This window comes from Mobula birostris, chromosome X, assembly GCF_030028105.1.
Source record: "Mobula birostris isolate sMobBir1 chromosome X, sMobBir1.hap1, whole genome shotgun sequence".
In the NCBI taxonomy this organism is placed as follows: Eukaryota; Metazoa; Chordata; class Chondrichthyes; order Myliobatiformes; family Myliobatidae; genus Mobula; species Mobula birostris.
Window position 1 is genome coordinate 18,339,392 of NC_092402.1, and position 284,252 is coordinate 18,623,643.

Genomic DNA, 284,252 nt, shown 5'->3' on the forward strand with positions numbered 1-284,252 from the left:
TCAGAAACAACTGGGCTGCCGTACAACCAGAATCACGCGTGACTCATGAGCTATGTTCCCTCTAAGCTGTGTGCACACGTTTTTCAACCAGCGCACCAAGGAAATTAATGTGCGCACAAAAGGTTACCTAAAATAATGTAATTAATAATTATACTTATTGAAAATAATCTTTTAGCTAACTGTTTCTGTTAACTAGTTAGTCTGTTTTTCAAATACCACAATGCATGTCACTAACTTACGTCACCTCACCTTTCCTGTTCCGGTTTGTACAGCTGCATCATGGCGGCAGCCATCTTTGGCAGACAGTGTTCATATCGTAAAGTCTACAAAGATCTGTTTCAAATCCTGTAGATAGCTTACTAAGTTTTTATTGAAAAAGATCAGTCAAATGACCCTGTGGCTAAATACTGTCACAAGAAATTGATAAACATCACATATAAAGTAGCTTTACAGGTTTTGAGTGATGTCTTTCATGAACTGTCTGCACTGTGCAAGGTTCTGCAAAAGAGTGGCCTGACACCGATTGATTCACTTCATTTTGCGCGAGGCAAAATTAACAAGATAAGAAAGCAGTATCTGGGAGACAATGTTTCGTGGAGTGACAAAGTTAAAGTTTTGCTAAGCCAACAACATGAAGAAAACATCACAGTAGATACAAGTTCGCTGTTGACTTTTATAAATAGTCTTTGTGTTCATTTAGAAGAAAGGTTTTCTGAAGATGAGGTACAAGAATGGTCAGCTTTTGATTTCTCCGCAATTGCAGATTATGACTTCACATTTGGCGATGAACAAGTTAATGCCTTATGTCTAAAATATCATGATTTTCTAGCTGAAAATACTGTAATAGTTAGACAGTTTAATGATTTCAAATTTTCCGTGCAAGAAAAAATTAAATCCAAACCGATTTCAAACTTTGCTCAAATGGTGGCATTTGTACTTCAAAATGAACAGTTTTGCGACCAGGCACAGTTGATGGACATTGGGGGAACCTTTCTTGTGTCTACTGCGGACTGTGAGCGAGGTTTTAGCCTAATGAATCAACTTAAAAGCAAGCTGAGAAACCGTTTAGGATCTGGATCTGTTAATGAGAATCAAAAGCTATCAATTGGATGGAAGTTCTATAGAGTTTACAAAGAATGGGTAAATGCCAAAGACAGGAGAGGGAAAAAATAACTGAGTGACTTAAATATGTATGTTATTTTGCTGTTATTCTGTGCAGTTTTATGTCAAATATTTTGTAAACCTACATAAACTGTGCCATGTGTGCATTCAGTGCGCACATACTATTGTCACAGGGAAAAAATTTGCATAACATAAGATTTTTGTGCACACTGACTACTAAAAATTAGAGGGAACATTGGTCATGAGGAGCTGTGCTTTCATCTGGAACTTTGTATAACAAAAGGGCGAATAAGAAAGCATTTGGTACATAGTAATTTGAACCTTGGATCAGATGTGCATTTATACTGTTGCAACTGAATTTAGGTAGTGGTTTTAGTATTCCTTTGATCATCCTTTACAATATTTCGAGCTAGCTACAATGGCACCAGAGTCTCTATTACAACATATACTGTGCAAGAATTGTACATTTCGTTTTCCAGCAACACAGGGTATCAGAAGCTGCATTACTATTAATTTTCCTGTAATTAAAAAACAATATTCAGTGATACAGCACAGAAAAGGTCCTTCTGGCCCAAAGGGTGCACTGCCCAGCAACCCATCTATTTAACGTTAGCCTCATCATGTGACAATTTACAATGACCAATTAACCTACTAACCTGTACGTCTTTGGACTGAGAGAGGAAACCGGAACATCCAGAGGAAACCCATACGGTCATGGGAGAACATACAGACTTCTTACAGAAGGCACTGGAATTGAATACCGGACTCCAACGCCCCGAACTGTAACAGCGTTGCACTAACCGCTACACTACCGTTAATTGTTACACCTCTGACACCCTACGTCCATTGTTCCCAAATATAAAACAGAATCCTTTGTAAAATGGCCACCATCCTTTTAGTAAAGAAAGTTCTGTATTTAAACATCCATATAAAGTAATGAGTTAAGAGATAGTTTAAACATTAAATGGGTGCAAACATTAACATGTAGTTTGGATTTAGACATATACATTTCAATGGTCAATCAGTCGAGATCAAATTCAGAACAAGCACACCTCCTCCGTTAATATCTGTTATGCTGTACATAATTAACAGCACACTAAATTCTGTTAAAGGTTAAAGTGCCAATCAATTCCTTCCATCATTTCTGCAAACTACACAGAAGTGGTTGAAATTTGATGCCCGCTGCCAGCATATTTTATTTGCACACATCCAGCATTTTTTTGTAAATAAAACAGCACAATAATGCTGCAGCTTTTTTTGTAATATTTCTGATTCTTTATGGATTCAATCACCACTCTATTAGGTAGTTTTTTTCTTACAAAATTCTACCAAGCAACATTATCACAGTTAATTTTTTGTAACATCAGATTCAAGAGTGAACTCTATGCTTTGTCAAAAGAACTGAGTTTTTTTTCAAAAAGTTCCTTACAAAGGAGTTAGCTATTTCAAAAAAAATCACCCTTTTACTCATGTCTATTGACCTAGAAGACAGAATGACACATTGTCCACAAAAAATATAGCTTAAAGCACATATTACAGACAGTACTCCCTTGAAAAGCCAAGTAGTCCACATTAAAGTAAACACCAGCCCTCTTGCCAAGTGACAAAAATAAGTAAACGTTTAGAATACATTTGGGATTCTGCAAATCCAATCAACTTACCCGGATCATGTCAGATCTCTGGGGCATTGGCAGGTTCTGTAGTCAGACACGATCAAGGGTAACCAGGATACGCAGCATCATATTGTACAGGTTACACTACTTTTTAGTAAACATTCCCCTTTCTCTTCCGCCCATGCCAACCCTCCCATTCCCAATCAAACAATGTTTTATTTACATATTGATGCGTTGGTTTATTGATAACTGTTATAAAGTCTTATTTTTCTTGCAATTAGACAACATGGCAACTTAAAAATGCTTTGAGAAACAGCATGGCACAAGTTAACAGTGGCAGTACCAGGGACTGGGTAAGTGCACCTATGTAGAGTTACACGCAAGCTATACACCATGTCTCTGTTCTGGCTGGACAACATCAAAACTGTTCTTCAAAAAGAAGTGATTCTTGCCATGGCCAAAGTGCCCCATTGTCTTTCACTGAGCACGAGCACCTGCCTTCAGCTTTTCGAACATGCAGAACATCTCATTGTGTCTTATGGCGTGCCGCCGAAACTAATGCCAGTAAAAACACTAATGCATGACAGGGAAAACTTCTGGAATAATGCAAAATTTGAGGCAAAGCACATTTGCCATTAAGTGTGTAAGTGTTTTGTTTTTGTTGTTTTTCTTCTGTTTCCAAAGGATGCAATTTTGAGATTAGTCTCTGCACGCACCACTAGAGTGTCCCCAACTGTCATTCCCACGTTGCTGCATTTGATACTCCGCAGTAGTCTCTTGTGCGTGTAGCGTGTGCTGCATGGCACTATGTTATGATGTTGGACATAAATTCTAAGAAACGCTTTGAGTATTGTTCGGGGTTAACTGTTGATATCTCAGCACCAGCCTGCAATGCACAAACAACAATGCATTATTTCAATGGAGAACCATCCTCAGAAACCATTAACCCTTCAAGAGTCAACAAGTGCAGACTGTTAAAATGGTTACCTTCCTGTTCAATTAACAATAAGGAATTAATTGTATTGAGCAACACACACAAAGTGTTGAGGAATTCAGGCTTGACGAAGGCTCATAGATGCTACCTGAATTGCTCAGTTCTTCCAGCAATTTTTGTGTGTTGCTCAAGATTTCCAACATCTACAGATCTCTTTTGGTCCATCAAGTCTGCTCCTCCAAGATCTGCCAGAATTGTAGTTGTGCTGCCCCCGTGTCTTCCAAAGAGGTCATGATGGGGAGTTCCCCAGGTTGTTGGGAGATGCATGGCCACAGGACACCACTTGGCTTCAGGGGGCACAAGCTGAGACCCCTTCCATGAACCACCTGACGATGGTCTCCTGACAGCTCCTGCTACCAAAGGCCTTTCCAAATGACCATGATCAGAGACTTCGAAACAGTTTAAAATAATTACATTAAAAACATTTAAAAGTTGACACAAGAGATTCTGGAAATCTTGAGCAACATGTACAAAATGAAATACAATGTTGGAAAGTGTATGGTTATGCACTTTGGCAGAAGAAATAAACAGGCAGACTATTATTTAAATGGAGAGAGAATTCAAAGTTCTGAGATGCAACGGGACTTAGGAGTCCTCGTACAGGATACCCTTAAGGTTAAACTCCAGGTTGAGTCGGTGGTGAAGAAGGGGAATGCAATGTTGCCATTCATCTCTAGAGGAATAGAATATAGATGTGATGTTGAGGCTCTATAAGGCGCTGGTGAGACCTCACTTGGAGTACTGTGGGCAGCTTTGGTCTCCTTATTTAAGAAAGGATGTGCTGACGTTGGAGAGGGTTCAGAGAAGATTCACTAGAATGATTCCGGGAATGAGAGGGTTAACATATGAGGAACATTTGTCCGCTCTTGGACTGTATTCCTTGGAGCTTAGGAGAATGAGGGGGGGCCTCATAGAAACATTTCGAAGTGGCAAGATTGTTTCCCATGGTGGGGGAGTCTAGTACGAGAGGGCATGACTTAAGGATTGAAGGGCGCCCATTCAGAACAGGAATGCGAAGAAATTTTTTTAGCCAGAGAGTGGTGAATCTATGGAATTTGTTGCCACGGGCGGCAGTGGAGGCCAAGTGATTGGGTGTATTTAAGGCAGAGATTGATAGGTATCTGAGTAGCCAGGGCACCAAAGGTTATGGTGAGAAGGCGGGGGAGTGGGACTAAATGGGAGAATGGATCAGCTCATGATAAAATGGCGGAGCAGACTCAATGGGCCAAATGGCCGACTTCTGCTCCTTTGTTTTATGGTCTTATGGTCAAAATGCTAGAGGAAGTCAGCAGGTCAGATCTGTAACATCATCTGTTTATTTTCCTCCATAGATCTATAGAGGGGAATGGACAGATGATTTTTCAGGCCAAGACCCGAAATGTTGACTGTTTATTCCCCTCCACAGATGCTGCCTGACACGCTGAGTTGCTCCTGAATTTTTTGTGTGTTGCTTAAAAGTTGACATTTTAAATAACATTAATAGTTAAATTAACTTAAGTTAAAAATGCACAGACCACTCCAATGTTTAAACGAGGTTGACAAATCACATTGAAGTGAATTGGGCCACACCAGCTATGACTGGTGTAAACCTGAAAGGCTAGCTATGTAATGAGTAAGCAATTCAGTTCAGGCTGTTATGGAATACCCGTGACTCAATGGTGAGTCTGGTGGAAGAGCAAGAGCTCAGACGTTCAAAGAAAAATATTAAATAAGAAATTTGCTGCTGATGTGTTACAAACTCACAACAAAAGAAGTGTTAAAAAGAAGTAACAGCATGGTATTTATTATCATAGACTTTTGGCCACTTGATTAGGTACAGGAGGCCTAACTTCTTTACTCAGGGAGTGGTAGCTGTGTGGAACGAGCTTCCAGCAGAAGTGGTTGAGGCAGGTTCGATGTTGTCGTTTAAAGTTAAATTGGACAGCTATATGGACAGGAAAGGAATGGAGGGTTATGGGCTGAGTGCAGGTCAGTGGGACTAGGTGAGAGTAAGGGTTCAGCACAGACTAGAAGGGCCGAGATGGCCTGTTTCCGTGCTGTAATTGTTATATGGTCTTCTGCTGCTGTAACTTCGAGGTTTGACACGTGCGCTCAGAGATGCTTTCCTGCATGCCACTGTTGTGTGGTTAATAAAAGTGGCCACCAGGTGTAAAAGTGAGCAATGCAAATGGAAGACATTTATTTGCTAACTGCCCATATTTAACACGGAATATTTGGTGCTGAAGGCTTAGTGAGAGATTGGAGTGCATCTAGGTCTGAGGAGAGTGACAGGGTCTTTTGTTTTAATGGTTGATAACTGCACTGGTTAAGATTAAATATAAACATGCAGAAACCCATTAATAGTTTTTATTAATAGCTTTGTTACAATGCAAGGACTATTGCACTGAGGACCTGAATCATTTTTTAAAATATAGAATATATTCAAAACAGATCTGTCAGGACCTGTTGATCCTGGTTGTTTTAAAGGTAGTGAAAACTCCACAATGAACTAAGAACTTCTCCAATAAAGTTCAATCTGCTATGCACCTCCACTATTTTCCAGTTGATTTCAGCTATCTTTTCATTTCAGTTCTGTGCCTGAGGTGCTGCGAAAGTAAGGTTTTCCATTGCACCTGTGTATACAAGAAGTTGTGCATATGACAATGAACTTAACTTTGACTTTGAATTCAACAGGATTCAGAGGACACAGACTCAGAGTACAAGGACTTCCATTTAGAACAGAAATGAGTAGGATTTTTTTTCAGACAGAAGGTGGTGAATCTGTGGAATTTACTGCCATGGACGGATATGGAGGCCAAGTCATTGGGTATGTTCAAATTGGAGGTCGATACACTCTTGATTAATAATGGTGTCAAAGGTTACAGGGAGAAGGCAGGAGAATGGGGTTGAGAGGGATAATAAATCAGCCATAATGGAATGGCGGAGCAAGACTCGATGGGCCGAATGGCCTAATTCTGTTTGTATATCATTTTATGTATTAGATTGAGGCACTGGTCCAACATAATTTAACTCATTTCCCCATTCTCATAGGTCAATGATTTCCCAATGAATGTCTCCAATAAGACCAGAAGATATGAGAATTAGTCCAGTCGGCCTATCAAGTCTACTTCACCATTCTATCATAGTTGATTTATTATCTCCCTCAAGTCCATTCTCCTGCCTTCTCCCTGTAACCTTTGACAGCCTTACTAATCAAGAACCTATCAACCTCAGCTTTACTCAATACTCAATGACTTGGTCTTGCAGTCAACTGTGGCAATGGATTTCACAGATTCACCACCCTCTGGCTAAAAAAACACAATGCTCATCTGTTCTAAATAGATTCTGAGGCTGTGCCATCTGGACCTAGACTCTCTTAGTATAGGAAACATCCTCTCCACATTCACTCTATCTAGGCCTTTCAATATTGGATAGGTTTCAATGAGATCCCTTGCCATTCTTTTAAACTCCAGTGAGTACAGGCCCATAGCTATCAAACACTCCTCATAGGTTAACACATAAAACCATAAGACGTAGGAGTAGAACTAGGCCATTCAGCCCATCAAATCCACTCTGCCATTTGATCATGGCTAATCTATTCCCCTCTCAGCCCCAGTTTCCTACCTTCTCCCCTTAACCCTTCATGCCCTGACTAATCAAGAACCTATCAACCTCTGCTTTAAATATATCCAATGTCTTGGCCTCCACAGCCGCCAATGGCAACGAATTCCACAGATTCATCACCCTTTGGCTATGGAAATTCCTCCTCATCTCCTTCTAAACAGACATACCCCTACTCTGAGGCTGTGCCCTCTGGACCTAGACTTCCTCACTATAGGAAACGTCATCTCCACATCCACTCCATCTGGGCCTTTCAACATTCAATACGTTTCAATGATATCCCCCCCCCCCCCCCCATTTTTCTGAACTCCAGTGAGTAACGCTCCTCATATGGGAACTGTATTTCCCTCAATCCCAGGACTCTGCAGAGAGTGATGCGGACAGCCCAGCACATCTGTAGTTGTGAACTTCCCATGATTCAGGACATGTACAAGGACAGGTGTGAAAATAGTACCTGAAGGATCATTGGCGACCCAAGCTATCCCAGCTGCTACCATCTGGGAAACAGTACTGCAACATAAAAGCCAGGGCCAACAGGCTCCGGGACAGTTTCTTGCACCAGGCCATCAGACTGATGAACTCACGCTGATTTGAGTGTGCTCTATATCACATTGACTGTTCTATTTATTATAAATTATTATAAATTACAATGATTGCACATTTAGATGGAGACCTAACGTAAAGATTTTTACTTCTCATGTAAGTGAAGGATGTAAGTAATAAAGTCAATTCAATTCATTTGTGGAATCATCCTTTGAATCCTCTCCAATGTCAGCACATCCTTACAATTCTCCAAGTGAGGCTTCACCAGTGCCTTATAAAGCCCCAGCATTGTTTTTATATTCTAGTCCTCTTCAAATGAATGTTAATATTACATTTGCCTTCCTCACCACCAACTCAATCTGCAAGTTAACCTTTAGGGAATCCTGTACGAAGACTCCTAAGTCAATTTGCACCTCAGAGTTTTGAATTTTCTCCACACTTAGAAAATAGTCTACACTTTTATTTCTTCTACCAAAGTGCAGGATCATAAACTTCCCGACACTGTATTCCATCTGCCACATCTTTGCCCATTCTCCTAATCTGTCTAAGTCCTTCTGCAACCTCCCTGTTTCCTCAACAATACCTGCCCCTCCACCTATTTTCATATTGTCTGCAAAAAGCCATCAATTCTGTCACCTAAGTCATTGAAAAGGCTCCCTTTATTCTCACTCTTTGCCGCCTGCCAATGAGTCCATCCTCTATCCATGCTAGAATACTGTGGGCTCTTATCTTGTGAAGCAGCCTCATGTGCAGCACCTTGTCAAAGGCCTTCTGAAAATCCAAGTACACAATATCCATCAATTCTTCTTTGTCTACCCTACTTGTTATTTCCTCAAAGAATTCCAACAAATTTCTCTGACAAGATTTTCTCTTAAGGAAACCTTGTTGACTTTGGCCTATTTTATCATGCGTCTTTAAGTACCCTAAGACCAACCACTGAAGTTAGGCTAACTAGTCTGTCTCCTTCCTTTCTTGAAGAGTGATATTTGCAAGTTTTTAGTCCTCTGTAGCCATTGCAGAATCTATTGACTCTTGAAAGATCATTACTAATGCCTCCACAATTTCTTTAGCCACCTCTTTCAGAACTCTGGTGTGGAGTCCATCTGGTCCAGGTGACTTATTTACCTTCAGACCTTTCAGTTTCCCAAGAACCTTCTCCCTAGTAAAGGGAACTGCACTCACCTCTGCCCCCTGACATTCTCGAATTTCTGGCATACTGCGAGTGTTTTCCACAGTGAAGAACACCACAAAATACTTATTCAGTTCATCCACCGTTTCCTTGTCCCCGATTACTACCTCTCCAGTGTAATTTTCCAGCAGTCCAATATCTACTTGTACCTCTCTTTCACTCTTTATATATGTTATGATTGCACTGCTCCTGGGAAACGCTGTCTCATTCTGCCCTGCAGAGCTGATGTATGGTTAGAATGACAATAAAATTTTTTGAATCTTGAATCTTGAATCTGAAAAATACATTTGGTATCCTCTGACATTATTGGCTCGCTTACCTTCATATTTTCCCGGCTTGTAGCTTTTTAGTTGGTTTTTAAAAGCTTGCTAATCCTTTAATTTCCCACTTTTTTGCTCTATTATATGCTCTCACTTTTGCTTTTTTTGTTGGTTTTGACACCCCTTGTCAGCCATGGTTGCGTCATCCAGCCTTTAGAATGTACCTATCCTGCCCCTTCCGAATTTCAGAGCATTGCTGCTGCTCTGCCGTCATCCCTGCCAGTATCTCTCTCCAATCAACTTTGGCCAGCTCCTTTTCTAAGCCTGTGTAATTCCCTTTACACCACTTATATAGAAACATAGAAAACCTACAGCACAATACAGACCCTTTGGCCCACAAAGTTGTGCCGAACATGTCCCTACCTTAGAAATTACTAGGCTTACCCACAGCCCTCTATTTTTTTAAGCTCCATGTATCTATCCAAAAGTCTCTTAGAAGACCCTATCTTATCCGTCTCCACCACCGTCGCCGGCAACCCATTCCACGCACTCACCACTCTCTGCATAAAAAACTTACCCCTGACATCTCCTCTGTACCACCCCCAAGCAACTTAAACCTCTGTCCTCTTGTGGCAGCCATTTCAGCCCCGGGAAAAAGCGTCTGACTATCCACATGATCAATGCCTCTCATCATCTTATATACCCCTATCAGGTCACCTCTCATCCTCCGTCGCTCCAAGGAGAAAAGGCCGAGTTCACTCAACCTGTCTTATATATCTCTATCAGGTCACCTCTCATCCTCCGTCACTCCAGGGAGAAAAGGCCAAGTTCACTCAACCTGTTATCTTCTCCCTCTCAAATTTGCAGGCTGAATTCTATCATATTATGATCACTTTCTTCTAAAGGTTCCTTTACCTGAAGCTCCCTAATCAAATCTGGTTCATTACACATCACACAATCCAGAATGGCTGATTCTTTAGTGGGTTCAACCACAAGCTGCTCTAAAAAGTCATCTCGTAGGCATTCTACAAATTTTCTCTCTTGGGACACAAAATTAGCACCAACTTGATTTTCCCAATCTACCTGCATATTGAAATCCCTCATTATTGTTGTAACATTGCCATTTTGAGATGCATTTTCTATCTCCCGTTGCAATTTGTAGCCCACATCCTGGCTACCATTGAGAGGTCTGCTTGTATATAACTCGCACCAGGGTCTTTTTAATCCTTGCAGTTTCCTTAACTCTACCCACAATGATTCTACATCTTCTGATCTTATGTCACCTCTTTCTAAGGATTTGATTTCATGTTTTACCAACAGAGCCTCCCCAGCCCTTTTGCCTACCTGCCTGTCCTTTCGATGCAATGCCTCTCTTTGAAGCTCCCAACTATGATCTTCTTTCAGCCACGACTCAGTGATGCCAACAATATCATATCTGCCAATCTCTAACTGTGCTACAATATCATTTACCTTATCCATAATACTGTGTGCATTCAAATATAATATCTTCAGTCCTGTATTCATCACCTTTTTTGATTTTGTCCCCCTTACACTTTAACTCATCCCACTGACTGCAATTGTGCCCTATCATCTGCCTGTCCTTCCTCATAGTCTCACTACACACTGCCTCTGCTTGTATAATAACCGCCCCATCCTCAGCCCTATCACTCAGTTTGCCACCCCCCTACCAAATACTTTTAAACCCTCCCCAAGAGTTCTAGCAAACCTGTCCATGAGGGATATTGGTTCCCCTCAGGTTCAAGTGTAACCCATCCCTTTTGTACAGGTTATATCTTCCTCAGAAGAGATCCCAATGATGCAGAAACCTGAAACTCTGCCCTCTGCACCAGTTCCTCAGCCATGCATTCACCTGCCAAATCATCCTGTTCTTACCTTTACAGGCAGCAATCCAGCGATTACTACCCTGGAAATCCTGCGTTTCAGATTTCTACCTAGCTCTCTAAATTCTCTCTTCAGGACCTCCTCTCTTTTCATTCCTATGTCACTGGTGCCAATATATAGCAAAATGTCAGGCTGCTCCCCCTCCTCCTTTAGAATGTCATGGACCCTATCCGAGACGTCCCTGCCCCTGGCACCTGGGAAGCAGCATGCCATCCGGTGCTTCTATCACTTCCACAGAATCTCGTGTCTACTGCTCTGACTATGGAATCCCCTATCACTACTGCAGATCTCTTCTCCCCCCCACTTTCCCTTCTGAGCCACAGTGCCAGAGACACGGTCACTGCTGCTCCCCTTTGGTAGGCACCCCCTCTCAGCAGTATCCAAAGCGGTATACTTATTATTGAGGGGAATGACCACAGTGGTACTCTGTACTGGCTGCCCTTTTCCTTTCCCTCTCCTGACCGTCACCCAGGTACTTGTCTCCTGCAACTAAGGGGTGACTACCTCCCTGTGGCTCCTATCTATCACCTCTCAGTTTTCCATATGAGCCAAAAGTCATTGAGCTGCAGCTCCAGTTCTCTGAGGAGAACCCTTTTCATTCATAGGATCATTCTTGTGAACCTTCTCTGGACCCTCTCCAATGCCAACACATCCTTTCTTAGATAAGGGTCCCAAATCTGCTCACAATATTCCAAGTGTAGTCTGACCAATGCCTTATAAAGCCTCAGCATTATATTCTTGCTTTTATAGAAACACAGAAAACCTACAGCACAATACAGACTCTTCGGCCCACAAAGCTGTGCCAAACATGTCCTTACCTTAGAAATTACCTAGGGTTACCCATAGCCCTCTATTTTTCTAAGCTCCATGTACCTATCCAGGAGTCTCTTAAAAGGACCCTATCGTATCTGCCTCCACCACAATTGCTAGTAGCCCATTCCACGCACTCACTACTCTCTGCGTAAAAAACTTACCCCTGACATCTCCTCTGTACCTACTCCCAAGCCCTAGGAAAAAGCCTCTGACTATCCACATGATCAATGCCTCTCATCATCTTGTACACCTCTATCAGATCACCTCTCATCCTCCGTCGCTCCAAGGAGAAAAGGCCGAGTTCACTCAACCTATTCTCATAAGGCATGCTCCCCAATCCAGGCAACATCCTTGTAAATCTCTTCTGCGCCCTTTCTATGGTTTCCACATCCTTCCTGTAGTGAGGCAACCAGAACTGAGCACAGTACTCCAAGTGAGGTCTGACCAGGATCCTATTTTGTTGCAACATTACCTTTCGGCTCCTAAACTCAATCCCACGATTGATGAAGGTCAATACACCGTATGTTTTCTTAACCATAGAGCCATCCTGCGCAGCAGCCATGAGTGTCCTATGGACTCGAACCCCAAGATCCCTCTGATCCTCCACACTGCCAAGAGTCTTACCATTAATACTATATTGACAGCCATCATACCTGACCTACCAAAATGAACCACCTCACACTTATCTGGGTTGAACTCCATCTGCCACTTCTCAGCACAGTTTTGCATCCTGTCAAAGTCACGCTGTAACCTCTGACAGCCCTCCACACTATCCACAATAGCCCCCAACCTTGTATCATCAGCAAATTTACTAACCCAACCCTCCACTTCCTCATCCAGGTCATTTATAAAAATCACGAAGAGAAGGAGTCCCAGAACAGATCCCTGAGGCACACCACTGGTCACTGACCTCCATGCAGAATATGACCCATCCATAACCACTCTTTGCCTTCTGTGGGCAAGACAGTTCTGGATCCACAAAGCAATGTCCCCTTAGATCCCATGCCTCCTTACTTTCTCAATAAGTCTTGCATGGGGTACTTTATCAAATGCCTTGCTGAAATCCATATACACTACATCTACGGCTCTACCTTCATCAATGTGTTTAGTCGCATCCTCAAAAAATTCAATCAGGTTTGTAAGGCATGACCTGCCTTTGACAAAGCCATGCTGACTATTCCTTATCATATTATGCCTCTCCAAAATGTTCATAAATCCTGCCTCTCAGGATCTTTTTGATCAACTTACAAACCTCTGAAGTAAGACTCACTGGTCTATAATTTCCTGGGCTATCTCTACTCCCTTTCTTGAATAAAGGAACAACATCCGCAACCCTCCAATCCTCCGGAGCCGCTCCCATCCCCATTGATGATTCAAAGATCATCGCCAGAGGCTCAGCAATCTCCTCCCTCGTCTCCCACAGTAGCCTGGGGTACATCTCGTCCAGTCCTGGTGTTCCATCTACCACTTCTTTGCCCATTCTCTCCCCCATCTGTCCAAGTCTTTTTGCAGACTCCCTACTTCCTTGACACTACCTGCCTCTCCACCTATCTTTGTATTCATTGTCCAGATCATTGACATTTAAAGTGGAAAGAATCGGCCCCAACACTGACCACTGTGGAACACCACTAATTACCGGCAGCCAACCTTTGTGCCACTCTTTGCCTCCTGCCAATCAGCTAATGCTCTATCCATGCTGGTATCTTTCCTGTAATACCATGGGCTCTTATCTTGTTAAGCAGCCTCATGTGCGGCATCTTGTCAAAGGCCTTCTGAAAATCCAAGCAAATAACATCCTTTGTCTATACTGTCTGATATTTCCTCAAAGAATTCCAACAGATTTGTCAGGCAGGATTTCCCCTTTGGAAACCAAGCTGACATTGGCCTTGACTAGGTTGCAACTGGTCTTGTTGAGTCAGAATCCACTGGGAATTCAAGTCAAAATGGCCAAGCTCACTAGTTCTATAAATTAGAGGGTAGGAAGGAGTAAAAGAGACACAAGAGATTCTCTAAGTGCTGGTAATCATTATGAAGGCACACAAAACGTTGGAGGAATTCAGCAGGCCAGGCAGCATCTATGAAGCAGTCGGTATTTCAGGCCAAATCTCTTGATCAGGATACTGCCTAACCTGCTGAGTTCCTCCAGTACTTTTGTGTGTTACTCAGGAGTAAAAGAGAGCTGGATTAGTGCCACGTAATAATTAGAGAAATTCATTGAAGACAACACCGATCATCATTCCAATCATCAACTCCGAGGATGTCACATTCTGCCAGCGACCCCGAGTTTCCACTGGGTGCTCTGGTTTCCTCCCACCACCCAACAGTACTGACTGAGATACATTTTGAGGAGATACCATGACTGAGATAGGGAGAAGATGTGGGAAAAAGCAACAAAGACAATGAACAGAACAAAATATCTGACAATACCTCAGTAATGTGCAAAAATTGGATCTGAATTCAGGCTCTATTGGGACAACTGCTTGTCTGTTAATAGGATTAACACCTTATCCTTGCAGCATACAAGTAATCATTTACAGGCTCATCAACATCTCCACCCACTAACCCACCCCTTCACAGCCTCAACCACCACTACTTTACCAAAGAAAGGGGCTTCCCTTCCTCCACCATCAATGCTGCCCTAACCCGCATCTCTTCCATTTCACACACATTTGACCTCAACCCATCCACCCAGCACCCCACCAGGGATGGGGTTCCTCTTGTCCTCTACCACCCCACCAGCCTCTACATCTAGTAAGTAATTCGCCGTAACTTCTGCCATCTCCAACGGGATCCCACCACGAAGCATATCTTTCCCCACTTTCTGCTCTCCACAGGGATCACTTGCTACATGACTCTCTTGTCCATTCATCCCTCCCCACTGATCTCCCTCCTGGTACTTATCCTTGCAAACCGAACAAGTGCCATACCTGCCACTATCCCTCACTACCATTCAGGGCCCCAGTCCTTTCAGGTGATGCAACACTTTCCTTGTGGCTCTGTTGGGGTCATCTACTGAATCTGGTGCTCCCAGTGTGGGGTATATTGGTGAGACCTGATGTAGATTGGGACTCTGTTTCACCGAGCACCTACAGGTCTGGCAGAAAAAGCGGGATCTGGCAGAAAAAGCAGGCTCTCCCAGTGGCTACTAATTTTAATTCCACTTTCCATTCCCATTCCGACATGTCAGTCCATGGCCGCCTCTACTGCCGCAATGATCCCATTGGAGGAACAACACCTTATACTCCGTCTGGGGAGCCTCCGACCTGATGGCATGAACATTGACTTCTTGAACTTCTGGCACTGCCCTCCCACCCCTTCCTCATTCCCATTTCCCTCTCTCTCCTTATCTCCTTTTACCTGCCCATCATCTCCCTCTGGTGCTCCTCTCACTTCTCTTTCTTCCATGGCGTTTTGTCCTCTCCCTTCAGGTTCTCCCTTCTTCAGCCCTTTATCATTTTTCACCAATCAACTTCCAGCTCTTTACTTCACCCCTCCCCCACTCCCAGTTTCACCTATCACCTACTACCTTGTATTTCTTCCTCCCCTCCCCCACCTTCTTATGCTGACCTCATCTTTTTACTCCAGTCCTGATTAAGCGTCTTGGCCCAAAACGTCAACTGTACTCTTTTCCATCGACACTGCCTGGCCTGCTGAGTTCCCCCAGCATTTAGTGTGTGCTGCTTTATCATTCTCTGTCTATCACCCATGTACACACACTCCTGTGCCTAGTGTTATTTTTGTTAACATACAATCAATGAATACAAGCTATCTTATGTATTTTTATTTATTGTGCTTTTACAAAATTATTATTGTTCTTTATCTTATTGTGCTTCATTGGAGCTGGAGTAACAATTATTTCATTCTCCTTTACACTTGAGTACTGGAAATTTAAACAATCTTAAATCTTGAGGATATGTGCAAGTTGCTTCTGGATAAAGCGCAGGGGCACAGAAACTGGTATTATTAATCATTCTCAAATTCTCCATATCTCCAAATGTGCCCAGAGTTTGAATTTAATTGTCACAGGTGATCTACTTACCCCGTGTTTCACTGTTTTGGCAGCATGAGCAGCTTTCTTCTTTGCATCATAATGAGTTAAAATGTCAATTATTGCCATAAAGAAAACTTCTTTCCTTGGGGCATCTGGAAAATTAGCCAGTATGACTGACATTAGAGAACAAGACTATTACAACTTAGTTATGATGTAAGCACTAGAGAACACATTTTTTTTGAAATGTGCAGCTGTGACCACAATAACTTTACAAACTCACATTTGCATACTTTCTGCACATATAACAATTCACCCAAGACCCCGGTGAGACAGAGTGGGAGATGGAACAGAACATCGCTTTTCACACACACCATCTAATTAGCTAATCACAATTTCCGTGACAACGGTCAATCACAACAGTGTTCCTGGTCATCACCATGGCAATAGTGACCACCTAATTAGTAACTTCATTGGTAAGGCATGAAATTGATGGAAATGCAAAGTCCAAGTCTACAAGCTCCAGGCTTGTTAGATTTAATGTTTAAAAAGAAACATTGCTGATACTGTTCTCCATTTTAATAACAACCATATATTACAATGCCATCCTTACTATATTAAATAAACTGCAGGCAGTCTACCCACTGATTATTGAAATATAAAGACAGTAAATTTCCCAGATGCTGCTGTCTGGAAAAACTATTTATTCGACTAAAACCAAGAAACAGAGAGTGCAGTGGGATGTAGGCTGTGTTTGGAGCAACTAAAACACTTGATTGTAATTTAGTTGCTGATATAAAACTTCCAAATCAGAATCAGATTTATTACCACTGATATTGGTTGTAAAATTTGTTGTTTTATGGCAGCAGTACAGCACGATACATATACTATACACACACACACACACACACACACACAGACACACATACACACACACACAGTGGATCCTAGTTAATTGGGCATTTGGGCAGCTGCTTATTTGGGACAACTCTAAAGAAAAAAAGCTAATCGAGAAAATAGTCAGAATTCTCTTCGTTTATTTGGGACACTATACTGCTTAATTGAGGCAGGAGACTGTGAACAGTTTTCTAACTGGTGTCAGTCGTGCGTAATTGCACTACACTGCAGTTTTTAGATAGTGCCAGTTGTGTGTGTTTGTGTTCAAAAACAGCGACTTTTTGTCACTGATTGTTGAAGAGAAATAAGCAGTAAGACAATTCAGAACTGTTTTGCTCACTGTGGTTTCAAGCATTCAGGCTTCGAGATGCCACAAATGGCCAGGAGTGAAATGAAACATCTACTTCAACAAGTTAGGACCTACAAAGAATTTGAAGAAATCAACAATCATCTGAAATGTTACAATGCTGTTGATGATACAATGTATTTAATTTAAATACGTGTGTGTGTGTGTGTGTGTGTGTGTATTTACATTAAAAAATTACTGACCATAAGACATAGGAACAGAATTAGGTCATCTGGCCCATTGAGTCTGCTCTGCCATTCCATCATGGCTGATTTTTTTTTATCCTTCCCAACCCCCTTCTCCTGCCTTCTCCCCATATCGTTTGATGTCCTTACTAATCAAGAACCTATCAAGCTCTACTTTAAAGTAGTACTCATGAGCTGTTCAGAAATCGTAGTGGGCGGAAATTAAATATTTTGTGGATAATTGGGCATGGTATGTGTCAGGTGAACTGGTATTGGGTTCCAGTGAACTAGAGTGAAAGCCATTATAGTCTCTCCCTGTATTATGAACACCTGACTTATGGATGCACAATTGGGAGAATGAGCCATAACAACTGGGGGCTGGGTGGAGCCGAGTAGAGCTGGGAGCACTGAGCTAGGAAGAGAGGCCGCCAGCCACATTTCCCACACCTGCTCACTCTCCCAACTCTACTGTTCCTCTGATCCTCTCCCATGCACTGTTGCTGATCTCCCAATTATGGAAAATTCATGTTATAAATGGTTTGCAAGAATGGAACCCTTTTGTAAACTGCAGACTGCCTGTACTCACTCAATTTTTGCGTTGGATTTACCATCTTTGCAAAATCATGGTCCTGTACAACCTTAAACAATCTGCAAGGTTGAAGGGGTTTGGATTAGAAATGAGAAATGTTTCAATCTATGTAACACCTTAGGTCACATTGTTGAAATGTCTCCCAGAATTTCACATACACTGAATTGTTGTCATACAGTTAAATAAGGTCACCATTGTGCACTTGAAATGTTCCATCAACAGGAAATAAGCATTGAAAAACAAAACAAATATAGAAAATCCCAAATCAAAGAAGGAAAGTTGACCAGTGTAAACTCCTCCTTCAAAAAGTAGATTCCCATCAGGGAAGAGGGTATGCAGCATTCATGCCAGGACCTCCAGACACAAAAACAGTTACTTCCCCTAAGCCATCAGGCTGATCAACACCTCCACCCATTAACCCACCTCACCACCCCCCCACCACCACCACTACATCCACATCAGCAACTCCTCTCCACAGGCCTTCAGCACCTTCACCCCCTCCCCATGAACTTTATGCTTACGCTCCACATCTCAGACCTACACTGACACAGTCACTCCCCTACTGTGCTTTCATATGGCCTGCTGCTACCAAGAAGAGTTTGTCTTATCAAAAGTCACTTTGTCACTTCATGATTTCCCAGTAGTCACTTTATGCTCAGATACTTTATATACACACAATCTATATATTGAAGTTTGGAAAATATTTTTCACTGTTTTTTATTTAAATATACAAAATGGTAACAAGCCTAATCAGCCTGTGCCACCAAATTTCACCCATATGACCATCTGTAAACACAAGAGCTTTTGCAGATGCTGGAAATCCAGAGCCACACAAACAAAATGTTAGAGGAACTCAGCAGGTCAGGCTACATCTATGGAAATGAATAAATAGTCAATGTTTTGGGCAGAGACCCTTCATCAGGATGAGAAAGGAAAGGGGAGATGCCAGGATAAAAAGGTGCGGGAGGAAAGGATTACATTTTAAAAGGTGATAGGTGGAAAAGGCAAAGGCTGAGAGAGGAGGGTGGACCAAGGGAGAAAGGGAAGGAGGAGGGTCACCAGAGGAGATGATGAGCAGGTGAAGAGGTAAGAGGCCAGAGCAAAGAATAAAAGAAGAGGGAAGAGGGAGGGGAAAAAATTCACCAGAAGAAATCGATGTTCATGCCATCAAGTTGGAGGCCACCTAGATAGAAAAAGAGGTGTTGCTCCTCCACCACCTGAGAGTAGTCTCATTGTGGCAAAAGACATGTAATTGAGTTTTGACCAGCAACCAATCCGGACATCAGAAGTTTGAGAAGGAGGGATTTCACTCAGGTCCACAGCCCAAGTAGGAAAAGGCAGCAGCGGACCACAGCAGCGTAATTCAGCTTTCACCAGTGACCAGTCAGCATTTGGAATTGATTAGTAAGAGCAAATTAAAGGAAGGCAGAGGCAAGCACAGTGGACAGAGTCAGACTGGCGATCAGGCATTAGCTCTTCTAGGCTTCAGTCAGACAAAGCAAAGAAAAGAAAAGCTCCAGGTAAAGTTTTTTTTTCTCCTTCCCTTCTTTATATCTGCTCAGTTCAGACAGAAGAGATGCCGGGCAGGATAGTGGAATGTTCCTCTTGCAGGATGTGGGAAGACAGGGAGACCTCCAATGTCCCTGATAACTACAATTGTGTGAAATGCATCTAGCTGCAGCTTCTAACAATTCACATTAAGGAGTTGGAGCTGGAACTGGATGAACTCTGGATCATTCAGGAGGCTGAAGGGGTGATAAATAGGACATACAGAGAGGTAGTTACACCAAGGTGCAGGACACAGGAAACTGGGTAACAGTCAGAAAAGGGATAGGAATTAAACAGCCAGTGCAGAGTACCCCTATAGCCATCCACCTCAACAACAGGTATATCACTTTGGATACTGTTGGAGTGGGTGGGGGGGAGCATGACCTGGCAGAGGAAAGTCACAGTGGTTGAGTCTCTAGTGCTAAGTCTGCCTCTGTGACTCAAAAGGGAAGGGGCGGAGAAAAGGAACGCTGTGGTGATAGGGGATTTGTTAGTTATAGGGGAACGGACAGGAGGTTCTGTGGATGAGAACACGATTCCTGGATGGTATGTTGCCTCCCGAGTGCCAAGGTTTGGGACATCTCAGACTGAGTCCTCAGCATTCTAGAGTGGGTGGGTGAACAGCCAGAGGTCATGGTCCATGTAGGTACCAATGACATGGGTAGGACGAGTGATGAGGTTAAAGGGCAGCACCTACAGGGTTGTGATCTCAGGATTGCTACCCGGGCCACATGCTACTGAGGCCAGAGCTAGGAAAATTATTCAGTTTAATATGTGGCTAAGCAGTTGGTGTAGGAGGGAGGGCATTAGACTTTTGGATCATTTCGCTCTCTTCTAGGGAAGGAGGGATCTGTACAGAAGGGACGGTTTGCACCTGAACTGCAGGAGGACTAATATCCTTGCGGGAAGGCTTGTTAATGCTGCTTGGGGAGGCGGGAGTTTAAACTAGAGTTGCAGGGGGAAGGGAACCAGAGTGCCAGAACAGTTGGTGGACAGGTTGTGGTTCAGAAAGTCTGGAATCAAAAAGGCTGAGCATGGTGCGACTGATATCCTGAGCTGCATATATTTCAATGGAAGAAGTATCGTAGGAAAGGCGGATGAGCTCAGGGTCTGGATCAACACCTGGAATTATGACATTGTACCCATTAGTGAGGTTTGGTTGCAGGAAGGGCAGGACAAAGTATTCTGGGGTTCTGCTGTTTTAGATGTGACAGAGCAGGAGGGATTAAAGGTGGTGTTATTTAGTCAGGGAAAATATCATGGCAGTGCTCCTTCAGGACAGACTGGAGAACACGACTACCGAGGCATTATGGTTGAAACTGAGAAATAAGAAAGGTATGACTATGTTACTGAGGCTAGAGTACAGACCGACTAACAGTCCTAGGAGTTGAGAGGAACAAATTTGTTAAGATATCGCAAATTGCTGCAAAAACCATAACGATGTTACAGTGAGGAATTTTAACTTTTCACATATTGACTGGGAATCCCATACTGTCAAACGACTAGATAGGATAGAGCTTGTCAAATGTGTTCAGGAACATTTCCTTCATCAGTATGTAGACGTCCCTTTGAGAGATTGTGTGATACTGGATCTGCTATTAGGGAATGAGACAGGGCAGGTGACAGAAGTTTGTGTATGGAAACACTTTGCATCCAGTGGCCACAATGCCATTAGTTTCAAAGTGAATACGCAAAAAGATAGGCCTGCTCCGTGGGTTGAGGTTTAAATTGGAGAAAGGACAATATCAATGGTATCAGAAATGATCTGGCAAGTGTGGATTGGGGCAAGCTGTCTTCTGGCAAAGGAGTACTTGAAAAGTGGGATGTCTTCAAAAATGAAATTCAGAGAATACAAAGCTTGTACATACCCATCAGCATAAAAGGTAAAGATAGCAAGTGTAGGGTCCTTGGTCTTCAAGAGATATTGAAGCCCCAATTAAGACAGAAAACAAGGTACATAGCAGGTATAGACAGGTAGGAACAAATGAGGTGCTTATGGAGTACAATAAATGCAACAGAAATTTCTTCCCTCTCATTCAGGCTTAAGACTCTCCACACTAGAAAAAAGACCTTATATAACCATATAACTATCTGTGCTCTGTTTTTTTAAAGCAATGACGTACACTCAGTGGCCACTTTACTGGGCACCTCCTGTATCTAGTTCATGATCTTCTGCTGCTGGACCCATCCACTTCAAGGTTCAACGTGTTGTGCATTTAGAGATGTTCTTCCGCACACCACTTGGTAACATGTGATTATTTGAGTTACTGTCACCTTCCTGTCAGCGATAAGCAGCCTGGCCATTCTCCTCTGACCTCTCTCATTAACAAAGCATTTTTGCCCACAGAACTGCCATTCACTGGGCATTTTTTTTTGTATCTCACACCATTCTCTGTAAACTCTAGAGAATGTTGTGCGTGAAAATCCCAGGAGATCAGCAGTTTCTGAGATGCTCAAACCACCCTGTCTGGCACCAACAATCATTCCACGGTTAAAGTAACTTAGATCACATTTAGGGATAGATAATTTATTGATCCCAAAGGAAATTATAGTGTCATAGTAGCATTACAAGTGCACAGATATAAATATTTCTTCCCCATGGTGACATTTCTGAACAACAACTAAACCCCTTGACCATGTCTGCATGCTTTAATACACTGAGTTGCTGTCACCTGATTGGCTGATTCGATATTTGCATTAATGATCAGGTATATAGGTGTACCTAATAAAGTGGACACTGTGTGTAGCTCCTTCATAGTTATTAGCATAGATGCTAGCTTTTAATTCCAGATTTACCAGCCTGATAATTTATACATAGAGAAATGTATCTCGTTTCCAATAAAAATCCAGGCCAGGTTAGCTCTCCCTCAACATCGCACTGTGACTGCATTCAGCAGGAATTTTTCAATTTCATCTAGTCTGCAGATAGAATGAACAAAATAAGATGCAAAATGAAAAAAAAGATGCATGGTTAAAACAAACTTTTAAAAAGTTAAAGCTGAAGTTGTAATAAAAGGTCCTAACATGGCCTGCTGAGTTCAAAATAAATTGATTATCAAAGTATGTATCTGTCGCCATATACTAGCCTGAGATTAATTTTCTTGCAGGCATTTACAGGAAAACAAAGAAACACAGCAGACTCAATGAAAATTTATACACAAAGGCTGACAAACAACCAATGTGCAAAAGAAAGCAAACTCTGTAAATACAAAACAGATACATAATACCGAGAACTTGAAAATGAATCTATAGGTTGTGGAGTTAGTTCAGCATTGTGGTGAGTGATGTTATCCAAGCTGGTTCAGGAGCCTGACAGTTGAAGGGTAGTAACTGTTCCTGAATGCGGGGGTGTGGGACCTAAAGCTCCTGTACCTCCTTCCCAAAGGCAGCAGCGAGAGCATGACCTGGATGATGGGGGTCCCTGATGATAGATGCTGCTTTCATGTGGAGCACTCCTTGTAGATGTGCTCAATAGTTGGGAGGACTTTACCTGTGATGGACTACTCTGTATTCATTGCTGTTTGTACGATTTTCTGTACAAGGGCATTGGGATTTCCATACCAGGCCATGATGCAACCAGTCAATATACTCTCCACCACACATCTACATAAGCTTTAGATAACATGCTCAATCTTTACAAACCTCTAAGAGACTAGAGGCGTTGCTGTGCTTTCTTCATTATGGCACTTACATGCTGGACCCAAGAGGGATCTTCTGAAATGATAACATCAAGGAATTTTAAGTTGGTGACCCTCTCCACCTCTGATCCCCCAGTGAGGACTGGCTCATGGATCTCCGATTTCCTCCTCCTGAAGTCAATAATCAGCTTCTTGGTCTTACTGACATTGAGTAAGAGGTTGTTGTTCTGTCACCACTCAGCCAGATTTTCAATCTCCCTCCTATGTGCTGATTTGACACCACTTTTGATTTATCACACAAGTCCAACAGGTGGTTGAGAAAAATGGTACATTGGCCTTTATTGCAAAGATATTAAGAGTATAAGAATAGTAAGATTTTATTACAATTCGAAGTTCAAAGTATATGTCACTATATACTACCACAAGATTCATTTTCTTGCGGGCATTTACAGTAGAACAGAGAAATACAATAGAAACAATGAAAAACGACATACAAAGAGTGACCAATGTGCAATGTGCAAAAAACAAAGTGTGAATAGAACAATAAATAAGTAAATAAATAATACTTAGAACATGAGTTATAGAATCCGTGGAAGTTGGTCCATAGGTTGTGGAATCAGTTCAGTATAGTGGTGAGTGGAGTTATCCACTCTGGTTCAGGGGTAAAAGTTTGGGCACCCCAGTCAAAATTTCTGTTAGTGTGAATAGCTAAGCGAGTAAAAGATGAACTGATTTCCAAAAGGCATAAAGTTAAAGATGACACATTTCTTTAATATTTTGAACAAGAAAAACTTTTTCATTTCCATCTTTTACACTTTCAAAATAACAAAAAAGGAAAAGGGCCTGAAGCAAAAATTTGGGCACCCTGCATGGCAGTACTTCGTAACACCCCCTTTGGCAAGTATCACAGCTTGTAAATGCTTCTTGTAGCCAGCTAAGAGTCTTTCAATTCTTGTCTGGCGGATTTCTGCTCATTCTTCCTTGCAAAAGGCTTCTAGTTCTGTGAGATTCTTGGGCTGTCTTGTACGCACTGCTCTTTTGAGGTCTATCCACAGATTCTCGATGATGTTTAGGTTGGGGGACTGTGAAGACCATGGCAAAACCTTCAGCTTGCACCTCTTGAAGTAGTTCATTGTGGATTTTGAGGTGTGTTTAGGATCATTATCCTGTTGTAGAAGCCATTCTCTTTTCATCTTTGGTTTTTTTACAGATGGTGTGATGTTTGCTTCCAGAATTTGCTGGTATTTAATTGAATTCATTCTTCTCTCTACCAGTGAAATGTTCCCCGTGCCACCGGCTGCAACACAAGCCCAAAGCATGATTGATCCACCCCGGTGCTTAACAGTTGGAGAGGGGTTCTCTTCATGAAATTCTGCACCCTTTTTTCTCCAAACATACCTTTGCTCACTGCGGCCAAAAAGTTCTATTTTAACTTTATCTGTCCATGGGACTTGTTTCCAAAATGCATCAGGCTTGTTTAGATGTTCCTTTGAACCTTTTGAATAGAACTTCTTGGCCGCAAGAAGAAAGCATGGCCTGGATGGTGAGGGTGTTTGATAATGGATGCTGCTTTCTCGTGGCAGTGCGCCTTGTATATGTGCTCAGTGTTTGGGAAACTTTTCCTGTGATGGACTGGGTGTATCAAAAGTTCAATAATTTCAGCTGGAAACCTTATTGTGAGCCAATTTAGCAAGCAGTCTTTAACAACATCTGGAACCTACACCTCATACAGTTTGGTTTCTTATGTGCTGGTTAATCTGTTGTACCTTTGTACTCTGACAATCACATTAATTAGGATTAGGTATATTTTAAGAATTTGGCAATAATAGCAGTGAAAATTGTTGAAACCTGTTGGTCATGAATCTCCGAAATGTCACTTCCTTGCTGCCCCTTTGGTGCCCCATCAAAGACCGAGTTAGATTCTGAAGCCAGTGACATTTTAGAAACCATTCAAAAGGCTCCAATACTGAACATCAAACAGACATCTCTGACCAATACCTCCTACTTGACATCCCACAGTGACTCCTGATGTTACAAGGGGAAAAAGACGAAGATGAGCAACAATTTCCATTAGATCTATCCATGCACTTTACTTGCCCAGTGTAATATCGATGCACAAGTCAATAAAAACAATGTGCAGCTGGAAGCAATAATCTTCATTTAGCACTTTTACCACATGATGATAAACTGTGGCAGCTCAAAAGTGCAAAATTCTGGATGATCAGAACTAGAACAAGGGGCTCCCTTTCTCAGATGCCCACTCAGAATCAGATCCCATATGTATTAAATTAGCACCCTGCTCATGGAATCACAATCAAATAATATTTAGGAACAAGTCACAAAGGGAAATATTAGATTAGGCACAAGTCATAAACATAAGATTGCAAAGATGCTGGAAATCCAGAGTAACACACACAAAATGCTGCCTGACCTGCTGAGTTCCTCAGCATTTTGTGTGTGATATTAGATTAAGTGATCTTTTTCAAACTGGAAGTTGGGGCAGGGGGTAAGAAATCAATAGATATGGATATTCAAAATTTAAAAAGAAATTGCTTTAAGTACTCAGGTCAGGCAGCATCCATCAGGAGAGAAACAGTCAAGGACCCTCTACCAGAACTGGAAAAGCAAAAAAATATCAACTATCTTTTAAGTTGCAGAGATAGAGAGAGTGGAAAGAACAAAGGGAATGCCTGTAATAGGAAGCAAACCAAATCTGTCAAAGTAACTTAATTCAGAAAAAATAAATAAACTGAAATCACAATGTACAGATACATAGATTGAGGATAGGTTGCGTGAGCTAGGGCTTTTTTCTTTGGAGTGAAGGAGGGTAAGAGGCAACTTGACGGAGGTATACAAGGCGATAAGAGGCATAGATAGAGTGGACAGCCAGAGCCTTTTTCCCAAGACAAAAATGGCTAATATTAGGCGGCATAATTTTAAGGTGATTATTGAAAGTGCAGGGGGGAGATGTCGGAATTTTTTTTACATGGAGTGGTGGGTCTGTGGTATGCTCTGCCAGCAGTGGCAGTGTAGAGGCGGGAACATTTAAGAAACTCTTATATAAGCACATGGATGACAGGAAAACGGAGGGCTATGTGGAAGGGAAGGGTTAGATCAATCTTAGAACACGATAAGAAGTTAGCATGACATTGTGGGCCAAAGGGCCTGTAATGTGATGTAATGTTCTATGTTCTATCTGTGGAGAAAAAGTTATCCAGAACTGCTTAATTTATTATGGACCCCTCAAAGCAGTAACATGTCCTGATGGACGATGAGGAGCTGTTTGTAAAATGTACTTAGGGGATCATTGAAGCACTGGGGGAGGTCAAATTCAGAGATGTCATAGTGGGATAGAATTAAACATGACAGGAGACTGTGAGTTCAGGATCTCCCTTAGTGGACAGGACAGAGGTGTTCAGCTATGCATTTCTCCAATTGGTTTGATCACATCAAAAGGAAATTGTTTGAGGTACTCAGCAAGGCAGGTAGCACCCTTGGGGAGGGAAACAGTCAATGTTTCAGGTCAAGGACCCTCTGCCAAAACTGAAGAAGTGTGAAAACAACTATTTTTTAAGTTACAGAGGTAAGGAGAAAAGAACAAAGAGAATGTCTGTGACAGGACCCAAATCAGATCTGTCAAAGTAACTATTAATTTAGAAATTGGAGAGAAAAAAGAAACAAACTGAAATCAAAATATGTAGATACACTTGTGGGGGGTGGAAGAGAGGGAGAGAGGGGGGAGAGAGGAGGGGGAGGGGGGAGGGGGGAGAGAGGGGGAGAGAGAGGGGGAGAGAGAGGGGGGAGAGGTGGGGAGAGGAGGGAGAGGGGGTGGGGGGTGAGGAGAGGGGGGAGGGGGGGGAGAGGGGTGGGGAAAGGGGGGAGAGAGGGGAGAAAAAAAAGTACTTGTGCAAAACTGTTTAATTCATTATGGACCCCTCAGCCAAAAACATGCCCTGGCGGAAGATGACCTGTGGAAGATAAATCCTATCTCACTATTTTTGTCTTCTTTTCTTGCACTACTTATTTTTATATATATATATATATATATATATATATATATATATATATATATACACACACACACACATATATATAATTATTTATATATATATATATAGTTTTTATTGTAATTTATAGTATATTTTATGTATTGTAATGTACTGCTGCCATGGAACGCAAATTTTACAATGATAGTAAACTTGATACTGATTTCTGGGTTTTCTGAACCACTGCCTCCCTCTCGTGATGATACCCCTAACAATAATCTTAAATAGGAACAGATGGAAATACCTTACAACAAAATACTTAAAAATCAAAATATCTTTCAAAGAGGCAACTTGTATGCTTACTGTCATGGCTCTTTATAGCATACACGTCCACGGTTGGGTCAAACTCCCCTGGTCCAAAGATTCGTGGGAAGCTCAACATATTTCCAGGGCTATCCGGCGGAGTTCCATATGAACCAACAGGATGGCTCATTCCATCGTTTTCACAATCTTCCTCCTCGCCTTTCTCCTCCACTTCGACCTCTTCTTGCTCGGCACGATCTACGTCATGGATACCAACTAACAGGCTGTAATCCATGATCTTCAACTGTGCTAAAAACTGTTTAAAAATAAATTTTGTAAAGTGAAGCTGTTTAAATAAAAATACGTCCCGATGAGGGGTCTCAGCCTGAAATGTTGACTGTTTACTTTCCTCCAGCATTTTGTTTGTGTTGATCTGCTGAACTACAGTTGTGGTTGTGACTGAGAAAAGTATGTAGTTTAGATAGCCACATAACCAAAATATCCCGAATGTCTACATTTAAACTTTGTCACTTCAAACCAGTTCATTGATTATAAGTGCATTTGGGACAACCAAGAGGATTTTTTAAACTAAATTAATTGTATTCACCTTCCCCCTTACATGGTCTCACCTGCCAGCTTAACTGCATTCACCTTTCCCTCTCCCCACCTTCTTACTCTGGCTCCTGCTTCCTTCCTTTCCAGTCCTCATGAAGGGTCTCGGCCTGAAACGTCAACTATTTATTCCCCACCATAATTGCTGGCTGACTTCCTGAGCTCCTCCAGCAGTTTGAGTGTGTTGCTCAGTATGTCCCAGGTGGAGTGTTTCAGTCATTCCTGGGAGTGTATCTTCTGAAAGGCTCCCAATATCTATACCATATAGGTTCCACACGGTAGGCTTATTCAGAAAGTTAGAAGGCATGGGATCCAGGGAAGTTTGGCCAGGTGGATTCAGAACTGGCTTGCCTGCAGAAGGCAGAGGGTGGTGGTGGAGGGAGTACATTCAGATTGGAGGATTGTGACTAGTGGTGTCCCACAAGGATCTGTTCTGGGACCTCTACTTTTCGTGATTTTTATTAACGACCTGGATGTGGGGGTAGAAGGGTGGGTTGGCAAGTTTGCAGACGACACAAAGGTTGGTGTGTTGTAGATAGTGTAGATAGATGATTGTCAAAGATTGCAGAGAGACATCGATAGGATGCAGAAGTGGGCTGAGAGGTGGCAGATGGAGTTCAACCCGGAGAAGTGTGAGGTGGTACACTTTGGAAGGACAAACTCCAAGGCAGAGTACAAAGTAAATGGCAGGATACTTGGTAGTGTGGAGGAGCAGAGGGATCTCGGGGTACATGTCCACAGATCCCTGAAAGTTGCCTCACAGGTGGATAGGGTAGTTAAGAAAGCTTATGGAATGTTAGCTTTCATAAGTCGAGGGATAGAGTTTAAGAGTCACGATGTAATGATGCAGCTCTATAAAACTCTGGTTAGGCCACACGTGGAGTACTGTGTCCAGTTCTGGTCACCTCACTATAGGAAGGATGTGGAAGCATTGGAAAGGGTACAGAGGAGATTTACCAGGATGCTACCTGGGTTAGAAAGTATGCATTATGATCGGAGATCAAGGGAGCTAGGGCTTTACTCTTTGGAGAGAAGGAGGATGAGAAGAGACATGATAGAGGTGTACAAGATAGTAAGAGGAATAGATAGAGTGGATAACCAGCGCCTCTTCCCCAGGGCACCACTGCTCAATACAAGAGGACATGGCTTTAAGGTAAGGGGTAGGAAGTTCAAGGGGGATATTAGAGGAAGGTTCTTTACTCAGAGAGTGGTTGGTGCGTGGAATACACTGCCTGAGTCAGTGGTGGAGGCAGATACACTAGTGAAGTTTAAGAGACTACTAGACAGGTATATGGAGGAATCTAAGGTGGGGGCTTAGATGGGAGGCAGGGTTTGAGGGTCGGCACAACATTGTGGGCCGAATGGCTTGTACTGTGCTGTACTATTCTATTACCTCTATTATATTCTGTCTACGTTAAACACACAGTAAATTTAGTGCTCCAAACACCTCACTAACACACATCGGCTGTCTTTACGTAAATGTTGTGTGTAAAACTGATTCCACACACTTGGCTACATCTGGGGATCAAACTACTTTGGTGTTCGTCCCAATGAAAGGTCTTAGCCCGAATGTCAACTATTTATTCCTTTCCAAAGATGCTGCCTGACCTACTGAATTCCTCCAACATCTTGTGTGTTACTCTGGATTTCTAGTATCTGTAGAATTACTTGTGATTATGGGTGTTCAAGGGGTTTGTGTTTGGAACGTCTAAAATATTGCTGATGAACTGTGGCAAATCTTCCGATCACACCACTGCCCCAATGTTCCCTCTAATTTTCAGTGGTCAGTGTGCGCAAAAATCTTATGTTGTGCAAATTTTTCCCTGTGACAATAGTATGTGCGCACTGAATGCACACATGGCACAGTTTATGTAGGTTTACAAAATATTTGACATAAAACTGCACAGAATAACAACAAAATAACATACATATTTAAGTCATTCAGTTATTTTTCCCTCTCCTGTCTTTGGCATTTACCCATTCTTTGTAAACTCTATAGAACTTCCATCCAATTGATAGCTTTTGATTCTCATTAACAGATCCAGATCCTAAACGGTTTCTCAGCTTGCTTTTAAGTTGATTCATTAGGCTAAAACCTCGCTCACAGTCCGCAGTAGACACAAGAAAGGTTCCCCCAATGTCCATCAACTGTGCAAGGTCGCAAAACTGTTCATTTTGAAGTACAAATGCCACCATTTGAGCAAAGTTTGAAATCGGTTTGGATTTAATTTTTTCTTGCACGGAAAATTTGAAATCATTAAACTGTCTAACTATTACAGTATCTTCAGCTAGAAAATCATGATATTTTAGACATAAGGCATTAACTTGTTCATCGCCAAATGTGAAGTCATAATCTGCAATTGCAGAGAAATCAAAAGCTGACCATTCTTGTATCTCAGCTTCAGAAAACCTTTCTTCTAAATGAACACAAAGACTATTTATAAAAGTCAACAGCAAACTTGTATCTACTGTGATGTTTTCTTCATGTTGTTGGCTTAGCAAAACTTTAACTTTGTCACTCCACGAAACATTGCCTCCCAGATACTGCTTTCTTATCTTGTTAATTTTGCCTCGCGCAAAATGAAGTGAATCAATCGGTGTCAGGCTACTCTTTTGCAGAACCTTGCACAGTGCAGACAGTTCATGAAAGACATCACTCAAAACCTGTAAAGCTACTTTATATGTGATGTTTATCAATTTCTTGTGACAGTATTTAGCCACAGGGTCATTTGACTGATCTTTTTCAATAAAAACTTAGTAAGCTATCTACAGGATTTGAAACAGATCTTTGTAAACTTTACGATATGAACACTGTCCGCCAAAGATGGCTGCCGCCATGATGCAGCTGTACAAACCGGAACAGGAAAGGTGAGGTGACATAAATTAGTGACATGCATTGTGGTATTTGAAAAACCGACTAACTAGTTAACAGAAACAGTTAGCTAAAAGATTATTTTCAATAAGTATAATTATTAATTACATTATTTTAGATAACTAACCTTTTGAGCGCACATGTGCACAGCTTAAGGCTGATTTATACTTCTGCGTCAACTCAACACCGTAACCTACGCAAGTGGCCTACGCGCATTGTGAGCATTTATACTTGTGCATTGGTGTGTTTGCGTCGCTCTGCAACTTGCGCACGTCACGCATGCGCACACACCTGCCCGTGCAAGGCCTCATGGTCATGGTAGTCTTTCTCGGGGCAAACTAGAAGCGAGCGTCTTTTTTCATAAAAGCGAAATGTGTCCTCCATAATTTTGGAGGTCTGTAAAGCTTTATGGAAAGCATTGCAGCCAGAGTTCCTTCCCTGCCCTTCAGTCGCCCAATGCAGCGTAGGAGGAAATGCGATGCTACCAAGCGGACCAATCACAGTTGTTGCGGTCTGCGTCGCCGTGATGCGTAGTTACATTTTGGGAGAGAAGCTCGTCAGGCTACGGCGTAGGGATCTGCGTAGGCACTGCATAGGGTTCGCGGCTATGCCGTACCTACGGCGTCAACTTGACGCAGAAGTATAAATCAGCCTTTAGAGGGAACATAGCGCTGCACCCTTCTGTCAGTAGACACCATTAATAAAATGAAATAGAAAAACTACTGGTTCACCAGAGTAACACACACAAAATACTGAAGGAACTCAGCAGGTCAGGCAGCATCTATGAAGAGGAATAAACAGTCAATGTTTCAGGCCAAGACTCTTCATGAGGACTCATAATTATACTATGAGTTATTAGTTTTACCCTCAAAATAAACTCAGATCAGTGGCATTTTATATTCTAATGAATAGTTATCCAGCGTCCCTTGGAACCACGTGTTGTGTCTGAGTTTAATTCATTCTTTAAATAAGACCACCTGGATGATATGTTAAAGGAAATAGAACTGAAATCCACATCTTACAGTACATATGTACAACCAATTGTAAATGTGAATTTGATATATTATTTATTCTTCACTGAAAACAGTACAATGATTCAAATCCAGCATTTTCCAGGATAAACTTAAAAGTGCTGTCTGAAAAAAAAGCAAAACACTTTATGCTCCATCTGGATTCATTAAGTGCGAGATTAATTCAAGCGTTGATTAGACCACGGTTTAAGCTTTAACATAAGAGATTCTGTGGATGCTGGAAATCAGAGGAAGACACACAAAATGTTAGAGGAACTCAGCAAGTCAGGCAGCATCTATGGAGAGGATATTTTGGACTAAGACCCTTCATGAGGACTAGGAAGGGAAGAAGCCAGAATTGTATTAGTTCACAAGCAGTCCCAAATCCAAGATCCATTCAATTGAACTGCAAAGCTGAGCATCACTGCAATGAACTTCAACCATATCATTTTATTTAGAGATCTGGGCCATGAGCCCATACTGCCCAATTACACCTATGTGATCAATGCACCAACTAACCTGTGCATCCTAGGAATATGGGAGGAAACCCATGTGGTCACGGAGAGAACGTACAAACTCCTTACAGACAGTGGCAGGATTTGAACCCAGGTTGCTGACACTATAATGGTGGTATGCTAACTGCTATGATACTGTGCTGTCGCAAAGATAAGGATTAGTTTTATTTGCTACGTGTACATTGAAACACACAGTGAAATGTGTTGTTTTGCATCAACAACCAACACATTGTGACAATGTGCTGGGGACAGACTGCAAGTGTCGCCACACTTTGGGCGCCAGCATAGCATAACCACAACTCATTAACCCGAATGTGGGAAGAAATATGAGCATCTTGAGGAATATCATGTGGTTCCCAGGGAGAACATACAAACTCCTAACAGACAGTGACGGGAGTCAAACCTCATTTTGTGTTCACTGGCATTGTAAAGCAATTGCACTAACCACTCTGCCACCATGCTGCCCAAAAGTTATAAATCAAAGTGCCATTATTTTCTCAGTGAGGATGATTCTTCCCAAAATACGCGATCAGACCACACTTGGAGTATTGTGAGCAGTTTTGGACCCTTTATTGAAGGATGTGCTGAAATTGGAGAGGGTCCAATGGCGGTTCACAAGAATGGTCCCAGGAATGTAAGGGTTAATGTATGAAGAGCTCTGGGTCTGTACTCACTGGAGTTTAGAAGAACGGGAGGCTGTTGAATATTGAAAGGCCTTCATAGACTGGACGTGAAGAGAATGTTTCCAATAGTGGAAGAATTTAGGACCAGAGGGCACAGCCTTAGAATAGAGGGATAGAAACACAGAAAACCTACAGCACAATACAGGCCCTTTCGCCCACAATGCTGTGCTGAACATGTACTTATTTTAGAAATTACCTAGGATTACCTATAGCCCTCCATTTTTCTAAGCTCCATGTACCTATCCAGGAGTCTCTTAAAAGACCCTATTGTATCCGCCTCCACCACCGTCGCCGGCAGCCCATTCCACGCACTCACCACTCTCTGCATAAAAAACTTACCCTGACATCTCCTCTGTACCTACTTCCAAGCATCTTAAAACTGTGTCCTCTTGTGTTAGCCATTTCAGCCCTGGGAAAAAAACCTCTGACTATCCACATGATCAATGCCTCTCATCATCAAGGATTTCCCTTTAGAACAGTAATGAGGAGGAATTTCTTAGCCAGAGGGTGGTGAATCTGTGGAACTCATTGCTACGGGTGGCTGTGGAGGCCAAGTCATTGGAGGAGGTTGATAGGTTCTTGTTATTAAGGATGTCAAAGGTCACAGGAGAATGGGATTGAGAGAGAACATAAATCAGAGATGACTGAATGGCAGAGCAGATTTGATGGGCCAATTTGTCTAATTGTGCTCCTCTGTATGTCTCATAATTTAACATGAGCCAATATGACTGTCTCAGTCAGAGCTTCTAGTCAGTAATGTGGTTACAGGAGAGTGTCAGTTTCTCAAGTCCATTCTCATACTCAAGCAGATCACAGCTTTTCAATAAAAAACACATATTCTCCTTTTGCTCCACGTCACATCATAAAAAAGAACAGCTGCTAGAGTAACACATTCTATCAGGTGGGATCTGAGGAGGCAAAGGGATAAGCAAAGCTTTGAGTGTCCCATTCAGAAATATCCCAGCATTAATGACTTCTTAATCGTGGGGTACATGGAGAGACCAGACTATTCTGCCTGCAAGCTCAGCTTTAAAACATTGTGATTAATTCATTCTGCTGCTCTATGGGCTGGCAGAAGATGTTAGGCACAGGTTACCGTTTAAAGAATGTAAGAGGCATAGGTGAATAGGAGGAGCTGCAAAATCATTGAAAGGAACAAGGAGTAAATTCTTGAGATCCAAACACAAAGGCATCAAGCAGGAGTCAAGTATTCCACATGGAACACTGACAGGAGAGAAGCACCATCCAGCTTCAGGTCCCATCTGACCAAGCATAATTCCGACTCAGAGATCTTTCTCATGCAGCATAATTCAGCAGTTTCCACTCTGCAACTGTCATCATCATTACTCACCTCAACATCACGCTTAAGTTTGTCCAGAAACATCTTTTTATTTTCATCCCCTATTTGAATTCTTTGCCCTTCATTTAGAAAGTCATTGTCTTTTAGCGTTGGCAGCTCTTTGGCCTGAAACAAAAGATATCAAACACACTTACACATAATGCAAGTTACATGATGGTTTGATCCAAATATGTAATTTATTAAAAATAACTATATTAAAATAAAATTTGCTTGCAACATATGGGAAATAAGGCAGAGATACCTTTATTCCCAAATATATAAACGTATTCCATGATCAACTTAACCCTTCCCACCTACATAACCCATAATCCTCCATTTTTCTTTCATCCACATGCTTACCTATGAGTCTCTTAAATGTCCCTAATGTATCTGCCTTACCACCACCCCTGACAGTGTGTTCCATACACTTAAAACACTCTGTGTGGAAAATCCTACCCTTGACATCCCCTCTATAGGTCCTCCGCTCACCTTAAAAGGATGCTTGAAGGGCCTGTTTTGGTACTGTAGTGCTCTATGACTCTGAGACAAAAGATATTTTCTGTACTAATAACTTTCCTTCCTATGGGTTCCTTATATATACCCTACAGATATAGCATCAAGAGTCAACCACCACCCAAGGTCAGACAGACTCCAATGCAACAGGTGCAGGTTTGTCTGCATGATTAAAGGTATTGGTTTCAGCAAAGTACCATTTTACACAGAGAGTGGTGGGTCCACGGAATACACTGCCAGGGGGTGGCAGAGACAGATATACTCGGGGCATTTAAGCAACTCTTAGATAGGAAAATGGATGAAAGAAAATGGAAGGAAGGGATAGATTGATTTAAGGTCTGGGTTAAAAGGTCGGAATGACATCGAGGGCTGAAGGGTCTGCATTGTGCTGCAGTGTTCTATGCTCTATATTCTATCATAAGACTATTATTTCAAATTTATAGTTGAATAAATAGCGATCAACAGAAAACCGCAACCTCTTCACAATCTTGCAAAGATGCCATTCAAATGTCTGAATACAGAATCTCCCTGAGCTTAGAAGAGTTTTGTAATTATAAATGGAAACTTAAATTACATACACTTATTCCACTTTTTCACAAATCTAACTATTTGGAAAGCCAAGCACAAGATGCATCATAATACTTCTGGCATATTTAGTTCTGGATTCTGACAGCCTTGACTATTGTTAGCTTGATTCAACTGAACCATCACTGTGCCATGATCCTTTGCATTTTTTTAAAAGACGTTCTTAAAATAAAAGCTCTATACTACATCATTCCCACCCCTTCCCCATCAGGAAGATTATTCAACCATTTACAACTGAGATATTGTCTGCACTTAGAGCAGAGGGAACAATGTTTCATTGACTGTATACTCGTCTATCAGCTCAAACCTGCTGACTTATAATTGCCTATTGCATCAGGGGAACTGACAGCCCTGTACTACCCTGGTTAAATGATGACTTTGTATCTGTAACCCTTTATGGCAAGGTGTTGATACTGTTGTACTACACTGTTTAATTGTCATTATCTTTGCAGTTTAACAATTTAAGCCTGCTAGTATTTTATATGTACATCTTCCAGTCAAGATGGTGCCTGCCTACAACGCTCCTTCAGTCAACATCTTATGGATAGATCATGAAACCATATATTTCATTTCTTTTATGTCTTTAACATTTGTTTTTCATCTTAAATATGATTCTGGAACTGTTGGAGCCCAGGATTTGCAGTTTGGAGATCATTTGGGTGTTTCAGTACAGTACAGTCTCCGAGAGGATTCTGGGAGATAAAGGTAGCGTGCACAAACCTCGTGGTGAAAAGACTGCGGAACGGTTGTGGGGCGTGAGCCTGTGTTCAACTCCATTTTGCCAATTAAAGCTTCCATTGTTCGGCCATTAAAGCAACAAGCGAGATTGAAACATGGAGGCCAATGTGGAAGGTGATCACTAGCTGCCTGCCTTTTGATCGCTGGGGAGATCACTTTGCCGCTGGACAGCGGAGACTGCCTTTTGATCACTGGAGGGATCACTCTGCTGCTGGAGAGGGGAGACTGTCTTTTGATCATTGGTGGGATCGCTCTGCTGCCGCAGAGGGAAAAGCCTGCCATAGTGCCTGGAGAACGTTACTCAGGTTTTCTACATTTTGGATATGAACTTGGACTATAGACTATTTTTCAGTCCTATAGTTTTTTATATTCTGCTTTTTTCGCCTGATCTTTCTCATTTTTTTGGGTGAGGAGGATTTGGGGGTTGATGTGCCCGTTCTGTTTTTGTTTGTTTTTTGTGCGGAGAGGAGGGATTTGGGGGTTGATGTTTGTGCTGCCTTTCTTTCCTTTCTTGGTTTCGAGGCTATCTGGAGAAGAAGAATTTCAGAGTTATATACTTTGATAATAAATGAACCTTTGTGTGTATGTATGTATTATGTAACTGTTTAGTATGTTTCCTAATGGCCACAGTTTGTCTATGCAATTGTTCAATGTGTCCCCTAGTGACGACGTTTGTATGATTCTGTATGCTTCTTTGGTGTTGTATTATTTGAATAGGAGCTATATGATTGGTTAACTCTTATCTACGACTTGAATGAAATATTTCTTATTTATGGGTATAAACAGAGCTGACCACAAGATGCTGCCAGCTTTTGCTTCTTCTTTCCCTTCTGCTGCTAGCATTTGCTCCCATTACTGTCCACACTTAATTTTTTCCGTTTTATTAACACTTAATAAAATGATTGTGAAACAAGTCTTGTGCCTCTTTCCTGAGTTCCAAAAGAACCTTGGATTAAAAACATTAGAATCCAACAGTATGATATGTATCCATTATGGTAGTTGTCTACTAAATTGCTCCTAGCCAGTGGTGCATGTGAATGGTGTTTTCAGAGTATACAGTTAAAATAGCTACACAATAGCAAATCTTAACTAAGCATCTATCACCAACATTCACAATGATCAAAGACTCGTACATTTTGTTTTACCTCTAGCGTGGCACTATTACAATGTCAGCTGTAAGATCTGCGTTCAATTCCTGTCACTGTCTGTAAGGAGCTTGTACATTCTCTGTGACTGTGTGGGTTTACTCCAAGAGCTCTGGTTTCCTCCCACTTTCCGAAGATGTATGGTTAGAGTTAGTGAGATATAAGCGTGCTATGCTGGCACCAGAAGCCCCCAGCACAATCCTCGCTGATTTGATTTGACACAAACAATGCATTTCACTGTATGTTTCGATGTTCATGTGACTAAAAGCATATCTTTACTGATCAAGGCACACAAACACGAAACTTCATGTGTGGATCATGCACGTCAGGAATGACATCACAGTGACAACAGGCATGTTTCATTAATTGTTTACTAATCAGAAATGTAACTTGTAACATTTGATCATGAGCCCACGGAGCATTTGCCATTTGAATTTGAAACTCTGAGATTTAATTCAGTCATGGCACCAGGTTGGGGGTGGGGGGAGGTGAATTTAAAGACCATAAGACATAGGAGCAGAATTAGGCCATTCAGCCCATCAAGTCTCATCCACATTCCATTACGGCTGATTGATTAACCCCATTCTCCTGCCGTCTTTCCGTAAAACTTTGACGCCTTGACTAATCAAGAACCTATCAACACTCAGATACACTCAGTGACTTGGCCTCCACAGCTGCTATCCGTGGCAATGAATTCCACAGTCACTACATTCTGTCTAAAGAAATTCCTCCTCGTCTTTGTTCTAAAGGAACATCCTTGCATTCTGAGCCTGTGCCCTTTGGTCCTAGACTCTCCCACTATTGGAAATATTCTCTCCACATCCACTCTGTCTAGCCCTTTCAAAATTCAAGAGGTTTCAGTAAGATACCCCTTCATTCTTCTAAACTCCAGCAAGTACAGGTGCAGAGCCATCAAACACTCCTCATATATTGACCTTTTCCTTCCCGGGATCATTCTTGTGAACCTCCTATGGACCATCTCCAATGCTCCAATACAAATCTCCAAACCTTTCCTTAGGTAAGGGGCTCAAAACTGCTCATTAAAACTCAGCCGTTTCCTTACTTTGATTTACATTTAGTTGTCATATAATAAGATTCAAAACCTGAGGGAAGTCATAGCCGTAACAATTCTGATCTGAAGAAAAGTCAGGGAATATCCACAGTAGTCTCACCATCAATTCTTAGTGTCACAACTGGAGTATTAGTTCATTATCACACTACTGCTTGTGGAAGCTTGCTCTGTGCAAACTGTGCTATCATGGATTTTATGAAACAGCAAGGATTACACTGCAAAATCATTTTATTGCAAAGTGCTTTGGAATCCCCTACAATGACATAAAAGTCATTTACAAATGCAAATAGTTTGTTTTCTTATATTAATTATATTGAATTTATTGTATGATTGTATTGATATTCATCTTAATCAATCAAACACATTAAAATGCTGAGATGATCACCAGTGATTTCCTCTTCCCTATTCGTAACATACTGGAAGTGTTGCAAATGAAGGGCTTAAAGCATTGTTGAGGATCCCAAACATCTATCCAACATTCTCTCTGACCCACTACCATCAGGAAGGAGGTACAGAAGCATCAGGACTAGAACTGCCAGACTGGGTAACAACTTTTTCCCTCAGGCCTTAAGACTAATGAATACCTTACCATCACTGAAGTCAGGTCACCAGGAGGGTGAGCTGTTTACTGTTTACCTGTGCTGTGCACGTCACATGCATAATGAATTATATTAACTTATTTGTGGTAATTTCTTTCAATGTGCTGTGTGTGATATATATTTTGTGGGTGCACCGTGGTCAGCAGGAACATTGCTTCGTTTGGTTGTATAAATGTACAGTCAGGTGATAATAATCTTGAACTTGTATACTGATGTTTAAGCTTAATTCTGGTATCTTCTAACCTTTCCTTCATCTCAACATCATGTCCTCCTGTTCCTTGCTGCTTAGATAACTTACATACTCATGTAATACAGTTACATTATTTTCTTTAAATTTTTTATAGGCATCCTTTAGTCTCATGAGACCATGGATTTGTGCCTTGGAAAGTTTCCAGGGCGCAGGCCTTGGCAAGGTTGTATGGAAGACCAGTAGTTGCCCATGCTGCAAGTCTCCCCTCTCCACGACACCAATGTTGTCCAAGGGAAGGGCATTAGGACCCATACAGCTTGGCACCGGTGTCATCGCAGAGCAATGTGTGGTTAACTGCCTTGCTCAAGGACACACACGCTGCTTAAGCCAAGGCTCGAACTAGCGACCTTCAAATCACTAGATGAACACCTTAACCACTTGGCCACGCGCCAACAGGGATATTCTTTAAATATCCCTGTGCAAATTGACTCAACAAATTTCAGGACATACGTCAGTGATAATACACTGTCCATGAGTTTAGGAGGTTGGAGGGAAGAAAGGGGGTTGGGTTTGTTATTGTTGTTTTGTAGCGTATTGTATTCTGTTGAGCATCATGGGTATGCTATGTCGCCTCTGGAATGTGTGGTGACATTTGCAGGTTGCCCTTAGCACATCCTTGGCTGTGTTGGTTGGTAATACAAACAATACTCATGTGATAAATCTCAATCACTCTTTCAGTTCAAAGCCAAGAAAAAAAAGTTCAGGAAGTTTCAATTGCCTGTTAATGTGTTCTAAACCATCAAGCAACTCTGTTGCCAATGCTTAACTACACTGCATAACACATGCTGTATATTACTCAATTACCATTAGGGTGTTTATTTAATTTATGTACTGGGGCCACGCTGTATTGAGATTACAATGTGGAAGTGATGATTGATGTAGCGAGCAGGTACAACCAATACCAGCTGAAATCAAACCGACAGCCCATTCATCTCATGGTTATTTGAGAGATGGACCTGCTATAAAACAATGATCAATGCACTTCAAATAAAAAAGCCATTCATTGTGCAAGATGCAACGATGTAAAAAAATGACAAATTATCAGGATACAAAGAGCAAAGATAAACGTCCATTACAAAGTCTACCACCTGTAGAGTTCCAACAAAACCTATTTACACCAGCACCTTTGAACCAAGCCAAAATGTCTTAGAGCACAAATTACTTGATCACATGAAAGGGTTAACATATGACGAGCTCTGGGCCTATACTCACTGGGAGTAGGGGGGGTTGGGTGTTTTACTGAAACCTATGGAATACTGAAAGGCTCGAAAAGAGTGGATCAGAAGAGGATATATCCAATATTGGGAGAATCTAGGATCAGAGGGTACAGCCTCAGAATAGAAAGGCGTCCCTTTAGAGCAGAGATGAGGAGGAATTTCTTTAGCCAGAGGGTGGTGAATCTGTGGAATTCATTGTCACAGATGGCTGTGGATGCTAAGTCATTGTATGTACTTAAATTGGATGTTAATAGTTTCATGATTAGTATGGGCATCAAAGGTTATGAGAAGGCAGAAGAATGGAGTTGAGAGGGATAATAAATCAGCCATGATAGAATGGCAGAGCAGACTCGATAGGCCAAATGGCTGAATACTGTTCCTATGTCTCAAACAAGCAAAAATCTGTGGATGCTGGAAATCCAAGCAACACACACAAAATGCTGAAGGAACTCAGCAGGCCAGGCAGCATCTCTGGAAAGAAATACAGTCGACGTTTCAGGCCGAGACCCTTCAGCAGGACTGAAGCAAAAAAGATGAGGAGTAGATTTAAAAGGTGGGGGAGGGGAGAGAGAAATGCAAGTTGATTATGATTATGAGAACACGCAGTCCCCTTTTATTGTCATTTAGTAATGCATGCATTAAGAAATGATAAAATGTTTTTCCAGAATGATATCACGAAAACACATGACAAACTTACTTAAAAACTAACAAAAACCACATAATTATAACATATAGTTACAACAGTGCAAAGCAATACCGTAATTTGATAAGAACAGACCATGGCACAGTAAAAGTCTCAGAGTCTCTCGGAAGTCCCATCATCTCACTCAGACGGTAAACCTCCAGTGCCAATTTGCCGATGCAGCATCCTGGAAGCATCCGACCACAATCCGACTCCGAGTCCGTCCAAACAACTCCAAGCCTCCGACCACCTCTTCGACACCAAGTACCGAGCACCATCTCTGCCGAGCGTTTCGACCCCGGCCCTGGCAACAGGCGATACGCAAAGCCGAGGATTTGGGGCCTTCGTCTCCGGAGATTCTTGATCGCACAGTAACAGCGGCAGCGAAGCAGGCATTTCAGAAGTTACTCCGGATGTTCCTCTGTGCTTTCACGGCTGTCCCCATCAAATCCGGATTGATGCACGGCACCCCTAGTTACACATATTGATATTCATTTGGAACGGCCACGCGCGTTGCGTTAAACTGGTGATAGGTGAAACCGGGAGGGGGAGGGATGAAGTAAAGAGCTGGGAAGTTGATTGGTGAGAGAGATACAGGGCTGGAGAAGGGAGAATCTGATAGGAGAGGACAGAAGGCCATGGAAGAAAGGGAAGGGGGAGGAGCACCAGAGGGAGGCGATGGGCAGGCAAGGAAATAAGGTGAGAGAGGGAAAAGGGGATGGGGAATTGTGAAGGGGGGGGCATTACCAGAAATTAAAGAAATCGATGTTCGTGCCATCGGTTGGAACCTACCCAGGCGGAATACAAGGTGTCGTTCCTTCAATGTAAGTGTGGCCTCATCACGATAGTAGAGGCAGCTGTGGATGGACATACCGGAGTGGAAATGGGAAGTGGAATTAAAATGGGGAGGCTACTGGAAGATTCCGCTTTTTCTGGCGGACGAAACGGTCTCCCAATCTATGCCAGGTCTCAGCAATACACAGGAGGCCCCATGGGGACCACTGGATACTGTAGATGACCCCAAAAGACTCACAGGTGAATTGTTGCCTCACCTGAAAGGACTGTTTGGGGTCCTGAATGGTAGTGAAGAAGGAGGCGCAGGGTCAAGTGCTTTCTGCAGAGATCACTCCCTATGCTTGTCCATTTGTCCCTCTCCACTGATCTCCCTCCTGGTACTTATCCTTGCAAACAGAACATTCCCCCTGTACTTTCCAACAATCACCTTAAAGTTATAGGGCTTTTCTCTTTGCATGAAGTAGGACCTGAGGTGACTTGACAGAGATGTATAAAATGATAAAAGACATAAATTGAGTGGACAGCCAGCAACATCTTCTCAGGGTGAGAAGAGATAATTTCAGGATGATTAGGGGCAAGTATGGGGGAGTGGTGTCAGAGGTAGTTTTTTTCATTTTAAACTCTTTTTTATTAATTATTATTGAAGATCAATAAAAAACATTAAAGTAATCAAGTCATGTCAATATGTACAATGAGAAATTAAATTATCAAATAACTGATTAACAAAGCTAAACAATATATCAATAATAAGAAAACAAAAAGTTAAAACTATTTTTTTGAAAAAAAGAAAGAAGGAAAAAAGAACCCCTACTAACTAAAACAAAAAAACCCTACTAACAAAAAAAAACCATTGGGAACACAACCCTGGAGCTATACGCCATACAAGCTTCCATAGAAGAAAAACATCAATTCATCAACTCAAATCCATTTAAACAAAAATCAGAAGGGAACCATCTTAATTAACTCAAATAGTAGCGGGCAAAAGAACCCCACCCTTTTTCAAAGTCAAATCGAGGATCAAAAGTTCAACTTCTGATTTTCTCCCAACTAAGACATAACATCACCTGAGAGAACCATTGTATCAAAGTGGGAGCAGGGGCATCCTTCCATTTCAATAAAATAGTCCTTCTGGCCAATAATGTAACAAATGCAATAATCTGTTGGTCTGATATAGAAATACCATGAATATATTGAGGGATTATATCGAACAAAACCATCAATTTATTAGGTTGTCAATTAATTTTAAAGCTTTAGAAATTGTAGAGAAAATAGATTTCTAAAACTGTTTCAATACAGAACACGGCCAAAACATGTGTGTCAATGTAGCTGTCTCAGTTTTACATCTATCACACTGACTATCAACATTAGGAAACATTTTAGACAGTCTCTCCTTTGTCAGATAGTAACGATGTACAATTTTAAATTGAATTAAAGTGTGACTGGCACAAATTGAAGAAGAGTTAACCAACTTCAGAATTCACAACCAATCCTCTGTTATCAAGGTCACGTTAAACTCTCTTTCCCAATCTTGCTTAATCTCAAGTAAAGGATAATTGTACTGTTGTAATAGTAAATTATAAATTTTCCCAATAAAACCTTTCACTAAAGGATTCATTTTTAAAATAATGTCTAACAGGTCAGCATCTTGTATATATGGGGCAGTTTTTTTCCCCCCACACAGAGAGTGCTGGGTGCATGGAACACGTTGCCAGGGATGCCAGGCAGAAACATTAGGGACATTTAGGAAACTCTTAGATAGGCACATGGATTATAGAAAAATCGAGGGCAATGAAGGAGGGAAGAGTTAAGGCTGATTTACACTTGTGTGTCAAATGTACGCCATAGGTACGGCGTAGCAGCATACCCTACACTGTACTCTATGCCGAACCCTACGCCGTAGCCTAACGCGCACCTCTCCCAAAACGTAACTACGTGTTATGGCGTCGCAGACCACAACAACTGTGATTGGTCCACTCGGGAGCATCACATTTCCTCCTACGCTGCAATAGTTTCCCGTTGGGCGACTGAAGGGCAGGGAAGGAACTCTGGCTGCAATGCTTTCCCATAAAGCTTTACAGACCTCTGAAATTATGGAAGACCCTGTGCTTGACGCCTGTTTGCAGCTAGTTGCTACAGCCCGTTGACTTCCACCTGAAGCTAAAACTCGAATGGTGATTGCCAGTCTCTGAGTATACTGTGCCTACACTGATGCGAAATAAATGTGTTGGAGACGATGAACCAAATCATCAAATCTACCTGCCGACATCTGAAAACATTTGAAATGTATTTCTTCGTCCATGTCTCTCAGTGGCTGGACAAGCACAGAAAATTCATCCTCCTTCAGTTTCAGTCGCCATTGTTTGAAGTTTGAGTCTCTTCGTGTTGAGTTTTGCTAACTAGCATTTTGGCGGTGAATTGCAGAGCGACGCAGACACACCAACACACAAGTATAAATGCTCACAATGGCGTAGCCCACTTGCGTACGTTATGGCGTAAGCTAGTATGTACAAGTATAAATCAGCCTTTAGATTGATCTCCGTTGAAGGGCTTTCACTGCGTTGTACTGTTGTATATTCTATGTTTAGATGTGTTAACTCTGATGTTCTGACCTCTCATCCACAACTTTTAATCACATTATTTCCTGTGGGAGCTTGATGTGTACAAAATATTTGCAGATCTACGCACATTACAAAAGTGGCTACAGTTCAAAAGTACTTCACTGCTAAGCATTCTGAAAGGGACTATTGCACATCATGGCTAGTATAACGCTCTATATGCCAGCAACTGGCATTCAGCTCCCGACACTCTCTGTAAGGAGTTTGTATGTTCTCCCCGTGACCGTGTGGGTTTCCTCCAAGAGCTCTGGTTTCCTCCCACATTTCAAAGACATAAGGTTTAGTGTAAGTAAACTGTGGGCACGCTATGTTGCTACTGGAAGTATGGCAACACTTGTGGGCTGCTCCCCAGCACATACCCAGACAGTGTTGGCCATTGACGCAAATGACGCATTTTGCTGTATATGTGACAGATAATGCTAATCTAATCTAACCTTTAACTGTTCAGTGTGAAGAAAACAAGAGCTTTCTCAGCCTCCTATCATGAGATTAACGAGGCATGTTGTCCTGCCAGAGGAGTTTGTAGTTACTCAGTAAAAGAGGAACGTAATAGAATTAGCTTTTAATTACTATATTCTTTCTGGTAATATCGATCAATAGCATTCAGTTTAAAATAACATGCATTCTAATGTAATGATGTTTTTGAAGAAACAGCACAGACAAATTCCATAATTACATCCATAGCTATGAAATTCACTTGAGGTTAAATGTTCTGAAAACTTATGCACACATCTCTAGATATATTGTCACAGCCACTCTAGGGATAGGGATTAAGGTGGGTTTATTATGAATACGTTTAAAATTGGCTTTATGAGGTCCTGTTAAATCTTGTTCTTGCATCAATTGTCTCAGGAGGTGTTATTCTGTACCTACAGCCATCTACTAATGTAGATGAATATTACTTTCCTCAATGCCTGGTTTCCCTAGTTTATCATAGCCAAGTTCTACTGGCACCAGAGATAGCTCCTCTGGGCTTCTTTCTCTAATCTCAAGAAGGTGCTTAGAAGCAGCGAAAGTATTTGTTCTTCCCTGTGGGCATCTTCCCAAGACAGCAAAGATAACACATCAGAGAGCCAACATGTTGTAATATGATGGCTTTGAATCTCAATATTTTAAAGTTGTTGCACTACAAGATTAACATTCAATTCACCAGGAGTTTAACCAGGATGCTGTCTGCAGTAAGGCATACAATGTTTTCTAAACAGGGAGCAAAGCAACTTGGCCGTCCCTAAGGGCTAACTTGCAGGTTGAGTCTGTGGTGAGGGAGGCAAATGCAATGCTACCATTCATTTCAAGAGGACTAGAATATCAAAGCAAGAATGCAAAGCCGAGGCTCTATAAGACATTGGTCAGACTACATTTGCAGTATTGTGAGCAGTTTTGGGACTGTGCTGGAATTAGAGAAGGTTCGGACGAGGTTCATGAGAATGATCCCAGGAATGAAAGGGCTGACGTATGAGGAATGTTTGAAGCCTGCACTCTCCAGAGTTTAGAAGAATGAGGGAGGATCTCATTGAAATTAAACCTATTGAATATTGAAAGGCCTAGATAGAGTGGATGAGAAGAGGACGTTTCCAATAATGGGAGAGTCCACGACCAGATGACACAGTTTCAGAATACAAGGACGTCCCTTTAGAACAGAGATAAGGAGGAATTTCTTTAGCCAGAGTGTGGTGAATCTGTGTAATTCATTGCCAGAGTCGGCTGTGGAGGCCAAGTCCTTGGGTATATTTAAAACGGAGGTTGATAGGTTCTTGAATAGTCAGGGCGTCAAAGGTTATGGGGAGAAGGCAGGAGAATGGGGTTGAGAGGGATAGTAAATTGAATTGATTTGACTTTATTTCTTACATCTTTCACATACGTGAGGAGGAAAAATCTTTACGTTACATCTCCGTCTGAATGTGCAATATGCAATTTATAGCAATTTGTAATAAATGGTATGTACAACAGGACAGTCAATATAGTATAGAAATACAATTGTGTCAGTGTGAATTAATCAGTCTGATGGCCTGGTGGAAGAAGCTGTCCCGGAGCCTGTTGGTCCTGGCTTTTATGCTGCGGTACCCTTTCCTGGATGGTAACAGCTGGGGTGACTCGGGTCCCCAATACATCCTTCTGGCCCTTTTTACGCACCTGTCTCTGTAAATGTCTTAAATAGTAGGAAGTTCACATCCACAGATGTGCTGGGCTGTCCGTACCACTCTTTGCAGAGTCCTGTGACTGAGGGAATTACAGTTCCCATTCCAGGCAGTGATGCAGCCAGTCAGGATGCTCTCATTTGTGCCCCTGTAGAAAGTTCTGAGGATTTCGGGACTCACACCAAACTTCCTCAACCGTCTGAGGTGAAAGAGGCGCTAACAACAGGAATTCTGCATTTTGGATCTCCCCCTCCCCCTCCAACTTTCAAATCCCTTACTCACTCTTCCTTCAGTTATTCCTGACGAAGGGACTCGGCCTGAAACGTCGACTGTACCTCTTCCTAGAGATGCTGCCTGGCCTGCTGCGTTCACCAGCAACTTTTATGTGTGTTGCTTGAAAGAGGCGCTGTTATGCCTTTTTCACCACACAGCCGGTATGTACAGACCACATGAGATCCTCAGTGATGTGTATGCCAAGGAACTTAAAGCTGTTTACCCTCTTAACCCCAGATTATTTGGGATAAGGCCAATGAATGTAGTAATGTCAGCAAATTTAATTAGCAGATTGAAGCTGTGGGTGGTCACACAGTCACTGGTATACAGAGAGAGAATAAAGGAGGAGACCTCACATACACGAGGAGTAAAAATCTTTATGTTACGTCTCCGTCTGAATGTCCAATGTGCAATTTATAGTAATTTATAATAAATAGTATGTACAACAGAACAGTCAATATAGCATAGAAATATGATTGTATCAGTGTGAATTAATCAGTCTGATGGCCTGGTGGAAGAAGCTGTCCCGGAGCCTGTTGGTCCTGGCTTTTATGCTGCGGTACCGTTTCCTGGATGGTAGCAGCTGGAACAGTAATGGCAGAGCGCAGACAATGTGTTGAATAGCCTAATTCTGCACCTGTGTCTTATGGTCTTGTGGACTTATGCCAATAGTTTGAGTGGGCTAGGGCTTTTAACTTTGGAGAAGAGGAGGCTGAAGGTGACTTGATAGAGGTGTACAAGATGATAAGAAGCATAAATGTACTGCTCTATGTTCTATTGTACTAATTTTGTTGTTTTTTTTTCAACTATCCTATTGTCATAAAACTAAATACTACACAGGGATTGAAGTAATCCACTCTTCCACCAGTGGCTATACCTCAAAGTGAGGGCTGCCCAAGTAGTTCCCCAGACTACTGAGTTCCCTGCCACCACACAGGTCTTATCACTTATGAAGCATCAGTAGCGTTATACTGTTTACTTTTTAACTTTGTCATAAATGCACCTCATGCTAAGTGTCAATCTTTTGGAATATACACATTGTATTATTTGTTAATCTTATTTGCGGTAATATGACTTTATCATAAGCGTGTGAGTTATATGTACTGTGTTCTGCACCTTGGTCTAGAGGAATGATTTGGTGGTATACATGTATGTGGTTGAATGACAATAAGCTTGAGCTTAAACTGCTGGCTTTCATCTTCACCTCAGGTGCTATTTGTGTGGAATTCACATATTCTCTCCATAACTGTGGAAGTTTCTTCTGACTGCTCTGGTTCCTTCACTTATACTAAAGATGTTTGCGTTGGCAGCTTTATTGGTTACTTGTGGTAAATTGGTTTATTGCTGTCATATGTACTGAGATACAGTGGAAAAACTCTTATTTCATGCCATCCATACAGTTCATTTCATTACATGGTGCATTGAGGTAGTACAATAGAATATCAATAACAGAATGGTCTGCTTTTGACTACGTCAGTTTTCTTTCTCAAGTAAACACAAAGCTGTTACAGCTTATTAGGTACACCTGCCCATCAATGCAAATATCTAATCAGAGAATCAGGTGGCAGTAACCCAATGCATAAAAGCACGAAGACATGGTCAAGAGGTTCAGTTGTTGTTCAAACCAAACATCAGAATGGGGAAGAAATATGTTCCAAGTGACTTTGACCATGGAATGATTATTGGTGCCAGATAAGGTGGTTTGAGTATCTCAGAAACCGCTTATCTCCTGGGATTTTCCACGTACAACATTCTCTGGAGTTTACAGAGAATGGTGCAAAAAACAAACAAAAAAAACCTCTAGTGAGTGGCAGTTCTGTGGGCAAAATCACCTTGTTAATGAGAGAAGTCAGAGGAGAATGGCCAGAAGGTGACAGTAACTCAAATAACCACACATTACAACAGTGCATAGTCTATAGAAGCAGAAGACCATACTGGGTTCTACTCCTGTACCAAATAAAGTGACCACTGAGTGTATGTTACATATTAGGCAAAGGTACTGTTGTGTTACATCAAGGAGCTGAAGGGACAATTATGCAGTTAATAAATGTTGATCACCATACCTTTTCTTTTCCACTAGCTTCCCTCGATACTGTTGAACCCTATGGAAATAAATAACAATAAGTTATTGCCATTGTCTTTTTAAAAGGAAATTGAAATTATTCACTCCTGGGACTCCATCTATCATAACCAAACTAAAGAGGAGAGAGATAAGATCTATTTAGCTGGTATTTAAGCATCCAAATTTCTCACGCAACTGGGAATATATTACGCAATTTCATAAAATAGTAAATCAAAAATTTGAATGTGTTCCAATGCAACTTTGTTCACATACTGTCTCCCTCTCAGTTTACAGCACAGATTCAGCTACGTGTAACACAGCAGGTTACATAGCATCTATGCATGCCGATGAAGGTTCTCGGCCTGGAATGTCAACTATTTATTCCTCTCAGTAGTTGCTGCCTAACCTGCTGAGTTGCTCCAGCATTTTGTATGTGTTACTCTGGATTTCCAGCAACTCCAGAATCCCTTGTGATTAGGCTACATGTAACTGCCCATGCACAGCCTGCATAAGATCGTAAATAAGCTCAAATAATGAATTTTATTGCAAAGTAAGTGTGAAAAGACATTTTTAGTTTTTTATGTTTATACATATTGTCACAGCATTGTAGGCATTAACATCTGCTCTGAAGATGTGGCACTTCACATAATAATGAATGCAATCATTTATTTTTCCTCTATTTCACTAATATTATAAGATGGATGGCATCCGTTAGGCTCGCGAGACCATGGATCTGCGCCTGGAAAGAGTGGCTTCAGTCTCTCCAGGGTGCAGGCCTGGGCAAGGTTGTATGGAAGACCGGCAGTTGCCCAAGCAGCAAGTCTCCTCTCTCCACGCCACCGATGTTGTCCAAGGGAAGGGCAAGGGCCGATACAGCTTGGCACCAGTGTCATCACAGGAGTTGCCAGAACGAGGTTGAAAGCAACGTCGGACTGCCTTAGGGACTCCAGCTCCGGATTTGTCCTCAGGGTTTACTCCCAAAGCCTTTCCCATGAGTGGGTAGGGCCGCAAGGCAGCGGAGGTTTGAAATCTCTTAGACGGACTGCCTTCCCAGGCTGATGAACTCCATCTATCCGAAGCACTGGTTTTAATACTATAAAGCTAATGTAAAATACAGCATAAACCATTGCTATTTAAAAGGAGATGCCATAAGGCTTAGCAATTTGTTCAAAGGTTTATGCATTATCTGTGATGTACAGTAATGCTTTTTTTTTGAACAATTAGAACAAAGTGCTGGAACAAGCCCTTTGGTGCACAATGCCTGTGCTTTGCACCATTTATTGTTTGTTATTCATAGTACAGTAATATTATGTCTTTGCATTGTACTGCTGCTGCAAAACAACAAACTTCATGTCATGTTTTTGATAATGAATCTGCTTCTGATACTCCACCCTTGGAAGCCTGTTCCAGACACCCAACACTGTGTGTAAAGAAAACCCTTTCCCACCCCACCTTAAATATATATCCTTAGTATCTGACATTGCATTCTTGGAGTGGGGAGTTCATTTTCTGACATTCCTTTCTTCAATGTACTGACATATTCTACACATCTACTTTCTGGTTCTTCCTGAGAATGCACAGATCCAAACTAGCCTGCAAAGACAATTAGTGGCAGAACCCTGCAGTACAGAGCCAAACTAATTTTTTATTGGACAAGGCAGGATATACAGAATTCGAGTGTGGACAGTAGCACTGTAGATCATAGCCACAAGCATATTAATCAAATCCCTAAAAAACCGAATTCAATGGTCACACTGAAATACAGGAATCATAAGAATGAGAGGGTCCATCACCACTGGCTGAACAATGCCAGACTAGGCACCAGTCTCAAAACATCGGGCAGCTATTTAGGTTTGATATAAGGAGAAATTTCTTCTAATGAAAGGACTTGGATCAAAATGTCAACTGTTTATTCCTCTCCATTGATGCTGCTGACCTGCTGAGTTCCTCTAGCATTTTGTGTGTTTTACTCTGGATTTCTAACATTTGTAGAATGCTGCGAAAACAATGGAGCTAGCTGAGGAAGTTTGGTATGGGCCCCCAAGTAGAAACATAGAAAACCTACAGCACAACACAGGCCCTTCGGCCCACAAAGCTGTGCCAAACATGTCCTTACCTTAGAAATTACCTAGGGTTACCCATAACCCTCTATTTTTCTAAGCTCCATGTACCTATCCTAAGAACTTTCTACAGGGGCACAATTGAAAGCATCTTGATTAGCTGCATCACTGCCTCGTATGGGAACTGTATCTCCCTTAATCACAGGACTCTGCAGAGAATGGTGCGGACAGCCCAGCGCATCTGTAGATGTGAATTTCCCATGATTCAGGAATTTACAAGGACAGATGTGTAAAAAGGGTCCGTAGGATCATTGGGGACCTGAGCCATCCCAACCACAATCTATTCCTTTTGATACCATCTGGGAAGCGGTACCGCAGCACAAGAGCCAGGACCAACAGGCTCCGGGACAGCTTCTTCCACCAGGCCATCAGACTGATGAACTCACACTGATTTGACTGTTCTATTTCTTATAAATTATTATAAATTACTATGATTGCACATTTAGATGGAGACGTAACATAAAGATTTTTACTCATGTATGTGGAGGATGCAAAAATAAAGTCAGTTCAATTCAAGTTTCAAACTTTTGTAATTCTTTTCTCCAAAAACAGCACCGTTTTAACTGTTGAGGTTACACAACCCATAAAGGTTGATAGATTTTTGGACTTCAAAGGTTTCAAAGGTACATTTAATGTCAGAGGAATGTATACAATATACATCCTGAAATTCTTTTTCTTTGCAACCATCCATGAAAACAGAGAAGTGCCCCAAAGAATGAACAACAGTTAAAGGTTAGAACCCCAAAGTCCTCCCCACGCCCCTCCAGCACAAGAGGTCATTCATTGGTGGCACAGCACTGCGTTTAAAAATAGATTGGGTGCTTCTGGCATTTTGTCCCCCTTGGTGGGCAACAAAAAGCACTGGGTCAATAAAAAGAAAGGGATTGTAAGTGAAGTGACCATTGTTGTAGTGGGCCATTGTCAGAGTGGTCTGGCTTTGGCTCAACAGGCGTGGGCAAGCACATGCAGAGGTTCTAAGTAAGGAAGTTTCTATTTCCTGTTAGCACATAGCTTGTGCACTGAGAAGGGATCTGGAGGTATTGGTATGTTCCTTGTGTAAGATGCAGGAAAATTGGGAGACCTCCACTCTCCTTGTTGGCTACATCTGCACAAAGTGCATCGAGCTAGAGTTCCATAGAGACCGTGTTAAGGAACTGGAGTTGCAGCTGGACGGACTCTAACAATGGCTCAATCCAACAATGGTTACTCATACAGGAGCATGAGGGGGTGATAGATGGGAGCTACAGAGAGGTAGTCACCCCTAAGTTGCAGAAGGCAGGTCCCTGGGTGACTGTCAGGAGAGGAGAGGGAAGGGAATAGGCAGCCAGTGCAGAGTACTTCTGTGGCCATTCACCTCAATAATAAGTATACCACTTTGGATATGGTTGCGGGGTATGAACTAACAGGGGGAAGCTATAGTGACCAAGTCTCTGGCACTGAGCTTGGCTCTGTAGCTCAGAAAAGAAGCGGGGGGGGGATTCCATAATTAGAGGAGCAGAAAGCAGATTCTGTTAACGTGAGAGACACCTGGATGGTATGTTTCCTTCCAGGTGCCAGGGTCAGGGTTAGGGACGTCTCTGACTGGGTCCACAGCATTCTAAAGGGGGAGGCTGAACAGCCAGAAGCTAGTAATCTCTGGATTGTTGCCTCTGCCACATGCCAGTGAGGTTAAGAATAGGACGATTTGGCAGATAAATGCATGGCTGAAGAATTGCTACAGGGAAAAAACAGGGTTTCAGATTTATGGATCATTGGGATCTCTTCTGGGGAAGGTATGACCAGTACAAAAAGGATGGATTACACCTGAACCCGAGGGGGACCAATATTCTTGTGAGTAAGTTTGCAAGATCTGTTGGGGAGGGTTCAAACTAACTTGGCAGGGGGATGGGACCTAAGAATGGGGTAATTGGTATACAAGTAGATGCAGTGTGTAGTGAGACTGTGAGGAAGGACAGGCAGTTGTTAGGGCAAAACTGCAGTCAGTGGGATTGGGATGAGCTAAAGTGTCCAAAATTAAAATGGGTGATGAATACAAGACTGAAGATGTTACATTTGAATGCACGCACATTGAAAAGGTCAGGGTGTCAGGTCCAGAGGAGAGGGACGGGTGGGTGATCAGTTCACTGGTCTGTGAGGTTTGCTCATCTCTGCGCTGAACTGAGGGTGTGGCCTGCAACTAAAGGGCTCCTGGATTCACTTGTGACTGGCTTTATGGCTGTGGACTCATTTTTGTAAACTTCAGTTCTGAATGCTACTTGCTTACTTTTATTGTTTGCACAATTTTTCTCTTCTGCACATTGGGTGTTTGATGGTCTTTTTTTTAATAGGTTCTATTGGGTTTATTTGTTTTGTGGCTGCCTATAAGGAGATGAGTATCAAGGTTGTATACAGTATACGTGCCTTGATAATAAATGTACTTGAACTTTGAATCATGCAGGCCATTCCCAAGGATGGAGAGGCGCAGCTCTTGGTATCTTCTTGACACATTGGTATCTTCTGGACATGTTGGCATCTGGAACAGTGCATGACAAGCTGCTTGATCTGCTGTTCTACCTCGGGCTACCAGACAAAGCTTCTAGCCAATGTCTTCATTTTGACCATACATGGATGTCTGGCATGTCGCTCCTCCAACACTTTAACTCTGAGCTTGGATGGTACACCCTATCCTCGTTATATGCGCCTTCAGACTATGCGGATTCACAGTTATGCGAGGAACCTATTTCTACCAATGTTGCGTTATATGCGTCCAAAATTCACAGTTATGCGAGGAGCACTGCCGTCCCGCCAATACAAGTCACGTGTGCACACCTCACAGTCTCACTGTTGGGACGAGAAGCACTGCTTTCCCGCCAATACAAGTCAGGTGCGCGCGGCTCACAACCTCTCTCCCGCCACTCTCACATTGGTTTTGGCAAGGTGTGGATGTGCGATCTTAAACTTTTGTTGGTTTTACCTACGGTGCAGTGATTTTGCGCTTGAAATATTTAACTATGCCTCCTAAGCGTCTGGTGTCATGTCCTGGGCTGTCAGCCGAGCGGCAGAGAACCACTTTAACACTTGAAAAAAAGTTGGAAATTATAAACAGCTTGGCATCAGCTGAAGGTAACACAGCTGTGGGACGCTACTGCCGGGAACAGAGTCTTGCCTTTAAAGTTCTTTTGTTGCTTGACAATGCGCCAGCCCATCTTAAGCATTTGGACAGCATTTATCCTAACATAACAGTGCATTTCCTGCCGCTTAACACAACATCGCTGATTCAATCACTCGACCAAGGTGTAATCCACATTCAAGGTGTATGTATTTTTTACGGCAAACTATCTCTCAGATGTTGCAAGCAACAGACAATTTTGAAAACCCCGGGAGTTTATCAAAGGTGAGGGAATGGTAGAAGTCGGAACACTCAGCACAAATGGCGAAGGACATGGACCCAAGTTTAGAACGGAGTCAGCATTTCAGTCGTTCCCTGCCGTCAACCCTTCTTCCCTACAAACAAATTTATGCTGAAAAACAAAATGCTGCCAAGCAAACAACTTTCACCACTTTACGCAAATCGCTGTAATCTTCTGCTGCCGGCAGTTCTAAGAGTTCTGTGAGTCTTCTTTCACCCCTTGCTGTGCTTGATATTATCCTGACGACCACAACCATCCACCTTATCCATGTAAAGCTGCCCAACACCACCACAACAACCACTCATCTCCCGGAGCGAACACACCTACCTGCCACTGTTGGTGAGTACTGTACACCAAAGGATGTTAACTTTCTATGATTTATTACATTGAATATTACCTTAAATTGAATAAATATAATACAAATGTTGTCTTGTAGTACTGCTTTTGTGTCATATTGGTATAAAAATGTGAATAAATTACAGATAAAATACATTTAGGAAACCCTCTGGAACACATCCCTATTTTCTCTATTTAAATAATTATTCACATTATGCGTCAACTTCGAGGAACATATCCCTCGCATATAACGAGGATAGGGTGTACAACACCTCTCAATCCCCACATAAGGCAACCCATGACAAGGGCAAGTTCATCCCAGCACTGGTAAAAATGGGGGAACTGGAATTTCTGCTTCACAATCCAGCCATTTTGGGTGGCCATGTAGACTGGTTTTCGTTTGGATCATCTCTGCCACAATAGGGAAACTTTTTACTTTCATTAGGGATAATATGTCAAGAGGAGTATCCTACTTTGTAAAGGTTTCAGGTATTCCCTTTTCTGAGGGTAAATGGGACAATCCATCAGCATTTCCATGATTAGTCATACTCTTGAATTCGATCTTGCAATTGTGTCCTCCAAGAAACAAAGCCCACTGCATTCCTGCTGCTGCTACTAGTGGAACACCCTTCTGTGGATCAAAAATGGAAACTAGTGGTTGATAATCAGTAATTAATAACTTTGAACTTTGAGAGTAAACTCTCTCCCATACAAGTACTGGTTGAAACATTTTACATCCCAAACCAAACTCGAGGCCTCTGTCAATCTGTGTGTAATTTTTCTCTGCAGCGGTAAGGGAATGTGATGCAAAGGCAATGGGATGTTCACTTCCATCACTCATAATATGTGATATGACTCCTCCTACACCATAAGGAGAGTCACCACAGATCCCGATAGACCGATCCTTTTTTGTTACTGGGATCACAGGCTCTACACAACCTAGGAGAGAATTCCTTCAGCTTCCACGTGATCTAGTTCACTGGCTTTATCACGGATGGTATATAAGGAATAAGACAGGCTTTGTAAGATTTGGGTGTGATATTTTCATTTAACACTATTTTACTGGTGATATGTTTGAGTTTTCCAATGCCAGCCTTGAACACTGCTGTGGCATCATCCAATACCTTTCTTAATTCACTTTCAGTTGACTCTTTTGCAGGGGATGTGGTATTCAAATGGTGGACGAACTTCCAATCAAGTTGTCGTTGTCACAGCCCCACAGTGTTGACCATCCTGTTTTACCCCACATAAGCCCAAAGTGGCTTGTTGGTTGCTGCATTTCACTGTTACAAATGTCATTCCCACAGGAGTTACCTTTTCTCCAGTACCAGTTCTTTGTTGGATATCTGCAGGCCTCAGTTTAGTATCTTTGAGATGTCCTTCGAACTCATTTTGTGGAATGACTGAAACAGCTAAATCAGTGCCTAATTCCATCTCCATTAATTTGCTGTTCACTTCTGGTGTAAGCCATATTGCTTGTCTATTATTAATTTTCACACTGTAAATCTCAAGGTTACCTAGTCCAGTGATACTCTCATCATTATCAGATTTTTAATCAACAACATGCAGACTAGTGCATTTTGAAACTGCAACCTGACTTTTTATCTTTTTCTCTTCCCCGTGCAGTTGTCTCTGCCTGACATGCTACTTTGTTGTATTTTCCTCAAGTTTTGTCTTTCAACCTGCAATTGTCCGGTGTGTGAGAGCAATTTCCTAGGCATCATTAAGCCCATCACTGAACTGAAAGTGCTCGGACAATCTCTACTATTCAGCCATGTAAGCTGAAATGGACTCACCTTCCTTCAGCCAGAGGGTGGTGAATCTGTGGAATTCTTTGCCACAGATGGCTGCGTAGGCCAAGTCATCGGGTAGATTTAGGATGGAGGCTGATAGGTTCCTGATTAATCAAAGCTTACAAGGAGAAAGCAGAGGGCATGGGGTTGAGAGGGATAATAAATCAGCCATGATGGAACAGCAGAGAAGACTTGATGGGCCAAATGACCTAATTCTGCTCCTAGGTCTTATGGTCTAAGAGATTTATTGAGTGGGCAACAAAAATAGTAAGAAAAAGACTGAGATTCAATTGCAAATTTACTGATTCGAGGGTCCTTTTCCTGTTCCTGCTCCTTATATTTGCAAATACCTGCTGAAAATGTCAATGACATTAAATTAAGAAGGCACTTAGCTAGAAACTGCTCCTCACACAGATTTTAATTGTTTCCCAGAGATCTGAAAGTTCTGCAATGCAATGTCTGATGATTTTTATTTCACATTATATCTGAAAAAGGGAGACGTCCAATACCAAAAGTACACAAAATCTGGTGAAATCCAACAATCTACTGAAACAATGAACAACATGGGTGTAAAAGTAAACTTTACATCACAGAACAACAGTAGGTCTTTTATCCCCTTCAGCCTGTCATGTCATTCAGGGCTGATCTGAGCCTCAACTTCGTTTCCTTTTTTGTTGCACCATTTATCTTTATAATTTATTGCAACTTTTTATTTTTACACTGTACTGTGGCTGCAAAGCAAGTAAATTCACGTAACATGTTGGTGGAAATAAATTTGATTCCGATTCACCATTTCAATAGCCTTAGTATCCTTAACAAAATCTTAACAAGTACATACAGGCACATAGAAACATTAGGAAGTTACCAGGCCCCTCATGCTTGCTTCACCATTCAATGATCTTTGATTTCATTGCTAAACCCACATCCCTCAACTTCCTTACAAATTATCTACTGCTCTGTCTTGATTAAGGGCACAGTTTTAAGGTACTTGGAAGTAGGTACAAAGGAGATGTTAGGGTTAAGGTTTTTTACGCAGTGATTGGTGATTGCGTGGAATGAGCTGCCGGCGATGGTGGTGGAGGCGGATACAATAGGGTCTTTTAAGAGACTCCTGGATAGGTACATGGAACTTAGAAAAATAGAGGACTATAGGTAACCCTAGGTAATTTCTAAAGTAAGTATATGTTCGGCACAGCATTGTGGGCTGAAGGGCCTGTATTGTGCTGTAGGTTTTCTATGTTTCTATTAAGGAACTGAGTCTCTACGGCCTTCATGGCCAGAGCATTCCAAAGCTTCACTCTGGGTTCCTTATCTAAGAAAGAATGTGCTGGCATTGGAGACGGTTCAGTGGAGGTTCACGACAATGATCCCAGGAATGAACAAGTTAATGCACGAAGAGCATTTGACGGTTCTGGGTCCGTACTTGTTGGAGTTTAGAAGGTTGGGGTGGGGAGGGGGATCTCACTGAAACCTATTGAATATTGATAGGCCTAGATAGAGTAGATGTGAAGAGGATGTTTCCAATGGTAGAACAGTCTAGGACCAAAGGTCTTAGAATAGAAGGATGTCCATTTAGAACAGAGATGAGGAAGAGCTTCTCTAGCCAGAGGGTGGTGAATCTGTGGAATTCATTACCACAGATGGCTGTGGAGGCCAAGTTATTAGGTACAGTATATTTAAAGCGGAGGTTGATAGGTTCTTGATTAGTAAGGACATCAAAGGTTACGGGGAGAAGGCAGGAGAACGGAATTGAAGGGAAAAATAAATCAGTAATGAAGGAATGGTGGAAAAGACTTGATATGGCCTCATTCTGCTCTTATGTCTATGGTCTTACGGATTAAGGAATTTCTACCTTTTGCTGCCCTGACAGTCAGTCAGTGGGTGCTGTCCCAAATCTGGGGTTGGTGGCTATGCACCTCCATCTCCTTTGATCTTGCGACAGCACCAAGTACAGCCTCTCCTCCAGTTTGTTCTCGCTGGCTGCCTTGGCACCGTCGGCCGCTACCCCCGCTGAACTTGAGCCCAAGGCCGTGTCAGCCTCCAGCCACGGCAGCTTCTTTGAGCTTGGCCCTTCCTTAGGTGGAGGCCTTGGGCAGGTCCAGGCACACGGTGCAGCGCCTAAGTTCATCATGTCTCTTCTAACTAAGTGCATAGCATATGATTCGTAGATACGTGGTGAGGCTTTAATCTCTTCCACAGAAGATGGCCGTTGGCTCACAAGGAGCTCATCCGCCCTTTGTCAGGTCTTGTTTTTGTTTAGTCCTGCTGGGTGTCCTCACACCCTCCTCACCAGACTAAGTCCGATGGGGGAGTCGGCCCAAGTCGCTGACCACTTGACCATGGCCCCCCGTCGAGCGCTGGGTGCCCGCCCACCACATCTCACCCAGTGCCCGGCGCCCGACCGAGAAACCATGGCCGAGTGGCCGGCAACCAAACCTTTTGCTGTCCTGACAGCCAATTACTTATTTTGGGATCATACCTCCTGGTTCTGAATACCATAGTCAGCAAAATATCTCAGCATTTACCTGCCAAGCTCCATAAAGAAGCATGTATGTTCCACTGAGTTAACCTTTCATTCTCTGAACTCAGGTGTGTGATAGGTTGGGGCGGCATGGTAGTGTAGCAGTGTAATGCTATTACAGCGCCAGTGACATAGGCTCAATTCTACCACTGTCTGTATGGAGTTTAGATGTTATCCCCACGACTGTGAGGGTCACATGGATGTAATAGGACAGCGAGGTCTGGTTAAGCTGGAAGGGCCTGTTACCATGCGGTGTATCTAAATAAAAAGAGTCTGCTTAAATTCTCCTCATACAATAAACCAGGAACAAATCTGGTGAACCGTCACTATACTCCCTTCTTTGCAAGTGTAGCCTTCCTTAGATGAGGAGCGCAGAATAAGACAGATCACTACTGCTCCATTGAATTGGGAAAGATATCAACACACTTTTACTCAAATCCTCTTGTAATAAAGTAAAACATAGCAAATGCCTTCTGAATTGCTTGATAAATATGCATGCTAATGATATCATGTTTCTCTGAACACAAATATTTTTCAATCTCCCACCATTTAGAAATCTCTTTATTTTTTCTACCAAAGGGGAGGGCTTCACTTTATGCTTTATTTACTATATCCTTTCCTGTTGACTCACTTTGTCTTTAATCCCCTGAAGCCCCTCTGTGTCCTCTTCATTATCCTGACTGCTGCCTGACTTTGTATCATCAATAAACTCTGAAACATGAACTTCATTCATCTGAATCACGGAAACAGTCTGCGAATAGATGTGTTCCAGCATTGATTCCTGTCACTCCCAAAACAGTCAGACCCCAACCTGAAAATGAGCTGTTTATTTCTTCTGAGTCTCGATGAAAGGTGTTGAGCTGAAGCTTCAACTGTTCATTTCCCTCTGTAGATGCTGCATGACCTGCTAAGTTCCTTCAGCACCCTTTTGTGTTGCTGATTATTTCTGCACTATTTTCTGCATGCTAATCAATTCAATCCTCATTCTACCCCAGTTTATTTTAAAAACACCCTGTGCTCTAATCTGGATTAACATGTAGCACATCAAAAACTGTCCGAATATCTAAATACCCACATCAAATGGGTTAACCTTTATTTGTTCTGTGAGTTACAACTTCAAAAAAATTCCACTAGTTCCCTTTTATAAACACACGCTGCCTCTGTACAATCCCATCATTATTTTCCAGATGCCTTAATACCACTTCTTATTCACTTAAGCCCATCACCCCTACTGGGATATAGGCGGCCAACAGCAGTTCATCAGAGTCCTTGGTCCTGGGCCAGTCTTTCACGTTATCTCCAGGAATAACTCATCTTCTTGGTGTATCCTTCCTTTCCCAGGAATGAGGCCTTGGAGCTTCTGTTGGTGTTTCTGTAGCTCTAGGATTTTACAGGATGGGGGTGCTAGCCCTGTACCCAACCCTCCTCCTTTCAGAGCCTAGCTTGGGATTGTCCATGACAGAGTTTTACTACTACTTCCTTAATAACATTTTCTCCAACTGGTGTCTGATAACTGGCCTGTCATTCTCTGTTTTCACTCTCTCCTTTCCTAAATAGAGGGATACATTTGCTATTTTCCAACACATGAAAACTGTTCTAGAAATTTGCAAAATGTTAATGACAACTGATGCATCCACTGTCTTCATAGTCCTTGAAATCTCCTTGAAACCTGTGGATGGAGTTCATTACATTTTAAGGACTTTTTAGTGTTCAGTCCCATTAATTTCACCAGTACTTTTTAAAAATACTAACTTCTAAAAATAAGTCAAAAATTTCTAATAAAGCAGTGGATATTCCCAGCCGTCACGGGCAAAGTCCTCCCCACCACTGAGTGTATATACACAAAGCAATGTAACAGGAAAACAGTATCCATCATCAGGGACCCTCACCACCCAGAACATGCTCTCTTCTCACTGCTGTCATCAGGAGGAATGTACAGGATTCTCAGAGCCCACACCACCAGGTCCAGGAACAGTTATTACCCCTCAACCATCAGGCTCTTGAAGCAGACAGGATAACTTCACTCAACTTCAATCAGCCATCACTGAACTATGGACACATTTTCAAGGACTCTTAATCTCACGGACAGGATACCTGGTCAAGTACTGAAGACCTAGGCTGATCAACTGGTTAGAGCGTTCACTGAGATCTTCTGCCTCTTGCTTCAGCAGTCTGAGGTTCCTACCTACTTCAAGCAGGTTTCAATTATACCAATACCTGCTATCGTCCAGAGGCATTTACATCCACAATGATGACGTGCTTTGAGAGGATGGTGATGAAACATATCAACTGCTGCCTGAGAAGCGACTTGGATCCACCACAATTTGCCTACCGGAGGAACAGGTCCACAGCAGGTGACACCTCATTGGCTGTTCACTCAATACTCAAACATCTGGACAGTAAAGATGCATACCTTTATCAACTACAGCTTGGCACTTAATACTATCTTCCCCTCAAAACTAATCAATAAGCTTCAAGACCTTGACCTCAATGCATCCTTGTGCAATTGGATCCTTGATTTCCACACTTGCAGACCCTCCACAATCTCCATCAGCACAGGTGCCCCACAAGGCTGTGTGCTTAGCCCCCTGCTCTACTGGCTTTACACTTATGACTGTGTGGCTAAGCACAGCTCCAATGCCATACTTAAGTTTGCTGACGACACCACTGTCGCTGGCCGAATCAAAGGTATGACGAATCAGCACATAGGAGTGGGACTGAAAATCTGGCTGAGTGGTGCCACAGCATCAACCTCTCTCTCAATGCCAGCAAGACCAAGGAGCTGATTATTGACTTCAGGAGGAAATCGGAGGTCCATGAGCAGGATTCTCACAACCCACTCACTCATCAGGGGAATCATACGGGGAGAGGGTCAGCTATTTTAAATTCATCGGTGTTATAGTTCAGAAGACCTGTCCTGGGCCCAGCACATAAGTGCAATTACAAAGAAAGCACAGAAGTGCCTCTACTTCCTTAGGAGTTTGCAACAATTCAGCATGACATCTAAAACTTTGACAATGTGCAGTGGAGAGTATATTGATTGGCTGGATTACAGCCTGGTTATGGAAACATCAATGCCCTTAAATAGGAAATCCTACAAAAAGTAGTAGATACAGCCCAGTCCATCACCAGTAAGGCCCTCCCCACCATTGAGTGCTTCTAGATGATGTGCTGTCGCAAGTAAGCAGCATCCATCATTAGTTACCCCCACCACTAAGGCCATGTTCTCTTCTCGCTGCTGCCATCAAGACGAAGATACAAGAGCCACAGGACTCTCACTAGCAGGTTCAAGAACAGTTACTACCTCTCAACCATCAGGCTCTTGAACCAAAGGAATAACTTCACTTGCCCATTATTGAAGTGGTCCCAAAACCTACTCTTTCACTTTCAAGGACTCTTCAACTCATGTTCTCAATATTTATTGCTTATTTTATTTATTATTATTTCTTTCTTTTTGTATTTGCACAGTTTGTTGTCTTTTGTACACTGGTTGAATGCCCAAGTTGGTGCAGTCTTTCATTGATTATATTATGGTTATTATTTTATTATAGATTTATTGAGTATGCCCGCAAGAAAATTAATCTCAGTGTTGTACATGGTGACATATATGTACTTTGATAATAAATTTACTTTGAACTATAAGCTTAAAGACTTGAAATTTCCAACTGGTCTCAGCATGATTTTCTTAATGCTGCTCATCTGATATGATATGCCTGTGTTGCTGTACCTCACCACTTCACTGCACCTGCACAAACGTGTACTTGTACGTATGACAATAAAGTTGATTTTGACAGAAAATATGAATAATAAAACTGTCCTTTGAAATTATTTTCCAATTTCCTCTCCATGTTTTAAATGGAAACTCCTCTGCTGCCTCAAATCTGACCTCTTGAGCACTTTTAATCATTCATGGACAAAATATTCAAGATTTAATATGTCTGGGCTCTAAACTTTGGAATTCCTCACCAAACTGCTCCACTTCTCACTCTGCCTTTAAGACTTTCATTAAAAACTGCCTACTTGGTCTGATCCAATGTCTTATAAGTTCCTATGAAGTGCCTTGGGACATTTTCCTACACAATGCGGCTGTAAGGGGGAAAAAAACAACTCGGAGTCTTAGTTGTGCTCTACAGGGGTCTGTTTTGGGACCACTTCTTTTTATGTAGTATGTCAACGATTTGGATGATAGAATTGATGGGTTTGTGATGGTAGGTGGCGGGACAGGTAGTGTTGAGGAAGCAGAGGCTGCAGAAGGACTTAGACAGATCAAGAGAAATGGCAAAGAGATGGCAAATGGAATACAGCGTCGGGAAGTGTAAAATCATGCACTTTGATAGAAGGAATAAATGCGCAGACTATTTTCTAAACGGGGAGAAAATTCAAAAATCCGAGGTGCAAAGGAATTGGGAGTCCTTATGTAGGATTTCCTAAAGGTTAATATGCAGGTTGAATCGCTGGTGAGGAAGGTAAATGACCACAAGACATGGGAGCAGAATTAGGCCATTCAGCCCATTGAGTCTGCTCTGCCAATTCATCATAGCTGATCTTAACCCCATTCCCCTGTCTTCTCTCCATGATCTTTCACACCCTGACTAACCAAGAACCTATCAACCTCTGCCTTAACACATCCAATAATGTGGCCTCCACAGCCACCTGTGGCAACAAATTCCACAGATTCATCACCCTCTGGCTAAAGAATTATTTTTCATCTCTGTTCTAAATGGATGTACCACCATTTTGAGGCTGTGCCCTCTGGTGCTCGACTCCCCCACCAAAGGAAACATCCTCTTCAAATCCACTCTATCTAGGGCTTTCAACATTTGATAGGTTTCAATGAGCCCCCCCCCCCAATTCTTATAAATTCTAGCAAGTATAGGCCCAAAGCCATCAATCGCTTTCATTCCTGGAACAATAACCCTTTCATTCCTGGAATCATTTTCGTGAACCTCCTCTGAACCTTCTCCAGTTTCAGCACATCATTTCTTAAATAAGGGGCCCAAAAGTAGTCATAGTCATACTTTATTGATCCCGGGGGAAATTGGTTTTCGTTACAGTTGCACCATAAATAATAAATAGTAATAGAACCATAAATAGTTAAATAGTAATATGTAAATTATGCCAGAAAATTATGAAATAAGTCCAGGACCAGCCTATTGGCCCAGGGTGTCTGACCCTCCAAGGGAGGAGTTGTAAAGTTTGATGGCCACAGGCAGGAATGACTTCCTATGATGCTCTGTGTTGCATCTCGGTGGAATGAGTCTCTGGCTGAATGTACTCCTGTGCCCACCCAGTACATTATGTAGTGGATGGGAGACATTGTCCAAGATGGCATGCAACTTGGACAGCATCCTCTTTTCAGACACCACCGTGAGAGAGTCCAGTTCCATCCCCACAACATCACTGGCCTTACGAATGAGTTTGTTGATTCTGTTGGTGTCTGCTACCCTCAGCCTGCTGCCCCAGCACACAACAGTAAACATGGTAGCACTGGCCACCACAGACTCGTAGAACATCCTCAGCATCATCCGGCAGATGTTAAAGGACCTCAGTCTCCTCAGGAAATAGAGACGGCTCTGACCCTTCTTGTAGACAGCCTCAGTGTTCTTTGACCAGTCCACTGCTCACAATACTCCAAGTGAGGCCTCACCAGTGCCTCATACAGCCTCACCATTGCATCCTTGCTTTTATACTCTCATCCTCTTGAAATGAATGTTAACATTACATTTCCCTTGCTTACCACCGATTCAACCTGTAAGTTAACCTTTAGGGAATCCTGCACAAGGACTCCTAAATCCCTTGGAGGCTCAGATTTTTGGATTTTCTCTCTGTTTAAAAAATAGACTATGTGTTTATTCCTTCTACCAAAGTGCATGACCATACACTTCCTGACACTGTATTTCATCTGTCACTACTTTGTCCATTTTCCTAATTTGTTTAAGTCCTTCTGCAGCCTCTCTGCTTCCTCAACACTACCTGTCCCTCCGCCTATCTTAGTATTGTCTGCAAACTTGGCCTTAAAGCCATCAATTTCATTACCCGAATCATTGACATACAACCTAAAAAGAAGTGGTCCCAACACGGACCCTGTGGAACACCACTATTCACTGGCAGCCAATCCGTAAAGGGTCACTTTATTCCCACTCTTTGTCCCCTGCCAATCAACCAGCGCTCTATCCATGCTAGTATTTTTCCTGTAATACCCTTGGCTCTTACCTTGGTCAGCAGCTTTGTGTGTGGCACCTTGTCCAAGGACACAACATCCTTCTTGACTTTGTCTCCCCATTACACTGCAGCCTATCCCACTGGCTGCAATTCTGCCCTATCATCTGCCTGTCCTTCCTAACAGTCTCACTATACACTTCCTCTGCTTGTAAACCAACATCCCTATCCTCAGCCTTACCATTCTGGTTCCCATGCACCTACCAAATTAGCTTAAACCCTCCCCAACAGCTCTAGTAGACCTGCCTGCAAATATATTGGTCCTCCTTGGGTTCAGAGAAAGCCCATCTCTTCTTCACAGGTCATACTTTCTCCAGAAGAGATCCCACTGATCCATAAATCTGAAACCCTGCTCCCTGCACTAGTTCCTCAGCCACACATTTCTCTGCCAAATCATCCTATTTTTGCCCTCACTGGCACATGGCACAGGCAGCAATCCAGCGATTACTACCCTGGAGGTCCTGCTTTTCAGCTTTCTACCTAGCTCTCCAAATTCTCTCTTCAGGACCTCCTCTCTTTTCCTTCCCATGTCATTGATACCAATGTGTATCAAGACATTTGGCTGCTCACCCTCCCCCTTTAGAATATTATGGACATGATTTGAGATGCCTCCCTTGGACCTGGGAGGCAACATACCATCTAGGTGTCTCTACCGCATCCACAGAATCTCCCATCTACTTCTCCAACTATGGAATCTCCTATCATCACTGCATTTCTCCTCTGCCCCCTTTCCTTCTGAGCCACAGCGCCAGAGCTCCAGTCACTGTGGTGCCCTCCTGGTGCAGATATGGTTATCCAGGAGGCTGGAGATCTCCCAGAATTCCCACATCTCACACAAAGAACAAAACACTGCCTCAGAGCCATTCTAACTGACCTAACTATACACTTAAAGATGAAGAATGAGCAAGAAAAAACCTACCAGATATTTATGTTACCCATGCCTGTTATCGCCCAAACCTGTTGAGTCAAAATTAAAAGTCTCCCCACTCTAACTCTGGCCCACTCCAACAATGGCTGCTCTGCTTGGCACTGCCTTATAGATAGATAGATAGATATACTTTATTGATCCAGAGGGAAATTGGGTTTTGTTACAGCCGCACCAACCAAGAATAGAGCATAAATATAGCAATACAAAAACCACAAACAATCAAACAACAATATGCAAACTATGCCAGGTTATATATTATTTTTGGCCTTGCTAATGAATTCCAAACTCTGACTGGCCCCTGTTTAAGCTCTGAGAAAATGAATGTTAGCATTAATTTTCAGAGGACGAGAATATAACACCAAGGATTTAATGTTGAGGCTTTATAAAGCACTGGTGAGGCCTCACTTGGAGTATTGTGAGCAGTTTTGGGCCCCTTATTTAAGAAAGGATGTGCTAACGTTGGAGACAGTTCAGATAAGGTTCACAAGAATGATTCTGGGAATGAAAGAGTTATCATATGAGCAGTGATTGAAGTCTCTGGGCCTCTACTCACTGGAATTCAGAAGAAAGATGGGGATCTCATTGAAACCCGTCAAATATTGAAAGGCCTAGATAGAGTGGATGTGAAGGGGATGTTTCCTTTGGTGGGGGAGTCTAGCACCAGAGGGCACAGCCTCAAAACAGACAGATGTCCATTTACAACAGAGATAAGGAGGAATTTCTTTAGTCAGAAGGTGGTGAATCTGTGGAATTCATTGCCAAAGGCAGCTGTGGAGGCCAGGTCATTGGGTGCATTTAAGTTGGAGGTTGATAGGTACCTTATCAGTCAGGGCCTGAAAGGATATGGTGAGAAGGCAGGAGAATGGGGTTGAAACGGAAATGGGTCAGCCATGATGAAATGGCGAAGCAGACTTGATGGGCCAGTGGCCTAATTCTGCTCCTATGTCTTAATGTCTTAGGGGTATGCGGTAAAAGAGAAGCAGTCAGCTGAATTGCTCTCCAACAGACACACAAGAGATTCTGCAGATGCTGGAAATCCAAAGCAATGTTTTCTAACTTCCACTAATTTCTCTCCCTTCCCACTTCTTTTTTTGTAAATTCTCTATTCTGCCTCCCCTCTTACCTCTTCTCTTGTCCTTATGGCATGGCACCTCCCTCTGGTGACTTTCTTCCTTCCTTTTTTCCCATGGTTCACTCTCCTCTCCTATCAGATTCCTTCTTCTTCAGTCCTTTGCCTCTTCCACCTATCACCTCCCAGCTTCTCACTTCATGCCCCCCTCTCCCACCCATCTATCTTCTCTCTCACCTATCAGCCGCCAGTTTATACTCCTCCTCCTTGCCCACCTTCTTGCTCTGGCTTCTTCCTATCTTCCTTTCCATAAGATCATAAGACATCAGAGCAGAATTAGGCCATTTGAGCTTGCTCTGCCATTCCACATGGCTGATTTATTATTCCTCTCGACCCCATTATCCTGCTTTCTCTCCATAACCTTTGACACCCTTCTTGATCAACAACCTATCAACCACCACTGTAAAAAAAATCCAATGACTTGGCCTCCAAAGCCATCTGTGGCAATGAATTTCACGGATCCACTGCCATCTCACGAGAGAAATTCCTCTCTGTTCCAAAGAGACATTCTATTCTGATGCTGAGCCCTCAGGTCCTAGACTCCCCTACTAATAGAAACATCCTCTCCATGTCCACTCTATCTAGGCCTTTCAATTTTCAATGGGTTTCAATGAGATACCACTCATTCATCTAATTATTATCATTTATCATTAATCATTCATGCTGTAATTGTTATATGGTTGCCGTAATTGTTATATGGTTATATAGGTCAGTGGGACTAGGTGAGAGTAAAAGTTCAGCACGGACTAGAAGGGCCGAGATGGCCTGTTTCCGTGCTGTAATTGTTATATGGTTATATGTTTAAATTCCAGGTGAGTACAGGCCCAGAGCCATTCAGTCCTGATGAAGGGTCTCATCCCGAATTGCCGACTCTTTATTCCTCTCCATAAATGCTGCCTGACCTGCAGAGTTCCTCCAGCATTTTATGTGCATTGCTCTCTAACAGAAGTGGTGTACGCAATTTTGAAATTGCACAAATCAGTGGTCTTGGATTCAACTTTAGTCTGATTCCCATGACCCTGTATATGTGCTGCGTGTTCACTCAGTGACCTTAGAGCAGTCAATAAGTTTTCAATTCTTATTTATACAACAGATTCCTTCACTTTCTATGGAATATACTTTTTACTAAATTAAATTAAGCTCTGCATTTCATAATTATTCATTTGAATCAATAATTAAATTACTCACCCGCTCCATAATTAGTTGACTTACTGGCAGTAATTAATGGGTCTAGGAACGGGACTTTAAAACAGTCTGTGTTGAACAGGTTATAATTCAGCAATTAGTTGGTAATTACATTTTCATTAAAATTAGGAGCCAATAAATCTATGGATTAGAAAGCATTTTCTCTGTGGCCATTGCAATATTCAAGCATATTCCAACCAATATTCATAACATGGTTAAAATGCCACAATTCTTGCTCTAATTGACAAGGGCAAAATCAGAGGAAGGTCCTTATTCTTAGACCAATAATGCGTCCTAATCTCAACCTTTAAAAACATTTCTGTGGGATTTCTGACTGGTATTTATTCAGCAACCAACATAAATTCAGAAGATTACCATATTTAAAAAAAAATATACACACACACACACACACACACACACACAGTACTTAAATGTGAGAGTCAGGCCAAAGGGCTTGTTTCTGTGCTGTTCTGTTCTGTGACTAGAGGTGTGCCGCAGGGATCGGTGCTGGGTCCATTGTTGTTTGTCATTCTAAATCAATGATCTGAATGATAATGTGGTAAACTGAATCAGCACATTTGTGGATGACACCAAGATTGGGGGTGTAGTGGACAGTGAGGAAGGCTATCAAAGTTTGCAGCGGGATCTGGACCACCTGGAAAAGTGGGCTGAAAAATGGCAGAAGGAATTTAATGCAGACAAGTGCAAGGTGTCGCACTTTGGTAGGACCAACCAGGTAGGTCTTACACAATAAATGGTAGGGCATTGAGGAGGGTGGTAGAAAAAAGGGATCTGGGAATACAGGTCAATAATTTATTGAAAGTGGGGTCACAGTTAGAGAGGTTTGTAAAGAAAGATTTTGGCACATTGTCCTTCATAAATCAATGTACTGAGTACAGGAGTTGGGATGTTATATTGAAATTATATAAGACTAGACAACCGGGTGACCCATTGGGGCACCCTTTGAGAGAAGGGTAATGCAGTCTGATGTGACCAGAATGAACATTAAATTTTCCTGAATGCTATTGGTATCGCTTTGCTTTGGAAACTGAAGTAGAAATCCTCAGTTTGTTAAAGAAGAACGACGCGTAGCAAAGCAAATATTGCTGCTCCTCGCTTAATGAAGGACACTTTTAATGGCATCATTTCTGGTTTATCTGCCAGCCTTGTGCCTCTCATTGTCATTCTGGAGACGTGCAGTCCTTTCATCCCCCGTCTCTTCATCTCTTCTGCTGTTTGTTGTTTGTCTCTGATCCTGGAGACGTGCATGCCTCTCCTCCTCTGTCTCTTCTTCTCTCATCTTTTTTTGTCCTGACTCTTTGATCCTGGAGTCGCGCGGCCCCGGCCTCATCTGATTCTTGTTCTCTCCCTCTCCTTGCTGCTTCCCAACAATGTTTAGTGTCATCTCTTGACCATAATGTCCCCCTTCCCTTTCCATGCGGCATAATTAGCCTGACCATTTTTTTACTCTAATGCTGGATAGAAGATACGAAGCAGTAACACCAAAGGATGCTGATTATTCTTGATGATGTGGTTGGCGCTCTCCTAAATGGATGTGATATAGTCACCGCTGTCCTTTGACTGCAGCAAAGTGGGTGTCTCGAAGTACATCATTACAATAAGATTTAATTATCTCTTATTGATGGGTGGCAGTTAGATCTGTCCCAATCCTGCACATACTGATAGTGGGGATTAGCAGAATGTGGTCCCTCGAAATAGAGCTGCCCTGCCCTTTTGCTCCGATAGGTGTCGCTGCTGAGGCTGGCTGTGCGCATGCGTCGGGCTGTTGCGTCCTGATTTCCATGATGGCGGATTGGCTCTCGGGTGAGAGAGAGCCTGTTGATTTTGGCGAATGAGCAATTGTATATGAATATATAACCCTGAACTTTGCCTGCATTCTGTAAGTTAGCGCATTTTAATTCGACTTAGCCAAAAAAAAGTGCCACTGTAATGCACTGCTTGCGCTAACTGGGGGTCACAAACAGACAGACAGACAGAGCTTGAGAGTTTTAGTAGTACATAGATGTTGATGAGGCCAAATTTGGAGAATTGTGTGCAGTTCTGGTCACCTACCTACAGGAAAGATGTAAACAAAGTTGGAAGAGTACACAGAAAATTTAGAAGGATGTTGCCGGGTCTGGAGGACCAGGAGTTATAAGGAAAGATTGAATAAGTTAGAACTTTATTTTTCTAGAATGTAGAATATTCCATAGAAACCATAGAAACATTACAGCACAGAAACAGGCCATTTGGTCCTTTTTGGCTGTGCCAAACCATTTCTCTGCCTATTCCCACTGACCTGCACCTGGACCATATCTCTCCATACACCTCTCATCCATGCATCTGTCCAAGTTTTCCTTAAATGTTAAAAGTGAGCCCGCATTTACCACTTTATCTGGCAGCTCATTCCATACTCCCACCACTCTCTGTGTGAAGAAGCCCCCCGCCAATGTTCCCTTTAAACTTTTCCCCCTTCACCCTTAACTCATGTCCTCTGTTTTTTTCTCCCCCTTAGCCTCAGTGGAAAAAGCCTGCTTGCATTCACTCTATCTATACCCATTATAATTTTATATACCTCTATCAAATCTCCCCTCATTCTCCTGCACTGCAGGGAATAAAGTCCTAACCTATTCAACCTTTCTCTGTAACTCAGTTTCTCAAGTCCCAGCAACATCCTTGTAAACCTTCTCTGCAAGCTTTCAACCTTATTAATATCCTTCCTGTAATCAGGTGACCAAAACTGCACACAATACCCCAGATGCGGCCTCACCAATGTCTTATACAATCTCACCATAACATTCTAACCCCTATACTCAATACTTTGATTTGTAAAAGGCCAATGTACCAAAAGCTCTCCTTATGACCCTTTCTACCTGTGACACCATTTTTAGGGAACTTTGTATCTGTATTCCTAGATCCCTCTGTTCTACTGCACTCCTCAGTGCCCTACCATTTACCTTGTACGTTCTACCTTGGTTTGTCCTTCCAAAGTGCAATACCTCACACTTCACACAGCACCTGGCCGCGTGGTGTGCCGACAACAACCTGGCCCTTAACACCCAGAAGACCAAGGAGATCATTGTGGACTTCAGGCATGCCAGGAGTCACACTCACGTCCCCATCTACATCAACGGAACTGTAGTGGAGCATGTATCAAGCTTTAAATTCTTTGGTGTCCACATTTCTGAGGATCTCACCTGGTCCCTGAACTCCTTCATCCTGGTCAAAAAGGTGCAACAGCGCCTTTATTTCCTGCGGAGCATCAAGAAAGCTCACCTCTGTCCCAGGATACTGACGGACTTTTACTGCTGTACCCTTGCGAGCATACTCACCAACTGCATTTCAGTGTGAAACAAGGGGACAACATTCGTCTCCCTCCAATCCTCCGGTACCATTCCCGTGGACAACGAGGACATAAAGATCCTAGCCAGAGACTCAGCAATCTCTTTCCTCGCCTCGTGGAGCAGCCTGGGGAATATTCCATCAGGCCCCGGAGACTTATCTGTCCTAATGTATTTTAACAACTCCAACACCTCCTCTCCCTTCATATCAACATGCTCCAGAACATCTACCTCACTCATATTGTCCTCACCATCATCAAGTTCCCTCTCATTGGTGAATACCGAAGAGAAGTATTCATTGAGGTCCTCGCTCACTTCCACAGCCTCCAGGCACATCTTCCCACATTTATCTCTAATTGGTCCTACCTTCACTCCTGTCATCCTTTTGTTCTTCACATAATTGAAGAATGCCTTGGGGTTTTCCTTTACCCTACTCGCCAAGGCCTTCTCATGCCCCCTTCTTGCTCTTCTCAGCCCCTTCTTAAGCTCCTTTCTTGCTTCCCTATATTCCTCAATAGACCCATCTGATCCTCGCTTCCTAAACCTCATGTATGCTGCCTTCTTCCACCTGACTAGATTTTCCACCTCACTTGTCACCCATGGTTCCTTCACCCTACCATTCTTTATCTTCCTCACTGGGACAAATTTATCCCTAACATCCTGCAAGAGATCCCTAAACATCAACCACATGTCCATAGTACATTTCCCTGCAAAAATATCATCCCAATTCACACCCGCAAGTTCTAGCCTTATAGCCTCATAATTTGCCCTTCCCCAATTAAAAATTTTCCTGTCCTCTGATCCTACCCTTTTCTATGATAATGCTAAAGGCCAGGGAGCGGTGGTCACTGTCCCCCAGATGCTCACCCACTGAGAGATCTGTGACCTGACCCGGTTCATTACCTAGTACTAGATCTAGTATGGTATTTCCCCTGGTCGGCCTGTCCACATACTGTGACAGGAATCCGTCCTGGACACACTTAACAAACTCTGTCCCATCTAAACCCTTGGAACTAGTCAGGTGCCAGTCAATATTAGGGAAGTTAAAGTCACCCATGATAACAACCCTGTTATCTTTGCACCTTTCCAAAATCTGCCTCCCAATCTGCTCCTCTGTATCTCTGCTGCTACCAGGGGGCCTACAGAATACCCCTAATAGAGTAACTGCTCCCTTCCTGTTCCTGACTTCCACCCATATTGACTCAAAAGAGGATCCTGCTACATTACCCACCCTTTCTGTAGCTGTAATAGTATCCCTGACCAGTAATGCCACCCCTCCTCCCCTTTCCCCCCTTCTCTATCCCTTTTAAAGCACTGAAATCCAGGAATATTGAGATACCCCCTCATTCTCCTACACTCTAGCAAGTACAGGCCCAGCAACATCAAACACTGATGGGATCTGAGGGGGAACTCACCAAGAGTGTGAAGAGTATCTGAAATGCATTGCCTGAGAGAATGGTATCACTGGCAGCTTTTAAGAAGTGTCTAGATGAGCACTTGAACCACATAGGCATTAATGTCCACATGCCCACTAGTTAGGGCCCAGTAGGCATAATGGCCTGTTTCCATAATGTATGACATAATGACTCCATGGCATCTGAAATTACAAGGCCCATACATACAGTGGCCACTTCATCAGGTACAAATGTACACATGCTCACAAACGCAAACATCTTATCAGCCAATCATATGGAAACAACTCAATGTACAAAACCATGCAGACATGGTCAAGTTGCTGTTCAGACCAAACATCAGCAAAGGGCAAAAATGTGATATGTTACTTTGACCATGGAATGATTGTTGATGCCAGACAGGGTGGTTTGAGTATCTCATAAACTGCTGAACTCCTGGGATTTTCACTCACAACACTCTCTGGAGCAGCCTTTCTCAACCTTTTGCTCTGGAGGAACCCTTAAGATGTTTTTCAGGTCTCAGGGAGCCCCTGTGTATAAAATTATTGCATCTACAGCTCATGGTAAATTAGCATGATCAATAAGTTGCAGATATAACAATTCAAAAATAATTGTTAATGCTCTTATGAGTACCGAATATATTTTTTAGCCAACCTTACTTGAAATTAATCTTTCTTTCTCTTTCATAAATTTAAAAAACCCGTAACACAAACATAATAAATTTCTGTTATAGAACTGGCTTAAGCCAAAATGGGATTTAATCTTTATAAAGGTAAGCTTGGTAAATTTAATTTAAATAAAGGTTGTAAATAAATTTTAATTAATGCTATTTACAACATGAAAATTTATTGACAATGTTGAATAGTAAGGTTACTAAAAACCATCAGCCAAAGCAATGGGAATAAAAATATAGCTGAAGACACAATTTTATAAAATATAAAAAAGAATAGCATAATAAATAACTAAACTAGAACTCTGCAAAAAAAAAAACCATAAACTTCACAATACAATTCACTTCTAACCGACAAAGTCCACCTTTTGCAACGTTTACAACAGCAAAATGGCAGGCCAGCAGCTGAGTTGCGGCGTGTAAAATGAAAACCTCCCCCCAATTCTCTACACCACCAGTAGAGTTTGTTTGCTTCCATAAGTCAGTCGGCAGTGCATAAAGGAAGTTGGGGGAGGTAATTCAGGAGGGAGAGGCTGATATCACAGCCCAAGTTGGGCGAGTCCATTCAATGCTCAGAAAGTGCACTTCCTGTTTCTCACCAGCCTACTATCCTCCCCTCTGTTCAATACGGCACTAACCAATTATCATTCTACCGCCCTCCCCTCCACACAATACAGTACTCACCACATATCAATGGTCTCCCCTATCTCGCGTCAAAAACAGAGAATGGACTTAACTAAATAAACACGGTCCTACTGTGTACTGCTGTACAGGGCTGAGACCTCTAATTAGATTGCTAATGGGTCTGCTCGGTCACTGCCCACCACCATGAGCACTAGCATCGCGTGTCAGGTAAAGTTCAAAAAGTGATGTTTATTTTTTAAATCACGACCTCTCGCGGAACCCCAGTTAAGAAACCCTGCTCTAGAGTTTACAGAGAATGGTATGGTAAACAAAAAGCCATCCAGTGAGTGGCAGTTCTATGGGAGAATGGCCCGACTGGTTCAAGCTGACAGGAAGGAGACAGTAACTCAAATAACTACAATTTACAACAGCGGTGTGCAGAAGAGCTTCTTTGAATGCAAAACATGCTGAACCTTGAAGTAGACCTAATAAAGTGGCAACTGAGTGTATTTTTTTCACAGTGCTCCAGGCTGGATTTCAAATCACAAGATCGACCAACATTCAATTGCATCACCTATAGCTGTGAGAAGTTTTGTTCTGGGTTGTAGGGCTGAGGGGGCTGTCTGGCAGAGACTGAAAATAAAGTAGAACCTCTTATCTCTTGGAGTTATTGATGAAATGGTTGCTCCCCTATTATCACGCACAAAATGCTGGAGAAACTCAGCAAGTCAGGCAACATTTATGGAAAGGAATAAAAAGTCGATGTTTCGGCCAAGATCCTTCTTCACGACCAAAGTGATTGTCAAAACGTTGACTCTTTATTCCTTTGCATAGAGGATGTCTGACTATTGAGTTTCTCCAGCATTTTGTGCATGTTACTCTGGATTTCCAGCATCTGCAAAAGTTCTTGTATTTTTGTCCCTATTATCATTGCCACTTTGGAGGGGATCTGGCGTATGTAAGAAGACTGCATGTCATCAGTGTTGGACTGTGTGATCTGTATCTCCCACTCCATTCCTTTCCCAGAGACACTGCAATGATTTGAAAAATACTGTGGTTGACAGTGGACTGAACTAAACATTTAGCATTCGTTAATCAGTGCACAGTGGAAAGACCACAATGGCCTTGCATAACTTACAGAAATATATTCACAGCTTTTCCCTATTTTTGTTACATGGCATTAAGTCTTTGGGACAGAGTTCACTGGTACTTGATTTACTTTAGCGCAGACTTCAGGATTAGCTAGCTATTCATCATAACCAAGGCTGATCTCCTGACACTGCAACATCCAAAAATATACACACAACTCACAACCTGCTCATGTGCATGGACCAACTTTTCATTGAACAGCTCTAGTTCTGTCAACCACCACCCCTAATATCCAAATTAATCATGAAAATACAATCTGGATCTTGGTTGTTTGAGGAACTGTACCCAGAAAGTTCTGTTAAGGTGCAATGACAAAGATTAGAAATCGGATGTCAAATACTAGAGCACATGCATCTGACACCTCTAGGTTCATTTTTACCCTATAATCAGCAGGCTCCAGATCCACTGCATTAAGGTGAGAGGGAAAATGTTTAGAGGAGATATATGAGGTAAATACTGTTTTTGCTAGAGAGTACTGGTTGCCAGGAATAAGCTGCCAAGGGTAACAGTGGAAGCAGATACAAGAGTAATTTTTAAGAAGCTTCTATATAGATACATGAATATGCGGGGAATGAAAGGATATGTATCATACACTCAACAGGCCGATAACATCTATGGAGAGGAATAAGCAGTTGATATTTCAGGCTAAGACCCTTCATCAGAGTCTATGACTCCACGTCGACTGTTTATTGCCCTCCATAGATGTGTCCTGACCTGCTCAGTTCCTCCAACATTTTGCATATGTGTTGCTCTGGACTTCCAGCATCTGCAGAATCTCTTACAAATAGGGATCATTTTAAGGCAAAAGAGATTTAGCTTAATTTTACATCATGCTTGGCACAGGGCAGACCAGGTCTGCTCCTGTTCTGTACTGTTCTATGTCAAGAATAAGAAGGAGTTTTCAGCGAGTGAGAGTAAACACTTAAATAATTGCTTTACTCTGCAAGAGTGTACAAGCGGAACCTGTCTAACTCACAGCTGGAATTTTTAAATCAGATGGAATTCTGAACATTTCCTGTTATCAAACTGACCCATGAACCAACTCCATGTTTTCAGTTTAAACCTTCAGAAGTTAATCATTTAGTGCTCTTTCATTTGTAGTTTAAAAAATAATTATTCTGTCTTCAATTTAAGTGTTCAACGTTAAAGGAAATGTGTATGAGATTAGTGATCATGTAAGTGTTACAGAGCTAAAAGTCCAGATAAATTTATTATCAAACTACATATGTATACCTTGAGATTTATTTTCTTGCACACATTTACAGAAAAATAAAGAAATACAATAGAATTGGTGAAAAACCATAAAGACTGACAAAAAAATGCAAAAGAAAGCTAACTATGTAAATAATATATATACCTGATGGTGTGGGACTTGAGGCTCCTGTACCTCTTCCCAATGGTAGTAGCAAGAGTGTGAACAGTGAACTACTCCTCTTTCTATTACTTATGTACTTCTTATTCCCAGTGTCTGTCCAATACTTACCTCCCAATCAATATCACCATAGGTTATCTGGTGACTCTCATGCTTCTGGTTTGGTTGTTCGATGCAAATTGAGTGCCGCTGTCCTACATGATAAAAGTCACTATACATCAGAGATATTTGTCGATGAAGATCTACAGGATGTGAAGGCCATAAACAGCATTTTATAAAGTCAAAAATCTCTTTAATGTTCACATTTCTCATGTGAGCATTACTTTTGAGCCAACCTGTCTAATTAATATCACAAGGTTGTTCTGTCACAGTGACCACCACTGTGTTGGATTAGGGATTAGGGTGTAGAACTGTTACTTTTTTTTTGTAGTTTAACTTCCCTATGCTTGCTTGTATTTTTATATAATCACCTATATATGTGTAATTGTTCAGTGAATTTACCGGTAATTGTGGTACAGCTGCTCCTGTGTTTTTCTAGAAGCTTCTTTGTTTTTTTTTTTGAACGCAAACAACAGGAATTCTGCAGATGCTGGAAATTCAAGCAACACACATCAAAGTTGCTGGTGAACACAGCAGGCCAGGCAGAATCTCTAGGAAGAGGTGCAGTCGATGTTTCAGGCCGAGACCCTTCGTCAGGACTAACTGAAGGAAGAGTTAGTAAGAGATTTGAAAGTGGGAGGGGGAGGGGGAGATCCAAAATCGGGATCCAACCATTAAGCACATCTTTCCCTCCCCCACCCCCTCTGCTTTCTGCAGGGATCGTTCCCTACACGACTCCCTTGTCCATTCATCCCCCCCATCCCTCCCCACTGATCTCCCCCCGGCACTTATCCTTGTAAGCGGAACAAGTGCTACACATGCCCTTACACCTCCTCCCTTACCACCATTCAGGGCCCCAGACAGTCCTTCCAGGTGAGGTGACACTTCACCTGTGAGTCGGCTGGGGTGATATACTGCGTCTGGTGCTCCTGATGTGGCCTTCTATATATTGGCAAGACCCGACGCAGACTGGGAGACTGCTTTGTTGAACACCTACACTCTGTCCGCCAGAGAAAGCAGGATCTCCCAGTGGCCACACATTTTAATTCCACATCTCATTCCCATTCTGACATGTCTATCCACGGCCTCCTCTACTGTAAAGATGAAGCCACACTCAGGTTGGAGGAACAACACCTTATATTCCGTCTGGGTAGCCTCCAACCTGATGGCATGAATATTGACTTCTCTAACTTCCGCTAATGCCCCACCTCCCTCTCGTACCCCATCCGTTATTTATTTTTATACACACATTCTTTCTCTCACTCTCCTTTTTCTCCCTCTGTCCCTCTGACTATACCCCTTGCCCATCCTCTGGGTCCCCCCCCACCTTGTCTTTCTCCCCAGGCCTCCTGTCCCATGATCCTCACATATCCCCTTTGCCAACCACCTGTCCAGCTCTTGGCTCCATCCCTCCCCCTCCTGTCTTCTCCTATCATTTTGGATCTCCCCCTCCCACTCCCACTTTCAAATCTCTTACTAACTCTTCCTTCAGTTAGTCCTGATGAAGGGTCTCAGCCAGAAACTTCGACTGTACCTCTTCCTAGAGATGCTGCCTGGCCTGCTGCGTTCACCAGCAACTTTGATGTGTGTTGCTTGTTTTTTTTTGAAACAGGTGTCACACCACTTGAAACTGGCTATTTTATTGGCCAATTCTTATCACTGGAACATTGTGACCTTTTAGTTGGAGCTAGTTTTTGTAGCCCCAGCCGAGGGAGCGTGTTGTGTCCTTGAGCAAAGCACTTAACCACAGATTACTCCAGTCCACCCAGTTGAAAATGGGTACCGACAAAATTGCTGGGGGTTAACCTTGCGATAGACTGGCGTCCTATCGGGAAGGGGGGGGGTGGAGTCTCGTACTCTCAGTCGCTTCACGCCATGGAAACTGACATCAGCACCGGCCTGATGAGCCTATAAGGCTCAGGACAGACTTTAACTTAGTTTTTGTAGAGGAAGGCCAGGACTTCTTTGATCTCTTGTATTTTTTTCTTTGTTTTAGGAACATTTAATAAAATGGCTGTGAACAACAAGTTTCACACCTTATTCTTGACCTCTAGATCACAAAAGCACCAGGAATCAACATTAGATAGAGACACAGGGAATGAGGATACTGGAAGCTGGAGCAATAAACAATCTTTGGAGGAACTCAGCAAGTCGAACAGCGTTTGTGAAGGAAAGGAGAATTGTCGCTGTTATGGGCTGAAACCCTGCAGGATTGCTTTCCTCCAAAAGATACTGCTCTACCTGCTGAGTTCATCCAACAAATTGTTTGATGCTTAATTATGGAACAAGCTGCTAGAGAAGACGGTGGAAGCAGGTACGATTACAAATTTTGAAAAAGCATTTGAACAGGTACACAAATAAAAACTGTTTAGAGAGAAAAGGGACAAACTACAGGCAAATGGAAACAGTGTAGATTGGCATCTTGGTCATGTTGTGTCAAGATGCCTGCTTCCATGTTGTACAACTTCATGTATATGAGCTTCAAGACCTTTGTCAATGGAAAGAAATCAAGAGCAGGATCTCTCATTCCCTCAAAAGTATATTAGCATAAAACCAAAGACTTTTTAAAAATAATTTCACCTGGAGTCAACCAGTTCAACACGACAGCAGTAAATCAAACCCAGATCTTCCCTGTACTTGCATCTCGTGCCCTGCTAAGTGGCTGCTGAACTGAACTTAATCTATATCACATAGTTAAATAACTACAAGAAATTTAGTAAGAGTTACTTGCCAACACAGTGGTATACCATTCATCATCTACTCTATAAAAAGGATGTATTGACAAGCAGACAGCTAAGACTTGGGAGCTGCTTAAAACTTACAGCATTTGCTACTGAAAATGCAAGAGAGCTTTCATTAGACACAACAAAAAGAACAAGTACATTTCCTCAGTCCTTACCAAAGTTCTAAGCTGTTACCCCTTCTCTTCTTGTCATCTGCCCATCACCTCCTTCCCTTTCTCCCATGGTCCACTCACCTCCCTTGTCAGATTCCTTCCTTTTCAACCCTTTACCTCTTTTAACCTCTTCCACCTCTTACCTCCCAGTTTCTCACTTCATCCCCTCTCCCCCACCCACCTTCTCACTCACTCGGTTTCACCTATCACCTGCCAGCTTGTACTTCTTCCCTTCCCCTCACATTCTTCTTGTCTTCTTCCTCTTTCCTTTCCAGTCTTCATGAAGGGTCTCGGCCCAAACCATTGACAGTTTATTCTGCTCCATAGCTGCTGCCTGACCTACTGAGTTCCTCCAGCATTTTGTGTGGATTTCCAGCACCTGCAGTATCTCTTGTGTATAAGTTTTTCCAATGTCCCAATAAACTGACCAATTTGTTCTAGATTTTAAAGATCTTTGCAACCTTACAATGGTGACTTTTTGCAGCTATATGCCTTTGTATTTACCTCTTTTACACTGGGTGAGTTTATTTGTGGTGTACTGGTTAGCGCGATGCTATTACAGTTCAGAGTTCAATTCTCTGAACTGTATTCTCTTTGCACCGCCTCCATGTGAATGCATGGGTTTCTTCCAGATGCTCCTGTTTCCTCCCATAGTCCAAAGATATACAGGTTAGTCAGTTAATTGGTCACTGTAAATTGTCCTGTGAGAGGCTAGGGTTAAATAGATGGGTTGCTGGCCAGTGCAGCTCATTGGGTTGAAGGGCATGTTCCACGCTGTATTTCTAAATAAATATTTCCCATCAATGCAGCCTGTTGCTCTATCAGGTCCCTTCCCTCTTGAACAGTCTCAGTGAATCACTGCATGGTGTTTACTCTCTTCCTTCACAACTTCCCAAAAGATAAAGCATATTTCAGTCTACCCACAGAATCTTATCCTGCTTTTCTTCCCTGCAATTCAGATTCAAACAGCTTTATATATGAAATTACACGGATCAATTATTTTGCAGTGTACAGTCCCTTTGTTGACAGTGAAATCATTATGCTTCATTGATCCAACTTGTGTCTTATATGGTTTTGAAAGAGACATACACAAGAAAATTCCAGTGAAGGTGACATGTTGTGTCTGAGCAGTACCTTCAGGTCATATTTCCTGTGGACGGTAAGTCTGTGACTAAATACATTTCTTGTTACGGTCATGTACGTCTCCACTCCATCCACTGTTAACCGGTACATGCCCAGGAACTGGGGAAGAAGTGTATTACCATGGCATTCCACAATATACTGCAAAGGAAAAGCAAAAGATAGTTAAGAACAGAGTTCAGTTAGATAAAAAGCAACTTGACTCCATAAGACCTTAAGATATAGGAGCAGAATTTGGCCATTCAGCCCATCGAATTTGCTCCACCATTGCATCATGGCTGATTCATTATCCCTCTCAACCAAATTCTCCTGCCTTCTCCCTGTAACCTTTGTCTCCCTTGCTAATTGAAAACCTATCAACCTTCACTTTAAATATACCTAATGAATTGGCCTCCACTTGCTGGCATTTTCTCTGCTTCTTTTCCAAAAGCAACTCTTGTTGGGTATTGACCACAAAATTTCATGAAGAAAAATAAACTTCAACAGGTTCTTCCTCATAACGGACTTAGCCAGTTTTCACTTGGACCTCCATTCTTGGTCATATCAAATTTGGGTACCTTGCTGCAGAGTGATTAAAGAATCTTGGTCAACTTTATCCCCTCCTTAATCTTGGAGCATGAAATCCACTTGCCAGCAACACCCCCACCCTACTGCAGCACAGACAAGGAAATGAACCTTGGACCTGGTCTCTATAGAACACAGCAGCATCAAGCGGTACTTTTATCCATTAAACATTGGTAGAGCTGTTAACTTTAAATACTGTTAACTTTTTTTAATTAAAAGAAGGCTAGCATGAGAAAAAAAGGATTGTACTTCTTAAGGCTTATTAAATCCTTAATATGGTGATAAGTGTCATTCTGGGATATTAGCTTCAGGTCATATTTCCTGTCAATAGCTGTGTGTGAATGTGAGTGAGTGAGTGAGTGTGTGTGTGCGCGCATGTACACACATGAATGCCTATTAGTATGCATGCATGTATGTGCATGTGAATGCGAGAGTGTGTGTGTGAGTGAGAGAGAGAGATTGATTAAACGTGTGTGTGAATGTTCAAAGTAAATTTTATTATCACCTCATACAACCCTGAGATTTATTTTCCTGCAGACAAACGGAAAGCGGCCAGTGCGTGAGCGGGCCAGTGAAGGAGTAGAGCTTTGAGGCTTTGACTCGAGAGATTCTGGCAGTTTTGGCAGTTGGTCTGTGCAATCAAGTCAATCAAGATTTGAGTAGATCAGCAGAAAGCCGTTGATTAGACTATCAAAGTTTGAATAGCTCAGACTCAGCAGAAAGCAGCTGATTGGGCAGTCGAGGCCAGATGACCAAGCATTTTGAAAAGCTCAAACAGATAAATAGAGGGATAGCTTAAGCAAAGCGGTCTGTGGAAAATGGCCAGTCAGTCAGTAGAGCTTTGAGGCTTTGACTCGAGAGGCTTCAACGAGAAGAGGCAGAGGACAAGCTTGCTCACAGTTAGTTTTTACAATGTCTCCTGAGACAGTGATGTGCCTCTCATGTGAGATGTAGCAGTCTTGGGGGAACTCCCCTCTCCTGCAGAGTCACATCTGCCAGAAGTGCATACGGCTGGGCGATCTGGAAGACCGTGTAAGGAATCTAGAGCAGCAGCTGGATGACCTTCGACTCATAAGGGAGAATGAGGCAGTCATAGATGAGAGCTACAGGGAGGTAGTCACATCTAGGCTGTTGGAAGCAGGTCGTTGGGTGACAGTCAGAGGGGGGAAAGCGAAGGTGAGCAGACAGGTAGTGCAGAGCACCTCTGTAGCCATTCCCCTGAATAATAAGTTTACCGTCCTGGATACTGTTGGCGAGGATGACCAACCAGGTGTGAGCCACAGTGACAGGGTCTCCGGCACTGAGTCTGACCCTGTTGTGCAGAAGGGTGGGACGGAGAAGAGGAGAGCTGTTGTCATTGGAGACTCTATAGCCAGGGGAGCAGACAGAAGATCTTGTGGACGTGAGAAGGACACCCACATGGTTTGTTGCCTCCTGGGTGCCAGGGTCCGGGATGTCTCTGACCGGGTGCACGACATCCTGGTACGAGAGGGAAAGCAACCAGAAGTCATGATACATGTTGGTAACAACGACATAGGCAGGAAGAAAGATAAGGTCCTGAAGTGTGAGTTTCAGGAATTAGGCAGAAGGCTGAAGAACAGGACCTCAAGGGTGACGTTCTCAGGTTTGCTGCCAGTGCTACGTGACAGTGATGGTAAGAATTGGAGGAGATGGCAGTTGAATGCGTGGCTGAGGAGTTGATGCACGGAGCAGGGTTTCAGATTTTTAGATCATTGGGATCTCTTCTGGGGAAGGTGGGACCTGTACAGATTAGATGGGTTGCACCTGAACGCGAGGGGGAGCAATATCCTTGCAGGTAGGTTTGCTAGCATGGTTCGGGAGGGTTTAAACTAATTTGCGAGGGGGTTGGGACCCAGAGCGATAGAGCAGTGAAAGAAGTGCATGGAGTAAAGCCAGATTTAACATAGAGGCTTTGAGGAAAGAAAAGCAGAATAAACGGTGTAAAGACAGTAAGGTAGAAGGGCTGAAATGTGTGTACCTCAACGCAAGAAGCATCAGGAACAAAGGTGCTGAACTGAGAGCTTGGATACATACATGGAATTATGATGTAGTGGCCATTAGAGAGACTAGGCTGGCACCAGGGCAGGAATGGATTCTCAATATTCCTGGATTTCAGTGCTTTAAAAGGGATAGAGAGGGCAGATAAAGGGGAGGAGGGGTGGTATTACTGCTCAGGGATACTATTACAGCTACAGAAAGGGTGGGTAATGTAGCAGGATCCTCTTTTGAGTCAATATGGGTGGAAGTCAGGAACAGGAAGGGAGCAGTTACTCTACTGGGGGTATTCTATAGGCCCCCTGGTAGCAGCAGAGATACAGAGGAGCAGATTGGGAGGCAGATTTTGGAAAGGTGCAAAAATAACTGGGTTGTTATCATGGGTGACTTTAACTTCCCTAATATTGGTTGGCACCTGATTAGTTCCAAGGGTTTAGATGGGGCAGAATATGTTAAGTGTGTCCAGGATGGATTCCTGTCACAGTATGTGGACAGGCCGACCAGGGGGAATGCCATACTAGATCTAGTACTAGGTAATGAACCGGGTCAGGTCACAGATCTCTCAGTGGGTGAGAATCTGGGGGACAGTGACCACCGCTCCCTGGCCTTTATAATTATCATGGAAAAGGATAGAATCAAAGAGGACAGGAAAATTTTTAATTGGGGAAAGGCAAATTATGAGACTTTCAGGCTAGAACTTGCGGGTGTGAATTGGGATGATGTTTTTGCAGGGAGATGCACTATGGACATGTGGTTGATGTTTAGAGATCTCTTGCGGGATGTAAGGGATAAATTTGTCCCGGTGAGGAAGATAAAGAATGGTAGGGTGAAGGAACCATGGGTGACAAGTGAGGTGGAAAATCTAGTCAGGTGGAAGAAGGCAGCATACATGAGGTTTAGGAAGCAAAGATCAGATGGGTCTATTGAGGAATAGAGGGAAGCAAGAAAGGAGCTTAAGAAGGGGCTGAGAAGAGCAAGAAGGGGGCATGAGAAGGCCTTGGCGAGTAGGGTAAAGGAAAACCCCAAGGCATTCTTCAATTATGTGAAGAGAAAAAGGATGACAGGAATGAAGGTAGGACCGATTAGAGATAAAGGTGGGAAGATGTGCCTGGAGGCTGTGGAAGTGAGCGAGGTCCTTAATGAATACTTCTCTTCGGTATTCACCAATGAGAGGGAACTTGATGATGGTGAGGACAATATGAGTGAGGTTGATGTTCTGGAGCATGTTGATATTAAGGGAGAGGAGGTGTTGGAGTTGTTAAAATACATTAGGACGGATAAGTCCCCGGGACCTGACGGAATATTCCCCAGGCTGCTCCACGAGGCGAGAGAAGAGATTGCTGAGCCTCTGGCTAGGATCTTTATGTCCTCGTTGTCTACGGGAATGGTACCTGAGAATTGGAGGGAGGCGAATGTTGTTCCCTTGTTCAAAAAAGGTAGTAGGGATAGTCCGGGTAATTATAGACCAGTGAGCCTTACGTCTGTGGTGGGAAAGCTGTTGGAAAAGATTCTTAGAGATAGGATCTATAGGCATTTAGAGAATCATGGTCTGATCAGGGACAGTCAGCATGGCTTTGTGAAGGGCAGATCGTGTCTAACAAGCCTGATAGAGTTCTTTGAGGAGGTGACCAGGCATATAGATGAGGGTAGTGCAGTGGATGTGATCTATATGGATTTTAGTAAGGCATTTGACAAGGTTCCACACGGTAGGCTTATTCAGAAAGTTATAAGGCATGGGATCCAGGGAAGTTTGGCCAGGTGGATTCAGAATTGGCTTGCCTGCAGAAGGCAGAGGGTGGTGGTGGAGGGAGTACATTCAGATTGGAGGATTGTGAATAGTGGTGTCCCACAAGGATCTGTTCTGGGACCTCTACTTTTCGTGATTTTTATTAACGACCTGGATGTTGGGGTAGAAGGGTGGGTTGGCAAGTTTGCAGACGACACAAAGGTTGGTGGTGTTGTAGATAGTGTAGAGGATTGTCAAAGATTGCAGAGAGACATTGATAGGATGCAGAAGTGGGCTGAGAAGTGGCAGATGGAGTTCAACCCGGAGAAGTGTGAGGTGGTACACTTTGGAAGGACAAACTCCAAGGCAGAGTACAAAGTAAATGGCAGAATACTTGGTAGTGTGGAGGACAAGAGGGATCTCGGAGTACATGTCCACAGATCCCTGAAAGTTACCTCACAGGTAGGTAGGGTAGTTAAGAAAGCTTATGGAGTGTTAGCTTTCTAAGTCGAGGGATAGAGTTTAAGAGTCGCGATGTAATGATGCAGCTCTATAAAACTCTGGTTAGGCCACACTTGGAGTACTGCGTCCAGTTCTGGTCACCTCACTATAGGAAGGATGTGGAAGCATTGGAAAGGGTACAGAGGAGATTTACCAGGATGCTGCCTGGTTTAGAAAGTATGCATTATGATCAGCGATTAAGGGAGCTAGGGCTTTACTCTTTGGAGAGAAGGAGGATGAGAGGAGACATGATAGAGGTGTACAAGATAATAAGAGGAATAGATAGAGTGGATAGCCAGCGCCTCTTCCCCAGGGCACCACTGCTCAATACAAGAGGACATGGCTTTAAGGTAAGGGGTGGGAAGTTCAAGGGGGATATTAGAGGAAGGCGGGGGCTTATATGGGAGGCAGGGTTTGAGGATTGGCACAACATTGTGGGCCGAAGGGCCTGTACTGTGCTGTACTATTCTATGTTCTATACTCCGTAAATCTATGGAATAGTAACAATGACAGGATCAATGAAAGATCAACCAAAGAGCAGAAGACAACAGACTATGCAAATACAAATATAAATAAATAGCAATAAATAACGAGAGCCTGAAGAAACGGGATCTCCCAATGGCCACCCATTTTGAATTCCACTTCCCGTTCCCATTCTGACATGGCAGTCTATAGCCTCCTCTACTGTCGCGATGAGGCCGCACTCAGGTTGGAGAAGAAACATCTTGTATTCTATCTGGGTAACCTACAACCTGATGACATGAACATCGATTTCTCAAACTTCCAGTAATGCTTCCCCCCTCACCTTCACCATTCCCCATTCCTGTTTCCCTCGCTGACCTATCTCCTTGCCTGCCCATCGCCTCCCACTGGTGTACCTCCTCCATTTTCTTTCTTCTATGGCCTTCTGTCCTCTGCTATCAGATGCCCCCTTCTCCAGCCCTGTATCTCTTTCACCAATCAACTTCCCAGCTTGTTATTTCCTCTCTCCCCCTTCAGGTTTCACCTATCACCTTGTGTTTCTCTCTCCCTTCACCCCTCACCCCACCTTTTAAATCTACTCATCTTTTTTTTCCAGTCATGCTGAAGGATCTCGGCCTGAAACATCAACTGTACTCATTTCCATAGATGCTGCCTGGCCCACTGAGAAAAGAGCATAGCCTAGATGGTGGGAATCTCTGACGATGGATTCTACGGCAGCATTTCACATAGATGTATATGTGTGTGAGAATAGGTGAGAGCTTGTGGGAGTGCTTGGAGAGTGCGAGAGTGTGCGTGTGGGTGGATGTGTTTGAGAGTGGGTGTGAGAGTAAGTGCGAGAGTGTGGTGTGTGTGTGAGCGACAGTGTGTATACGTGAGTACATATGCACACGCGTCTATGTGAGTATTAGGGACAAATGCAAATAGGAAAAGTGTAGATTGCCATGTTGATCGAGTTGTGTCAAAGGACCTGTTTCCATGTTGTATAACTTTATGAGCTTGTTATGTTCCTGTGAGTATGTGGGAGCAAAGAACTTCCAAGACCTTTTTCGAAGGAAAGAGATCGGGAGCAGGATCACTGATTCCCTTCAGAGTGTATCAAAGCCAAAGACTTTTATTTATATTTTTAAACAATTTATATAGTATTATATAATATTTTAAATAGCGTCAGTTGCATACTTGTGTTCAAAAAGCGTTATTTTTGTCATTGATCTTATGGTCACTGGTCAAGATGGCGCCTGCATACAATGCTCTTTTGGTCGACATCTTCTGGATAGATCATGAAACCGTGTATTTCACTTCTTTTATGTCTTTTGCATTTGTTTTTCACCTTGGATGTGATTCAGGAACCGTTGGCATCTGTGATTTTCTGTTTGGGTGTTCCAGCACTCTATAGTCTCTGAGAGCAGTCTGGGAGACAGAGGCAACTTGCGTGAACCTCAAGGCGGGCAGGTTGTGGGGCCCGAGCCGATAGTCCACTCTATTTACCAACTGTATGTAACACGCTGTAGGGTTTCACTGCTGTGTAACATGCTGTAAGGTTTCACTGATAAGGTAATGGTTTCTTTGTAGCAGCAATGTTTGGATAATGACTAGAGCTAACAGGGTTTGGAATGCTGTTGTTCCTTCTTGTGAGCTGGAAGAGAGATTTTCGCAGTCTTTTGCTGGGGAGACATGGGGGGAGATGAGGAGAGAAGACGCGAATGGAGAGAGTTGGTAGACCGCCGGACGGGGTGGACGTGGAGCGTGGGTCCGAAGGGCAGTGACGATCGGAGGAGGTCGATTGACTTATCAGTAAGCTCCAACATTGCGCAACAGACTGTTTAATGAGATTGGGCCCTTTTTTTTTCTTTTTTTCATTTCTTTACTAACCATATAGTCAAAGTAAGAATTATAAAGCTTAATCATTTAATCGCATATTGTGTACGTTTATTATTTCGGGGGACTGATTTGTAACAGGGGACACATCGCGTAGCAACAACCCGAACGAGATTTCTTAAGTTTGGCCAGGCCGGGGTCTATCACCCCCTATATTAAGCCGCAAGCCGAAGCGGGAGTTACATGTAAAACTTCCATCGTTCGCCGATTAAAGTGACGAGGGAGATTGAAGCATTGAGGTGACTGTGGAGGGTGAGTGCCAGCTGCCTGTCTTTTCATTGCTGAGGATCGTTCTGCTATGCTACCATAGAGGAGACAGCCTGTCCCTGTGCCTGAAGAGTATTGCCCAGGTTTTCTGTGTTTTGGATCTGGACGTGGACTACAGACTTTTCTCGGTTTTACAGTTTTTTTTGTATTCTTTGTTTTTCACTCCATCTTTCTCATTTTTGGGTGTGGGTGAGGGGTGGGGTGGGAATGTGACTGTTCCATTTTGTTCTTTTTTTGCGGGAGGAGGGTTTTGGGGGTTGATGTGGCTATTCCGTTTTTGTTTTTTTGCGGGGGGGGGAATTTGAGGATTGATTATTGTGCTTTCTTTCTTTGTTTCATGGCTACCCAGAGAAGAAAAATTTCAGAGTTGTATACCTAATAATAACTAAACCTTTGAAACTTTGATAGTTGGTGAGAAATAAATAGTAAGACATCTCCGAACCATTTGCTCATTGTGGTTTCAAACATTCAGGCTTGGAGATGCCAGAAACGGCTACGAGAAAATGAAATGATTTCACTATTCAACAAGTTAAGATCTGCGAAGAATTTGAAGGTATCGATAAATCATTTTGAATGTTGCAATGAAAATGGAGATTTCAAGATGTAATTGTATAAAGGCAGTCCGTGATCTGCACGAGGCATCTGCGCTGAGTTTGTTCATTGTGTACATTGGATGAATTTGTCCATTGTTGACCATTAGGAACTACAGTTTTATTGTACTGCAGTACTATTGTTAGTGTTCAAAATTGTTCTGTATTTCATTTAAATACATAATTTGCTACTCAATTTGTCTTAATACCTTAACTATTTCCATGAAACTTCGGCTAATTGAGACAGCCACTTAATTGGGCCAAACTCTACTGATCGCAATGTGTCCCAGCTTACCAGAATCCACTGTATACATGTGTACAAATAATTTTTTTCCCTATTAATCACTTGCTTGACAACTCTCTATTCTGGTCACTTCTATGTCCATTGCCAGTGCGAGCACTGCAATTAATCATTCAGACAGCCAATATTACAAGTTTTAGCTGAAGGTTACTCCTCTTCCTGTTTCAGACCCATTTAAGCAGTGGACTAAATGTATAAAAGTCAGAAATAAATCTCTTCCTCCCTCCTCAACATACTGCAGCATTTGAAGATGGAAAAGGTTTAATTTATTTTTATTGGCAAACATGTTTCGAAGCCGCAAGCAATAAAGTATTTCTGTCTTCTGCTTCACTGAAAACCTGAACAGCTCCAACACGCAGCCCACTTGGTTCTATCAGATATACACGATCACAGCCCTTAAGGAAATCAATCTTTGCTTGCATACCTGATGATACTTTTTTAAAATATTATGCATCTCTGCTACATCTTCGCTAGTTATGGTTTTAATGACGAATCTCTTGTCATATGTAGTTAAGAATCGAGCACCCATCCGATTCTGTGTGTCACTGTTTATGGGGGCACTCCGTGTTACTGAGTTCTGAAAGAAAGAAACAAGTTTTGATTAGACATTGTAGGAATACCATCTCAATCAGTGATTTATGTTCCCTTTTGTAACTTCTCATCTCAGAGTTCAGGAACTTGTTGCCACAGGGAGTGGTTGTGACAGATAACAGAAATATATTTAAGGGAAACCTAAACAAGCCTGGGGTGGGGGGGGGGGGGAAGAGAGGAGGAAAGGGAAGAAACCAAAGGGAAGGGGGAAGGGAAATTTATGCTAATAGGATTACACTATGTATGGTGGGGAGAAGGCTATATAAGATGTTAAACTAGCCATTGGGTAGTTTTTTTTCTGTTCTGTATATTTTATGCATGTTTTAAATGTGTTTGTCAGTCCCATTTAGTTACAAACCCTTAAAAATCATGAAAAAGTATAGCAAACAATTGAGAAAGAATCAGAATGAAATCAGGTTTATTATCATTGATATACTTTGTCATGAAATTTGTTGTTTTGCAGTAGTAGTACAGTGTAATATAAAATATAAGTTACAATAAGAATATAAAAAAATAAATTGTACACAATAATGTTTATGATAGTGAGATTAACAGATCTTGCCATTTTCCATAAAATCATCGAGGCAATCCCAACAAATTTTCTGTCACTATCCTGAAGACATTAGCTCTGATAACTTATGGAGTCATGAGCAGTACAGCACAGAAACCGCGCCCCCCCACCACCACCACCCTTGGCACTCTGGTCCCTCTAGTCCATGCTGAACTATTACTCTGCACTTGGACCACAACACTTCATACACCTCCCATCCATGTCCCTATCCAAAATTGTCTTAAATGTTGAAAATATTAAATTAGATTTATTCGTCACATGTAGACATATTTCACAGTACAGTGAAATACATTGTTTGCATTAACAACCAACATAGACATGCTGGGGAAGCCCGTAAAAGTGTTGCCACGCTTCTGGTGCCAACACAGCAGGCCCACAATGTTCAGCAGACAACACACAGCCGACATACAAGACAGACACAACAGAAAAACAAACCCCTTCCTATCCCCCCACCCTTGGGCCCGCCGACTACGGTCCTTGACCTTTGTGATTGCAGGTCTTCAACCTCAGCCTCTGCCAACCCAACATCTGTAATTCGGGGATCAGTAGAGTCCGACATCCGGATCTGGCATTCTTTGTAATTGTTAACTAATTAAACTATCGTCATTCATTGGCACCTCTCAATATTTGGTTTTTGGACCTAGTAAGAATCAAATGCTCCATCCCACATTCACTGTCTGCTCCCAACAGCACCTCATGTTCCAGTGAAGATACGTGACTACAGGTGCTGTCAATAGAGATGATGGGTGTGAAAGATCAGACACGGAACTGTGAGAACATTGCCACTCAATCTTTCAAGATTAAGGTGTGTGCAGAAACATTTCAAGCTATGTAATAATATAAAAACTGGGTAATAAATATTAAGCAAAATCACAATGTATTGAGACAATTTGCAATTTCCTCAAAACCTGCATTTAGTGCATTGGCAATAATAATCATGCTCCTATCCACAAACATAACAGATTCTGCAGATGCTGCAAATACAAAGCAATACACACAAAATGCTGAGGGAACTATGGAGGGAATAACCAGTTGGTCGTTTCAGGCTGAGACCCTTCATCAGTCCTGGACAGTTATTACTCTTCAACTATCAGGGTCCTGAACCAGTGTTGATAATTCCAATCACCTTGTCGCTGAACTGGTTCCACAACCTACACACTCACTTTCAAGGACTCTACAACTTATGTTTTCAGTGTTATGTATTACTGTTTATACCTTTCCATAGATGCTGCCTGACCTGCTGAGTTAATTTTATGTGTTGCTCTAGACTTCCAGCATCTGCAGAATCGCTTGTGTTCATAATATAATCAGTAAGATCACAACGGATCATGAAATTTGTCCACTTTCCCAGCCAATCCCCAATCCCTTTCACATCCAACTATCTATCTCAGGCTTGAATATACTCAAAATCAGAGCACCTGCACACGTTTGAGGGGGAGAACTCAAAGACACACAACCCACTAAACTGAGAAGTTTCTCTCTGTAAACTGTAAACATACTCCCCCTTTCAAGGTAATCACCCAAAGAACATAAGTTTCATTTGTTACAGGTACATTGAAACATACAAAAAAAGGCATTGTTTGTGTCAAATTAAATCAGCGAATGTTGCTATGCACCCAACACGAACACAGCATGCCCACAACTCACTAACCCTAACTGTATGTCTATGCAGTGTGGGAGCACCCGGAGGAAACCCACGCAGTCACAAGGAGAACATGGAAACTCCTTACAGATTACAGTGGGAATCAAACCCTGATCAATGTTAGCATTATGCTAACCACTACACTAATTTAGTAGAGACACAAGAGACCGTAGATGCTGGAACCTGGAGTGTCAAACAAACTACTGGAGGAACTCAGAAGATCAGGCAGCATCTGTGGAGGATTGTTTTTTTTTCTCCATTTTGATCCAAGCACAATCTGTGGAGGGAAATGGACAGTCGACGTTTCAGATTGGGACCCTCATCCGGACTACTCCTGATTCTAGCACATACAATCTCACGTCTCCATCTTAATACTCCACTCCACTGTGAAGAAGTTCTCTTCCCCTCTTTGATGGAAGTTCTGCAAGACCCTCTTTCATTCTCTTCAATCCAAGTTCAGTACCCTGTTTCTTCCTCCTCCCTCTGTTCCATGATGCCTCTATCTGACTTCTTTTTGAAGATATTTAATGACCTGGTCTCAATTACCTTGTGTGGGTGAAGAAATTTCTCATCTCAGTCCTAAATGTTCAAGCCTGCGTCTTCAGGCCATGAATGTAGTGCTTAGCGTAACATTTTACAACCCCAGTGATTGTCATCAGGATTTAATTCTCGCCGCTATGAGCAAGGAGTTTATATGTTCTCCTCGTGACCATGTGAGTTTCCTCCTAGTGCTCTGGTTTCCTCCCACTTCCAAACAGGCACATGGGTTTGGGTTACTAAGTTATGGGTATGTTATCTTGGCACTGGAACAAGAGATTCTGCAGATGCTGGAAATTCAGAGTAACAAACACAAAATGCTGGAGGAACTCAGCAGCTCAGGCAGCATCTACAGAGGAATAAACAATCAATGTTTTGGAGAAAGACCTTTCACTGGGACTGGAAGGAAAGGGAAGAAGCCAGAATAAGAAGGTGTGGGGATGTGAGGGGAAGAAGAACAAGCAATGCTGAAGCCAGGTGAGGGAGAAGTTAGGTGGGTGGGGGAGGGGGTTATTAAGTGAGAAACTGGGAGGTAATAGGTGGAAAAGGTAAAGAGCTGAAGGAAGGAATCTGGTAGAACAGAGCAGATCATGGGAGAAAGGGAAGGAGGGGCACCAGAGGGATATGATAGAGCCAGAATAGGGGATGGAAAAAGAGAGGAGGAGGAGGAGGAGGAGGAGGAGGAGGGAGAAGTTACTGGAAGTTAGAGAAATCAATGTTCATGCTGGAGACTACCCAGACGGAATACGAGATGTCGTTCCTCCAGCCTAAGAGTGACCCCATTATGACAGTAGAGGAGGCCATAGTCCAGATGTCAGAATGGGAAAGGGCAGTGAAATTAAAATGGTCGGCCACCAGGAAATCTTGCCTGTTGCAGACAGAGCGAAGGTGCTCATTAAAGCAGTCTCCTAATCTAAGTCGGACCTAACCACTGTAGGGGAGGTCGCACCGGGAGCACCAGATATGGTAAATGAGGCTAATAGACTCATAGGTGAAGTGCTGCCTCACCCGGAAGGACTGTTTTGGGCCTGGATACTGATAAGGGAGGTGGTGAATGGACAGATGTAGCACTTGTCCCACCTACAGGGAAAAGTAAAAGGAGGGAGATCAGTGGGGAGGGATGAATGGACAATGGAATCACGGAAAGAGCAATCCTTGCGGAAAGTGGAGAGTGGTGGTGGGGGATGTTTAGTGGTAGGATCCCGTTGATGTGTCCCTGATTTCCCATCATTGTTGTGTCTCTGGTTTAAACTTAGGGCCTAATTCTAATTATCTAAGTCACTCTTCATCGTAATGAAAAATAATATCACAATGTAGTTGCTGCCTCAGACTTTAAACAACTGGCCATTTTTCCTTAAAGCTACCCCAGCTCCATCGCCCACTTTCTCTAATAACAAGTAGCCTCTCACAATTCAACTCATCTAACCACTTGCAAAGATGAGCAAAAGACCCCTCCCATTCTCCCTACAATCTCTCTGACCTTCTGCCATCAGGAGGCAGAAGGTCCCACAGCATAAGAACCAGAGCTTCTTCCCTCAGAGTGTGAGACTTCTTAACATCCTGTTGCCACCCAGCATACATGTACAAACGTTGTACACCCTGTCTGAATGCCCTGCTGCACACCCCCCCCCCACCTACATTCCCCCAACTCACGGACACACTCTCATCCTGCACTGGTCTCTTTTCATCTTTTATTGCTGCTGTTTCATATATTTATACGACTGCTTGTTTTGTTATAATAGTGGCAGTAACATTATACTGTCGTACATAAACATGCATCTCACATTTGTCTAATTCCATTCTGCAGTACAGTGGCTACGATGCATACTTCTAAGTTCCAGTGTGGTACCGTGCAACAGTAGACAGTAAAGAACGAAACAAAATGCGGCCAAAATACATATATTTTCCCCTCCATTTTGTGCAGGCAAACAATGGCCTGCTTATTCCATCTACAGATCTGACAACATGCGTAACATGTCCAATTATCAAGTTTTATAGTACACCAGCACCGACCAGTGATTAAACAGCAGAACTTTCAGAAAAGCTGCTCACAAAAACAGCAGTTTTGCCCAAGGCTTTTTAGCATTGATCCTCACAGAAACTAAATTAAGTTACTCAGCATTTGAGAGAAGCGTGGTTATCACATTTGCTGAGATTTGAATATAGGTAAAGCCAGCTTTGTAATTATTTATATATCTTGCCTTGTCTTCCAGCGATGCCCTAAAGTGATTCATAATCAAGGAATTCATTTAAGATTCAGTGATTATACTTATTAACTCTGCTATGGATGGTCCCAAGCCCGGTTGCGAAAGGAGGAGGGTTAGGCAAGGGGCTAACAACCACATCCCATAAAAAGCTAGTGCTACACAAGCACCAACAGAAGCTCAAAGACCTCTTCCCTGGAAGAGAAAGCATCTTTGAAGATGGGCCACACCTGGATACAACTTGAAAGACTGGTCCACAACCGAGGACTCTCACAAGCTGCTGTAGTTGGCCTATGCCCCACGAGGGGTGACGGTACGAAGTAAGTAATATTATACTTATTGAGTAAACCTGACAGCCAAGTTTCATGCAGCAAAATCACACAAACAACAATTTGTAGTTCTAATAATTGTGTGACCCTTCCACTGACCTTCTGCTTCTTCACAAACCCCTCCCCCACCTAGTGTTCACTGTCAATACTATGCAAAACTGACAGCAACCTCTGCTGACCCACAGGTACAAGAAGAGAAACTCAGAAGCTGTAGTGGTGTACCTTTGCTGTCTTTATACGGCAGATGGTTTGGCACAGAATTAGTGATTTGACATGAACTTCAATTTATACAGATTATTCCTACTACAAAAATATAATCAACTTCTCATGCTGTTCCATGTGAACCAGAATCAAACAATAGAAAGAACAGCAAAACAAATAATGCAAGAGGATATCAGCAGATTTTAACAGAGAGCATGAAGGAATAGGAAAAACATGAGGGGGGGTGGCTAGAGAGAAGCAGAGCTGAGGGTGAGAATGACAGTAGAAATTTTAAATATGAAGAAGTTTCAATAAATTCAATGGAAGAGGGTAGAGAATTTTATTGTGAAGTAAAAGCAATCTGATCACAGTGAAAAAGATTTTTACATTTTCATGTAAGACATCCCTGATAGAAAGACCAAAGCGTTATAAACAGACAAGTTTTAAGTTTGGTTAAAGCTGTGGCTTGTAATAAACTAAATTAATTGTGAAGGAGAGTTATTAAATGTTACTCTCAACAGAAGATTATTATCTTCTGCAATTCTACATCTTGGAAATCTCACATTGGAAACTATTTTTGGCATTGAGGTGAAAGCCAGCCACCCTCTCCCCTCCCAAGTCCTAAGTTCCTTCAGGGAGAGTAAGAACAGAGATGCTGAGCAAAATAATCTACAGCACGTGGGAAAGATGAAGAAAAGGTCACTGTTTCCTCATTAGCTGTCCTGTGTCAACTACCATATATCAGAACCTTTTTTTTAAAAAAGGACATAAAATTACTAGGTTTTTTAGTTGAAAAGATAACAGGACTGTAAAAATGATGCTGTCTGGGCACTGTACTCACAGCAAAACAAAGGATAGAGGTACACACGAGGAAATCTGCAGATGCTGGAATTTCAAGCAACACACACAAAAATTGCAAGTGAACGCAGCAGGCCAGCAGCATCTCTAGGAAGAGGTACAGTCGACGTTTCAGGCCGAGACCCTTCGTCAGGACAAACTGAAAGAAGAGCTAGTAAGAGATTTGAAAGTGGGAGGGGGAGAGGAAGATCCGAAATGATAGGAGAAGACAGGACGGGGAGGGATGGAGCCAAGAGCTGGACAGGTGATTGGCAAAAGGGATATGAGAGGATCATGGGACAGGAGGTCCAGGGAGAAAGAAAAGGGGAAGGGGGGAGGGGCGATGGGCAAGGCATACAGTGAGAGGGACAGAGGGAGAAAAAGGAGAGAGAGAGAAAATATATAATAAATAAATGAATGACGAATGGGGTATGAAGGGGAGGTGGGGCATTAACGGAAGTTAGATAAGTCAATGTTCATGCCATCAGGTTGGAGGCTACCCAGATGGAATACAAGGTGTTGTTCCTCCAACCTGAGTGTGGCTTCATCTTGACAATAGAGGAGGCCGTGGATACACATATCAGAATGGGAATGGGACGTGGAATTAAAATGTGTGGCCACTGGGAGATCCTGCTTTCTCTGGCGAACAGAGCGTAGGTGTTCAGCAAAGCGGTCTCCCAGTCTGCGTCGGGTCTCGCCAATATATAGAAGGCCACATCAGGAGCACCGGACGCAGTATATCACTCCAGTCGACTCACAGGTGAAGTATCGCCTCACCTGGAAGGACTGTTTGGGGCCCTGAATGGTGGTGAGGGAGGAAGTGTAAGGGCATGTGTAGCACTTGTTCCGCTTACAAGGAGATGTCCTCCTTTTTTAAAGAAAGGGGCTTCCCTTCCTCCACCATCAACTCTGCTCTCAAACGCATCTCTCCCATTTCTCGCAGATCAGCTCTCACCCCATCCTCCCACCACCACACCAGAAATAGGGTTCCCCTTGTCCTCACCACCACCCCACTAGCCTCCGGGTCCAACATATAATTCTCCGTAACTTCTGCCACCTCCAACGGGATCCCACCCCTAAGCACATCTTTCCCTCCACCCCCCCCCCGCTTTCCGCAGGGATTGCTCCCTACGCGACTCCCTTGTCCATTCGTCCCCCCCAATCCCTCCTTACCGATCTCCCTCCCAGCACTTATCCTTGTAAGCAGAACAAGTGCGACACATGCCCTTACACTTCCTCCCTTACCACAATTCAGGGCCCCGGACAGTCCTTCCAGGCGAGGCGACACTTCACCTGTCAGTCAACTGGGGTGATGTACTGTGTCCGGTGCTCCAGATGTGGCCTTCTATATATTGGCGAAACCTGACGCAGGCTGGGAGACTGTTTCGCTGAACACCTACGCTCTGTCCACCAGAGAAAGCAGGATCTCCCAGTGGCCACACATTTTAATTCCAAGTCCTATTCCCATTCTGATATGTTTTTCCACGGCCTCCTCTACTGTTAAGATGAAGCCACACTCAGGTTGGAGGAACAACACCTTATATATTCCATCTGGGTAGCCTCCAAACTGATGGCATGAATACTGACCTCTCTAACTTCCGTTAATGCCCCACCTCCCCTTCGTACCCCATCGGTCATTTATTACGTATTTTCTCTCTCTCCTTTTTCCTCCCTCTGTCCCTCTCACTATACTCCTTGCCCATCGCTCCTCCCCCTCCCCTTGTCTTTCTCCCTGGGCCTCCTGTCCCATGATCCTCTCATACCCCTTTTGCCAATCACCTGTCCAGCTCTTGGCTCCATCCCTCCCCCTCCTGTCTTCTCCTATCAGTCTGGATCTCCCCCTCCCCCTCTCACTTTCAAATCTCTTACTAGCTCTTCTTTCAGTTAGTCCTGACGAAGGGTCTCGGTCCGAAACCTCCTCTGTACCGCTTCCTAGAGATGCTGCCTGGCCTGCTGCGTTCACCAGCAATTTTTGTGAAAGGATAGAGGTATCTTGGTTTGTAGTATGGAAAGTACAGTAAGTACATGCTTTCTTCTCATTGTTACCATGGGGAAGGAGGTACAGTAGCCTTGGGTCCCACACCACCAGGTTCAGGAACAGCTATTACTCTACGCTCCTGAAATAGTGTGGTTAACTTCATTCATCTAACACTAAACTGATTCCACAACCTATGGACTCACTTTTCAAGAACTCCACAATTCATGTTCTCACTACTATTTATTTATTATTATTATTTGATTTAAAAAAAATATTTACAGTTTTATTTTGCACATTGCTTGTCAGTCTTTGTTAGTCTATAGGAAATGAAGGCGATGTTAAAAAGCTCACACTCAAACAAAATCCAGTAAGAAATACTTATAAACCACAATTCCAGGAAAAGGTCATCTCTACACAAATGTGGCTGACGCTTACTAAGCCACTACCCTCCCCCACCTGGGACAGTCTGGCCATCTTTCATTGTTTCTGCTTCCCAAGTATAGCCCAGTCATTAAATGTGTGAAACCCACAATGAAGACTATTAAGATCTGGCTGGAGGGGGCTGACTCTGCTCTTCAGCACCAATTCCAGCGCACAGACTCTCATGTTTGCTGCCCATGCCACCACAGACTCTCAGATTAACATTGATTTATACACCAACTCTGTCCTTGAGCACATCAACAGGTGTGTCAATAGAGTGACAGCACAAAAACAATAAAAGTTTTCCCCAATCAGAAACCATGGATGAACAGAGAAGTTCACCTCCTGCTCAAAGCCAGAGATTCAGCCTTCAGGTCTGGAGACCGGGAAGCTTACAGCTCAGCTAGGGCCAACCTGAGGAGGGGAATCTCTCAGGCTAAACACATATACAAACAGAGAATCGAGGAGCATTTCAACTCCTTGGACCCCCGGAGCATGTGGCATGGCATACAGGTCATTACAGACTTCAAACCATCTAGTACTGTGGCCCCTTCCAGCTCTGCTTCCCTCCCTGATGAGCTCAATTACTTCTACGCTCGCTTTGACCGAGAGAACAAGGAGGTCACCCTCAAAGCGGATTTCCCACCTGGTGAACTGCCTCTCTCACTTTCCACCTCCGATGTTTACGCCACCCTGAGCAGGGTGAATGTATGGAAGGCAGCTGATCTGGATGGAATACCTGGCCGTGTGCTCAGGGTCTGAGCAGTGCAGTTGGCCAGGGTCTTCACGGACATTTTTAATCTGTCCCTGGCCCAGGCAGCTGTCCCCACAAGCTTTAAGATCGCCATCATCGTGCCAGTGCCGAAGCATTCCACTGCCACGGGCCTGAATGACTTCCACCCAGTTGCACTCACCCCCATCATTGCAAAATGCTTTGACAGACTGGTTCTATCACATCTGAAATCCTGTCTGCCCACTACCCTGGACCCCCATCAATTTGCCTATCGCACCAACAGGTCAACAGAGGATGCCACCTCCACGGCACTTCACTCTGCCCTGACCCACCTGGACAGCACCAACTCTTATGTCAGAATGCTGTTCATTGACTTTAGTCCGGCATTCAATACTGTGATCCCTTCCAAGCTGATCGCCAAACTTCACCAGCTTGGTATCAGCTCATCCCTCTGCAATTGGACCTTGGATTTTCTGACTAACAGACCCTAACCAGTTAAGTTAGACAACCTCTCCTCCTCCACTCTCAACCTGAACACTGGCGTGCCTCAAGGTTGTGTGCTGAGCCCTCTTCTGTACTCCTTTTCACCTATGACTGCGTTCCTGTACATGGTTCTAACTCCATAATCAAGTTCACAGACGACACCACGGTGGTTGGCCTGATCAGAGGGGATGACGAGATGGCCTACAGAAACAAGGTCCAACACCTGGCCACGTGGTGTGCCGACAACAACCTGGCCCTTAACACCCAGAAGACCAAGGAGATCATTGTGGACTTCAGGCATGCTAGGAACCACACTCACGTCCCCAGCTATGTCAACGGAGCTGTAGTGGAGCGTGTATCAAGCCTCAAATTCCTTGGTGTCCACATTTCTGAGGATCTCACCTGGTCCCTGAACTCCTCCATCCTGATCAAAAAGGCACAACAGAGCCTTTATTTCCTGCGGAGCATCAAGAAAGCTCACCTCTGTCCCAGGATACTGACGGACTTTTACCGCTGTACCATTGAGAGCATACTCACCAACTGTATCTCAGTGTGGTATGGCAATCGTCCTGTATCGGACTGCAAAGCACTCCAGCGTGTGGTGAAAACTGCCCAGCGGATTATCGGCACCCAATTGCCCACCTTTGAGAACATCTACCATAAACGCTGCCTGGGCAGGGTGAAAAGCATTATCAAGGATGCATCTCACCCTAACCATGGACTTTTTTACTCTCCTCCTATCTGGTAGGCGCTACAGGAGCCTCCGCTCCCGCACCAGCAGGTACAGGAAGAGCTTCTTTCCTGAGGCTGTGGCCCTGCTGAACCTCACATCATAGCGCTATGCAGTATTGCACCCATATTGTACTGTCTCAGTACTTTTATATTTGTGTGCTGTAGCACTTTTTTAATTCACAGTTATTTTGTAAATAACACTATTCTTTGCATTTCTGGTCAGATGCTAACTGCATTTCATTGGCTTTGTACCTGTACTCGGCATAATGACAATAAAGTTGAATCTAATGTAATCTAATCAAACAGACATTGAGGCTTTGCAAGAAGCATTTGCAAGAGGCATCAGAGAGGGTCAAGAGGAGGTTTACAAGAATAGTCCCAGGAATGAAAGGGTTAATTTGTGAGGAGTGTTTGATGGCTCTGGTCCTATACTTGCTCAAGTTTAGAAGAATGGTGGCGGGGGGTATTGGTGGGATCTCAGTGAATCCTGCAGAATATTGAAAAGCTGAGAGTGGACGTGGAGAGGATGTTTCCCATCGTGGGGGAGAGGGTACAGCTTCAGAATAGGAGACATTCCTTTACAACAGAGATGAGGAGGAATTTCTTTAGCTAGAGGTCGGTGAATCTGTGGAATTCATTGCCACATATGGCTGTGAAAGCCAAGTCAGCGGGTATATTTCAAACAGAGCTTGATAAGCTCTTGATTAATAAGGGCATCTAAGGTTATATGGAGAAGGAAAGAGAATGGGGTTGAGGGGGATAATAAATCATCAATGATAGAATAGCAGAACACTCGGTATGTCAAATGGCCTTATTCTGCTCCTTTGACTTGTATTAAGACCATAAGATAATCACTGGCTCTGGAGATACTAGACTTTGCCCAGAGGGTGAATCAGGCATGGGGCAATTGTACTGGGAGAAGCAAAAATGCTTGCTGATATGTTGCACTGACTCAATGCTATTGACTTACTGAAGATTCAAGATTACCATCTGCTCTTTTCCCATGGCCCATTTAAAAAAAACATTAAGTGTTTATGCAGAGTTCTGATGAAGGGTCTTGACCTGAAATGTCGACTGTTTAATTTCTTGCTGAGCTCCCTCAGCATTTTGTGTGTTGCTCAAGATTTCCAGAATCTGCAGAATCTCTTGTGTTTAAATGTTTATGCAATTTTCATTGAGCTTTCTTCCACGATTTTATCAATTTCCAGATCATGTTTCTTCTTGTCATATTTACAAGAGATTCTGCAGATGCTGGTAATTCAGAGCAACACGCACAAAATGCTGGAGGAACTCAGCAGGTCAGGAAGCATCTATGCAGAGGAATATTCATTTGGCAATTGAATTGAATTGAATTGACTTTATTTCTTACAACCTTCACAAACATGAAGAGTAAAAATCTTTACGTTACATCTCTGTCTAAATGTGCAATCATAGTAATAATAACTTATAATAAATAAAACAGTCAATGTAACATAGAATACACTCAAATCAGCATGATGGCCTGGTGGAAGAAACTACAGATCCCATACCAGGCAGTGATGCAGCCAGTCAGGATGCTCTAAATTGTGCTCCTGTAAAAAAGTTCTTAGGACTTGGGGGCTCACACCAAACTTCCTCAACCATCTGAGGTGAAAGGGGTGCTGTTGTGCCTTTTTCACCACACAGCTGGTGTGTACAGACAATGTGAGATCCTTGGTGATATGAATGCTGAGGAACTTAAAGCTGTTTACCCTCTCAACTCCAGATCCATTGAGGACAACAGGGGTTAGCCCATCTCCATTCCTCCTGTAATCCACAATCAGCTCCTTTGTTTTTGCGACATTGAGGGAGAGGTTGTTTTCCTGACACCACCGTGTCAGAGAGATGACTTCTTCCCTGTAGGCCACCTCGTTATTGTTTGAGATTAGGTCAATCAATGTAGTGTCATCAGCAAATTTAATTCGCAGATTAGAGCTGTGGGTGGCGACACAGTCATGGGTATACAGGGAGTAAAGGAGGAGACTTAGTACACAGCCCTGAGGGGCTCCTGTATTGAGATTTAGAGGGATGGAGGTGAGGGAGCCCACTCTTACAACCTGCCAGCGATCTGACAGCAGGTCCAGGATCCAGCTGCACAAGGCAGGGTCACGGCATAGGTCTCTGAGCCTCCTGTCGAGCCCGGATGGAATTATGGTGTTGAATGCTGAACTGTAGTCCAAGAACAGCATTCTCAACAAACATCCTTCTTCTCCAGATGTGTAAGGTCAATATGTAGAGCAGTGGTTATTGCGTCGTCTGTCGATCGGTTGTGTCGGCTTAAACAGGTAAGTGTAATGCCCTGGTTCATACTTTTACTGTTATGCTGTATGTATTTCATTTAGGCAGTTCTGTAAGAGCAGTCTGTTCTGTTTTCATGCTTGTTTCGGTTACTGTTGAAGATAAGAGATGAGGAAAAATGTGTGCCATCCATTTAGGATGGTCGGATTAAGGGGAGGCTTCTCTGGTGAGGGACACTAAGGTTGGACTTGGGGCTTTTGTTGGAGAGGAGATGAAGTGAGAAGATGCTGGGGAGAACCAGTCGCAACATACGATCCGGTGGGAGACCCGTTTGTTCGAGATGGTTTGCAAGTGACGTTCGGAAGGTGGTGTGTGCTTTCACATTGACTGAGGGTCAGTGTGTGAGTGACAGAGAAGTTCAAGATGAGCTCCAACTTGTGTACATTTAACTGTTTAATTAGAATGGGCCCTTTTCTTTTTGTTATTCTTTACTAACCCTTTGGTTAAGATTCATAAATATAATTCCTTTAATTGTATGCAGTGTGCTGTCTGTTATTTCATGGCATTAATTTGTAACAGGGTAGCGAATTACACAGCATCCACACAAACCGGGGTTTGGGGTGGGATTGAGTACACCTCAATCTCATGAGTTTGGCAGGGCTGGAGCTAGTCTTCCTTAGACTTATGCAGCCAAAGAAACCAGGGTGTTTCATAAGCTTCAATGATCACTCTTTCACTATCTCAATCAAGACCCTCCGCGATCTTGAACATCTCAGTTCAATTCCCTGCTTTCAGCTTACCATTATCAGCATTTTCAGTCTTTCCATGTAACTGAATCTTGGTGCCATTTTAGGACATACAGTCAAAGAGTCAAATAGCACGGATACAGGCCCTTTGGCCCAATCCTGTCCATGCCAACTAAATAGTCTATCTAAGCTGGCCCATTTGGCCCATACCCCTCTAAACTCTTCCTATCTGTCTATTAAACATTGTAATTGTAAATAGTTAACAATCCTCCAGATTGAAAGCAAATTGGCCCAAAATGGAACAATACTCTAGTTGAGGCTTATCGAAGTGTTTTATAAAAGTTCAAAGTAAATAAACTGCACAAATGCAAATAAATCGATAAATACTGAGAACATAAGTTGTAGAGTGAGTCCATACTTTATGCTCAGAGCTGAGGTTAGTGACATTCTTCATGCTGGTCCAGCAGCCTGATGGCCAAGAGGTAATAACTGTTTCTGAACCTGGTGGTGTGGGACCTAAGGCTCCTATACCTCCTACCTGTGGCAACAGTAAGAAGACAGCATGGTCTGGTTGGTGGGTGTCCTTAATGATGGACGCTACTTTCTTATGATAGCACTCTTTGCAGATGTGCTCAATGGTGTGGAGGGCATTTCCAGGGATGGACTGGGCTGTATCCACCACTTTTTGTTCTGTTCTTGGACACTAGTGTTTCCATACTAAGCCATGATGCAACCAGTCAGGATACTCTCCACTCTGCACCTATAGAAGTTTGTCAAATTTTCAGATGAATCTGTACAAACTTCTGACAAAGCAGAGGTGCTGCCATGCTTATTTAGCTTAATCCTTCTTTCATGTCCTTTATTATTCAAAAGCTACAGATTCAAAAGCTTTTGCAAACATCTTCAAAGATGGTACATAGGAGGATGAGGGCAACCTTAAAGAAGTGTTTAAAATTATGTGAAGCATACATAAGGAAGATGGTAACAGTCTTTCCTTTAGGGCAGCAGAGTCTAAAACTAGAGGGCATAGGTTCAAGGTGTGAAGTGTAAGATTTATAAAAGTAGTAGTTTATAAGAGACCTGAGGGGCAACTTTTTCATGCAGAGGGTGGTGAGAATGTGGAATCAGCTAGCAAAGGATGTGGTTGAGGCATTCAATACAGTATCATTTATTTATTGTTTATTTAGAGATACAGCACGGTAACAGATCCTTCCAGCCCAATGAACCCATGCTGCCCAATTACACCGATAAAAGACCATAAGAATACCATAAGTATCAGAATTAGGCCATTTGGCCCATCGAGTCTGCGTCGCCATTTCATCATGGCTGATCCATTTTCCCTCAGCTCCAATCTCCTGCCTCCCCCCATATCCTTTCATGCCCTAATGAAGAACCTATCAATTTCTGCCTTAAGTATACCCAATGACTTGACCTCCACAGCTGTCTATGGCAACAAATTCCACAGATTCACTCACTCTCTGGCTAAAGAAATTCCTTCTCATCTCCATTCTAAAAGGATTCCCCTCTATTCCGAGGCTGTGTCTTCTGATTTTAAAATCTCCCACAGTAGAAAACATCCCCTCCACATCCATTCTATCAAGGCCTTTCGTCATTCGATTGGTTTCAATGAGGTCACCCCTCATTCTTCTGAATTCCAGTGAGTAGAGCTAAGAGACATAAAATGCTTCCTATATGACAAGTCTGGAATCATTTTCGTGAGCCTCCTCTGAACTCACTCCAATGTCAGTATATTCTTTCTTAGATAAGGGGCCCCACACTGCTCACAGTACTCCAAGTGAGGCCTCACCAGTGTTTTATAAAGCCTCAACATTACATCCTTGTTTTTCTATTCTAGTCCTCACCCCAGACTCAACCTGCAAATTAACCTTTAGGGAAATCCCGCACAAAGACTCCAAGGTCCCTTTGCACTTCAGATTTTTGAATTTGTTCGCCATTTAGAAACTAGCCTACAGTTTTATTTCTTCTACCAAAGTGCATGGATGTACACTTCCTGACATTGTATTCCATCAGCTACTTCTTTGCCCATTCTCCTAATTGTCTGTCCTTCTGTAGCCTCCCTACTTCCTCAAACTACCTGCCCCTACACCTATCTTCGTATCATCCAGAAACCTGGCCACAAAACCATCAATTCTGTCATCCAAATCATTGCCATGTAACATAAAAAGGGTCCCAGCCCAGGCCCTTGTGGAACTCTAGTCACTGGCAGCCAACCAGAAAAAGCTCCCTTTAGTCCAACTCTTTGCCTCCTGCCAATCAGCCAATGCTCTATCTGTGCTAGTATTTTTCCTGTAATACCATGGGCTCTTAATTTGTTAAGCAGCCTCACATGTGGCCCCTTGTCAAAGGCCTTCTGAAAATCCAAGTGCACAACATCAATCAATTCTCCTTTGTCTATCCTGCTTGTTATTTCTTCGAAGAATTCCAACAGATTTGTCAGGCAAGATTTTCCTGAAAGGAAACCATGCTGACTTCGGCCTATTTTATCATATGCCAAGTACCTCAAAACCACATCCCTAACAATCAACTCCAACATCTTCGCAACCACTGTCGGTCTAACTGGCCTATAATTTCCTTTCTTCTGCCTCTCGCCGTTTTTGAGGAGTGAAGTGACATTTGCAATTCTCCATTCCTCCAGAACCTTGCCAGAATCAATTGATTCTTCAAAGATCATTACCAATACCACCACAATCTCATCAGCCACCGCATTCAGAACCCCGGTATACTACTTGGGGTGTATACCATTTGGTCCAGGTGACCTATCTACCTTCAAGCTTTTCAGTTTCCCAAGAAACTTTTCCCTAGTAATGGCAACTTCACACACTTCTGCCCCCTGACACTCTCAAACTTCTGGCATACGGCTCGTGTCTTCCACAGCGAAGACTGATGCAAAATACTTATTCAGTTCGTCCACCATTTCCTCGTCCCTCATTACTACCTCTCCAGCATCATTTTCCAGTGGTCTGATATCTACTCTCACCTCTCTTTTACTCTGTATATGTCTGAAGAAACTTTTGGTATCTTCTTTAATATAATTGGCTAGCTTACTTTCGTATTCCACCTTTTCCTCCTGTTGGTTTTTAAAAGCTTCCCGACCTTCTAAGTTCCCACTACTTTTTGCTCTATTATATGCCCTCTCTTTTGGCTTTTGTGTTGGCTTTGACTTGCTTTGTTAGCCACAGTTGTGTCATCTTTCCTTTAGAATACTTCTTCCTCTTTAAAATGGATTTATCCTGTCCCTTCTGAATTGCTTCCAGGAATTCCAGTCATTGCTGCTACATTGTCATCCCTGCCAGTGTCCTTTTCCAATCAATTTTGGCCAATTCCTCTCTCATGCTACTGTAGCTCCCTTTACTCTACTGTACTACTGATACATCTGACTTTAGCTTCTCCTTCTCAAATTGCAGGGTGAATTCTATCATATTATGATCACTGGCCCTTAAGGGTTCCTTTACGTTAACCTCTCTAATCAATTCCGGTTCATTGCACAACACTCAATCCAGAATAGCTGATCCCCTAGTGGGCTCAACCACGAGTTGCTCTAAAATGCCATCTCATAGGCAATCTAGAAATTACCCCTCTTGGGATCCAGCACCAACTTGACCTTCCCTTCCAATTCTATGTCATCTCTTCTAATGATTTGATTTAATTTTTTTTTTACCAACAGAGCTACGACATCCCCTCTGCCTATCTGCCTCTCCTTTTGATACAATCTGTATCCTTGGATGTAAATTTCTCAGCTATAATCTTCATTTAGCCACGATTCAGTGACGCGCATAATGTCATAAATGCCCATCTACCTTATTCTGTATACCATATGCATTCAAATATAACACCTTTTCGACTTTGTTCGCATTTTACAGTGCAACTCATCCTGTTGACTCTAATTTTGCCCTATCATCAATCTCTCCTTGCTAGGAGTCACAGTGCACAGATCTGCTTGTAAACCAACATCCCTATTCTCAGTACTATCACTCCGGTTCCTACCCTACCCCCCCAACCCTCTGCTAAATTAGTTTGAACCCTCCTGAACAGCTCTAGCAAACCTGCCTGTAAGGATATTCATCTCCTTCAGGTTCAGGTGTAACCCATCCCTTTTGTACAGGTCGTACCTTCCCCAAAAGAAGCAGGTAGGAACCTCCAACTGCAGCAGATTGAAGATATTTTGAACATTTCTATCAGTTGATTGGCACAGGTTTTCAGCGCCCTACCAGGTACACCATCTGTAAGAGAGTTCACCCTCTTGAAAGATGTTCTGATATCAGCCTCCAAAACAGAGATCACAAGATCACCAGATGCTGCAGGGATTCACACAGGTGTAGAGTTATTCTCCATTTCAAAGCATGCATAAAAGGCGTTGATTTCATGTGAAAGTAAAGATCACAGCCAGTCATGATGTTAGGTTTTACTTTATAGGAAGTAATGGCCTGCAAACCCTCCCATAGTTGATGTGTATCCAATTCCATCTTGAATCTCAATTGGAATTGTCTTTTTTTTGCTTTTAAAATAGCCTTCATACCTGGACTTGTATAGTTCTGGATCACCAGTCTTGAATGCCACAGATCTCACCCTCAGCAGAATATGAATCTCCTGGTTCATCCATGGCTTTTGATTTAGGTATGCTCGGTCTGTTCTTGAAGACACACACTCATTCACACAGGTTTTGATGAAGTTGGTGATAACTGTGGCATATTCATTCAGACATGAAGATAAATCTCTAAATGCTTTCCAGTCCACTGACTCAAAGCAGTCCTGTAAGTGCTCCTCCACCTCCCTTGACCATGCATTCTTGGTCCTTGTATGCTGGTAGTAGTAGTACAGTCAGGTGATCGGACCTTCCAAAGTGTGGTCATGAGATAGCACAGTAAGTATTCTAAATGGTGGTATAACAGTGGTCAACTGAGTTGGCTCCTCTGGTTCCACAAGTGATATATTGATGGTAGTTGTTTAGACATTTCTTCAGCCTGGCCTGCTTGAAATCTCCTAAGTGCTAAGGAAGGCTGCTCCAGGTATGCTGTTTAGTGCCTGCTTATAAGAGTGCTCAGCTCCACCAGTACCTGCCTGATGTTAGCCTGAGGTGGAATGTACATCGCTACCGGGATAATAGCAGGAAACTCCCTTGGCTGGAGGAAGGTACCTGTGCGTGACCAGTCTCTCCCTCTCGCTCGATGCTGCCAGAGTCTTGGGCCTTGGGCAAGAATTAATCCATGTGGTTTGTGGATTGGACTCTGTAGTCCATGTTATGATATGTTTCTGGTTATTTCTTTTTATTTTAAATTGCTATTTTGTGTGATTTTGCTTGGGATGCATTGGCTCTACAGCCTGTAATCAACAAATGGCACATTGCTAAAATTAACTGAACATTCCTTGATGGTTTTAAAAGACTTTGCAGTTTGATGGCTTATATTGTGTTTTTCGCTCTTTTTGCCATTTGCGTGATTTGGTCTTTTTTTTTAGTGTTGAGTGCTTGATGTTTTCTTTAAACAGGTTCCATGGTGTTTCTTTGTTTCGTGGCTGCCTATGAGAAGGTGAATCTCAGGGATGTATACTACATACATCTACATCCTTTGATAATAAATGTACTTTGAACTCCGAAATGGGTGACATTTGACCATAGATGTTCCAGGTTGGGTGAGCAAGACTGCGACAGAACCTGTGCACCCTGATGAGTTAATCATAAAGCATACTTTACCTCTTCTGCCTTTAAATGACTAAGCTGTCCTGTCTTTGTGGAGAAAGGTGAAGTGTCTGAAATTGCAGGTGCGAGCCATGCCTTCATAAAGCAAAGTTCACAGCAGTCCCTGATGTCCCTTTCATAAAGCAATCTTGCTCTGAGGTCTCCAATTTTATTTTCCAGAGGGCATACATTTGCCAGCAGGATAGCTGGGAGTGGGAGTCTAAGGCCTTTGCATTTCATTCGTACCTGTAGACCAGTGTTCTGTCCCCATTGTTTTCTTAAAGAAGAACTGCACGTGACCAGAATCTGCCATCCAAGGTTCATTGATTTTAAGTATCTATAGATTTTTTGATCGTCATTAAACAATGCTAGTTACTGAAATACCTATGGCTGTGACTGTGGATTTCAGCTGTAATAATCCTAAACAGGAATATTTGATTATTCCATTTGGAGCTAAATGCAAAGAGTCGCCACTTATCCTGATGAAGGGTCTTGGCCTGAAACATCCATAGATGCTGCCTGGCCTACTGAGTTCCTCCAGTATTTTATGAGTGTTAATCCCAATTTTCTGTGTTCAGCCTATATCCACCAAACCCCAACTCTCCTTGCATCTTAAGGGCAGCACAGTAGCGTAGCAGTTAGTGCAATGTTATTAGAGCACCAGCCACTCAAGTTCAATTCCACTGCTATCAGTAAGGAGTTTGTACATTTTCCAAGTGACCACGTGGATTTCCTCCATGTGCTCTAGTTTCCTCCCAAGTTGCAAAGACGAACAGATTAGTAGGTTAAATGGTCACGTGGGTGTAAATGGGCAGCACAGGCTCATTGGCTTAGAAAGGTCTGTTAGCATGCTTTATCTTTAAACAAATAAACTGAATGCTGCTAATGAATGCCTCATCCACACCTTCTGCCAGCTGATTCTATTTACTTAGCACCCTCTACACGGAAAAAGTCAGGTCCCTTATAAATCTTTTCCATCTCACCCTGAACCTATGAACCCTAGTTCTGGACTCCCCTACCATAAAGACTGCTATCATCTCTTTTTTCTATGCCTCTTGTAATACTAAACACTTCTATAATATTGCCCTCATTCTCCTATGACCCAAGGAATAAAGATCTAGCCTGGCAAGCCTCTCCCTATAACTCAAGCCTTCTAAACCTGGCAACATCATGTCCATTGGCTTTGATTGTGTTTATAGCTTTGCATGCACAGAAACACAGCTGCAAATACTTTATCCCTCCAGAGTTTTAAAATGAAACTCTCGTGAAAAGTTAGCTAAAACACAAATAGTGCCATCTTTTTTTTTAGGATAGAGGGCATGAAAGAGAATGAACAATAAACGTTAAGCATCAAAGCTAAAACCTTATGCCAATAAAACGGTGCTTCAAAAATCTATCTTGATGGTTATTATTGGGTCAATTTAAAGATGAATATGAGCTTAAATGGATTAAAGTCAGTCGAGTTGAAATACTTTCAAATACAACAGCAACCACAACTTCTCTGAGTTATGGTGTTATAGCAAAAGATGAACATCAGGGAAACCGTTCTGCAGCTGGGAGATCAAAGCAATGTTTAGGCACATCTGTTCGGAAGACAGAATCAAAAACTACAATGAAACAGACTTTATTTTAAACATACTGAATTCTGTCTGCAGCTGACCATTTTGCTGAAACTTGTTGGAAAAGGAAGTAAAACAAAGGCACGAACAACCTGTACTGCTGATAACATTGTTAACAAAACTGGAATGTCTGCACTTCATATTCCATGTGCCTGCCCACCTTTTGTGTTCCCGCTCCTGGAGATGTTTTGCAACTTGGTGCTTGAAATGGACACCACAATAGCATAATGGTTAGCACAACGCTTTATAGTACAGGCGACACAGGTTCAATTCCTGCCACTGTTTGTAAAGAGTTTGCACGTTCTCCCCATGACTGAATGGGTTTCCTCTGGCTGCTCCGGTTTCCTCACACAATCCAAAGACATACCAGTTGGTAGGTTTATTGGTCACTGTAAATTGTCCCGTGATTAGGTTCGGATTAAATCTTGGGGTTGCTGGGTGACGAGGCTTGAGGGATCAGAGGGGCCTATTCTGCACTGTATCTCCATTAAGAAATAAATGAACAACATCACACCAGGTCCAGTGCTCTGGTTTGCTCCCACATTTCAAAGATGTACAGGCTAGGGTCAGTAAATTGAAGGCATGCTATGTAGGTACTGGAAGAATGGCAATGCTTGCGGGCTGCCCCCAACACTTTCTCAGACTGTGTTGGTTGTTGACGCAAATGATGTATTTCACTGTATGTTTTGATGTACTTGTGACAAATACAGCTAATCTTAACATAGGATATTGGGGCATCTGTGCCCCAATTCAACTAATTTATCAGTATTATTATTGTTAAGATCTGAAATCAAACAATCCAGTCAAGAAATCTGACACTAAACAGAATTTTAAACTAATTTGGCAGGGGGATGGGAACCAGAGTGATAAGGCAGTTGGTATATAAGTAGATGCAGTGTGTAGTGAGACTGTCAGGAAGGGCATGCAGATGACAGGGCAAAATTACAGTGAGTGGGATGAGTTAAAGTGTAACAGCATGCCAAAAATCAAAAAAGGACAATGAATACAGGACCGAAGGTGTTATATTTGAATGCACACAGTGTATGGAATAAGGTAAATGATCTTGTAGCCCAGTTAGAGATTGGCAGATATGACGTTGTGGGCATCCTCCAGTCGTCGCTGAAAGAAGATCATCGTTGGGAGTTTAATATCCAAGGAGAATGATTGTATTGAAAGGACAGGAAGGTAGGCAGAGGGGGTGTGGTGTCTCTATTGGTAAAAAAAAAATGAAATTCAATCCTCAGAACATAAGAAAAAGGAACAGGAGTAGGCTATCTGGCCCGACGAGCCTGCTCCACCATTCAATAAGATGATGGCTGATCTGGCCATGGACTTATCTCCACCTACCTGCCTTTACCCCATAACCTTTAACTTCCCTACCATGCAAAAATCTCATCTCCGTCCTAAATCTATTCCCCCAAATCTTGAGGCTATGTCCCCTAGTTCTAGTCTCACCTACCAGTGGAAACAACTTTCCAGCCTCTACCTTAGAGACATATAAAATTATGAAAGAGGTAGATAAGATCTCCACAGAAAGATCTTAGAAAGAGGTGGCATAGATTGGAAGATGTAGAATCCTTAAGGTAGAGTTAAGAAACTGCAAGGGTAAAAAGACCCTGATGGGAGTTACATACAGTACAGTGGCCAGGATGTGGGCTAAAATTACAAATTACAACAGGAGATACAAACGGAATGTAAAAAGGGCAATGTTGCAATAATCATGGGGAATTTCAACATGCAGGCAAATTGGGAAAATCTGGTTGGTGCTGGATCAAGGGAGAGAATTTGTAGAATGCCTATGAGATGGCAGGTTTTAGAACAGGTTGTGTTTAAGCCCACTGGGTGAAAGGCAATTCTGGATTGGCTGTAGTGTAATGAACCAGATTTGATTAGGAAGCTTAAGGTAAAGGATCCCTTAGGAGGCAGTGATCATCTAACTCACCCTGCAGTTTGAGAAGGAGTAACTAAAATCAATGAGTCAGTATTACAGGAATTATGGGCATGAGAGAGAGCTGGGCAAAGTTGATTAGAAGGGGACACTAGCAGGGATTTCGACAGAACAGCAATAACTGGTGTTTATGGGGGAAATTCGGAAGGCTCAGGAAAGATATGTATATCCCAAAGATAAAGTAGTATTCTAAAGAAAGGATGAGGCAACTGTGGCTGACAAGGGAAGTTGTTAGTTTTTTAAAGCTTCTTTGACTTCCCTTGAGAGCATAAAAGCAAAAGAGAGGGTAACACAGACAAAAAGCTGGAGGAACTCAGCAGATCAGACAGCACCTATACAAAAGAGTCAATGTTTTGGGCTGAGATTCTTCCTCATATAATATAGCAAAAACTAGCAGGAAGGTAGAGAATTCGGAAGCTTTTAAAAGCCAACAGAAGGGAACTAAAATGCTATAAAGAGAGGAAAAATGAAATATGAAAAAAAGCTAGATAATAGCTTTGAAGGACAAACCAAGGTAGAACATACAAGGTAAATGGAAGGACAAGGTAGAACGTACAAGGTAAATGGTAGGGCACTGAGGAGTGCAGTGGAACAGAGGGATCTAGGAATACAGATACAAAGTTCCCTAAAAATGGTGTCACAGGTAGAAAGGGTCATAAGGAGAGCTTTTGGTACATTGGCCTTTTACAAATCAAAGTATTGAGTATAGGGGTTAGAATGTTATGGTGAGATTGTATAAGACATTGGTGAGGCCGCATCTGGGGTATTGTGTGCAGTTTTGGTCACCTGATTACAGGAAGGATATTAATAAGGTTGAAAGCTTGCAGAGAAGGTTTACAAGGATGTTGCTGGGACTTGAGAAACTGAGTTACAGAGAAAGGTTGAATAGGTTAGGACTTTATTCCCTTCAGCGTAGAAGAATGAGGGGAGATTTGATCGAGGTATATAAAATTATGATGGGTATAGATAGAGTGAATGCAAGCAGGCTTTTTCCACTGAGGCTGAGGGAGAAAAAAACCAGAGGACATGGGTTAAGGGTGAAGAGGGAAAAGTTTAAAGAGAACATTAGGGGGGGGCTTCTTCACACAGAGAGTGGTGGGAGTGTGGAGTGAGCTGCCAGATGAACTGGTAATGCAGGCTCACTTTTAACATTTAAGAAAAACTTGGACAGGTACATGGATGGGAGGTGTATGGAGGGATATGGTTCAGGTGCAGGTCAGTGGGACTAGGCAGAAAAATGGTTCGGCACAGCCAAGAAGGGCCAAAAGGCCTGTTTCTGTGCTATAAGGTTCTATGGTTCTAATAAAATGAAAGAGGATACAAATGATTTTTTTCAAATTTATAAGGAGTAAAAGAGAGACGAGAGTGGATATCGGACCAGTGGAGAGATAGTAATGGGAGAGAAAGAAATTGTGGAGGAATTTAATAAGTATTGTGTGTCAGTCTTCACTGAGGGAGACCCGAGCAGAAAGTCAGAAATGCAAGAGTATCAGGAAGCAGAAGTGAGTGTTGTTCCTATTACTATGGAAAAGATGCTTGGGAAGCTGAAAAATCTGAAGGTAGATAAATCACATGGACCAGATCACATCTTAGGGTTCTAAAAGAGGTAGCTGAAGAGATTGTGGAGGCATTAGTAATGGTCTTTTAGGAATCACGAGAGTCTAGAGTGGTTCTTGAGGACTGGAAATTGCAAATGTCACTCCATTCTTTAAGAAGGGAGAGAGACAGAAGAAAGGAAATTATAGGTCAGTTTGTCTGGCCAGTGGCTGGGAAGATGTTGGAGTTCATTATTAAGGAAGAGATTTCGGGTTACTTGGAGACACATGATAAAGTCAGCCGCAGTCAGCATGGATTTCTAAAGGGAAAATCTTGCCTGACAAATCTGTTGGAATTCTTTAAGGAAATATCAAGCAGGATAGGCAAAGGAGAGCCAGTGGATTTTGTTTATTTGGATTTTCAGAAGGCCTTTGACAATGTGTCGTACACAAGGCTACTTAACATAATACGAGTCCATGGTATTTCGGGAAGGGTATTAGAATGGATAGAAGATTAGCTGACTGGCAGGAGACAAACAGTGGGAGCAAAGGGGCTTTTCCTGGTTGGCTGTCGGTGACAAGCTGTGTGTCACAAGGGTCAGTGTTGGGACTGATCCTTTTCACATAACATGTCAATGATTTGGATGAAGCAATTGATGGCTTGTGGCCAAGTTTACAGACGATATGAAGATGGGCAGAAGGGCAGGTAGTGTTGAGGCAGCAGGGTGTTTACAGAAGGACTTAGACAGATTGGGAGAATGGGCAAAGAAGTGGCCTATGGCAAATAATGTAGGAAGTGTATGGTCACCCACTTTGGCAGAAGGAATAAAGGTGTGGACTATTTTGTAAATGGGGAGAAAATTCAATAATCAGAGATGCAAAGGGACTTGGGACACCTTGTGTGGGATTCCCCAAAGGTTAATTTGTAGGTTGAGTTGGTGGTAAGGAAGGCAAATGCCATGTTAACATTCATTTTGAGAAGACTAGAATATAAAAACAAGGAGGTAATGATGAGGCATTATCTAAGAAAGAATATGCTCTCACTGGAGAGTTCAGAGGAGGCTCATGCGAATGATTCCAGGCATGGAAGGGTTAACATATGGGGAGTATTTGATGGTTCTGGGCCTGTACTCATTGTAGCTTAGAAGAATGAGGGGAATCTCATTGAAACCTATCGAACTCAGGGAAAAGTACGGAAGAAATGTGGCAAATATTCAGGGGATATTTGTGTGGAGTTCTGGATAGGTACATTCCAATGAGACAAGGGAGTTATGGTAGGGTACAGGAACTGTGGTGTACAAAGGCTGTAACAAATCTAGTCAAGAAGAAAAGAAAAGCTTACAAAAGGTTCAGAGAGCTAGTTAATGTTAGAGATCTAGAAGAGTATAAGGCTAATAAGAAGGAGCTTAAGAAGGAAATTAGGAGAGCCAGAAGGAGCCATGAGAAGGCCTTGGCGGGCAAGATTAAGGAAAACCCCAAGGCACTCTACAAGTATGTGAAGAGCAAGAGGATAAGACGTGAAAGAATAGGACCTATCAAGTGTGACAGTGGGAAAGTGTGTTTGGAATCGGAGGAAATAGTAGAGGTACTTAATGAATACTTTACTTCAGTATTCACTATGGAAAAGGATCCTGGTGATTGTAGTGATGACTTTCAGCAGACTGAAAAGCTTGAGCATGTAGATATTAAGAAAAGAGAATGTGCTGGAGTTTTTGGAAAGCACCAAGTTGGATAAGTTGCCAGGACTGGATGAAATGTGCCCCAGGCTACTGTGGGAGGGGAGGGAAGAGATTGCTGAGCCTTTGGCAATGATCTTTGCATCATCAATGTGGACAGGAGAGGTTCCAGAGGATTGGAGGGTTGCGAATGTTGTTCCTTTATTCAAAAAAGGGAGTAGGGATAGCCCAGGAAATTACAGACCAGCGAGTCTTACCTCAGTGGTTCGTAAGTTGATGGAGAAGATCCTGAGAGGCAGGATTTATGAACATTTAGAGAGGTATAATATAATTAGGAGTAGTCAGCATGGCTTTGCCAAGGGCAGATCGTGCCTTACGAGCCTGATTGAATTTTTTGGGTATGTGACTAAACACATTGATGAAGGAAGAGCAGTAGTTGTAGTGTACACCCTATCCTCGTTACATGCGTCTTCAGACTATGCGGATTCACAGTTATGCGAGGAACCTATTTCTACCAACGTCTCATTATATGCGTCCAAAATTCAGTTATGCGAGGAGCACTGCCGTCCTGCCAATACAAGTCACGTGCGCACACCTCACAGTCTCACTGTTGGGACGAGAAGCACTGCTTTCCCGCCAATACAAGTCAGGTGCGTGCGCCACACAATCGCTCTCCCGCCACTCTCACATTGGTTTTGGCAAGGTGTGGATGCACGATCTTAAACTTTTGTTGGTTTTACCTACGGTGCAGTGATTTTGCGCTTGAAATATTTAACTATGCCTCCTAAGCGTCTGGTGTCATGTCCTGGGCTGTCAGCCGAGCGGCAGAGAACTGCTTTAACACTTGAAAAAAAGTTGGAAATTATAAACAGCACGGCATCAGCTGAAGGTAACACAGCTCTGGGACGCTACTGCCAGGAACAGAATCTTGCCTTTAAAGTTCTTTTGTTACTTGACAATGCGCCAGCCCATCCTAAACATTTGGACAGCATTCATCCTAACATAACAGTGCATTTCCTGCCACCTAACACAACATTGCTGATTCAACCACTCGACCAAGGTGTAATACACATTCAAGGCATGCGTTTTTTTTACGGCGAACTATCTCTCAGGTGCTGTAAGCAACAGACGATTTTGAAAATCCTGGGAGTTTACCAACGTTGAGGGAATGATGGAAGTCGGAACACTTGGCACAAATGGCGATGGACATGGACCAAGTTTAGAATGGAGTCAGCATTTCAGTCGTACCCTGCCGTCAACTCTTCTTCCTGACAAGCAAATTTAAAACAAAATGCTGCCAAGCAAACAACTTTCACCATTTTATGCAAATCGCTGTAATCTTCTGCTGCCTGCAGTTCTAAGAGTTCTGTGAGTCTTCTTTCACCCCTTGTTGTGCTTGATATTATCCTGACGACCACAACCATCCTCCTTATCCATGTAAAGCTGCCCAACACCATAACAACCACTCATCTCCCAGAGCGAACACACCTGCCACTGTTGGTGAGTACTGTACACCAGAGGATGTTAACTTTTTATGATTTATTACATTGAATATTACCTTAAATTGATTAAATATAATATAAATGTTGTCTTGTAGTACTGCTTTTGTGTCATATTGGTATAAAAATCTGAATAAATTACAGATGAAACATATCTAGGAAGCCCTCTGGAACGCATCCCTATTTTCTCCATTTAAATAATTATTCATATTATGCATCAACTTCGAGGAACATATCCCTCGCATATAACGAGGATAGGGTGTATATGGATTTCAGCAAGGCATTTGATAAGGTACCCCATGAAAGGCTTATTGAGAAAGTAAGAAGGCATGGGATCCAAGGGGCCATTGCTTTGTGGATCCAGAACTGGCTTGCCCACAGAAGGAAAAGAGTGGTTGTAGACGGGTCATATTCTGCATGGAGGTCGGTGACCAGTGGTGTGCTTCAGGGATCTCTTCTGGGACCCTTACTCTTCGTGATTTTTATAAATGACCTGGATGAGGAAGTGGAGGGATGGGTTGGTAAGTTTGCTGATGACACAAAGATTGGAGGTGTTGTGGATAGTGTGGAGAATCAGAGGGATCTTGGGGTCCGAGTCCATAGGACGGTCAAAACAGCTGCACAGGTTGACTCTGTGGTTAAGAAGGCGTACGGTGTATTGGCCTTTATCAATTGTGGAATTGAATTTAGGAGCCGAGAGGTAATATGGCAGCTATATAGGGCTCTGGTCAGACCCCACTTGGAATACTGTGCTCAGTTCTGGTCGCCTCACTACAGGAAGGATGTGGAAGCCATAGAAAGGGTGCACGGGAGATTTACAAGGATGTTGCCTTATGAAAACAGGTTGAGTGAACTCGGCCTTTTCTTATTGGAGTGATGGAGGATGAGAGGTGACCTGATAGAGGTGTATAAGATGGTGAGAGGCACTGATCGGGTGGATAGTCAGAGGCATTTTCCCAGGGCTGAAATGGTTGCCACAAGAGGACACAGGTTTAAGGTGCTGGGGAGTAGGTACAGAGGAGATGTCAGGGGTAAGTTTTTTATTCACAGAGTGGTGAGTGCGTGGAATGGGCTGCCGGCAACGGTGGTGGAGGCAGGTATGATAGGGTCTTTTAAGAGACATTTAGATAAGTACATGGAGGTTAGCCTAGTAATTTCTAAGGTAGGGACATATTCAGCACAACTTTGTGGGCCGAAGGGCCTGTATTGTGCTGTAGGTTTTCTATGTTTCTATGAATATTGATTTTACCAAAATGTATCATGCACCACAAGGGAAAAAAAAACCTTAGATCATGTCTACACAAATGCGGCTGACGCTTACAAAGCCACTACCCTCCCCCACCTGGGACAGTCTGACCATCTTTCATTGTTTCTGCTTCCCAAGTATAGCCCAGTCATTAAATGTGTGAAACCCACAATGAAGACTATTAAGATCTGGCTGGAGGGGGCTGACTCTGCTCTTCAGCACCAATTCCAGCGCACAGACTGGAGCGTGTTTGCTGCCCATGCCACCACAGACTCTCAGATTAACATTGATTTATACACCAACTCTGTCCTTGAGCACATCAACAGGTGTGTCAATAGAGTGACAGCACAAAAACAATAAAAGTTTTCCCCAATCAGAAACCATGGATGAACAGAGAAGTTCACCTCCTGCTCAAAGCCAGAGATTCAGCCTTCAGGTCTGGAGACCGGGAAGCTTACAGCTCAGCCAGGGCCAACCTGAGGAGGGGAATCTCTCAGGCTAAACACATATACAAACAGAGAATCGAGGAGCATTTCAACTCCTTGGACCCCCGGAGCACGTGGCATGGCATACAGGTCATTACAGACTTCAAACCATCTAGTACTGTGGCCCCTTCCAGCTCTGCTTCCCTCCCTGATGAGCTCAATTACTTCTACGCTCGCTTTGACCGAGAGAACAAGGAGGTCACCCTCAAAGCGGATTTCCCACCTGGTGAACTGCCTCTCTCACTTTCCACCTCCGATGTTTACGCAACCCTGAGCAGGGTGAATGTATGGAAGGCAGCTGATCTGGATGGAATACCTGGCCGTGTGCTCAGGGTCTGAGCAGTGCAGTTGGCCAGGGTCTTCACGGACATTTTTAATCTGTCCCTGGCCCAGGCAGCTGTCCCCACAAGCTTTAAGATCGCCACCATCGCGCCAGTGCCGAAGCATTCCACTGCCATGGGCCTGAATGACTTCCACCCAGTTGCACTCACCCCCATCATTGCAAAATGCTTTGACAGACTGGTTCTATCACATCTGAAATCCTGTCTGCCCACTACCCTGGACCCCCATCAATTTGCCTATCGCACCAACAGGTCAACAGAGGATGCCATCTCCACGGCACTTCACTCTGCCCTGACCCACCTGGACAGCACCAACTCTTATGTCAGAATGCTGTTCATTGACTTTAGTCCGGCATTCAATACTGTGATCCCTTCCAAGCTGATCGCCAAACTTCACCAGCTTGGTATCAGCTCATCCCTCTGCAATTGGACCTTGGATTTTCTGACTAACAGACCCTAACCAGTTAAGTTAGACAACCTCTCCTCCTCCACTCTCACCCTGAACACTGGCGTGCCTCAAGGCAGTGTGCTGAGCCCTCTTCTGTACTCCTTTTCACCTATGACTGCGTTCCTGTACGTGGTTCTAACTCCATGACCAAGTTCGCAGACGACACCACGGTGGTTGGCCTGATCAGAGGGGATGACAAGACAGCCTACAGGGATGAGGTCCAGTACCTGGCCACGTAGTGTGTCAATAACAACCTGGCCCTTAACACCCAGAAGACCGAGGAGATCACTGTGGACTTCAGGCATGCTAGGAGCCACACTCACGTCCCCATCTACATCAACGGAGCTGTAGTGGAGCGTGTATCATGCTTCAAATTCCTTGGTGTCCACATTTCCGAGGATCTCACCTGGTCCCTGAACTCCTCCATCCTGAACAAAAAGGCTCAACAGAGCCTTTATTTCCTGTGGAGCATCAAGAAAGCTCACCTCTGTCTCAGGATACTGACAGACTTTTACCGCTGTACCATTGAGAGCATACTCACCAACTGCATCTCAGTGTGGTATGACAATTGTCCCATATCGGACCACAAAGCACTCCAGCGTGTGGTGAAAATTGTCCAGCGGATTATCGGCACCCAATTGCCCACCATTGAGAACATCTACTATAAACGCTGCCTGGGCAGGGCGAAAAGCATTATCAAGGATGCATCTCACCCTAACCTTGGAATTTTTACTCTCCTCCCATCCGGTAGGCACTACAGGAGCCTCCGCTCCCGCACCACAGGCACAGGAAGAGCTTGTTCCCTGAGGCTGTCACCCTGCTGAACCTCACATCATAGCACTAAGCAGTATTGCACCCATATTGTATTGTCTCAGTCCTTTTATATTTGTGTGCTGTAGCACTTACTTTCTATTTGCAGTTATTTTGTAAATAACGCTATTCTTTGCATTTTTGGTTAGATGCTAACTGCATTTCATTGACTTCGTACCTTTACTCTGCACAATGACAATAAAGTTGAATCTAATCTAATCTAATCTACTGAAAGGTCTAGATAGATTGGATGTGGAGAGAATGTTTCCTATAGTGAGAGAGTCTAGGACCAGAGGGCATAGTCTCAGAACTGGGGAACGTCCATTTTGAACAGAGATGAGGAAAATTTCTTCAGTCAGAGGGTGGTGAATCTATGGAATTCTTTGCTATAGATGGCTGTGCAGACAAATCATTGAGTATATTTAATGTGAAGATTGACAGGTTCTTGATAATTCTGGGCCTCAAAGGTTATGGGGAGAAGGCAGGAGAATGGGGTTGAGAGGGATAATAAGTCAGCCACTATGGAATGGCGGATCACTTGATGAGCTGAATGGCATAATTCTGCTCTTGGGTTTATTGGTCTTATGGAAATTAAATATCATCTGCACATTATGAATTCCACCATGGATAGTCCCAAGCCTGGCTGCGAAAGGAGGAGGATTGGGCATGGAGCTTGCATTCCTATTCTGTAAAATCTCACTGATACAGAAACATCAACAGATGTTCTAAATACCTCATTGATGGAAGAGAATGGATCTTTGAATATGGGCCACACCCGGAGACAACTTGAAAGACTAGCTAAGGACAGAGGACTCTGGCAATCTGCTGTTGGCAACCTATGACCCAGCAAAGGTGATATACTTTAATTAAGTGCTCATTATGGCAAAGGCTCCTGAACTATGGTAAGCATAACCATGTGGGGAGTCCATAACATTGCCAGGTATTACATGAGATAGTTTAATCATTATAGTCAAATGCAATAAAATGTGGCTAATACAAAAGGGTATAATTGGAGGCAAGTATAGGGGGATATCAGAGCTAAGTTCTTTACACAAAGGTTGGTGGCTATGTGGTATGCCTGATGGTGGTAGAGGCATGTGCATTTAAGAAACTCTTAGATATGCACATGGATGAAAGAAAAATGGAGGGAAGAGTTAAATTGATCTTTGAATAAGTCAAAAGGGTGACATAATATAATGGGCTAAAGAGCCTGCTCTATGCTGTCACGTTGTACATTCTAAGCATGACTCCACTGCAGAGAGTAAATGCTAAATTCTCACAATCTGCATGCTTAATTCATTTCTAAGAAGGACATTGGAAAGCCCAGAATAAACTAGCCACATTTTATTCACGTGGCAGTTTGAAACAGTGATATAAATCAAGCAGCATTTTCCTTTATCTGCTTAAAGGTAGACAAATTGCAAGGCTTACTGGATCATTCAATAGGCTGGTTCAGCTCAACAATAACCAAAGAAAACCTGTCAACAATTTAACTTCAATTTGCCTACAGAAAATGCTAATTAACATTAAAAGCACAATGGTTTATTTGATTGGACAGCAATATTAATATATTTTCTGGGGCTTCACGGTGGTTCACTAATCCCTTTTGGAAATAAAATTGTGAAACAAGTTAATTGTGAAATTAATAACTGGTGTCATTCTGAAAACCGTTTCTTCTTACCAGTGCCCTTGTGTGTAGACAGCAGGTGTCTGATTATGAAGGAGGGGAGCAGGTGGGTGGCAGGGAGGCAGTACATAAAGCATGTCAGCGGCTTCCTTTAAACCAGAAAAGTCAGCCATTGAAAAGATGAAACAATAAAGTCTTATCAAGGGTGACAAGTGGAAAGAACTGAGGCACTTAAGCTAATTAGTTAACAAAAATATTATGAAATGCATCCTGAAAGAAGGTGTGTGGATGGCTGGTAAACTTCGATGTAGACAATAAGGGGAATTTTGACACTCCTGTCTGTATTTTGGTAGGGTATGGACTATGTGAATTGGTAAGACCTCCAGTTCAAACTACAATCTAGACATTTAATCTATTCAAAAATGTTCACCTTCCATAAACCCCAAATGCTCCATCTTTGCTGCCCTTTTCCTTTACCACCTCATGTTCTCCTACTCTCACACCTCATTGTCTCACCACAGTCCATCATCCCCAAACATCCAGCTCCTTGCGCAAGTCTCCAGACCTCAGAAATGTAGCCTCACTCTCTCAAACTCTCACCGGCTTAAGGCTGATTTATACTGTGCATCAAATTGATGGCGTAGGTACGGCGTAACCGCGAACCCTACACAGTGCCTACGTGGATCCGTAAGCCGTAGCCTGACGCGCATCTCTCCTAAAATGTAACTACGCATCGCAGCAACGCAGACCACAAGAACTGCAATTGGTCCGCTTGGTAGCATCGCATTTCCTCCTACGCTGCAATAGCTTCCCATTGGGCAACTGAAGGGCAGGGAAGGAACTCTGGCTGCAAAGCTTTCCATAAAGCTTTACAGACCTCCGAAATTATGGAGGACACATTTCGCTTTTATGAGAAAAGACGCTAGCTTTAAACTTGCTTACCCCAAGAAAGACTACCATGACCATGAAGCCTTGCACCAGCAGGTGTGTGCGCACGCGGGAAGTGCGAATGCATGACGTGCACATGCGTGTACGTGCCCGAATTGCAGAGCGACGCAGACACACCAACGCACAAGTATAAATGCTCACAACAGTGTAGCCCACTTGCATAGGCTACGGCGCAAGCTAGTACACGCAAGTATAAATCAGCCTTTAGCTTGAGCACAAGACCGTTGCCTTATTATCCCAGTCGTTGTCAGCCTGCTGGGCTGGGATCAATAATCACAGAAAAAGAAATCACTGGTATATTGAACAGTAGAGCACAGCACAAGCCGTTCAGCTCACGTTGCTGCAACAACATTTCAACTTACTCCAAGATCAATCTAACTCTTCCCTCACATGTAGCCCTTCATTTTTCTTTCATTCATGTGACTAATGTATCTACCTCTACCACCATCCCTAACAGCACATTCTATGTACCTACCACCCCCTGCATAAGAAACATCTGACATACCCCCTATACTTTACTCCAATAACTTTAAAATGATGCCCCCTCATATTAGCTATTTGTACTTTGGGGAAAAAAGTCTGTAGCTATGCACTTGATCTACAGTGCCTTGAAAAAGTATTCAGCCCCCACAACTATTTTCACAATTTACTGTTCCATTTTCTAAACTTAAAATGTGTTGATGTAGGATTTTTTGAGCTAATCTATGAAACATTGGGCATCATGTCAAATCAAAAGAAAAATTGCAAAACCTGTCAACAATTGACTAAAATTTAAAAACAAAAATTGTGAGGCTGAAAAAGTATTCATCTCCTCTGTAATTACTATACTAACTTTTCTCAGGGGCAATACTGTATATTACCTTACCAACTCACCCAATTTGTTGATGCAGAAAATTGGAGGATCATCTGTTTTCAATGAATTCATAAGAATAAATACCCCCCTCTCTCTGTAAGATCCAACAGATTTTCAAAAGACCAAACAAAAATGAAGACAAAAGAGCATTCATGACAAGTCAAGGAAATGATAATAGAGAAGCACAATTCTGGGGAACGGTACATTCCACCTCAAAAGGTGCTGAAAATACTTTGAAACTCAGTGCAGTCCATTGTGAAAAGGTGGAAAAATATGAAACCAGAGCCACACTGCTTAGATCAAGCCACACCTCTAAACTTAGTTACTGGAGAAGAATGGCACTTGTAAGAGAGACTACTGTGATGTCATCAGCCTGCCTGAGTGAGCTGCAGAAGTCAGTGGCTGCAACTAGAGATGAAGTTCATGGTTCCACAATCTCCAAGTCTTGCACAAAAATGTATTTATGGAAAAGTGGTAAAGCAGCAGCCCTGGCTAAACAAAAAGAATATCCTTGCCTGTAATGACTTTGCAAAGTGTCACTTAGAAGATACTGTAAAGAAGTGGAAGGAGATCTTGTGGTTGGATGAGACTAAAATTGAACTTTTTGGCCTCAACATTGAGCTGTGCATGTAGCGTAAATCTAATACTGTGCATCAACCAGGTAACACCATTCTTATAGTAGAGTATGGTGGAGCTAGCATCATACTATGGGATGCTTTTCAGCAGCAGCGACTGGAAATCTGGCCAGGATTGATGGGAAGATGAATGCTGATAAATACAGTGAGATCCTGAATAAAAACCTGCTGGCCTCCACCAGAAAGCTTAAACTGGGAAGGAAGTTTGTCTTTCAGCAGGACAAAACCCAAAGCACACTGTCAGAGCAACCATTGAGTGGCTTCAAATGAAGAAAATTGATGCCCTTGAGTGGCTCAGTCAGAGTTCTGACCAACATCTCTGGCAAGTCTTCAAAACTGCTGTCCACTGCTGCTCCCCAAGTAACCTGGCATAGCTTGAGGAATTTTGCAAGGAGGAATGGGTAAATCTTGCTCCATCATGTTGTGCAAAGCTAATAGAAACTTATCCAAAAAGATAATAGCTGTACGAGGTGGTTCAACTAAGTACTGAGCAAAGGGAAATGAATACTTTTGAACTGCTGACATTTCAGCTTTTGAATCTTTAGCTTTTCATGCTTTAAAATTCCCCTGATTTTGGGGCTCCACTGTGAAAAAGGAGCATGTGATTCACAAATACAAATTCTCAATTAAATTGATCAAAATCCCTGGTTGTTACACTCATTTATGTGAACAAAGTGCTGGAGGCTGAATACCTTTACAAGATATTGTATGCTTCTTATAAATGTACACTTTTATCAAGTCACCTCTCATCCCCCTTTTCTCCAAAGAGAAAAGCCCTATAGCTCACTCAACCTTTTCTTATAAGACACGATCTCTAATCCAGTAAGCATCCTGGCAAACCTCCTCTGGACCCTCTCCAAAACTTTCACACTCTTTCTTGTAATAAGAAGATCAGAATTGAATACAAAATCCCAAGTGTGGTCTAACCAGCGTGTTATAGAGCTGCATCATTAGCTCACAGCTCTTGAACTCAATTCCCTGACTAATGAAGGCCAACAATGAGTGTAACAACCAGGGATTTTGATCAATTTAATTGAGAATTTGTAAGAATTGCTAAGAAATCTGCCGTAAACCCTATATTCTGCTGTATCAGAGATACAATGCAGATTTTTAAGAATTAACAGAGCTTTTACTCACTTAGCTCAGATGACTGAGATGTGTAACTAAGGTGGATTTGGAAAAAACATTTCCTATGGTGGAAAAACCCATATTAAAGAAGCAAAATCCTAAAATTTAGTCTAAATTTCAATACAAATTAAAGGCTGGCGATGGTTAGAGTACATCTGAAGCTCCCACAACAGAGAGACTAGTCTTATAGTCAATTTAAACCAAGATCAATGAATTTTAACGTTTCCATTATTTTGAATTTTCATTTCAAACCTACAGCATCTGCAGTATTTTAGATAGATACCAGTAAAGAGGAACTTCAAAGAACGTGGAGTGAACTTAATTGACTCAGAGGCTGGAATCGATTGTCATTTGAAGTACTGGCAGAAGTATAGGGACTGAATTTCATAATTCTGTCCCATTCCTACTCTTTGGGAATATAGGAAAGGGGAAGGGGGTTTAGAGTGAAGAAAAGCAGGAGAGCAAAGAAACAACATGATGAACATTCCTCCCACATTCCAAAGTCACATTCCTAACCCTCACAAGGGTTAGTGAGTTATGGGCATATTACAGTGGTACCAGAAACGTGGCAACACCTGTGGACTGCCCAGCACAATCCTCATTGATTTGATTTGAACCAAATGAGGCATTTTACTGTATGTTTTGATGTACAAACCCCATTTCCAGAAAAGTTGGGATATTTTCCAAAATGCAATAAAAACAAAAATCTGTGATATGTTAATTCACATGAATCTTTATTTAACTGACAAAAGTACAAAGAAAAGATTTTCAATAGTTTTACTGACCAACTTAATTGTATTTTGTAAGCATATACAAATTTGGATTTTGATGGCTGAAACACACTCAACAAAAGTTGGGACAGAGGCATGTTTACCATTGTGTTACATCACCTTTCTTTTAATAATACTTTTTAATCGTTTTGGAACTGAGGATACTAATTGTAGTAGATTTGCAATTGGAAATTCTTGTCCATTCTTGCTTGATATAAGACTTCAGCTGCTCAACAGTCCGTGGTCTCCGCTGTCTGATTCTCCTCTTCATAATGCACCATACATTTTCAATAGGAGATAGATCTGGACTGGCAGCAGGCCAGTCAAGCACACGCACTCTGTGTCTACAAAGCCACGCTGTTGTAGCCTGTGCAGAATGTGGTCTGGCATCGTCCTGCTGAAATAAGCATGGACGTCCTGGGAAGAGACGTCGCCTTGATGGCAACATATGTCTCTCTAAAATCCTAATATACGCCTCAGAGTCAATGGTACCTTCACGTACATGCAACTCACCCATGCCGTGGGCACTGATGCACCCCCGTACCATCACGGATGCTGGCTTTTGCACCTTTCGCTGATAACAATCTGGATGGTCGTTTTCATCTTTGGCATAGAGAACTCAGTGCCCGTTTTTTCTGAAAACTAGCTGAAATGTGGACTCACCTGACCACGGCACACGGTTCCACAGTCTTTCAGTCCATCTGAGATGAGCTCGGGTCCACAGAACTCGCCGGCGTTTCTGCATAGAGTTGGTGTATGGCTTCCTCCTTGCGTAATACAGTTTCAAGTTGCATTTCTGGATGCAGAGACAGACTGTGTTGAGTGACAATGGTTTTCCGAAGTATTCCCGAGCCCAGGTGGCTATAATTGTCACAGTAGCATGATGGTTTCTTAGGCAGTGCCACCTGAGGGCTCGAAGATCACGCGCAATCAACAGTAGTTTCCGACCTTGCCCTTTACGCACTGAGATGTCTCTGAATTCTCTGAATCTTTTCACAATATTATGTACTGTAGATGTTGAAAGACCTAAAATCTCTGCAATCTTGCGTTGAGAAATGTTCCTTCTGATCTGACTAACAACTCTCTCACGAATTTTGGCACAAAGGGGTGAGCCACGACCCATCCTTGCTTGCAAAGACTGAGCCTTTGATGGACGCTACTTTTATACCCAGTCATGATACCTCACCTGCTACCAATTAGCCTGCTTAATGTGGAGTCTTCCAAACCAGTGTTACTTGAATATTCTGTGCACTTTTCAATCTGATTTTAACTCTGTCCCAACTTTTGTTGAGTGTGTTGCAGCCATCAAATTCTAAATTTGTGTATATTTACAAAATACAATTAAGTTGGTCAGTAAAACTATTGAAAATCTTTTCTTTGTACTTCTGTCAGTTAAATAAAGGTTCACGTGAATTAACATATCACAGATTTTTGTTCTTATTGCATTTTGGAAAATATCACAACTTTTCTGGAAATGGGGTTTATATATATGACAAGTAAAGCTAATATTTGATTTTTTAAAAATTTCATTTACATGGTTCAGTATCAATTTATTTTATTATGATCATCCTTTAAAAGGATATTTCCATACATTATGCATGGAGCATGAAATGAGCTATGCTAAGATGGGAATCAGATTTAAGATATCCTAACTCAAAAAAAACAAAGCTTCAGTGAGGTGGGAGTGTTAACTAGATGGAACAAGTCCCAAACACGAGGGATTCTGCAGATTCTGGAAATCCAAAGTAACACACACAAAATGTTGGAGGAGCTCAACAAGTCAAGCAGCATCTATGGAAATGATGTTTCAGGCCAAGACCCTTCCTTTATCAGGACTGGAAAGGAAGGGGGAAAATGCTAGAATAAAAGGTGGGTGGAGGGGAATGAGTACAAGCCAGAAGATGATAGGTGAATCCAGATGGGAGGGGGAAGGGAGATAAAGCAAGAAGATGGGAGGTAATAGGTAGAAAAGGCTGGAAGAGGAGGAATCTGACAGAAGAGCAGAGGCACCAGGAGGAGGTGATTGGAAGTTGAAGAGAAGAATTAAGAGGCCAGGATGGGGAAATGAAGAAGAGAGAAGGGGAAAAATTATAAGTTGAGAAATCGATGTTCATACTATCAGGTTGGAGGCTACCACATGAGGGGGAAGATATGTGGGAGATGGAGGGTGATGTAAGAAGCTGGGAGGCGATAGCCGGAGAAGATAAAGGGCTGAAGAAGGAGGAAACTGAAAGGAGAGGAGAGGGGACCATGGGAGAAAGAGAAGGATAATACAGTTTTTTAAAAAAATGATGATTGTAGGAAAGTATAGAGGGAATGTCAGAGATAAATTTTTCTTACACTGAGAACGGTAGGTGCTTAGAAACTGCTCGGGGTGGCGGTAGTAGAGGCAAATACATTAGGGAAACTTAAGAGACTCTCAGATAGGCATATCTAAGAAAGAAAAATGGAGGGTTATGAGGGAGGGAAGCATCATATTGATCTTAGAGCCATTAAAAGGTCATCATGGCCAAACGGCTCATACTGCGCTGTGCTGTTGTATATTCTATGCTCTAAGTACAGGTCAGAAAAGTTCTAAGATTCTATCTTTTACATAATTGCAGGAAGGTTTTCTAGTGTGTACCACACTAGTAAGAGCTTAACATGAATACTGTGAATGGTTCCCGTCACATTAACATAAAGATACGATAATGCTTAAGTAGCTGCGGGGATGATTTATTATAATTATGTCAAGTCATGAAGTTTGTGGCTGTTACGAAAAATTGGGTCCACCGGGGTTATTTACCTTGGAACCAAGGAGATTGACAGGAAACAACTGAGGTCTATTATAAAAGGCTTAAGTGATGCAAATAGGATAGACAGATTTCTTTAGCAAAGGAGATTTACAGGTAACCAGCAGAGGGGGAAAATGATGAAAATCTTTCTGCCCAGGGACCGGAACTCCCAAATTTAAAGGAAAATGTCTACATTCCTAACCAAGGAACATGAGAACATTTGCACTGCAGTCTTGGTCAAATATGGATTTACCTACAGGATGCGAGTGTTTCCAGTCAAAACAGCAGTTATTGCTCTTGAACTGAACTAATTCACAGCAAAGTAAAGGCACTTTGCTGTGGGTGCAGATTCACAACAGTCCTCATTTCCCACACCCTTACTGTGGTAAAGATGTAGGAACCAAGAAACTGGAGATTCCTTCATGGAATGTGTTCAGAAGGACAATCAATAGCAACTGTGTAGAATTTCACACTGTCAAGAGCTGGAAATGTGGGCTTTTATTTTTAGATGAGCTTTGGAAGGGTTGGGGGGGGGTGGTTTCTACTGATATTCACTCCCTTAAAAAGACCAAGACATTTCTCAGTGTAGTTAAATATACCTGAATATGCAGTTGAAGAGGTATGACCTGCAGGATTAAAGACCCAGTGCAAGTTGTACAGTGGGGCTTTTCTTTTGACTGGCATGGAACATGTTGGGCTAGATGGCCTCTCATGTTATAAATTTTCTATGACCCCATGTACAACAACACAAAATTGGTCATCTCCATCAGAATCTATAAGAACATAAGTTGCAGGGAAATATCGCGCAAATTCACTGGACGGAGGTCCTAAGGTTTTGAATTAAGAATCGTAGCCAGAACACTATAGACCACTTCCACGTTCAGGTCTAAATGTTTTGATTCCTGATTGAATTGAGTGCTTGAGTGAATAACAGACAAATATTTCATTTTCCAGCATTGCTCGCCTATACAAGCACAAGTTGAACCCAGTACAGACCCCCCAAGTTACAATGTCGCATTCGTAACTCGAAGAATATCAGCACGTATTCCACTGTTTTTCTATCACATTAACATTCAATGGAAATTGGTGACAATCCACAGATATGACCACTTGACACGATTGTAATCACATGCATATACGTTTGTATTTTAGTGCATGCCTTACACATTAAAAAATCACTTTCATTCTCCCAAATGCATTGAAACAAACTTCACATGCAGATTCCATGCAACTGGGTGCTGAGATCACATGCTTGAAGATAGTGTAATAAGTTGTATTCTCTTTATGAATGAGGAATGCAATTAGTCGCATCTGGATTTCCAATTAGCAACAACTAGCTCATTTGCATGTTACTGGGCAAATCGTTTAATATGGAAGATTTGCAAAGAAATCAATCATTATTGAAGGTTCTGTCCTTGCAACATGTTAATAGCAGACCTCACATTACCTACAGGAGTGTGTGCAATGCAGCAGACAGGATATTGTGGTAAAACTCAGATGCAAGTTGCCATTTTGTAACTGACCTGGCGGACTAAACCCATGTTCACTGTTATTTTTTCGAGCTCCTGTGTTGGAAGCTTTGACAAAGACCGCTATAAACAACAAGAATTAAAACATCAATTGCTATCATTAAGGTATCTGCTTGCGAGGCAATGAAAACACATTAGAAAAGGAATCAAAACCAGATTATGATAAATTTGATCAAACAAAGTGACACTCCTTTAAACAGTTATTACTTTTCAAGCTCCTGAACCAGTGTGGATAACTTCACTCAGCTCATTTCTGAACTGTTTCCACAATTTATGGACTCACTTTCAAAGACCCTACAACTCATATTCTCAGTATTATTTATTTACTTTTTACTTGCAGTTGTCTTCTTTTGCATACTGGATGTTTGTCAGTCTTTGTATGTAGTTTTTTCATTGATTCTATTGTACTTCTTTTGGTTTACTGTGAACACCTGAACAGCTGCCAGAAAATTAATCTTAGGGTTGAATATGGTGACATACAGTGCCGATAAAAAGTATTAACACCACCCCCCCTGTAAGTTTTCATGTTTTATTGTTTTACAACATTTCAGTCAATTTAATTTGGCTTTTTTTTGACACTGAGCAACAGAAAAAGACTCATGTCAAAGTGAAAACAGATCTCTACAAAGTGATCTAAATTAATTACAGATATAAAACACAAAATAATTGATTGCATAATTGCTCACCCCCTTCAAGTCAGTATTTAGTAGATACACCTCTGGCAGCAATTACAGCCTTGAGTCTGTGTGGATAGGTTTCTCTCAGCTTTGCATACCTGCACACCGCAATTTTTCCCCACTCTTCTTTACAAAACTGCTCAAGCTCTATCGGATTGCATGTCCTTTTCAAGTCCAGCCACAAATTCTCAATTGGATTGAGGTCTGGATTCTGACTTGGTCACTCCAGGCCAGATCAGTTTTCACCTTGATACAAAAGTGTCTTTTCCTGTTGATCGGTGTCAAAAAAAGCCACATTAAATCCACTGATTCAATGTTGTAAAACAATAAAACATGAAAACTTGGAGGGAGGGGGAGAGAAGAATACTTTTTATAGGCACTGTATATGTTTTTTAGTAATAAATTTACTTTGATTGATTGATTCAATGTCTATACCACAAATATCAGAATCTGAATAATGTTTAATATTACTGGCATATGTTGTGAAATATGTTGTTTTGGCATAGTACATTGCAATACATAATAAAAAACCATAAATTACAGTAAGAAATACAAACGTTTGTATTAAATTAAATATGTAGTGCAAAATGAGAGCAAAAAAAAGAAAAAAACAGTGAGGTGATGTTCATGTGTTCATTGTCCATTCAGAAATTTGATGGCGGAGGGGAAGAAGCTGTTCCTGAAACATTGAGTACATATCTTTAGGCTCTTGTGCCCCCTCTCTGATGGTGGCAATCAGAAGATGGTGGCAATCAGAAGATGGCATGTCCTGGGTGATGGGGGTCCTCAATGATGGATGCCACTTTTTGAGGCATTGCCGTTTGAAGATATCCTCCATGCTCGGGAGATTAGTGCCCATGATGGAGCTGGCAGAGTTTGTAACTTCTTGAAGCTTTTTTCGATCCTGTACAGTAGCCCCTCCGTACAAGGTGGTGATGCAAGCAGGTAGAATGTCCTTTATGGTATCCTGTGTTATGTCTACTCTAATCGCCCTTCAGAGTTGGTAACTAACACTACTTTCAGATGCCACGGACAGTATTGCCCTAAACCTTATCTAAACCAGACAGTACATATGAATCTGGTTGAATTTTTAACATTACATCATTGACTGCAAAGAGTCTTTGGAGCTTTCAGGGTCAACAAAGGCTTCCACATAAATACAAACCTTTCCTTTTGAGTACAAAATGCTGCAAAGACCTTCAAAACAGTAAATGATGATCAAGCTGTTCCTAACTTTGTTACTCACAGTACAAACCACAAAATGCTTTCCATACTTCAGTATTTAGAACATTAACACAGAAGAAATGGCAGCTGGTGCTGTAAAGCAATACACTGACCACTATACTATCACACTGCAATGAATGGCTTGCTCCCCTCCCTACTTCTTGTGGTTCTTAAAAAGTAGAAACCCATTTAGGCCAGCTTAATTCATTAGATTGCAATAACCCAAATGTTCTTCAATTCTGCAACCATCTCAAAGGGTTCTAGAGTCTTTGAATCAAAGGCACAGTAGTGTGGTTCCAGTGATCCAGGTGCTGTCCGTGCAGAGTTTGTATCTGTGACTGAGCGTTTTTCCACGCTACTCTATGTGTGAATTGGGAGGTTAATTAGTCTGTGCAAAATCTCCTCCTGTGTGTGGTAAGTGGTAGAATCTGGGAGTAGAATAGGTTACAGGGAAATTTAGTGGGGGCTCTGTGAAACTGAAATAAACTGTCTTGAGGGAAAGCAGAAAGTCTACTTTCCACAGTCCTGATGAAGGGTCTCGACCCGAAACATCAACACTTTATTGCTCTCCATAGATGCTGCCTGACCTGCTGAGCTCCTCCAGCATTTTGTGTGTGTTCAACTGGATTTCCAGTATCTGCAGAATCTCACGTTTAAGTCGATTTTCTACGTTCTAATCTCACTTCTCAAAAACCTCCATGATCCAGCTGTAGGTTGATGAGACTAGAGGGTAAAATAGTTCAGTGTAAACTAGATGGGCCAAAGAACCATTTTCTGTGCTGTAGTACTTTATGACCGTGAACAAGAAACTCCCAAACCAAAGACCTAAATGTACCCAGTGCAAGCTTGAGCCTGTGTCCATGTTTAGTTTAATTTGAAACAGTATAACATCTCAAATTCAGGTAGATAAACCTCCTTCAGAATCAGGTTTATTATCAGTGATATACACTCAGTGGCCCCTTTATTAGGTACAGCAGTGGAACCCAATGTGGTCTTCTGCTGCTGTAGCCCATCCACTTCAAGGTTTGACTTATTGTGTAGTTAGAGATGCTCTTCTGCACACCACTGTTGTAACACGTGGCTATTTGAGTTACTGTCACCTTGATCCATTCTGACCATTCTGGCCATTCTCCTCTGACTACTCTCATTAACAAGGTGTTTTTGCCCACAGAACTGCAGCTCCTGGATGTTTTTTTTTTATTTTTCGCACCATTCTCTGTAAACTCTAGAGACTGTGGTTCATGATAATCCCAGGAGATTAGCAGCTTCTGAGATATTCAAACCACCCCACCTGGCACCAACATCAATCCACAGTCAAAGTCACGTAGATCACATTTATTCCTCATTCTGATGTTTGATCTGAACAACAGACCTCTTGACCATGTCTGCATATTTTTATACATTGAGTTGCTGTCACATGATTGGCTGATTAGATATTTGCATTAACAACAGGTGTATAGGTGTACCTAATGAAGAGGCCACTGAGTAGATTTCTACTTCCATCACTGATGACAGTATGCATGTGACAGAGGTGACTGCCAGAGCACTGGACAAACGGCTCATAGATTTCAATTTAACACACACCAGAGCAGATGAGAAATTTGAATTAAGCAGAAGAATTAAGTAAATCTGGAAGTAAATGCTAATTAGCATGACAAATAAACTAAAGTGTTATGGATTGTTCTGGAGTTATGACATTATGGATAGCATAATTATGGATTAACTAAAAATGAGAATCAGTCTTCAGGAAATAAAACCTATACACAATTTATCTTCCAGCTAATACTACATGGGACATTCTGATTCTGTCCCATTGAAACTACATAGGGGAAGACAATAGATGAATTTTCCTGCTGTTAATACACATTGCCACTTAATGCCCAGCTCAGGACAGATCTGTTTTGTTACATAAAATGTTGAAGGAACATAGCAAGTCGGGCAGCATCTATGGAGAGGAATAAATGGTTGATGTTTCGGGCCAAGACCCTTCATCAGAGTCTCGTAGAATAAATTACGGAATATTTATTTCTCTCCATAGATGCTGTCTGGCTTGCTTTCTTCCAGCATTTTGTGTGTGTTCTCTGAATTTCCAGCAGCTGCAGAACCTCTTGGATTTAAGGCCTTCCAATTTTCCTTCTTTGAAAACCTCACCTTGCTGGAGACTCTGGCGTCCATGACCGAAAAGAAAGTCTGTTGTCTCACTGAATCTAACCTGACACCTAATAACCTAATAAGTACAATTGTAAAGCATCACTGGTTCAGCTGCTGAGAGCCAATACAGAATATTTATTTCATATAAATGCTGGCTGCATTTTGCAAAATGCAGAGATATCTAGTGGTGTAACGTTGTACTGCATGCACTGTTTCAAGCAAGGCAATTAAGTCTACACTTCAATCAAAATTGAGATAAAACCAGAACAGGTTAGAGAAATACATGGAGAGAAAAACAGAGTATCGGATTATAGGAAATATTTAATGTTTCTAGCATTTACTCTTTTAACTCATTTAGAAAAACTAACTATCGCAGGACTGCATTTGACAGAATGTGCATATTGCTTCCAAATAGCAATTCACTACATTAATCTCTCTAATTTGCACACATTTTATTCATGTTTAAAGGTTCGGGTGGCGAGAACTAGAGGTCATGAATTAAGGTGAAAGGTGAAATGCTTAAGAGGATCATGAGGAAAAACTTCTTCATTCAGAGTGTGGTGAGAGGATGGAATGAGCTGTCACTGCAAGTGGTGGATAAAGGATCAATTTCAAGAGAAATTTGGATAATACATAGACAGGAGGGGTATAGAGTGCTATGGTCCAGGTGCAGGTCAATGGGATGAGGCATATTAATAGTTCAGCATGAACTAGATGGGCTAAAGGCCCTGTTTCTGTGCTGTAGTATCTTATGACTCTAAATGTCCACATTCTTTAACCAAGAACTTGAGAAAACTTGTACTGCAGTCTTGGTCAATTTTTAGATTTAACTGCAGGATGCAAGTTTTGCCAGTCAAAACAGCAGTTATTGCTCTTGAACTGAATTAATTCAGAAGGTACTTGAAAGTAAAGGCACTTTGCTGTGGGTGCAGATTCACAACAGCCCTCATTTCACACACTCTCACTGTGGTGGCAAAGATGTAGAAACAAAGGAATTGACTGTTCCTTCTCAGAATGTGTTCGGAAGGACAATAGAAACTGTGTGGAATTTCACACAGTCAAAAGCTGGAAATGTGGATTTTTAATTTGTTCAAATGGGCTTGCAAGAGGCAGTGGGATGGGTTCTCTACTAATATTCATGACACACCAACTGGATTACACTATGAACATGAAATAAATAAATTCTGCGTCATAAGCAGAAGTGGGAAGTCTACTTTCCACATGCTAATCCCACTTCTCATGAATTTTTATGGTCCAGATGAAGGTCGATGTGATAGGCAAAATAATAGTCTGGTATGGACTAGATAGGTTGAAGGGTTCTCTACCAATATTTAATTACTCAACAAATATCTAAAAGCAGAGGTGCTGGAAATAGAACATACAGCACAGAGCAGGCCCTTTGGCCCACGATATTGTGCTGACCTCCAAGATCAAATTAATCCTTCCTTCCCACATACACCTCCATCTTTTGTACATCCAAGCTCAAATATAAAAAGAACACGCTGGTGATACATAATACATCAAAGAGTGTCTGTGGAGCGAGAAATCAGATTAGTATTTTAGGCCACTCCATTAATCTGAAATGTTATCTGTTTCTTTCTCCACAGATGTTGGCAGCCCTGTGTCTTCATTCCCTGACATTTTCTGTTTTTATTTAAGCAAAGGAGAACAGCCAGTCATTAATGTCATTTATGGGATATGGCAATACTCACTGGCTGCCAGATTTGATATGTTACAACAGTGAATACATTCCAAACACACCTCACCAACTTCAAAAATTCTCCTTTTGAACTTCTTAAAGTGACAGAACCAGTGTACTTTGAGAAAGGCACAATTAATGTTGTCCTGGTTAGACCACACTTTCAGAATATTGTTTCAGTTCTAGTCACTTCATTATAGAAAGGATGTGGAAGTTTTAGACAGTGTAGAGGAGATTTACCAGGATGCTGCCTGGATTAGAGTGCATGTCTTATGAGGATAGGTTGAGCGATCTAGGGCTTTTTTCTTTAAAGCAAAGAAGGATGAGAGGTGACTTGATAGAGATGTACAAGATGCTAAGAGGCAGAGATAGAGAGGATAGCAGGAGAAACTTTTCCCAGTGCAGAAATGACTAATACGGGGAGGGGGGACATAATTTTTATGTGATTGAAGGAAAGTATAGGGGGGATGTCAGAGGTAAGATCTTTACACAGAGAGTGGTGGGTGCATAGAACAACCTACAAGAGGTGCTGGTAGAGACAGATAGAGATGCACATGGTTTATAGAAAAACGGATGATTATATAGGAGGAAAGGCTTAGATTAATTTTACAGTAGGTTAAAAGGTCAGCACAACATTGTGAGTCAAAGGGCCCGTTCTGTGCTGTATATGTGATGTCAAGTATAGCATTTCAACATAGCAAAATATTCTATCTAAACTGTTTACCTGTGCTTACAAAGCAGCAAATCTGGAAATACTGATGCAGAGAACACACAGATTTAATGGTCAGAGATATGTTTTAGTGAAGCAGACTTGTATCTAGATAGACAAAATACAAACAAAGCAAGTGGGCTTCCAAATGTCAATAACATTGATACAACACCATACTGGCTAAGCACTTAAACAAACAAGAGAAGTTGCATCTCCACCCTTGTGCAAACACAGATTCCAATTTGGGAGAACTGCTAATCACAAGGTTCATCAAACAATTATCTTAAAAGAGCTAGACTATTACATGCTGCAATTCAGGATCTCATAAGCAACCCAATCACAACTGGCATATGAAGCTATTCTTTTATTCATTCATGGGATACAGGCATTACTCTGCAATTATTTGCCATCCTTGATGATCCTTAAACGATTTGCCTATGTCATTTCGGTGGGCAGTTTGGTGTTGTTTCTAGGCCAGGTCGAGTAAGAGTGACAGATTTCAAAAACTGGAAAAGCACTTGAGGAAAAATAATTTACGGAGTTATGGAGGAAAGGACTGGCTGGCATGCATCTGATGGGGCAAATGGCCTCCATTGTGGAGCAATTATTTCTTTCTAATTTACCCCTTAACTGAAGTGATTCCACTTTCAAGGACTCTACAACTCGTGTTTATTATTTATTCATTATTATTATTTTATTTTTTTCCCTTTTTTCTATTAGCACAATTTGTTGTCTTTTGTACACTGAGAGAATGTATGAACTCTTTACAACTTATGCTCAGCATTTTTTAAAATTTTATTTTTATTTGGATAAGGTAATCGCAAGTATTATACAGACTTTTTTTTACATGCACAACCTTTTCCATTTTTTATATATGTATAGATCTATAATTATTTATACATTCACAAGTACACATTGAGATGATATAAAAAATAATTAAGCACTTAAATAGATAATTATGTGCAGTTGTAATTCCACTCTATTAGACTAAGTAATGATAATTGTTGTTTAAAAAATAGTATTAATAGTGGATTAATAATAATTTCCATATATCTCTTCTGGACCGTTTCCTTCTGGTCCAAAATGTTGTATGTGAACCTATGTAACTACCATTGTAGGTATTTATATCCTAACTTGTTCATGTTTGCTCCTACCCCCAAACATAATTATCCAATCCCTATGTATTTATTTACATCATTTTATCATTGTTTTTCCTTTCCCAAATCTTTTCCTTTACTTGTGTTAATTCCCTGTTTTCCAAAAAAAAGAACAGCAAACATTCGAGCCAAGGGTGCTTATGTTAACACTATTACTATGTTGCTGAGACAAACAGTATAAATCATTAGGAGAGTCATCTAAAGTCTGCTCACTTTGGGGTTATGAATTCAATCCATTTATTACAAATTTGATATAATTTTTCTTTTTGAATTCTCAGAGAGTAAGTCATCTTTCCATTTTAAATATTTCCAGAATAATTTCATGCCAATCTTTTAATGTGGGTGATGCTGGATTTAGCCACTTTCTGGTGATTGATTTCTTACTTGCCGCTAAAAGGGCCTGCAGCAGCTTTACATCTTTCTTCTGTTCCAAAAACAATACATGCCCCAAAAAGAGAGTCTCAAAGTTCAGAGGTATCTGGTTCTTAATTACCTTAACTAATGTTCTGTAAATACCTTTCCAATATAAACTTAATTTAGGGCAATCCCAAAAAAATATGGAAATGATTTGCCTCCGTGGAGCCACACCTTCTTCAACACATCACGTTTGTGTCTTTATATTTTTCCTGCGATGGGGTCTTAAAGTATCTTATAATATTTTTCCAACAATGTTCTCTCCAAGTCAAAGAGTTAAGGCTGATTTATAGTTCTGCGTCAACTCGACGCCGTAACCCACGCAAGTGGCCTACACGCATTGTGAGCATTTATACTTGTGCGTTGGTGTGTCTGCATCGCTCTGCAATTTGCGCACGTCACGCATGCGCACTCACCTGCCCGTGCAAGACTTCATGGTCATGCAAACACGAGGAAATCTGCAGATGCTGGAATTTTAAGCAACACACATAGAAGTTGCTGGTGAACGCAGCAGGCCAGGCAGCATCTCTAGGAAGAGGTACAGTCAACGTTTCGGGCCGAGACCCTTCATCAGGAATAACTGAAGGAAGAGCTAGTAAGAGATTTGAAAGTGGGAGGGGGAGGGGGAGATCCAAAATGATAGGAGAAGACAGGAGGGGGAGGGATGGAGCCAAGAGCTGGACAGGTGATTGGCAAAGGGGATATGAGAGGATCATGGGACAGGAGGCCCAGGGAGAAAGAAAAGGGGGAGGGGGGAAAGCCCAGACGATGGGTAAGGGGTATAGTCAGAGGGACAGAGGGAGAAAAAGGAGAGAGTGAGAGAAAGAAAGAATGTGTGTATATAAATAAATAACTGATGGGGTACGAGGGTGAGGTGGGGCATTAGCGGAAGTTTGAGAAGTCAATGTTCATGCCAACAGGTTGGAGGCTACCCAGACGGAATATAAGATGTTGTTCCTCCAACCTGAGTGTGGCTTCATCTTGATAGTAGAGGAGCCCGTGGATAGACATTATCAGAATAGGAAGGGGACGTGGAATTAAAATGTGTAGCCACTGGGAGATCCTGCTTTTTCTGGCGGACAGAGCACAGGTGTTCAGCAAAACGATCTCCTAGTCTGCGTCGGGTCTCGCCAATATATAGAAGGCCACATCGGGAGCACCGGACGCAGTATATCACCCCAGCTGACTCACAGGTGAAGTGTCGCCTCAGCTGGAAGGACTGTCTGGGGCCCTGAATGGTGGTAAGGGAGGAAGTGTAAGGGCATGTGTAGCACTTGTTCTGCTTACAAGGATAGTGCCGGGAGGGAGATTGGTGGGGAGGGATGGGGTGGACGAATGGACAAGGGAGTTGCGTAGGGAGCGACCCCTGCAGAAAGCTGAGAGAGTGCGGGAGGGAACGATGTGCTTAGTGGTGGGATCCCGTTGGAGGTGACGCAAGTTTCGAAGAATTATATGTTGGACCCGGAGGCTGGTGGGGTGGTAGGTGAGGACAAGGGGAACCCTATTCCAAGTGGGGTGGTGGGAGGATGGAGTGAGAGCAGATGTGCATGAAATGAGGGAGATGCGTTTGAGAGCAGAGTTGATGGTGGAGGAAGGGAAGCCCCTTTCTTTAAAAAAGGAGGACATCTCCCTCGTCCTGGAATGAAAAGCCTCATCCTGAGAGCAGATGCAGCGGAGACGGAGGAATTGTGAGAAGGGGATGGTATTTTTGCAAGAGACAGGGTGAGAAGAGGAATAGTCCAGGTAGCTGTGAGAGTCCGTAGGCTTATAGTAGACATCGGTAGATAAGCTGCCTCCAGAGATAGAGACAGAAAGATCTAGAAAGGGAAGGGAGTTGTCAGAAATGGAACAGCTAAACTTGAGAGCAGGGTAAAAGTTGGAGGCAAAGTTAATGAAGTCAACGAGCTCAGCATGCGTGCAGGAAGCAGCGCCAATGCAGTCGTCGATGTAGCGAAGGAAAAGTGGGGGACAGATACCAAAATAGGTTTGGAACATAGATTGTTCCACAAAGCCAACAAAAAGGCAGGCATAGCTGGGACCCATACGGGTGCCCATAGCTACACCTTTAGTTTGGAGGAAGTGGGAGGAGCCAAAGGAGAAATTATTAAGAGTAAGGACTAATTCCGCTGGACAGAGCAGAGGGGTGGTAGAGGGGAACTGATTAGGTCTGGAATCCAAAAAGAAGCGGAGAGCTTTGAGACCTTCCTGGTGGGGGGGTGGAAGTACATAGGGACTGGAGATCCATGGTGAAAATAAAGCGGTGGGGGCCAGGGAACTTAAAATCATCGAAAAGTTTAAGAGCGTGAGAAGTGTCATGAACATAGGTAGGAAGGGATTGAACATGGGGGGGGGGGGGATAAAACCGTGTCGAGGTATGCAGAAGTGAGTTCGGTGGGGCAGGAGCAAGCTGAGACAATGGGTCTACCTGGACAGGCAGGTTTGTGGATCTTGGGTAGGAGGTAGAAACCGGAAGTGCAGGGTGTGGGAACTATAAGGTTGGTAGCAGTGGATGAGAGATCCCGAGCGGATAAAGTCGGTGATGGTGCGGGAGACAATGGCCTGGTGCTCCTTAGTGGGGTCATGATCGAGGGGTAAGTAAGAGGAGGGGCGAGTTGTCGCTGTGCCTCAGCAAGGTAGAGGTCAGTGCACCAGACTTCATGGTCATGGTAGTCCTTCTCGGGGTAAACAAGAAGCGAGCATCTTTTTTCGTAAAAGCGAAATGTGTCCTCCATAATTTCGGAGGTCTGTAAGGCTTTATGGAAAGCATTGTAGCCAGAGTTCCTTCCCTGCCCTTCAGTCGCCCAATGGGAAGCTATTGCAGCGTAGGAGGAAATGCGTTGCTACCCAGCGGACCAATCACAGTTCTTACGGTCTGCGCTGCTGCGACGCGCAGTTACATTTTGGGAGAGATGCGCGTCGCAGCAACGCAGGCTCTCGCGTAGGGATATGCGTCGGCTTTGCGGCGATGCAGTACGTACGGCGTCGCGTTGACGCAGAAGTATAAATCAGGCTTTAGTCAAAGACCACTGAAAGCTGCATAATTTCCCCCAAGCGTCCTCTAAAAGTACCAACCCCGCTTCTTTCTCCCATTTCTCTTTAATATACATAAAAGTTGCTGGTGAACGCAGCAGGCCAGGCAGCATCTCTAGGAAGAGGTACAGTCGACGTTTCGGGCCGAGACCCTTCGTCAGGACTAACTGAAAGAAGAGCTAGTAAGAGTTTTGAAAGTGGGAGGGGGAGGAGGAGCTCTTATCATTCCGGATCTCCCCCTCCCCCTCTCAAACCTCGACTGTACCTCTTCCTAGAGATGCTGCCTGGCCTGCTGCGTTCACCAGCAACTTTTATGTGTTGCTTGAAATTCCAGCATCTGCAGATTTCCTCGTGTTTGCGTCTCTTTAATATACAATGTGTTTTTATTTTTAGCATGAAAGCGGGCATTATATAATCGAGAAATTGATTTACTTGGTATTGAACTGTAAGCTGAATTCAGAATCTTGAAAAATTCTAATTCTACTGTTGGTAAGTCTGTATCATCTACAATTCTGGTTAACATAGTGTCGTACTTGAAGGTACCTAAAAAAGTCATTGTGTTCTAGGCCATGTTTGTCCTGCGGATTGAAAACTTTGTAATACTTTTTTATGTGTGAATGAAAGGTAGGTTGTAAGACTTTTCTTTATCCATAGATCAAATCTTTTATCTCCACTGCTGGGAAAGAATTCGGTATCATATGCACACAATCTGAAAAGTTTCAACATGTTATTGATTCCACATGAATTAACCACCTTCTGCCATACTTTTAATGTGAGATTTATCCAGCTGTTTTTAATCTTTTCCAATTGGGCCATCAAACCTTTGTCAGCTATTGAGGCCTGTAGAGGAAAACTGTCAACCAATCCAAATTCTATTTCCTTCCATCTAGCCTTATATTCCCTATTACACCAATATAACAGAGGGGTTATCTGTGCAGCATAAAAATAATTTCTCAAACAAAGAAGTACCATACCTCCTCCTTCCTTCCTTAACTGTAAGGTGTTAAATCGGATTCTAGGTTTCTTTCCTTGCCAGATAAAGCAGGAAATCCATTTGTCCCATTCCCTGAATTGATTATTGTCAACATCCACAGGTAAAGTCCGGAAAAGATAAAGTAACTGAGGGAGAATATTCATTTTTATGGTATTTATCCTTGAATTTAAACTTAAAAAGGGAATAAGATTCCATCTATGTATATCTGCTTTTATCTCTGAAATTAATGGCCCATAATTTACCTGTGACAACGTTGAAAGATCTTTTGGTAGGGTTATTCCTAAATATTTTAATGATTCAGCTTCCCACTTAAGATTATATGTATCCTGCAGTTTTTTGGATGTTGCATAATTTCAGGACATAACCTACGTTTTCTTTACATTAATTTTATAACCTGATATTTTCCTGAACTCACCCAACAGTGCAAACAATCCCATAAATGATTTTTCTGGTTCGCTCTGATAGACTAAACGTCATCTGCAAATAACGCCACTTTCTGTTCAATCCCTGCCACCTTGATACCTTTTACAATTTCACTCTGTCTTATTAGTTGAGCGAGAAGTTCAATGTATAGTGCAAAAAGGTGAGGAGAAATTGGGCATCCCTGTCTAGTTCCTCTCTCTAAAATAAAGGAGTCAGAAAGGTCCCCATTTATCTTAATACAAGCTGTAGGGCTGTTATATAAAGCCTGGATTACTTTAATAAACTTTTCTTTAAAGCTGAATCTTCCTAACACTCTGTATAGGAATACCCAACTAACTGAATCAAAAGCTTTCTCAGCGTCTAATCCCACTACCATTGTCTCTGTCCCGTTCTTAGCAACCTGTTCTAGTATGTGTAAAGTTCTCCTTATGTTGTCCTGAGTTTGTCTTTGTTGGATAAATCCAGTCTGGACTAAGTGGATGAGGCCAGGTAGAAGCTTTTCCAGTCTGCGCGCTAATATAGATGTAAATAATTTGTAATCCAAATTAAGAACACTGACTGGCCAGTAACTACCACATTCTAGTTTATCTTTACCCTCTTTAGGAATAACTGAAATAATTGCTTCTCTTCAGGAAGGTGGAATTTCTCCTCTCTGCAAGATCCAATTAAAGGTGTTAAGTAGTAATGGGACTAACTGTAACTTCAGTGATTTGTACCACTCTGAGGTAAACCCATCAGAGAGCCTGGAGACTTTCCAGCCTTTAATCTAGAGATAACCGTGTTCAGTTCTTTGGCAGTTACTGGTTCTAATAGGCATTCATTTTGTAAATCTGTGAGTTTGGGTAGATCTAAAGAATTCAGGAAAATGCCTATATAGGGCTCATTGGAAGCCCAGGGTTGCGAGTACAACTCTCGATAATATGTTTCAAAACTCTCTTCAGTTTTCCCTATTGTACTCTCCACAAACTTTGTTTTTGGATTCTTTATATTGTCTGGTTGCTGTTTACGTAACTTATATGCTAATAATCTAGCTGATTTACCTCCTACTTCATAATTCTTTTGTCTCAGGTAAAGAAAATTTCTTTGAGTTTCCAATGCATAAATATCATCAATTTCACTTTGCAATTTCTTAATTTCCTGTTTTAAATTAGAATTAATTTTGTTGCTATCTACAACTTGAAGTTGTTTTAATTTTCCTTGAAGGTCTGCTAATTTTTGTGCATTGATTTTTTCATGTGAGTGGTAATGGAAATAATTTTTCCTCTCACTACAGCTTTCAATGTATCCCATAAAATCACTGGTGATGTTTCTCCCGTGTCATTAAGGTCTAGATATTCTTTGATTTCTCCCCTTAATCTCTCCATTACTTTTGGGTTATTGAGTATATGTGAGTTTAGCTGCCATAGTGTTTTCCTCATTTTCCTTTCCAGGATTAGAGACATAGAGACTGGGCTATGATCTGACAGATCAATTGTTGCAATATTACAGTTTTTTATCCTGAGTCTATCCATGTTAAATATAAAAAAATCTTTCCTTGAATAAACTGAATGAAGGAAAAAGTAATGTGTATAGTCTTTACTAGTGGGGTGTAATTCCCTCCACACATCTATAATTCCCAACTCCTCCATCAATGAATTCACTTTCCTAGTCAGAGGTTTATTCTGAGTAACTATTCTTGAAGAATCTAATGCAGGGTTTAACCTAATATTAAAATCCCCTCCACAGATTACTACCCCTTGAGAACTGACCATTAGGTCAAAAATGTGTCTACAGAATGACCATTCACAACCTGGTGGAGCATAAACATTCAACAATAGAATGGAAAGTATTCTTAGAGATAGTATATATAACTATCTGGATAGACAGGGTCTGATTAAGAACAGTCAACATGGATTTGTGCGTGGAAGGTCATGTTTGACAAATCTTATTGAATTTTTTGAAGAGGTTACTAGGAAAGTTGACGAGGGTAAAGCGATGGATGTTGTCTATGGACTTCAGTAAGGACTTTGACAAGGTTCCACACGGAAGATTAGTTAGGAAGGTTCAATCGTTGGGTATTAATATTGAAGTAGTAAAATGGATTCAGCAGTGGCTAGATGGGAGACGCCAGAGAGTAGTGGTGGATAACTGTTGGAGGCCGGTGACTAGTGGTGTGCCTCAGGGATCTGTACTGGGTCCAGTATTGTTTGTCATCATATACATTAATGATCTGGATGATGGAGTGGTAAATTGGATTAGTAAGTATGCAGATGATACTAAGATAGGTGGCGTTGTGGAAATGAAGTAGGTTTTCAAAGCTTGCAGAGAGACTTAGGCCAGTTGGAAGAGTGGGCCGAAAGATGGCAGATGGAGTTTAATGCTGATAAATGTGAGGTGCTACATTTTGGTAGGACTAATCACAATAGGACATACATGGTAAATGGTAGGGCATTGAAGAATGTAGTAGAACAGAGGGATCTAGGAATAATGGTGCATAGTTCCCTGAAGGTGGAATCTCATGTGGATAGGGTGGTGAAGAAAGCTTTTGGTATGCTGGTCTTTATAAATCAGAACATTGAGTACAGGAATTGGGATGTTATGTTAAAATTGTACAAGGCATTGGTAAGGCCAAATTTGGAGTATTGTGTACGGTTCTGGTCACCGAATTATAGGCAAGATGTCAACAAAATAGAGAGAGTACAGAGAAGATTTACTGGAATGTTACCTGGGTTTCAGCACCTAAGTTACAGAGAAAGGTTGAACAAGTTGGGTCTTTATTCTTTGGAACGTAGAAGGTTGAGTGGGGACTTGATAGAGGTGTTTAAAATTATGAGGGGGGTAGATAGAGTTGACATGGATAGGCTTTTTCCATTGAGAGTGGGGGAGATTCAAACAAGAGGACATGAGTTGAGAGTTAGGGGGCAAAAGTTTAGGGGTAACATGAGGGGGAACTTCTTTACTCAGAGAGTGGTAGCTGTGTGGAACGAGCTTCCAGCAGAAGTGGTTGAGGCAGGTTTGATGTTGTCGTTTAAAGTGAAATTGGATAGATTTATGGACAGGAAAGGAATGGAAGGTTGTGGGCTGAGTGCAGGTCAGCGGGACTAGGTGAGAGTAAGCGCTCGGCACAGACTAGAAGGGCCGAGATGGCCTGTTTCCGTGCTGTAATTGTTATATGGTTATAACAATGTTATTTCAGTACCTTCAATTTTCACAAATTGTCCATCCTTTAGTCTCTGAAATATGTTCATAATTAAAAGCACTTGATATTAAAGTAGCTACCCCTCTTTTGTAGCTCAGTTTATATGATGAATAAAATACATGCTTAAAGCCCATTCTTTTTAATTTTGCATGTTCAGATTGGCTCATGTGTATTTCATGAAGGAAACCTATTTGTGCCCTCTCTTTTTTCAATTTAGACATAATCTTATTTCTCTTAATTTGGATTCAAAACCCCATTAGCATTATAGGAAATTATTTTTACCAGTTCAATTTGCATTTTTCTCTAATAGAAGAAAACACTCTCCTTTTCTAAACAAACAGTAAGCAATCCCTTCTCAACAGTAAACCAAAACATAAAACCAAACCCTAGGCATTTTTGAACATAGAACATTTGAAATTTTTCCCCAACTTCCAACAGTGAGGCCTGAGCACCGACCCGCCTCAGTTCATCGGGATAACCTCTATCTTCACCCTGTGTTAGAGGGCCCTCCACAATGTGAACAGTCAGAGAATTCTCTCCTTTTCATGTCTCGACCACATTGCTATCATTTAAGTTATTCCGTCTAATTTATTTCCAGTTACCAGCTTTCATTTTACCTTTAAATCCAACTTACTCTTTTCAGTCATTTCTCTTAATTAATCTGTACTCTTTGTACATTCGCGTCTGAATATTTGCAGCTTTTCCTTGTAGTTTGACACTCTGGTTCACGTGGAGCATCCTTGCCACACTGGCTGCCATGACTTCTGCCGAATCCTCTCCAGTAGCGACTCCGGTTGGGTGATAACTTTAATAGGTAGTCCCCGGTCCGCCAGGTCCAATGTTGCCTCCTCCACCGTAGTGTAAGTTTTTGCCCCTTCGTCGTAAAAGACTCTCAGCCGAGCTGGATACAGGGTCTGGAATTTGATGTTGTTTTCCTTCAGGACTCTCCGTGTTTCCGTATATTCCTTCCATCTGGCAAGAATCCCCGGTGCGTAGTCGTGGTCTAAACTGATTTTACAGTTGTTCCACATGAAACCTTTCTCTTGCCATGCCCGTTTAAGCACCTCTTCCTTCGTTCTGTAACTGAGAAATCTGACCAGAATCGATCTGGGCTGGGCGCCTGCCGGAGGCTGTGGTACCAACGTGTGGTGAGCCCTTTCTATCTGCAGGTCTTTTACATCCGGTATATCAAGGTTCTCTCTAAGCAGCTTCTCCACGAAGGGAATCATCAACCCGGGTTTACCTTCAGTTCCTTCGGGAACTCCGTAAATCCTCACATTTTCCCTTCTTGAGCAGCCTTCTTGGTCTATTAGCTTCCACTGGAGCTGCTCTTGTAGCTTTAACATCTCTGCTATCACTTCCTCTGCGTTTTGTAGCCTCTCCTCAGTCCCTACAATCCTCGCTTCGGCTTCATCTAACCTCAAATTAGTTTTTACTATTTCTCCTTTAATATCTTCCAGCTGTTTGTTATCTTGTCAGAACTCATGAACCTCTTTGAGAATCAAAGTCAGATTCACCGATTCCTCCTCAGTACCTCGGTCCTGGCTTGCCGTGGGGGAGCTAGGCCCGTCGCCTTGCTGCGTCTCTTTATGTTTATCAGCCTTCGGAGCGGACTTTTTAATCTTGTTCTTAGACATCATCCTTGCCCCTTTTATTGATACAATTATACAATACTAAATATTTGTCTAACTTTGACTTTGGGGCAGTTTACCTTCTTTTTTGTTGAGAGACCTTCCCCTACGCCGCCATTCCCTTGATCCTCTCAGCATTTTTTTTATTTGCACATTGTCTTCTTTTGCACAATGGTTGTTGGCCTGTTTTTGTTTTATGTAGTTTTTCTTAAATTTTTGCTGTGTTTCTTTATTTTCCTGTAAATGCCTGCAAGAAAGTGAATCCCAGCGTAACATGACTACAGTGCCAGTGATTCTGGTTCAATTCCTGCTGGTCTTTGACACTGAGCCTGCCTGTAAAGAGTTTATACATTCTCTCCATGACCGTGGTGCACTCCGGTTTCATTTCATATCCCAAAGACAGGAGGGTTACTACATTAATTGGTCACACAGTTGCAACTGTGTAGCAAGGGCTCATTGGGCTGAAAGGGTCTGTTACCATGCCACATACCACAGCTCTAAATAAATATATAGTGACATCTATGTGCTTAGTTAATAAATTTAACTTGACATTAAATTTAGGGGAAAAATTTTGAATTCCAGTATGGAAAAATGGTTGCTGCTGTGCAGGTAGCAACAGCTGCAGCCTCAGAGTCAGGTTTAATATCACTAGCATATGTTGTGAAATATGTTGTTTTGTGGAATACAGAATAATGAAAAACAGAATCCAGAATCAGAAGAATAGGGGGTTCTTCACTAAACTGAAATTAATAGATTACAAAGGAGCTGGCTGTGGATTACAGGAGGAATGGAGATGGGCTAACGCCTATTGACATCAATCGATCTGGGGTTGAGAGAGTAAACAGCTTTAAGTTCCTCGGCATCCACATCACCGAGGACCTCACGTGGTATGTACACAACAACACCTCTTTCACCTCAGATGGTTGAGGAAGTTTCGTATGGGCCCCCAAATTGTAAGAACTTTCTACAGGGGCACAATTGAGAGCATCTTGACTGGCTGAATCACTGCCTGGTATGGGAACTGTATCTCCCTTAATCGCAGGACTCTGCAGAGAGTGGGGCAGACAGCCCAGCACATCTGTAGTTATGAACTTCCCATGATTCAGGACATGTACAAGGACAGGTGTGTAAAAAGGGCCCGTAGGATCATTGAGGAACTGAGTCACCCCAACTACAATCTATTCCAGCTGCTACCATCTGGGAAGCGGTACCGCAGCATAAAAGCCAGGACCAACAGGCTTCGGGACAGCTTCTTGCACCAGGCCATCAGACTGATTAACTCATGCTGATTTAAGTGTACTCTATATTTCATTGACTGTTCCATTTATTACAAATTACTATGATTGCACATTGCACATTTAGACAGATGTAATGTAAAGATTTTTACTCATGTATGTGAAGGATGTAAGAAATAAAGTCATTCAATTCAGTTCAAATTTCCGAGCAGCTGTGATGACTAGACAGGCCTCTGGAGGACAGAGTCTCAATACACTGGAGCCAGTAAGTGCAGCAATGCCCTGGATGCTGACTCTTCCTGTATCTAAATAGGGTATCTGTCTGAAGATGTAAGAGTGATTGAGAACTATTGTGGGAGAGGAATACTGAACACTGAACCAACATAGTACTGCCAAGGCAAACTAATTTTGTTGTGAAACTCTTTGTTTTGAGTAGAAAGGAGCTCAAGCCAACTAAAGAATGTGACCAGCACCGTGCTTGGACACTGCAGCTGTTTGTTTGGACTCACACCAGTACCAGGACCTGAACTTGGAAACAAGACTGGTCAACAATGGCTGTGTTCTGCTAGTCAGCTGTTTCAGTGTTTGTAACAGCCTTTCGCAGCATTTGTTCAATGAACACCTAACCTGGTGCCAAGAGTCAGGGCCAAAAAAAAATCAAAATCCCTTCTGCCTAAATGGCACCTGACTCACCTTTCATTACACCCTCCCCCCACCGCCAATGGATGTATGCGTGTACTCACAATGTTTAACGCTGTGATACAGATCTCCTGGATATACTTATGGTCACTTATTTCAGTGACTACTATTCATATCTGTAACTGTAAATTCATGGTGTCTTTTGCGATTTTATTTACAGGATATGATTTGTTCAATCCTAACTGACCTCAAAAGAAGGTGCAGGTAGTGAGCTGAATTCTTAAACAGCTGCAATCCTTCTTGAAGGTACTCCCACTGTATTGAAGGGAAGACTTCCTGGAGTTAGACCCCTGGCCAAAAACTAACAACAAAATATTACCAAGTCAATGTGGTGAATGACTCGGAGGGGATCCTGCAGGTGGTGCTCCCATGCATCTGCTGCACTCCTCCTTGTCATTCTCAGAGGCAGAATTCACAAGTTTGGGAGGTACTGTCAGATTAACCCAGGCAAGTGACTCCAATGCATCTGTAGACTAGACACAATGAAGCCAGGGCATACTTGTGGCAGGAAGAAATCAGTGTCCTGGGAGATGGGTAGCGATGAACATAACACTGTTACCATGCTAGCTATCGGGTTCAATACCGTAAGGAGTTTGTATATTCTCCCCATGATCACTTGGGTTGCCTCCAGGTGCTGTAGTTCCCTCCCACATTCCAAGGACATGCAGGTTAAGGGCATGCTATTTTGGCGCTGGAAGTATGGGGCAACCAGTGGGTTGCCCCCAGTACATATTCCAACTTTGTTGGATATTGACACAAATGAAGTACAGTATTTCACTGTATGTTTCAATGTACACATGATAAATTGAGCTAATCTTTAAATGGGCTGCTTTGTCTTATTTGATGTTGAGTTTTGCTGTACTGATCCAGGCAACTGGACAGTATTTCACTAGCGAATGCATGCCTTGTAGGAGCTGGAAAGGATCTGTGGTGTCGGGAGGTGAGGTAGGATATCCAGCTTCTCACCTACCCCAGTTTTTATGGAGAGTTTTGGTCTTCCCCATAAATTGAAACTTTTTTTTTCTACATTTACCTTTCTACATCTTTCCTTGACCAGGATTGAAAATAAAAGATACACAACCATTAGTCATCGTGAAACTATCAGATTATTGCTGAAACTCTAGGTTGACTCGAGCCTTTTAGGGAAGACGCTGTCTGTAAGGAGTTCATACATTCTCCCCGAAACCATGTGGGCTTCTTCTAGGTGCTCTGGTTTTTCTTCCACAATCCAAAACAGTATGGGTTAGGGATTAGTGAGCTGTCGGCATGCTATATTGGCACTGGAAGCCTGGCAGCACTGACAGGCTGCCCACAGCACATTCTCAGACTGTGTTGGTTGTTGACGCAAATTAAGCATTTCATTGTTTCGATGTACATGTGACAAACAAAACTAATTTTTATCTTTAAAATGTGCCATCTCACATGGACTGTCCTACACTGATGTGATCAACTCCTTATCCTCTGAAGTCACTACCCCAATTACTACAAAGAATAAAATTACCACTGCAGCAGTTCCAATTAAGTGTCCCAGCTCTCCAAACTAGGCGTACTCTGCCTTTCAGGCAATTGAGTTATGTCAAGCACATTCAGCTTTTATTTTAATGCACAGTTTCACTTCTGTATTAGGTCACTTGCTGTGCAGCCAGGATGGAGTAAGTATAAAAGCAGTAGGCCAGAGCTTTGTTAAGAGCGAAAGAAGTTTCTATCCAAAGCATCCTGTTGTTTCCCCAGCAGACACATTGCTCTTTCACTATACTGCCCTCGCTGAAGTGTTGTAATATTAACTGGACAGTCAGCCAAACTCGGTTCAAAAATAATATGAAAGTCAGGGTATAGCTTCCTAGTTCCTTATTCAATATGTCACCCCACTGAGTCTGCAATAAAACTAAGGAGCTAGGAGGCTAATCCTGACTCTCATGTCATTTTTGAATGGAGTTTGGCTGACTGTCTAGTTGATGTTCCAACACCTCAGTGAGAGCAATACAGGAGCAAGCAATGCATTCCACACTTAACAATGTTACCTACAACCAAACTAAAAGGGGTAATTGTTCAATGCACTGGGTTTTCTCAATCCATTGCCTTTTCAACTTAATGGTGCCATTCTTATTTATTTATACTGTTTGACATATGTATACCACTGCTTGTTTTATTATAATAGTGTCAGTAACATTATACTGTCTTACATAAACATGCACCTCACACTTTACAAGTGCCTTGTAAAGGTATTCAGCCCCCAACCATTTGTTCACATAAATGAGTATTACAACCAGGGATTTTGATCAATTTAACTGCTAAGTTTTATTTGTGAATCACATGCTCCTATTTTCATGGTAGAGCCCAAAAACAGGGGAAATTGTGAAGCATGAGAAACTAAAAATTCAAAAACTGAAATATCAGCAGTCAAAAGAATCCATCCCTCTTTGCTCAATACTTAGTTGAACCACCTCACAGCCAGTAGTCTTTTTGGATAAGTCTCTATTAGCTTTGCACAACGTGATGGAGCAAGATTTACCCATTCCTCCTTGCAAAATTACTTAAGCCATGCCAAGTTAGTTGGGGAGCGGCAATGGACAGCGATCTTGAAGTCTTGCCAGAGGCAAGACTTTGACTAAGCCATTCAAGGACATCAATTTTCTTCATATGAAGCCACTCCATGGTTGCTCTGGCAATGTGATGTGGGTCATTGGCCTGCTGAAAGACTAATTTCCTTCCCAGTTTACACTTTCTGGCACAGGCTAGCAGGTTTTTATCCAGGCTCTCTCTGCATTTAGCAGCATTCATCTTCCTATCAATCCTGCTACTGAAAAGCATCCCCATAGCATGATACCTTACATACAGTAGGGGTGGTGCTACCTGGCTGATGCGCAGTATTAGATTTACGCCACATGTACTGCTTAGAGTTGAGGCCAAAAAGTTCCACTTTAGTCTCATCCGACCACAAGACCTTCTTTCACATCTTTACAGTATCTTCTAAGTGACACTTTGCAAAGTCTTTACGGGCAAGGATATGTTTTATTTTTTAGCCAGGCCTTCTTCTTTGCCATTTTTATATGAATATCCTTTTTGTGCAAGGCCTTACAGACTGTGGAGTCATGAACGTTGTCTCCAGTTGCAGCCATTAACTTCTGTAGCTCACTCAGAGTGACTGTAGGTGTCACAGTCGCCTCTCTTACAAGTGCTATTCTTCTCCAGTGACTAAGTTCAGAGGAGCAGCCTGACCTAGACATTGTAGCCATGGTTTCATACTTTTTCCACGATGGACTGCACTGAGCTCTGAGGTATGTTCAATGCCTTTGAGATGGTCTTGCACTCTTCCCCAGATCTGTGCTTCTTTATTATCATTTCCCTGACTTGTCTTGAATGCTTGTTTATGTCCATTTTGACTTGGTCTGTTGAAAATCTACCATTAAGGTCTGTTGGACCTTAAGTTCATCATCATAATACATATTACCAATCACATTTCCAGCAAGATGGAGTCAACAAAATTATTCTGATTTTGAACCTATGAACAATGAAGGAAAGGCATGGGGGTTGTGCTCTGTCATTGAAAAACACAAGTGATTCTACAGATAGGGAATTTATTCAGGTGATCCTCCAGTTTTCTACATCAACAAATTGGGTAAGTTGGTAAGTATTACACCTGATAAAGGTTAGCATAATAATTACAAAAGGGGATGAATATTTTTTCAGCCTCACAATTTTGGTTTGTAATTTTTCATATATTGTTGACAGGTTTTGCAATTTTTCTTTTGATTTAACATGAAGCACATTTTGTACGTTAGCTCAAAAATCCTATTTCAATATATTTTAAATTTAGAATGAGACAGTAAAATGTGAAAATAATTGTTGGGGACTGAGTACTTTTTCAAGGCACTTAATGTCAACTTATCCGTCTTCAGGCCATGCTACTCAGGGACTTGTGCTAATACTATTTGGTGACTGTATATGCTGGATCGTAACTATATGTGTTGCATGTGACTGTATGTACTGTGTTTTGCACCTTGGCTGTTTCACTGTATACATATCTATGGTTGAATGTATTTAAACTTTAACTTCCACTATGAAAGCACCAGCTGCAGAGCACAAACACAAGTTTCTGGAGGAACTCAGCAAGTCAGGCAACATCTATGGAGGGATAAACAGCTGACATTTCAGGCCATGACCCATAAAACTAAAAAACATAGGAACAGAATTAGGCCATTCGGTCTATCAAGTCAGCCCCACTGCGGCTGATTTACCTTCCATCTCAACACCATTCCCTTGCCATCTCCCTGTAACTTTTAACACCCTTGCTGATCAAGGACCTATCAACATCTATTTTAACTACCTCCATGGCCATCTGTGGCAAAGATTCCACAGATTCACCACCTTCTGGCTAAGGGACATCCTGCCAGTCTGAGGCTGTGCCCTCTGATCCTAGACTCTCCCACTATGGGAAACATTCTCTGCACGTCCACTCTACCTAGGCCTTCCAATATTCAGTAGATTACCATGAGATCCCTTCATTCTTCCAAACTGCAGTGAGAACAGGCCCAGAGCCATCAAACATTCCTCATATTAACCCTTACATTCCCTGGAACATTCCTATGAAGGGTCTCAACCAGAGATGTTAACTGTTTAATCCTTTTCATAGGTGCAGCCTGACCTACTGAGTTCATACAGCATTTTGTGTGTGTTGCTCAAGATTTCTAGCATCTGCAGAATCACGTGTGTTTTTCAATGATAGAGCACAACCCCCATACCATTCCTACATTGTTCATAGGTTCAAAATCAGAATAATTTTGTTGACTCTATCCTGCTGGAAATGTGATTGATAATATGTATAATGATGATCTTCAATTAATTTAATTAATTTATTAATAATTGATATTTATAATGATTATAATAATTAATATGTATAACAGTGATCTGCAATTAATCCTACCGTCAGGCAGAAGGTACAGAATGAGGGCTGTTAGTGGGGGGGGGGGTAACAGCTTCTTCCCTCAGGCTGTGAGATTTCTGAACACCCTGCTACCATCTAGTACACATTATTTATGGCAATGTCAGTAGCATTACATTGTTGTATATTTAACTATATGTCATATATTTATGTCAACTTGCACATCTACAGAATTTTAAAAAAATTATCTGTTAATATTATTTTATGTGTTGTGTGTGATATATGTACTGTGCTTTAAAGCTTCATTCTAGAAGAAGGTTGCTTCATTTATTCATGTGTACGGTTGAATGATAATAAACTTCAAACTGAATTTGAACTTGTAACACCAAATCACCATGACATTAGAAAGATTCGGTGCTGTTTGCAATGCACTGCCAAGTAGGGTAATGAAATTAGATTCAAAATGAATTCAATAGGGAACTAAATTAATATATGAAAGCAAAAACATATGAAGAGAAAGAATGGAATTGTCCACGTTGCCTTTTGAAGGAGTTGACTCAGGCCTGATGTGCTGATTCCTTTAATGTTCACTAATTCTATTCTTTGCTGTGGCAATGTTGAACAGTGCAGGTAACATTATTAGTCACAGCCTTTAGTAATGGTCAAGCCCTCTGCTGCTGCCACTATTTCCACATTTGCTTCTTTGAAGGTACAACTCACACTAGTGAGTGAACCCACAGTACTAGTTACAGCTGTTGCTTGAGCCCAGCCACATCAGATCAACCTTACTCTGGTTCCAGCAGGTGGAGTCTCTGGGCACTCCTGGCTGACTTGCACCTGCAGCCAAGATCAGCAACAGACAGATGGCTGACGCATGGGTATCCTCCTTGGTCTACAAGTCTCAGTTTTGTACATTTAACTTAAGTGATATAGATTTTTGGATACCAAGGAGATTGAAGATGGTTGAGGCAGAAATCCTACTGTACAACAGAGAAGGATCAAAGACCTGTGCCTTTTTCATCTCCTATTACTGATGTGATTAAGGTTTCCAGTGCACATAATCTATTCCATTCAATAATCTAATAACTCTATATAAAATCTGTGTGGAACAAATCAACCCTAGAATCACCACAGTATGGAAACAGGCCATCCAGTCCATAATATCCATGCCAACCATCAGTAGCCTTCTACACCATCTTGGCTGCCGCTGTCTGTAAGGAGTTTACACATTCTCCTCCTGACTGCATGTGTTTCCTCTAGGAACTCCAGTTTCCGTCTGCATTCCAAAGATGTACCTATTAGTAAGGGCAAGTGAATTGTGAACAGGTTACATTAGCGCAGGAAGCATGGCGACACTTCTAAGCTACCTCCAACACATCCTCTGACTGTGTTGGTCATTGAAGCAAACGATGCCTTTTACTGCATGTTTCAATGTACAAACGTTTGTACATGTGACACATAAAGCTAATGTTTATCATTTCCGGTAAGATGGCAATACCTTTGATCACAGCAGCTTCTACGGGGTCAACCAAAGGTGTTATTGTCTTTTAAAAATTATTATTTTTTTTAAACAATCACAAGACCCTGCTGGACATTTTAAGAACTTAAAAGTAGCGCAGGTCTACCCCAGCAGCGAGTAGCTCGTTAGCAGAGAAATTGAAGGAGCTGGATAGTGCAGATTGTGCCTCTCTGACATAGGGCAGCAGCTATGTGCAAAGGCAGTGTGCAGTTTAACAGCGAGTCATCGTCTTAGTCACTTTTCTTGTGATCGCAAGACCAGAAGTGGTGTGGTGCGGTGTCCAAGCTGGAGATGGTGCTGCTCCCCAGTGTTGGCTTGGCAGAAGACAAACTGTATTGTGGTCAACTGCAGATTTCTGCAACATTCATGGACTCAGGGTCTTGTACTATATATATTTTGTGTGTGGCTGTATTTTATTGCTATCTTATGTATGCTAGATGTATATAGATAGATGTACCTTGTGCTGTGTGTGACAGTTGGTACTGTGTTTTGCACCTGGAGTAACACCGTTTTATTTAGCTGTATTCATGGATATTCATGTAACAAAGACAGGTGTGTAAAAAGGGTCCGAAGGATCATTGGGGACCCGGGTCACCCCAACCACAAATTGTTCTAGCTGCTACCATCCAGGAAACGGAAGCGCAGCATAAAAGCCAGGACCAACAGGCTCCAGGACAGCTTCTTCCACCGGGCCTTCAGACTGATTAATTCACACTGATACAACTGTATTTCTATATTATATTGACTATCCTGTTGTACATAATATTTACCATAAATTATTATAAATTGCACATTTAGATGGTGACATAACGTAAAGATTTTTACTCCTCATGTATATGAAGGATGTAAATAATAAGGTCAATTCAATTAAATGGTTGAAATTAAACTTGAACCATTCATCTATTCATTCAGGTTAGAGGCAATTTAAATTGGCCAATTAACTTGCCAACCCCCATGTAACTGAGATAGAACATAAAACATCACAACACAGTACAGGCCCTTTGGCCCACAATGCTGTGCCGAATATTTAACCTACTCTAAGGTCAATCTAACCCTTTCTTCCTACATAAGCCTTCCAGTTTTCTATCATACATGTGTCTATCTAAGACCACTCTGTGTAAAAAAAACAAATTACCTTTAACATCCCCCCATACTTTCCTCCAATAACCTTAAAATAATACCCTTTTTTAGCCATTTCCACCTTGGGAGAAAGTTTCTAACCATCCACTCAATCTATGCCTATTATCTTGTACATCTCTATCAAGTCACCTCTCATCCTCCTTTGCTTCAAAGAGAAAGCACGAGCTTGCTCAACCCATCCTCACAAGACATGCTCTCTAATCCAGAAAGCACCCTGGGTATATTTCAAGCGGAGGTTGATAGGTTCTTGAGTAGTCAGGGCATAAAAGGTTACAGGGGAGTAGTCAGGAGAATGGGGTTGAAAGGGAAAATAAATCAGGCATGATGGAATGGCGTAACAGACGCAAATGGCCAAATAGGCTAATTCTGTTCCTATGTCTTATGAGGATAGGTTGAGCCCATCTTATCAATGATGTGGGAGGAAAGCCACATGATCACAAAGGGTATGCGTAGAGCACCGAGGGTTGATTGAACCCAGGTTGTTGAAGCTGTGAGGGAGCAGATCTGGTGGTTGCACTACTGTGTCACTCAGTCAATCATGTTTCAATCAATTCAACAGGAGTAAGGGGAACTACAACAAGTTCCCTCATATTTTAGCATCCTCCTAATGAGTAATGTGGTTGCTAGCTTTACTAACATTACAAACTGCTGCTTCCCCTTTGTTATTGCAACTTTTCTTCTGGAGAAGGAAGACTGTTGGTTGGAAACAGAACTAGCTGGCCACGGTCCAACAAAAACACAAGTTCTGAGCTGTATACTTGAAACTTCTTTTTAAATTTAGAGATACAGAATGGTAACAGACCCTTCCGTTCCAACAAACCCGATTACACTCATGTGACCAATTAAACTACAAACTACGATGTCTTTGGACTGTGGGAGGAAACAGGAGCACCCAGAGGAAACCCACACAGTCACGGGGAGAACATACAAACTCCTTACAGACAGTGGCAGGTTTGAACCTGGTTCAATTACACAATAGTGTTACTTGAACTGCCACGCGACTATGCAGACCACATATTTTATATTATTACATAGCCCATGAGACATAGGAGTAGATTTAGGCTACTCAGCCCATCAAATCTATTCCTTCATTCAATCATGGCTGATTTTTTCAACCCCACTGCCCCACCTTCTCTCAGTAACCCATCATCCCCTTACCAATGAAGAACCCATCACCTCTGCCTTAACAAGCGAAGTACTGATGTCAAAGCAATAAGTAGTGAGAGAAAACTGACCATATATATTTAAGTACAGATACGGAAGAAATAAGAGTAGGTCACATGCATTTTCAACCTGCTCTGCAATTCAAAAGGATCATAATGAAGGGTCTTGGCCCAAAACATCGACTCTTTATTCTTCTTAATAGATGCTGCCTGACTTGCTCTGTTCATGTAACACACAGAAAATGTTCCAGCATTTTCTGTGTGTTACTCTGGATTTCCAGCACCTACAGAATCTCATGTTTGTGACATATCTGATATTTAGGCTCAGCTCTACTTACCTGCTATTGCATGTAAACTCTCAATTCTTCTGCAAACCAAAATCTACCTCGGCTTTGGGTACTAACAATGAATCAGCTTCCAGAGCTCTCAGTGTTAGAAAATTCCAAATATACATAAATATCAAAATTCTTACAGATTATCAAGGAGAGCTAACGTTTTGCTGGCTGAGGTGTAAAAGTTTGTTAGATTTTTGGACAAGGGAATCAAGGGAAACGGAATTCGTGCAGAAAATTTGCACTGAGGTTAAAAAGTCAGCTATGACCTTACTGATCAGCAGAGGAGGTGCAAGGTGTCAAATGGGAATGAGAATCGGGTTTATTATCACTGACATATGCCGTGAAATTTGTTGTTTTTTGGCAGCATTACAGTACGATGCATATAAAAAATACTGCAAATTGCAATAGAAAATATAAATAGAAAAAATAAACAAACAAGTAGGGCAAAGAGAGAGCAAAAATAGTCAGACATAGGGAAGAAGCTGTTCCTAAAATGTGAAGTGTACGCCTTCAGGCTCGTGTACCTACTCTTTGATGACAGTAATGAGAAGAAAGCATGTTCTGGGCTGGTCTTGTTTGAATTCCTTATGGTCTTGTATTATCTGAGATAAGTCGTCCAACCTGATCTCAATCCAAAATGGGTAAACATTTATCCAAGACTATGCCTTTAATTCCAGATTTCCCCAGAGAGGGAAACGTCTACACAGCATCTATCCCATCAAGTCTCGTAGGATCTTGTATGTTTCATAAGGTCTATCAAAACAGCAGAACATTTATATTTTGGCCCCAGTATTAAAATAGCTTAGTGTACAAAATGAAGTGAGTCCCAGCATACCATGTAGCCCACTCCAAACCAATTCACCAAAAAAAGCCCTGATGGTAATTAGTTTACAGAAGTAGGTCACTTTCAGTCTTCACTTAACAAATTTCAGTTCCTGAACAAACCCTAAAATCTAATTGCAAAATTAATAGGAATTCAAGAAATCATGTACTCTTACTACTGAAAGAAACCAACCTGGTAATCCTGATCATCGATGCAAAATCTCTCTCGCAGATTCCGAAAAACCATCGGGCAATACTCCTTAAATTTGAAACGACTTGGGAGATTCTCCCTATAAAAAAACATAATCAATAGTTTCCTCAAACTGGGGTTGTTAAACCACCTTTTGATAAAACACCAAGTGCCTATGAATGACTGAGAGCTAATGTGCCTGATATATCGCTTCCACAAGGTATCATTCAGTCTTGAACAAAGCAACAAATTGCAGACTTAATTAAATTTAATTCTATTGCTCTACCTCCCAAATTCTAACTCGCAGCTAGAACTCAAGAAAAATAAAAGTGAGAGGACATAACAAAAGGAATTTGAATTTCCGAGCACATACTTTTTCCTCTTCAAAACTGCATCCTACCCTTTCAACAAGGAGGGTTGTCTGGATCTCAAGCACATCTTAACCCAATTCCAAGATCTCCTTCAATTCACAAATACCTGCTTATGAAGTTTGCCAAGCAGTCACCCAGACAGAGAACTAATAGAATTAATTAGAATTTGAAATACCGAAACAGGGTGTTTCGTCTCTATTCAATGCCAGTACTTAGGCTCCACGCTAATGTCCTTCTCCCATTCTTAGTACACCCTTCTGTTCCTTTCTCTTTAGCTTCCTGTCAAATTGTCTCATCTCAGGTTCAACCATTCCGTAGCGAGTGCCATATTCTAAACACTCGATGGTTTAAAAAGATTTTCTTTTGTTCTTAATATTGATGATTGTCTCAATATACTTACGCCTATTTACTTTGTTCGTCACAGAACTGAGAAGATCGTCCCTAAACCTATCCTATCAAACCCTTTCATAATTTTATAGTAAGGAAGTCTAGGTCTTCATCAAATAAAACTCAATTCTAGATTATCTGTTTAGCAATCCAACAGTCAACGATTTGACTGCCTACTACACATTCCCTCCCTGTCCTTTTCCAAACTATCTGATTCTCTTGTTGCATTCTGCCCCACTGTCCTGCCATCGTGTCATTCTTTATTCAAAGGAAACCAGGGAATGAGTTATTCAGAGCACCTCAGTCATTTTCTTGTAGTCCTTGGTTTGGATATCAAAAGACCAAGTTTAGTTTGCCAATTTGTTCTATGTCTTCTCAAGTGTTTTGCCCCTATCCTCTATTAACGCCCCCCCACCACATAGTCCCTGTTCCTTGCCCTGGAAATACAATAAAGGATTGGGTACACAGGGATAATGCATGCCTGAATCTGATGATACCTCTTAAGGGCATTAAAAAAAACTTAAACAATACAAACTGCTGGATTGGACTGTGTAATTGTCATTTTTTCTTGCAATTTAACTTTCTTATGCTTGTTTGTATCTTTATATAATTGCCTGTAAACATGTAATTGCTTAGTGTGCTCTGTAGTGGTTGCAGATTGCAGTTGTGGGTTTCACTTTACTTGAAAAACGGCTATCTGATTGGTCAACTGTTATCTATAGAAATTCAATGGAATCAGCAAACTGATAAAGAGGACCAAACCACATCCATCTGTGTCTTCTTTCTCTCTCTTCCCCCACCCCCTACTTCACCTTTCTACCTTCAACTACTTTGTTTTTATAACACTTAATAAACGATCGTAAGCAATAACTTTTATGCCTCACTTTTGACTTCCGAAGAACCTCGGATCAAAAACATCATAATCCAACAAAATAAAATCCAAATGCCACAGATAGTGCTAAAAATACTCTTGTTTTTCAGTTAATTTGATATGTTAGAAAAACCTTGAGTTCTGAAGATCTTTCTGTGCTTTAAAGTTCAAAGAAAATATTCTGGATATACTTTATAAATGAAAGTTCAATACAACAGGTTCAAATCTTTAAACTCGAGGATATCTCCCTTTTTCATCTGTGCAATAAAACTATGAAAATCATTGTCACCTACTTGTTAAAAAGGTGATTGTCCACTTTTATCTTGCTGAATGCTTTGAAGTCATCTGGCATCAACATAACAGGAATCTGAACATGGCTTAGTTCATTAATCTGAAAAGGAAACAGTAAATACTGTAAATTCACTTTTATGGCAGTTCACATTAGTTCCACTCTTTAAAAATAAGTAACATGGCTTGCGTGGTAGGGTGGTGGTATTTGAAAGAAGAATGGAGATTATAGACACAAAGCAAAGTAAGTAAGGTAGGTGAAAATACAACTCAAACGCAAGTGTTATTTCAGTAGCATTGCATAATATTAATCAGTCCAAATAATTTATGGAACCAACGTCCAAAATACTTCTCAGTCGAGCACCTTTTGCCTCTCTTGTGTGGACATGAAAATTATGCATCATCACAAATTATAGAAGTTCCAAACATGACAAAATCTGTAGATGCTGGAAATTCAAGCAACACACACAAAAAATGCAGGTGAACGCAGCAGGCCAGGCAGCATCTATAGAAAGAGGTACAGTCGACGTTTTGGGCCGAGACCCTTTATAAGGACTAACTGAAAGAAGAGGTGGTAAGAGATTTAAAAGTGGGAGATCCGAAATGATAGAAGACGGGAGGGGGAGGGATGGAGCTAAGAGCTGGAAAGTTGATTGGCAAATGTGATACAAGGCTGGAGAAGGGAGAGGATGATGGGATGGGAGGCCTAGGGAGAAAGAAAGGGGGAGGGGAGCCCAGAGGATGGGCAAGGAGTTGTAGTGAGAGGGACAGAGGGAGACAGAGAAAGAGAGAAAAAGAGGGGGAAAATAAATAAATAAATAAATAAATAAATAAGGGATGGGGTACGAAGGGAATGTGGGGTATTAACAGAAGTAACAGAAGTTACAGAAGTCAATGTTCATGCTATCAGGTTGGAGGCTACCCAGATGGAATATAAGGTGTTGTTCCTTCAACCTGAGTGTGGCTTCATCTTTACAGTAGAGGAGGCCGTGGATAGACATATCAGAATGGGAATGGGACTTGGTGGATAGACATAGCAGAATGTCTATCCGTCTCCGCCGCATCTGCTCTCAGGATGAGGTTTTTCATTCCAGGACAAAGATGATGTCTTCCTTTTTTAAGGAAAGGGGCTTCCCTTCCTCCACCATCAATTCTGCTCTCAAACGCATCTCTCCCATTTCACGCACATCTGCTCTCACCCCATCCTCCCACCACCCCACTAGGCATAGGGTTCCCTTTGTCCTCACCTACCACCCCACCAGCCTCCAGGTCCAACATATAATTCTCCGTAACTTCCGCCACCTCCAACGGGATCCCACCACGAAGCACATCTTTCCCTTCTCCCCCCTCTGCTTTCCACAGGGATCGCTCCCTACACGACTCCCTTGTCCATTGCCCTCCCCCTCTTTCTGCTTTCCACAGTGATTGCTCCCTACGCGACTCCCTTGTCCGTTCGTCCCCCCCAATCCCTTCCCACCGATCTCCCTCCCGGCACTTATCCTTGTAAGTGGAACAAGTGCTACACATGCCCTTACACTTCCTCCCTTACCACCATTCAGGGCCCCAAACAGTCCTTCCAGGTGAGGCAACACTTCACCTGTGAGTCGACTGGGGTGATATACTGCATCCGGTGCTCCCGATGAGGCCTTCTATATATTGGCAAAACCTGACGCAGGCTGGAAGACCATTTCGCTGAATCCCCACGCTCTGTCTGCCAGAGAAAGCAGGATCTCCCAGTGGCCACACATTTTAATTCCACGTCCCATTCCTATTCTGACATGTCTATCCATGGCCTCCTCTACTGTCAAGACGAAGCCACACTCAGGTTGGAGGAACAACACCTTATATTCCGTCTGGGTAACCTCCAACCTGGTGGCATGAACATTGACTTCTGTAACTTCTGTTAATGCCCCACCTTCCCCTTGTACCCCATCCCTTATTTATTTATTATTGTTATTATTATTTTTTCCCTTTTATTTTCCTCTCTTTTTTTCTCCCTCTGTCCCTCTCACTATAACTCCTTGCCCATCCTCTGAGCTCCCCTCCCCCTTTCTTTCTCCCCAGGCCTCCCGTCCCATGATCCTCTCCCTTCTCCAGCCGTGTATCACTTTTGCCAATCAACTTTCCAGCACTTGGCTTCATCCCTCCCCATCCTGTCTTCTCCTATCAATTCGGATCTCCCCTTCCCCCTCTCAAATCTCTTACTATCTCTTCTTTCAGTTAGTCCTGACGAAGGGTCTCTGCCTGAAACATCGACTGTACCTCTTCCTATAGATGCTGCCTGGCCCGCTGTGTTCACCAGCACTTTTTGTGTGTGTTAAAGAAGTTCCAAGCTCATAAAAACAAGTTTGTCACATGTACATCAAAACATACAGTGAAGTGTGTTGTTTGCATCAACAACCAACACAGCCTGAGGATAAGTCAGGGGAGAGACCGCAAGTGTCGCAATGCTTCCAGCACTAATATAGCATGCCTAATTCACTGCAATGCAAGACAAAGAGGCTAGAGTAGGTCTTACTTGTATCTACACTGCCAATCAATAATATCATGGTTGATGTTTTATCATAGTTCCACATTCCTGAATTAACCAAGTGTCCATCTGAGCCCTCATGACCCACCAAGGTTGAGAATTCTGAAATTCAAAGTCACCATCCTCTGAGTAAGTAGAGTGTGAGATGCCTTAACGACTATCGTCCAGTAGCACTTACATCTATGGTGATGAAATGCTTTCAGACGTTGGTCATGGCGAGAATAAACTCCTGCCTCAGCAAGAACCTGGACCCACTGCAAAGGATCAAAAGAAGCTGCAGAAAATTGTAAAATTAGTCAGCTCCATCTTGGGTACTAGCCTCCATAGTTCCCAAGACATTTTCAAGGAGCAGTGCCTCAGAAAGGCAGTGTCCATTATTAAGGACCCCCATCACCAAGGGCATACCTTTTTCTCATTGCTACCATCAGGAAGGAGGCACACACTCAGTGATTCAGGAACAGCTTCCACCCTCTGCCATCTAATTTCTAAATGGACATTGAACCCATGAACACTACCTCACCTTTTTTGTTATTATTTCCGGTTTTGTATTATTTTTAATTTAACTATTTAATATACATAACTTAGTGTATTCATTTATTTTTTCTATATTTATCATATACTGCTGCCACTAAGTTAACAAATTTCACGACATATGCCGGTGATACTAAACCAGTTTCTGATTCTGAATAAAACGTTAATCCCACTTTTGCCATGAATGGCTATCTCCTTCCACTTAGTGGCCACTTTACCTTCTATACCCAATAAAGTGGCCATTGAATGTATGTTGGCGATCTTCTGCTGTTGTAGCCAACAAGTTCAAGGTTCGACATGTTGTACGTTCAGAGATGCACTTCTGAACACCACTGTTGTAACATGGGATTATCTGAGTTATTGTCACCTTCTTGTCAGCTTGAACCAGTCTTGCCATTCTCCCCTGACGTCTCTCATTTAAAAGGCATTTTCATCCATGGAACTGTCACTCACTAGATTATTTTTTTGCTTTTTGCACTATTCTCTGTAAACTCTAGAGATTTATGTGTGAAAATTCCAGGAGATCAGCAGTTTCTGAGATACACAAACCACCCTGTCCTGCACCAATGATCATTCCACAGTCAAAGTCAGATAGATCACTTTTCTTCCGCATTCTGATTTTGGTCTGGACAACTGAACCTCTTGACCATGTGTGCATACTTTATACATTGAGTTGCTGCCACATGACTGGCTGATTAGATACAGTATTTGCATTAACGAGCAGGTGTACCTAATAAAGAGTCCACCTAGCTGGGGGGACAGATCATTCTTATCAAGGCTACAAGAATTTTGTATTAATCAATGACATTCGCTCTCATTCTTCTGAATCTTAATCTCTCTTCATATGACATCCTTCGCCCCTGAAATCTGGTATGAACACTCTTCCTGTGCATAATGTTCCAAATGTGGTCTCACGAGAGCACCATATAGTAAAAATCCTTTCTCTTGTATCTAAATTTTTAAAAAAAGATTAGCTTTACTTGTCACATGTACATTAAAACATGCAGTGATATGCATCATTTGTGTCAAATTATATCAGTGCAGATTGTGCTAGGCAGCTTGTAAGTGTCGCCACACTTCTAGCTGCAGAATAGCAAACCACAACTCACTAACCCTAACATACTTGGAATGTGGGAGGAAACCGGAGCGCACAAGGGAACTGGGGCAACCAGAGGAAATCCACGGAATCACAGGAAAAACATACAAACACCGCTCAGGCAGCAGCAAAAATTGAACCCAAATCGGTGTGGTAATTGCGTTATACAAGCCACTAACTCTACCGTGTCACCACTTAGCTAATTCAACAAAAACATAGATAATCAGATCCTGGCCTCTTCTCCCTTTCCTAGCTATTCCCAACAGTCCTTTTATTCCTTTTTTGTTCAAAAATCCTTTACCCTTGATTCCTACTTGTTAACTTCAGAATACAGCTACAACAAAATTACGACAGTGGGAGAGACAAGGAGACTGGGGGTCTTCACAAGGAAGGATCACTACAGACTGCTATCTTGCAACCTATATAGTAGAGAATAAAAGTTCACCGTGTACAGCGTGTATGCATTACTTGCATTGGACAGCAAATTGACAATTGGAGCCAGCTCTGTCCCTACAGTAACTACTTTGGCTACATCCATTAAATGTACCTTTGGGATTGATCCTTCCTCAAAACGTAGGACATGGTGATGAACGGTTTCGGTCCAAAACTTCAACTGTTTATTCACCTCCATAGATGCCTCCCGACCTGCTCCTGCTCCTCCAGCATTTTGTGTGTTGGACACAAGCTAAAGTTTCTTCATACCATTTGGGGGAAGGTAAGTTTAGTTAAACTGTTACTGAATTTAGTTTTCTTTTTCCCAAAAATACTAGTAATCATTAATGGATATGATGAATCCCAATGAGTTCAGTAAAATGTGCCAGGCTCACTCAGGTTACCCTGGATTGCACACCCACAGCAACCCAACTCTTAACAGCCCTTCACAAGAAGCTTGTTGAGCTGTCAACTGTATCAAAACCAAGTGTAATGTAGTGTAGAAACTACAGCCTGGCTACCTGACCACAGTACAATAGGATCTGACTGTATCTGCTGGTTAAGAGTTTGATCAGGTGTATGAACTGATAAAACATTGGAGTCTGGTTGGTCATGCCATATTGGTCCAGCTTTGTACTTTACACAGGTCAAGATGACTGTCTGGTTTGATGCAGCATCCTCTCTCAATATACAAAAATTACAGCGAACTGTCAGGACAGCAGAATTGCTGCAGAAAGGAGCAGGCAGGAAAGATCACTGTGGACACTAACCATCCAGAAAACTGCCTTTTCCAAAAGCTCCCTTTTGGAAAGCACGATACGGCTATTAAAACAAAAATTTAATGCCACTTTAAAAATTTCTTCCCTAGGCAGTTAATCTGATCAGCCATTCTCGTTAGCCCCCACGCCCCTCTATCTATGACCCCCATCACTGCACTGAAAACACTTTAAACCACTTTTTATGATGCTGCTTACATTGTAAATACATGCTAGTATTTATGCATTTATGTACATTTATTCCGTATCTATACTTCTAACTTTATTTTTATATAATTCCTTACTCTGGATAATCGCTGAATTTATTTTTTGTTGCACGTCTCGTCCTGACCAACACACCACATAATACCTAATACCTGTAAATGTATTTGGTGAGTAAAGTTGATCCCTGATGATTTGCTAAGTGCTAGCCCACATCCTGTTTTCTGATCAATGGCAATACACTGTTTGCCAACACCTGGCATGTCAGGTCAGATCAGATTAAATATAGAAAAAATGACTAGTCCTCAAGCTAGTTATGTGTGAATGGGCCAGGTCAGGGATTAATTTTTACATCTGAGCCACACTCAGCAGCAATTTAGTTGACAGCTCATCAATACACCTTCAAAGGCAATCCGGTTTAACAAATCCAGACATCCCACCTCTCCCGGAAGTTCCGGGAGTCTCCCGCATATTAATAGTGGCTCGCAAATTATATACAATATCACGGAAATCAATTTTTTTGAGAGCGAGCGAGAGAAAAGCAAGAGAGAGCGCAAGAGCGACCACGAGAGAGCATGCGCACAAGAGAGAGCGAGAGAGAAGGCAAGCGAGCACGCGAGCGAGAACGAAAGCAAGCAAGAGAGGGAGAGAGAGAGCGGGCAAGAGAGAAAGCGAGAGCGCTTGAGAGCACGTGAGCGACGAGAGAGAGAGTGAGCGCGCGCGCGAGCGAGAGCGCACCATTGCAGTGTTCCAAAAAATATATAAAAGGTACGTCACCCCAGACTACACTAAAGTGTACCCCTGCCTAATAGGGGTCAAAAATAATGACAGTGTTGCTCACTGTACTGTTTGCAACAGTGACTTTTCTATTGCCCATGGTGGGTTAAGACTGTAAAAGACATGTTGAGGTGAGTTTAACAGGTGTCATTCATTCATTAGCATAGCGAACGTTATTTAAACTAACTGGCCAGCTGCTAAGGAGCTACTCTATTGCAGACATCCCACCTCTCCCGGAAGTCTCCCGCAAATTGATGGTGCTACCTCCCTGAAATGAGTTTTTGCAGGGTGGGATGTCTGCAAATCTCACGTCTCACAACCAATCTCCCAGATGTAATAGTGGCCTGAGGACCTAGGGTAACGGAGGAACTGAAGGAGATTCACATTAGGCAGAAAATGGTGTTGGATAAACTGATGGGACTGAAGGCTGATAAATCCCCAGGGCCTGATGGTCTGCACCCCAGGGTACTTAAGGAGGTGGCTCTAGAAATCGTGGACACATTGGTAATTATTTTCCAATGTTCTATAGATTCCGGATCAGTTCCTGAGGACTGGAGGGTAGCTAATGTTATCCCACTTTTTAAGAAGAGGGAGATAGAAAACAGGGAATTATAGACCAGCCAGGAGGAGTTCCGCAGATGCCGGAAATTCAAGCAACACACTTCAAAGTTGCTGGTGAACGCAGCAGGCCAGGCAGCATCTCTAGGAAGAGTCCTGACGAAGGGTCTCGGCCTGAAACGTCAACCGTACCTCTTCCTAGAGATGCTGCCTGGCCTGCTGAATTATAGACCAGTTAGCCTGACATCAGTGGTGGGGAAAATGCTGAAGTCAATTATAAAGGATGAAATAGCGGCACATTTGGATAGCAGTAACAGGATTGGTCTGAGTCAGCATGGATTTACAAAGGGGAAATCATGCTTGACTAATCTTCTGGAATTTTTTGAGGATGTAACTATGAAAATGGACAAGGGAGAGCCAGTGGATGTAGTGTACCTGGACTTTCAGAAAGCCTTTGATAAGGTCCCACATAGGAGATTAGTGGGCAAAATTAGAGCACATGGTATTGGGGGTAGGGTACTGACATGGATAGAAAATTGGTTAGCAGACAGGAAACGAAGAGTAGGGATTAACGGGTCCCTTTCAGAATGGCAGGCGGTGACTAGTGGGGTACCGGAAGGCTCGGTGCTGGGACCGCAGCTATTTACAATATATATTAATGATTTAGATGAAGGGATTAAAAGTAACATTAGCAAATTTGCAGATGACACAAAGCTGGGTGGCAGTGTGAAATGTGCGGAGGATGTTGAGGTAATGCAGGATGATTTGGACAGGCTGGGTGAGTGGACGGATGCATGGCAGATGCAGTTTAATGCGGATAAATGTGAGGTTATCCACTTTGGTGGCAAGAACAGGAAGGCAGATTACTACTTGAATGGTGTCAAGTTAGGAAAAGGGGAAGTTCAATGAGATCTTGGTGTCCTTGTTCATCAGTCACTGAAAGTAAGCATGCAGGTACAGCAGGCAGTGAAGAAAGCTAATGGCCTTCATAACAAGGGGATTTGAGTATAGGAGCAAAGAGGTCCTTCTGCAGTTGTACAGGGCCCTGGTGAGACCACACCTGGAGTATTGTGTACAGTTTTGGTCTCCAAATTTGAGGAAGGACATTCTTGCTATTGAGGGAGTGCAGCGTAGGTTCACGAGGTTAATTCCTGGGATGGTGGGACTGTCATATGTTGAAAGATTGGAGCGACTGGGATTGTATACACTGGAATTTAGAAGGATAAGAGGGGATCTGATTAAAACATATAAGATTATTAAGGGATTGGACACGCTAGAGGCAGGAAACATGTTCCCGATGTTGGGGGGAGTCCAGAACCAGAGGCCACAATTTGAGAATAATGGGTAGGCCATTTTGAACGGAGTTGAGGAAAAACCTTTTCATCCAGAGAGTTGTGGATCTGTGGAATGTTCTGCCTCAGAAGGCAGTGGGGCCAATTCTCTGGATGCTTTCAAGAAAGAGTTAGATAGAGCTCTTAAAGATAGCGAAGTCAAGGGATATGGGGAGAAGGCAGGAATGGGGTACTGATTGTGGATGATCAGCCATGATCACAGTAAATGGCGGTGCTGGCTCGAAGGGCTGAATGGCCTACTCCTGCACCTATTGTCTATCCCATGAATAAGCTGACATTGAAAGAAGTTCAGTGGGAGGGAGAAGTGGAGGGAGAAAGAAAATAAAAGTCACAGCCAAATAGATTTTAAGACCAGAAGACATAGGAGCAGAATTAGGCCATTCAGCCCATTACATATACTCCTTCACAGCTGATTTTTTATCCCTCTCAACCCCATTCTCTTTCTTTCTCCTCATAAACATTGACGATATTCAATATGTTTCAATGAGATCCCCCCTCTTTCTTCTAAATTTGAGCGAGTACAGGTACAGAGCAATCAAACTCTCCTCATATGCTAACCTTTTTCATACCCAGGATCATTCTCGTGATCTCCTCTGGACCCTCTCCAGTGTCTTTCTTAGATAAGGGGCTGAAAACTGCTCACAATACTCCAAGTGTGGTCTGACCAATGCCTTATAAAGCCTCAGCGTTATATCCTTGCTTTTATATTCTAGTCCTCTTTCCCTTCTAGCTTTCCCTTTGTATCAGAAACTGCTCTCACCTTAAAATTGGGTTTGTTCAGGGTAAAAACTATATAGTTTCTTTCTCTGCAGAAACAAGAGACTAAAAAATATTACCACATTCATGTTAAGATATTGGGAGTGAAAGCACTATATAAGCAGCTCAAATTTGCTAGATATATACAGAAGTCTAATTCTGCAAACACTGGCATAGGCAGGAATTTGGATAACAATTAACAATTTAAAATACTAGAAAAAAATAGAGTAAGGATTACTCAAAGAACACCAAGTGTCAAAGTGTCATTGTAATTTCCCACCGCTCCTGGACGATTAAGAGCTCTCCCTTGCAGCCTCTGTCAGAGGGAAAGGTTACCAAGTGGGTGAAGAAAAGATTCAAGGATGCTCTCAAAGCCTCCTTATCAATAACAATAAAGAACTCTCAGAGCTATTCAGCTCAGTGATTCTGTGCCGGCTCTGTGCAAGAGCAATGTAGCAGATCCCTTTTACCATTCCCATCATAAACATTTTTATCAAATCAGCTAATTCAACCTCAGTCATCAAGTTAAAGCCATTCAAATCTCAACAGTTCTTTTCCTCATCTATTCCTTCAATCTCCTCACTTACCAATACAATTGTTAACCTGAGTCAGCAGAGAAACTTCTTAAAAGGCTAGTATCCAACTTATTATGAAAGCTGCTGGTAATTATTTCATTGACAAAATCCGCTAGCACAAATACTAGCAAATCTCAAGCCACACAGTGCTATACTGTACAAAGCAGAATCAGGATCAGGTTTAATATCACCAGCATATGCTGTGATACTTGCTGTCTCTGCAGCAGCAGTAACACAAAAATAGAAATAAAAGTAGTGTTCATGGGTTCAGTGTCCACTTAGAAATCAGAAGGCAGAGGGGAAGAAGCTGTTATTGAATTGTTGAGTGTGTGCCTTCAGGCTTCTGTATCTCCTTCTTGATTGATAGCAATGAGAACAAGGCACAGCCTGGGTGATAGAGGTCCTTAATGATGGATGCTGCCTTTTTGAGGTATCAGCCCTTGAAGATATCCTGGACACTATGGAGGCTTGTGCCCATAATGGAGCTGATTAAGTTTAGAACTCTCTGCAGCTTATTTTGATCCTGTGCAGTAGTCCCCCCGACCAATACCAGATGGTGTCAGAATGCTTTCCACAGTACATCTGTAGAAATTTGCAAGTGTATTTGGTGACATACTCCTAATGAAATATAGCTGCTGTCATGCCTTCTTTGTTACTGCATCGATATGTTGGGTCCAGGATAGATCCTCAGAGATATTGACACCCAGGAACTTAAAACTGCTCACTCTCTCCACTTCTGATCCCTCTATGAGGATTGGTGCGTGTTCCCTCCTCTTACCCTTTCTGAACTCCACAATCAGTTCTTTGGTCTTACTGACTGACATCTGAGCAGTCTGTGGAAAACAATAATAACCAGTATAAGACATACCCTCTTCATTACCCCCATCTGAGAGGAAGTACAGGAGCCTGAAGACCCACATTTAATAACTTAGGTGCAGCTTCCTCACCTCTGTCTTAAACTAATGAACAGTCTTGTTATTCCTTTTTTTTTGCACTATTAATGTTGTAATTTATAGATTTTTATGTCTTTACACTGCCACAAACAAATTTCAAATCATATGTCAGTATTAATAAACCTGTTTCTTATTCTAAAAGCATTTACAGAAACAGTTTTTATAATTACTATACAGCATATACAACAGTTTATAGGGGACAACTATGATATGGGACAGTATGGGATTATATGCGACAAACCTAAATATTTTAATCGTTTACTATCAATTAGATCTTATCATCTCTGGTAGATTAATATAAAGTTGACACAGGTAGCTTTGCATTCCTAAAGTAAAGATATGTCACATTTTCTTATGATACAAAACAACATTTTTTTTTTACAAAAATGTGTGCCCCTAGCCACTTCATTGGTACCTAATCAGACCGTGTGGGTTTCCTCCGGATGTTCCAGTATCCTCAAAACATTCCAAAAGCATACAATTATGGTTAGTAAGTTGTGGGCATGTTCTGTTGGCACCAGAAACAAGGCACACCCAAGCACATCCTCAGACTGTGTTGGTCATTGACACAAATGACACGTTTCATTGGAGGTTTTGATGTATATGTGACAAACAGAGCTAATCTTATAATAATTTATTCACCAGTTATTGTTTTTAATTGCAGTTTTTTTTTATAATTTATAGTAATTCCGTGACTTTGCACTGCACTGCAAAACAACAATTTTCACATCATGTGATAACAGATCTGATTCACTGGCTACATATCAAAAAAAAAACAAAAATTGCACTTTGGATAGAATTTGGTGACATATGCACACTGGAAATATTGATTCAAAGCACAAAAACCAGTGTATTTGTCAACTTCAGATTAGCAAATAGAAAACAAACCCAAATCCCCTTTTCAGCGCTATTCGACACTCTTGCAGTACATTTCGGGCAGACAGCAAGCGATGCATCACTGTACACAAGTGAAGTGGATGCACTGACGTATTATGCATCACGAGCAGAATTTAACCCTCTCCCTGGTCAGCACAATAGTTTTTACTAAGGTCAACTGTTGGCAGTGCAGCCATTTTCCTTTTTTTGACTTGAGATATTTCATGCCTGAAACTCCTAGATACAGAAGGACATTCTGCGGGAGCAAACAGCTTGTGGTGAGGACAGCTCAGAGCACTGGGGAATAGAACTGACAGTAAACCAACCTCCAAACAGTTTTAAAATGGGAGGTAGTAGTACCTTTCCCTCTTGTTTGTTTCAGCATGTGCCTGGAGCCAAAGCCACAACCTCTAAATTTAGAGAAAGAGCAAATTTGATGGCAATACACACAAAATGCTGGAGAAACTCAGCAGGTCAGGCAGCATCTATGGAAATGAATAAACAATCAATGTTTCGGGCTGAGACTCTTCTTCAGGAATATAATAATGGTAATATTAGTTATCACAATTATGGTATAATATATAGTGACAATTACAGGATAACTCTCACAATCTTTTAACAGCTTTCAACAAATCAGATCATGACACCGTTTGAAAGCATTTTTTAAAAGAAAACTTAACAGGCACGTCTTCACATGCATGAATTTAAGACAAATATCACACATCTTTCCTGAACCGGAGGGGCATTAACATCCTATCGGGAAGTTTTGTTAATACTGCATGGTGGGGTTTAAACTAGAGTTGCAGTGTGATGGGAGCTAGAGTGCCAGAACAGTTAGCGTGGGGTTTGTGGAGTCAGATGTTCGTAAGATCTCAGACAAGGTTAGGAATCAAAAGGTTGAGCATGGTGCGACTCGTGTCCTGAGCCGTGAAAATTTTTATACAAGTAGTATCGTAGGAAAGGCAGACAACAGTGCTAAAGATGAGGTAGCTGGTTTACAGAGGCAACGTGCAGTGAGGAGCAAAATTGCAGTCAACAGGACGACTTGCAACATAAAAGGCAGACAAAATCGAAAAGGGTGAATGCAGGATAAAGGATGTTGTATTTGAATGCGTGCAGTATATGGAATAAGGTAGATGAACTTGCAGCACAGTTGCAGATTGGTGGGTATGACGTTGTAGGCATCACTGAATCATGGCTGAAAGATTATAGCTGGGAGCTTAATGTCCAAAGATACATTTGTATCAAAAGAACAGGCAGGAAGGTAGAGGAGGTGGCATGGCTCTGTTAGTAAAAAATGAAATTAAATTAGAAAGAGGTAACATAGGTTCAGAAGGTATTGAATCATTGTGGATAGAGCTACGGAACTGCATGGGTAAAAAAGACCCCAAGTTGTATACAGATCCCAGCCCCCCCCCCACAAATAGTAGTAAGGATGTGTCTACCAATTGCAATGGGAGATAGAAAATGTATGCCAAAAGAGTAATGTTAAAATAGTCATAAGGGACTTCAATATGCAGGCAGATTGGGAAAATCAGGTTGGTGCTGGATTCCAGGAGGGGGAATTTCCAAAGTGCCTACAAGATGGCTTAATACAGCAGCTCATGGTTGATCCCACAAAGGGATCCGCTATTCTGGATTGGGTGTTGTGCAATGAATCAGAATTGATTAGAGAACTTAAGGTAAACAAAAAATTTCAGGGGCAAGTGATAATAATATGATCAAATTCACCCTGAAATTTGAGAAGGAGAAGCTAAGGTCAGATGTATCAGTATTGCAGTGCAGTAAAGGGGATTACAGAGGCATGAGAGAGGAGTTGGCCAGAATTAATTGGAAAAGAACACTGACAAGCATGATGGCAGAGCAGCGATGGTTGGAATTTCCGGAAACAATTCAGAAGGCACAGGATATACACATCCCAAAGAGGAAGTAGAAACGTGAAGGAACGATGACACAAATGTGGTTAACACCAGTTAAAACCAACAAGAGAGCATATAATAGAGCAAAAATTAGTGGGAAATTAGAGATTAGGAAGCTCTTAAAAAACATCAGAAGGCAACTAAATAAAGTCATTAAGATAAATATGGAATATGAAAGTAAGCAGACCAATAATATTAAAAAGAGGATACCAAACAGCATATTAAAGAGTGAAAGAGAGGCGAGAGTAGACATGAAACCACTGAAAAAAAATTGCTGGAGAGGTAGTAATGGGGGAAACAACAAAATGGCAGACGAACGGAATAAGTATTTTGCGTCAGTCATCACCATGGAAGACGCTAGCTGTAAGCTGGAAGTTCCGTGTCAGGGGTCATGAAGTGTGTGAAGTAACGATAACTAGAGAGAAGATTCTCAAGAAACTGAAAGGTCTGAGAACAGATAAGTTACCTGGACCAGATGAACTACACCCTAGGGTTCTGAAAGAGGTAGCTGAAGAGATTGTGTAGGAATTGGTAATGATCCTTCAAGGACCAATAGATTCTGGAATGGTTCCGGAAGACTAGAAAATTGCAACTGTTACTCTACTCTTCAAGAAGGGAAAGAGGCAGAAGAAAGGAAACTACAGGTCAGTTAGTCTGACCTCAGTGGTTGGGAAGGTGTTGGAATCGATTATTAAGGATGGGGGCTCAGGGTACTTGGAGGCACATGGTCAAATAGGTTGTAGTCAGCATGGTTTCCTCAAGGGAAAATCTTGTCTGACAAATCTGTTGGAATTATTTGAAGAAATAACAAGCAGGAGAGTCAAAGGAGAATCAGTTGATGTTGTGTACTTGGATTTTCAGAAGGCATTTGATAAGGTGCTTCACCAGCTCTGATACCATGGTATTTACAGGAAAAATTCTAGCTTGGATAAAGCAGTGGCTGACTGGCAGGAGGCAAAGAGTGAGAATAAAGGGAGCCTTGTGCAGGATTCCCTAAAAGTTAATTTGCAGAATGAGTAAGGCAAATGCAATGTAGCATTCATTTCAATAGGACTAGAATATAAAAGCAAGGATGTAATGCTGAGACTTTATAAAGAACTGGTGAGGCCTCACATGGAGAACTGTGAACAGTTTTGGGCCCTTCATCTTAGAAAGGATATGCTGAAACTGGAGAGGGTTCAAAGGAGGTTCACTAAAATTATTCCAGAATTGAATGGCTTGTCATATGAAGAGCGCATGATGGTTCTAGGCCTGTACTCACTAGAATTCAGAAGAATGAGGGGTGACCTTATTGAAGCCTATCGACTGGTAAAAGCCCTTGAAACAGTGGATGTGGAGAGTACGTTTCCTATGGTGGGAGAGTCTAAGACCAGAGGACACAGCCTTGGAATAGAGGGGTGTCCTTTTGGAATGGAGATGAGGAGAAATTTCTTTAGCCAGAGAACAGTGAATCTGTGGAATTCTTTGCCAAAGGTGGTTGTGGAGGCCAAGACTTTAAGTATATTTAAGGCAGAGGTTGATAGATTCTTGATTGGTCAGGCTATGAAGGGATACAGGAGAAAGCAGGAGATTGGGGCTGAGTGGAAAATTGGATCAGAAATGGTGGATTGGACTCAATGGACCAAATGGCCGAATTCTGCTCCTGTATCTTTTGGTCTATCACCTTCCTGATCAAATGCCTCTGCCTTAAATACCTTTGAGCACTGTGAATTCACTGCCCTTTGAGGATGAGAGTTCCAACATCTCAGGATGCTTTCAAGGACTGGGGTTCTGAATATGCATCTCAATTTGGACTTCTTTGAGAAGATTACAAGTAGGATAAATAAAGGGGATGCAGTGCATCTTGTATGTTTGGACTTTGTAGGAAAATGCATGGTCATGGAATGTAAGAAAATGCATGGTCATGCACTTTGGTTATAGAAATAAATGTGCAGACTATTTTCTATAGAGGGGAGAAAATCCAAAAATCTGAGATGCAAAGAGACTTGTGCAGACATCCTAAAGGTTAACTTCTCGATAGTCAGTGCTGAGGAAGGCAAATGCAGTGTTAGCGTTCATTTCAAGAGGTCTAGAATACAATTACAAACAAGAGAAAATCTGCAGATGCTGGAAGTCCAAGCAACACATACAAAATGCTGGAGGAACTCAACAGGCCGGGCAGCATCTATGGAAAAGAGTACAGTCAATGTTTCAGGCCAAGACCGTTTGACAAGTCAGTCCATTATTAAAGACCTCCAGCAGTCAGGGCATACCGTTTTCTCACTGTTACCGCCATCTGATTCCTAAATGGACTTTGAACCCTTGGACACTACCTTACTTTTTTAATATACAGTATTTCTGTTTTTGCACATTTTTAAAATAATCTATTCAATATATGTAATTGGTTTACTTGTATTTATTATGTTTTATTTTATTTATTATTACTATTTTTTTCTCTTTCTCTGCTAGATTATGTATTGCATTGAACTGCTGCTGCCAAGTTAACAAATTTCACGTCACATGCCGGTGATGATAAACCTGATTCTGAACTTTGAAAGCCTCGTAATTCTTTGAGAGATAAAAACAAATACTGTCATCTCTGATTTAAATGGCCATCACTGTACTTTTAGCCACTGAACCCTGATTTAGATTCACCCACTAAGGAAACATCCTCTTCAAATCTAACTCAGCAAACACTCAGGATCTTATATGTTTAAATTGCTTCTCACACTTTCTAAACTCCAACAGAAACAAGCCTAATCCACCCAATTTCTCCTCTTAAGACTGTCCATTCCAGCTGTTACTCTGGTAACACACAAAAAATGCTGGAGGAACTCAGTAAGGTCAGGCAACATCTATGGAAAGGAACAGTCCACATTTCAGGGTGAGACCCTTCATCAATTCCTTCAGCATTTTGTGTGTGTTACTCTGGATTTCCAGTATCTGAAGAATCTAAAAACAAGAGATTCTGCAGATGCTGAAAATCCAGAGTAATATATAGATAACGCTGAAGGAACTCAGCAGATCAAGCAGCATCTATGGCGGGGAATAAACAATTGATGATTCAAGCCTGCTGAGTTCCTCCAGCATTTTGTGTGTGTTACTCTAATATAAATTATATATATATTCCTTTCTTCATGCACAGGATTCTGGATACGGCACACCCATATGCCACATCCAGAAGGCTATGTCTAGTCTTGCAAGTTCCATTTATTCCAAGAGAGCATTGTGCAAAAGGGACACAATGAATTGGTCCCAGAATAAACACTGGGTTTCCAGCTCTCTACCTGTTCAGACATTCCCCCCACATGTCCAGAGTTGACTGCCTACCAGCTGAATAATTGTAATTTCACCTTCAGAACAAATGAGTCAGAATTTAACTTCTACCATAACAACTACAAAATACTGACAGCTATAAAGAAACCTGGGTGAAGGTGTAAGACCCAAAATGTTGTACAATACCACCATTAAAAACAATAAGAGATAAATCACATGGAAGTGATTAGATAACAGGAAAAGGTCTGGAAAAACCCAGGGGTCTCTGGATCCAACTGAGGGAGAGATGCATAACATATATGATTGTATACTAAAGGACCCACAAACCAAAATCTTAACATCTTAACTACCACGCTGCATTGATAAATGGAAAAAAGCATGGGACTGTTCGAACAAAATATAACTATTCAGAGGAAAAGCAAAGGAATTAAGGGCATGAGAGCTGTTCAGCCCATCTTAGATATTCTACACAACCTCCCTTACCTTCCAAATGCAATACAAGCAGCCTAAGAAATTCTTAGAATTCTCGACCACAGATGGTTATAGATATTGATTCACTGAGTCAAGACCAAAACTGAGAGACTTTCATACACTGTGAAAATCAAGGAACAAAGGTATGAATAGCAGAAACAAGAGAAAATCTGCAGATGCTGGAAATCTGAGCAAGACACACAAAATGCTGGAAGAACTCAGCAGACCAGACAGCATCTATGGAAAAAAAGTACAGTTGACGTTTCAGGTATCAATAGATTAGAGGCATAGGGTCTCATCATGTTATTGAAACAAAAAGTACTGGTTACAGCCCAGCCCATCACAGGAAAAGCTCTCTCCATCGTTGAGCGCTGTCAAGGAGTGCTGCAAGGGTTGCTGTCACAAGAAAGCAGCATCCATCATCAAGGACCTCCATCATCCAAGTTACGCACTCATCTCGCTGCTGCCATCAGGAAGGAGCCTTAGTTCCCACACCACCAGGTTCAGGAACAGTTATTACCCTTCAACCACTAGGCTCCTGAACCTGCATGGATAACTTCACGCACCTCAATACTGAACAGATTCCATAACCTGTAGACTCACTTTCAATAGCTCAACAAATCATGTTCTTGAAATTATTTATTATTTCATTTGCAGCATGTCTTCTTTTGCATATTGGTTATTTGTCAGTCTTTATTTATGTGTAGCTTCTCATAAATAATTTTCTTTACTTTCCAGTAAATGCCTACAAAAAATGAATCTCGAGGTAGTATAGGTAACATACAGTATATGTACTTTGCAAATAAAATTATTTTGTCTTGTCTTGACTTTGACTGAATGGCATGCTAGAGAGCTGTATGAACAATTCCTGCTATTATTTCTGGCAGGCATCTTAATTTTGCCTGTTTATCTATCTGAAAGTCTGAACTTGATATGTATAAATCTTTACGTGTGGAATAAGTTGTTCATCTCTTTGAACCCATGGTATCACACACAAAATGCTGAAGGAATTTAATAGGTCAGGCAGCATTTATGGTAAGGAATAATGAGTTGATGTTTTGGGCCGAGACCATTCATCAGAACCAAAAGCAGGAAATTAGTCCCTGAATACGAGGAATTCTGCAGATGCTGGAAATTCAAGCAACACACATCAAAGTTGCTGGTGAACGCAGCAGGCCAGGCAGCATCTCTAGGAAGAGGTACAGTCGACGTTTCAGGCCAAGACCCTTCGTCAGGACTAACTGAAGGAAGAGCTAGTAAGAGATTTGAAGTGGGAGGGGGAGGGGGAGATCCAAAATGATAGGAGAAGACAGGAGGGGGAGGGATGGAGCCAAGAGCTGGACAGGTGATTGGCAAAAGGATATGAGAGGATCATGGGACAGGAGGCCCAGGGAGAAAGAAAAGGGGAAGGAGGGGAAAAAATCCAGAGGATGGGCAAGGGGTATAGTCAGAGGGACAGAGGGAGAAAAGGGGGGGAGAGAGAGAGAGAAAGAATGTGTGTATATAAATAATGGATGGGGTACGAGGGGGAGGTGGGGCATTATCGGAAGTTTGAGAAGTCAATGTTCAGCCATCAGGTTGGAGGCTACCCAGACGGAATATAAGGTGTTGGTCCTCCAACCTGAGTGTGGCTTCATCTTGACAGTAGAGGAGGCCGTGGATAGACATATCAGAATGGGAATGGGATGTGGAATTAAAATGTGTGGCCACTGGGAGATCCTGCTTTAATTAAAATTAGTCCCTGATATGTGAAAAGGGATTCCAAATTTCATGGAATGGAGCTTAGAAAAATAGAGGGCTATGGGTAAGCCTAGGTAGTTCTAGAGTAAAGACATGTTCGGCACAGCTTTGTGGACCGAAGGGCCTGTATTGTGCTGTAGGTTTTCTATGTTTCTATTCCAATATGTTGATACTCCAATTTATAACGGACTTCTTCTTGGATTGCCACCATCACAGGTAGCTCTCCGTAACTCTACCCTAATAAGTTTAACCCTTTAAATCCTGTTATTCTTCTGGTGAATCGATCCAATACAATTACAATACAATTAGCCTGAAGCTAGGTGCTCACAGGAGTCAAGATCTGCCCAAGTCTCTGTACAAATGAAAGAGCACTTCTCATTTCTGAATTCCATCCCCCTCAAGTCAAAGGCCAACAGTTCATTAGTTGCCTTTTTCATTAACTTTGAACCTAAACAGAATCAGTTTTGTCCATTGACCTGAGCTGTCCAAATGTCTTTGTAATCAGTGGGAAACCCACTGAATGTTGAAAGGACTAGATTGGGTGGATGTGGAGAGGATGTTTCCTATGGTGGGGGTATCCAGAACTAGAGGGCACAGCCTCAAAATTGAGGGGCGACCTTTTGGAGCAGAGATAAGGAGAAATTCTTCCAGCCAGAGACTTGTGAATCTATAGAATGCTCTGCCACAGACTACGGTGGAGGCCAAGTCTGTGGGTATACTTAAGGCGGAAGTTGATAGTTTCCCGCTCAGTCTGGACATCACAGGATTGAATTGAATTGAATTGACTTTATTTCTTACATCCTTCACATACATGAGTAAAAAATCTTTACTTTACGTCTCCATCTAAGTCTAAATGTGTAATTTATAATACAGAGAACAGTCAATGTAACATACAAATACACTCAAGTCAGCGTGAGTTAATCAGTCTGATGGCCTGGTGGAAGAAACTGTCCCGGAGCCTGTTGGTCCTGGCTTTTAAGCTGTGGTACCGTTTCCCAGATGGTAGCAGCTGGAATAGATTGTGATTGGGATGTCTCAGGTCCCCAATGATCCTTCAGGCCCTTTTTACACACCCGTCTTTGTAAATGTCCTGAATCATGGGAAGTTCAGAACTACAGGTGCGCTCGGCTGTCCGCACCACACTCTGCAGAATCCTGCGATTAAGGGAGGTACAGTTCCCATATCAGGCAGTGATGCAGCCAGTCAGGATGCTCTCATTTGTGCCCCTGTAGAAAGTTCTTAGGATTTGGGGGCCCATACCAAACTTCCTCAACCGTCTGAGGTGAAAGAGGTGCTGTTGTGCCTTTTTCACCACACAGCCAGTATGTACAGACCATGTGAGGTCCTTGGTGATATGAATGCTGAGGAACTTAAAGCTGCTTACCCTCTCAACTCCAGATCCATTGAGGACAATAGGGGTTAGCCCATCTCCATTCCTCCTGTAATCCACAATCAGCTCTTTTGTTTTTGCGACATTGAGGGAGAGGTTGTTTTCCTGACACCACCGTGTCAGAGAGATAACTTCTTCCCTGTAGGCCACCTCGTTATTGTTTGAGATTAGGCCAATCAATGTAATGTCGTCGGCAAATTTAATTAGCAGATTAGAGCTGTAGGTGGCGACACAGTCATAGGTATATAGGGAATAAAGGAGGGGACTTAGTACACAGCCCTGAGGGGCTCCTGTGTTGAGAGTCAGATGGGTAGAGGTGAGGGAGCCCACTCTTACCACCTGCTGATGATCTAATAGCACGTCCAGGATCCAGCTGCACAAGGCAGGGTCACGGCATAGGTCTCTGAGTTTCCTGTCGAGCCTGGATGGAATTATGGTTTTGAATGCTAAACTGTAGTCCAAGAACACGAGGGGAGATTTGATAGAGGTATATAAAATTATGATGGGTATTGATAGAGTGAATGCAAGCGGGCTTTTTCCACTAGGCAAGGGGAGAAAGAAACCAGAGGACATGGGTTAAGGGTGAGGGGGGGAAAGTTTAAAGGGAACATTAGGGGGGGGCTTCTTCACACAGAGAGTGGTGGGAGTATGGAATGAGCTGCCAGACGAGGTGGTAAATGCGGGTTCTTTTTCAACATTTAAGAATAAATTGGATAGATACATGGATGGGAGGTGTATGGAGGGATCCGGTCCGTGTGCAGGTCAGTGGGATTAGGCAGAAAATGGTTCGGCACAGCTAAGAAGGACCAAAAGGCCTGTTTCTGTGCTGTAGTTTTTCTATGGTTTCTAACAGCACTCACACATAAGCATCCTTCTTCTCCAGATGCGCAAGGACAGTATGTAGAGCAGTGGCTAGTGCAACGTCTGTCAATCTGTTGTGTCGGTAGGTAAGAAGGCAGGTATACGGGGTTGAGGGGGATCTGGGATCAGCACTGATGAAATGGTGGAGCAGACTCAATGGGCTGAATGGCTTAATTCTGCTCCTATATCCTATGGTCTAAACTCTAGTGGAGGCCTGCAGTGGGCCTAACATGCAAATCAGTTATAGGGGTAAAAGACGAATTGATCCATCTAGTAGATAGTTCCCTCTAAAGTTTTCCCTCAGGATAGCTGGCACTTGATTCAATATTTTTTTGTAGAGGGAAGTATGGAGTCGGGGGGGGCGGGGTTATATCAGAATTTTTTCTTTTTTTTAAAAAAACAGAGAGTGGCAGGTGTGTGGCACTGCCAGGGGAGGTGGTTGGGTACATTAGGAACATTTAAGAGGCTCTTAGATAGGCAAGTAAATGAAAGAATGAACAGCTCTGTGGAAAGGAAATGTTAGATTGATCTTAGAGTATGTTAAAAGTTTGGCACAACACCACTGACCAAAGGCCTGTATGTGGTGTACTGTTCAATGCTCTATGGTAGGGTCATAAAAAAGCTTTTCGCACATTGGCCTTTATAAATCAAAGTATTGAGCACAGGAGATGGAATGTTATGTCGAAGTTGTATAAGACATTGGTGAGGCCCAATGTGGAGTATTGTGTGTAGTTTTGCTCACCTACCTACAGGAAAGATGTACTTATTGTAAATAAGGTTGAAAGAGTACAGAAAAAAATTAAAAGGATGTTGCTGGGTCTGGAGGACCTGAGCTATATAGAAGCATTGAATTGCTTAGGACTTTATTCTTTAGAATGTAGAAGATTGACAGGAGGTTTGATAGAGGTATACAAAATTATGAGGACTATAGATAGGGTCAATGCAAGCAAGTCTTTTTCCACTGAGGTTGGGAGGGACAACAAGGTCATGGGTTAAGGGTGAAAGATGAGAAATTTAAAGGGAACACGAGGAGATACTTCTTCCTTTAGAGGGTTGCGAGAGCATGGAATGAGCTGCCAGCGCAATTTGTATATGCAAGCTCAATTTCAATGCTAAAAAGAAATGTAGATAGGTACATGGATGGAAGAGGATGGAAGGCTATGGTCCCAGTGCAAGGTCGATGGGAGTAGGCAGTTTACATGGCTCAGCACAGGCTGGATGGACCAAAGGGCCTGTTTCTGTGCTGTACTTTTCTATGACCCTACTGAGGTACAGTGAAAGCAATTCCATAGCGAGCTACACTGAACATACCATACATAAGTACAGCAAGTCAGTTAAAATAAAGCAATGAAGGATATAGGGCAGCAACTACAGGCAGACAAATAAAGTGCTGCGTTAGACTGGGAGATCAGGAATTCATCAATCAGTGGCATTCAGAAATATTTAAACCCCTTATAGACTTCAACACAGTCACCAAAGTTGGAAGCAGCCCTTGAAAAGGCTTTCCAGGCAAATTTGGGAACAGTTACCTTCGTCAACCGTATTCGTAGACTCAGGCATGCTTCACACTTCCTGCAGCCAGATTAAGGTGAGCAGTGACTGGCAGTCAGCCTGTGCCAGTAAAATCCAGGTAGACACCATTGGCAGGAACAAGCAGTTTCTGATCATTTATCATCTTGTTATTTGTTCCCTTAACATTTTCAGAAAGTCCAATTTCCTTCCCTTCATTTATTTTTGGCATCCCTTACACAAGTTATATATTTTTTCCCCTCACCAGAAAGGTGTTTGCCTTTCATTCCATTACCTCGCCCGGCTGTCACACTATACACCTGATGGTACTTGGCATCTTATTTGCTCCATAAAGTTTGCACTTAGTTGCCTCATTTTGTAGAGCCCTGGTTCCTGCAGTCTTTCCTCACAACTCAGTGTTCTGATGTCACCCTCCTTCTTATTGCAACACAGGACAAGGAAGCTCACTTATACAACCGCTTAATAACTTTCATCCTGTGCTCCACTGATTTGGGGACACTGTTCAGAGTTCTATCTGCATGGCTGCTTGCAGGCAATATGCACTGAATACCATATTACGTTAAATAAAACACATTGCTAACCTTAGTGCCAGTCAATCAATGAAATATAACATACTTAAAGTGAAATATAATCTTAACTTTATGCTGCAAAAATCTAAACAGACAACGTGCTTTTCTAAATTTCAATAAGGCAATCATAATTTTGGAACAGACTATCCAAATAAATATGTAAATCTAAATTAATTCTCCGAATTAAGAAGCAAATGGATATAGTAGGGAATGGATTGTGTTAAATGGGATTTGTATTAATGGGGTTCTCTATGATCTGCATGAACAATACAGGCTAAAAGGTCTGTTCTTCTGCAACATCATTATGTAGTTTGATTCAACAGATTGGAACACCTTTGCAATATTTTTTTTTAAAAAAACATCAAATTGGATGTACCCCATTCTACTGTAGGAGGCGAGGGAGGAGATTGCTGAGCCTCTGGCAATGATCTTTGCATCATCAATGGGAATGAGAGGGGTTCTGGAGGATTTGACTGTTGCAGATGTTGTTCATTATTCAAGAAAGGGAGTCGAGATAGCCCAGGAAATTATAGACCAGTGAGTCTTACTTCGGTGGTTGGTAAGTTGGTGGAGAAGATCCTGAGAGGCAGGATTTATGAACATTTGGAGAGGTATAATATGATTAGGAATAGTCAGCATGGCTTTGTCAAAGGCAGGTCGTACCTTACGAGCCTGATTGAATTTTTTTAGGATGTGACTAAACACATTGATGAAAGTAGAGCAGTAGATGTAGTGTATATGGATTTCAGCAAGGCAATTGATAAGGTACCCCATGCAAGGTTTATTGAGAAAGTAAGGAGGCATGGGAACCAAGGGGACATTGCTTTGTGGATCCAGAACTGGCTTGCCCACAGAAGGCAAAGAGTGGTTGTAGATGGGTCATATTCTGTATGGAGGTCGGTGACCAGTGGTGTGCCTCCGGGATCTGTTCTGGGACCCTTACTCTTCATGATTTTTATAAATGACCTGGATGAGGAAGTGGAAGGATGGATGGGTTAGTAAATTTGCTGACAACACAAAGGTTGGGAGTGTTGTGGATAGTGTGGAGGGCTATCAGAGATTACAGCGGGACTTTGACAGGATGCAAAACCGGGCTGAGAAGTGGCAGATGGAGTTCAACCCAGATAAGTGTGAGGTGGTTCATTTTGGTAGGTCAAATATGATGGCAGAATATAGTATTACAGGTGTCCCCCGCTTTTCGCACGTTCGCTTTATGAAACCTCACTGTTATGACAGACCTACATTATTTCCCTGTTTTCGCTAACAGAAGGTGTTTTCACTGTGACGAAAAAGAGGCAGCTCGTGAGAAAAAGCAGCACATGCCCCGAGCAGCCGCCCCCCCCCCCCCCCCCCCCCCCAGATTCGGAACGGCATTCTAGCCGGCATTGCTTAAACACGTGCCTGTGAGCATCTGTTTGCAAGATGAGATCTAAGGTATCAGAAAAGCCTAAAAGAGCTCGTAAGGGTTAATTAAGCGTTTCAATCGTGGTGAATGAAGTAAGGACAAAGTGAGTTTGGCTTGTGGAAGTTGACGAAGATGATGTTGAAGAGGTTTTGGCATCCCATAACCAAGAACTGATAGATGAAGAGCTGATGCAATTGGAAGAGGAAAGGATAACAATCGAAACCGAATGCAGTAGCAAACGGACCAAAAGTGAAATCGTCCAGGAACTGAACGTGAAGCAACTGCGGGAGATTTTCGCTGCAATTATTGCAGAAAAGTACGACTTTAATTTCGAAAGGGTACGTAGGTTTAGGGGATATTTGCAAGATGGCTTGAGTGCTTACAAAGAACTGTATGATAGAAAAATGCGCAAGGCTAGCAGTAAAGCATACTGTCGTTTTTCAGGCCTTCCACATCAGCCACAGCAGACGATGAACCTCGACCTTCGACATCGAGGCAGGCAGACATAGAAGAAGATGACCTGCCTGCCCTGATGGAAACAGACGATGATGAGATGACACCCCAGTGTCCCACCACCCCCAACCCCGGGGCTGCAACCGATACCGATTTGCGGAGAATGTAGCGGTAGCCAGGATTGCTGATTGCGTCGCCTCTGATCTGGGCCGACATTTACGTGCCAGGCTCACCTAATTAATTAGCTTGTTTATTTCGGCTTTTTTCTTAAAGATGTGCTGGGGGCGTCCCAGCCACCGCTGTACCGCTGCATGTTTCGCGGATCGGTATCATTCAGCGGCCTGGAGGGTGGAGACCACTGCACCACCCCAAACTCCGCTCACAAATTTTTCCCATATAAATAAATGGTAATTGCTTCTTCACTTTACGACATTCTGGCTTACGAACCGTTTCATAGGAACGCTCTACCTTCGGATGGCGGGGGAAAACCTGTAACAGTAAGACTCTTGGCAGCATGGAGGATCAGAGGGAACTTGGGGTCCAAGTCCATAGGACACTCAAAGCTGCTGCGCAGGTTGACTCTGTGGTTAAGCAAACATTGGTCTTCATGAACCGTGGGATTGAGTTTAAGAGCCGAGGGGTAATGTTACAGCTATATAGGACCCTGGTCAGACCCCACTTGGAGTACTGGGCTCAATTCTGGTCACCTCACTACAGGAAGGATGTGGAAACTATAGAAAGGGTGCAGAGGAGATTTACAAGGATGTTCCCTGGATTGGGGAGCATGCCTTATGAGAATAGGTTGAGTGAACTCGGCCTTTTTTCCTTGGTGTGATGGAGGATGATAGAGGAGTGTAAGATGATGAGAGACATTGATCGTGTGGATAGTCAGAGACCTTTTCCCTGGGCTGAAATGGCTAACACGAGAGGGCACAGTTTTAAGGTGCTTGGAAGTAGGTACAGAGGGATGTCAGGGGTAAATTTTTTTTTTTTTTTTAAAAAACGCAGAGTGGTGAGTGCCTGGAATGGGCTGCCAGCAACAGTGGTGGAGGCGGATACGATAGGGTCTTTTAAGAGACTCTTGGATAGGTACATGGAGCTTAGAAAAATAGGGCTATGGATAACCCTAGGTAATTTCTAAAGTAAGTACATGTTCGGCACAGCATTGTGGGCCGAAGGGCCTGTATCGTGTTGTAGGTTTTCTATGTTTTTCCTGTTTTGAGAAGATAATTTGCTAATGTGTGAACAGAAGCTAAACAGTTTCATAAACCTAATCCTTAACAAAAGACCACACATAAAAGGCACCACACTGGCATTGCAGTTAGCGCAACACTATCACAGCTCGGGGCATTCCAGAGTTTGGAGTTCAATTCCGGCACCATTCTGTAAGGAGTCTCTGTACGTCCTCCCTATGGAATGCAAGGTTTTCTCCTGGTCCTCTGGTTTGGACTCATTATTTGGACAGTCTAGCTTTTGTGAACTTCAATTCTGAATGTTAATTGCTTACTTATCGTGTTCGGACAACTCGATTTTTCTTCTGCACATTGAGTGCTTGATGCCCTTTTTTTTTAAAAATGGGTTCAATTGGGTTTCTTTGTTTTATGGCTGCCTGTAAGAGGACAAATCTCACAGTTGTATACAGTATACAAAACATTAATAAATGTACTTAATAAATAAACTTTCCTCCCACAGTTCAAAGACGTACTGGTAGGATTGGTCATTGTAAATTGTCCCATGATTAGGTTAGGGTTATTCGAGGTTATGGGGTTGCTAGGGCAGTGTGGCTCAAAGGGTCAGAAGGGCCTACTCCCCACTGTATCATTAAATAAAATAAAGAAATAATTCCACAGATAAGATGGCAGTAGATTTTAATTGCAAAAACACACTAAAGGTTCTCCAACATTTTGTATACACAAGAGATTCTGCAGATGATGAAAATTCAGAGTAACACATACAGAATACATCAGATCAAGCAGCATCTATGGAAAGGAATAAAAAGTTGATGTTTCAGACAGAGGCCCTTCATCAGGACAATGGAAAGGACTATTCCTTTCCATAGATGTTGTCTGACCTCAAGTTTCTCCTGCATTTTGTGTGTTACTCCAACATTTTTTTTGTAAACTTCTATAGATGTGTGATGGAAAAATGTGCTGACTGACTGCATTATGGCCTGATATCGGAAAACCAATACCTCTGAACAGAACATCCTGCAAAAGGTGGTGGATTTGGCCCAGTACATTACGGGTAAAAACCCTCCCAACCATTGAAAAAAAATCTACATGAAACATTGCCGTAAAAAACAGCATACATTATCAAAGCTCCTCATCACCCAGGCCATGCTCTTTTCTCGCTGCTGCCATCAGGTAGAAGGTACAGGTGCCTCCGGACTTACATCATGAACAGTTACTACACCTCAACCGTCAGGCTCTTGAACAAAAGGGGATAACTACACACTTAAGGACTCTCGTTATTTATTGCTATTATCCGCATTTGCAGTTTGTTCACAGTTCCTGCTGTTTATAGTTTACAGATCCAGTTTACAGTTACTGTTCTATAGATTTGCTAAGTATGCCCATAGAAAAAGAATCTCAGGGTTATATGTGGTGACATGTTACTACTCCGATAATTTTTTACTTTGAACTTTATTTAGAGACACAGCATGGTAACAGGCCCTTACAGCCCAATGAGCTTGTGCCTCCAAATTACATCCAGTGGCCAATTAACCTGCTGGCCCGCAAGTCATTGGGATGTGGGAGGAAACTGGAGCACCTGGAGGAAACCCATGTGGTCACAGGGAGAAGATACAAACTCCTTACAGAAAGCAGCAAGAATTTTGTACTCCGTCTTGTGGGTCACTGACAAGCAGAAGACAGATGTTTCCCTGCAGCAAGAAAACTGGAGGAAGGAGAGTCAGATATGAACAAAGGTGAATATAAAAAACACCCACTTGCTATTTTAAGAATGACTTCCCTTCCGCTATCAGATATCTGAATGGACGATGAATCCACCCATGAACACTACCTGACTATATTTGCTCTCTTTCTGCACTATTTATTTAATTCTTTAATATATATTTCTTATAGTATATTTTACATATTGCACTGAACTGCTGCAGCAAAACAACAAATTTCACGACAGTGATATTAAACCCGATTCTGTTTCTGACAGAAAAGTCCATCTTTGAAATCATTTGGACATTTATTCTGAGATTTCACTGGACTCAATACCCACAAACTAAGAAAGAGACTCCTTGCTGGGAATTGTATATCCGTAGATAAAGGAAGATGATATCAGGTCTAATAATGCTTGCTACTGCTCACCATGATTCCAATAATATATGTTTGTAGAACAACTTTTACAAGGACACCATGAAGGATTCAGTAAATAAAGTCTCCATTTCAGTTTCAAGAAACTAAATAACTAATTTGCATTCAACAAACAGCAATAATCAGACGCAAACACGAGGAAATCTGCAGATGCTGGAATAGGTTGGAGGAACAACATCTTATATTCCGTCTGGGTAGCCGCCAACCTGATGGCATGAACATTGACTTCTGAAACTTCCGCTAATGCCCCACCTCTCCCTCATACCCCATCCGTTATATATTTATTTATATACACACATTCTTTTTTTCCTCTCTCTCCTTTTTCTCCCCTGTCCCTCTCACTACACCCCTTGCCCATCCTCTGGGCATCCCCCCTTCCCCTTTTCTTTCTCCCTAGGCCTCCTGTCCTATGATCCTCTCATATTCCTTTTGCCAATCACCTGTCCAGCTCTTGGCTCCATCCCTCCCCCTCCTGTCTTCTCCTATCATTTCGGATCTCCCCCTCCCCCTCACACTTTCAAATCTCTTACTAGCTCTTCTTTCAGTTAGTCCTGACGCAGGGTCTCGGCCCAAAACATTGACTGTACCTCTTCCTAGAGATGCTGCCTGGCCTGCTGCATTCACCAGCAACTTTTATGTGTGTTGCCAGTAATCAGACATTCTGTTTCTGTGAAATTGGATAATAAATAAATATTGACCAGGGCCAAGTGGAGAATTCCGTGCTCTTTTAAATAGGGTCATTGGATCCTTTATATCCTTCTAAGAGGGATGGTGAGTTAACATCTTTAAACTGCTTGCAAAGAAAGAAAAAAGAATAAAGATTAGTTTCATTTGTCATCTGTACATTGAAACATACAGTAAAATGTGTCATTTGTGCCAACGACCAACACAGTTAAAGGTGTGCTGGGGACAGCCCGCAAGTGTCACCATGCTTCTGGAACAAACAGAACATGCCTACAAATGACCATCCTTAACATGCACATCTTTGTAATAGAATCATAGAAAACCACAGCAAAGAAACAGGCCCTTTGACCCATCTAGTCCATGCTGAACCATTTAAACTGCCTAGTCCCACTGACCTGCACCCAGATCATAGCCCTCTATACCCCTTCCATCCATGTACCCATCTAAAATTCTCAAATGTTGAAATTGAAATCACACCCACCACTTGCGCTGACAACTCATTCCACAGAGTGAAGAAGTTTCCCCTCGTGCTCCCCTTAAACACTCCACCTTTAAGCCATGACCTCTAGTTGTAGCCTCACCAAACCTCAGTGGAAAAGCCTCCTTGCCTTTGCCCTTTCTATACCCCTCATAACTTTGTATACCTCTATCAAATAATCCTTCTATCTTCTCGGGAATAAAGATATAACCTGTTCAATCTTTCTTTACAACTCAGGTCCTCCAGTCCTAGCAACATCCTTGTGAATTTTACCTGTACTCTTTCAAACTTATTTATGTTTTTCCTGTAGGTAGGTGACCAAAACTGCACACAATACTCCAAATTAAGCCCCACCAATGTCTTGTACAACTTCAACATAACATCCTATCTCCTGTACTCAATACTTTCATTAAGGCCAATGTGCCAAAAGCTTTCTTTACGACCCTATCTACCTGTTACGCCACTTTCAATGAATTCCCAGATCCTTTTGTGCTGCTGTGCTCCTCAGTGCCCTATTGTTCACTGTGTAAGACCAACCATGGTTGGCTCTCCCAAAGTGCTTCACCTCACCTTGTCTTCATTAAATTCCATCTACTTATCAGACCACTTTTCCAGCTGGTCCACATCCCACTGCAGATCTTCCTTGCTGTCCACTACACCCCCAATCTAGGTGTCATCCGCAAATTTGCTGATGCAGTCGACCACATTGTCATCTATATCAACGATCTGGGTGATAAACAACAATGGACCCAGCACTGATCCCTGCAGTACTACACTAGTCACTGGCCTCCAGTCGGACAGGCAACCATCTACTACCATTCTCTGGCTTCTCCTACAAAGCCAACATCTAATCCAGTTTACTACCTCATCCTGAATGCCAAGTGACTGAACCTTCTTCATCAACCTCCCATGCTGGACCTTTTCAAATGCCTTGTTGAAGTCCATGTAGGCAACATTTACTGCCTTGCCTTCATCACCTTTCCTGGTAATTTCCTTGAAAAACTCAATAAGATTGGTTGGACACGACCTACTGTGCATAAAGCCATGCTGACTATCCCTAATGAGTCCGTGTCCATCCAAATACTCAGATATCCAGTCCCTGATGTCAGGCTCATCGACCTATAATTTCCTGGTTTATTCTTAAAGCCTTTCTAAAACTGCGGAACAACATTAGCTATCCTATAATCCTCCGAGACCTCATCATCACTACGGATGATTTAAATATCTTTGCTAGGGCCCCTGCATTTTCTACACTTGCCTCCCACAAGGTTCAAGGGAACACCTTGTCAGGCCCTGGGGATTTGTCCACCCCGATTTGCCTGAAGATAACAAATACCTTCTCCTCTGTAATCTGTATAGAGTCCCTGACTTCACTGTTGTTTTGTCTCACTTCTATAGACTCTATGTTCATCTCCTGAGTAAATATAGATGCAAAAAACATCATCCCTTCTCTTTTGGCTCCACACATGGATTCCTATTCTGATATTCTACAGGCCCAATTTTGTCCCTTCCAATCCTTCTGCTTCTCAACACATCTCTAGAAGCCCTCAGGTTTCTCCTTCACCTTGTCTGCTTGAGCAACCTCAAACCTTCTTTTAGCCCTCCTGATTTCTTAAAGTGCTCCCGTGCATTTCTTACACTCAAGTACCTCAATTGTTCCTACCTACTATACATCTCCTTTTTCTCTTAACCAGAGCCTCAATATGTCTCAAAAACGAATGTGTCCTAAACCTGTTATCCTTGCCTTTTATTCTGACAAGCACATACAATCTTTGTACTCTGAAATTTTCTCTTTTGAAGGACTCCCACTTACCAAGTACACCTTTGCCAGAAAATAGCCTGTCTCAATCCACATTTGCCAGGTCCTTTGTGATACTATCAAAATTGGTGTTTCTTCAATTTAGAATCTCAACCCGAGGACCAGACCTATCCTTCTCCATATTTATTGTAAAACTAATGGCACTATGATGACTAAATGCAAAGTGTTTCCCTACACAAACTTCTGTCACCGACCCTGTCTCATTCCCTAATAGCAGATCAAGTATCACTCACTGTCTAATTGGGACATCTATGCACTGATTAAGGAAACTTTCCTGAACATATTTGACAAACTTTATTCCATCTCATCCTTTTACAGTATGGGAGTCCCAATCAATATGTGGAAAGTTAAAATTACCTACTGTCACAACCTTATGGCTCTTACAAATGTATTCCTCTGAATCCCACAAACTGTTGATGGTCAATAATATAATCCCATTAATGTAGTCAAACCTTTCTTATTCCTCAGTTCCACCCATAAAACCTCACTAGATAAGTTTTCCAGTCTGTCTTGACTGAGCACCGCCGTGACATTTTCCCTGACTAGTACTGCCACACCTTCCCCTTTAATCCCTCCTACTATGTCACATCTAAAACAGCAGAACTTTGGAATACTGAGTGGCCAGTCCTAGCCCTCCCACAACCAAGTCTCACTAATGGCTACAATATCATAATTCCATGCGCGAATCCATGCCCTGAGCTTACCTGCCTTTCTACAACACTTCTTCCCATTGGAATACATGAAACTCAGAACATTAATTCCACCATGTTCAACCTTTTGATTCCTGATTTTGTCAGAGTTCTTAACAATGTCTGTCTCCACAACCACTCTACTATCTGTTCTGTTCTCAGCCCCCTGCAACTCCCCCAAGCAGTATCAGCAAACCTTCCTGCTAAGATATTTTCCCTATTCCCCTTTCAGTTTGGGTGCAAACTGTCTCTTCCATATAGGTCCCACCTTCCCTGGTGGTGAGCCCAATGATCCAAAAGTCTTCTGCCTTTCCTCCTACACCAATTCCTCAGCCACATATTAAACTGCACAGCTTCCTATTTCTGGCTTCACGTACATGGCACAGTCAGAAATCCTGGAGGACCTGTCCTTTAACTTTGCATCAAACACCTCATCCCTCTTCTTACCAGTAGTTGCAAGAAAAAAATTTTGTGAACCTTTTGCAATGATCTAGTTTTCTGCATTAATAATTAATCAGAACACATTTTTGAGTTAAGTCAATACTGAGTACACCATTTAAACAACCACAGTCCAAGCTGCAAAGTAGTCTGTGAACCTCTGGGGTAATGCCTTCTACAAAAGCCATTTGGAGTCAGGTGTTCCAATTAATGAAATAAGATTGGATGTGTGGGTTGTAGAGGACACACAAAAGTCAAGTTACTGACAGACACTGCTCTTCTCAAGAAAGATCTGTATATGTGCATCATGCCTCAATCAAAACAGCTTTCAGAGGAACTTAGAAGAATTATCGAGATGCATGAAGCTATAAAAGGCTACTAAAGCATTTCTAAAGACCTGAGTATTTATCAGTCCACAATAAAGAATTTGACTACAAATGGAGGCAATTCAGTATTTTAGAACATTAGAAAGATTTTGACAAGAACAGGCCATTCAGCCCAACAAAGCTTGCCAAATTCCTATTCACATATTCACATGTGGTCACCCTTCTTATGCACTGGGACAACATTAGCCCATTTCCAGTCCTTCGGGATTTCCCCAGTCTTCAATGACTTTTGAAAAATACATGTTAGGGGTTTGTATATATAATCACAGACCTCTTTAAGTACCCTTGATACATGTTGTCTGGATATGTGTTGAAATAACTATCAAGTTTAAATTTGAAAGTCTCTAAGGTACTACTCTCAACTACACTAGGTAGTTTGTTCCATGTGTCCACAACTCACTATGTAAAGAAATGCTTTGTAATGTTAGTCTGAAATCCCCCTTTAACCAGTTTCCATCTATGGCTCTGTGTCCTCGTTGATGGATTAATTTTGAAGTAGCAGCTGGCATCCACTTTAGTTATACCTTTAATGATTTTGAACACTTCTATCATGTCTCCTCTCATTCTACATCTACTTAGGCTAAAAAGATTTAATTCTTTCAATCTTTCTTCATAGCTCATAACCTGCTGACCTGGAATGAGTCTAGTCAACCTTCTCTGGACTCTCTCCAGAGCCTTCACATCCCTCACAAAACATGGAGACTAAAACTGAACACAATATTCAAGATGTGGCCTCACATGCGCATTTATACAGTTTAAGGAGAACTTCTCTAGACTTGAACTCCACTGAGCGCATTATATAGCCCAACATTCTATTAGTCTTCCTAGCATTGTCTAGCTTCTGAGCATTGTCTAGATGTTGACAGTGACAAGTCTACCAGGACACCCAAATCCCCCTCATACAGTGCACTTTCTAACTCAAGAACCCGCCACCCAATGTATATTTATATCTAAAATTTCTACTTCCTATATGTAATATTTTACATTTGCTTACATTAAATTTCATCTGCCATTTACCTACCCACATCTGGATTTTGTTTCAATCTAACCATATTGATTTTACTGCCTGTCCCCCTAATTTTGTGTCATTAGCATACTTTAATAGTTATATGCTTATCTAAATCATTAATGTTAATTAAAAACAGCAGCAGCCCCGAAACTGATCCCTACAGAACCCCACTTTTAATATCTTCTCACCATAACTCGTTGTTTTCCGTTCTTAAGCCAATTCTACACCCATTCACACTCTTTAGCCTGAATCCCTACCTTCTATAATTTGATTATTAACCTCTAGTTGGTTACTTCATCAAAAGCCTTCTAAAAGTCCAATAAATGATATCAACCACTCTATTGTTATGATAAATTTTAGTTGCCTCTTCATAGAACTCCAGAATATTAGTAAAATATGATTCCCTCTTTCTGAATCTATGCTGGCTTTCTGCTAACATGCCTGTTCTCATCAGCTGTTTTTCCATCTCATTCTTTATTTCCATTACCTTGCCTGTGATACATGTTAAGCTCACTGGTCTATAGTTACCAGGGTCATTGTGGTCACCCTTCTTATATACTGGGACAATGTTAGCCCATTTCCAGTCTTTAAGGATTTCCCCAGTCTTCAATGACTTTAAAAAAAAATAATACATGTTAGGGGTTTGTATATATAATCACAGATCGCTTAATGTACCCTTGATATATGTTGTCTGGCCTTGGAGATTTATAACCTTTCAGCTGAAGCAGGACCTCACTTTCCAAGACCTCTAAGTCACTTAAAACCTTATTTATCTCTACACTTATTAGTGTGTTGCCAACATTTTCGCAGGTGAATACTTTAGGAAAATATGAGTTCAGAGTATCTGCAATGTCCTCTGCATAATTTAACTCCCCACTATTATTCCTAAAACACTTAACTTCCCCCTGGACTTTTATTTTACTGAAGTATTGAAAAAATCTCTTAGGGTCAATCTTAGCAATATCAGCAATATCCTTCTCAACTTGCTTTTTGGCAATTCTAATTGCCCTCTTGACTATAGCTCTCATATTTTCAAATGTCCTACAGTTAACATCATGACAATTTTTTCTGTATTCTTTATATTCTTTTCTTCAATAATGTTTAATGTATACCTTTATTCATGTAGTTGATTTATCATTTTTATTGCTTCTCCTGATATGAGCATATCCTGCACTGTGTGTATTACCCCTTTAAATTGACCTCATTGTTCCTCAACTGACATGATGTCAAGCAGTTCCTTCCAGTTTACCTTCTGAAGTGTTTGCCACATCTGCACAAGTTTTGCCTTTCTCAAATTCAATTTAATGGCTTTGGTTTTTACTGATATACTCTCTCAAAAAATCTTTGAGACTAACAATATATGATCCTGAAGACTCAACAGCTCCCAAACTCAAAATTCTATCAGAATATCAAATCTAGACAAGCCTCCCCTCTTGTTGGTGTATTAACATACTGGATCAGAAAACAATCTTTCAATAACTCAATGAATTCACTTTCCTGTAATCCATTAGTCACTGGGTTCTCCCACTCAATATTTAGGAAATCAAAGTCACCCATAACCATAACATCACCCTTAGAACTTGCTTTTTAATGTTCTGATAAAGTTGTTTGTTAAAATCAATATCAGCTTTAGGGGGTCTATTACATTCGCCCAGTTATTCCTTTATCCTTATAGTTTTCTATTCTCACCCAGATATCTTCACTAAGTCTCAATTCATCTCCTATCATCAGCAACCTCATGTTTAAAGTTCTCTCTTATGTATATGGCTACTCCTCCACCTTTACAATCTTGCCTATCTTTCCTAAGTATATCCTTTAATACGATATTCATCATCATCCTTTGAGGTCAGTCAGGTTTCGGTTATTGCTATTATATCATACTTATACACACTTGCATAAAATTCCAGCTCATTTATTTTATTCTCAATATTTCTTGCATTTATACAGACCATCCTTAGTCTATTACTGATGTTTTTTTTTAAATCCTATTCTGACCGACTTTTAAGCTTCAAAAAAAAAAAAAAAAAAAATTATTTATATATACAGTGGCATGCAAAAGTTTGGGCACTCTTGGTCAAAATTTCTGTTACTGTGAATAGCTAAGTAAAAGATAAACTGATTTCCAAAAGGCATAAAATTAAAGATGACACATTTCTTTAATATTTTAAGCAAGAAAACTTTTTCATTTCCATCTTTTACACTTTCAAAATAACAAAAAAGGAAAAGGGCCCGAAGCAAAAGTTTGGGCACCCTGCATGGTCAGTACTTAGTAACACCCCCTTTGGCAAGTATCACAGCTTGTAAACGCTTTTTGTAGCCAGCTAAGAGTCTTTCAATTCTTGTTCTGCCCATTCTTCCTTGCAAAAGGCTTCTAGTTCTGTGAGTTTCTTGGGCTGTCTTGCATGCACTGCTCTTCTGAGGTCTATCCACAGATTCTCGATGATGTTTAGGTCAGGGGACTGAGGACCATGGCAAAACCTTCAGCTTGCACCTCTTGAGGTAATCCATTGTGGATTTTGAGGTGTTTAGGTTCATTATACTGTTGTAGAAGCCATCCTCTTTTCATCTTCAGCCTGCTTTTTTTTAAAAAAAAAAATAGATGCTGTGATGTTTGCTTCCAGAATTTGCTGGTATTTAATCGAATTCATCCTTCCCTCTACCAGTGAAATGTTCCCTGTGCCATTGGCTGCAACACAAGCCCAAAGCATGATCGATCCACCCCCATGCTTAACAGTTGGAGAGGGGTTCTTTTCATGAAATTCTGAACTTTTTTTTCCTCCAAACATACCTTTGCTTATTGCGGCCAAAAAGTTCTATTTTAACTTCATCAGTCCACAGGACTTGTTTCCAAAATGCACCAGGCTTATGTAGGTGTTCCTTTGAACCTTTTGAATAGAACTTTTTGGCTGCAATGAGCAAAGGTATGTTTGGAGAAAAAAGGGTGCAGAATTTCATGAAAAGAACACCTCTCCAACTGTTAAGCACCGGGGTGGATCAATCATGCTTTGGGCTTGTGTTGCAGCCGGTGGCACAGGGAACATTTCACTGGTGGATGGAAGAATGAATTCAATTAAATACCAGCAAATTCTGGAAGCAAACATCACACCGTCTGTAAAAAAGCCAAAGATGAAAAGAGGATGGCTTCTACAACAGGATAATGAACCTAAACACACCAGAGAATCCACAATGGACTACCTCAAGAGGCGCAAGCTGAAGGTTTTGCCATGGCCCTCACAGTCCACTGACTGAAACATCATCGAACATCTGTGGATAGACCTCCAAAGAGCAGTGCATGCAAGACGGCTCAAGAATCTCACAGAACTAGAAGCCTTTTGCAAGGAAGAATGGGCAAAAATCCCTCAAGAATTGAAAGACTCTTAGCTGGCTACAAAAAGCACTTAAATGCTGTGATACTTGCCAAAGGAGGTGTTACTAAGTACTGCCATGCAGGGTGCCCAAACTTTTGCTTCGGGCCCTTTTCCATTTTTGTTATTTTGAAACTGTTAAAGATGGAAATAAAAAAGTTTTCTTGCTTAAAATATTAAAGAAATGTGTCATATATATATTTTTTTTCCCTCTGTTATTCCCCACTAAGAATAAGAACAAGAATGGTGCTCATGGAAGGACACCTCGGAGGAAACCACTGCTCTTCAAAATGATGCAACAAGACAATGATCCGAAACACAAGAGTAAACCAACAACAGAATGGTTTAAAGAGAAGAAAATTCGTGTTTTGAAATAGTCAAGTCAAAGTCCTGACTTTAACCCAATAGAGACACTGCGGCGTAACCTGAAGAGGGCTATTCATGCAAGGCATCCCAGAAATATTGATGAACTGAAACAGCTTTATATGGAGGAATGGTCTAAAATTCCTCCTTGCTGTTGTGCAAGTCTGATCAGCAGGTAAAGGAGTAGTTTGGTGGAGGTTATTACTGCTAAAAGAGTTATTAAGTACAAGGGTTCACAGACTTTTTCCAGCCTGGACTGTGAACGATTAAACAATGTGTTCAATGAAGACTTGAAAAGTACAATTGTTTGTGTCTTATTAGTTTAGGCAGATTGTGTTTGTCTATTGTTGTGATTTGAATGAAGATCAGACCACATTTTATGAGTAATTAATGTAGAAAACTAGGTAACTGCAAAGGGTTCACAAACTTTTTCTTGCAACTATATGTACTTCGTATCTATATGGACCACAGCTCCGGCTGCTCACCCTCCCACTTAAGGATGCTGAGAACTCAATCCAAGATGTCCTGGACCCTGGCACCAGTGAGGCAACATACCTTCCAGAAATCTCATTCCCATCCACAGAACAGTAATGTGGGAGGAAAACTGAGCACCTGGAGGAAACCCATGTGGTCACAAGGAGAATGCAAACTCCTTACAGACAGCGAAGGGAACTGAACTCTTAATCACTAGCACTGTAAAGCATTGCGCTAACTGTTACACTACCATGCTGCCACAAGCATCAGGATGTGCTGCATGTCACAGAACAGAAGGCAAGACAAAACTTGAATTTGTATTCCATTCCACTGCTTCAAGTTAAAACATCTCAAGGCCTTCAGACCCAAATAATTTTGCAGTGTTACAGCAATTACTTTAATAGCAATACAAACCAATAATTGGAAACAAGGGTAACTCAGATGAAAAACACAGAGATTCTGCAGATGCTGGATATCTGGAGAAACAAAATACTGGAGGAACTTGGCAGGCCAGGTGGCATCTATGGAGGTTAGTGAACAGTCCACATTTCAGCTGAGACCCTTCATCAGGACCTGCATCATCTCAACTGAGATGATAATCTGTTTAGGATAGTTGACAAACCTTCAAGAGATTTGTGACATCCACTTCAACATTCCTGATATCTCAGTTTCAAATCTTATCCAAATGATCCAGAGAGTAAAGATACAAAATCTGCACAGGTCAGGTTAACGGTTCTGTAGGCCAACTTTCTTCACGATAGGGTTGTTAGACAAGGATTGAAAAAAAACACCATGAGGTTTAATTTTCTCAAACAAAAGAACAAACTGCCAGAAAACACAAACACGAGGAAATCTGCAGATGCTGGAAATTCAAGCAACACACACAAAATGCTGGTGAACGCAGCAGGCCAGGCAGCCTTTATAGGAAGAGGTACAGTCGACGTTTTGGGCCAAGAAACTGCCAGAAGAATTCAGTGGGTCAGGAAGCACCTATAAACAGTGAACATTCTGGGTCAAGACCCTTTATCTGGAATGGAAGATTAGGAGGAGGGAGATAGCCAGTACAAAGAGGCGAGGGGAAGGGGTGGGGCAGGCGATTAGTGGGTTCAGGCGAGACAGTTGATAGGAAGATGTCGGAGGGAAGAGTGGAAATAGCAAAAGATGCTGGAAGGTGATAGGTGGGGACAATAAAAAGTTGCAGATGATGGAAAGAAGGTGAAGCTTGGAATTAAGTGAAGGAAGTGGGCAGAAAGATGGTAACAGTAGAGGAAAGGGACCCAGTGGGAGGAGTATGTGGATAATGGACAGCCGGAGATGGCAGCAAACAAAACTGGGTAGATCAGGACGAGAGGGAGAAAAGGGATAGTGGGTGAGCAAGAGCAGGACTAAAATGTGGAATAATCTTCATTCACAAGTTTGTAAATCTTTAGAATTTTCTGCTACAGACAGCTATCTATATTCTTAGTCACAGCATACAGTTAAGAATAAAGCTGATAAGTTTGTTTGAACAGTCAGAAATTCAGGAATAGAGTGACAAAGTGGAGGGTGATTAGCATTAGCTGAACAGCACAACAATCAAAAATTTACACAGCTTGGTTCTGCAGTTTTATGAGTTTTCTAAGTTAGTGAAGCACCATAGCATAGCCATTAGCACATTGCTCTACAGCATCAGCCAGGAATCAGGTTCAATTCCCACTGCTGTCTGTAAGGAGTTTGTACATTCTCCCCAGGAATGCGCGGGTTTCCTCTGGGTGTTCCTGCTACACTCCAAAGATGTACAGTTTGGATTATCAGTTGAGGGCATGATATTTTGGCACCGTAAGCATGATAACACTTGCAGGCTGCGCTATATAATTCTGGCTGATTTGATTTGATGCAAATGTTTGTTTCAATGTACATGTGACACATTTTTTAAAAAGTGAATCCAAACTAATCTATCTAGTTTCAGCTGACCTGCAGCTGAATACAGTGATGGTCAAAGACTTTCAAATACTACACTGATTGTTATAAGTTACATTAAGGTTTACTGGACAATGAGAGGATGCAGCTGAAGTCTTTACCTTGATGGTACTACAGTCATAGCTGGTTACATCACACATGAACAAGAATAGTAACCAGGGTGAAGCAACAGAAAAAGGCAGGGGAACTTTTAACCAAGAAGCATCCTACGCTGATTCTAATGAAAAGGGCATATTTTGGAGGGGGTATTAAAGGAAAGGAAATTAGGCTGGAAGTGGAAAAAATACATATTGGTTAGAAGTGAGAAATGGGTATGAGAAAACAGGAATCAATTACATGAAATGCTGGACATACAAGAAAGTGAAATAGGAAACTTGAAAAGGAGTCCTGTGAACTGCTGAGTATTTAGCTCAGAAGCATGATTCATTTGCACCATTTGTGCTGATGCTACACTATTTTAGTCCTGCACATGGTTTAGTAAAGTCACTTTTTGGTCCCTTTCCAATCCTTGCAACATAATCAAAGAATTAATTCTCCCTCTCGTGCTTTGAAAACTGATGGCGGCGTGCTTGGTCACAGAGCCTCATGTAAATGTGTGTCTTCAACATTTTTCTTGCGATCAGAAGACATTGGTAATACACAATACTACAAGTCCGGTTCATTAGTGAGACCGATGATGGGGGAGCTACATGGCCGCGCTTATTGTGTGGAACTGGCCCTCGTGCCATGGCGTCTTCTGTTACAGTCACCCAGGGAAGGAAACACCAGAGATGGTGTGGGAGAGAACAGAGGAGTGACTGGTGCAGTAGAATCTGTGCTGCATTGTGGGCTGGCCAGCTCTCCTATCAGCGCTGCTCTCCAATGTTCATGATCTGGATTGCCTTCATGTGCGGCTGACCCAGCGTGAGATGATGAACTGCTGCATGCTTGTTCTTGCAGAAACATGGCTCTAGGACAACATTCCATGCACAATTAATCTTCAGGCCATGCGACTCAGGGACTTGTGCTAATATTATTTTGTGACTGTATGTGCTATCATAACCGTGTTATGTTGTGTATAAATGTACACTGTATTTTGCACCTTGGCCCCAGAGAAACAATGTTTCGCTTAGCTGTATATATTTGTATAGTTGAATGAGAATTGAACTTGAACTTGAACTTGAAAATACAGCAGGATCCCAGTGGTTTTTGGTGCAGAGCTGACTTTGGTCTTTTGCTTAGCATTGCTGTAAAGCAAAAGGCAAGCAATGAAATTAGTCTAGTTGGTCTGCATCACACTATGTAACTGACAGCCAACATGGAACAGAGGTCAGTTTGAATGTATTCTACAAATTGCTCGGATGGACTTACCTCAGCTGGGGGAGGAATCTAATCCTGAAGACAGTGGACTTAGGCTTACCTACTCCATTGTCTTTATCCACAGCAAAACCATGTTTACACCAGGAATCAAAAATCAAAATGGCTGTTTTGTGCAGTGTTTTCATTTTCTCCCCCAACTGTCCTGTTGCATTTCCAATTCCCAGTGCATTGTGAGAGGGGGCCCTTGGTCTTGGCGTATTCACTACCGGGGTCATGGCTCTCAGCCTACTCACTGACGGGGTTCCCCAGATCCTCACAGCTGAGGTCCCGATCCAGCCTATTCACAACTAGCAGATGCTCAGCTCCCTGCTCACCTGCAGCTGGGGGAAAAATAGAACATAAAAGGCACAGTACAGGCTCCTTGGCCCTCGATGTTTTGCCAACCTTTTAATCTACTCCAAGACTGAACTAACCCTTCCTTCCTCATAATCCTCCATTTTTTTCTTTCATTCATATGCCCATCAGTCTCTTAAATGTCCTAATATATCTGACTCTACCACTACCACTGGTGGAGTGTTCCACGCACCCACAACTCTGCATAAAAAACTTACCTTGGACATTCCCTCTATACTATCCTCCTTAAAATTACGTCCTTTCATATTATCTATTGTCATTCTATCAATGTCTATTATCATCTTAAATACCTCTAGCAAGTCATGGGGTGCGGGGGGGGGGAGAGGGGGGACAATCCAAGAGAATCTCACTCTCTGGCAAGAGGACATACCTCTTCAACACATAACAATAAACGATTAACACACATCAAAGTTGCTGGTGAATGCAGCAGGCCAGGCAGCATCTCTAGGAAGAGGTGCAGTCGACGTTTCAGGTCGAGACCCTTCGTCAGGACTAACTGAAGGAAGAATTAGTAAGAGATTTGAAAGTGTGAGGGGGAGGGGGAGATCCAAAATGATAGGAGAAGACAGGAGGGGGAGGGATGGAGCCAAGAGCTGGACAGGTGATTGGCAAAGGGGATATGAGAGGATCATGGGACAGGAGGTCCGGGAAGAAAGACAGGTGGGGGGGGGGGGGGACCCAGAGGATGGGCAAGGGGTATATTCAGAGGGACAGAGGGAGAAAAAGGAGAGTGAGAGAAAGAATGTGTGTATAAAAATAAGTAACAGATGGGGTATGAGGGGGAGGTGGGGCATTAGCGGAAGTTAGAGAAGTTGATGTTCATGCCATCAGGTTGAAGGCTACCCAGACGGAATATAAGGTGTTGTTCCTCCAACCTGAGTGTGGCTTCATCTTTACAGTAGAGGAGGCCGTGGATAGACATGTCAGAATGGGAATGGGATGTGGAATTAAAATGTGTGGCCACTGGGAGATCCTGCTTTCTCTGGCGGACAGAGCGTAGGTGTTCAGCAAAGCAGTCTCCCAGTCTGCGTCGGGTCTTGCCAATATATAAAAGGCCACATCGGGAGCACCGGACGCAGTGTATCACCCCAGCCGACTCACAGGTGAAGTGTTGCCTCACCTGGAAGGACTGTTTGGGGCCCTGAATGGTGGTAAGGGAGGAAGTGTAAGGGCACGTGTAGCACTTTTTCCGCTTACACGGATAAGTGCCAGGAGGGAGATCAGTGGGGACGGATGGGGGGGACGAATGGACAAGGGCGTCGCGTAGGGAGCCATCCCTGCGGAATGCGGGGGGGGGGGGGGGGGGAGGGGAAGATGTGCTTAGTGGTGGGATCCCGTTGGAGGTGGCGGAAGTTACGGAGAATAATATGTTGGACCCGGAGGCTGGTGGGGTGGTAGGTGAGGACCAGGGGAACCCTATTCCTAGTGGGGTGGCGGGAGGATGGAGTGAGAGCAGATGTACGTGAAATGGGGGAGATGCGTTTAAGAGCAAAGTTGATAGTGGAGGAAGGGAAGCCCCTTTCTTTAAAAAAAGACATCTCCCTCATCCTAGAATGAAAAGCCTCATCCTGAGAGCAGATGCGGCGGAGACGGAGGAATTGCGAGAAGGGAATGGCGTTTTTGCAAGAGACAGGGTGAGAAGAGGAATAGTCCAGATAGCTGTGAGAGTCAGTAGGCTTATAGTAGACATCAATGGATAAGCTGTCTCCAGAGACAGAAAGATCTAGAAAGGGGAGGGAGGTGTTGGAAATGGACCAGGTAAATTTGAGGGCGGGGTGAAAGTTGGAGGCAAAGTTAATAAAGTCAACGAGCTCAGCATGCATGCAGGAAGCAGCGCCAATGCAGTCGTCGATGTAGCAAAGGAAAAGTGAGGGACAGATACCAGAATAGGCACGGAACATAGATTGTTCCACAAAGCCAACAAAAAGGCAGGCATAGCTAGGACCCATACGGGTGCCCATAGCTACACCTTTAGTTTGGAGGAAGTGTAAGGAGCCAAAGGAGAAATTACTAAGAGTAAGGACTAACACCGCTAGACGGAACAGAGTGGTGGTAGAGGGGAACTGATTAGGTCTGGAATCCAAAAAGAAGTGTAGAGCTTTGAGACCTTCCTGATGGGGGATGGAAGTATATAAGGACTGGACATCCATGGTGAAAATGAAGCGGAGGGGGCCAGGGAACTTAAAATCATCGAAATGTTTAAGAGCGTGAGAAGTGTCACGAACATAGTTAGGAAGGGATTGAACAAGGGGGGATAAAACCGTGTCGCGGTATGCAGAAACGAGTTCGGTGGGGCAGGAGCAAGCTGAGACAATAGGTTGGCCAGGACAGGCAGGTTTGTGGATCTTGGGTAGGAGGTAGAAACGGGAAGTGCGAGGTGTGGGAACTATAAGGTTGGTAGCAGTTGTTGGGAGGTCCCCTGAGCGGATAAGGTCGGTGATGGTATGGGAGACAATGGCCTGGTGCTCCTTAGTGAGGTCACGATCGAGGGATAAATAAGAGGAGGTATCCGCGAGTTGTCGCTGTGCCTCGGCAAGGTAGAGGTCAGTACGCCAGACTACAACAGCACCCCCCTTATCGGCGGGTTTAATAATAAGGTTAGGATTAGTGCGGAGGGAGTAGAGAGCAGAGCGTTCTGAAGGAGTGAGGTTGGAATGGGGACAAGGTGCGGTGAAGTCGAGACGGTTGATGTCCCGTCGGCAGTTAGCGATAAAGAGATCCAGAGCAGGCAGAAGACCAGAGCGGGGTGTCCATGAAGAAGAGGAGGGTTGAAGACGGGAGGAGGGGTCATCGGTGGGGGTGGAAGAGTCCTTGCCGAAGAAGTAGGCTCGGAGATGGAGAAAGAAGAGTTCCGCATCATGGCGAATGCGGAACTCGCTGAGGTGTGGGCGAAGGGGGACAAAGGTGAGGCCCTTACTGAGGACAGAGCACTCTGCCTCCGACAGTTGAAGGTCGGATGGGATGGTAAAGACCCGGCACGGATGAGAGCTGGGATCAGAGGGGGGAGGGAGGAGGCTGGGGGTGTCAATGGAGAGGGGAGGGTTGGGGTGAGAGGAAGATGGAGCCTCTGAGGGCCCAGGAGCTGACGATGGGATCTGAAGGAGACGGGATTGCAGAGTATTGGTGGGGGAAGGGGAGACGGGAGTCACAACAGCAGCACATAAAGACCCGGCCTGGAGTTCAAGGCTGGAGTCGCAGTTGGTGGTTGCACAATCATTTTGAATGTCTCCATAGTCGTTGCTGGAGTCTGGGTTTTGAATATGCCCTGAGGTGTTGGAGCCGGCAAGATCAATGGCAGGAGCCGCAATCTGAAGTTCATGCCTGCTAGCGTTGGGGCCGGCAGGCTCTGGAGTCCGTAGATGTAGGATCTTGCGATCTTTGCCTAACATGACAAAGTCAAAAAAACGGCGATTGCAGGCGTGAATCCGACGGAGGATGAAATAACGGGTAGGACCATTACAGACGGCGAAGAAAGTGTCCCGAAGGTGTGGAAGGGTCTGGGATAGGGACACCAAGTACCTCCTCATGGCGGAGAGAGTCGCCTTTAGAGCTTGACGGGAGAAGCGGCGAGAGGCACAGTCAATAAAATGTGAGTACCCGGGATCCTCAGAAGGTCCAAATTGAGAGGCTCGGAAACGAATCCTGAAGCCAACTGGAGTAAGTTGACGACGGAGGCACGTTCCAAGAAAGGATATATGGCTGTGATAGCGAGTCTGAGTCAAAGTGTGGTCGAAAAGTTGAAGAGCTGAAGAAATTACAGATGGGGAGCAGTGAGAGATGGTATCACTGAACTCCCATCGAAGAGAGGATCTAAACTTCTTTGGTGTAAGCATCACCGGAAGAGGCTTCGTAGTAGTGAATTTAAAAACGCAAACAACAGGAATTCTGCAGATGCTGGAAATTCAAGCAACACACATCAAAGTTGCTGGTGAACGCAGCAGGCCAGGCAGCATCTGTAGGAAGAGGTACAGTCAACGTTTCAGGCTGAGACCCTTCGTCAGGACTAACTGAAGGAAGAGTTAGTAAGAGATTTGAAAGTGGGAGGGGGAGGGGGAGATCGGAAATGATAGGAGAAGACAGGAGGGGGAGGGATGGAGCCAAGAGCTGGACAGGTGATAGGCAAAGGGGATACGAGAGGATCATGGGACAGGAGGTCCGGGAAGAAAGACAAGGGGGGGGGGGACTCAGAGGATGGGCAAGGGGTATATTCAGAGGGACAGAGGGAGAAAAAGGAGAGTGAGAGAAAGAATGTGTGTATAAAAATAAGTAACAGATGGGGTACGAGGGGGAGGTGGGGCATTAGCTGAAGTTAGAGAAGTCGATGTTCATGCCATCAGGTTGGAGGCTACCCAGACGGAATATAAGGTGTTGTTCCTCCAACCTGAGTGTGGCTTCATCTTTACAGTAGAGGAGGCAGTGGATAGACATATCAGAATGGGAATGGGATGTGGAATTAAAATGTGTGGCCACTGGGAGATCCTGCTTTCTCTGGCGGACAGAGCGTAGGTGTTCAGCAAAGCGGTCTCCCAGTCTGCGTCGGATCTCGCCAATATATAGAAGGCTGCATCAGGAGCACCGGACGCAGTACATCACCCCAGCCGACTCACAGGTGAAGTGTTGCCTCACCTGGAAGGACTGTTTGGGGCCCTGAATGGTGGTAAGGGAGAAAGTGTAAGGGCATGTGTTTGCGTTTTTAAATAAACAATTAACAACAGTTTTAATTGCTATAATCAGCTATTATCTTTAACATTTTGAATATGGTCAGGTAAATTTACAGAATTATACATTTACGATGGTAGCTCATCCCAACTAGCAGAGCCCCTATTGTTACAGCAAAGGATAGCTCCATGCATATACAACTAACTAGATGGTTAAGTGACAAAACAGATCTGTCCAGACCTGTGCATTTATGGCAGGGATACACCTTTCACAGTGTGCTAATAACAAGAGGTTCCTCAAGGTTGTCATAGCCAGGGGTGTGGGGATAAGCTTCCCCCACCTAATAATCTATTAAATGATCCCAATAGTGTGCATCTCAAATAGCCGCTGACAACCAAGTCCAGCTCCCGGCCTTCACGTGTGGCTTAGCTACTGAGCCTGGCAGAGCGGTTTCTACTGACAGGAAAAGGGGCAAAGGCGGCTTACTGGTGCCTTAAAACCTGTCAATTCTGGCAAGTAGAGCTCGTCAGCTATGGTTGGAGGCACATCTAAGAGAAGGAAAATTCTGATCTAGAATCTCCGTTGCCTTGTGGCTATACTCACTCATAGGGAAAGGCTTCAGGAGTAAACTCCAAGGGAAAAATCTGGAGCTGGAGTCCTCAAGCCAGTCCTACATGGAGTTCAACTATGACTGGCAACTCGTGCAACAGCACTGGTGCCAAACTGTATTGGTCTCCGCCATTTCTTTGTATTAATCAGCTATGTGAGAAGGGAAAGCTGTTGCATGAGCTCCATCTTGTATTGCCCTGGCTTGCATATTGACTTCGCTAAACAGCTAGGACGCAACATCCATGGTTGACCCCGACCAAAAGAGGGCATACATAACAGCAGGCACATTCACTTATTGCCGTGGACTCCCAAGATCCCCCTGTTCCTCCACACTGCTAAGAATCCTGCCATTACCATTGTTCTCTGCCTTCAAGTTCGACCTTCACACTTCTCCAAATTGAACTCCATCTGCCATTTCTCAGCCCAGCTCTAGATCCTTTAAATATCCCTTTGTAACCTACAACACCACCAGCTTTTGTGTCATCTGCCAACTTACTAACCCACACTTCCTCTTGCGTCATCTAAGCCATTAATAAAAATAACAAAGGGCAGGGCAGATCAGTGCAGACCAAAAGGTCTTTTCCCGTGCTATTTGATTCTATGAGTTCCAAACTGACCTGCCCCCTCAATGTGAAGAGAATTTCAGTTTGCAGATGCCCATCAGATTTCAAAGAGGAGCTCAGAATCTATTAAGTGTCTGAGGCCACACTTAGGTTAGACATAAATAACAGTGGTATGTTGTGAAATAGTTTCACTCGGTATAAAAACACATAGATATAGCAGTCAGGGTCAGACTTAAGTGATCCAGAGTGATGTAATAATGCCTTCTGTGTGAAAAGAAGTCAACTTTCCTTCTTTGAACATAGAACACTACTGACCTTTTAACCTATTCCATGATCAATCTAACCCTTCCCTCCTACACAGGCTTCCATTTTTCTATCATCTATGTGCCTAGCTAAGAGGTCCCTAACAAATCTGCCTCTATCACCACCCCTGTAATGGCATTCCACACACCAACCACTCCGTGTAAAAAAAACCTTACCTCTGACATCCGCCCTCCCAAGCACTTTCCTCCACACCTTAAAATTATGCCCCTTCATATTAGCCATTTCCGCCCTGGGAAAGTGTCTCTGGCTCTCCACTCAATCTATGCCTCTTATCATCTTGTACCAAATCACTTCTCATGCTCCTTCACTCCAAAGAAAAAAAGCCCTAACTCACTCAACCTATCCTAAGACATGCTTTCTAATCCTGGCAGCATCCTGGTAATCTCTTCAGCGCCCTCTCTAAAACTTCCACATCCTTCCTATAATGAGGCAACCAGAAAATATTGCATTTCTGCCAATCTCCCTCCAAGCACGATTTTAGGGAAAATTAAAAAGTATCATGAACAAAGCCGATGAGCTTAGAGCATGGATCAGTACTTGGAGCTATGATGTTGTGGCTGTTACAGAGACTTGGATGGCTCAGGGGCAGGAATGGTTACTTCAAGTGCCAGGCTTTAGATGTTTCTGAAAGGACAGGGAGGGAGGCGAAAGAGGTGGGGGTGTGGCACTGTTGATCAGAGATAGTGTCACGGCTGCAGAAAGGGAGGAAGTTATGGAAGGATTGTCTACAGAGTCTCTGTGGGTGGAAGTTAGAAACAGGAAGGGGTCAATAACTCTATTGGGTGTTTTTTATAGACCACCTAATAGTAACAGAGACATTGAGGAGCAGATAGGGAGACAGATTCTGGAAAGGTGTAATAATAACAGGGTTGTTGTGGTGGGAGATTTTAATTTCCCAAATATTGATTGGCACCTCCCTAGAGCAAGGGGTTTAGATGGGGTGGAATTTGTTAAGTGTGTTCAGGAAGGTTTCCTGACACAATATGTGGATAAGCTTACAAGAGGAGAGGCTGTACTTGATCTGGTATTGGGAAATGAACCTGGTCAGGTGTCAGGCCTCTCAGTGGGAGAGCATTTTGGAGATAGTGATCACAATTCTATCTCCTTTACCACAGCGTTGGAGAGGGATAGGAGCAGACAAATTAGGAAAGCATTTAATTAGAGTAAGGGAAAATATGAAGTGATCAGGCAGGAACTTGGGATGCATAAATTGGGAACAGATGTTCTCAGGGAAATGTATGGCAGAAATGTGGCAAATGTTCAGGAGATATTCGCGTGACTTTCTGCATAGGTACGCTCCAATGAGACAGGGAAAGGATGGTAGGGTACAGGAACCATGGTGTGCAAAGGCTATTGAAAATCTAGTCAAGAAAAAAAGAAAAGCTCACGAAAGGTTCAAAAAAAAAACAACAACTAGGTAATGATAGAGATCTAGAAGATTATAAGGCTAGCAGGAAAGAGCTTAAGAATGAAATTAGGAGAGCTAGAAGGGGCCATAAGGCGGCCTTGGCGAGCACGATTAAGGAAAACCCCAAGGCATTCTACAAGTATGTGAAGAGCAAAAGGATAAGACTTAGAGAGAATAGGATCTATCAAGTGTGACAGTGGAAAAGTGTGTATGGAACTGGAGGAGATGGCAGAGATACTTAATGAATACTTTGCTTCAGTATTCACTACGGAAAAAGATCTTAGCGACTGTAGGGATGACTTACAGCAGATTGAAAAGCTTGAGTATATAGACATTAAGAAAGAGGATGTGCTGGAGTTTTTGGTTAAGCATCAATTTGGATAAGTCTCTGGGACCAGACTAGATGTACTCCAGGCTACTTAAAAGCCTGATTGAATTTTTTGAGGATGTGACTAAACACATTGATGAAGGTAGAGCAGTAGATGTAGTGTATATGGATTTCAGCAAAGCATTTGATAAGGTACCCCATGCAAGGCTTATTGAGCAAGTAAGGAGTAATGGGATCCAAGGGGACATTGCTTTGTGAATCTAAAATTGGCTTGCCCACAGAAGGCAAAGAATGGTTGTAGACGGGTTATATTCTGCATGGAGGTCGGTGACCAGTGGTGTGCCTCAGGGATCTGTTCTGGGACCCCCTTCTCTTCATGATTTTTAAAAATGACTTGGATGAGGAAGTGGCGGGATGGATGGGTTAGTAAATTTGCTGATGACACAAAGGTTGGGGGTGTTGTGGATAGTATGGAGGGCTGTCAGAGGTTACAGCGGGACATTGATAGTCAGAGGCTTTTTCCCAGGGCTGAAATGGCTAACACAAGGCACAGTTTTAAGGTACTTGGAAGTAGATACAAAGGAGATGTCAGGGGTATGTTGTTGTTGTGGGTGTGTGTGTGTGTGTGTGTGTGTGTGTGTGTGTGTGTGTGTGTGTGTGTGTGTGTTTTATAAAAATAAACGCAGAGAGTGGTGAGTGCATGGAATGGGCTGCCAGCAACAGTGAAAGCAGATACAATAGGGTCTTTTAAGAGTCTCCTGGATAGATACATGGAGCTTAGAAAAACAGAAGGCTATGGGTAACCTGAGGTAATTTCTAAAGTCAGTACATGTTCGGCCCAGCATTGTGGGTCGAAGGGCCTGTATTGTGCTGTAGGTTTTCTACGTTTTCGATGTTTCTATGTGAAAGTCAGTATAAAAGCTTCGCATAGAGTGAGCTTACAAGGCAGCATTGTTTACTTATTACACATCTTAGGAAGGTATGGCAATTGCTAGAATGGACGAATACAAATATCTCTGAAGTTAGAGGAGACTGCATTGTGTTGGAATGTTATTAGCAATACATTAAACTGTACAGGTCATTGTTAAGTGTGTATCAGGAAGCACAAACAAATTGGAGAGCCAGCTTTAATGATCCATCTTGATCCAACTCAGTCTTCAGTCTCCTACACTGTCAACTGAAATCTAACATTAACTCAAGAAACAGTGCCTCACCTTCAGTTCGAGGTCTTACAACAGCCTTCTGGATGCAACTTTCAACAATTTCAATTATTCATATCCAAAATACTGGAGGAACTCAGCAGGTCAGGCAACATCCATGGAGGGAAAAAACAAGCCCCTTTCTTCTCACCCACAGACACACACCCACCCTCTAAGGAAAGAACAACAAGCTGCGGCTGCCCTTGAAATCCTTGGAGGAGTTGTTCAAGGTGACAAGAGCTAGAGAGGTGATGCAGTTTATGGAGTCTAGCGACCCAAAGGTGGCCCAGGCAGGGGTCATGGTGAAGACCAGGAGAAAGTGGAAAGTTGAAGAGGCCATGCAGTAGGCTGAATGTCAGCTGTGCCACAATGTCCTGATGGAAGCGGTGACCAGAGGAAGAGCTGACCTGGAAGCTTCCCAGTCCCCAGGTATGACACGGCTAAGGGGAGGGAGAAACACAAACTCATCTAGGAAGAAGTGAGAACGGCCATGGATGAAGTGAGATCCACCAAAGCGGTGGGCATGACGCAGAAGGGAGTTTGGACCAGGTGGGAGCAGGCCATGGAAAGGAGAGTGATGTGGACTGATCTCTGGCAAGCGGAGCCACACCAAATCAAGTTCTTTGTTCAGACAGTGTATGAAATCTTGCCGAGCCCATCCAACCTGCACAGCTGGGGGAAGGTTGATGCTCCAGACTGTTTGCTGTGTTCCAGGTGAGGAACCTTGGACCACATCCTCAGCTGCTGCCCGAAAGCTCTTGGAGAGGGCCGATACCGCTGTAGTTAATATCTTTGTGCGAGCTGCAAAGCAGCCAGAAGCAACAATAAAGCCACCCACAGGGATTCTGGCACCCACTCACGACTGGCAGCTCATGACTAACCTGGAGAAACAACTAAAGTTCCCACAGCACATCGTCAAGACCACCTTGAGACCAGACATCCTCCTGGTCTCAGAGGGAGCAAAACACATTGTCCTGCTGTAACTGTGTTGGAGGAGGCCCATGACAGGAAGCTTGCCAAATACAAGGAACTGGTCAGCAACTGTCGGAGACAGGGGTGGAAGATAAAGTGCATGCCCGTTCAAGTGCTTCACTGAACAGTCTCTTTTCAGAGCCCTCAGCACACTGGGCCTCGCTAGCACCAGAAGGTAGAGAGCCATCAGCAACATCACCAAGGCAGCAGACAAAGCCTCAAGATGGCTCTGGATGAAGAGAGCAAATCCATGAGGATCTGCAGCACATGCAGCCTGAACACAAGTCATGGCTTGATCAACTACAGCTGGGTCACTTGGGTGAGGGTGTCTGATGTTGAAAGACCTGAAACCCCTTGAGTGTGGCCTCATCCTACTGCCAGGTTGGAGATGGAAGAAGAGTCTGAGTGTTTCTCATCATAAGCACTCACAAAGAGCTTTATCGCTGTAATACTTATTTTGGGGGTAGTATCTACACCTGCACTCTGGCTGAAAGCTATGGACCAGGTGCTGCAAGGGTGCCCAGGCATTCAGTGCTACCTGAATGACATCACTGTTACTAGTAAAGATAACAAGGAACATCTGCAAATCTCAAGGCAGTGTTAAAAAGATTAAAGATTATGGGCTCAACAAGTGTGAATTATTTAAACGAAGCATCACACTGCGGCCACACCATTGACGCACAAGAATTACACAAGTGTGCTGAAAAAATTCAAGCTATGGTGGATGCCACAAGGCCAAAGGGCATGTCACAGTTGCAGTCATTTTTAGGATTTGTCAACTGGTATAACAGGTTCCTGCTAAACCTGGCTACGGTGCTCCACCCCTTGAACTCACTGCTTTAGATCAGGACAAAATAGCAACAGACAAAGCAGTGTGAGGTGGTTTTCCAAAAGGTAAACGAAATGGTGATGTCAGACACTGTACATTATAATTGTCGGCCCAGATCAGAGACGACGCAATTGGAAATTGGCACTGATCTGGGCTGACAATTACGTGCCAGGTGGCTTTTTTCTTAACGATGTGCTGTGTGCCTCCCGGCTACCGCTGCATTCCTGCATGCTTCGCGGCAATGTATCGCTTGGCGGCCTGGAGGGTGGGGGCCACTGCACCAGCCAACCTGCAACGACTCAGTCTAACACACCATCATCAGTGTGCTCGATGTCTTCCCAATTCCGGTAAGTGATACTACACTGTACATACATTATTTCTACTTTATATAGGCTGTGTATTTTTGTGTTATTTGGTGTGATTTGGCAGCTTCATAGCTTAAAGGTTACCGGAGAGAGTGTTTCTGCCAACAGCGCTTGCGCCGTGTTTTTGCCAACAGCGCTTCCGTGAGGTTTTCTGCTGACGGCACTTACGTGAGATTTTCGCTATGGAGAACAGTTCAGTAATGATTGTAGAAAAGTATTTCTACCTTATATAGGCTGTGTATTTATCATCATTCCTGCTTTTACTATATGTTACCGTTATTTTAGGTTTTATGTGTTATTTGGCATGATTTGGTAGGTTATTTTTGGGTCTGCGAACGCTCACAAAATTTTCCCATATAAATAAATGATAATTGCTTCCTCGCTTTACGACATTTCAGCTTACGAACCATTTCATAGGAACGCTCTACCTTCGGATGGCTGGGGAAACCTGTATAGTCTATATGTCTAGTTGTTATATAGCCAGTAGAATGCAATGCACAAAAAATTTCTACAAGTTTAAAAAAAAATTATAAAAACTAAATTAGTGCAAAATAGTGAGTTAGACCATTCAGAAATCTGATGGCAGAGGAAGCAGGTGTTCCAAAAGCATTGAGTGTGCATCTTCAGGCTCCTGTACCTCTTTCCTAACGGCAGTAATGAGAAGGGGGCAAGTCCTGGATAGTGAGGGGCTTTAATGGTGTTGGGGCTGGGAGGAATAAATAAGCCACGAAAAAATGGCATAGCAGACTTGAAGTCCCAAATGGCCAAATTCTGCTCCTACGTCTTATGGTCTAACAACACTCTGCATTTATAGAGCACCTATAACGCAAGTGTTTTTAAAAAATGTTGGAAAACAAAATCATATAGTAAATCACGTTTGTACAGTGGTCTGCAATATCACCTATCATGTAGCTCAGTCACTGCATTAATGTATTAAGCTGAAGGGGCTCTTCCTGTGCTGTGAATAAAATTGATTCTCCTAGAATACTAGAAGCCTAGTCACAGAGGAAGAATTAAGAGTGTCTAAAAAAAAGGAGCAAGTTTACAGGTATCAACTTCTTTCTCCAGTCATTCACCATCAACTCTGTAATGCAGAAAGAATATTTTTCCACAAGATTGTGACTAATGAATTCACAACCCACAAGATCCATATTTCATGACTGCTTTGAGCAACTCATTTGCAAAATGGCTTTCTGCATCTCAGATACCAGATTTGGCTTAGTTTCCATTTACCTCTGAGTCAGAAGGTCAAGAGTTTAAGTCCCACTCAGGGATATGAGCACATTAGCCAAACTGACACTCACAGCATGAGACATTACACTACCCATGTTCTATACCCCTCATCATTTTGCAGAGGACTGAGGGGAGATATACATTCTTGGGAATAAAGAGACCAAACACAAGAGATTCTGCAGCTACTGGAAATCTTGACCAACACACACAAAATTTTGGAGGCACTCAGCATCTATGGAGGGAAGTGAAACAATGTTTCAGGCCAAGTCCCTTCAACAGGACTGAAAAGGGAGGGGGAAGAAGTCAGAATAAGAAGGTAGAGGTGAGGGGAAGGAGTACAAGCTCCAAGTGTGGGGAAAAGTGGTTGAGGGGGAGGGGTGGTTTGAAATAAGAAGCTGGTAGGTGATAGTTGGAAGTACTGAAGGAGGAGGATTCTGATAGCAAAGGACAGTGGACCATGGAAGAAATGGCAAGAGGAATAGAACTAGAGGGAGGTGATGGAAAGCTGAGGAGAAGGGATAAAGGGGGAAATCAGAATGGGAAATGGAAAAAGAGAGAAGGTGAGTGGGAGAAATTACTCAAAGTTAGAGAATTCAATGTTCATGCCATCAGGTTGGAAGCTACCCCACTTCAGAATATGAGGTGTTGCTGGGTCACAGCAAAATGTCAACTACTCATTTCTTTCCATAGATGCTGCCTAACCTGCTCCAGCACTTTTATATGCATTGCTGGTCATAAATGACATTTCCTTTTTAAAGAGAAGGGCAAAGGAGTTCTCCCCACTGTCTTGGTCAATCATTAGCCTTCAATCAACATAGCCATAATGGTATGGCAGCAATAAACAAATGGATGATCAATAAATGAAGATAAAACTGAAACACTCATAGTTGGTTCCAATGCCAAAAGAGAAATTCTTGAGAAACTTGGACCCCCTTGTAAAATCAGAAATAACAAGACTGGATGTACTCCTTGATTACTATTTGAATTTTAAATCCCACATAAAGAAAGTGACCCGAGCAGCATTTCTACACTTGAGAAATATTGCACAGGTATGTCCACTTCTGCCATGTAATGATTCTGAAAAACTAATTCACCCCTTTATATCAAGTAGACTGGAATACTGAAATGCACTTTTTACTGGCCTTCCAAACCAATCTATTGGCAAACTTCAACTCATTTAGACACCACTGCTAGACTTTTAATCAAGAACCAGATGAGGGAACATATACAGTGCCTGTAAAAAAGTATTCACCACTCCACCCCCCACCCCCCCGGAAGTTTTCATAGAAACATGGAAAACCTACAGCACAATACAGGCTCTTCGGCTCACAAAACTGTGCCAAACATGTCCTTACCTAAGAAATTACCTAGGTTACCCATAGCCCTCTATTTTTCTAAGCTCCATGTATCTATCCAGTGCCTTCTCAAAATAGCCATTTCAACCTTGGGAAAAAGCCTCTGACTATCCACACAATCAATGCCTCTCATCATCTTATACACCTTTATCAGGTCACCTCTCATCCTCTGTCACTCCAAGGAGAAAAAGCCAAGTTCACTCAACCTATTCTCATAAGGCTTGTTCCCCAGTCCAGGCAACATCCTTGTAGATCTCCTCTGCACTCTTTCTATAGTATCCACATCCTTCCTGCAGTGAGGTGACCAGAACTGAGCACAGTACTCCAAGTAGGGTCTGACCAGGGTCCTATAAACAATTGTGTGCAGTTTTGGTCCCCTAATCTGAGGAAAGACATCCTTGCCATAGAGGGAGTACAAAGAAGGTTCACCAGATTGATTCCTGGGATGGCAGGACTTTCATATGATGAAAGACTGGATTGACTAGGCTTATACTCTCTGGAATTTAGAAGATTGAGGGGGGATCTTATTGAAACGTATAAAATCCTAAAGGGATTGGACAGGCTAGATGCAGGAAGATTGTTCCCGATGTTGGGGAAGTCCAGAACGAGGGGTCACAGTTTGAGAATAAAGGGGAAGCCTTTTAGGACCGAGATGAGGAAAAACTTCTTCACACAGAGAGTGGTGAATCTGTGGAATTCTCTGCCACAGGAAACAGTTGAGGCCAGTTCATTGGCTATATTTAAGAGGGAGTTAGATATGGCCCTTGTGGCTAAAGGGATCGCAGGGCATGGAGGGAAGGCTGGTACAGGGTTCCGAGTTGGATGATCAGCCATGATCATACTGAATGGCAGTGCAGGCTCGAAGGGCCGAATGACCTACTCCTGCACCTATTTTCTATGTTTCTATCCCACGATTGATGAAGGCCAATGCACCATATGCCTTCTTAACTACAGAGTCAACCTGCGCAGCAGCTTTGAGTGTCCTATGGACTCGGACCTCAAGATCCCTCTGATCCTCTACACTGCCAAGAGCCTTACCATTAATACTATATTCTGCCATCATATTTGACCTACCAAAATGAACTACCCCACACTTATCTGGGTTGAACTCCACTTGCCACTTCTCAGCCCAGTTTTGCATCCTATCAATGTCCCATTGTAACCTCTAACAGCCCTCCACACTACCCACAACACCCCCAACCTTTGTGTCATCAGCAAATTTACTAACCGATCCTTCCATTTCATTGTTGTAAAACAATAAAACATGAAGTATTGTAGATTTAACTTGACTTTTGTGACACTGATCAACAGAAAAAGACTTTTGTGTTAAAGTGAAAACATGGCACACTAAATAATCACCGGTGCAGCGAATTGGTTTTAGAAGTCACATAATTAGCTAAATGGAGATCATGTGCAGTCAAGGTGTTTCAATTGATTGTAGTAAAAATACACCTGTATCTGGCATGTCCAACTCCTGTGAGTCAGCATCCTGGCAAAAACTACACCATGAAGGCAAAAGTACATTCCAAGCAACTCTGTGAAAAGGTTATTGAAAAACACAAGTCAGGAGATGGATACAAGAAAGTTTCCAAGTCACTGAATATCCCTTGGAGTACAGTTAAATCAATCATCAAAAGGAAAAAAATGGCACAGCTATAAATCTGCCCACAGCAGGCCATGCTCAAAAACTGAGTGACCGTACAAGAAGGGGACTAGTGAGGGAAGCCAACAAAAGACTTATGACAACTCTGGAGGAGTTACAAGCTTCAGTGACTGAGACAAGACAGACTGTGCATACAACAACTGTTGCCCAGGTGCTTCACCAGTCACAGCTTTATGGGAGAGTGGCAAAGAGGAAGCCACTGTTGGAAAAATAAACTCACATGAAATCTTAGCTTGAGTTTGCATGTGGAAGAGACCAAAGTCAGCTGGAAGATTCTATGGTCTATTGAAACCAAAATTGAGCTTTTTGGCCAGGCTAAACGCTATGTTTGGCGTAAGCTAAACACCACATATCATCAAAAACACACCAATCCTACCATGAAGCATGGTGGATGCTGTGGGAATGTTTCACTGCAGCAGGCTCTGGAAGGCTTGTAAAGGTAGAGAGTAAAATGAATGCAGCAAAATACAGGGAAACCCTGATGCAGTCTGCAACAGAACTGTGACTAGGGAGAAAATTTGTTTTCCAGCAAGACAATGACCCCAAGCATAAAGCCAATAATACACAGGAATGACTTAAAAACAAAGTTAATGTCCCGGAGGGGCCAAGTCAGAGTACAGACCTCAATCCAACTGAGAATTTGTGGTTGGATTTGAAAAGGGCTGTTCATTCACGATCCCCATGCAACCTGACAGAGCTTGAGCAGATTTGCAAAGGAAGGGAAAAAATTTCCGTGTCCAGATGTGCAAAACTGGTAGAGCCTATCCACACAGACAACTACAGCTGTAATTGCTGCCAAAGGTGTATCTATTAAATACTGACTTGGAGGGTGAATACTTGTCAACTATTTAGTGTTTTATATTTGTAATTACTTTAGACCACTTTGTAGAGATCCATTTTCACTTTGACACAAAAGTATTTTTCTGTTGAACAGTGTCAAAACAAAAAGCCAAATTAAATCCACTGAGATTCAATGTTGTAAAACATGAAAACTTTCAAGAGGAGGTGAATACTTTTTATAGGCACTGTATATCAGACCTGTACTAGCTGCTCTGCATTGGCTTCCTGAATCTTTTAGAATTGATTTTAAAGATATTTTACTTGTTTTTAAAGCTCATAATGGTATGGGACCAATGTATATCACAGAATTGCTTTTGTTTCATAATTCTGCTCAAGCTTTCAGGTCTTCTTTCACAAATCCCTTAAACTTAAACAATCTCCCTCAAAAGATAATTAGGTCAGTTTTATTGAACTATGCTCCTAAACTGTGGAAATCAATACCTGAAACTATGAGTTGACACTTTTAAACACCAACTCAAAACCCACTTATTTAACCTTGCTTCTAACTGATACCTTTGCCCTTCATATTTATATTTTCTTTTATTTTCATGTTTGCACTTTATCCCATTGTAAAGCCTTTGAACTACATCACTTGAAAAGTGCTCAGTAAATAAGTTATTATTTACACATTAATGTATATTCAGATATTTAATCTAATTTCTCTCCATCAATACTGCCCAACTTGCTCCAGCGCTTTTGTGTGTGTTGTTGGAACATTAAAAAACATTTCTTTTTAAAAGAAAAAGGCAGGGGAGTTCACCCCATTGTCCTGGTCAATTATTAGCCTTCAGTCAACATGACCATAATCAGATTATTTGATCATATTAAGAGGCTAAAGAGCAAGGCTCCAGAGATGAGGACAACAAAGTGGTGGTTGCAGGAGGCAGAGGTTACGGGATTGCTTCAAGTTGGTGGACTGGGCCATGTTCAAGGACTCATCAGTGAATATGAATGAATACACCACAGTTGTCACAGACTTAAAGAAACAGTTGTAGACAAGTGTGTCTTCATAAAATCATTCAGAGTCTTCCCCAACCAGAAATCCTGGATGAACTATGAGATCTGTAATCTGCAACCAAGATACAAGAGGTCCAGGTACAATTTCCGGAAAGTCATCTCATGGGCGAAGTGGCAGTTCCTGACTAAACTTGAATCAATGGCGGATGCATGACAGCTGTGGAAGGGCTTGAATACTACTACCTCTTACCAAATGAAATCAAGCGACAGAGGTGACAACAAGGCTTTGCTTCCAGATGAGCTCAATGCCTTCTCTATGCTTACTTTGACTGTCAAAAAATGGAGGAACTTTCAGAAATTGATCCTATGATTTTAGTTTCTGAGGCCAACATGACAGCAACCTTCAGGAGGGTGAAATCACGGAAAGCACCCAGTCCAGATGGGGTCGCTGACCAGGTACTAAAGACCTGTGCTGATCAACTGGCTAGAGTGTTCACCAATATCTTTAACCTCTCACTTCATGTGGTACCAAGCTGTTTCAAGCAACCCACAATTATACAGTGCCCAAGAAGAACGTGGTAAACTTCCTCAATGACTATGGTCCAGTAGCACTTACATCCACTGTGATGAAATGCTTAAAGAGGTTGGTGATAAAACACATCAACTCCTGCCTGAGAAGTGCTCTTCATTCAACCCTGGATCATCTGGACAGCAAAGATGCATACATCAGGATGCTCTTTATTGGCTACAGCTCTGCATTCAGTATCATTAACCCTTCAAAACTAAACACCTTCAAGACCTTGGCCTCAATACGTGCTTGTGCAACTGAATCCTCATTGGCCAAATCAAAGGTGATGACAAATCAGCCTACAGGGGGTGGAGGGGGGAGATTGAAAATCTGGCATAGTGGTGCCATAAACAACAACCTCTCACTCAATGCCAGCAAGACCAAGGAGCTGATTATTGACTTCAGAAGGAGGAAGTCAGAGGTCCATGACCCAGTCCTCATCAGTGGATCAGAGGTGGAGAGGGTCAGCATCTTTAGATTCCTCCGTGTTATCTTTTCAGAGGACCTGCCCTGGACCCAGCACACAAGTGCAATTATGAAGAAAACATGGTAACGACTACCTCCCCGGGAGTTTGCCAAGATTCGACATGAGACCTAAAACTTTGACAAACTTGTATAGATATGTGGTGGAGAGTATATTGACTAGTTGCATCACAGCCTGGTATGGAAATACCAATGCCCTTGAATAGAAAATCCTACAAAAAGTAGTGGATATAGCCCAGTCTATCACAGGTAACCCCCCTCCCCCCCCCACCCCACCACCACCCACTGGACACACCTACATGGAGCACTGTCACAGGAAAGCAGCATCCATCATCAGGGACTCTCACCACCCAGGTAAAGCTCTCTTCTCATGCTGCCATGAGGAAGAAGGTACAGGAGCCTCAAGACCCTCACCACCACCAGGTTCAGGAACAGTTCTTCCCCTTCAACCATCAGGCCTTTGAACCAGTGGGGCTAACTTCATTCACCTTCACTTGCCCCATCACTGAACTGTTCACACAACTTATGGACTCACTTTCAAGGACTTTTTATCTCATTCTCAATATTTATTATTTATTATTTTCTCTTTTGTATTTGTAACATTTGTTGTCTTTTGCACACTGGTTATTTGCCCACCCTGATTCTTCCATTGATTCTAATATGGTTCTTGGATTTACTGAGTATGTCCACAAGAAAATGAATCTCAGGGTTGTATATGGTGACATAAATGTACCTTCATAATAAATTTACTTTGAAATTAACTGGATATCATCTTTTCTGTATTAGGACAGAAACTACACCTCAGAATTACTTCATTGATTGTAAAGCTCTTTAGGGCATCCTCAAAGACACGTGAAAAGCACATAAATTAAAAAATTATTTTAACGTCCACCTCCCTCCAATTTTCATCACCTTATCAATTTGACAGATATTAATCTCACCAAAGGCTTCGCATTGATTATTCCCTCATTGCTTCATTATGTGCCATGTCATACGACATGGGTGATGATGGTCTCCTGATGATTGTTCTTGGCAAATTCTTCTGGGCAGTGTTTTTACAAGACAGGTGACCCTAGCTACTGTCAACACTCTTCAGAGTGTGTCTGTCTGGCGTCAATGGTCGCATAACCAGGACTTGTGGTATGCATCAACAACTCAAACAATCATCCACCACCTGCTCCCATGGTTTCATGTGACCCTGATTGGGGGCCTAAGCAAGTGCTACACCTTGCCCAAGGGTGACCTGCAGGCTAGAGGAAGGAAAAAGCACTTTACACCTCCTTTGGTAGAGACACATCTCCACCCCACCACCCAGATGATCTGTAGGAGTCTCAAGAAAACAGCCATTGAGCTTCCTCAATGTACAATCTTGCTGAGTCAAACACTTTTTTGTCTAACCTTTCTATCTGCTGTTGATGCTTTAACATTATTAATCTTCACTTTCTGTATTATGCCAGGTAGTGTTAGTGGCACCTATGCAACATTAAGTAAGAAAGTCTTTGAGGACCGCAACCTAGAGGTCTAAACATAACTTTTGGTCTATTGAACAGTCATCTTTCTTACATTACTGTATGGAGCTGAATCATGGACACTGACGGTAGGCACCTGAAAGCCCTGGAACAAAACCACCTAAGAACCTTATAAAAGATTTTGAGGATCAGCTGGAAGGACAAATACACTAACAGCAGCGTACTCGAGGAGGCCAACATGAACAGCATCTCCATCACGATAAAGAAATACCAACCCCGATGGATAGGTCATTCATTGGGATGCCTAACTCACGTCTCCCCAAACAGATCCTTTACTCCTGGTTGAAGGAAGGGCGGTGAGCCCCTGGTGGGCCAAGGAAATACTTCAAAAATAACATCAAAAATCAGCCTGAAGAAATTCAACACAACATCTAAACACTTTGCACTCAACAGATATACCTGGAGGAAATCTGTTCAAAAGGGAGCTGTGTTACATGAGAATGACCACCGCTGTGCCTCAGAACAAACAGCAGCTGTGAAAGCAGAGACTGAACAACCAAAAGACCCAACCACTAACCACAGCCACTTACTCTTGTCTACACTGCACCAGAGTATGTGGGTCCCAGATCAGCCTCTACAGCCACCTGAGGACTCACCGATAGACAACCCCTTAGGAGAACATCATACTCAACTCCAGTGATCACACTAGTACTACCCCCATTACTACATTTTGGACCTAAGCTTACTATCTGCTGTAGATGCTTTAAGATTAACCTACCCTTGCTGTGTTATTTTTAACTATTTCTATTTTTGTTTGTCCTTTGCACATTGCACTTAATACTACACAGATCAAACTCCACCACCCCCCACAAAAAATAATTTTAAAGTCCTGCTGTGAATTAATTCTGAAAGACAACTTTTAGGTCACACCAAGATAAATGAAGAAAAGTCAATACACTTAACACAAATGGAAAGATTAATCTCACGCAAAGAACCTCTATTGGGTCATTTCAAGTTGCAATGTTACATGTGGGTTTATTCTTAGTAACATCTATAAACAAATTTCTACAGATGTACTGTTGAAAGTACCTTTACAGTTTTCATCATGGTCTGAAGCAGCAATTCGAATGTGCAGGAACGTAAGAAGCTGTAGATAGTAGTGGTTCAGTAAGACCATAATACACAGGAGCAGGTTTAGGTCACACTCCCTGCTTGGTCAACGCTACCTGCCATTCCACCCATCTTTGTATCATCTGCAAACTTGGCCACAAAGCCATCAATTGTGTATTTCCTCTTCATTGACATTTAACATAAAAACTAGTGGATCCAACAGCAATTCTGCAGAACACCACTAGTCATCCAACAGCAGCCAAACAGAAAAGGCCTCCGTTATTCCCACTTAATGCCATCTGCTAGTCGGCCAATCTTCTATCCAAAGCAAAACACACAAAATGCTGGAGGAACGCAAGAAGAGACAAGAGGTCAGAGTGGGGAATAAAAGAAGAGCGAAGGGGAGGTATAAAAATAAACTATAGGGGGGGGAAAAAAAAAAATCGCTGTTCATGCTATCAGGTTGGAAGCTACCTAGACAGAATACGAGGTGTTGCTCCTCCACCTGAGAGTGGCCTCATTGTGGCAAAAGAGGCGCCCATGGATCGACATGTTGGAATGGGGATAGGAGTTAAAATAGTTGGTCACTGAGAAATTCTGCTTTTGGTGGATGGAGCAGAGGGCTCAACAAAGCTGTCCCTTAATTTACATCGGTCTCACCAATGTGGAGGAGGCCACATCGGGAGCAGTGGATACAACATACGACCCCAAAAGATTTGCCTCACCTGAAAGGACTATTTGGGGGTCTGAATGAAGGCGAATGGGCAGGTGTAACATTTCAGTCATTTGCAGGGATTTGTGCCAGGAGGAAGATTAGTGGGGAGGGACAAGTGGACAAGGAAGCAATCTCCGCAGAAAGCAGAGAGTGGGATGGGGAGGAGAAGGTAAAGATGTTTTTGATGGTAGGATCCTGTTGAAGATGGCGGTAGGTGCAGAGAACGATGTGTTGGATGCAGAAGCTTATGGGGTGGTAGGTGAGGACAAGAGGAACTCTATCCCTGTTAAGACGACAGGAAGATGGGGTGAGCGCAGACGTCTGGGAAATGGAGGAGATGCAGGTGAAGGTAGCATCAGTGGTGGAGGAAGGGAAGTCCTGTTCTTTGAAGGAGAACATCTCTGATGTCCCAGAAAGGAAAGCTTCACTTTGGGAACAAATGCATTTTTACAGGAGCTAGGGAGAGAACAGATATAGTCAAAATAGCTGTGGAAATTAGTACGTTTATAAAAGATGGTGGTAGACAGTTTGTCTCCAGTGACGGCGACAGAGAGATTGAGAAAGGGGAGGGAGGTGTCAGAAATGGACTGAGTTAATTTAAGGGCAAGATGGAAGTTAGAGGCAAAGTTGATGAAACTGACGAGCTCAGAATGGGTGCATGAAACAGCACCATTGCAGTAAATGTAGCACAGGAAGTTTTGGAGACCATTACCAGGAAGAGTTGGAACATGGACTGTTCTACATAGCCAATGAAAAGGCAGGCATAGCTGAGGCCACTGTAGGTGTCCATGGATGCCCTTCCAGTTTGGAGAAAGTGGGAGGAGCCGAAGGAGAAACTGTTAAGGGTGAGAGTGTTAGTGTATGCCCTTTAATTCCAAGGGCGTGTTTCGCAGCCTCATATGTGGGATCTTGTCAAAGGCCTTCAGAAAGTCCAAGTAAATAACTTGCACTAGCTCTTCTCTGTCTATCTTGCTTGTTAATTTCCCCAAAGAATTCCAACCGATTTGTCAAGCAAGATTTCCAATACACCATCAAGGCAAAGTGTTTATCTTATCTGTTATCCCTGGCATCAAAAGCACTAGATTAAATCAGTTGTTCCATTTTTGGAAGCTAAGCACCAGGTCCAAAACACATAGCCTGGCAACCCTACATTTCTAATCTTACCCAAACACAGGATACTTTAATTAAACCCATCACAAGAACCTCTGATTCTTTTGAGTAGCTGACTTACTTTTGAAGTGTTGCTTAAGCAAATTGATAAGAATGACAGAATAAATTCTAAACACAAGCAATTCTGCAGACTCTGGAAATCCAGAGCAACACACAAAATTCTGGAGGAACTCAGCAGACAAGACAGCATCTATGGAGTAGAACAAACAGTAGATGTTTCAGGCCAAGAAACTTTACCTCTTCCCCCACCCACTCGCCTTCCCCCTCACCTGGTTTGGGAGAAACCAGGTGAGGGGGAAGGTGAGTGGGTGGGGGAAGAGGTAAAGTGAGAAGCTAGGTGGTGATAGGTGGTAGAGGTAAAGGGCTGAAGGAGGAGGAATCAGATAGGAGAAACATGTGGACCATGAGAGAAATAGAAGGAGAGTAACCAGGGGGACACATGGGAGAAAGGGTCTTTCCGAAACCTGTGATGTGATGGACTGTCACACAGACAATTAGCTACAAGGACTTATGCTCACTAAGTCAACAACGGAAGAGGAGACATGAGAATAATTTCATACTCACAACAAATTTCAGTGGTCTCCAATAGACAAAAGTATCAACTAAAGATACAGGTCACATGAGCTAATGGCCTAATTGGCACCTAGAGTCTCAATCACACACCCAACGTGGGAGTATTGATGATCTGTGCAAGACTGAAGACTTTGAAGTTGCATAGCCAGTGACTGTACTTCTAATTACTCTTCATGTTTTGGATGAAGCGATAGATAAAACACCAGAATAGAACTCCAAACTCCGATGCTCCGAACTGTAATAACATCACGTGAACCACCATACTACTGTGGCACACTTAATTAACATAAGGTTGGAATGAGGAAAGTTAGGTGAGAATATAGGTGTCCCCCGCATTTCAAACATTCGCTTTACCAAACCTCACTGTTACGAAAGACCTACATTAGTACCCTGTTTTTGCTTTCAGAAGGTGTTTTCACTGTTATGAAAAAAAATCAGCACGGGATAAAAGGCAGCGCGCGCCCCAAGCAGCCGCTCTCCCCCGGATTCAAAACTGCTTTGCACGTGCCTGTGAGCAGCTGTTTGCAAGTACTGTATTACTGCCACAGAACAATAAATTTCAGTGACAATAAACTTTATTCTGGACTTCTAAGAATTCTGTTAAGACCTTTTAAAATCTTTAAGCTAACTACATTCTTTCTTATTTCTACATTGATTTCCTATTGTCTACTGCACTTTCTCTGTCAATGTTACACTACTATATATTCTGCATTCTGTATTTTTCTTCACTATCTCAATGTACTTCTACATGAATAATCTGTCTGAATAGCATGCAAAAGGTTTTCACTGTATCTCAGTACATACAATAATAAACAATACCCAATATTTTACTGACATGCAACAATAACAAATACCAATATTCAATTTCTTGAAGCTCAATGGACGATTTAAAAATTAGTTCAGCGGAAGTTGCAGAGCCAAAATGTTAATAGTATAGATTCCCAGATGCTGCCTGACCTGCTGAGTATTTTACAACACATTCTCTGTGATTCAAAGATTGTGTGTCAAACACCAAAACAAGCAGCATACATGCCCAAAAGATCAGTGCAGTTAGGATGATTGTGAAGCATAAATTCATCCATGTACAGAACTGGTTTAGCTCACAATCCCCTGCGAGCCATCCTTTTGCAGGTTCATAGAGATTATTATTACCTTATAGGGGAAGTGAATTTCTGCTGATATTCCCTTTTTCCATCTGACCCAATTTCCCCAAGAGTCACAAGACTAATTACTGGATATTCCAATTAGGTTTCACACACAGTCAGTGGCCACTTTATTAGCTACACCTGCTCGTTAATGCAAATATCTAATCAGCCAATCATGTGGCAGCAACTCAATGCTTAAGAACATGCAGACATGGTCAAGAGGTTCAGTTGTTGTTCAGATCAAATATTAGAATGGGGAAGAAATGTGATCTAAGTGACTTTGATCATGGAATGATTGTTGGTGCTAAACAGAGTGGCTTGAGTATCTCAGGAACTGCTGATCTTCTGGGATTTTCCCACACACCAGTCCCTAGAATTTACAGAGAATGGTGTGGAAAACAAAGAAAATCCACTGAGTGGCAGTTCTATGAGCAAGAGTGCCTCATTATTGAGAGAGACTGGAGAATGGCTGGACTGGTTCAAGCTGACAGGAAGGCAACAGTAACACAAATATCCATGTGTTACAACAGTGGTGTGCAGAAGAATATCCCTGAACGCACAACACATCAAACCTTGAAGTGGATGGGTTACAGCAGAAGACCACAAACATATACAGGTTTCCCCCGCCATCCGAAGGTAGAACGTTCCTATGAAACGGTTCGTAAGCCGAAATGTTGTAAAGCGAAGAAGCAATTACCATTTATATGGGAGAATTTTGAGAGTGTTTGCGGACCGAAAAATAACCTACCAAATCATGCCAAATAACACATAAAACCTAAAATAACAGAAAAACATATAGTAAAAGCAGGAATGATATGATAAATACACAGCCTATATAAAGTAGAAATACTTGTCTACAATGATCGCCCGCACAAATCTCCGTAGCAAAAATCTCACACAAGCGTTGTTGGCATAAATGCGCTCTCCAGTAACCTTTAAACTATGAAGCTGCCAAATCTACCAAATAACACGTAAAAATACACAGCCTATATAAAGTAGAAATAATGTATGTACAGTGTAGTATCACTTACCGGAATTGGGAAGACATCGAGCACACTGATGATGGTGTGTTAGACTGAGTCGTTGCAGGCTGGGTGGTGCAGTGGCCCCCACCCTCTGGGCCGCCGACTGATACATTGCCGCGAAGCACGCAGGGGTAGCCGGGAGGCACACAGCACATCTTTAAGAAAAGAGCCAAAATAAACATGCTAATTAATTAGGTGCTGCCCGGCACGTAAATATCGGCGCAGATCAGTGCCAACTGCATCGCCGCTGATCTGGGCCAACAATTACGTGTCGGCGACACCTAATTAATTAACATGTTTATTTTGGCTTTTTTCTTAAAGATGTGCTGTGTGCCTCCTGGCTACCGCTGCATTCTCCACGAATCGGTACAGTATCTGTCCGGGGCCATAGGGTTGGGGTGGTGGGACACAGGGGTGTCATCTCATCCACTGCTTCACTTTCGCTACTGCATTGGGTTTCGATTGTTATCCTTTCCTCTTCCAATTGCATCAGCTCTTCATCTATCAGTTCTTGGTCATGAGATGCCAAAACTTCTTCAACATCATCTTCGTCAGCTTCCACAAGCCAAACTCACTTTGTCCTTGCTTCGTTCACCACGATCGAAATGCTTAATTATGTTTAGTTTTACGCTAAGTGTAACACCCTTACGAGCTCTTTCAGGCTTTTCCGGTACCATAGAACTCATCTTGCTAACGGCTGCTCAATGCAACGTGCTAAAGCAAAGCCATTCCGAATCCGGGGAGAGCAGCTGCTCGGGGTGCGCACTGCCTTTTGTCGCGCACTGCCTTTTTTCGTAACAGTGAAAACACCTTCTGAAAGCAAAAACAGGGTACTAATGTAGGTCTTTCGTAACAGTGAGGTTTCGTAAAGCGAACGTTCGAAAAGCAAGGGACACCTGTACTCTGTAGCCATTTTATTAGGTATACAAGAGGTATCCAATAAAGTGGCCACTGAGTGTAGAACATGTCCCCTCCCCCAGACTAATATGGATTCCTGACATCAATTTACACCTCACCCACTTTCACAGATTGCGATACAAAATTAATTTATAAAAGTAACCAATCACATCATTTTACAACAGGAACTAGGCATTTGGGTCAATCAGTCCTGCTGTTATCTTCCCACCCTACCTCACCCCACCTTCTCAGCACATGCAGGTGACCCCTCACTTTATGACAGTTCATGTAACAGAAATTCACCCTTACAGAAGTCACAAATGAAAACCAAACAGTCTGAGATACAGTTTTCTCAGAACGCAACCTTCCCATAATGTGGGTATTTTTATTGTTTGTCCTTTGCCTTTTATTAAATTTCCCCTGAAGTGCATTAATTTCCCTGTGTAGCAGGGTGGTCCATGTACTAACCATGCTTGGTGCAAGTTTCCAGTGAAATCACCTATCGGATTTCTAAGTAACTCTCTTGCTTTAGTCATACAGTACAGAAACAAATCCATGTCAACATTATGTAGTACCTATCCAGTATCCACCGCTGAACTTGAAATATGACTAACTCTTCACTCTTCCCAGTTAATCAGCCTGAAAAATTAACCCTTTTCTTTATCCACAAATGCTGCTCAAGTATGTCCAGCACTTTTCTACTTTCTCAATGAACAACTAAGCTGAACAACATTATACCACAACCCAGTTTGCTTTTTGCCTCAATATCAATAGGGCACCACAAGTAGACTAGGGGGGGAGGAAGAACATATCAGATCTGGTTAATTCTTCCTATTCTTGCCGTGGTGTTTGTCTACATTTCTTAGCCAGGATGCTCAGGGGAACACTAGGGATCAAGAATAGACAAATGGTTTGACTGACAGTTCATTAACTCTACAGGGATCAGATACTGTTGAAATATTAATTCAAATCCAAAGAATATTCCACAAACCACTGGAGTAACAGCTGGCTTTCATAACGTAGCTTGACCTTTGAAAACACAAAATCACCAACCATCAAGTTAAAAAGACACCAGCAGTTCCACTTACAAACTCCCAACTCAGGGTCTACCCCAATCAGAAGCCCCGGAAGAAGAATGAAATCCAGAATTTGCTGAAAGCCAGATCGGAGGTATTCAAGTCTAGAGATCAACAATGCTATAAGAGGTGCAGGTATGATCGCCGGAAAGCCATCTCATGGGAGAAATGGAGATTCCAGACTAGAATTGAATTAATGAGGGATGCTCGACAGCTGTGGCAGGTTTGAATACCGTAACCTCCTACAGCGTTAAATCTAGTGACACTTGGGACAGCAAAGCTTCACTTCCAGATGAGCTCAATGCCTTCAATGCTCACTTTGACCACCAGAACAGGGAGGAACCATGGCACACCCCATGTCTCCCGTTGATCCCTTGGTCTCAGTACCTGACCAAGTATTGAAGACCTGTGCTGACCAACTGGCTGGTGTACTCACCGATATCTTCAACAACTTGGTCTGGCAGTGTTTGGACCCACCTGTTTCAAGCAGGCTTCAATTATACTGGGGCCCCAAGAAGAGCGTGGTAACCTGTCTAAATGATTATCACCCAGTGGCATTTCCATCCACAGTGATGAAGCGTTTTGAGGTGCTGGTGTTGAAGTATATCCGCTTCAGTCTGAATGGCGACTTGGATCTGCTTCAATTCGCTTTGCAAAGCAACAGGACTACAGCAGATGCCATCTCATTGGCTCTTCACACACCCCTGGAACATCTGGACAGCAAAGATGCATACATCGCACCGCTTGCTGCATCCGCAAAGCAAACAGCATTATGAAGGACCCCACGCACCCTTCATACAAACGCTTCTCCCTCCTGCCATCTGGCAAAAGGCACCGAAGTATTCGGGCTCTCACAACCAGACTATGTAACAGTTTCTTCCCCCAGGTCATCAGAATCCTCAATACCCAGAGCCTGGACTGACACCAACCTACTGCCCTCTACTGTGCCTATTGTCTTGTTTATTATTTATTGTAATGCCTGCATTGTTTTGTGCACTTTATGCAGTCCTGGGTAGGTCTGTAGTCTAGTGTAGTTTTGTGTTGTTTTACGTAGTTCAGTGTAGTTTTTGTATTGTTCATGTAGCACCATGGTCCTTAAAAACATTGTCTCATTTTTACTGTGTACTGTACCAGCAGTTATGGTCGAAATGACAATAAAAAGTGACTTGATCAGGATGCTCTTTATCAATTACAGCTCAGCATTTAATACAATCATCCCCTCAAAACTAATCAATAAACTCGAAGCCCTGGCCTCAATACCCCCTTGCGCAAGTGGATCCTCAATTTCCTTACTTGCAGACCCCAGTCAGTTCAGATTGTCAAAAACATCTCTTCCACAATCTCCATCAGCACAAGAGCACCACAGGGATGTGTACTTAGCCCACTGCTCTACTCACTTTACACCTATGACTGTGCGGATAAGTACAGCTCCAACACCATTTACAAGTTTGCTGACAACACCTGTTGTGGGCTGTATCAAAGGGGGGGGATGAATCAGCATACAGAAGGGAGATTGAAAACCTTGCTGAATGGTGTAATAACAACCACCTCTCACTCAATGTCAATAAGACCAAAGAACAGATTGTAGACTTCAGGAGAGGGAAACCAGAGGTCCATGAGCCAGTAATCATCAGATGATCAGAGGTGGAGAGGGTCAGTAACTTTAAATTCCTGGGTGTCACTATCTCAGAGGACCTGTCCTAGACCCAACATACAAATATAATTGTGAAGAAAACACAACAACACCTCTACTTCCTCAGGAGTCTGTGGAGATTCTCTTAAATGTTGTCTGTAATGTCAGAGGCAGAATAGTACAAAAGAAGATCATGCTTGACTATTAAAGGGCTTCAATTTTTTTCAGTATTACAGTCAGAGGCATAATGGTGAAGCTGGAACCCAATTAGCCCATCAAATCTTCACGGTCTCTGCAGTGTAGTCCAGTCGGTCCCATTCCTTCAGTCATCCTGTCAATTAATTTTCCTCAAACACCGAACCAATTCCCTTTTGAAATTATTGACCATCAGGCCTACCCAGATCTGGAGTGAAAGACCAATTCTCATGAATGGTCATTGGCCTGAAACATTAACTCTCTCTTTATCCACAGATGCTGCCTGACCTAATGAGTCTTTTCACCTTTGTCAAATTAGCTTTTTTTGCCGCATGCACATGAAATATCAAAACATAATGAAATGAATTGTTTGTATCAGCAACCAACACTGTCCGAATATGTGCTGGGAGGGCCAACAAGTGTTGCCGAACTTCCAGAGCTAACATAGCATGCTCACAACTTACTAACCCATACATCTTGGAATGTGGGAGGAAACCAGAGCACCCCCAGGAAACCCACAGTCACGGAGAGAACGTACAAACCCCTTACAGACAGTGGTGTGAAATGAACCCAAATCAATGTTGCTCTAAAGTATTACACTAACCGCCATGCTATCATGTCACCATCCAAATCACTTTTTAATCCCAGATCATTCCTACTTGCTGCATAAAACTTTCCTTCACACTCCTTCCTCTATCTCTTCACCAGAACCTTAAATCTGTTCCCTAATCCTTGTACCAAAGGGAAATCTACATTTTCTTGGCTATCTTACCCAAATATCTCAATCACATACACCTTTATCAAATTTACTTTCAACCTCCTTTGCTCCAACGGAGAACATCCTCAGCTTCTCTAGCCCAACCTTGCAGCTAAAATCCCTCATATTGGTAAATCACCTATGGACCTTCTCAAGGACCATCAGATTTTCTCCAAATTGCATTGATCAGAAGTGGACACAATCCGAACATCATCTGCAAGGATCTTTTTCTTCAACCAGTAAAACTCCTTGCCAGCAATCAATATCAAACTTTTATTCTTCACTTCTTCACTTGTTTTGTCTCTGCTGCCATCAGGAAGAAGGTGCAGTAGCCTCAGGACCCAGTCCACCAGGTTCTTGAATCAAAGGGGATAACTTCACTCAACTTCATTTGCCCCATGACTGAAATATTCCCAAACCTTTCAAGGACTCTTCATCTCAAGTTCTCAGTACAGCAGTAGAGCTACTAGGACTTGATGTTATTATACCTTCTTTTTGTATTTGTATTTGCAGTTTGTTGTCTTTTGCACCCTGGTTGAACACCCCAGTTAGTGCGATCTTTCATTGATTCTATTATGGTTATTATTCTTTTATGGATCTATTAAGTATGCCAACAAGAAAATGAATCTCAGGGTTATATATGGTGACATAAATGTACTTTGATAATAAATTTACTTTGAACTTAATGTTATAAGTGGCTCCCAAAATACCCATAATGGCTGTTGATCAATCAATTTTTTTGGACAATCAGTGCTGTGACAATGGTTACCTGATTACAGCAATTCTTAGCAAGTTCACATGACTTCAATGTGTTGTTAGTGTTACCAATTTCTATTTAGTTGTACTTAAGAGCCTAAAAGTTGACACACGCCTTGACTGAAGTTTTCATAAACAAAAATACATTTTGCCAAATATATATATATTTGTTAAAAGGTATAAAAATCATGAAAAGTAAAACAAATAATTTTCACTTTATGAAAGATGAATAAAAATAGATTTAAGATTAAGAGGGAATGGACTTAGAGGGAATATGGAGGAGTCCTCTTCCACTCAGAGAGTGGTATACCTAGAATGCACTACCAGAGAGTAGTGGAAGTCGAGTTGCTGACAGCATTTTACAAGTGCCCAGTCAAATACTTGACTTGCATAGCATAGATGGCTATAGGCCAAGTGCTGAAAGATGAGATTAATACAGATGTGTGCCATATAACTTCATGCTGAGTGGCTCACTGATCTAACAACCCAAGTTTATTTATTTACAGATACAGGTGTCCCCTGCTTTTCGAACGTTCGCCTTACGAAACCTCACTGTTACGAAAGACCTACATTAGTACCCTATTTTCACTTTCAGAAGGTGTTTTCACTGTTGCGAAAAAAAATTCAGTGCGCGATAAAAGGCAGCGTGCCCCAAGCAGCCGCTGTCCCCTGGATTCGCAACTGCTTTGCTTTAACACGTGCCTGTGAGCAGCCCTTTGCAAGATGAGTTCTATGGTACCGGAAAAGCCTGAAAGAGCTCGTAAGGCTGTTACACTTACGGTAAAGCTAGACATAATTAAGCGTTTTGATCGTGGTGAACGAAGTAAGGACAACGCGAGTTTGGCTTTTGGAAGCTGACGAACATGATATTGAAGAAGTTTTGGCATCCCATCACCAAGAACTGACAGATGAAGAGCTGATGCAATTGGAAGAACAAAGGATATCAATCGAAACCGAATGAGTAATGATAAAGTACGACTTTAATTTTGAAAGGGTACATCAGTTTAGGAGATATTTGCAGGATGGTTTGAGTCCTTACTAAAGAACTGTGTGACAGAAAAATGCGCGAGGCTCAGCAGTCAAGCATGCCTTCCACATCAGCCACAGCAGACGACGAACCTCGACCTTCGACATCGAGGTGGGCAGAGATAGAAGAAGATGAGCTGCCTGTTCTAATGGAAACAGGCGATGAGATGACACTCGTGTCCCACCACCCCAACCCCCAGGCCACGGACAGATACCGATTCCCAGAGAATGTAAAGGTAGCCGGGAAGCACACAGCACATCTTCAAGAAAACAGCCGAAATAAACATGCTAATTAATTAGGTACCGCCAACACGTAATTGTCGGCCCAGATCAGAGACGACGCAATCGGAAACCGGCACTGATCTAGGCCGACAATTACGGGCGGCGCCTAATTAATTAGCATGTTTGTTTCGGCTTTTTTCTTAAAGATGTGCTGGGTGCCTCCCGGCTACCGCTGGACCCCTGCGTTCTTCGCAGCAATGTATCGCTCAGCGGCCTGGAGGGTGGGGGGGCCACTGCACCACCCCAGTCTGCAATGACTCAGTGTGCTCGCTGTCTTCCCAATTCCCGTAAGTGATACTACGCTGTACATACATTATTTCTACTTTATATAGGCTGTGTATTTTTACATGTTATTTGGTATGATTTGGCAGCTTCATAGTTTAAAGATTACTGGAGAATGCTTGCACCGTGTTTTTGCCAACAGCGCTTGCGTGAAATTTTCTGCCGACAGCGCCTGTGTGAGATTTTCGCTACGGAGATCTGTGCCGGCAATGATTGTGGAAAAGTATTTCTACTTTATATAGGCTGTGTATTTATCATATCATTCCTGCTTTTACTATATGTTACTGTTATTTTAGGTTTTATGTGTTATTTGGCATGATTTGGTAGGTTATTTTTGGGTCTGCGAACGCTCACAAAATTTTCCCATATAAATAAATGGTAATTGCTTCTTCGCTTTACGACATTTCGGCTTACGAACCATTTCATTGGAACGCTCTACCTTCGGATGGCGGGGGAAACCTGTACCTCAAAGAACAGGTCCTTCCAGCCCAATGAGCTGCACTGCCCAGTAACCCACCTACTTGACATTAGCCTAATCACAGGACCATTCACAATGACCAATTAACCTACTAACTGGGAAGTCTTTGGACTTTGGGAGGAAACCTGAACACCCAGAGGAAACTCATGCAGCCAAGGGGAGAATGTGAAAACTCCTTATAGATGGTGCCAGAATCAAACTCCAAATTCCGACACCACAAGCTGTAACAGTATCACGCTAACTGCTAAGCTACCACTGCACCTAAGTCATGAACTCTAATGCTGTCCATGCTGAATTTGCATATTCTCCCTGTGACCGCACCAGTTTTCTCCGGTTTCCCCCTTCCATCCCAAAGGGTGTAGGAACGGATGTTAATTGGCTTTCTGTAACTTGTTCAATAAGTGTAGAAAGATGATATTATCTGAGGCAATTGATAAGAAAATAAAATGCGACTAGGGCAAATGGATGTTTGAAGGCCAGCATGGACTTGATGGACTCCGTGACTCTGTGGAACCAGGAACATGATAGCCCTATCTCTGTGATCATTCAATCCACCAGCCTTGCCTGAAAATATTCAGCAAACAAATATCTATTGACATGCAATCTCAAAAGCAACATCACACTAGCCCCTGGATGTGCAAGGGACCTTTATACCAGTTTACCAGTTGGCACAGCAGTGCTGGAGAGGATACTGTAAAAGAAATAAGCTACTATACACAAACACGGTTAAGACACAAACATTCAAAAACATTCAAAATGTAAAACTGTAGAAAACACTAACTTCAGACATTAGCTCTAAAGTTACAGATTTTTTTTACCCCAAATTATAATTATGAGTCACAAATGCACAAGAACATAACCAGACAAAAAAGTAAAACAAGTAATCACCCAGATCATTGCTAATTATTGCTAAACATGTGATTTTATCTTTGCAAAGTTTTTTTGTTGTTTAAGCAATTGAGCATGTTTGACCGTTTAAGAAAGGGAGAAACTAGGCCGCAGAAGCCTCGGCCTCGCCTGAGGAGAGCTTCCACCTATGGAGGCGGAGTTGCCCTGCTGGACTCCCTTTTCGGAACTGGCAGGAGGCGCAGGAAACAACAGCCAGGGACCGAAAGGTGGGTTTTTTAAATTAATAACTGTTGATAAACTAATTTTCGACAAAGCCTGAGCGAGGCCGTGGGGAGTTAACGGGCCCCAGAGGCCGACACGGGATCAGGACTCAAATTAAAACCCGGCGCCAAAACCACGAGGGAATAAAAATAAAATCTAAAATAAAAACCCTCCTACCAGGCAGTTGGAACAAACTCCTCCTCAAAGAAAGCCGAAATAAAATCATGTTCCTCTTAAAACATACAAGTAAAATCTCGGCCTCCCCTCCTCGTCCCTTCAAAATAAATCAGTAAATATTATTTTCTTTCTTTTTTATTAAAAGCAAACTCTTGTCTCCGGTCGGGCCCAAGCCTTTAATTCTGAATATTTTCTTCCTTTCGAATGTCAACATATTTTCCCCATGTTTTTTTAAATCAATAATTGAAAAGAATTTTAATCAGGATAATTAAAATATTCATTAATAGTCTAATTATATTTTTCATTCATTACTGAATGAAATTTTCTTCCCTCCTTTCATCTTGGAACCTGACAAGCCTTCAGATCTGTCCCCTCCTTCAACAAAACAGGTAACGTTCGTGCAAAATTTTTAAACTCAAATTAAAAATTAATCCTGTTTACTCATTCTTTCAAATCAATGCATAATCTTACTCCTGCAAAGGAAAATGGTTAAGACGATCTTAAGGCATCCCCAAGACCAGATGCAATCTTTTTTCATATTTAAATGCACACATAAATCAATAATTATTGGTGCAAAAATTATGAGATAGATCTCATCTTACTTACAGTGTGATTGACTCCCCACATCAGGACACTGAGCAGGGGTTCACTGGCTCTGAATAGCTTTACCTTCTGAGCCACAAAGTGTTTCTTCTTGGTTTTGGTCTTGCTGGCACTAGCACTACAGTTGGCTGCCATTTTTTGTACAAAAAAAATCCCCCCCCCCAAAAAAATTTAAACACAAGAAGAATATCTTAATACTCTCCTGCTGCAATCTCCCCTTCCCCTTGCTCCTGTCCTGCCTCTCAGCGCTTGTACTTTACAATTCCTCAGCCTAATGGTGCATTTCGAAGGCAAGAAGCAAATGTCATGGCAGCTCCTGTGAAGTGAGAAGCAAAAGCCCTGTGAATGTCTCTTATTTGTCTGACTGTCTCTGTGCCTCTGTGCTTCTTTTGCCGAACTCTAAGGCTACTCCCCCTGCTGCTGCAAGAAGCCTCTACAACCTAAATGAACATCACCCTGTTCCACATTGCAGAAAACACTGCCATCTATCAGCAACAACAATTATTGTAGCCCTAATATTTACAAATTAATGGCAATAAATATTAATGACATTGCATTTGACAACATCAATAAAACCAGTGTCAGTTTGTATCACTCATCTGCCTGAGACACTGGGTTCCAGTTGAATTTCTACTTCTGGGCGTCACAGCCTGGTATGGAAACACCAATCCACAAGAACAGAAAAGCATCCAAAAAGTGGTGGACCAATCACAAACAAGAGAAAATTTAAGCTGTTTGAAATCTAAGCAACACACGCAAAATGCTGGAGGAATGCAGTAGGTTAGACAGCAACTCTGGAAAAGAGTACGGTCGAAGTTTTGGGCCAAGACCCTTCAGCAGGACTGGAGAAAGAGAGATGAGGAGTTGGAGTTAAAGCAACACTCACAACACGCTGGAGGAACTCAGCAGGTCGGGCAGCATCCGTGGAAATGATCAGTCGACGTTTCAAGCCCGAACCCTTCATCAGGACTGTAGAGGGAAGGGGCAGAGGCCCTATAAAGAAGGTGGGGGGAGGGTGGGAAGGAGAAGGCTGGTAGGTTCCAGGTGAAAAACCAGTAAGGGGAAAGATAAAGAGGTGGGGGAAGGGAGGCAAGGAGGTGATAGGCAGGAAAGGTGAAGAAAGAAGAGGGGAAAACACAATAGGTAGTAGAAGGAGGTGGAACCATGAGGGAGGTGGTAGGCAGCTGGGGGAAGGGGCAGTGACTTAGGGATAGAGGAAGGGAGGGGGAGTGAATTACCAGAAGTTGGAGAATTCTATGTTCATACCAAGGGGCTGGAGACTACCTAGACGGTATATGAGGTGTTGCTCCTCCAACCTGAGTTTAGCCTCATCATGGCAGTAGAGGAGGCCATGTATGGACATATCTGAATGGGAGTGAGAAGCAGAGTTGAAGTGGGTGGCTACTGGGAGATCCTGTCTGTTTTGGCGGACGGAGCGGAGGTGCTCGACAAAGCGGTCCCTCAATCTGCATCGGGTTTCACCGATGTAGAGGAGGCCACACTGGGAGCACCGGATGCAATAGATGACCGCAACAGACTCACAAGTGAAACGTTGCCTCACTTGGAAGTACTGTTTGGGGACCTGAATGGTGGCAAGAGAGGAGGTGTAGGGACAGGTGTAGCACTTGTGCTTACAGGGATAAGTGCCAGGTGGGAGATCCGTGGGGAGGGACCGATCCCTGCGGAAGGCAGAGAGGGGTGGAGAGAGAAAGATGTGCTTAGTGGTGGGGTCCTGTTGAAGGTGGCGGAAGTTGCGGAGGATAATGTGTTGGATCCGGAAGCTAGTGGGGTGGTAGGTGAGGACAAGGGGAACTCTGTCCCTGTTGTGGTGACGGGAGGATGGGGTGAGAGCCGAAGTGGGGGAAATGGAGGAGATGCGGGTGAGGGCATCATTAATGATGGCAGAAGGGAAACCACGATCCTTAAAGAAAGAGGACATTTGAGATGTCCTGGAACGTAAAACCTCATCCTGGGAGCAGATGTGGCGGAGACGGAGGAACTGGGAATAGGGAATGGCATTTTTGCATGTGGTGGGGTGGGAAGAGGTATAGTTGAGGTAGTTATGAGAGTCAGTGGGCTTGTAGAAGATGTAGAGAGGCTTGTAGAGAGCCTCTGCCCCTTCCCCCTACAGTTCTGAAGAAGGGTTCCGGCCCGAAACGTCGACTGATCATTTCCACGGATGCTGCCCGACCTGCTGAGTTCCTCCAGCGTGTTGTGAGTGTTGCTTTGACCCCAGCATCTGCAGATTATTTTGTGTTTAGGAGTTGGAGTTAAAAAGGTGAGTAGAGGGGAGGGAGAAAAAGTGGTGGATATAGCCCTACCCGTCACAGGCAAAGCCCTCATCACTGTTCAGCACATCTACAATGAGCACTGCCACAATAAGAGGCATCCATCATCAAGGGCCCCCACCATTCAGGCCGTGCACTCTTCTTGTTGCCGACATTAGGAGGAGGTACAGGAGTTTTTGGTCCCACACCACCAGGTTCAGCAACAGTTATTACCCTCCAACCATCAGGGTCCTGAAACAGTGTGGATAACTTCTCTCATCTCAATACACTGAATTGATTCTACAAACTATAGACTCACTTTCAAGGACTCAGCAACTCCCGTTGTCAGTGTTATTTATTAATTTATTTGCTTTTGTATTTGCACAGTGTGTCTTCCCTTGCACATTGATTGTTTGTCAGTCTTTGTGTGTAGTTTTTCATTGATTCTGTTGTATTTCTTTGTTCTACTGTGAATGCCTGGAAGAAAACGAATCTCAAAGTAATATACAATACCATAAATGTACTTTGAAATTAATTTACTTTGCTCTATACTGATGTTGCCATGGTAAATTGGTTTATTATTGTTACATGTACTGAGGTACAGTGAAAAGTCTTTGATTTGCATGTCATCCAAACAGATCACCTCATCACATCAGTACATTGAAGCAGGACTCGAGAAAAGCAACTTGAGAATTCAAAATATAGAATTCCGGTGACAAAGAAAGTGCAGTGTTGTCAGATAATAAGGTGCAAGGTCATGACAAGGAAGACTGTGAAGTAAGAGTCCATCTTATCATAGAAGATATTAGATCTCCTATTAGGAAACGAGTTAGGACAGGTGAAGGAAGTGTGTGTAGGGGACCACTTTGGTTCCAGTGATCATAACACCATTAGTTTCAGCTTGATCATGGATAAAGATAGATCTGGTCCTAGGGTTGAGGTTCTGAACTGGAAAAAGGCCAAATTTGAAGAAATGAGAAAGGATCCTAAAAGCATGGGTTGGGACAGGTTGTTCTCTGGCAAGGATGTGATCGGTAAGTGGGAAGCCTTCAAAGGAGAAATTTTGAGAGTTCAGAGCTTGTATGTTCCTGTCAGGATTAAAGGCAAAGTGAATAGGAATAAGGAGCCTTTGTTCTCAAGGGATATTGCAACTCTGATAAAGAAGAAGAGAGTTGTATGACATGTATAGGAAACAGGGAGCAAATAAGGTGCTTGAGGAGTATAAAAAGTGCAAAAAAAAACTTAAGAAAGAAATCAGGAGGGCTAAAAGAAGACATGAGGTTGCTTTGGCAGTCAAGGTGAAGGATAATCCAAAGAGATTCTACAAGTACATTAAGAGCAAAAGGATAGTAAGGGATAAAATTGGTCCTCTTGAAGATCAGAGTGGTCGGCTATGTATGGAACCAAAAGAAATGGGGATAACCTTAAATGGTTTTTTTGCGTCTGTATTTACTAAGGAAACTAGCATGGGGTCTATGGAAATAAGGCAAACAAGTAGTGAGGTCATGGAACCTATACAGATTGAAGAGGAGGCGGTGCTTGCTATCTTGAGGCAAATCAGAGTAGATAAATCCCCAGGACCCGACAGGGTATTCCTTCAGACCTTGAAGGAGACTAGTGTTAAAATTGCAGGGGCCCTGGCAGATATATTTAAAATGTCATTATATACGGGTGAGGTGCCAGAGGATTGGGGGATAGCTCATGTTGTTCCATTGTTTAAAAAAGGCTCTAAAAGTAATCCGGGAAATTATAGGCCGGTAAGTTTGACGTCAGTAGTAGATAAATTATTGGAAGGAGTACTGAGAGATAGGATCTACAAGTATTTGGATAGACAGGGACTTATTAGGGAGAGTCAACATGGCTTTGTGCGTGGTAGGTCATGTTTAACCAATCTATTAGAGTTTTTCGAGGAGGTTACTGGGAAAATGGATGAAGGGAAGGCAGTGGATGTTGCCTACATGGACTTCAGTAAGGCCTTTGACAAGGTCCTGCATGGGAGGTTAGTTAGGAAAATTCAGTCGCTAAGTATACATGGAGAGGTGGTAAATTGGATTAGACATTGGCTCAATGGAAGAAGCCAAAGAGTGGTAGTAGAGGATTGCTTCTCTGAGTGGAGGCCTGTGACTAGTGGTGTGCCACAGGGATCAGTGCTGGGTCCATTGCTATTTGTCATCTATATCACTGATCTGGATGATAATATGGTAAATTGGATCAGCAAATTTGCTGATGATACAAAGATTGGAGGTGTAGTAGACAGTGAGGAAGGTTTTCAGAGCCTGCAGAGGGACTTGCACCAGCTGGAAAAATGGGCTGAAAAATGGCAGATGGAATTTAATACAAACAAGTGTGAGGTATTGCACGTTGGAAGGACAAACCAAGGTAGAACATACAAGGTTAATGGTAGGGCACTGAGGAGTGCAGTAGAACAGAGGGATCTGGGAATACTTTATACTTATACTTTATTGTCACCAAACAATTGATACTAGAACGTACAATCATCATAGTGATATTTGATTCTGCACTTCCCACTCCCTGGATTACAAACCGATAGTAAATATTAAAAATTTAAATTATAAATCATAAATAGAAAATAGGAAAATGGAAAGTAAGGTAGTGCAAAAAAACCGAGATGCAGGTCCGGATATTTGGAGGGTACGGCCCAGATCCAGGTCAGGATCCGTTCAGCAGTCTTATCACAGCTGGAAAGAAGCTGTTCCCAAATCTGGCCGTACGAGTCTTCAAGCTCCTGAGCCTTCTCCCGGAGGGAAGAGGGACGAAAACTGTGTTGGCTGGGTGGGTCGTGTCCTTGATTATCCTGGCAGCACTGCTCCGACAGTGTGCGGTGTAAAGTGAGTCCAAGGACGGGAAATTAGTTTGTGTGGTGTGATGTGCTGCACCGTGTTCATGATCTTCTGCAGCTTCTTCCGGTCTTGGACAGGACAACTTCCATACCAGGTTGTGATGCACCCTAGAAGAATGCTTTCTACGGTGCATCTATAAAAATTAGTGAGGGTTTTAGGGGACAGGCCAAATTTCTTTAGTTTTCTCAGGAAGTAAAGGCGCTGGTGGGCCTTCTTGGCAGTGGACTCTGCTTGGTTAGACCAAGTCAGGTCATTTGAGATATTGACGCCGAGGAACTTAAAGCTTTTGACCTGTTCCACTTGCGCACCACCGACGTAAATTGGGTCGTGCAGTCCGCTACTCCTTCTGAAGTCAACAACCAATTCCCTCGTGTTGCTGACGTTGAGGGATAGGTTATTGTCTCCGCACCATGCCACCAGGTTCTTAATTTCCTCTCTGTACTCAAACTCATCATTACCCAAGATACGGCCTACAATTGTGTCATCAGCAAACTTATATATTGAGTTTGATGGAAACTTGGGTACACAATCATGGGTGTACAGTGAGTACAGCAGGGGGCTGAGTACACAGCTTTGTGGGGCACCGGTGCTCAGAGTGATTGTAGAGGAGAGTTTGTCCCCTACTTTTACAGCCTGGGTCCTGTCTGTGAGGAAGTTGAAGCTGCAGATCTGAGTGCTAAGGCCCAGGTTACGGAGCTTAGGAATCAGTTTATTTGGAATGATGGTATTAAAGGCAGAGCTGTAGTCAATGTAAAGGAGCCTTACGTATGCGTCTTTATTCTCCAGGTGTTCTAAGGAGGAATGTAGGGCCAGAGAGATGGCATCTGCCGTTGACCTGTTGCTCCGGTAGGCGAATTGCAAAGCGTCGAGGTTGACTGGTAGGCTGTGGTTGATGTGCGCCATAACCAATCGCTCGAAGCACTTCATAGTAATTGATGTCAGAGCCACAGGTCGATAGTCATTCGGGCATGCCACCTTGCTCTTCTTCGGCACTGGATTATCGTTGCCTTCTTAAAACACGAGGGGATCTTAGACTGAAGCAAGGAGCAGTTGAAGATGTCAGCAAACACTCCAGCTATCTCGCTTGCACAGGCCTGGAGAACACGTCCCGGGACGCCATCTGGGCCTGTCGCCTTCCTTGGATTTATCTTCAGGAAGGCCCTTCTAACGTCCTCCTCGGTGACGATGAATCTCGATGTCACCAGGTCCTGTTCATCCGGAGGGAGTGGGACGCTCCTCTTCTGTTCGAATCTTGCATAGAATACGTTAAGTTCGCCAGGAAGAGAAGCCCCATGGTTATTGATATTCCCAGCCTTTTCTTTGCGCCCAGTGATCTCATTTAGACCCTGCCATAGTCTACTGGCATCCCTCTGGTTAGCCTGGGCTTCCAACTTGGCTCGATATTGCCTCTTGGCACCCTTAATGGCTTTCCGGAGTTCACGCCTGATTCCGTGTAGCGACTGGTATCCCCGGACCTAAAAGCCACAGCTCTAGCCTTTAAAAGAGACTTGACCTCATAGTTCATCCAAGGTTTCCGGTTAGGGAATACCCAGATCGGGAATTAGGGAATACACAGTCCTCCGTGCATTTCCAAATAAAGTCTGTGACAGCTGAGGCATACTCATCAAGGTTAGCTGCCGAGTCCTTGAATACTAACCAGTCCACCGATTCAAAGCAGTCACGGAGGACCTCATACGTTTCCTCCGTCCAACGTGACACTACTTTTGTCACCGTGACCTCCTGCTTCAGTTTCTGTTTGTAAGCCGGGAGGAGGAGTTCGGCCTGATGGTCCGATTTTCCGAAGTGAGGTTGTAGGAAGGAATGGTAGGCATCCTTGACTGTTTTGTAGCAGTGGTCAAGTATATTCGGGCCTCTAGTGGGGCAGGAGACATGTTGGTATAACTTTGGCAGCGCCTTTCTGAGGTTGGCCTGGTTAAAGTCCCTGGCTGTAATGAGCAAAGCCTCCAGATACCTGGTCTCAAGTTCATTGATGTTGGCATACAGTATGTTCAGAGCACACTCCACGTCCGCCTGGGGGGGAATGTAGACTGCTGTCAGTATGACCGAGGTGAATTCCCGTCCAAGATAGTAGGGACGACACTTCACTACTGGTGTTCTAGGTCCGGGCTGCAGGAGCTTGTCAGTGCCACTGTGTCCGAGCACCAGGCAGTGTTGATCGGTAGGCAGACACCACCTCCCCTCGTCTTGCCCAAAGACGCCGTGCGGTCCATCCGATGGATCAAAAATCCCTCCAGTCGGATGGCACAGTCTGGGGTCGCAGGGGAGAGCCAGGTCTCGGTGAAACAGAATACACAGCAGTTCTGCATCTCCCTGCAGTAGGTGAGTCTCCCTTTAAGATCATCCACCTTGTTCTCTATGGCTTGCACATTAGCTAGTAAGATGGTGGGCATAGGGACCCTGAAGCCCCTCAGCTTCAATCTGACCAGCAGCCCAGCTCTTTTCCCACACTTCCTTGGTAAATAGTGCATCTTTCCAGGTCTCCATCGATGCAGTGTGTTGTTGTCAGCTTTTCGTCCCACGGGAATCGATCGGGCGGTCGTGTCGTTGGACGCTCTGGGTTGGGCCAAGTGACGGGGGAGGCTCCGCTGCCACTTCCAGCTGCCGGGGGGCTGGGCTGTCGATTGGGTCAGGCCCCGAAGCCGACACTTAATCCCGGATGGCCAGGCTCCTGGCTGAAACAAGTGCTTAAGCTGAGTCACGGCTGCGGAGGCCTCTGCTCCAGCCGAGACTCGGGCTCGATTTCCAAGGTCAGCGGCAGAGGCCCCGCTTACAAAATTCCCTAAAAGTGGCGTCACAGGTGGATAGGGTCATAAAGAGAGCTTTTGGTACATTGGCCTTTATAAATCAAAGTATTGAGTATAAGAGTTGCGATGTTATGGTGAGGTTGTATAAGGCATTGAGAAGGCCGAATTTGGAGTATTGTGTGCAGTTTTGGTCACCAAATTACAGGAAGGATATGAATAAGGTTGAAAGAGTGCAGAGAAGGTTTACAAGGATGTTGCCGGGACTTGAGAAACTCAGTTACAGAGAAAGGTTGAATAAGTTAGGACTTTATTCCCTGGAGCGTAGAAGAATGAGGGGAGATTTGATAGAGGTATATAAAATTATATACCTTCCAAGTCCTTCCAAGTGAGGCAACGCTTCACTTGTGAGTCTGTTGGGGTCATCTATTGCATCCGGTGCTCCTGGTGCGGCCTCCTCTACATCGGTGAAACCTGACGCAGATTGGGGGAACCGCTTCATCGAGCACCTCCGCTCCGTCCGCCAAAACAGACAGGATCTCCCAGTAGCCACCCACTTCAACTCTGCTTCTCACTCCCATTCAGATATGTCCATACATGGCCTCCTCTACTGCCATGATGAGGCTAAACTCAGGTTGGAGGAGCAACACCTCATATACCATCTAGGTAGTCTCCAGCCCCTTGGTATGAACATAGAATTCTCCAACTTCCAGTAATTCCCTCCCCCTCCCTTCCTCTATCCCTGTGTCACTCTGCCCCCTCCCCCAGCTGCCTATCACCTCCCTCATGGTTCTGCCTCCTTCTACTACCCATTGTGTTTTCCCCATTCCTCCTTCACTTTTCCTGCCTATCACCTCCCTGCTTCCCCTCCCCCACCCCTTTATCTCTCCCCTTACTGGTTTTTCACCTGGAACCTACCAGCCTTCTCCTTCCCACCCTCCCCCACCTTCTTTATAGGGCCTCTGCCCCTTCCCTCTACAGTCCTGACAAAGGGTTCCGGCCCGAAACGTCGACCGATCTTTTCCACGGATGCTGCCCGACCTGCTGAGTTCCTCCAGCGTGTTGTGAGTGTTGCTTTGACCCCAGCATCTGCAGATTATTTTGTGTTATATAAAATTAGAATGGATATATTAAATAAATTGTTTATTTGAAATTTTATAAATCTTATGCCTTAAGACAGATTTTCCAAAAATACTTACCCTGTTGGTAATTTTTTTAATGTAAAGGTCCTATAATAAGAGAATGATTGGCAAATAAATTTAACCTCATGAAAAAAAATTATAATGGGTATAGATAGAGATAGAGAAAAAAAACCAGAGGACATGGGTTAAGGGTGAAGGGGGAAAAGTTTAAAGGGAACATTAGGGGGGGCTTCTTCACACAGAGAGTGGTGAAAGTGTGGAATGAGCTGCCAGATGAAGTGGTAAATGTGGGCTCACTTTTAACATTTAAGAAAAACTTGGACAGGTACATGGATGGGAGGTGTATGGAGGGATATGGTCCAGGTGCAGGTCAGTGGGACTAGGCAGAAAAATGGTTTGGCACAGCCAAGAAGGGCCAAAAGGCCTGTTTCTGTGCTGTAGTTTCTATGGTTTTAAGAGGTCCATGTAATGGACTTGCAACAGTGGAATAAAAGCTGTCCTTCAGCCTGATTTTATATACTTTCAGGCTTTTGTATCTTCTGCCCAATGGAATGGAGGAGAAGAGAGAATATCCAGGGTGGCCAGAGTCTTTGATGATGCTGACTGCCTTACTGAGGCAGCAAGAAGTATAGACAGAATCCACCGACTGGAGGCCGCATTTCATGATGTGCTGAGTTGTGTGCACAACTCTGTCAGTTTTCTTTTAAAGTCTTTGGCAGAGCAGTTGCCATGTTTGAAGGAATGCTGCATTGTCAGAGGAACTGTCTATTTAATGAAATGTTAAACCAAGATTACATTTGCTTTCTCAAATCAACATAAAATAACAAACAACAGGAATTCTGCAGATGCTGGAAATTCAAGCAACACACATCAAGGGTCTCGGCCTGAAACGTCGACTGCACCTCTTCCTATAAAATAACAACCAATTTTAAGTTCAAGAAAGTTATCCCTGATGTTGGGACCAATATTCAAACCATTCATATCAGGTTCTTGAACTGATTTGAGAAACATTAACCTATTTCCATCTTTCAATCTTGCTCTAATGTTGGCATTTATTTTTAACACATGTTATGTATGTTTTTTGCTAACTTAAGTTTATGCTGACTTATGTTTGACCTCATCTTGTAAAGTACTGATTTGTTGCTTCAAAAAGCCTGCATTTATACCATGCTTATGCCAATGACAACAGTGACCTCAATAATAAGCAAATGCTTTGAGGCGCTGGTCAAGGACTACATCTGCAGCTTGCTACCACCCAAACTGGACCCCCTACAATTTGCCTACCAACACAACCGATCGACAGATGATGCATTAGCCACTGCTCTACATACAGTCATTACACATCTGGAGAAGAAGGATGTTTATGTGAGAATGCTGTTCTTGGACTGCAGTTCAGCATCCAATACCATAGTTCATCCAGGCTCAAGAAGAAGCTCAAAGATCTTGGCTTTGACCCTGCCTTGTGCAGCTCGATCTTGGACTTTCTCTCAAATCGCCAGCAGGTTGTAAGAGTGGGCTCCTTCACTCCAACCCTCTGACTCTCAATACAGGAGCCCCTCAGGGCTGCGTACTGAGTCGCCTCCTTTACTCCCTGTATACCCATGACTGTATTGCCACCCACAGCTCTAATCTGCTAATTAAATTTGCCAACAAAACTACATTGATTGGCCTATCAAATAATAAGGTGGTGGCCTACAGAGAAGAAGTCATCTCTCTGACACAGTGGTGTCAAGAAAACAACCTCTCCTCAATGTCGCAAAAACAAAGGAGCTGATTGTGGATTACAGGAGGAATGGAGATGGGCTTACCCCAAATGACATCAATGGATCTGGGGTTGAGAGGGTAAACAGCTTTAAGTTCCTCGGCAGACACATCACCAAGGACCTCACATGGTCTGTACACACCAGCTGGTGGTGAAAAAGGCACAACAGCGCCTCTTTCACCTCAGACAGTTGAGGAAGTTTGGTATGAGCCCTCAAGTCCTCAGAACTTTCTATAGGGGCACAACTGAGAGCATCCTGACTGGCTGCATCACTGCCTGGTATGGGAACTGTACCTCCCTTAATCATAGGACTCTGCAGAGAGTGGTGCAGACAGCCCAGCGCATCTGTAGTTGTGAACTTCCAATAATTCTGGACATTTACAGGAACAGGTGTGTAAAAAGGGCCGGTAGGATTATTGGGGACCAGAGTCACCCCAACCACACTCTATTCCAGCTGCTACCATCCGGGAAGCGGTACCGCAGCATAAAAGCCAGGACCAACAGGCTCCGGGACAGTTTCTTTCACCAGGCCATCAGACTGATTAACTCACGCTGATTTGAGTGTACTCTATATTATGTTGACTATTCTATGTATTATAAATTATTATAAACTACTGTGATTGCACATTTAAATGGAGACGTAACGTAAAGATTTTTGCTCAATTATGTGAAGGATGTAAGAAATAAAGTCAATTCAATTCAATTAAACTTGAATTTCAACTTGATTTATCCCCAACCTGCTGAAATAAAGCTCTGCAGTGGAAGAATGCAATTCACACTCAGTGTTTCAGGACAGCTTCTACACAGCTTGCATCAGATTTATAAAGCAGACTATAAACCAACCCATGAACACTACCTCACTATTTTTGCTCTCTTTTGCACTAGTTTTTAATATATACTGTATTTCTAATTGTAATTTATCATATTTTTAATGTATAGCACTGTAATGCTGGCACTAAACAACAAATTTCACAACATAAGTCAGTGGTATTAAACTTGATTCTGATGCAGGAAAGAAGTATACTGGGAAGAAAGGGAATAACCAGAGATATTGAACAGATATCTGTGTTATTTGTTCACAGGAGAGAACATTCAAAATCTTGTGGAAGACTACAAGATGACTGTGAAAGAGAAGCTCAACACAAAAAGGATATGCTAAGATAAAAGATTAGTCATGGAATAATTAAAAGGACCAAAAGCTGATAAATCCCCAGGGCCTGTCAACCTGTAGCCTTGGGCTTTGAAACTCTTTGTCATCTTTCAAAATTCCATAGATTACTAAATAATTCCCATAGATTAGAGGTAGGTACAAAAAAAATTTAAGAAGTCTAGATGAGCAGTTAAATTGCTGAAGCACTGTACATTACAGATCAGGTGTGGGTAAATGGAATTAGTATTGATGGGTTCTTGGTGGCTGACATGGGCGAGAATATGCCAAAGAGCCTGTTTCTGTGCTGTATGACTTTCTGACTGTTTGTCAATGTAACATCACTATTTAAGAGAGGATGGAATGACAATAAAGGGAACTGTAGTCATCAGCAGTAGAGAAAATCCTAGAATCTTTCTTTCATGAAGGAAGTGGTATCAGGGCGCTTTGAAGATAGTAAAATGGTTGGCTGAGGCTTTATAAGGCATGTGTCAGACTGCATTTAGAATACGCGGGTGAGCAGTTTTGGGCCCCGTATCTAAGAAAGGGTGTGATGACATTGGAGAGGGTCCAGAGGAGGTTCACAAGAATGATCCCAGGAATAAAAGGTTTAACATATGAGTGCATTTGATGACTCAGGGCCTGTATTTCACAGGAGTTTAGAAGAATGAGGGGGTAGGAGGGATCTCATTGAAAGCTATCGAATAGTCAAAGGGCTAAATCAAGAGGATGTGGAGACAATGTTTCCAATAGTGGGCGGAGTCTAGGACCAGAGGGCTCAGCTTCAGAATACTAGGATGTCCCTTTATAACAGAAATGTGGAAGAATTTCTTTCGTCAGAGGATGGTGAAACTGTGCAATTCATTGCCACGGACAGCTGTGGAGGCCAAGTCATGGGTATATTTAAAGTGGAGGTTGATGGGTTATTGATTAATAAAGGTATCAAAGGTTATGGAGAGAAGGCAGATAAAAAGGGTTGAGGGGGATAATAAATCAGCCACGATATGATGATGGTGCAGGCTAGCTGGGCCAAATGGTCTAATTCTGCTCCTATGTCTTATGAGCAGTGCTGGTATAGGTTAATGAGAGGGAAATCACATTTGACAAAAGCGCTGGATTTCTAGAGGGGTTTTAACCAACAGAATAGAGAAGAGTGAACTATTTGCTGTGTACTGTTTGGAATTTCGGAAAGCCTTTGATAAGGTGGTACACAAATGATTGTCACCTTTGTTAGAACATGCAGTTAAATTAAACAATTAGTTTTAAACTATTAGCATTGGTTAAGGTGAGAGGGGAATGATTTAAAGGGACCTAAGAGGAAGATTATGGTGGGTATGTGGAACGAGCTTTCAGAAGAAGAAGTAAAGACAGATACAATGTTTTAAAAACATATGGATAGTAGCAGGATAAGGGCCAAATGCAGGCAAATGGGACTAGTTCAGTTGGACACTGTGGTCAGCATGGATAGGTAGGGCTGAAGGGCCTGTTTCCATTCAATATAATTCTATATCTCCCATGACAAAATCAGGAAGAACTCAGTAGATCGAGCAGCCTTTGTGGAGGCAAAGGGATAGTCAATATTTCAGGGCAGGACCTGCATTAGGGCATCCTGACACAGGATCCTCACCTTTGCCTCCACAGATGCTGCCTGACCAGCTGAGTTCCTCCAACAGTTTGTTTTTTGCTCTAAATTCCTGCATCTGTGGTCTCTTGTGAGCATGTGGTTTGAGAAGCTGTAATGGGTAGGGTGTGCAGGGATCCGTTCCTGTGTCCTATTGATGGGTTTCGAGGGATCAAATGCAATAACTCCAACTCGGTTAATGGTGCAAAGCTGGGTTGCAATATGGACCATAAAAAGGTTAGGGAGACTGAGATTGGTTAAATAAATGAATGAACAAGCCCATGGCAGGTGAATTGCAATGTGCTAAAATGTAAAGTCATCCACTTTGGGAGACTGAAAGTTGTTGGTGTTCAGAGGTATATTAATGTTTAGTGTGTCATATTTGAGTAGGCTTAAGGAGCCTTATGACAGATCACCCACAGCCCTCTGATGTACAGAGTTCTGAAGATGTCTAACCTTCTACATAAAGAAGATTCTCCTCAGCTTAGTCCTCCTTCATTACAAGACAATGAGAGTGTGCAATAGTTTTAATTCCCTGGGATCTGATGTGGGATTCATTCTCGTTAACCTTGGCAAGGTTTGATACAAACTAAATTAACAGTTGGATGAGTTTGCAACGAAGATTGCTCAATGATTTACGAGGAGCAAATTCACTGCCAAATAGGATGAGGGCTAATTTGCAAACATGACATTTAACATAATAATGTAATATAAGAACACTTGGAATCAGTCATGTGGTGATGTAGTCATGTCTTTATGACAAAAAAGAAACTTTGATTTGACATGAAAAAACCCTTCCTTGTACATTCTATCTTCTACTTCAGCAGTTCCTTGGGATCAGGGATGACTTACTTCCACTCCAGTCCGTGGGATTTGTGGAGGAGAACTTGGACTCAATAAATTCTGCTATAGTTAAGGAAGTAAGTATGAATGGTGTTGCTATGTATGCCTTCTGCTGTAAAGGTGCTTGATACCTTCTACATTACTGAGTGCTTAAGTGCCAGAGCTTCCCTTGAATCAATGAGGATGTGACATATGGCACAAAGACATTGAAACAGTTCCTGGGAAATCACTTGCCATGGAGGAACTCAATACACAGTTGACTTTTTCTCCAAGGGCTGTGGTGACCAGCATGCAAACAATGTGGCCAGCCCACCAAAACTTACTGGGCTGGATCAGAATCTTGGTGCTGAAGTTGTTGGCCTGAGAGATGGTATGAGAAGATGCAGAAACTAAATAGTCAAAGATATAAGGAATTCTTGGACTGGAGACATCGTCAGGTCAACAGTTATCTCCAATAAAGGCTCTTGAACCAAAGGCAATAACTTCACTCATCTTCACTTCCCCCAACTTTGAAATGTTCCCACAACCTGTGGACTCATTTTCAAAGACTCTTCATCTTATGTTCTCAATATTTATTGCTTATTTATTCATTATTATTTATTTTTGTATTTGCACAGTTTGTTGTCTTTTGCACACTGGTTGAATGCCCAAATTGATGTGGTGTTTCATTGATTCTATTATGGTTGTTATTCTATTATGGATTTATTGGGTCTGCTCGCAAGAAAATTAATCTCAGGGTTGTAAATGGTGACATATATGTACTTCAATAATAAATTTACTTTTAACTTTGACCTAAGAAGGACCCTCCGACCAAAATACCAAATGGTGTGTCGAAAGAGAACAGATTAGATTCAATTTTATTGTCATTGTGCCGAGTACAGATACAAAGCCAATGAAATGCAGTTAGCATCTAACCAGAAATGCAAAGAATTGTGTTATTTACAAAATAACTGCAAATAACAAGTAAGTGCTACAGCACACAAATATAAAAGTACTGAGACAATATGGGTGCAATACTGCTTAGCGCTGTGATGTGAGGTTCAGCAAGGTCACAGCCTCAGGGAAGAAGCTCTTCCTGTGCCTGCTGGTGCAGGAGCAGAGACTCCTGTAGCGCCTACCGGATGGGAGGAGAGTAAAAAGTCCATGGTTACGGTGAGATGCATCCTTGATAATGCTCTTCACCCTGCCCAGGCAGCATTTATGGTAGATGTTCTCAAAGGTGGGCAATTGGGTGTCGATAATCCGCTGGGCAGTTTTCACCACAAAAGAGCATGAGACAATGAAAAAAATAACTAATCATTTGTGGATTCCATCACTGTATGGCCCACACTTCCAAGGATGCTGAGTACTAGGAATGGAAGAGAGCTAATTAAGGATAGAAAAGCAGTCAGTAGCCGCTGGAATGGTTTGAAAAGTTTGCAATCAACACTCTATCTTTGATTATGAGTATTCTGACTCCATCTCACACTGCACTATCCCAATAATCTCAGTACCACCCAAGCTCAACACATCTCAGAAACAACAGACTCTGGAGCTGATGTGATCCCTGCAGTACGAAGTACTGACATTTCCACGCTGTGAGAAAGATCGGAATATAGGCTCTATCTATGCCTATCAGGCCACTCCACAGTCTCTGACACTCTGACAAAAACAATCCAGGTTTGTCCATCCTCTCCATATAAAGCTGAGGTTTTATAAGACATTGGTCAGACCGCACTTGGAGTATTGTGAGCAGTTTTAGACCCTTATCTAAGAAAAGATGTGCTGGGATTGGAGAGGGAGGTTCACAAGAATGATCCCGAGAATAAAAGGGGTAACATATAAGAGGCTTGGGCCTGTACTTGCAGGATTTTAAAGAATGGGGGTATTTCACTGAAACCTATTGAATATTGAAAGGCCTAAACGCAGTGGATGTGGAGAGGATATTTCCAAAAATGGGGGAGTGTAGGACCAGAGGCTCCAATCTCAGAATACTAGGACGTCCCTTTAGAACAGAGATGAAGGGGAATTTCTTAGGCCAGACGGTGATAAATCTGTGATATTCATTGCCACAGAGGCAAGATCATTGGGTATATTAAAGCAGAGGTTGATAGGTTCTTGATTGGTAAGGGTGTCAATGCTTATGGGGAGAAGACAGGAGAATGGGGTTAAGAGAGATAATAAATCAGCCAACATAGAATGGCAGGGCAGATTTAATGGGCTGAATAGCCTAATTATGCTCCTATATCTTATGGTGTTATAGTTAACACACTCAAATCCAGAAAAGTCAAAGGTGAGTTTACTGTTACGAAAAACTTACTTGCAGCAGCTTCACAGGCACATGACATCATAGAAACTGCATTTACATGAAGAGTTAAACAGAAATTATGCACAATCTTTATAAGAAAGAACATAATTAGAACAAAACCAAAGTCCATTTCACAGCAGAGTGATCAAAGAGGTCATAATATTGTTTAACTTTAGGGATAAAGGTTGTGACAGTTGATGTCCAGTGCCGTCTGAATCTTTCAATCTCCATCTGCCTCTGTTTGACCGGTTGCCCTCTCCCTATTATTCATTGCTGCCAGAGGAAGGTGCAGGAAGCGTGGGCCTTGGGCAAGATTTGATCAGCATGGTTTGAGGGTTGGACTCATTTTTAGTGGACTGCAGCTTGTGTTATATGTGTTTCCTGCTTCTGGTTATTCCTTTATTTTATTACTATTTTGCGTGTTTTTCATCAGGGCCTGCAGTCAACAAACGACACAGCACTAAGTTGAACTGAATTTGGGCTTAAATTGGAAACAGATGTTCTCAGGGAAAAGTACGGAAGAAATGTGGATATTTGTGTGGAGTTCTGCATAGGTACGTTCCAATGAGACAGGGAGGTTAAGGCAGGGTACAGGAACCGTGGTGTGCAAAGGCTGCAATAAATCTAGTCAAGAAGAAAAGAAAAGCTTACAAAAGGTTCAGAGAGCTAGGAAATGTTAGAGATCTAGAAGATTATAAGGCTAACAGGAAGGAGCTTAAGAAGGAAATTAGGAGAGCCAGAAGGGGCCATGAGAAGACTTTGGTGGGCAGGATTAAGGAAAACCCCAAGGTGTTCTACAAGTATGTGAAAAGCAAGAGAATAAGACATGAGGGAATAGGACCTATGAAGTGTGACAATGGGAAAGTGTGTATGGAACGGAAGGAAATAGCAGAGGTATTTAATGAATACTTTACTTCAGTATTCACTGTGGAAAAGGATCTTGGTGATTGTCGTGATGACTTGCAGCAGACTGAAAAACTTGAGCATGTAGATATTAAGAAAGAGGATTTGCAGGAGCTTTTGGAAAGCATCAAGTTGGATAAGTCGCCAGGACCAGATGAGATGTACTCCAGCCTACTGTGGGAGGTGAGGAGGGAGCATTTTTCTCAGCGGTTGATCGGGGCAGGACTGCGCAAGCGCGTGTAAATCGGTCTGTGAGGCAGCGGGAGTATTTACAAGAGAGCAGTTTGACGGAGCGGGCGACGGAGTAGGGGGAGACAGAGTAGGAAGGCTTTGTCTCGAGAGGCTTCGGCAAGCAGAGGCTGAGGACGAGCTTCACTCCAAGTGAGGTAAGGCCGGGTAAGTTCCTTTAAAAGGAGAACGATCTGCAGCGGTATTTTATACGAAGCAAGGAAGGCGGCGAGGCTGTAGCGTATTGGGTAGGTCATGACAGCTGAGATCGGCCCCGTGGTTTGTTCCTCCTGCAGCATGTGGAAAATCAGGGATACTTCCAGTGTCCCTGACGACTATGTGTGCAGGAAATGTGTCCAGCTGCAGCTTCTGCAAGACCGCATTGAGTGGCTGGAGCTGCGATTGGATTCATACTGGAGCATCCGCGATGCTGAGTAAGTCGTGAATAGCACGTTCAGTGAGTTGGCCACACCGTAGGTAAAGGCTAAACAGGCAGAAAGGGAATGGGTGGCCACTAGACAGCGTAGCAGCAGGCAGGTAGTGCAGGAGTCCCCTGAGGTCATCTCCCTCCTAAACAGATGTACTGTTTTGGATACTGTTGGGGGAGATGTCTCATCAGGGGAAGGCAGCAGCAGCGGAGCTCATGGCACCATGGTTGGCTCTGCAGCACAGGAGGGAAGGAAAAGGAGTGGGAGAGCTATAGTGATAGGGGATTCGATTGTAAGGGGAATAGATAGGCGTTTCTGCGGCCGCAAACGAGACTCCAGGAGGGTATGTTGCCTCCCTGGTGCAAGGGTCAAGGATGTCTCTGAGTGGCTGCAGGACATTTTGGAGTGGGAGGGTGAACAGCCAGTGGTCGTGGTGCACATAGGTACCAACGATATAGGAAAAAAACGGGATGAGGTCCTACAAGGTGAATTTAGGGAGTTAGGAGATAAACTACAAAGTAGGACCACAAAGGTAATAATCTCTGGATTACTACCAGTGCCTCGTGCTAGTCAGAGTAGAAATAGGAGGATATTTCAGATGAATATGTGGCTTGAAAAATGGTGCAAGGGGAGGGATTCAAATTTCTAGGGCATTGGAACCAGTTCTGGAGGAGGTGGGATCGGTACAAACAGGATGGTCTGCACCTGGGCTGGACTGGAACCAATGTCCTAGGGGGAGCGTTTGCTACTGTTGTTCAGGAGGTTTTAAACTAATGTGGCAGGGGGATGGGAACAAGTGCAGAGAGACAGAGGGGTGTAAAATGAGGGTAGGTAGATAGATAGATAGATATACTTTATTGATCCCGAGGGAAATTGGGTTTCGTTACAGCCGCACCAACCAAGAATAGAGCATAAATATAGCAATACAAAAACCACAAACAATCAAACAACAAAATGCAAACTGTGCCAGATGGAAAATAAGTCCAGGACCAGCCTATTGGCTCAGGGTGTCTGACCCTCCACGGGAAGAGCTGCAAGTTCGATGGCCACAGGCAGGAACGACCTCCCGTGCCGCCCCGTGTTGTATCTCAGTGGAATATGGCCAAAGTCCAACAGTAAAGAGTTCAATATCCGGTCTACAAACACGATCCTCGATCGTAATATGACCCTGATTGCACCATCTGTTGTTAACCAGAACAGTAAGCACCCAACTCCTTTATGCTTATCACTCTCAGTGCACTTCCAGTCAGCCCAACCGGTCTGGAAGCCGTCCATGGAAAAGTTTTGATCGGGTATGTCCTCGTGCAGTCCCGTTCCAGTGAAACACATAACACTGCACTCCTGGAATGTTCTCTGATGCCTGGTTAGCGCCGTGAACTCGTCCATTTTATTACCCACCGAACTCCTCTTCTCCATAAGTCTCTGTTGTCTCGACCCAGTCCTCTTTCCTTGGGTAGAAGCAAAACGTAGTAAGGTGAAAAGTAAAAGTGGTAGGCCGGCAAATCCAGGGCAAAACACAAAAAGGGCCACTTTTCAACATAATTGTATAAGGACTAAGAGTGTTGTAAAAGCAAGCCTGAAGGCTTTGTGTGTCAATGCAAGGAGCATTCATAACAAGGTGGATGAATTAAAAGTGCAGATTGTTATTAATGAATATGATATAGTTGGGATCACAGAGACATGGCTCCAGGGTGACCAAGGATGGGAGCTCAACATTCAGGGATATTCAATATTCAGGAGGGATAGACATGAAAGAAAAGGAGGTGGGGTGGCATTGCTGGTTAGAGAGGAGATTAACGCAATAGAAAGGAAGGACATTAGCCGGGAGGATGTAGAATCGATATGGGTAGAGCTGCATAACACTAAGGGGCAGAAAACGCTGGTGGGAGTTGTGTACAGGCCACCTAACAGTAGTAGTGAGGTTGGGGATGGCATTAAACATGAAATTAGAAATGCGTGCAATAAAGGAACAGCAGTTATAATGGGTGACTTCAATCTACATATAGATTGGGTGAATCAAATTGGTAAGGGTGCTGAGGAAGAGGATTTCTTGGCATGTATGCGAGATAGTTTTCTGAACCAACATGTCAAGGAACCAACTAGAGAGCAGGCCATTCTAGACTGGGTATTGAGCAATGGGGAAGGGTTAGTTAGCGATCTTGTCGTGCGAGGCCCCTTGGGTAAGAGTGATCATAATATGGTGGAATTCTTCATTAAGATGGAGAGTGATATAGTTAATTCAGAAACAAAGGTTCTGAACTTAAAGAAGGGTAACTTTGAAGGTATGAGACGTGAATTAGCTAAGATAGACTGGCAATTGATACTTAAAGGGTTGACGGTGGATATGCAATGGCAAGCATTTAAAGATTGCATGGATGAACTACAACAATTGTTCATCCTAGTTTGGCAAAAGAATAAACCAGGGAAGGTAGTGCACCCGTGGCTGACAAGGGAAATTAGGGATAGTATCAATTCCAAAGAAGAAACATACAAATTAGCCAGAAAAAGCGGCACACCTGAGGGCTGGGAGAAATTCAGAGTTCAGCAGAGGCGGACAAAGGGCTTAATTAGGAAGGGGAAAAAAGATTATGAGAGAAAGCTGGGAGGGAACATAAAAACTGACTGTAAAAGCTGTAATATGTGAAAAGAAAAAGATTGGTTAAGACAAATGTAGGTCCCTAACAGTCAGAAGCAGGTGAATTGATCATGGGGAACAAGGACATGTCAGACTAATTGAATTACTACTTTGGTTCTGTCTTCACTAAGGAGGACATAAATAATCTTCTGGAAATAGTAGGGGACCAAGGGTCTAGTGAGATGGAGGAACTGAGGGAAATACATGTTAGTAGGGAAGTGGTGTTAGGTAAATTGAAGGGATTAAAGACAGATAAATCCCCAGGGCCGGATGGTCTGCATCCCAGAGTGCTTAAGGAAGTAGCCCAAGAAATAGTGGATGCATTAGTGATAATTTTTCAAAACTCTTTAGATTCTGGATTAGTTCCCAAGGATTGGAGAGTGGCTAATGTAACCCCGCTTTTTAAAAAAGGAGGGAGAGAGAAACCGGGGAATTATAGACCGGTTAGCCTAACGTCGGTGGTGGGGAAACTGCTGGAGTCAGTTATCACAGATGTAATAACAGCACATTTGGAAAGCGGTGAAATCATTGGACAAAGTCAGCATGGTTTGTGAAAGGAAAATCATGTCTGACGCATCTCATAGAATTTTTTGAGGATGTAACTAGTAGAGTGGATAGGGGGAACCAGTGGATGTGGTATATTTGGATTTTCAAAAGGCTTTTGACAAGGTCCCACACAGGAGATTAGTGTGCAAACTTAAAGCACACGGTATTGGGGGTATGGTATTGATGTGGATAGAGAATTGGTTGGCAGACAGGAAGCAAAGAGGGGGAATAAACCGGACCTTTTCAGAATGGCAGGCAGTGACTAGTGGGGTACCGCAAGGCTCAGTGCTGGGACCCCAGTTGTTTACAATATATATAAATGACTTAGACGAGGGAATTAAATGCAGCATCTCCAAGTTTGCGGATGACACGAAGCTGGGCGGCAGTGTTAGCTGTGAGGAGGATATTAAGAGGATGCAGGCTGACTTGGATAGGTTAGGTGAGTGGGCAAATTCATGGCAGATGCAAATTAATGTGGATAAATGTGAGGTTATCTACTTTGGTGGCAAGAACAGGAAAACAGATTATTATCTGAATGGTGGCCGATTAGGAAAAGGGGAGGTGCAATGAGACCTGGGTGTCATTATACACCAGTCATTGAAAGTGGGCATGCAGGTACAGCAGGCGGTGAAAAAGGTGAATGGTATGCTGGCATTTATAGCGAGAGGATTCGAGTACAGGAGCGGGGAGGTATGACTGCAGTTGTACAAGGCCTTGGTGAGACCACACCTGGAGTATTGTGTGCAGTTTTGGTCCCCTAATCTGAGGAAAGACATTCTTGCCACAGAGCGAGTACAAAGAAGGTTCACCAGATTGATTCCTGGGATGGCAGGACTTTCATATGATGAAAGACTGGATTGACTAGGCTTATACTCTCTGGAATTTAGCAAATTGAGGGGGGATCTTATTGAAATGTATAAAATCCTAAAGGGATTGGACAGGCTAGATGCAGGAAGATTGTTCCAGATGTTGGGGAAGTCCAGAACGAGGGGTCACAGATTGAGGATAAAGGGGAAGCCTTTTAGGACCAAGATGAGGAAAAACTTCTTCACACAGAGAGTGGTGAATCTGTGGAATTCTCTGCCACAGGAAACAGTTGAGGCCAGTTCATTGATTATATTTAAGAGGGAGTTAGATATGGCCCTTGTGGCTAAAGGGATCAGGGGGTATGGAGAGAAGGCTGATACAGGGTTCTGAGTTGGATGATCAGCCATGATCATACTGAATGGCAGTGCAGGCTCGAAGGGCCGAATGACCTACTCCTGCACCTATTTTTTATGTTTTTATGTTTCTACTGCTGAGCCTCTGGCGATGATCTTTGCATCATCAATGGGGCTGGGAGAGGTTCCGGAGGATTGGAGGGTTGCGAATGTTGTTCCTTTATTCAAGAAAGAGAGTAGAGATAGCCCAGGAAATTACAGACCAGCGAGTCTTACCTCAGTGGTTAATAAGTTGATGGAGAAGATCCTGAGAGGCAGGATTTATGAACATTTGGAGAGGTATAATATGATTAGGAATAGTCAGCATGGCTTTGTCAAGAGCAGGTCGTGCTTTACAAGCCTGATTGAATTTTTTGAGGATGTGACTAAACACATTGATGAAGGTAGAGCAGTAGATGTAGTGTATATGGATTTCAGCAAGGCATTTGATAGGGTACCCCATGCAAGGCTTATTGAGAAAGTAAAGAGGCATGGGATCCAAGGGAACATTGCTTTGTGGATCCAGAACTGGCTTGCCCACAGAAGGCAAAAAGCGGTTGTAGACGGGTCATATTCTGAATGGAGGTCGGTCACCAGTGGTGTGCCTCAGGGATCTGTTCTGGGACCCTTACTCCTTGTGATTTTTATAAATGACCTGGATGAGGAAGTGGAGGGTTGGGTTCATAAGTTTGCCGATAACACAAACGTTGGGGGTGTTGTGGATACTGTGGAGGGCTGTCAGAGATTACAGTGGGACATTGATAGGATGCAAAATTGTGCTGAGAAGTGGCAGATGGATTTCAACCCAGATAAGTGTGAACTGGTTCATTTTGGTAGGTCAAATATGATTTGGTAGGTCAAATATGACGTGTCCAAGATATCCTGAAGTGGGAGGGTGAGGAGCCAGAGGTTGTGGTACATATAGGTACCAATGACATAGGTAGGAAAAGGGATGAGGTCCTGAAAGGAGAATATAGGGAGCTAGGAAGGGAGTTGAGAAAAAGGACCGCAAAGGTAGTAATCTCGGGATTACTGCCTGTGCCACGCGACAGTGAGAGTAGGAATGCGATGAGGTGGAGGATAAATGCGTGGCTGAGGGATTGGAGCAGGGGGCAGGGATTCAAGTTTTTGGATCATTGGGACCTCTTTTGGCGCAGGCGTGACCTGTACAAAAAGGACGGGTTACACTTGAATCCTAGGGGGACCAATATCCTGGCAGGGAGATTAGCGAGGGCTACTGAGGTGACTTTAAGCTAGAATGGTTGGGGGGTGGGAATCAAATTAAAGAGGCTAGGCGTGAGGAGGTTAGTTCACTACAGGGGGATGGGAACCAGTGCAGAGAGACAGAGGGGTGTAAAGTGAGGGTAGAAACTAAAAGTACTAAGGAGAAAAGTAAAAGTGGCAGGCCGACAAATCCAGGGCAAGCATTAAAAAGGGCCACTTTTCAGCATAATTGTATAAGGGCTAAGAGAGTTGTAAAAGAGCGCCTGAAGGCTTTGTGTGTCAATGCAAGGAGCATTCGTAATAAGGTGGATGAATTGAAAGTGCAGATTGTTATTAATGATTATGATATAGTTGGGATCACAGAGACATGGCTCCAGGGTGACCAGGGATGGGAGCTCAACGTTCAGGGATATTCGATATTCAGGAGGGATAGACATGAAGGAAGGGGAGGTGGGGTGGCGTTGCTGGTTAAAGAAGAGATTAATGCAATAGAAAGGAAGGACATAAGCCGGGAAGATGTGGAATCGATATGGGTAGAGCTGCGTAACACTAAGGGGCAGAAGGCGCTGGTGGGAGTTGTGTACAGGCCACCTAACAGTAGTAGTGAGGTCGGAGATGGTATTAAACAGGAAATTAGAAATGTGTGCAATAAAGGAACAGCAGTTATAATGGGTGACTTCAATCTACATGTAGATTGGGTGAACCAAATTGGTAAAGGTGCTGAGGAAGAGGATTTCTTGGAATGTATGCGGGATGGTTTTTTGAACCAACATGTCGAGGAACCAACTAGAGAGCAGGCTATTCTGGACTGGGTTTTGAGCAATGAGGAAGGGTTAATTAGCAATCTTGTCGTGAGAGGCCCCTTGGGTAAGAGTGACCATAATATGGTGGAATTCTTCATTAAGATGGAGAGTGACATAGTTAATTCAGAAACAAAGGTTCTGAACTTAAAGAGGGGTAACTTTGAAGGTATGAGACGTGAATTAGCTAAGATAGACTGGCAAATGACACTTAAAGGATTGACGGTGGATATGCAATGGCAAGCATTTAAAGGTTGCATGGATGAACTACAACAATTGTTCATCCCAGTTTAGCAAAAGAATAAATCAAGGAAGGTAGTGCACCCGTGGCTGACAAGAGAAATTAGGGATAGTATCAATTCCAAAGAAGAAGCATACAAATTAGCCAGAGAAAGTGGCTCACCTGAGGACTGGGAGAAATTCAGAGTTCAGCAGAGGAGGACAAAGGGCTTAATTAGGAAGGGGAAAAAAGATTATGAGAGAAAACTGGCAGGGAACATAAAAATGGACTGTAAAAGCTTTTATAGATATTTAAAAAGGAAAAGACTGGTAAAGACAAATGTAGGTCCCCTGCAGACAGAAACAGGTGAATTGATTATGGGGAGCAAGGACATGGCAGACCAATTGAATAATTACTTTGGTTCTGTCTTCACTAAGGAGGACATAAATAATCTTCCAGAAATAGTAGGGGACAGAGGGTCCAGTGAGATGGAGGAACTGAGCGAAATACATGTTAGTAGGGAAGTGGTGTTAGGTAAATTGAAGGGATTGAAGGCAGATAAATCCCCAGGGCCAGATGGTCTGCATCCCAGGGTGCTTAAGGAAGTATCCCAACAAATAGTGGATGCATTAGTGATAATTTTTCAAAACTCGTTAGATTCTGGACTAGTTCCTGAGGATTGGAGAGTGGCTAATGTAACTCCACTTTTTAAAAAAGGAGGGAGAGAGAAACCGGGGAACTATAGACCAGTTATCCTAACGTCGGTGGTGGGGAAACTGCTGGAGTCAGTTATCAAAGATGTGATAACAGCACATTTGGAAAGCGGTGAAATGATCGGACAAAGTCAGCATGGATTTGTGAAAGGAAAATCATGTCTGACGAATCTCATAGAATTTTTTGGGGATGTAACTAGTAGAGTGGATAGGGGAGAACCAGTGGATGTGGTATATTTGGATTTTCAGAAGGCTTTTGACAAGGTCCCACACAGGAGATTAGTGTGCAAACTTAAAGCACATGGTATTGGGGGTAAGGTATTGTTGTGGGTGGAGAGTTGGTTAGCAGACAGGAAGCAAAGAGTGGCAATAAACGGGACCTTTTCAGAATGGCAGGCAGTGACTAGTGGGGTACCGCAAGACTCAGTGCTGGGACCCCAGTTGTTTACAATATATATTAATGACTTGGATGAGGGAATTAAATGCAGCATCTCCAAGTTTGCGGATGACACGAAGCTGGGTGGCAGTGTTAGCTGTGAGGAGGATGCTAAGAGGATGCAGGGTGACTTGGATAGGTTGGGTGAGTGGGCAAATTTATGGCAGATGCAATTTAATGTGGATAAATGTGAAGTTATCCACTTTGGTGGCAAAAATAGGAAAACAGATTATTATCTGAATGGTGGTCGATTAGGAAAAGGGGAGGTGCAACGAGACCTGGGTGTCATTATACACCAGTCATTGAAAGTGGGCATGCAGGTACAGCAGGCGGTGAAAAAGGCGAATGGTATGCTGGCATTTATAGCGAGAGGATTCGAGTACAGGAGCAGGGAGGTACTACTGCAGTTGTACAAGGCCTTGGTGAGACCACACCTGGAGTATTGTGTGCAGTTTTGGTCCCCTAATCTGAGGAAAGACATCCTTGCCATAGAGGGAGTACAAAGAAGGTTCACCCGATTGATTCCTGGGATGGCAGGACTTTCATATGAAGAAAGACTGGATGAACTGGGCTTGTACTCGTTGGAATTTAGAAGATTGAGGGGGGATCTGATTGAAACGTATAAGATCCTAAAGGGATTGGACAGGCTAGATGCAGGAAGATTGTTCCCGATGTTGGGGAAGTCCAGAATGAGGGGTCACAGTTTGAGGATAGAGGGGAAGCTTTTTAGGACCGAGATTAGGAAAAACTTCTTCACACAGAGAGTGGTGAATCTGTGGAATTCTCTGCCACAGGAAACAGTTGAGGCCAGTTCATTGGCTATATTTAAGAGGGAGTTGGATATGGCCCTTGTGGCTACGGGGGTCAGGGGGTATGGAGGGAAGGCTGGGGCGGGGTTCTGAGTTGGATGATCAGCCATGATCATAATAAATGGCGGTGCAGGCTCGAAGGGCCGAATGGCCTACTCCTGCACCTATTTTCTATGTTTCTATGTTTCTATGATGGCAGAATATAGTATTAATGGTAAGACTCTTGGCAGTGTGGAGGATCAGAGGGATCTTGGGATCCGAGTCCATAATAACAGGTTGTCTTGGGGGACTTCAACCTCCCAAATATTGAACGACCAACTAGACGAAAGGCCATACTGGATCTAGTGCTCGGCAATGAACCAGGTCAGATATCAGATCTCAGTGGGTGAGGATTTTGGAGTCAGTGACCACAACTCCCTGACCTTTACCATAGCTGTGGAGAGGGGTGTGAGCAAACTGTATGGGAAAGTCTTTAATTGGGGGAGGGGAAATTATGAGGCAAGAATTTGGGAGCATATGTACTCAGGGAAATGCAGAACAGAGATATGGAGATTGTTTAGGGAGTACTTGCATGCAATTTTAGATGGGTTTGTCCCTTTGAGGCAGGGAAAAGATGGCAGAGTGAAGAAACCATTGTTGACAAGAGATATTTAGTGAAGAAGAAGCAAAAAGTTTAATTAAGCTTTAGGAAGCAAGGACCAGACAGTGCTCCAGAGAGTTACAAGGTACCCAGAAAGGAACTGAAGAATGAACTTAGGAGAGCTCAAAGGAACATGAGAAAGCCTTGGCAAATAGGATTAGGGAAAACCCCAAGGTGTTCTATACTTACTGTATGTATATAACAGGAGGATGGCTGGAGTGAAGGTAAGACTGATCAGGGATAGAAGAGGAAACGTGCCTGGAGTTGGAGCAGGTAGGGGAGGGCTCCTTAATGAATACTAGTGAGAGGGACCCTGACATTTGTGAGGACAGCATTAAACAGGTTGATCATGTTAGAACATGTCGATGTTAAGAAAGAGGATGTGCTGGAACTTTTAAAAAATGGGATAGGTAAGTCCCTGGGGCTGGATGGAAAGAAAGGGAAGAAATTGCTGTGCCTTGGGCGATGATCTTTGAGTCCTCAATTGGCTACAGGAGTAGTACCAGATGATTGGATGGTGGCAAATGTTATTTCTTTGTTCAAGAACAGGAGTAGGGATAACCTTTGGAGCAGAGGGGGATAAGAGGTAACTTGATAGAGGTTTAAAAGATAAGAGGCATAAAATGAGTGGATAGCCAGAGATCTTTTTCCCACGGCAGAAATGGCTAATACAAAGACGACATAATTTTAAAGTGATTGGAGGAAAGTATGGGGGGGTGTGGGTGACAGAGGTATGGTGACTTACACAGAGAGTGATGGGTACATGGAATGCTCTGCCAGGGATGGTATTGGAGGTAGATACATTAGGGGCATTTAAGAAACTAAGATAGGCATATGGATGATAGAAAAAGGGAGGGCTATGTAAGAGGAATGGGTTAGATTGATGTTAGAGTAGGTTAAAATTTCAGCACATCATCGTGGGCCAAAGGGCGGTAATGTTCTATGTTCTATGTTCTATTGCGTGCTTCCATATGAAGCTATTTAAATATGAAGGAATCATGGGTCAGCTCCATCTTCATGTCTTCAAACCTCGACACATGCCTACCCAGCAGGATTCAGAAGAGAAGAAGAAAGATATTCGAAGCTTTTTCCATCCTCACAACCAGTTATACTAAGGCTATTTTGACACAGTTCCTGGTGGTGTCCTGACTGAGATTAAACAACTCTTATTAGATAGGGTGGCATGGTTGTGGTAAACCATATATATGTTGTAACTGGGTTACCTGTCTGGGCACGCCCCTCCGCTGACTGCCCCTGTGGCTCCTCCCACAGACCCCTGAATAAAGGCGATTGGGCCTTGCCTCCTCCTCTCAGTCCAGGGGCAGACACTCAGCATGCTGGAGGTCACATTTTACTGCTAATAAAAGCCTTGCAGTATTTACTCTATTTCCAGTCTTTTGGAGTTATTGATGGTGCATCAATGGTGGTGTAGCCAGTGCCAGCGACCCAGCTTCAATTTCTGCCACAGACTGTAAGGTGTTTACACATCCTTCCCATGACTGCATGGGTTTCCACTGAGTGCTCTAGTTTCCTCCCACATTCCGAAGATATACATGTTAGCAGGTTAATTTGTCGCATGGGTATAATTGGGCAGTGTGGGCTTGTTGGGCTGGAAGGGCCTGTTACTGTGCTGTACCTCTAAACAAAATATGTATTGGTACTGAGAGAGAGGTTTTTTCAGTAAGCAAGGATATCTTACAGAGTGAAACTGTAACTCACCCGACAGATAAAATAGGGATAGGTAAAGAATAGGCAAAATCCATGTTTATAAAGGATAAGATGTTATTTGATAGAATACAATGCTGGCAGATGCCTTTCAATTAAATTTATGACCGTATCCTGCCTCCTGTTCTCTTACGCAAACACGAGGAATTCTGCAGATGCTGGAAATACAAGCAACGCACGTCAAAGTTGCTGGTGAACGCAGCAGGCCAGGCAGCATCTCTAGGAAGAGGAGCAGTCGATGTTTCAGGCCGAGAACCTTCGTCAGGACGAACTGAAGGAAGAGCTAGTAAGAGATTTGAAAGTGGGAGGGGGAGAGGGAGATCCAAAATGATAGGAGAAGACAAGAGGGGGAGGGATGGAGCCAAGAGCTGGACAGGTGATTGGCAAAAGGGATATGAGAGGATCATGGGACAGGAGGCCCAGGGAGAAGGAAAAGGGGGAGGGGGGAAAAAACCCAGAGGATGGGCAAGGGGTATAGTCAGAGGGTCAGAGGGACAGAGGGAGAAAAAGGAGAGTGAGAGAAAGAATGTGTGTATATAAATAAATAACAGATGGGGTATGAGGGGGAGGTGGGGCATTAGTGGAAGTTTGAGAAGTCAATGTTTATGCCATCAGGTTGGAGGCTACCCAGACGGAATATAAGGTGTTGTTCCTCCAACCTGAGTGTGGCTTCATCTTTACAGTAGAGGAGGCCGTGGATAGACATGTCAGAATGGGAATGGGATGTGGAATTAAAATGTGTGGCCACTGGGAGATCCTGCTTTCTCTGGCGGACAGAGCGTAGGTGTTCAGCAAAACGATCTCCCAGTCTGCGTCGGGTCTCGCCAATATATAGAAGGCCACATCAGGAGCACCGGACGCAGTATGTCACCCCAGCCGACTCACAGGTGAAGTTTCACCTCACCTGGAAGGACTGTCTGGGGCCCTGAATGGTGGTAAGGGAGGAAGTGTAAGGGCATGTGTAGCACTTGTTCTGCTTACAAGGATAGGTGCCAGGAGGGAGATCAGTGGGGAGGGTTGGGGGGGACGAGTGGACAAGGGAGTCGCGTAGGGAGCGATCCCTGCGGAAAGCAGAGAGAGGGGGGGAGGGAAAGATGTGCTTAGTGGTGGGATCCCGTTGGAGGTGGTGGAAGTTACGGAGAATAATACGTTGGACCCGGAGGCTGGTGGGGTGGTAGGTGAGGACAAGGGGAACCCTATTCCTGGTGGGGTGGCGGGAGGATGGAGTGAGAGCAGATGTGCGTGAAATGGGGGAGATGTGTTTGAGAGCAGAGTTGATGGTGAAGGAAGGGAAGCCCCTTTCTTTAAAAAAGGGGGACATCTCCCTCGTCCTGGAATGAAAAGCCTCATTCTGAGAGCAGATGCGGCAGAGACGGAGGAATTGTGAGAAGGGGATGGCATTTTTGCAAGAGACAGGGTGAGAAGAGGAATAGTCCAGATAGCTGTGAGAGTCAGTAGGCTTATAGTAGACATCAGTGAATAAGCTGTCTCCAGAGACAGAGACAGAAAGATCTAGAAAGGGGAGGGAGGTGTCGGAAATGGACCAGGTAAACTTGAGGGCAGGGTGAAAGTTGGAGGCAAAGTTAATGAAGTCAACGAGCTCAGCATGCGTGCAGGAAGCAGCGCCAATGCAGTCGTCGATGTAGCGAAGGAAAAGTGGGAGACAGATACCAGGATAGGTTTGGAACATAGATTGTTGCACAAAGCCAACAAAAAGGCAGGCATAGCTAGGACCCATACGGGTGCCCATAGCTACACCTTTAGTTTGGAGGAAGTGGGAGGAGCCAAAGGAGAAATTATTAAGAGTAAGGACTAACACCGCTAGACGGAGCAGAGTGGTGGTAGAGGGGAACTGATTAGGTCTGGAATCCAAAAAGAAGCGTAGAGCTTTGAGACCTTCCTGACGGGGGATGGAAGTATATAGAGACTGGACATCCATGGTGAAAATAAAGCGGTGGGGGCCAGGGAACTTAAAATCATCTAAAAGTTTAAGAGCGTGAGAAGTGTCACGAACATAGGTAGGAAGGGATTGAACAAGGGGGGATAAAACCGTGTCGAGATATGCAGAAACGAGTTCGGTGGGGCAGGAGCAAGCTGAGACAATAGGTCGGCCAGGACAGGCAGGTTTGTGGATCTCGTGTAGGAGGTAGAAACGGGAAGTGCGAGGTGTGGGAACTATAAGGTTGGTAGCAGTGAACATAGGTAGGAAGGGATTGAACCACGAACATAGGTAGGGCAGGCAGAGGGGAAATCATGGTTGGGAAAAGGGGAGTGAGCAGGAAGCACTAGAGGGACATTCTGTAATGATCAATAAGCCAATTGTTTGGAATCAAATGACCTTGCCTGTTCTCTTACTCTTTTTCTCTCTCACTCCACTTTGCTCTGGAGAAGATGACATTAGTATCAGTGTTAAACAGAACAGTTCACATCTAAAATAACAGCACTAGTGGCTCCCACTGACAGTCTAATGAGCCACAAAAAAAGAACCCTACTATAGAATCAAAGATTCATTATTGCCCTTGGGAATGACAGGAGCAAGCAAAGCCAAAAATAGTGGATGGTAATTAAACCTGTAAATTAAGATTTGGCATCCAGTTGATAACATGCGTGCTGGCTCAGTTGACCGTGTCAGTCCCTCAGCAGTATGCAAGTTCATGGTGGAATCTGCAATGTGACTGCATCTTACTACTAGGCAAGTTAGAAACCCTGGAGAGACAGAAATAAGCGAGACAGCCAAAGTCTGCAGAAGAATTGTGGCAAGTTTTCCAAGATGCTTAGAACAACCTACCAATCGATTTTCTTATAAAACTACACAACAGTGTTCCTAAGAGAATTGATGCAGTTTTAAAGGCAAACGGTAGTCACTCCAATATTGATTTGATTTAGTTTTTTTAACTGTTTACTGCTCTTATTAGTAATTTTTTTATATTTAGAAACTTTTCATTTCATTATTTTGAAAGTATCATTACTTCACAGAATCTTCATACATGTGTCTAAGACTTTTACACAGTAATTTTATGTATTGCACTGTACTGCTGCCGCATATGCGAGTGATGAAAAAGCTGATTCTGATATGAGTCTCTATTGTGGACTGAAAGTGGGAGGGGCAGGCAGAGGGGAAATCATGGTTGGGAAAAGGGGAGAGAGCGGGAAGCACTAGAGAGACATTCTGTAATGATCAATAAGCCAATTGTTTGGAATCAAATGACCCTGCCTGGTGTCTCAGGGCTGGGTGTGTCTGCACCCGTGCCACACCTCGGCCCTGTCACTCCCTCTCTGCCACCTGTCCCACACCTCTCCTATAGCACTCCATACTCGCCATTCCCAACATACTTTGCTCCCACTAGATTTACAAATTCGCTCTCCGCTCCACTTTGAGGTAGTGTTCATGGGTTGGTTCGTTGTCCAGTCAGAAGTCTGATGGCAGAGGGGAAAAAGCTGTTCCTAAAACATTGAGTGTGTGTGTTCAGGCTCCTGTACCTCTTCCCTGATGGTAGCAATGAGCAGAGGGCATGTCCGGGTGATTGGGGTCCTTAGCGATGGATGCCGCCTTTTCAGACGTCACCTTTTGAAGATGTCCATGATGCTGGAGAGGCCCATGATGGAGCTGGCTGAGTTCTCAATCTTCTGCAGCTTTTTCTGATCCTGTGCAATACCCTCTCCATACCAGATGGTGATGCAACCAGTTAGAGTGCTCTCCAAGGTATATCTGCAGAAATTTGCGAGAGCCTTTGGAGACATACCAAATCTCCTCAAACTCCTAATGAAATATAGATGCTGTGTGCCTTCTTTGTAATTGCTTCGATATGTTGGGCTCAGGATAGACCCTCAGAGATGTTGACATCCAGGAACTTGAAACTGCTCACCCTTTTTACTTCTGTTCCCTCTGAGTTTTACATGCCTCATGTGCATATTCTAAATAAAAGCAATCCTGTCCTGTTCCTGCAGTTGCCAACGCCCTGCACAAAAAAAATCAAATTTGCTAATTTTTGAAAGAGTTGTGACAGCTTCCTGAATCCATCTGGGCTTCTTGGGCAGCACAGTAGCACAATTGCTTTCCAGCACCAGTGCTCACTGATCAGGTTCAATTCCCACTGCTGTCTGTATGGAACTTCTACATTATCCATGTGACTGCACAGGTATCCTCTGGGAGCTCCAGTTTCCTCCCTCATCCCAGAAATGTACAGGTTAGGGTTAGTGAGTTCTGGGCATGCAATGTTGGTGTCGAAGTGTAAAGACACTTGCTGGCTGCCCCCAGCAAAATCCTCACTGATTTGCTTTGACACAAACAATGCATTTCACTGAATGTTTCTATGTTTTGGTATTTCAATATACATGCAACAAATAAAGCTAGTTTCACTAATTTCACCTCTTCTAAAAATATCCTTTATTCATAACAATTAGTGGCTGGTTTATTATTGTCACAGACACAGTGAAAAGGTTTTGTGTGCAGAGAGAATTCTATACACAAGTTCATCAAGGTAGTGCAAAAAAAACAGAATATAGAATAAAAACAAAACGCAGAATAATATGGATCACGCATAAAATGATGGAGGAACTAAATTTACCCAACTTCCCCCGGGATCAATAAAGTATGACTATGACCATGAACTCAGCATCTATGGAGAGGAATAAATTTACTGCTCTCCATAGATGCTGCCTGACTTGTGAGTTCCTCCAGTATTTGGTGCGTGGAATACAAATAGGAATGTGTTACTGACAGCACTGTTGTACTCGGAACCTACGAGGAATTCCAGGGTTGAAAAGTCTGATACAAGAGGGTGTGTATAAAAGGGACTAAATTCAAAGAAAATGTGTGCAGTCAGTTCTTTTTTAAACACAGTGAATGGTGGGTGCCTGGAGTGCACTAGTGGGGTGGTTGTGAATGTAGTGTATTTAGTATTTGAGTAATATTGTAAATATGTTGTTTGATTAAGCATTCTTTGTTAATATAATTCATTATGGGTTATATGTAAGAAGTACATGAATGGCATACGTCATCATGTCATCACGTCATAATGTGTGCACCGCACTAAAGGAACATAATGTACATAATATCCCCAGCTCCTATGTTTTCCTTTCGATTAGTTTCTGGAGTTACAAAACACAACAGTGGTAACATAGAAACATAGAAAACCTACAGCACAATACATTTTCTTCGGCCACAATGCTAAGCCGAACATGTCCTTACCTTAGAAATTACCTAGGGTCACTCATAGCCCTCTATTTTTCTAAGCTCCATGTACCTATCCAGGTCACCCCTCATCCTCCGTCGCTCCAAGGAGAAAAGGTCGAGTTCACTCAATCCATTCTCATAAAGCATGCTCTCCAATCCAGGCAACATCCTTGTAAATCTCCTCTGCACCCTTTCTATATTTTCCACATCCTTCCTGTAGTGAGGTGACCAGAACTCAGCACTGTACTCCAAGTGGATCTGACCAGGGTCCTATATAGCTGTAACATTACCCCTCGGCTCTTAAACTCAATCCCACAATTGATGAAGGCCAATGCTCTGTATGCCTTCTTAACCACAGAGTCAACCTGCGCAGCAGCTTTGAGTGTCCTATGGACTCGGATCCCAAGATCCTTGTGATCCTCCACATTGCCAAGAGTCTTACCATTAATACTATATTCAGCCATCATATTTGACCTACTAAAATGAATCACCTCACACTTATCTGGGTTGAACTCCATCTGCCACTTCTCAGTCCAGTTTTGCATCCTATCAATGTCCCGTTGTAACCTCTGACAACCCTCCACACTATCCACAACACCCCCAACCTTTGTGTCATCAGCAAATTTACTAACCCATCCCTCCACTTCCTCATCCAGGTCATTTATAAAAATCACAAAGAGAAGGGGTCCCAGAACAGAGATGGCAGAGATGATCCAAAAGGAAACCAGAAAAGACCCCACACTGTCTCAGGACTACATGGTAACCCAAAATAGCTAGAAGGTGCAGCAGAAATTCCAGTTCCCACATATTTTTACCAGCACCAGGATGAACTGGTCTTTGAATGATGTGGGGATTGAGAGTTGTTTGTACCATCTAAACTGAGAGCTAAAGTGTTGGGGAAGCTACATGTTACATCTATGTATGGTTAAAATGAAAAAGTTGAATTGATGCTTTGTCTGGTGGCCTGGGATAGATCAGTAGATAGAGCTGCTTGCCATGCACTGTTTGAGATGCCAAGACATCCAGAAGATGCCAAGAGCAACACCTCTTCAGCTCTGGGAATGGCCTGCATTGCCCTGACAGAGGATTCATGTGGATTTTACCAGACCACTCATGGGCACAAATTTCTTGTTAGTCATTGCCAGAAGTGTTCCCAATAGTCACCATTATAGCCTTGCACACTGTTGAAGTCTCTTCTCAAGGATTAGTGTTCCAGAACACTTAGTCAGTGACAATGGACCACAGTTTGTTGTGGAAAAATTTCAGTCATTGCTGAAAATGAATAAAATAAGATGTATTACATCTACACATGCCTTAGTGGAAAGGTTTGTCCAGATTCTAAAGAATGCACCGAAAGCAATATCAGGAGAACAATGCTACACTGACGCTGAATCAGAAGTTCACCAATTTCTGCCTTGTATATTGCAATGCAGCACACACCATAACCAACAACTCACCAGCTATTCTGTTTCTGGGTCATCTCTTGCATCCATGATCTCCTCAAACCCAGTCTCAGAAGGAGAATGCAGGACAAACAGCTGAGACAAATTTAGGGCTCCTAAACAAGGAGATTCAATATTTCATTCCTGGACAAGCAGTCCTGGCAAGGGACTACAGAGGTGATCAAAAATGGGCACTTGGAACTAGACCTCTCTCCTATACAGTAAAGATTGGGTCTGATGTCATCTAGAGATGACACATTGATCAGTTGAGGAGAGCAAAATCAATTGTTAGAGAAGAAAGGAGTCCAGAGCTGTCAGAACCACTTCCTGCAGTCCCAGAGTCAACTCCTACAACCACCATGAAGGAGACTCCAGAACCTGAGATTGTTTCACAGCCACAAGTCTCACCTGCCAAGCAGTGACCCCCTCCCCTCACCTTGTCAGGAAAGATATTATCCCACAAAAGTAAGAAATCCTCCACAGAAATTAAATCTTTAGGCCTGAATGAGACAACTTAAAATTTACTGTGCTGTGGATGTCTATTATAGTAGTTGTATTATGTAGTATACAGTGTGTATAAATAAGATGACCAGAGAGCAAAATGTCACATATTTGAGTCGAGATGCATTCTGTGTTGAGTCAGAGTTTATAGCTAAGCAAGGAGTGTTGTGCATTTACAAACATAATATTTCAGTAATATTTGAGTAATATTGTAAATATATTTGATTACACTACATAATCCATTATGGGTTATTTGTAAGAAGTACGTGAATGGCATATGACATTATGCCATAATTTCATATGTGCGCACCTCACTAAAGAAAAACACATGCTTTTCTTTTGATTAGTTTCTGGAGGCAAATGTTTCAAAGGCTCTTCAATAGGCACATGAATGTTCAAAGATTAGAGGGATATGGACCTTGTGAAAGCAAAGGGATTGATCTGGTTAGGCATCTAATTAACGGTTCAATACAATAGTATGGGTGCAATGGCCTGTTCATGTGCTGTACGATTCCACGTTCTATCTTGTAACAGTGCTGTGGAAGAACCTTCACCAGCAGCATTGTAGCAGCCCAAGAAGGCTGATGTTTGAGACCATTTGTCAATGGGTTATAATGCAGACCTTGCCATAGATGCATATTAAAAAAACATGACAAGATTATTTGTTAATTGTCTGTTTTTAACATTCTAGGACCAGAAAGCACAGCCTCAGAATAAAAGGATATCCCTTTAGAACAGAGATGAGGAGGAATTTCTTTGGCCAGAGGGTTGTGATTCTGAAGAATTCATTACCACAGATCGCCAAGTCATCACAGATCGCCAAGTCATCACAGATCGCCAAGTCGTCAGGTATATTTAAAGCAAAGATTACAGGGTGAAGGCAGGAAAATGGGGTTGAGAGGGATAATAAATTGGCCATGGTGGAATTGCTGCACATTTATGATGGGCTGAATGGCTCAATTCTTCTCCTCTGTTTTATGGTCTTAATACAATGAGCTGTAAGCAAACATGACAGGATATAAAAGGGTTCTTCAAAGTGTCATCTTTAAATGAGGAGAGGTAGAGAGGCAGAAAAGTACAGTGAGGGCACTTTGGGCCCAGCTTCCAATAATATTGTCATGAAAATCAGAGGTGCACAAGAAACTGGGAATGTGAGAAGGCAGAATTCAGGACCGATGATCAGACTTTCCCTAATGCTGTCTGAGATCTGTCAACTCAGCACTCATCACAGATCAAATCTGGTCTATTAGCATTTTCTACATGAGAAGCCAGAAAGAAACACAGAATCTGAATGATGTAAGAGCTATTACTGGCTACAGTTAATAAGCAGGGAAGGAAGTTAACCGACTATTATACATTCTTTAAAAGGATTTAAAATAAGGTTTTAACCATAGCTAACATCTGAAACAGTGGGTAAGTGTAGTGCAGACACTGCAGGTTGCCTGTCTGACTACTGACAGAGGACACGTGTTGTCTGGTGCTGCAGCACTGATGAGAGCTGGCTCTACATCAGCACATCAGCACAGAACAAGCAAGGTCAAGACCAATGATAGAAGCCAATGTGAAATTGGAAAATAAATGCAAGAGGGAGACATAGAAGGTCAGAAATCAAAGAGTGGGCAGGCGGAGACATTAGGTCAAAGATTAAAAGGAGATAATCAATACAAGCAACAATTGCAGACAAATATAATTAAGTTCAGTTTAGGAAAACTACACAGGGGAACACAAGTTCATTAAATGCATCAAGCAGGGCATTAATAACTTGTGCATCCAAATCATAAATGGTGTACAAATTTCTCTCTCCCAGATATAACTATAAGTGATTAAGTTATTTAAGACACTATCTTATTGAAGTTAAATGCAAGCAACAGGAACTCTGCAGATGCTGGAAATTCAAGCAACACACATAAAAGTTGCTGGTGAACGCAGCAGGCCAGGCAGCATCTCTAGGAAGAGGTGCAGTCGACGTTTCAGGCCGAGACCCTTCGTCAGGACTAACTGAAGGAAGAGTTAGTAAGAGATTTGAAAGTTGGAGGGGGAGGGGAAGATCCAAAATGATAGGAGAAGACAGGAGGGGGAGGGATGGAGCCAAGAGCTGGACAGGTGATTGGCAAAGGGGATACGAGAGTATCATGGGACAGGAGGCCCAAGGAGAAGGTAAAGGGGGAGGGGACCCAGAGGATGGGCAAGGGGTATATTCAGAGGGACAGAGGGAGAAAAAGGAGAGTGAGAGAAAGAATGTGTGTATAAAAATAAGTAACAGATGGGGTACGAGGGGGAGGTGGGGCATTAGCTGAAGATAGAGAAGTCCATGTTCATGCCATCAGGTTGGAGGCTACCCAGATGGAATATAAGGTGTTGTTCCTCCAACCTGAGTGTGGCTTCATCTTTACAGTAGAGGAGGCCGTGGATGGACATGTCAGAATGGGAATGGGATGTGGAATTAAAATGTGTGGCCACTGGGAGATCCTGCTTTCTCTGGCGGACAGAGCGTAGATGTTCAGCAAAGCGGTCTCCCAGTCTGCATCGGGTCTCGCCAATATATAAAAGGCCACATCAGGAGCACCAGACGCAGTATATCACCCCAGCCGACTCACAGGTGAAGTGTTGCCTCACCTGGAAGGACTGTTTGGGGCCCTGAATGGTGGTAAGGGAGGAAGTGTAAGGGCATGTGTAGCACTTGTTCTGCTTACACGGATAAGTGCCAGGAGGGAGATCAGTGGGGAGGGATGGGGTGGACGAATGGACAAGGGAGTTGTGTAGGGAGCGATCCCTGCGGAATGCAGAGAGAGGGGGGGAGGGAAAGATGTGCTTAGTGGTGGGATCCCGTTAGAGGCGGCGGAAGTTACGGAGAATAATATGTTGGACCCGGAGGCTGGTGGGGTGGTAGGTGAGGGCCAGGGGAACCCTATTCCTAGTGGGGTGGCGGGAGGATGGAGTGAGAGCAGATGTACGTGAAATGGGGGAGATGCGTTTAAGAGCAGAGTTGATAGTGGAGGAAGGGAAGCCCCTTTCTTTAAAAAAGGAAGACATCTCCCTCGTCCTAGAATGAAAAGCCTCATCCTGAGAGCAGATGCGGCGGAGACGGAGGAATTATGAGAAGGGGATGGCGTGATGACCCCTTCTCCCGTCTTCAACCCTCCTCTTCTTCATAGACACCCCGCTCTGGTCTTCTGCCTGTTCTGGATCTCTTTATTGCTAACTGCCAACGGGACATCAACCGTCTCAACTTCACCGCACCTTGTCCCCATTCCAACCTCACTCCTTCGGAATGCTCTGCTCTGCACTCCCTCCGCACTAATCCTAACATTATTATTAAACCCGCCGATAAGGGGGGTGCTGTTGCAGTCTGGTGTACTGACCTCTACCTTGCCGAGGCACAGCGACAACTCGCGGATACCTCCTCTTATTTACCCCTCGATCGTGACCCCACTAAGGAGCACCAGGCCATTGTCTCCCACACCATCACCGACTTTATCCGCTCAGGGGATCTCCCATCCACTGCTACCAACCTTATAGTTCCCACACCTCGCACTTCCCGTTTCTACCTCCTACACAAGATCCACAAACCTGCCTCTCCTGGCCGACCTATTGTCTCAGCTTGCTCCTGCCCCACCGAACTCGTTTCTGCATACCTCGACACGGTTTTATCCCCCCTTGTTCAATCCCTTCCTACCTATGTTCGTGACACTTCTCACGCTCTTAAACTTTTCCATGATTTTAAGTTCCCTGGCCCCCACCGCTTTATTTTCACCATGGATGTCCAGTCTCTATATACTTCCATCCCCCATCAGGAAGGTCTCAAAGCTCTCCGCTTCTTTTTGGATTCCAGACCTAATCAGTTCCCCTCTACCACCACTCTGCTCCGTCTAGCGGAATTATTCCTTACTCTGAATAATTTCTCCTTTGGCTCCTCCCACTTCCTCCAAACTGAAGGTGTAGCTATGGGCACCCGTATGGGTCCTAGCTATGCCTGCCTTTTTGTTGGCTTTGTGGAACAATCTATGTTCCGTGCCTATTCTGGTATCTGTCCCCCACTTTTCCTTCGCTACATCGACGACTGCATTGGCACTGCTTCCTGCATGCATGCTGAGCTCGTTGACTTTATTAACTTTGCCTCCAACTTTCACCCTGCCCTCAAGTTTACCTGGTCCATTTCCGACACCTCCCTCCCCTTTCTAGATCTTTCTGTCTCTGGAGACAGCTTATCCACTGATGTCTACTATAAGCCTATTGACTCTCACAGCTATCTGGACTATTCCTCTTCTCATCCTGTCTCTTGCAAAAACGCCATCCCCTTCTCGCAATTCCTCCGTCTCCGCCGCATCTGCTCTCAGGATGAGGCTTTCTCCCCCTCGTACCCCATCTGGTACTTATTTTTATACACACATTCTTTCTCTCACTCTCCTTTTTCTCCCTCTGTCCCTCTGACTATACCCCCTTGCCCATCCTCTGGGTCCCCCCCCCCTTGTCTTTCTTCCCGGACCTCCTGTCCCATGATCCTCTCATATCCCTTTTGCCAATCACCTGTCCAGCTCTTGGCTCCATCCCTCCCCCTCCTGTCTTCTCCTATCATTTCCGATCTCCCCCTCCCCCTCCAACTTTCAAATCCCTTACTCACTCTTCCTTCAGTTAGTCCTGACGAAGGGTCTCGGCCTGAAACGTCGACTGCACCTCTTCCTAGAGATGCTGCCTGGCCTGCTGCGTTCACCAGCAACTATTATGTGTGTATCTTATTGAAGTGTTGTTTTCAAAGACCTGTCCTTGTTTCAAAGCAGACTTCTGATTATGAAGGAAATTTACTGATTAGCTGAGAATCCATCCATGTTAGTTAAGACCTGGAATCAACTGAAGTTTAATTTTTAGATTTTGGCTTATATATTGCTTGATAGTGTCCAAAATCATTCACAACACCAAGTAGTTTAAAGTATTTTTATATCTCAGAAACTTCATTTCATTGTTGGCTTTAATAGAAACTTGACTTTTGTACTTCATCCCAAAACGTGCAAAACTTGGAACGAACACTTGCCAAATGTTATTTTCTCTCCATATTTTATTCATTTATTCAACACTTTTCAGAATAAAGTTTTAATCACTTTCCATAGATCTCAAGGAAATTTAAACATCTCCTTGTGATGGATGTTCACATCCTGGGCCAGTGGGCCTCTTGGTTTTTTGTGAAGCTTGCTTTCTAAACACAGCAACTGCCACAGACGCAAATAAACTTCCAGCTAATAGTTGTTTAGCTTCTGGTTGTAAATGGGAGACAGCTTTCAGTTCTTAATGTAAATGGCAAACAGTGATTAATTTGAAGTTAAATCAAAGTACTATTTATACAGCAGCTTTGCAAATAAGATCTGTATATAGCAGATGCTCTGTCTATAGAAGTAGGATATAGCTCACTGCACATGGTTCATTGCTGCTTGAAGGGTGCAGTAAGACAATGGGTTATTTAATTTGCCTTGTTTCAAAACCGACAAGGTGATTTGTTGCTTAGTTCAAGCAAGCTTGCAGACCAGATGGATGATATCATTTAGCATATCAAATAACTGACCTATTGTAAAGTTTTATGTACTCAGAAGTTAGCTTTACAGCATTTGGCTCATATCCCTCTACCTTTTCTATACATGTACTGGTCTAAATGTCTTTAAAATTATACCTACTGAAAATTGCAACAACTATCTCTACACCATTCCATTGTTTTTATGTTTGTCACTATATTTATTGTTGTTTTTATTATTGCCATAAACAGGCAAGGAAACAGTCATGGAAATAATAAATAGTAATAGAAAAATAGTAATAAATAGTTAAATAGTAATATGTAAATTATGCCAGTAAATTATGAAATAAGTCCAGGACCAGCCTATCGGCTCAGGGTGTCTGACCCTCCAAGGGAGGAGTTGTAAAGTTTGATGGCCACAGGCAGGAATGACTTCCTATGACGCTCTGTGCTGCATCTCGGAGAAATGAGTCTCTGGCTGAATGTACTCCTGTGCCCACCCAGTACATTATGTAGTGGATGGGAGACATTGTCCAAGATGGCATGCAACTTGGACAGCATCCTCTTTTCAGACACCACCATCAGAGAGTCCAGTTCCATCCCCACAACATCACTGGCCTTACGAATGAGTTTGTTGATTCTGTTGGTGTCTGCTACCCTCAGCCTGCTGCCCCAGCACACAACAGCAAACATGATCGCACTGGCCACCACAGACTCGTAGAACATCCTCAGCATCGTCCGGCAGATGTTAAAGGACCTCAGTCTCCTCAGGAAATAGAGACAGCTCTAACCCTTCTTGTAGACAGCCTCAGTGTTCTTAGACCAGTCCAGTTTATTGTCAATTCGTATCCCCAGGTATTTGTAATCCTCCACCATGTCCACACTGACCCCCTGGATGGAAACAGGGGTCACCGGTACCTTAGCTCTCCTCAGGTGATGATGAAATGTCAACAAACTAATCTGAATACCATTGTCAAGCAGCTTGTTTCATATATCTAACATACACTGAAAAAGCTACCTCTCAGGACTCTATTTTAAATTTACCCTCTTGCTTTAGACACCCCTCCCTGGGCATAGACAAGGTGGTCACCATCCATGATTTTCTATAATTCTCATCAGCCCCATTCCTAGTTTTCCTTGAACGCTTACACTTATTCTGACCAATGCCTTCTCAACACCCTTTGATTCTTATTGCCATTTACATATTAAGTGATGATACTTAAGTGCTTATGTGTGGAATGATCTGTCCGGATGGTACACAAACAAGTGCTTTTCAATGCATCTCAGTACATTTGACAGTATAAACCAATACCAACACATTTTCTCCATGCATTACTGGATAGAATTTTGGGAGTGGGAACCAGCACATCTTTTGACTGTGGCAGATCCACCTCTCTGTAAAGAACTTACCTTTGACATCTCCCCCCACCCCTTATCTTGTAATTTGCCCTTCGAGAAATCTATGGCTATCTGCTCTATCTATGCCTCTTCTCTTGTGCACCTCTATCAAGTCACTTCTCATCCTCCTTCACTCCAAGGAGAAAAGCCTTAGCTCGCTCAACATATCTGCATAAGATATGCTCTTTAGTCCAAGCAGCATCCTGGTAAGTCTCCTCTGCACTGTCTTTAAAACTTTCACATCCTTCCTATAACGAAGCAACTAAAACCTCACTAAAATAAATGGTTGTTTGTGGAGTTTGTATTCTAGCAGTGATCACATAATAAAGCATTTAACAGGCTGTAAAAATGCTTGGGAGGTCCTGAAATTATGGAGGAACAGTTTTAAATCCAAGTCTTTTTTTTCCCCCCCTTTATTACAACAGGATGCTGCAGTCACCACAACTGGGCATAGTTGGTAACTCAAGACACACAAATCAAAGTACTACTCATATAAATCAGATCCCTAGCTGCTGAGACCAAACAAAATCCTTACCGCCTGTTGCTTTGTAATTAGTACACTGAATACTTAAAGCATTCATTACAATAAGGCGATACATTCCCAGCAACACAAGAGATTTTGCAGATGCTGGAAATCCAGAGTAACACACAAAATACTGCAGGAACTCAGCAGGTCAGGCAGCATCTATGGAGAGGAATAAACAGTCCATGTTTCAGGCCAATCAGTCCGGATGAAGGATCTTGGCCTTAAACATCGACTGTTTATTCCTCTCCATAGATGAAGCCTGACCTTCTGAGTTCCTCCAGAATTGAGTAATGCATTGCCACTGACCGGACCACAAAAACAAGGAGGAAAAGATCAATTTAAAGGCATTTTTAATGGTTTGAAATACAGTATACAAAATCAGAACATTTAAAATTTTGCCATTAAATTTTGTAAATACTTAAACACAGTTTTATATTTTTTCTTTCATAAAAACTATCAAATGAATCATATGGTTATTTACAGATTAATTTGTACAAAACAGATCAAAGGTGTTATACCTGACTGTGAAGATACCTTTCTGGCAACCAAATACGATTGATCATTACTTACACTACATACAAGGTGGTGAAACACAATCCCATAACAATGTTCTGGAACTCCCTGCTGATTAGTTGGCGAACATGTGCCACTTAGTGTAGCAGTCAATCAGAAAATTAATGCTGCCAAGCTCTGATGTTACATTGCACTGAAGTTGCTGGTTTCAGACAGGGCAATTGACCGAGTGAATCAATCTATCCCAACGGTGCTGAGATGGGGAGAACAATAGATCTGGTTCCTACTGCTGTATCAACTTCTGCTGGATTGTGTTTGTGTGTACACATCAGGCAATGGCAGTATCAAGCTCAGGTTAAATAGCAGCTGTGAAAAGCTGTTTTTAAAATGAAACTTTCACATGCAGAAAGAAAATGCAGTGAGTATTATTTCTACAAGTGGAATAAACGGCAGCTTCTGCTTGGCAACGTCCCCAAGTTAACTAAACCCAGTCATTCTCAACAAATATCAATTTACACTCTCGTAAACAGAGAGGCACAGCAACAGTTTTACACACAAATCCT

The 284,252-nt window shown here is 42.7% G+C and overlaps 1 protein-coding gene across 6 annotated transcripts; it reads right to left on the bottom strand.

Moving 5' to 3' along the window:
* Window positions 1-1,755: 1,755 nt before the first annotated feature.
* On the bottom strand, window positions 1,756-239,792 carry LOC140191482 (phosphatidylinositol 5-phosphate 4-kinase type-2 beta-like). 6 transcript variants are annotated; one of them, XM_072248931.1, is made up of 11 exons: window positions 239,439-239,792; window positions 162,898-162,995; window positions 160,979-161,075; window positions 131,698-131,766; window positions 90,302-90,454; window positions 81,549-81,695; window positions 49,233-49,271; window positions 34,560-34,673; window positions 27,577-27,832; window positions 16,076-16,179; window positions 1,756-3,621 (listed from the first exon to the last, which is right to left on the bottom strand). In XM_072248931.1, the coding sequence occupies exons 1-11, from the start codon at window positions 239,568-239,570 to the stop codon at window positions 3,541-3,543; spliced, it is 1,290 nt and encodes a 429-aa protein (XP_072105032.1). In that variant the 5' UTR covers window positions 239,571-239,792; the 3' UTR covers window positions 1,756-3,540. The 6 variants fall into 6 exon arrangements, with proteins under 6 accessions (XP_072105032.1, XP_072105031.1, XP_072105034.1 ...); XM_072248930.1 differs by having other exon boundaries at window positions 16,076-16,200; XM_072248933.1 differs by lacking the exon at window positions 239,439-239,792 and adding an exon at window positions 204,972-205,054 and having other exon boundaries at window positions 16,076-16,200.
* Window positions 239,793-284,252: the final 44,460 nt, after the last annotated feature.

Bases quoted from the DNA above. Each gene is read 5' to 3' on its own strand.
- LOC140191482 (XM_072248930.1), bottom strand. From the start codon at position 239,570: ATGGCAGCCAACTGTAGTGCTAGTGCCAGCAAGACCAAAACCAAGAAG. The intron at 90,455-131,697 runs GTCAGTTACAAA...TCTTTCTTTCAG, and splicing joins ACATGGGTTTAGTCCGCCAG to AACTCAGTAACACGGAGTGC. The intron at 81,696-90,301 runs GTATGCAAGCAA...TTTCCTTTGCAG, and splicing joins TTTTAAAAAAGTATCATCAG to TATATTGTGGAATGCCATGG.